This window comes from Pristiophorus japonicus, chromosome 4 (assembly GCF_044704955.1).
Source record: "Pristiophorus japonicus isolate sPriJap1 chromosome 4, sPriJap1.hap1, whole genome shotgun sequence".
Taxonomy (NCBI): domain Eukaryota; kingdom Metazoa; phylum Chordata; class Chondrichthyes; family Pristiophoridae; genus Pristiophorus; species Pristiophorus japonicus.
The window spans coordinates 162,583,044-162,826,836 of record NC_091980.1 but is presented as its reverse complement, the minus strand read 5'-3'; the positions used below and the strand labels follow the sequence as shown (position 1 = coordinate 162,826,836).

At 47.4% G+C, this 243,793-nt stretch overlaps 2 protein-coding genes across 2 annotated transcripts; one reads left to right on the top strand and one right to left on the bottom strand.

The window, feature by feature from the left end:
* Positions 1 to 3,661: 3,661 nt before the first annotated feature.
* LOC139262717 (intelectin-1-like) lies at positions 3,662 to 99,583 on the top strand. Its single transcript, XM_070877869.1, has 9 exons — positions 3,662 to 3,893; positions 57,852 to 57,977; positions 62,179 to 62,474; positions 66,617 to 66,713; positions 76,381 to 76,601; positions 85,717 to 85,875; positions 88,512 to 88,632; positions 98,657 to 98,760; positions 99,127 to 99,583. The coding sequence occupies exons 1-9, from the start codon at positions 3,662 to 3,664 to the stop codon at positions 99,277 to 99,279; spliced, it is 1,509 nt and encodes a 502-aa protein (XP_070733970.1). The 3' UTR covers positions 99,280 to 99,583.
* Positions 99,584 to 113,500: 13,917 nt separating this feature from the next.
* LOC139263146 (probable G-protein coupled receptor 139) lies at positions 113,501 to 150,875 on the bottom strand. The gene is made up of 3 exons (XM_070878764.1): positions 150,811 to 150,875; positions 120,370 to 120,464; positions 113,501 to 114,402 (listed from the first exon to the last, which is right to left on the bottom strand). The coding sequence occupies exons 2-3, from the start codon at positions 120,440 to 120,442 to the stop codon at positions 113,501 to 113,503; spliced, it is 975 nt and encodes a 324-aa protein (XP_070734865.1). The 5' UTR covers positions 120,443 to 120,464; positions 150,811 to 150,875.
* Between the last annotated feature and the right edge of the window lie 92,918 nt (positions 150,876 to 243,793).

Here is a 243,793-nt window from a genome sequence, read left to right as displayed (position 1 = left end):
GCACAGTTCTCGGTTCCAGGTCTGTGGCGAATGAGATAATCATAAGCAGATAATGTCAGCGCCCACGTCTGGATGCGGGAAAACCTTTGATTTCAGAGAACAGTGAAATGAGCGGCTTGTGATCTGTCTCCAGTTCAAACTGAAGACCAAACAGGTACTGATGCATCTTTTTAACCCCATACACACAGGCTAGTGCTTCTTTCTCTACCATGCTGTAGGCTCTTTCCGCTTTAGACAAACTTTTAGAAGCATACGTGACTGGTTGAAGTTTACCCGACTCATTAGCTTGTTGGAGTACACAACCAATCCCATATGACGAAACATCACAGGCCAATACTAAACGTTTACATGGGTCATAATGTACCAGTAGCTTGTTGGACCAAAGCAGATTAGTGTCTTTCTCAAAGCTCTGTCTTGAAACGTACCCCACACCCAGTTGTCGCCTTTTCTTGGCAGCATGTGCAGTGCTTCTAATAAGGTGCTCAATTTAGGGAGGAAGTTACCGAAGTAGTTGAGTAGACCCAGGGACAAACGCAGCTCTGTCACATTCTGCAGCTTGGGTGCATTCTTGATGGCCTTGGTTTTCGCGTCCGTGGGCCTGATGCCATCAGCAGCAATTTTTCTCCCCAGGAATTCGACCTCTGGTGCCATGAAGGCTCTCTTCGAGCGTTTCAGCCTGAGTCCCACTTTGTCCAGACATTGTAGAACCTCTTCCAGGTTGTTCAGATGTTCCTCAGAGTCATGACCTGTGATCAGGATGTCATCTTGGAACATGACGGTTCTGGGAACAGACTTCAGTAGACTCTCCATGTTCCTCTGAAATATTACTGCAGCCGAGCGAATTCCAAAAGGGCACCTGTGATAAATAAACAGTCCTTTATGCGTGTTAATGCACATAAGTCTCGTCGATGTCTTGACCAGCTCCTGTGTCATGTAGGCCGATGTCAAGTCCAGTTTGATGAATGACTTCCCCCCGGCTAGCATTGCAAATAAGTCATCAGCCTTCGGCAATGGGTACCGATCCTGTTTCGAAACCCTGTTGATTGTAGCCTTGTAGTCACCACAGATTCTGACTGTGCCATCACTTTTCAGCACAGGAACAATGGGGCTGGCCCATTCATTAAATTCAACCGGTGACATGGTTCCTTCACGCTGGAGTCTGTCCAGTTCGATTTCGACCTTCTCCCTCATCATATACGCAACTGCCCGAGCTTTATGATGGATGGGTCTTGCATCCAAGTCCACGTAGATCTGCACTTTGGCTCCCATGAAGTTGCCGATGCCTGGTTCGAACAGCGAGGGGAACTTGTTCAGTACTTGGGCACATGTATCTTTCTCCTACGACAATGCCTTGATGTCGTTTCAATCGCATCTGATTTTTTCCAAGCCAGTTTCTGCCGAACAATGTTGGGTCATTGCCTGGAACAATCCATAGCGGTCACTCGTGAACCGCACCGTCATACGACACTTTAATTGTGGCACTGCCAATCACCGTTATGAGTTCTTTGCTGTACGTATGCAACTTGGCATTGACTGGACTCAGCCTGAGCCTCACAGCCTTAGTATCCCACAGCTTGTCGAATGCCCTCTGGCTCATTGTCGATTGACTCGCCCCCGTGTCCAGTTCCATTGATACCGCGTTGATCATTATCGGTTTGCTCTTAGTCAGGAACGAGTACAGTCCATACACTTCCTCCTCTGGTATCTCAGACTGCGTATCTGGATCTGAGCTGGTCTGACCATCATCCTCCACGTGGTGTGTCGCAGCACACTTGCTCATCTGTGGACACTTGCGCTGGAGATGCCCCACTCTGAGACAGCCTTTGCAACTATATTGCTTAAATCGGCACTGCTGGTGCCGGTGATTTCCCCCACAACACCAACACGGAGAAATCGGATGCATTCCCGCTGGCGGACTTTAGGCAGCCACAGGTTTTGCGTATGCAGTCGAGTAGGCCCTGCCATGTGCCGCTCTGCCAAATGCTGAATCAATCATATTTACAATAATTACCAAGTTTCAATTTTTCATTGATATCTGCTTTAGACTTCTATCGGTCGTCATGCATGACTGAGCGATCGTGATGGCCCTGTTCAAGTCCAACGTCTCCACCGCCAGTAGCTTATCACCTTGTGGTTGAAGTTGAAGTCCCGCAGCATGTCTGCCAACATAGCCCCGAACTTACATGGTCCCGCTAGACGTCTCAGGTTAGCAACGAATTCTGGCCCTCTGAGCCGATGTGCGAGTAAAATCTGTATCTCGAGATGATGGTGCCTTCGTGTGGCTTAAGGTGGTCCTGTACCAATGTACACAATTCTTCATACGTCTTCTCTGTTGGACTCAGAGGCAAGAGTAGATTCTTTATCAGACCATAAATGTTTGGACTGCAAACTGTGAGGAACACCATCCGGTGCTGATCTGCGTCGCCGACCTCCTCCATTTTGTTGGCCACCAAGAACTGGCTCAAACAGCTCACAAAGTCTGCCCAATCTTCTCCTTCCACAACTCGCTCCAACAATCCAATTGTGCTCATTTTTGCATGCAAAGGTTCTTGTTGCCTTGTCGCCAAATGTTGTGTTTTCAATAACTGTTAGACTGAGTACAGTTTTACTCCAAGACATATGATCTTGGCTCTGCTTTATTAAGGCCCAAAGTGACTAACATACAAAATGGCTGGCCTTTTATACTTGTGCAGTACACACGTGCGTGTAGCCCAATGGCCTCCAACAGTGACGCCATCTAGTGGCTAGTGATCCCAAAAGTACATACATGACAGATTCCCAGGTGTCGGTGGGGTTGTCGCACTTTATCAAGGAGGCTTTGAGGGTGTCCATGAAATGTTTCCTCTGCCCACCTGGGGCTCACTTTCCGTGTAGGAGTTCTGAGTAGAACGCTTGCTTTGGGAGTCTCATGTTGGGCATGCAGACAATGTGACTGCTGGTCGAGTGTGGTCAGTGCTTCGATGCTGGGGATGTTGGCCTGATCAAGAACACTGACATTGGTACGTCTATACTCCCAGGGGATTTGCAGGATCTTGCTGGAGAGCAGTAGTCCACTGTAGAGTACATCAGGGCAAGTGGTCTCGGAAGGTTTGAGTGTCTGCTCCTCATGTGGAGCCGGTGAGTTGACCCTGCTCTTTAGTTTCTTCCCAACATTCTGGAAATGCTGTCCATATGACAGGGTGCGATATCGAGCATGGCTCCTAAATAGGGTTTTTTTGGGTATAGTTTACTGCTGTGCCACAAAAGGAGACTTTTAAAGCTTGGTTTGCTTGTTGGGTGTTGAGGTGGAATGTCGACGTGACGGTCTTTAGTGGGTTTGATTGGAGTCACCATCGGCGGAAGTAGTCCTCTTCCTCTGCAAGTCATTGGTCAGGGTCTCCTCGGTGACGGACAGATTCATGTTTTGCATGGCCAAGGCAGTGTATACGAACTTGCGGGACTCTGTTTTGGGCAGATCACTGGTACAAACCTTGAATAACATGGGTGCCAGGACAGAACTCTGTGGGAGTCATTGTTCAATGTCCTATATCTGTTCTTCTGAGTGCCAAAGATCGAGGTACGTTTAATTTGTCAAGGTGGCAGAGAGAATATAACCCAAATCTATGTTTCCTCTCTAAATACAGCAAAGGAAATCCAATCATCGTCTCCAGAACCGTTCTCGATGACTTCCTCAATAATCAAAGTTGGCAAAGAAATTCCTGTCAATACATCAACATTGGAAGGCCGGCAAACCTTCCAAAGGTCAGTTGACACCAACATCAGCTGGATTCTGGCAATCACCAATGTCTTCAACAGATTTATAGGAATTATTAACCTGCTGCCAAATGCAGTATACCTCAGTGGTTTAGAAACACATATATTCCTTGCAGGACACGTTGGTACCAATGACATAGGTAAAAAAAGGGATGAGTTCCTACAAAATGAATTTAAGGAGCTAGGAGCTAAATTAAAAAGTAGGACCTCAAAAGTAGTAATCTCGGGATTGCTACCAGTGCCACGTGCTAGTCAGAGTAGGAATCGCAGGATAGCTCAGATGAATACGTGGCTTGAGCAATGGTGCAGCAGGGAGGGATTCAAATTCCTGGGGCATTGGAACCGGTTCTGGGGGAGGTGGGACCAGTACAATCCGGACGGTCTGCACCTGGGCAGAATCGGAACCAATGTCCTCGGGGGAGTGTTTGCTAGTGCTGTTGGGGAGGAGTTAAACTAATATGGCAGGGGGATGGGAACCAATGCAGGGAGATAGAGGGAAACAAAAAGGAGGCAAAAACAAAAGACAGAAAGGAGATGAGGAAAAGTGGAGGGCAGAGAAACCCAAGGCAAAGAACAAAAAGGGCCATTGTACAGCAAAATTCTAAAAGGACAGAGGGTGTTAAAAAAACAAGCCTAAAGGCTTTGTGTCTTAATGCAAGGAGTATCCGCAATAAGGTGGATGAATTAACTGTGCAAATAGATGTTAACAAATATGATGTGATTGGGATTACGGAGACGTGGCTCCAGGATGAGCAGGGCTGGGAACTCAACATCCAGGGGTATTCAACATTCAGGAAGGATAGAATAAAAGGAAAAGGAGGTGGGGTAGCATTGCTGGTTAAGGAGGAGATTAAGGCAATAGTTAGGAAGGACATTAGCTTGGATGATGTGGAATCTATATGGGTAGAGCTGCAGAACACCAAAGGGCAAAAAACGTTAGTGGGAGTTGTGTACAGACCTCCAAACAGTAGTAGTGATGTTGGGGAGGGCATCAAACAGGAAATTAGGGGTGCGTGCAATAAAGGTGCAGCAGTTATAATGGGTGACTTTAATATGCACATAGATTGGGCTAACCAAACTGGAAGCAATACGGTGGAGGAGGATTTCCTGGAGTGCATAAGGGATGGTTTTTTAGACCAATATGTCGAGGAACCAACTAGGGGGGAGGCCATCTTAGACTGGGTGTTATGTAATGAGAAAGGATTAATTAGCAATCTCGTTGTGCGAGGCCCCTTGGGGAAGAGTGACCATAATATGGTGGAATTCTGCATTAGGATGGAGAATGAAACAGTTAATTCAGAGACCATGGTCCAGAACTTAAAGAAGGCTAACTTTGAAGGTATGAGGCGTGAATTGGCTGAGATGGATTGGCGAATGATACTTAAGGGGTTGACTGTGGATGGGCAATGGCAGACATTTAGAGACCGCATGGATGAACTACAACAATTGTACATTCCTGTCTGGCATAGAAATAAAAAAGGGAAGGTGGCTCAACCGTGGCTATCAAGGGAAATCAGGAATAGTATTAAAGCCAAGGAAGTGGCATACAAATTGGCCAGAAATAGCAGCGAACCTGGGGACTGGGAGAAATTTAGAACTCAGCAGAGGAGGACAAAGGGTTTGATTAGGGCAGGGAAAATGGAGTATGAGAAGAAGCTTGCAGGGAACATTAAGACGGATTGCAAAAGTTTCTATCGATATGTAAAGAGAAAAAGGTTAGTAAAGACAAATGTAGGTCCCCTGCAGTCAGAATCAGGGGAAGTCATAACGGGGAACAAAGAAATGGCGGACCAATTGAACAAGTACTTTGGTTCGGTATTCACAAAGGAGGACACGAACAACCTTCCGGTTATAAAAGGGGTCGGGGGGTCTAGTAAGGAGGAGGAACTGAGGGAAATCCTTATTAGCCGGGAAATTGTGTTGGGGAAATTGATGGGATTGAAGGCCGATAAATCCCCAGGGCCTGATGGACTACATCCCAGAGTACTTAAGGAGGTGGCCTTGGAAATAGTGGATGCGTTGACAGTCATTTTCCAACATTCCATTGACTCTGGATCAGTTCCTATGGAGTGGAGGGTAGCCAATGTAACCCCACTTTTTAAAAAAGGAGGGAGAGAGAAAACAGGGAATTATAGACCGGTCAGCCTGACATCGGTAGTGGGTAAAATGATGGAATCAATTATTAAGGATGTCATAGCAGTGCATTTGGAAAGAGGTGACATGATAGGTCCAAGTCAGCATGGATTTGTGAAAGGGAAATCATGCTTGACAAATCTTCTGGAATTTTTTGAGGATGTTTCCAGTAGAGTGGATAAGGGAGAACCAGTTGATGTGGTATATTTGGACTTTCAGAAGGCGTTCGACAAGGTCCCACACAAGAGATTGATGTGCAAAGTTAGAGCACATGGGATTGGGGGTAGTGTACTGACATGGATTGAGAACTGGTTGTCAGACAGGAAGCAAAGAGTAGGAGTAAATGGGTACTTTTCAGAATGGCAGGCAGTGACTAGTGGGGTACCGCAAGGTTCTGTGCTGGGGCCCCAGCTGTTTACACTGTACATTAATGATTTAGATGAGGGGATTAAATGTAGTATCTCCAAATTTGCGGATGACACTAAGTTGGGTGGCAGTGTGAGCTGCGAGGAGGATGCTGTGAGGCTGCAGAGCGACTTGGATAGGTTAGGTGAGTGGGCAAATGCATGGCAGATGAAGTATAATGTGGATAAATGTGAGGTTATCCACTTTGGTGGTAAAAACAGAGAGACAGACTATTATCTGAATGGTGACAGATTAGGAAAAGGGGAGGTGCAAAGAAACCTGGGTGTCATGGTACATCAGTCATTGAAGGTTGGCATGCAGGTGCAGCAGGCGGTTAAGAAAGCAAATGGCATGTTGGCCTTCATAGCAAGGGGATTTGAGTACAGGGGCAGGGAGGTGTTGCTACAGTTGTACAGGGCATTGGTGAGGCCACACCTGGAGTATTGTGTACATTTTTGGTCTCCTAACCTGAGGAAGGACATTCTTGCTATTGAGGGAGTGCAGCGAAGGTTCACCAGACTGATTCCCGGGATGGCGGGACTGACCTATCAAGAAAGACTGGATCAACTGGGCTTGTATTCACTGGAGTTCAGAAGAATGAGAGGGGACCTCATAGAAACATATAAAATTCTGACGGGGTTAGACAGGTTAGATGCAGGAAGAATGTTCCCAATGTTGGGGAAGTCCAGAACCAGGGGTCACAGTCTAAGGATAAGGGGTAAGCCATTTAGGACCGAGATGCGGAGGAACTTCTTCACCCAGAGAGTGGTGAACCTGTGGAATTCTCTACCACAGAAAGTTGTTGAGGCCAATTCACTAAATATATTCAAAAAGGAGTTAGATGAGGTCCTTACTGCTAGGGGGATCAAGGGGTATGGCGAGAAAGCAGGAATGGGGTACTGAAGTTGAATGTTCAGCCATGAACTCATTGAATGGCGGTGCAGGCTAGAAGGGCCGAATGGCCTACTCCTGCACCTATTTTCTATGTTTCTATGTTTCTAGGACAGAAGAAAGCAAGGCTCTCGACCAGGAGTGATCGCAGAACAAGAATCAAGCCACAGCCACCTCAATGCCCTTGAACTCAGCAAGATGTGAATGGTGGAGGAGCCTTGTGGAGAAAACTAACCATTCACTCCAGCAGGAAAGCATGGACACTGCTCAATCACAGGACAACCATCAGAGCGGACACCATTGCATCCCATTTGATACAGACATCAAAGGCTCTGGTGGACAAAGAATTTCGATGCCAGGTGAAGCAGCAGCTTTCGACAAACTTGATGGCGGTACCAAGATCGACAACTATGTTTGATCCATTCACCTTGGATAGTCGATGCATTGGTTGTAATCTATCAAAATTCCTTGGATTCCAGAGAGGTTCCAGCACATTGGAAAACAGCAAATGTCGCTGCCTGGAAGAGTTGTGGATGCAGAAAAGCTCACCACTTTTAAGAGATGCTTGGATGGGCATTAAAGTGCAGTAACTTGCAGGGTTACGGACCTAGAGCTGGTAATTGGGATTAGACCGGATGACCTTTTGTTGGAAGGTACAGATATAATGGTAAGTACTACAGAGAATAGAGTACAGCCAGGGTGATCTCCTGGACTAGTTTTGATTGCCTGGATGGGTCGGAGAGGAATTTTCCCAGATTTTTTCTCCCAAAATTGGCTTGGGTTTTTATCTGGTTTTTGCGTCTCCCAGGAGATCACATGGCTCCGGTTGGGGTGGAGTGTAGAATGTTTCAGTACAAGGGGTGTCGCAGTTATGTGAGGCGGGCTGGTTGGGCTGGGTGCTCTTTGCCTTTCCGTCATTGTTCATAGGTTTATATGTAATCTTTAGGGCTGCTGACCAAGGGCCGAGTGTCTCTTTGTTGGTCGGCGCAGACACGATGGGCCGAAATGGCCTCCTTCTGCGCTGTAAATTTCTATCTTTCTATGTAACGCCCCTATTTAAAAAAGGAGGCAAACAGAAAGCAGAAAACTTTAGACCAGTTAGCCTAACATCTGTGGTTGGGAAATGCTGGTATCCATTATTAAGGAAGCAGCAGCAGGACATTTGGAAAAGCATAATTTTGGAGCGGCCTATAAAAGGCCCAGCGGGAGATCGAGAGCCAGCGGCAGTTGGTGAGAGGGGAGCGACCTATCAAAGGCCCAGTGGGAGATCGAGAGCCAGCGGCAGTTGGTGAGAGGGGAGCGACCTATAAAAGGCCCAGTGGGAGATCGAGAGCCAGCGGCAGTTGGTGAGACGCGGGAGCGGTCTATCAAAAGGCAGCTACAGCGGGAGAGAAAGCAAAATAGAAGTAGAAAGTAATCAAAAAGTGACATCACAGCCAATGGGGTAAGTGATTGGCTGGTGATTGGTGAGTAGCTTTTCTTTTATTTTTTATATCAGTAAGTGAACTGTAACATTGTTATTACCAATTTAAGGGTATCTAAGGTTAAGACATGGCAGGAGAGCTCGGCCATGTGATATGCTCCTCCTGTACCATGTGGGAACTCGGGGACACTTCCGGTGTCCCTGGGCGCTACGTGTGTGGGAAGTGTATCCGCCTCGAGCTCTTGACGGTCCGCGTTGCGGAATTGGAGCTGAGGGTGGATTCACTCTGGAGCATCCACGATGCTGAGAATGACGTGAGTATCACGTGTAGTGAGTTGGTCTTACCGCAGGAGAAGGGTCCACAGCCAGATAGGGAATGGAAGACCAGCAGGAAGAGCAGTGCAAGAAAGATAGTGCAGGGGTCCCCTGTGGTCATCCCCCTGCAAAACAGATACACTGCTTTGAGTACTGTTGGGGGGGATGACTCATCAGGGGAGGGCAGCAGCAGCCAAGTTCATGGCACCGTAGGTGGCTCTGCTGCAAAGGAGGGCAGGAAAAAGATTGGAAGCGCGATAGTGATAGGGGATTCGATGGTGAGGGGAATAGATAGGCATTTCTGCTGACGCAACCGAGACTCCAGGATGGTATGTTGCCTCCCTGGTGCAAGGGTCAAGGATGTCTCGGAGCGGGTGCAGGACATTCTGAAATGGGAGGGAGAACAGCCAGTTGTCGTGGTGCACATTGGTACCAACGACATAGGTAAAAAAAGGGATGAGGTCCTACGAAAAGAATTTAAGGAGCTAGGAGCTAAATTAAAAAGTAGGACCTCAAAAGTAGTAATCTCGGGATTGCTACCAGTGCCACGTGCTAGTCAGAGTAGGAATCGCAGGGTAGCGCAGATGAATACATGGCTTGAGCAGTGGTGCAGCAGAGAGGGATTCAAATTTTTGGGGCATTGGAACCGGCTCTGGGGGAGGTGGGACCAGTACAAACCGGATGGTCTGCACCTGGGCAGGTCCGGAACCAATGTCCTAGGGGGAGTGTTTGCTAGTGCTGTTGGGGAGGAGTTAAACTAATATTGCAGGGGGATGGGAACCTATGCAGGGAGACAGAGGGAGACAAAAATGAGGCTAAAGCAAAAGACAGAAAGGAGATGAGGAAAAGTGGAGGGCAGAGAAACCCAAGGCAAAGAACAAAAAGGGCCACTGTACAGCAAAATTCTAAAAGGACAAAGGGTGTTAAAAAAGCAAGCCTGAAGGCTTTGTGTCTTAATGCAAGGAGTATCCACAATAAGGTGGATGAATTAACTGTGCAAATAGATGTTAACAAATATGATGTGATTGGGATTACGGAGACGTGGCTCCAGGATGATCAGGGCTGGGAACTCAACATCCAGGGGTATTCAACATTCAGGAAGGATAGAATAAAAGGAAAAGGAGGTGGGGTAGCATTGCTGGTTAAAGAGGAGATTAATGCAATAGTTAGGAAAGACATTAGCTTGGATGATGTGGAATCTATATGGGTAGAGCTGCACAACACTAAAGGGCAAAAATCGTTAGTGGGAGTTGTGCACAGACCTCCAAACAGTAGTAGTGATGTTGGGGAGGGCATCAAACAGGAAATTAGGAGTGCATGCAATAAAGGTGCAGCAGTTATAATGGGTGACTTTAATATGCACATAGATTGGGCCAGCCAAACTGGAAGCAATATGGTGGAGGAGGATTTCCTGGAGTGCATAAGGGATGGTTTTCTAGACCAAAATGTTGAGGAACCAACTAGGGGGGAGGCCATCTTAGACTGGGTGTTGTGTAATGAGAGAGGATTAATTAGCAATCTCATTGTGCGAGGCCCCTTGGGGAAGAGTGACCATAATATGGTGGAATTCTGCATTAGGATGGAGAATGAAACAGTTAATTCAGAGACCATGGTCCAGAACTTAAAGAAGGGTAACTTTGAAGGTATGAGGCAGGAATTGGCTAAGATAGATTGGCTAATGATACTTAAGGGGTTGACTGTGGATGGGCAATGGCAGACATTTAGAGACCGCATGGATGAATTACAACAATTGTACATTCCTGTCTGGTGTAAAAATAAAAAAGGGAAGGTGGCTCAACCGTGGCTATCTAGGGAAATCAGGGATAGTATTAAAACCAAGGAAATGGCATACAAATTGGCCAGAAATAGCAGCGAACCTGGGGACTGGGAGAAATTTAGAACTCAGCAGAGGAGGACAAAGGGTTTGATTAGGGCAGGGAAAATGGAGTACGAGAAGAAGCTTGCAGGGAACATTAAGGCGGATTGCAAAAGTTTTTATCGGTATGTAAAGAGAAAAAGGTTAGTAAAGACAAACGTAGGTCCCCTGCAGTCAGAATCAGGGGAAGTCATAAAGGGGAACAAAGAAATGGCAGACCAATTGAACAAGTACTTTGGTTCAGTATTCACTAAGGAGGACACAAACAACCTTCCGGATATAAAAGTGGTCAGAGGGTCTAGTAAGGAGGAGGAACTGAGGGAAATCTTTATTAGTCGGGAAATTGTGTTGGGGAAATCGATGGGATTGAAGGCCGATAAATCCCCAGGGCCTGATGGACTGCATCCCAGAGTACTTAAGGAGGTGGCCTTGGAAATAGCGGATGCATTGACAGTCATTTTCCAACATTCCATTGACTCTGGATCAGTTCCTATCGAGTGGAGGGTAGCCAATGTAACTTTTTAAAAAAGGAGGGAGAGAGAAAGCAGGGAATTATAGACCGGTCAGCCTGACCTCAGTAGTGGGTAAAATGATGGAATCAATTATTAAGGATGTCATAGCAGCGCATTTGGAAAATGGTGACATGATAGTTCCAAGTCAGCATGGATTTGTGAAAGGGAGATCATGCTTGACAAATCTTCTGGAATTTTTTGAGGATGTTTCCAATAAAGTGGACAAAGGAGTACCAGTTGTTGTGGTATATTTGGACTTTCAGAAGGCTTTCGACAAGGTCCCACACAGGAGATTAATGTGCAAAGTTAAAGCACATGGGATTGGGGGTAGTGTGCTGACATGGATTGAGAACTGGTTGTCAGACAGGAAGCAAAGAGTTGGAGTAAATGGGAACTTTTCAGAGTGGCAGGCAGTGACTAGTGGGGTACCGCAAGGTTCTGTGCTGGGGCCCCAGCTGTTTACACTGTACATTAATGAATTAGACGAGGGGATTAAATGTAGTATCTCCAAATTTGCGGATGACACTAAGTTGGGTGGCAGTGTGAGCTGCGAGGAGGATGCTGTGAGGCTGCAGAGTGACTTGGATAGGTTAGGTGAGTGGGCAAATGCGTGGCAGATGAAGTATAATGTGGATAAATGTGAGGTTATCCACTTTGGTGGTAAAAACAGAGAGATAGACTATTATCTGAATGGTGACAGATTAGGAAAAGGGAAGGTGCAACGAGACCTGGGTGTCATGGTACATCAGTCATTGAAGGTTGGCATGCAGGTACAGCAGGCTGTTAAGAAAGCAAATGGCATGTTGGCCTTCATAGCGAGGGGATTTGAGTACAGGGGCAGGGAGGTGTTGCTACAGTTGTACAGGGCCTTGGTGAGGCCACACCTGGAGTATTGTGTACAGTTTTGGTCTCCTATCTTGAGGAAGGACATTCTTGCTATTGAGGGAGTGCAGCGAAGATTCACCAGACTGATTCCCGGGATGATGGGACTGACCTATCAAGAAAGACTGGATCAACTGGGCTTGTATTCACTGGAGTTCAGAAGAATGAGAGGGGACCTCATAGAAACGTTTAAAATTCTGACGGGTTTGGACAGGTTGGATGCAGGAAGAATGTTCCCAATGTTGGGGAAGTCCAGAACCAGGGGTCACAGTCTGAGGATAAGGGGTAAGCCATTTAGGACCGAAATGAGGAGAAACTTCTTCACCCAGAGAGTGGTGAACCTGTGGAATTCTCTACCACAGAAAGTAGTTGAGGCCAATTCACTAAATATATTCAAAAGGGAGTTAGATGAAGTCCTTACTACTCGGGGGATCAAGGGGTATGACGTGAAAGCAGGAAGGGGGTACTGAAGTTTCATGTTCAGCCATGAACTCATTGAATGGCGGTGCAGGCTAGAAGGGCTGAATGGCCGACTCCTGCACCTATTTTCTATGTTTCTATGTTTCTATAATACAGTCAAGCAGAGTCAGCATGGTTTTATGAAAGGGAAATCATGTTGGACAAATTTGCTGGATTTCTTTCAGGATGTAATGAGCAGGGTGGATAAGGGGAATGAGTGGATGTGGTGTATTTGGATTTCCAGAAGGCATTTAATAAGGTGCCACATAAAAGGTTACTGCACAAGATAACAACTCACGGGGTTGGAGGTAATATATTAGCATGGATAGTGGATTGGCTAACTAACAGAAAACAGAGTCAGGATAAATGGTTGGCAAACGATAACCAGTGGGGTGCCACAGAGATCGGTGATGGGGCCTCAACCATTTACAATTTATATGAATGACTTGGATGAAGGGACCGAGTGTAATGTAGCCAAGTTTGCTGATGATACAATGATGGGTAGGAAAGCAAGTTGTGAGGAGGACACAAAAGATCTTCAAAGGGATATAGACAGGCTAAATGAGTGGGCAAACATTTGGCAGATGGAATATAATGTGGGAATGTGTGAGGTTATCCACTTTGGCAGGAAAAATAAAAAAATACTGTTATTTAAATGGAGATTAATTACAAAAGGCTGCAGTAAAGAGGGACCTGGGATTCCTTGTGAAACACAAGAAGTTAGTATGCAGGTACAGCAAGTAATCAGGAAGGAAAATGGAATGTTGGCATAACAGCAGAGATGTCCTCCTGTAATTTTACAGGCTTTTGGTGAGGCCACACCGAGAATACTGCATAGTTCAGTAGTGGGGAAAATGTTGGAATCAATTATTAAAGGTGAAATAGCAGCGCATTTGGAAAGCAGTGACAGGATCGGACCAAGTCAGCATGGATTATGAAAGGGAAATCATGCTTGACAAATCTTCTAGAATTTTTTGAGGATATAACTAGTAGCATGGACAAGGGAGAACCAGTGGATGTGGTATATTTGGACTTTCAAAAGGCTTTTGACAAGGTCCCACACAAGAGATTGGTGTGCAAAATTAAAGCACATGGTATTGGGGGCAATGTATGGAGGTGGATAGAGAACTAGTTGGCAGACAGGAAGCAGAGAGTCGGGATAAACGGGTCCTTTTCAGAATGGCAGTCAGTGACTAGTGGGATGCCACAGGGCTCAGTGCTAAGACCCCAACTATTTACAGTATACATCTATGATTTAGATGAAGGAATTGAGTGTAATATATCCATGATTGCAGATGACACTAAGCTTGGTGGCAGTGTGAGCTGTGAGGAGGATGCAAAGAGGCTGCAGGGTGACTTGGACAGATTAGTTGTGTGGGCAAATGCATGACAATTGCAGTTTTATGTGGATAAATGTGAGGTTATCCACTTTGGTGGCAAAAACAGGAAGGCTGAATTATTATCTGATTGGCGGCAGATTAGGAAAAGGGGAGGTGCAAAGAGACCTGGGTATCAGTCATTGAAAGTTGGCATGCAGATACAGCAGGCGGTGGGGAAGGCAAATGGTATGTTGGCCTTCTTAGCTAGGGGATTTGAGTATAGGAGCAGTGAGGCCTTACTGCAGTTGTACCGGGCCTTGGTGAGGCCTCACCTGGAATATTGTATTCGGTGTTGGTATCCTAATCTGAGGAAGGTCATTCTTGCTATTGAGGGAGTGCAGCGAAGGTTCTCCAGATTGATTCCTGGGATGGCAGGAGTGACATAATAGGAGAGACTGGATCAACTGGGCCTGTATTCACTGGAGTTTAGAAGAATGAGAGGGGATCTCACAGAAACATATAAAATTCTGACAGGACTGGATAGGTTAGATGCAGGAAGAATGTTCCTGATGTTGGGGAAGTCCAGAACCAGGGGTCACAGTCTAAGGATAATGGGTTAGCCATTTAGGACCGAGATGAGGAGAAATTTCTTCACTCCTGTTGGCCTGTGGAATTCTCTACTGCAGAGAGTTGTTGATGCCAGTTCGTTGGATATATTGAAGAGGGAGTTAGATATGGCCCTTATGGCTAAAGGGATCAAGGGGTATGGAGAGAAAGCAGGAAAGGGGTACTGAGGTGAATGATCAGCCATGATCTTATTGAATGGTGTTGCAGGCTCGAAGGGCCGAATGGCCGACTCCTGCACCTATTTTCTATGTTTCTATACAGTTTTGGTGTCCTTATTTAAGGAAGGATATACTTGCACTGGAGGCACTACAGAGAAGGTTCACTAGGTTGAGTAGCGAGAGTAAATGTTGGTCCCTTAGAAGACGAGACCGGGGAATTAGTAATGGGGAACATGGAGAAGGCAGAAACTCTGAATATATATTTTGTATCAGTCTTTACATTAGAGGACATTAATAATATTCCAACAGTCGATAGTCAAGGGGCTATAACAGGGGAGGAACTTTACACAATCACAATCACTAAGAAGGTGGTACTCAGTAAGATAATGGGATTAAACGCAGATAAATCCCCTGGACCTGATGGCTTGCATCCTAGGGTCTTAAGAGAAGTAGTGGCAGGGATAGTAGATGCATTGGTTGTAATTTAGAAAAATTCCCTGGATTCTTGGGAAGTCCAAGCAGATTGGAAAACTGCAAATGTAGCACTCATATTTAAAAAAGGAGGCAGACAAAAAGCAGGAAACTATAGTCCAGTTAGCCTAACATCTGTGGTTGAGAAGATGTTGGAGTCCATTATTAAAGAAGCAGCAGCAGGACATTTGGAAAAGCAAAATTCGGTCAGGCAGAGTCAGCATGGATTTATGAAGGGGAAGTCATGTTTGACAAATTTGCTAGAATACTTTGAGGATGTAACGAACAGGGTGTATAAAGGAGAACCAGTGGATGTGATGGATTTGGACTTCCAGAAGGCATTTGACAAGGTGCCACATAAAAGGTTACTGCACAAGATAAAAGTTCATGGGGTTCGTGTAATATATTAGCATGGATAGAGGATTGGCTAACGAACAGAAAACAGAGAGTAGGGATAAATGATTCATTCTCGGGTTGGCAATCAGTAACCAGGGGGTGCCGCAGGGATCAGGGCTGGGACCCCAACTATTGACAATCTATATTAACGACTTGGAGGAAGGGACTGAGTGTAATGTAGCCAATGTTGTCAACAATACTGTTTTGTATTTAATCCTTTGAAACTTGCATGACACCTGACCACCAGAGGGTCCACCTGTTGGGGGTCCCAAGGTATCCCAGCATCCCTTGGGAGCACTGTATATAAGCAGGCCTCCCACGAGGTATCTGCACTCTAGAATCTTATTAAAGGAGCTAAGGTCACACTGCTAATTGCACACAGTACACAGTCTCACCCTTTATTATAAATGTAATAATTGGCAATGAGGTAACGAACAACTGCACGAAAATGCAAAGAACAGTCGGCATCCTGGAGAAGTTCTCAGAAGGGGACGATTGGGAGGCCTTCATGGAGAGACTCGACCAATACTTCGTGGCCAACAAGCTGGAAGGGGATGAGAATGCTGCCAAATGAAGGGCTATCCTCCTAACTGTCTGTGGGGCAACATCCTCTGGCCTCATGAAGAATCTCTTGGCCGTGGCAAAATCAACAGACAAATCCTACGAAGAATTGTGTACGCTGGTCCGGGAGCACCTAAATCCTAAGGAAAGCATTTTGTCGAGGAAATTTTAGCTTAAATTAACTCAGGCGGAGGCTTTCAGAGTCGTGCTTCGAGAGAATTTTATTTTACAAGCGAGATATCTCGGAGAGCTTGCTCAGTCCGCACCGAGGCAAATACTCTGAATTTTACAAGAAAACCCGCTCTATCTTTATACAGTTGAAACAGGAATCTAAAACACACCACACAAGTACATTAATCATACATTCTTGTAAACGCAATCAAAGCAAGAACTTTATCTAAAACACCTCATATGAGCATTAATCATACATCCTGTAAATACAAAGGTCATTTCAGGATGCAGACTTTTATCTTGTCCTTGCATAGTTTCTCCCTATCCGTATTCTGATAAGCAGGGTATCTGGAAACTCATGTAAACACTAGATAGTCATGTATTTACAACATTCTTTGTTCCAAGATCTGAGAGGTTTGGGTGTTTTCTTCTCTAGCTCCACTAATTTAATTAACTCAGCAAGAAGTGAACTTAACCCTTTCCTTAAAAATAGGGCTTAGATCATTTTCTTCCACAATTCCCTCCTTGTTGATCTTTTACTAGATCAACACAGTTTCTTATATATTCTTTTCTTGTTCAAATAGGGGTTCATACCCCTCAGGGTAGGGTCTCATTTTAAGACATTCCTCTTCATTGTAATCATCTACTTTTCCCTCTATGCGATTTAACCTTCCTTTTATGGACACACTTTTCCTTTCTACTTGGAATACCAGGCTCATTACTTGACTAATTAATTTTTTCAACTTTATCCATACTCCACAAATGATTATTAATAATGTAAGCATCACTACACCCATGATTATTATGGGGTGTACAGCTAGCTTCAGTACTGCGGAAGCTTTTGGGGACCATCCGAAAAACACATCCCACCAGTGGTGTACCGTCAAAGAGGTAACTTCATCTGCGATTCTTACTAGCTGCCCCTTCTTGTAACTCATTTCGACTCTAAATTGGTGGATGCCTCTGCCTCTTTTTGACAGAGCTTCCTCAATTTGCTTGTCATTACGTATCAAATTGTGCAGTCTGGTCAAATTAATTACAGGGGGTAAGGGTTCAATCTTGTGCACAGACAGATATTTTTCTACATTTTGCCATTGCCCAAAGGTATAAGTTCTTTTTTCTTCAGGGTCATACAGGGTGTAGACTCCTTTCACGCATTTATTAATGGGGGGCCTATACAGAATTCCATCCAGATAGACAGGTTTATTTCCTGTCATACAGATCTCATTCTGTCCAATTTCCGTAATATCAGTGTCATTTGTTGGCTTCAGTTCCCACTTACATACTCCAATGGAGTGCTGTAGTGAGCATGGTTCGTATATGGCAGTTTGATAAGGACATACCATTCCGAATGGCCACCTAGCACATCCCCTGTGGTGATGTGTCAAATTCTTTTCATCAACCCAATCTCCTTTAAACTCTGGGTACCAAACGTTCTGTCCAAATAACTGGGGCATTACTTGGAACTGACACCAAATTTCTTGTCTCGTCTTATTTACTATTTCCATAGTTATGTTACATCCCTTTGAATCACAACTGGTATATCTTTCTTGGGGTTTAATGGTCAAATTAAGAAGCCTATCCTTCTGATTGATTTTCAGCAACCCTTCCCACGTGTCAGCATGGAAGGATAATATTTTCCTTTCTAGCTTGGCTCTCAATAGCTGTCTGATCGTTTCTTTAAACATGCAATGGGTGTACTTGTTTACTCCCTGTTGTTCCTTCATCAGGTTCTCTATTTCCTTTTCTATCCTTTCATTCTGCTTCCAGGTCATTACGTCTGTGACGTAACCTGATACCTGCAATTGCTTAATCCTTCATCCCAGGCATTTCTTATTTTTATGCCTTCCCCTACCAGTCCTCCGATGACCTGGATTTTATTTTGTAGGGTTTCGATATCCATGGAGTTCAATGCTCCTATTCCTGCTCCCACTCCACCTAACACAGTCCCTAACACATCCCGTTTCCTTTTCGGGGGCCTTTCTTTTCTAAAAGATACCTCAACACTGGTTGTGTTGCAGCCGCCTTTCTCCTTCGGGGGATATTTAATTTGTATTGTTAAATTTAATACGCCTGGGGACTTTACCACTGGGATGCAGGTGGTCAATATTCATTTCAGGTGTCCCGGATCTCGCGGGGAATGCTTATTTTTATTATGGGTCCATTGTTTAGTATAGGTTATTCCATTTATTATTTTCGTGAGGTTCATACACTTTACCCATTCTCTGTTTCCTAATTCAAAGTAGCAATTCTCTTCCAGTCCACACAATGTTCCATTGCTCTCCTGACTCTCACCCTGGTCCGTGCTGGTCAGGCAAGTCATATCCACCTTCCAGTTCAGGGATATATTAAATCCTTCCTCACTGGTCACTTTCACTTCTCCTGATCGCTGATCTATTTCTACTCCGCAAGCTTTACACATCACTGTGAAATTCCCTATCTTACAATTTTTTCCCTCTGGGCATGTAAAGTTATCTTGCTGCGTTGCCTTATCAATTTTCTCCCACTTTACATCTCCCTTCCATACTTTTCCTTCTTCAAGGAATTCTTCCTCCTGTCTGACTCTCCTTACTGCTAAAATGATCAGAATGCCCAATGTCCATTGATAGTTTTTCGAAAAGTCCCACCTCATCTTCTCTTTTCTGCTTATTTCTATAACACTCTTGAACTAATTCGTTACAAAAACAACACGCAAGCGCAATAGTAACCGTAACCAAAATAATAAATGCCCAGGCTGGCGCACAAATGAGTTCTGACATTTGTCCCTGGATTTTTGAGTAACTATAGATACTTTTAAGTCCACAATACACAATTGGGAGTGAACACAAAATAAGGGCAGGTACAGTTCTTTAGCGAGACGATGGTTGTTTTCTTAGTCGGGCGACCGTAGCTCGTCCTGGTTCAATGCCTTTTCTTTCGGCTGTAATTCGTCGAGGAAATAATATTTACAGCGGGTTGCATGCACCCAGTTCGGGTGCTTTTCCAACTTCAAAGCAGTTCGTGTTGTGAGAATTATCTGATACGGTCCTTTCCACCGTATCAGAAAAGGATTCTTTATTTAATGTTTTTACTAACACTTGATCTCCAGGCCTGAAAGGGTGCATATTTCCTTCTGACGGGGGCACCTGTGTCTGCTTTATTTGTTCGTGCAGACTCCTCGCTATTTCACACATGGCTTTAGCATACTTTAGTGATTTTTCATCATTCCAAATTAATGCTATTTTTTCAGCCACCAGTGGTGGTTTTACGCCGGTAGGCATTGGTCTTCCCAACAAGGCTTCATGTGGTGTCAAACCAGTATTTCAGTTTCTTTGTTTTCTCATTGTATACAGTACCAATGGTAAGGCATCTGGCCACTTTAGTCCTGTCTCCTGACATACCTTGGTAAGAGTAGATTTTATTATCCCATTTACTCTCTCTATCATTCCCGAGGACTGTGGTTGATATGGTATATGTAACTTCCACTGGAATCCTAATGCTTCTGCAAGATTTTTCACTATTTTTCCTGTGAAGTGTGTTCCCCTGTCACTGTTGATTCCCATAGGTATCCCATATCTTGGTACTATTTCTTTAAATAGAATTTTTACGACTGTTCGGGCATCGTCTCTCCTAGTGGCGTACGCTTCTACCCACCTTGTGAACATATCTACTATGACTAATAGATACTTGAGACCTGATACTGGAGGCATGTGAACAAAATCAATTTGCAAATTTTCAAAGGGCATACTTGGTTGGGGTAGATGATCATATTCAGCAGGTGTTTTACCTCTGTTATTTTGTTGACAAATTTGGCATGGTCTAGCAACTTTTTCAATTACTACTGTTATTCCTGGTGCATACCACTGTGCATTAATAGCATGTATCATCCCTCCTTTGCCCATGTGAGCCTGACCGTGTGCTAGGCGAGACAGGGGCAAAAATAGAGACCGAGGGCAAACAGTTCGCCCATCAGGGTGACACCAAATGTTGTTTTTGAGAAAACAACCTTGGTGTTCCCAAGTCCTTCTTTCTTGTATAGTAACTTGTTGTTGGGCTGTTTTAAGTTGTTGGATGTCTAGTATCTGTGGAGGGGAGACTGCGACTGCTTGAAGGCAATCTACTTGCGCTGAAGCGGCCTGTTTGGCTGCTTCATCAGCCCTCCTATTTCCTACTGATACCTCATCCTCACCGGTTGTGTGAGCTGCACCTTTGATAACGGCTACCTTACTTGGCAACTGAATGGCATCTAATAGATTAAGCACCAGTTGAGAGTGATTAATATGCTTTCCACCAGAGGTGATAAAGCCTCTGTTTTTCCACAGTTGTCCAAAATCATGGACCACACCGAATGCATATCTAGAATCAGTATAGATATTAGCAGTTTGATCTTTAGCTATTATACAAGCTCTAGTGAGGGCAAACAATTCAGCAGCCTGAGCCGAGGTTCCGGGAGGCAGGGCAAATGCTTCAACAGTTTCGTGAGGGTTTACAATAGCATAGCCTGCCAACAGCAAGTCATCCGACGGCCTGTACGATGATCCATCCGTATAGAAAATAAGATCAGGATTGTCCATGGCTCTGTGAGCAAATCGGGTCTTGGTAAGGTGGCTATTTCCACTGTTAACAGACAATCATGCTGGTCTGGATCCTCTACTTCTTTAGTAGGGAGAAAGATGGCTGGGTTTACTACCGGTGCGCGTCGAAAGGTATAGTTAGGGTGTGACAGCAGTAATACTTCATAACCTGTTCTTCTAGATGCTGTAAAGTGTTGTGTGGCGGCTGAATTCAAAAGTAATAACACAGCATGGGCTGTAATGACAGTACATGGATAGTCCAAAACAATGGATACCGACTTCTCCACCATGACTGCAGTAGCAGCTACAGCATGTAGACATGCTAGCATTCCCCTTACTACTGGTGGCAGCAAAACCGAATAATAAGCAATTGGTCTATTTCCCCCACCATGTTCTTGAGTTAGTACTGCTGTTGCAAATCCTTCTTTCTCATTCACATACATCTGAAAAGGTTTTCCATAATTCAGAAGTCCCAACGCCGGAACATTAGTAATGGCTTTCTTTAACTGTTTAAATGCCTCCTCTCTCTCTGGGGTCCACTCCATCTTGGGTGGGGCATCATTTAGGGCAGCTGATCTTAGGACCGCATCCCATTCTCGATAATCGGGGATCTATTGTCTACAGTACCCAACCATCCCCAAAAATGACAAGATATCCTTCTTTGTTTTTGGTATGGTGGCACTTTGAATTGTCTGAATTCTTTCTGGTGCTAGCTGCCTCTGCCCTTGAGATATGTGAAAACCCAGGTACTGGACTTGAGTCTGACAACATTGTAACTTTTGTAACGACACTCGGTGCCCTCTCTCACATAGGTGCTGTAACAGTTTTAGGGAGTCTTGCATGCACCTGTATCCGTGGCTGGAAGCCACAAGCAAATCGTCCGCATACTGCAGCAGTACAGACTGGTCCGATAATGAACAGTCTTCGAGGTCTCTTTTTACTGCTGCTGCATATACTGCAGGGCTTTCGGTGTATCCTTGGGGCAACCTGGTCCATGTGTACTGCTGCTTCTTGTGGGTGAAAGCAAACAGATACTGACTCTCTTGATTTAATGGGATGGAGAAAAAGGCTGAACACAGATCTACCACAGTAAAGACAGTTGCTGTTGGTGGTATAGCAGATAGTATAATGTTGGTGTCCAGTACCACAGGGGTGCTAGGGACTACTATCTTATTAATAGTTCTCAGATCTTGGACAAATCTCCACTCATTCTGCCTATTAACCTTTGGTATGGGCAGTATCAGAGTGTTACACGGGCTCTGTGTCTTTTCTAGAACTCCTTGTTCCAACAATGCAGAAATGACTGGCTCTATCCCATCTTCTGCCTCTGGAGGCAGTCTGTACTGCCAAATGCTTGGTAACACGGCATTCTTTATCAATTGAACCCGATGGGGTACTGCAGAATGTACTTGCCCAACATAAATGTTCAATTACAGTTAGGGTTAATCAAAAGTTACATTTGCGTGGGGTTTCCTTGTTGTATTGCCTGCACTGGCCTATCATTGGAATTAGTTTTAGTAAAGTTTAAAGTACTTGCATAATAAAAGTACTGGTATAATAACAGAATAAACAAACAAATATGGATGAAAAAGTGTACATTTGAAAATTAATGTAACTAAGAGGGAAGGCACATAAGTTGTTGAATTAAAGATTTTTTTAATTAACAAAGATTGAAATTTTTTATAAACTAATGAACAACACCCTCCCTCCAACCCCCCGCCCACCCCCCGCACCAACCCACCCTTCCCTCAAATCCCCAAAACGTTATAAGATGAAAAAACAATTGAACATTTAAGTAAGAACATTTATTGAACTTTTGAAAAACACTCCCCCCTCCCTACCTGCGGCCACGTTTCCCTCCAGGTCGTGTCCCACCCCGTGTTCACACCCCACCGGTCCGGTGTGTGTGCTTCATTCGATGTCGATGTGACCACGTTGGCAATCTCTGCCCATATCCTCCTATATGCACGGGGTGGAGCTTTCACATGCTCACCCGTGTCAGATCCTCCCACCTCATGCTAACTATATTCACAGGGGCCTCATTGGCCTCCTCGCTGAAGGGCTTGGCCCTTTGCCTTTCACTTGATCCCTCCATTATTTCTAAAATTAAATGCTGCTGAGAAATTTTTAACTGAAATTCTCAGTATTTCAAAGTTTTTAACTTTCCAAAAAGATTTTCACTGTACTTTTCACTATTTAAAGTTTTTAAGATTTGAACAAAAATCGAACGATGTCTAATTTTTGCAGTTTTAAGTTTAAATTCCAACAATGCAACCATACAACCCAAAAAGCCTCTCTCCTCTCTCTCTCTGACCCTCCCAGTGCTTCTGAGCATGTCTGATGACCCCTGACCTCTCAAAATGCGGCAAAGAAAATCGACCAAAAAAAAAATGCTACACATGCACAGAATGACATTGCTAGGGACGCTTTTTTTTTCTTCTTTGACTTGCGTTTTCTTTGGGCGATCGTGAGATTGCCGAAAAATCAGATCGCGCATTTGACATCGCCGGGGTAAGGCCAAGTGGAAAATCGCAAAATAAAAATGGACCTTGTGCCGCTGGTCAGCACGGGAAATATATCCTACATCACTGGAACAAGGCCCATTTCTTTAGGCCTTAGCCACATAGTGGAAAGTCTAGCCGAGTAATCAGTCATAGAAACATAGAAACATAGAAAATAGGTGCAGGAGCAGGCCATTCAGCCCTTCTAGCCTGCACCGCCATTCAATGAGTTCATGGCTGAACATGAAACTTCAGTACCCACTTCCTGCTTTCACGCCATACCCCTTGATCCCCCGAGTAGTAAGGACTTCATCTAACTCCCTTTTGAATATATTTAGTGAATTGGCCTCAACTACTTCCTGTGGTAGAGAATTCCACAGGTTCACCACTCTCTGGGTGAAGAAGTTTCTCCTTATCTCGGTCCTAAATGGCTTACCCCTTATCCTTAGACTGTGACCCCTGGTTCTGGACTTCCCCAACATTGGGAACATTCTTCCTGCATCCAACCTGTCCAAACCCGTCAGAATTTTAAACATTTCTATGAGGTCCCCTCTCACTCTTCTGAACTCCAGTGAATACAAGCCCAGTTGATCCAGTCTTTCTTGATAGGTCAGTCCCACCATCCCGGGAATCAGTCTGGTGAATCTTCGCTGCACTCCCTCAATAGCAAGAATGTCCTTCCTCAAGTTAGGAGACCAAAACTGTACACAATACTCCAGGTGTGGCCTCACCAAGGCCCTGTACAACTGTAGCAACACCTCCCTGCCCCTGTACTCAAATCCCCTCGCTATGAAGGCCAACATGCCATTTGCTTTCTTAACCGCCTGCTGTACCTGCATGCCAACCTTCAATGACTGATGTACCATGACACCCAGGTCTCGTTGCACCTTCCCTTTTCCTAATCTGTCACCATTCAGATAATAGTCTATCTCTCTGTTTTTACCACCAAAGTGGATAACCTCACATTTATCCACATTATACTTCATCGGCCACGCATTTGCCCACTCACCTAACCTATCCAAGTCACTCTGTAGCCTCATAGCATCCTCCTCGCAGCTCACACTGCCACCCAACTTAGTGTCATCCGCAAATTTGGAGATACTACATTTAATCCCCTCGTCTAAATCATTAATGTACAATGTAAACAGCTGGGGCCCCAGCACAGAACCCTGCGGTACCCCACTAGTCACTGCCTGCCATTCTGAAAAGTACCCATTTACTCCTACTCTTTGCTTCCTGTCTGACAACCAGTTCTCAATCCACGTCAGCACACTACCCCCAATCCCATGTGCTTTAACTTTGCACATTAATCTCCTGTGTGGGACCTTGTCGAAAGCCTTCTGAAAGTCCAAATATACCACATCAACTGGTACTCCTTTGTCCACTTTATTGAAACATCCTCAAAAAATTCCAGAAGATTTGTCAAGCATGATCTCCCTTTCACAAATCCATGCTGTCTTGGACCTATCATGTCACCATTTTCCAAATGCACTGCTATGACATCCTTAATAATTGATTCCATCATTTTACCCACTACTGAGGTCAGGCTGACCGGTCTATAATTCCCTGCTTTCTCTCTCCCTCCTTTTTTAAAAAGTGGGGTTACATTGGCTACCCTCCACTCGATAGGAACTGATCCAGAGTCAATTGAATGTTGGAAAATGACTGTCAATGCATCCGCTATTTCCAAGGCCACCTCCTTAAGTACTCTGGGATGCAGTCCATCAGGCCCTGGGGATTTATCGGCCTTCAATCCCATCAATTTCCCCAACACAATTTCCCGACTAATAAAGATTTCCCTCAGTTCCTCCTCCTTAATAGACCCTCTGACCACTTTTATATCCGGAAGGTTGTTTGTGTCCTCCTTAGTGAATACTGAACCAAAGTACTTGTTCAATTGGTCTGCCATTTCTTTGTTCCCCGTTATGACTTCCCTTGATTCTGACTGCAGGGGACCTAAGTTTGTCTTTACTAACCTTTTTCTCTTTACATACCTATAGAAACTTTTGCAATCCGCCTTCCCTGCAAGCTTCTTCTCGGACTCCATTTTCCCTGCCCTAATCAAACCCTTTGTCCTCCTCTGCTGAGTTCTAAATTTCTCCCAGTCCCCAGGTTCGCTGCTATTTCTGGCCAATTTGTATGCCATTTCCTTGGCTTTAATACTATCCCTGATTTCCCTAGATAGCCACGGTTGAGCCACCTTCCCTTTTTTATTTTTACGCCAGACAGGAATGTACAATTGTTGTAATTCATCCATGCGGTCTCTAAATGTCTGCCATTGCCCATCCACAGTCAACCCCTTAAGTATCATTAGCCAATCTATCTTAGCCAATTCATGCCTCATACCTTCAAAGTTACCCTTCTTTAAGTTCTGGACCATGGTCTCTGAATTAATTGTTTCATTCTCCATCCTAATGCAGAATTCCACCATATTATGGTCACTCTTCCCCAAGGGGCCTCGCACAATGAGATTGCTAATTAATCCTCTCTCATTACACAACACCCAGTCTAAGATGGCCTCCGCCCTAGTTGGTTCCTCGACATATTGGTCGAGAAAACCATCCCTTATGCATTCCAGGAAATCCTCCTCCACCGTATTGCTTCCAGTTTGGCTTGCCCAATCTATGTGCATATTAAAGTCACCCATTATAACTGCTGCACCTTTATTGCATGCACTCCTAATTTCCTGTTTGATGCCCTCCCCAACATCACTACTACTGTTTGGAGGTCTGTACACAACTCCCACTAACGATTTTTGCCCTTTAGTGTTCTGCAGCTCTACCCATATAGATTCCACATCATCCAAGCTAATGTCTTTCCTAACTATTGCATTAATCTCCTCTTTAACCAGCAATGCTACCCCATCTCCTTTTCCTTTTATTCTATCCTTCCTGAATGTTGAATACCCCTGGATGTTGAGTTCCCAGCCCTGATCATCCTGGAGCCACGTCTCCGTAATCCCAATCACATCATATTTGTTAACATCTATTTGCACAGTTAATTCATCCACCTTATTGCGGATACTCCTTGCATTAAGACACAAAGCCTTCAGGCTTGCTTTTTTAACACACTTTGTCCTTCTAAAATTTTGCTGTACAGTGGCCCTTTTTGTTCTTTGCCTTGGGTTTCTCTGCCCTCCACTTTTCCTCATCTCCTTTCTGTCTTTTGCTTTTGCCTCATTTTTGTCTCCCTCTGTCTCCCTGTATAGGTTCCCATCCCCCTGCAATATTAGTTTAACTCCTCCCCAACAGCACTAGCAAACACTCCCCCTAGGACATTGGTTCCGGACCTGCCCAGGTGCAGACCGTCCGGTTTGTACTGGTCCCACCTCCCCAGAACCGGTTCCAATGCCCCAAGAATTTGAATCCCTCCCTGCTGCACCACTGCTCAAGCCATGTATTCATCTGCGCTATCCTGTGATTCCTACTCTGACTAGCACGTGGCACTGGTAGCAATCCCGAGATTACTACTTTTGAGGTCCTACTTTTTAATTTAGCTCCTAGCTCCTTAAATTCTTTTCGTAGGACCTCATCCCTTTTTTTACCTATGTCGTTGGTACCAATGTGCACCACGACAACTGGCTGCTCTCCCTCCCATTTCAGAATGTCCTGCACCCGCTCCGAGACATCCTTGACCCTTGCACCAGGGAGGCAACATACCATCCTGGAGTCGCGGTTGCGTCCGCAGAAACGCCTATCTATTCCCCTCACCATCGAATCCCCTATCACTATCGCGCTCCCACTCTTTTTCCTGCCCTCCTTTGCAGCAGAGCCACCTACGGTGCCATGAACTTGGCTGCTGCTGCCCTCCCCTGATGAGTCATCCTCCCCAACAGTACTCAAAGCAGTGTATCTGTTTTGCAGGGGGATGACCACAGGGGACCCCTGCACTATCTTTCTTGCACTGCTCTTCCTGCTGGTCTTCCATTCCCTATCTGGCTGTGGACCCTTCTCCTGCGGTAAGACCAACTCACTACACGTGATACTCACGTCATTCTCAGCATCGTGGATGCTCCAGAGTGAATCCACCCTCAGCTCCAATTCCGCAACGTGGACCGTCAAGAGCTCGAGGCGGATACACTTCCCACACACGTAGCGCCCAGGGACACCGGAAGTGTCCCCGAGTTCCCACATGGTACAGGAGGAGCATATCACATGGCCGAGCTCTCCTGCCATGTCTTAACCGTAGATACCCTTAAATTGGTAATAACAATGTTGCAGTTCACTTACTGATATAAAAAAGAAAAGAAAAGCTACTCACCAATCACCAGCCAATCACTTACCACATTGGCTGTGACGTCACTTTTTGATTACTTTCTACTTCTATTTTGCTTTCTCTCCCGCTGTAGCTGCACCGGTATGCTTTTGATAGTGAGAGGGGAGCGACCTAACTGCCGCTGGCTCTCGATCTCCCGCTGGGCTTTTGACAGGTCGCTCCCCTCTCAGTGGCTCTTTGGTTGGTAACTGGCCAAGTTGCCCTCTCTTCGAATGCAGCCGCTGATGAGAGATTTTGCACTGTAATTATACTTAGAAAATTGGCTATTGGCCTACTGCGTGCATAATCCAAACTATCCAGACTATCAAAAAGGTTTATGTTCCAGTCCAATGTAATTTCTGTGACCTCTGTTGGTTCTCTTATCAATCCCTGGGACAGTGACTGAAACTGGGATTGTGCTCTTACAGTCTTATCAATCCTTGGGACAGTTACTGAGACTGGGATTGTTCTCTTACAGTCTTATCAATCCCTGGGACAGTTTTCAAGTTCAATGTTCAAACCCTGGAAAACATACCACATGTGATTGTTAAGGTCAGTCTGACTCCCGTCACAAGAAGGGCCTTGAATTTCCTTCGTACTTGCGCACAGAGATATGAGTAACTGGGGTGCAAATCACAATTACTAAACCATCGCAGAATTTTGTGCGTAAGTGAATTACGATCGTAAGTGCAATATGCCCAAATCACCTCAATCTTTTATCACCGTCTATCAAACCCTCTGCCCAAAAGCATTTCAATCCGGAAACCTGGCTCTGCCCCAGGTTACAGGGCCCCATTACAAGCTTCCTGCAGTTACATTTGGTCCGCAGTTACAGAGCCCCATTACGAGCCCAGGGGCTCTCCTGAAATTACAACCAGGTTTGCAGGTAAGGCGGGTAATTTTTCTGTTTTATTGCAAATTTTTGTGCATTTAAAAAAAGTTATCTTCTCTGCGACATGTTCTGCATTTTCTGTTTCTTTGAAAACATTTTTATGGCGTATGTCATGGAACTCACTGTCAGAAAGGGTGGTAGAGGCAGAAACCCTCACCATTTTTAAAAAGTACTTGGTTGTGCAGTTGGAAGTGCCGTAACCTACAGGGTTACAGACCAAGAGCTGGAAAGTGGTATTAGTCGGGAAAGCTCTTTGTCGGCCGGCGGGAACACAACGGGCCCAAAATGGCCTTCTTCCATGCTGTAACTTTCTATGATTCTATGATTCTGTGATTCTATGAAGTCACCTTAATGGTTCGAAAGCTTCCCCGATTACAGGCTATTAAGCATGCTGTGCCTGATGTGCATGAATGATGGTTAAATCACTCAATACGTTCATTTTCATACTGATAGAAGAACTATATGGTGTGAGTTGGGCCCTGGTTGTGTTCACTCATTTATGCCCATTTTACATTTGCATGTATTCTAATCAGACTCTCAATAATTTTGAGTGGAATTTGACATTGCCAGAATGGGCACTGGAGTGGGCGCATTTTCGGGTCTAATCTCTGGGTTGCACCCATGGTGGAAGCTCCAAGCTAAGATATTTTCTGTTGCTGGGGGAGACATTCTGTAGATTGGAAGTGATTGGTTTTCTTTATCTTTTGTCAAACCCTTTGTTTTGAAGTGTGAGAGACTAGAATCTCTGGAGGAGCCAAGCGACTTAGGTGTCCATGTACATAAATCACTAAAAGCTAATGCATAGTTACGAGAAGCAATCAAAGAGGCTAATGGTATGTTAGCTTTCATCAAAGGGGAGGAAATTATACTTCAGCTGTATAAAGCTTTCATCAAACCCCATCTGGAGTTGTGTGTTCAGTTCTGGGCACTGCTCCCCAGGAAGGATATATTGCCCTTGGAGTGGGGGCATCGCAGTTTCACCAGAATTATACCGGGGCTAAAACGATTAAACTGTGAGGACATGTTCTATAAATTTGAGCTGTAATCCCTTGAATATAGGAAATGATGGGGTGATGTGATCGAGGTATTAACGATGATTAAATAATTTGATAGGGTAGATAAAGAGAAACTATTTGCTCTGGTGGGGAATCCAGAACAACGGGGAGGGGTAACTTTACAATTTGTGATAGGCCATTCAGGAGTCAAATTAGGATGAAATAGTCACACAAAAGCTCGTAGAAATCAAGAATGATTCCCCCCAAAAGGCTGTGGTGTGAGGAGAATTGGCCCTTTCAAGACTGAGTTGGATAGATTTTTGTTAGCGAGGGTTATAAAGGGATATGGAGCACAGGCAGGAAAATAAAGTTGAGGTGCAACTCAACCACGATCCAAGTGAATGTCGGCGTAGGCCCAAGGGACTGAACGGCCTTCTCCTGATCCTATGGGACTGAGAATCTGATGAGAGGTCAGCGGGAGGCTGGGAATGTGAGAGAGGAGAGCAGGAGGCTGAGAATGTGAGAGAGGAGAGCGGGAGGCTGGGAATGTGAGAGAGGAGAGCGGGAGGCTGGGAATGTGAGCGAGAGCAGGAGGCTGGGAATGTGAGGGAGGTCAGCGGGAGGCTGGGAATGTGAGAGAGGAGAGCGGGAGGCTGGAAATGTGAGGGAGGTCAGTGGGAGGCTGGGAATGTGAGGGAGATCAGTGGGAGGCTGGGAATGTGAGAGAGGAGAGTGGGAGACTGGGAATGTAAGGGAGGAGAACGGGAGGCTGGGAATGTGAGGGAGGTTAGCGGGAGGCTGGGAATTTAAGTGGTGCGGAAGATTTAGAGCCTGTGAGAGGGGAATGGGAACAAGGACTCTGCAAATCGGAAATGGAGGAGTGAATATGAAACCAAGAAGTATGAAATTAGGGAATGAGAGGCTTTAGGGAGGGTGGAACTTAAAACAATCAATATCACTAAAGAAGTAGTACTCAGTAAAATAATGGGACGAAAGGAGGACAAGTCCCCTGCACCTGATGGCTTGCATCCTCGGGTCTTAAAAGAAGTGGCTGCAGAGATAGTGGATGCTTTGGTTGTAATCTACCAAAGTTCCCTGGATTCTGGGGAGGTCCCAGCGGATTGGAAAACCGCAAATGTAACTCCCCTATTTAAAAAAGGAGGCAGACAGAAAGCAGGAAACTATAGACCAGTTAGCCTAACATCTGTCATTGGGAAAATGCTGGAGTCCATTATTAAGGAAGCAGTAGCAGGACATTTGGAAAAGCATAATTCAGTCAAGCAGAGTCAGCATGGTTTAAAAAAAGGGAAATCATGTTTGACAAATTTGCTGGAATTCTTTGAGGATGTAACACGCAGGTGGATAAGGGGAAGCCAGTGGATGTGCTGTAATTGGAATTCCAGAAGGCATTTGATAAGGTGCCACATGAAAGGTTACTGCACAAGGTAAAAGTTCACGGGGTTGGGGGTAATATATTCGCATGGATAGAGGATTGGCTAACTAATAGATAACAGAAAGTCCTCCGGTTGGCAAACAGTAACTAGTGGGGTGCTGCAGGGATCGGTGCTGGGGCCTCAACTATTTACAATCTATATTAATGACTTGGATGAAGGGACTGAGTGTAATGTAACCAAGTTTGTTGATGATCCAAAGATAGGTGGGAAAGCAAGTTGTGAGGTGGACACAAAAAATCTGCAAAGCGACACAGACAGGTTAATGAATGGGCAAAAAATTGGCAGATGAAGTACAATGTGGGAAAATGAGGTTATCCACTTTGGCAGAAAAATTAGAAAAGTAAATGATTATTTATATGAAGAAAAATATCAAAGTGCTGCAGTACCGAGATACCTGGGGATCCTTGTGCATGAAACACAAAAAGTTAGTATGCAGCTACAGCAAGTAATCAGTAAGCCACCTTTTAGGGGGAGATAAAAAGATTTTTGACGATAGGGTTATGGGGAACGGGCAGGGAAGTGGAGTTGAATCCATGATTAAATCAGCCATGATCTTAATAAATGGTGGAGCAGGCTCGAGGGGCAAAGTTGCCTACTCCTGCTCCTATTTCTTATGTTCTTATGTTCCAGGTCAGGGATGTTATGTCTTGAATAAAGAGTCAGACTGGATACTGCCAGCTCAAAGTAGGGTGTGACCATAGTCCTTTATTACAGATCTCACAGTGTCTCTCCAGCCTGTGAGGCCTCCTTATATACAGGTGCTCCCAAGGGATTGTGGGATCCCTTGGGACTCCAGGGGATAAGCCTTCTGGTGGTTAGACATGGCATTTACAGGTTTAAATACATAACAACACTCCCTCCCAAAGTCAATAGTGTAACTATTTACAATGTGAGTCGATCTGGGGCCTTTCTTTCCCTGGTTGATCGCCTTGGTGCAAATGCTGGTTTTGGTGAGTCGTTTGTTGGGCCCTCGCCAGGCTATTGTGCAGCTGACCTTGCTGGGCTACTGGGGGTGGTGAGTCCTGCTGGGCTGCTGTGGGTGATGGGTTCTACTTCGTGGTCAACCGCTGGGTCGGTTGCCACTTGTGTGTATGTTGGAGGATCGAAAAAGGTGGAGTCTATTGTGAGTTGTTCTGAGTTTGGTTTGGTCCAAGTGTTTCCTGCAGGTGAGTCCATTTGAGAGTTTCACCACAAACACTCTACTCCCCTCTTTGGCCAAAACAATGCCAGGAAGCCACTTGGTACCTTGTCCAAAGTTCAACACAGGATCATTTATCAATTTCACGTGACACATTTGCGCGATCATGATATGTATTCTTTTGAAGCCGTCTGCTCTCTGCCTGTTCATGTAGATCAGCATGTACAAATGAGAGCCTTGTCTTTAGTGCCCTTTTCCTGAGCAGTTCAGCGGGAGGGTCCCCAGTGAGCGAGTGGGGTCTTGTGCGGTAACTAAGCAGGACTTGAGATAAGCGAGTCTGCAGTGAGCCTTCAGTTACCCTTTTCAAGCTCTGCTTGATTGTTTGAACTGCTCGTTCTGCCTGACTGTTGGACGCTGGTTTCAATGGGGCAGATGTCACATGTTTGATCCCATTCTGGTTATGAACTCCTTGAACTGGTAAAGCATGGCCCATTGTCACTTACAAGGATATCAGGCAGGCCGTGCTTGGCAAACATGGCCCGTAGGCTTTCAATGGTGGCAGCGGATGTGCTTGCCGACATTATCACACATTCAATCCATTTGGAGTACTCATCTACAATCACTAAGAGCATTTTTCCCAAGAATGGGCCTGCGTAGTCAACATGGACCCTGGAGCACGGTTTGGAGGGCCTGGACCATAAACTTAGTGGCGCCTCCCTGGGTGCATTGCTTAACTGTGGACATATATTACATTTGTGCATGCAAAACTCTAAGTCTGCAACAATACTAGGCCACCACACATGGGATCTGGCTATCGTTTTCATCATTACGATGCCTGGGTGAGTGCTGTGGAGATCACTGATGAAAGTGTCCCTGCCCTTTTTTGGCACCACTACTCGATTACCCCATAGGAGGCAGTCTGCCTGTATAGACATTTTATCTTTGCGCCGCTGGTACGGCTTTATTTCCTCCTGCATCTCTAACGGGACACTAAACCAACTCCCGTGGAGCACACAGTTTTTTTACCAAGGACAGTAAGGGGTCCTGGCTCGTCCAGGTTCTAATCTGTCGGGAGGTAACAGGTGAATGCTCACTCTTGAATGCTTCCATTACCATGACTAAATCTGCGGGCTGTGCCATCTCCACTCTTGTGGTGGGCAATGGCAACCTACTGAGAACATCGGCACAGTTTTCTGTGCCTGGCCTGTGGCGGATGGCATAGTTGTATGCGGACAATGTGAGCGCCCATCTCTGGATATGGACCAATGCATTTGTATTTATCCCCTTGCTTTCAGAAAAGAGGGATATAAGCTGCTTATGGTCAGTTTCCAATTCAAATTTGAGCCCGAACAATATTGATGCCTTTTCTTTACCCCGTAAACACACGCTAATGCTTCTTTTTCAATCATACTGTAGGCCCTCTTGGCCTTAGACTGACATCTGGATGCATAAGCAATGGGTTGCAATTTCCCAAATTCATTAGCTTGTTGCAATACACACCCGATCTCTTATGACGATGCATTACATGCTAGTACCAAACACTCACATGGATCATACAACACAAGCAATTTGTTTGAACATGACAGCTTCCTAGCTTTCTCAAAGGCATTTTCTTGGCTTTTACCCATGGCTTTCATCTCCTTTACGCAGTAAAGAGTGCAGGGGTTCTAACAATGTGCTAAGGCCCGGTAAGAAGTTACCAAAATAGTTCAGGAGTCCTAGAAACGACTGCAGCTCCGTCAAGTTCTGTGGTCTCGGTGCATTCTTGATTGCCTCCGTCTTCGAATCGGTGGGCCTGATGCCGTCCGCTACGATTCTTCTCCTCAGGAAATCCACTTCAGGCACCAGGAAAACGCACTTCGAGCATTTTAGCCTGAGCCCCACACGATTAAGCAGACTAAGAAGCTCCTCCAGGTTCTGCAGGTGCTCGACAGTGTCCCGACCTGTAACCAAGATGTCGTCCTGGAAGACCACGGTGTGCGGATCGACGTCAGCAAGCTTTTCATGTTCCTCTGGAATATCGCTGTGACCAATCGAATCCCAAACGGGCATCTGTTGTAAATAAAGAGACCTTTGTGAGTGTTGATGAAGGTGAGGCCTTTCGATGATTCCTCCAGCTCCTGCGTCATGTAAAGCCCAGCGGGAGATCGAGAGCCAGCAGCAGTTGGTGAGAGGGCAGCGACCTATCAAAAGCCCGGCGGGAGATCGAGAGCCAGCGGCAGTTGGTGAGAGGGGAGCGACCTGTCAAAGGCCCAGCGGGAGATCGAGAGCCAGCGGCAGTTGGTGAGAGGGAAGCGACCTATCAAAAGCATACCGGTGCAGCTACAGCGGGAGAGCAAGCAAAATAGAAGTAGAAAGTAATCAAAAAGTGACGTCACAGCCAATGTGGTAAGTGATTGGCTGGTGATTGGTGAGTAGCTTTTCTTTTCTTTTTTATATCAGTAAGTGAACTGCAACATTGTTATTACCAATTTAAGGGTATCTAAGGTTAAGACATGGCAGGAGAGCTCGGCCATGTGATATGCTCCTCCTGTACCATGTGGGAACTCGGGGACACTTCCGGTGTCCCTGGGCGCTACGTGTGTGGGAAGTGTATCCGCCTCGAGCTCTTGACGGTCCGCGTTGCGGAATTGGAGCTGAGGGTGGATTCACTCTGGAGCATCCACGATGCTGAGAATGACGTGAGTATCACGTGTAGTGAGTTGGTCTTACCGCAAGAGAAGGGTCCACAGCCAGATGGGGAATGGAAGACCAGCAGGAAGAGCAGTGCAAGAAAGATAGTGCAGGGGTCCCCTGTGGTCATCCCCCTGCAAAACAGATACACTGCTTTGAGTACTGTTGGGGAGGATGACTCATCAGGGGAGGGCAGCAGCAGCCAAGTTCATGGCACCGTAGGTGGCTCTGCTGCAAAGGAGGGCAGGAAAAAGAGTGGGAGCGCGATAGTGATAGGGGATTCGATGGTGAGGGGAATAGATAGGCGTTTCTGCGGACGCAACCGAGACTCCAGGATGGTATGTTGCCTCCCTGGTGCAAGGGTCAAGGATGTCTTGGAGCGGGTGCAGGACATTCTGAAATGGGAGGGAGAGCAGCCAGTTGTCGTGGTGCACATTGGTACCAACAACATAGGTAAAAAAAGGGATGAGGTCCTACGAAAAGAATTTAAGGAGCTAGGAGCTAAATTAAAAAGTAGGACCTCAAAAGTAGTAATCTCGGGATTGCTACCAGTGCCACGTGCTAGTCAGAGTAGGAATCACAGGATAGCGCAGATGAATACATGGCTTGAGCAGTGGTGCAGCAGGGAGGGATTCCAATTCTTGGGGCATTGGAACCGGTTCTGGGGGAGGTGGGACCAGTACAAACCGGACGGTCTGCACCTGGGCAGGTCCGGAACCAATGTCCTAGGGGGAGTGTTTGCTAGTGCTGTTGGGGAGGAGTTAAACTAATATTGCAGGGGGATGGGAACCTATACAGGGAGACAGAGGGAGACAAAAATGAGGCAAAAGCAAAAGACAGAAAGGAGATGAGGAAAAGTGGAGGGCAGAGAAACCCAAGGCAAAGAACAAAAAGGGCCACTGTACAGCAAAATTTTAGAAGGACAAAGGGTGTTAAAAAAGCAAGCCTGAAGGCTTTGTGTCATAATGCAAGGAGTATCCGCAATAAGGTGGATGAATTAACTGTGCAAATAGATGTTAACAAATATAATGTGATTGGGATTACGGAGACGTGGCTCCAGGATGATCAGGGCTGGGAACTCAACATCCAGGGGTATTCAACATTCAGGAAGGATAGAATAAAAGGAAAAGGAGGTGGGGTAGCATTGCTGGTTAAAGAGGAGATTAATGCAATAGTTAGGAAAGACATTAGCTTGGATGATGTGGAATCTATATGGGTAGAGCTGCAGAACACTAAAGGGCAAAAATCGTTAGTGGGAGTTGTGTACAGACCTCCAAACAGTAGTAGTGATGTTGGGGAGGGCATCAAACAGGAAATTAGGAGTGCATGCAATAAAGGTGCAGCAGTTATAATGGGTGACTTTAATATGCACATAGATTGGGCTAGCCAAACTGGAAGCAATACGGTGGAGGAGGATTTCCTGGAATGCATAAGGGATGGTTTTCTCGACCAATATGTCGAGGAACCAACTAGGGGGGAGGCCATCTTAGACTGGGTGTTGTGTAATGAGAGAGGATTAATTAGCAATCTCATTGTGCGAGGCCCCTTGGGGAAGAGTGACCATAATATGGTGGAATTCTGCATTAGGATGGAGAATGAAACAGTTAATTCAGAGACCATGGTCCAGAACTTAAAGAAGGGTAACTTTGAAGGTATGAGGCATGAATTGGCTAAGATAGATTGGCTAATGATACTTAAGGGGTTGACAGTGGATGGGCAATGGCAGACATTTAGAGACCGCATGGATGAATTACAACAATTGTACATTCCTGTCTGGCGTAAAAATAAAAAAGGGAAGGTGGCTCAACCGTGGCTATCAAGGGAAATCAGGGATAGTATTAAAGCCAAAGAAATGGCATACAAATTGGCCAGAAATAGCAGCGAACCTGGGGACTGGGAGAAATTTAGAACTCAGCAGAGGAGGACAAAGGGTTTGATTAGGGCAGGGAAAATGGAGTACGAGAAGAAGCTTGCAGGGAACATTAAGGCGGATTGCAAAAGTTTCCATAGGTATGTAAAGAGAAAAAGGTTCGTAAAGACAAACGTAGGTCCCCTGCAGTCAGAATCAGGGGAAGTCATAACGGGGAACAAAGAAATGGCAGACCAATTGAACAAGTACTTTGGTTCAGTATTCACTCAGGAGGACACAAACAACCTTCCGGATATAAAAGTGGTCAGAGGGTCTATTAAGGAGGAGGAATTGAGGGAAATCTTTATTAGTCGGGAAATTGTGTTGGGGAAATTGATGGGATTGAAGGCCGATAAATCCCCAGGGCCTGATGGACTGCATCCCAGAGTACTTAAGGAGGTGGCCTTGGAAATAGCGGATGCATTGACAGTCATTTTCCAACATTCCATTGACTCTGGATCAGTTCCTATCGAGTGGAGGGTAGCCAATGTAACCCCACTTTTTAAAAAAAGGAGGGAGAGAGAAAGCAGGGAATTATAGACCGGTCAGCCTGACCTCAGTAGTGGGTAAAATGATGGAATCAATTATTAAGGATGTCAAAGCAGCGCATTTGGAAAATGGTGACATGATAGGTCCAAGTCAGCATGGATTTGTGAAAGGGAGATCATGCTTGACAAATCTTCTGCAATTTTTTGAGAATGTTTCCAATAAAGTGGACAAAGGAGTACCAGTTGATGTGGTATATTTGGACTTTCAGAAGGCTTTCGACAAGGTCCCACACAGGAGATTAATGTGCAAAGTTAAAGCACATGGGATTGGGGGTAATGTGCTGACGTGGATTGAGAACTGGTTGTCAGACAGGAAGCAAAGAATAGGAGTAAATGGGTACTTTTCGGAATGGCAGGCAGTGACTAGTGGGGTACCGCAGGGTTCTGTGCTGGGGCCCCAGCTGTTTACATTGTACATTAATGATTTAGACGAGGGGATTAAATGTAGTATCTCCAAATTTGCGGATGACACTAAGTTGGGTGGCAGTGTGAGCTGCGAGGAGGATGCTATGAGGCTACAGAGTGACTTGGATAGGTTAGGTGAGTGGGCAAATGCGTGGCAGATGAAGTATAATGTGGATAAATGTGAGGTTATCCACTTTGGTGGTAAAAACAGAGAGATAGACTATTATCTGAATGGTGACAGATTAGGAAAAGGGTAGGTGCAACGAGACCTGGGTGTCATGGTACATCAGTCATTGAAGGTTGGCATGCAGGTACAGCAGGCGGTTAAGAAAGCAAATGGCATGTTGGCCTTCATAGCGAGGGGATTTGAGTACAGGGGCAGGGAGGTGTTGCTACAGTTCTACAGGGCCTTGGTGAGGCCACACCTGGAGTATTGTGTACAGTTTTGGTCTCCTAACTTGAGGAAGGACATTCTTGCTATTGAGGGAGTGCAGCGAAGATTCACCAGACTGATTCCCGGGATGGTGGGACTGACCTATCAAGAAAGACTGGATCAACTGGGCTTGTATTCACTGGAGTTCAGAAGAGTGAGAGGGGACCTCATAGAAACATTTAAAATTCTGACGGGTTTGGACAGGTTGGATGCAGGAAGAATGTTCCCAATGTTGGGGAAGTCCAGAACCAGGAGTCACAGTCGAAGGATAAGGGGTAAGCCATTTAGGACCGAGATAAGGAGAAACTTCTTCACCCAGAGAGTGGTGAACCTGTGGAATTCTCTACCACAGGAAGTAGTTGAGGCCAATTCACTAAATATATTCAAAAGGGAGTTAGATGAAGTCCTTACTACTCGGGGGATCAAGGGGTATGGCGTGAAAGCAGGAAGTGGGTACTGAAGTTTCATGTTCAGCCATGAACTCATTGAATGGCGGTGCAGGCTAGAAGGGCTGAATGGCCTGCTCCTGCACCTATTTTCTATGTTTCTATGTTTCTATGTAGGCTGAGGTTAAGTCCAGCTTCATGAACGTTTTCCCTCCCGTCAGTGTCGCAAATAGGTTGTCTGCCTTCGGTAGCGGGTATTGATCCTGCAGTGAGAAATGATTGATAGTTACTTTATAATCACCACAGACTCTGATGGTGCCTTCTCCCTTGAGGACTGGAACAATCGGACTGGCCCACTCATTGAATTCGATCAGCAAAATGATGCCTTCTCATTGCAGCCTGTCCAGTTCGATCTCCACCCTCTCTCTCATCATGTAAGGTATTGCTCTCACATTGTGAGGGATGGGTCGCGCCCCCAGAATCAAACGGATCTGCACTTTTGCTCCTTGGAACTTTCCGATGCCTGGTTCGAACAGTGAGGGGAACTTGTTTAGGACCTGGACACATGATATGTCGTCGACGGACGAAAGCGCTCGGACGTCGTCCCAGTTCCAGCGTATCTTTCCCAGCCAGCTCTTGCCGAACAGTGTGAGGCCATCGCCCGGTACCATCCAGAGTGGTAACTCGTGCACCGCTCCATCGTAGGAGACCTTTACAGTAGCACTGCCGATTACGGGAATCAATTCCTTTCTGTACATTCTCAGTTTAGTACGAATGGGAATCAGGACTGGCCTTGAGGCCTTGCTGCACCACAATTTATCCAAAGACTTTTTGCTCATTATGGACTGGCTTGCACCCGTGTCCAGCTCCTTGGACACCAGGAGTCCATTTAATTCAACCTTCAGCATTATCGGGGAACACTTTGCAGTAAATGTGTGCACCCCATATACCTCTGCCTCCTTGGCTGAGGCTGTGGTTCATCGCGATCCACCGTGGATCTGTCCTCCTCAGCAAAATGGTGGTTTGCTGGATTAATAGGGTTTGCAGCTCGCCTGCACATGCGATAGAGGTGTCCCATTGTTCCACAGCCCTTGCAAACATGAATGGAAACGATGATCACCCCCGCACCACCAACAAGGTGTTAATGACCTTGTATTCACCACCCTTGATGGTGGACTCTGAGTCATCTGCAGATGTGCAGCTGCAGGCGTGTAATTCCTACCCTGTACATTTCGATTCGAAAACAACATTGTTCACAGTACTTGCAGCAGCACTCGTGTGCAGAGAAATTTTTTTGGTATTGTCACTAGTGGCCATAATCGCGATGGCTTTATTCAAGGTTGGGTTCTCTACAGTCAAAAGTTTGCAAAGTATTACTTCATGGCCAATGTCAAGTACAAAGAAGTCCCTGAGCATGTGCTCCAAGTGTCCTTCAAATTCACAATGTCCTGCAAGGCGCCTTAGTTCGGTAACGTAGCTCGCCACTTCCTGGCCTTCAGACCTCTTGTACGTGTAGAACCGATACCTCGCCATCAGAACGCTTTCCTTCGGGTTTCGATGCTCCCGCACCGATGTGCACAACTTATTGTATGACTTGTCTGTGGGTTTCGCTGCAGCGAGCAGATTTTTCATGAGACCATTCGTTGGTGCCCCGCAAACAGTGAGGAGGATCGCCCTTCGTTTGGCAGCGTTCGCTTCTCCTTCCAGCTCGTTGGCCACAAAGTATTGGTCGAGTCGCTCCACGAAGGTTTCCCAATCATCTCCCTCCGACAATTTCTCCAGGATGCCCATGGTTCTCTGCATTGTTGTGGTGGGGTTCGTCATTTGTATTTCGTCGCCAGTTGTTATGTCTTGAATAAAGAGTCAGGCTGGATACTGCAAGCTCAAAGTACGGTGTGATCGTAGTCCTTTATTACAGATCTCAGAGTGTCCCTCCAGCCTGTGAGGCCTCCTTACGTACAGGTGCTCCCAAGGGATTGTGGGATCCCTTGGGACTCCAGGGGATAAGCCCTCTGATGGTTAGATATGGCATTTACAGATTTACATACATAACAGGGGACAAATAAGTTGGAAACCTAACTGACAGAAACATAAGCCTGAAAAAGGGGACTGTGAATCTGGAAGGCGGAGCATGGTGTGGGAAACTGGAATTGCGGGAGAGGGGAGTGGGAGACTGAGGAACGAGAGTAAGATTCAGGAGGGTCTGAGACAAGGGAGAATTGACAGGGGAGCAGACCTGTGCCAGGAGCAGATGAATGGCTCCCAGAATAAACTGAAGTAACAGCCGTCATAATGACATATAAGATGGGTGGACACATGGAAGATGCAATTCAATGCAACGATGTGTGAGGTGATACATCTTGGTAGGAAGAATGAAGAGAGATCATTCACATGAAATGGTATAATTTTAAAGGGGATGCAAGAATAGAGAGACCTGTGGGTCTTTGTGGACAAATCTTTGAAGGTGGCAGGACAGGTTTACAAAGCAGTTAATAAAGCATATGGGATCCTGGGCTTTATAAATAGACATAGAGTACAAAAGCCAGGAAGTGATGCTAAACCTATATAAAACCCGAGTGCAGCCCCAGCTGAAGTATTGTGCCAATTCTAGGCACCACACTTTAGGAAAGACGTGAACGTTTTAGAGAGGGTGCAGAAGAGATTTACTAGAATGGTTCCAGGGCTAGTGGATTACAGTTACGTGGATAGACTGGAGAGGCTGGATTTGTTCTCCTTGGAGCAGAGAAGACGAAGAGAAGATTTGATAGAGGTGATTAAAATTATGAAGGTTTAGATAAAGTAAATAAAGAGAAACTGTTTCCAGTGGTTGGTGGGTCGATACCGAGAGGGGACAGATTTAAGGTGATTGGCAAAAGAACCAGAGGCGACATGAGGAAGTAACTTTTTCACACAGCGAGTGGTTAGGTTTTGGAATACACTGCCTCTTAGAAACATAGAAACATACAAACATAGAAAATAGGTGCAGGAGTAGGCCATTCATCCTTCAAGACTTCACCACCATTCAATAAGATCATGGCTGATCATTCACCTCAGTACACCTTTCCTGCTTTCTCTCCATACCCCTCGATCCCTTTAGCCGTAAGGACCATATCTAACACCCTCTTGAATATATCCAATGAACTGCCATCAGCAATTCTCTGCGGTAGGGAATTCCACAGGTTCACAACTCTCTGAGTGAAGAGGTTTCTCCTTCTCCTCATCTCAATCCTAAATGGCTTACCCTTTATCCTTCAACTGTGTCCCCTGGTTCTGGACTTCCCCAACATCGGGAACATTCTTCCTGCATTGTACAGCAAAATTCTAAAAGGACAGAGGGTGTTAAAAAAAAAACAAGCCTAATGGCTTTGTGTCTTAATGCAAGGAGTATCCGCAATAAGGTGGATGAATTAACTGTGCAAATAGTTGTTAACAAATATGATGTGATTGGGATTACGGAGACGTGGCTCCAGGATGATCAGAGCTGGGAACTCAACATCCAGGGGTATTCAACATTCAGGAAGGATAGAATAAAAGGAAAAGGAGGTGGGGTAGCATTGCTGGTTAAGGAGGAGATTAAGGCAATAGTTAGGAAGGACATTAGCTTGGATGATGTGGAATCTATATGGGTAGAGCTGCAGAACACCAAAGGGCAAAAAACGTTAGTGGGAGTTGTGTACAGACCTCCAAACAGTAGTAGTGATGTTGGGGAGGGCATCAAGCATGAAATTAGGGGTGCGTGCAATAAAGGTGCAGCAGTTATAATGGGTGACTTTAATATGCACATAGATTGGGCTAACCAAACTGGAAGCAATACGGTGGAGGAGGATTTCCTGGAGTGCATAAGGGATGGTTTTTTAGACCAATATGTCGAGGAACCAACTAGGGGGGAGGCCATCTTAGACTGGGTGTTATGTAATGAGAGAGGATTAATTAGCAATCTCGTTGTGCGAGGCCCCTTGGGGAAGAGTGACCATAATATGGTGGAATTCTGCATTGGGATGGAGAATGAAACAGTTAATTCAGAGACCATGGTCCAGAACTTAAAGAAGGCTAACTTTGAAGGTATGAGGCGTGAATTGGCTGGGATGGATTGGCGAATGATACTTAAGGGGTTGACTGTGGATGGGCAATGGCAGACATTTAGAGACCGCATGGATGAACTACAACAATTGTACATTCCTGTCTGGCATAAAAATAAAAAAGGGAAGGTGGCTCAACCGTGGCTATCAAGGGAAATCAGGGATAGTGTTAAAGCCAAGGAAGTGGCATACAAATTTGCCAGAAATAGCAGCGAACCTGGGGACTGGGAGAAATTTAGAACTCAGCAGAGGAGGACAAAGGGTTTGATTAGGGCAGGGAAAATGGAGTATGAGAAGAAGCTTGCAGGGAACATTAAGACGGATTCCAAAAGTTTCTATAGATATGTAAAGAGAAAAAGGTTAGTAAAGACAAACGTAGGTCCCCTGCAGTCAGAATCAGGGGAAGTCATAACGGGGAACAAAGAAATGGCGGACCAATTGAACAAGTACTTTGGTTCGGTATTCACGAAGGAGGACACGAACAACCTTCCGGTTATAAAAGGGGTCGGGGGGTCTAGTAAGGAGGAGGAACTGAGGGAAATCCTTATTAGCCGGGAAATTGTGTTGGGGAAATTGATGGGATTGAAGGCCGATAAATCCCCAGGGCCTGATGGACTGCATCTCAGAGTACTTAAGGAGGTGGCCTTGGAAATAGTGGATGCGTTGACAGTCATTTTCCAACATTCCATTGACTCTGGATCAGTTCCTATGGAGTGGAGGGTAGCCAATGTAACCCCACTTTTTAAAAAAGGAGGGAGAGAGAAAACAGGGAATTATAGACCGGTCAGCCTGACATCGGTAGTGGGTAAAATGATGGAATCAATTATTAAGGATGTCATAGCAGTGCATTTGGAAAGAGGTGACATGATAGGTCCAAGTCAGCATGGATTTGTGAAAGGGAAATCATGCTTGACAAATCTTCTGGAATTTTTTGAGGATGTTTCCAGTAGAGTGGATAAGGGAGAACCAGTTGATGTGGTATATTTGGACTTTCAGAAGGCGTTCGACAAGGTCCCACACAAGAGATTGATGTGCAAAGTTAGAGCACATGGGATTGGGGGTAGTGTACTGACATGGATTGAGAACTGGTTGTCAGACAGGAAGCAAAGAGTAGGAGTAAATGGGTACTTTTCAGAATGGCAGGCAGTGACTAGTGGGGTACCGCAAGGTTCTGTGCTGGGGCCCCAGCTGTTTACACTGTACATTAATGATTTAGATGAGGGGATTAAATGTAGTATCTCCAAATTTGCGGATGACACTAAGTTGGGTGGCAGTGTGAGCTGCGAGGAGGATGCTGTGAGGCTGCAGAGCGACTTGGATAGGTTAGGTGAGTGGGCAAATGCATGGCAGATGAAGTATAATGTGGATAAATGTGAGGTTATCCACTTTGGTGGTAAAAACAGAGAGACAGACTATTATCTGAATGGTGACAGATTAGGAAAAGGGGAGATGCAAAGAGACCTGGGTGTCATGGTACATCAGTCATTGAAGGTTGGCATGCAGGTGCAGCAGGCAGTTAAGAAAGCAAATGGCATGTTGGCCTTCATAGCGAGGGGATTTGAGTACAGGGGCAGGGAGGTGTTGCTACAGTTGTACAGGGCATTGGTGAGGCCACACCTGGAGTATTGTGTACAGTTTTGGTCTCCTAACCTGAGGAAGGACATTCTTGCTATTGAGGGAGTGCAGCGAAGGTTCACCAGACTGATTCCCGGGATGGCGGGACTGACCTATCAAGAAAGACTGGATCAACTGGGCTTGTATTCACTGGAGTTCAGAAGAATGAGAGGGGACCTCATAGAAACATTTAAAATTCTGACGGGGTTAGACAGGTTAGATGCAGGAAGAATGTTCCCAATGTTGGGGAAGTCCAGAACCAGAGGTCACAGTCTAAGGATAAGGGGTAAGCCATTTAGGACCGAGATGCGGAGGAACTTCTTCACCCAGAGAGTGGTGAACCTGTGGAATTCTCTACCACAGAAAGTTGTTGAAGTCAATTCACTAAATATATTCAAAAATGAGTTCGATGAGGTCCTTACTACGAGGGGGATCAAGGGGTATGGCGAGAAAGCAGGAATGGGGTACTGAAGTTGAATGTTCAGCCATGAACTCATTGAATGGCGGTGCAGGCTAGAAGGGCCGAATGGCCTACTCCTGCACCTATTTTCTATGTTTCTATGTTTCTATGTTAACCTGTACAGTACCGTCAGAATTTTATGTTTCTATGAGATCCCCTCTCATCCTTCTAAACTCCAGTGAATACAGGCCCAGTCAATCCAGTCTCTCCTCATGGATCAGTCCTGCCATCCCGGGAATCAGTCTGGTGAACCTTCGCTGCACTCCCTCAACAGCAAGTATGTCCTTCCTCAGATTAGGAGACCAAAACTGAACACAATATTCCAGGTGAGGCCTCACCAAGGCCCTATACAACTGCAATAAGACCTCCCTGCTCCTGTACTCAAATCCCCCAGCTATGAAGGCCAACATACCATTTGCCTTCTTCATCGCCTGCTGTACCTGCACGCCAACTTTCAATGACTGATGTACCATGACACCCAGGTCTCGTTGCACCCCACCTTTTCCTAATCTGCCACCATTCAGATAATATTCTGCCTTCGTGTTTTTGCCACCAAAGTGGATAACCTCACATTTATCCACATTATACTGCATTTGCCCACTCACTCAGCAACAGAGCGGAACGCCGCACCACCATAGTTGCCCGGGAACTCAGACGTTTTGACATTGACATCGCCACCCTAATTGAGACCCGGTAGGCAGGGGAAGGCCAGTTGAAGGAACATGGTGGAGGCTACACCTTCTGGAAAGGGAAACCAGAGGCAGAATACCGCCTTCATGGAGTCAGCTTTGCCGTCAAGAATGAGCTGGTCTATCGCCTCAAAGACTCCCCCTGTGGGGTTACCAAATGCCTCATGACCCTTCGCCTTACCCTATCTCGGAACCAATGTGCCACAGTCATCAGTGCATACGCCCCTACACTCGATTCAACGGACGAGGCTAAAGAGGGTTTTTATTCCAACGTCGAGACATCCTTGTCCCGCATCCCCATGGGTGACAAATTGATCCTCCTGGGTGATTTTAATGCCAGGGTTGGAAAAGACACAGCCCTCTGGGGATGCGTGATTGGCAGGGAGGGGGTAGGGAAAACCAACTGCAGTGGTACCCTACTCCTGACAAAATGTCTAGAACATGAACTCCTCATCACCAACACCCTGTTCCGCCAGAGGGACAAATAAAAGACATCGTGGCAACATCCTCGCTCCAAATACTGGCACCTGCTTGACTATGCCATCGTCCGAGCCAGGGATCACAAGGATGTGTGCATCATCGGCGCCATGACAGGAGCTGACAACTACTAGACGGACCACTGCCTAATCCGATCCATCATCAACATTAACATTGCCCCAAAGCAGAGGGGACAGCAGAAGCAGTTCTGCAAAAAAGTTAATGCCGGGGCACTGAGAGACCCAGCTAAGAGAGCCCTATACAGCCAGCGCCTCACAGCCAATCTGGTATGCCTTGATGACCCTGAGATGCTGAATCCCCATAGCGCTTGGTCTGCCCTCCAGGTCTTTATAACCAGTGCCAGTGAAGAGACACTTGGTCACTCAACCAGAAAACACCAGGACTGGTTTGATAAAAATGATCAGGAGATCGAAGAACTAATAGATCGCAAGCACAGAACATTTCTGAGCCTCAAGCAACAGCCCAACTCGGGAGCTGCAAAACAACATTACAGATGGCTCAAGGCTCAGGTCCAACAACAAACTTGGGACTTAAAGAGCAGGTGGTGAATGGAGAAAGCACAGGAGATACAACAACTAGTCGACAGCCACGAAATATGCGAGGATTCTTCAAGCATGATTTCCCTTTCATAAATCCATGCTGACTTGGACCGATTCTGTCACTGCTTTCCAAATGGGCTGCTATTTCATCTTTAATAATTGATTCCAACATTTTCCCCACGACTGATGTCAGGCTAACCAGTCTATAATTACCCATTTAATCTATCCCTCCTTTTTTAAAAAGTGGTGTTACATTAGCTACCCTCCAGTCCATAGGAACTGATCCAGAGTCGATAGACTGTTGGAAAATGATCACCAATGCATCCACTATTTCTCGGGCCACTTCCTAAATTACCCTGGGATGCAGACTATCAGGCCCCGGGGATTTATTGGGCTTCAATCCCATCAATTTCCTGAACACAATTTCCTGCCTAATAAGGATTTCCTTCAGTTCCTCCTTCTTACTAGACCTTCGGTCCCCTAGTATTTCCAGAAGTTTATTTGTGTCTTCCTTCGTGAAGACAGAACCAAAGTATTTGTTCAACTGGTCTGCCATTTCTTTGTTCCCCAATATAAATTCACCTGAATCTGACTGCAAGGGACCTACGTTTGTCTTCACTAATCTTTTTCTCTTCACATATCGATAGAAGATTTTGCAGTCAGTTTTTATGTTCCCTGCAAGCTTTCTCTCATCAAAGAACTCACTTTGGGAGTGGAAAAAAATCCTCCTCGATTCCGAGGGACTGCCTATGATGATGATGATGATGATGACATCCTCAAAAAATTCCAGAATATTTCTCAAGCATGATTTCCCCTTAGTAAATCCATGCTGACTTCGACCGATCCTGTCACTGCTTTCCAAATGCGCTGCTATTTCATCTTTGATAATTGATTCCAACATTTTCCCCACTACTGATGTCAGGCTAACTGGTCTATAATTACCCGTTTAATCTCTCGCTCCTTTTTCTATTTTCCCCCTCCTAATTAAACTTTGTCCTCCTCTGCTGAATTCTACATTTCTCCCAGTCCGCAGGTTTGCGGCTTTTTCTGGCCAATTTATATGCCTCTTCCTTGGATTTAACACTATTCTTAATTTCCCTTGTTAGCCACGATTGAGCCACCTTCCACGTTTTATTTTTACTCCGACAGGGATGTACAATTGTTGAAGTTCATCCATGTGATCTTTAAATGTTTGCCATTGCCTATCCACCGCCAACCCTTTCAGTAACATTTGCCAGTCTGTTCTAGCCAAGTCACGTCTCATACCATCGAAGTTACCTTTCCCCAAATTCAGGACCCTAGTCTCTGAATTAACTGTGTCACTCTCCATCTTGATAAACAATTCTACCATATTATAGTCAATCTTCCCCAAGGGCCTCGCACAACAATATTGCTAATTAGTCCTTTCTCATTACACATCACCCAGTCGAGGATGGCCAGCTCTCTAATTGGTTCCTCGACATATTGGTCTCGAAAGCCATCCCTAATACACTCCAGGAAATCCGCCTCCACCGTATTGCTACCAGTTTGGTCAGTCCAATCTATATGTAGATTAAAGTCGCCCATGATAACTGCTTTATTGCACGCATCCCTAATTTCTTGTTTGATGTTGTCCCCAACCTCACTACTACTTTTTGCTGGTCTGTACACAACTCCCACGAGCGTTTTCTGCCCTTTGGTATTCCACAGCTCCACCCATTTAGATTCCACATCATCCAAGCTAATGTCCTTTCTTACTATTGCGTTAATTTCCTCTTTAACCAGCAACGCTACCCCACCTCCTTTTCCTTTCTGTCTATCGTTCCTGAATGTTGAACACACCTGGATGTTGTGTTCTCAGTATTGGTCACCCTGGAACTATGTCTCCCTGATGCCAATTATATCATATTCATTAATTGCTGCCTGTGCAGTTAATTCATCCACCTTATTTTGAATACTCCTCGCTTTAAGGCACAGGGCCTTCAGGCTTGTCTTTTTAACACACTTTGCCCCTTCAGAATTTTGCTGTACTGTGGTCCTTTTTGATTTTTGCCTTGGGATTCTCTGCCCTCCACTTTTACGGTTCTTCTTTCTATCTTTTGCTTCTGCCCCCATTCTACTTCCCTCTGTCTCCCTGCATAGGTTCCCATCCCCCTGCCATATTAGGTTAACCCTGCCCCAACAGCACGAGCAAACACTCGCCCTAGGACATTGGTTCCTGTCTTGCCCAGGTGCAGACCGTCTGGTTTGTACTGGTCCCACCTCCCACAGAACCGGTTCCAATGTCCCAGGAATTTGAATCCCTCCCTTCTGCACCACTCCTCCAGCCACGTATTCAACTGAGCTAGCTTGTGATTCCTACTCTGACGAGCACGTGGCACCAGTAGCAATTCTGAGGTTACTACCTTTGAAGTCCTACTTTTTAATTTAATTCCTAGCTCCCTAAATTCAGCTTGTAGGACCTCATCCCATTTTTTATCTATATCGTTGGTACCTATATGCGCCACGACAACTGGCTGTTCACATAAGAACATAAGAACATAAGAATTAGGAACAGGAGTAGGCCATCTAGCCCCTCGAGCCTGCTCCGCTATTCAAAAAGATCATGGCTGATCTGGCCGTGGACTCAGCTCCACTTACCCGCCCGCTCCTCATAACCTTTAATTCCCTTATTGGTTAAAAATCTATCTATCTGTGACTTGAATACATTCAATGAGCTAGCCACAGCTGCTTCCCTGGGCAGAGAATTCCACAGATTCACAACCCTCTGGGAGAAGAAATTCCTTCTCAACTCGGTTTTAAATTGGCTCCCCCGTATTTTGAGGCTGTGCCCCCTAGTTCTAGTCTCCCCGACAAGTGGAAACAACCCCTCTCCCTTTATCTTGTCGATCCCTTTCATTATTTTAAATGTTTCTATAAGATCAGCCCTCATCCTTCTGAACTCCAACGAGTAAAGACCCAGTCTATTCAATCTATCATCATAAGGTAACCCCCTCATCTCCAGAATCAGCCTAGTGAATCGTCTCTGTACCCCCTCCAAAGCTAGTATATCCTTCCTTAAGTAAGGTGACCAAAACTGTACGCAGTACTCCAGGCGCGGCCTCACCAATACCCTGTACAGTTGCAGCAGGACCTCCCTGCTTTTGTACTCCATCCTTCCTGCAATGAAGGCCAACAGTCCATTCGCCTTCCTGATTACCTGCTGTACCTGCATACTAACTTTTTGGGATTCATGCACAAGGACCCCCAGGTCCCTCTGCACCGCAGCATGTTGTAATTTTTCCCCATTCAAATAATATTACCTTTTACTGTTTTTTTTTCCAAGGTGAATGACCTCACATTTTCCGACATTGTATTCCATCTGCCAAAACTTAGCCCATTCGCTTAACCTATCTAAATCTCTTTGCAGCCTCTCTGTGTCCTCTACACAACCCGCTTCCCCACTAATCTTTGTGTCATCTGCAAATTTTGTTACACTACATTCTGTCCCCTCCTCCAGGTCATCTATGTATATTGTAAACAGTTGTGGTCCCAGCACCAATCCCTGTGGCACACCACTAACCACCGATTTCCAACCTGAAAAGGACCCATTTATCCCAACTCACTGCTTTCTGTTAGCCAGCCAATTCTCCATCCATGCTAATACATTTCCGCTGACTCCGCGTACCTTTATCTTCTGCAGTAACCTTTTGTGTGGCACCTTATCGAATACCTTTTGGAAATCTAAATACACCACATCCATCGGTACACCTCTGTCCACTATAGAAACATAGAAACATAGAAAATAGGTGCAGGAGCAGGCCATTCAGCCCTTCTACCCTGCATCGCCATTCAATGAGTTCATGGCTGAACATGAAACTTCAGTACCCCCTTCATGCTTTCTCGCCATACCCCTTGATTCCCCGAGTAGTAAGTACTTCATCTAACTCCCTTTTGAATATATTTAGTGAATTGGCCTCAACTACTTTCTGTGGTAGAGAATTCCACAGGTTCATCACTCTCTGGGTGAAGAAGTTTCTCCTCATCTCGGTCCTAAATGGCTTACCCCTTATCCTTAGACTGTGACCCCTGGTTCTGGACTTCCCCAACATTGGGAACATTCTTCCTGCATCCAACCTGTCCAAACCCGTCAGAATTTTAAACGTTTCTATGAGGTCCCCTCTCACTCTTCTGAACTCCAGTGAATACAAGCCCAGTTGATCCAGTCTTTCTTGATAGGTCAGTCCCACCATCACGGGAATCAGTCTGGTGAATCTTCACTGCACTCCCTCAATAGCAAGAATGTCCTTCCTCAAGTTATGAGACCAAAACTGTACACAATACTCCAGGTGTGGCCTCACCAAGGCCTTGTACAACTGTAGCAACACCTCCCTGCCCCTGTACTCAAATCCCCTCGCTATGAAGGCCAACATGCCATTTGCTTTCTTAACCGCCTGCTGTACCTGCATGCCAACCTTCAGTGACTGATGTACCATGACACCCAGGTCTCGTTGCACCTCCCCTTTTCCTAATCTGTCACCATTCAGATAATAGTCTGTCTCTCTGTTTTTACCACCAAAGTGGATAACCTCACATTTATCCACATTATACTTCATCTGCCACGCATTTGCCCACTCACCTAACCTATCCAAGTCACTCTGCAACCTCATAGCATCCTCCTCGCAGCTCACACTGCCACCCAACTTAGTGTCATCCGCAAATTTGGAGATACTACATTTAATCCCCTCGTCTAAATCATTAATGTACAATGTAAACAGCTGGGGCCCCAGCACACAATCCACGTCAGCACACTACCCCCAATCCCATGTGCTCTAACTTTGCACATTAATCTCCTGTGTGGGACCTTGTCGAAAGCCTTCTGAAAGTCCAAATATACCACATCAACTGGTTCTTCTTTGTCCACTTTACTGGAAACATCCTCAAAAAATTCCAGAAGATTTGTCAAGCATGATTTCCCTTTCACAAATCCATGCTGACTTGGACCTATCATGTCACCATTTTCCAAATGCGCTGCTATGACATCCTTAATAATTGATTCCATAATTTTACCCACTACTGAGGTCAGGCTGACCGGTCTATAATTCCCTGCTTTCTCTCTCCCTCCTTTTTTAAAAAATGGGGTTACATTGGCTACCCTCCACTCGATAGGAACTGATCCAGAGTCAATGGAATGTTGGAAAATGACTGTCAATGCATCCGCTATTTCCAAGGCCACCTCCTTAAGTACTCTGGGATGCAGTCCATCAGGCCCTGGGGATTTATCAGCCTTCAATCCCATCAATTTCCCAACACAATTTCCCGACTAATAAAGATTTCCCTCAGTTCCTCTTCCTCACTAGACCCTCTGACCCCTTTTATATCCAGAAGGTTGTTTGTGTCCTCCTTAGTGAAAACTGAACCAAAGTACTTGTTCAATTGGTCTGCCATTTCTTTGTTCCCCGTTATGACTTCCCCTGATTCTGACTGCAGGGGACCTACATTTGTCTTTACTAACCTTTTTCTCTTTACATACCTATAGAAACTTTTGCAATCCGCCTTAATGTTCCCTGCAAGCTTCTTCTCGTACTCCATTTTCCCTGCCCTAATCAAACCCTTTGTCCTCCTCTGCTGAGTTCTAAATTTCTCCCAGTCCCCAGGTTTGCTGCTATTTCTGGCCAATTTGTATGGCACTTCCTTGGCTTTAATACTATCCCTGATTTCCCTAGATAACCACGGTTGAGCCACCTTTCCTTTTTTATTTTTACGCCAGACAGGAATGTACAATTGTTGTAATTCATCCATGCGGTCTCTAAATGTCTGCCATTGCCCATCCACAGTCAAACCCTTAAGTATCATTCGCCAATCTATCTTAGCCAATTCACGCCTCATACCTTCAAAGTTACTCTTCTTTAAGTTCTGGACCATGCTCGTTATATCTTCAAAGAATTCCAGTAAATTAGTTAAACATGATTTCCCCTTCATGAATCCATGTTGCGTCTGCTTGATTGCACTATACCTATCTCGATGTCCCGCTATTTCTTCCTTTATGATAGCTTCAAGCATTTTCCCCACTACAGATGTTAAACTAACCGGCCTATAGTTACCTGCCTTTTGTCTGCCCCCTTTTTTAAACAGAGGCATTACATTAGCTGCTTTCCAATCCACTGGTACCTCCCCAGAGTCCAGAGAATTTTGGTAGATTTTCAGCAATGCATTTGCTATAACTTCCGCCATCTCTTTTAATACCCTGGGATGCATTTCATCAGGACCAGGGGACTTGTCTACCTTCAGTCCCATTAGCCTGTCCAGCACTACCTCCCTAGTGATAGTGATTGTCTCAAGGTCCTCCCTTCCCACATTCCCGTGACCAGCAATTTTTGGCATGGTTTTTGTGTCTTCCACTGTGAAGACCGAAGCAAAATAATTGTTTAAGGTCTCAGCCATTTCCACATTTCCCATTATTAAATCCCCCTTCTCATCTTCTAAAGGACCAACATTTACTTTAGTCACTCTTTTCCTTTTTATATATCAGTAAAAGCTTTTACTCTCTGTTTTTATGTTTTGCGCAAGTTTACTTTCGCAATCTATCTTTCCTTTCTTTATTGCTTTCTTAGTCATACTTTGCTGTCGTTTAAAATTTTCCCAATCTTCTAGTTTCCCACTAACCTTGGCCACCTTATTGGTTTTTAATTTGATACTCTCCTTTCTTTCCTTGGTTATCCACGGCTGGTTATCCCTTCTCTTACTGCCCTTCTTTTTCACTGGAATATATTTTTGTTGCGCACTATGAAAGAGCTCCTTAAAAGTCCTCCACTGTTCCTCAATTGTGCCACTGTTTAGTCTATGTTCCCAGTCTACTTTAGCTAACTCTGCCCTCATCCCATTGTAGTCTCATTTGTTTAAACATAGTATGCTCGTTTGAGACACTACTTCCTCACCCTCAACCTGTATTACAAATTCAACCATACTGTGATCACTCATTCCGAGAGGATCTTTTACTAGGAGATTGTTTATTATTCCTGTCTCATTACACAGAAGCAGATCTAAGATAGCTTGCTCCCTTGTAGGTTCTGTAACATACTGTTGTAAGAAACAATCCCGTATGCATTCTATGAATTCCTCCTCCAGGCTACCCCGTGCGATTTGATTTGACCAATCGATATGTAGGTTAAAATCCCCCATGATTACTGCCATTCCTTTTTCACATGCCTCTATTATTCCCTTGATTATTGTCCGCCCCACCGTGAAGTTATTATTTGGGGGCCTATAAACTAAGCCCATCAGTGACTTTTTCCCCTTACTATCTCTAATCTCCACCCACAATGATTCAACATTTTGTTCATTAGAGCCAATATCATCTTTCACAACTGCCCTAATATCATCCTTTATTAACAGAGCTACCCCACCTCCTTTCCCTTCTTGTCTATCCTTCCGAATTGTCAGATACCCCTGTATGTTTAATTCCCAGTCTTGGCCACCCTACAACCACGTTTCTGTAATGGCCACCAAATCATACCCATTTGTAATGATTTGTGCCGTCAACTCATTTACTTTATTTCGAATGCTGCATGCATTTCGGTAGAGTGTTTTAATACTAGCTTTTAAACCATGATTTTTAGTTTTGACCCCTCCTGCAGCCCCTTTATCTTCATACATATTGTCCCTTCCTATCACCTTGTGATTTACACTTACCCCAGTGCTACTCTGCTCTGTTGCCTCCTGCCTTTTGCATTCTTTCTTGGGGTCCTGTTCATCTGCGCTCTCACCCACTCTAACCAGCTCAGAGCCCTCTCCTGGGTTCTGAATACTCCTCGCATTGAGGAACCGAGCCTTCAGGCTTGCCTTTTTATTACACTTTGACCCTTTAGAATTTTGCTGTACATTGGCCCTTTTTGTTTTTTGCCATGAGTTTCTCTGCCCTCCACTTTTACTCATCTCCTTTCTGTCCTTTGCTTCTGTCTCCATTTTGTTTCCCTCTGTCTCCCTGCATTGGTTCCCATCCCCCTGCCATATTAGTTTAACTCCTCCCCAACAGCACGAGCAAACACTCCCCCTCGGACATTGGTTCCGGTCCTGCCCAGGTGCAGACCGTCCGGTTTGTACTGGTCCCACCTCCCACAGAACCGGTTCCAATGCCCCAGGAATTTGAATCCCTCCCTGCTGCACCACTGCTCAAGCCACGTATTCATCTGCGCTATCCTGCGATTCCTACTCTGACTAGCACGTGGCACTGGTAGAAATCCCGATATTACTACTTTTGAGGTCCGACTTTTTACTTTTGCTCCTAACTCCTTAAATTCGTCTCGTTGGACCTCATCCCTTTTTTTACCGATGTCGTTGGTACAATGTGCACCATGTCAACTGGCTGTTTTCCCTCCCTTTTTAGAATGTCCTGCACCCGCTCCGAGACATCTTTGACCCTTGCACCAGGGAGGCAACATACCATCCTTGAGTCTCGGTTGTGGCTGCAGAAATGCCTATCTATTCCCCTTATAATTGAATCCCCTATCACTATTGCTCTCCCATTCTTTTTCCTGCCCTCCTGTGCAACAGAGCCAGCCACGGTGCCATGAACTTGGCTGCTGCTGCCCTCCCCTGATGAGTCATCCCCCTCAACAGTACTCAAAGCAGTATATCTGTTTTGCAGGGGGATGACCGCAGGGGACCTCTGCACTACCTTCCTTGCACTGCTCTTCCTGCTGGTCTTCCATTCCCTAGCTGGCTGTGGACCCCTCACCTGCGGTAAGACCAACTCGCTACACGTGCTACTCACATCATTCTCAGCATCGTGAATGCTCCAGAGTGAATCCACCCCCAGCTCCAATTCCGCAACGCGGTCTGTCAGGAGCTGGAGGCGGATACACTTCCCGCACACATAGTCGTCAGGGACACCGGAAGTGTCCCTGAGTTCCGTAATGGCACAGGAGGAGCATATCACGTGACCGAGCTCTCCTGCCATGACTTAACCCTTAGATACACTTAAATTGGTGACAACAATGTTAACAGGTTACTTACTGATATAAAAAAGAAAAAGAAAAACTACTTACCAATCACCAGCCAATCACTTACCCCTTTGGCTGTGACGTCACCTTTTGATTCCTTTCTACTTCTTTTCTGCTTTTTCTCCCGGCTGGAGCTGCACAAGCTCGCCTTTTATAGGCCTCACCATGCTGCTCCCACCTCTTGCCGACTGCCGCTGCCTGTGGAACACCCGTTGGGCCTTTTATAGGCCTCACCACGCTGCTCCCGCCTCTCGCCAACTGCCGCTGCCTGTGGAACACCCGCTGGGCCTTTTATAGGCCTCACCACGCTGCTCCCACCTCTCACCGACTGCCGCTGCCTGTGGAACACCCGCTGGGCCTTTTATAGGCCTCACCACGCTGCTCCCACCTCTTGCCGACTGCCGCTGCCTGTAGAACACCCGCTGGGCCTTTTATAGGCCTCACCACGCTGCTCCCACCTCTCGCTGACTGCCGCTGCCTGTGGAACACCCGCTGGGCCTTTTATAGGCCTCACCACGCTGCTCCCACCTCTTGCCGACTGTCGCTGCCTGTGGAACACCCGCTGGGCCTTTTATAGGCCTCACCACGCTGCTCCCGCCTCTTGCCGACTTCACGCTCCTCCTCCAACCACTGTCCTGCAACCACTCCGAGACATCCTTGACGGTTGTACCAAGGAGGCAACATACCATCCTGGAGTCTCGATTGTGGCCTTAGAAATGTCTATCTATTCCCCTTACAATAGAATCTCCTACCATGATAGCTCTCCCACACTTTTCCCTGCCCTCCTGTGCAGCACAGCCAGCCACGGTGCCTGGACTTGGCTGCTGCTGCCCTCCCCTGATGTGTCATCGCCCCCACCAGTACCCAAAACGGTGTATCTGTTTTGGAGGGGGATGATCGCAGGGGACCTCTGCACTACCTTCCTTCCACTGCTCTTCCTGCTGGTCACACATCCCCGATCTGGTTGTGTAACCTTCACCTGCGGTACGACCAACTCACTCAACGTGCTATTCACGATAGGATGGTGGATACAGATTAAATAGTAAACTTCAAAAGGGAATTGGATAAATGAAGGAGTAAAAATTGCAGGGATACGGGGACGGAGCGAGGGAACGACACTAACTGGATTGCTCTTCATAAGAGATGGCAGAAACTCGATGGGCCGAATGGCCTCTTTCTGAGCTGTATTAATCTGTGATTCTCTGATTGCTTCTACTTTTAAACCTAAACATGACTTAAATTTCCATTATTATCTATAAGTAATTTTATACAACATGGTTTCTAAAATCTATGGGCAGGAACTGACTGGATACTCACAATATGTAGAATTAATGAGTTCATTCAATATTCAAAATGTCAGCAGAGTTAATGTGCTCTTCACCAGACCCTTTTATCTTATCAACTTAACCTTCCCAGGATTTGACACTTGCCCCGGGAAAGCTGTTGTGAAGACATGAAGGCCGCCCTTTTTCTCCTCCTTGTCATTCTCAATATTGAGCAATCCTCCAGTCTTGGTTCTGGTGGTAAGTGACGATTCCATCATATTCTTGCACTTTGTTTACTTTATTGAATTCAAACTGGGGTAACTAAGATATTGGACAAACTGTGCAGATCAGGTTGGATTGTGGTGTGTACAGTTTGGTCCTTTCTCAGTCTGGCTGTCCCCTATTCCCCAGAGCTAGGAAGAGATGTACAGCCCAGGGATCCTGCTCCTCCTGCAATTCCCGTAGGATATTCATCTAAATGTTGTTGGACAAAACGAGTTTGGCTCCCAAGAGATGAGCTGCACAACATTCGCTTGTCTGATTCACACTGGAAGAATCGCCAATTCAGCAATGTACCAGAGGCTGGTGGTGCCTCTGAGCTGCATCGTAACATAAATCTCTGCCTTCATTCTCACTTCTTTCTGTCCTTCTGCCCTTGTGGCTCTCTTCCTGTCTGTCTGCATGTGTGGCTCTGTCAATCTCGTACTGAATCTTTCTCGCAGCTCTTACCCGCTCACTCTGTCTCTCTCTCTATTTCTCTGTTTCTAAGTCTATGTTTCTGGCTCTGTCTGTCTCCTTCCCCCTCTTTGTATCTCTCTTCTTTCTGTCACACTGTGTCTGTGTTTTTGTCACGCTGCCTCTCTCTATGATTTCCTTTCCCCTCTCTCTGTCTGTGATGTCTGTTTCTTTCTTTCTGTATCTGTCGGCTTTTCTCTGTTTTCCTTTCTCGTCATCTGTGTGTCTTCCTCTCCCTCGCTATCTTTCTCCTTGTACCTCATACCTCTTTTAATGGCTCCCTGATTGTCTGACTTATTCTCTTTCACTCTGTGTTCATCCAAATATCTGTCCCTCTCAGTGTCTCTCTTTGTCCCTCTCTCTCTCTATCTCTGTGTTTGCCTCTGTCTCTTTCTCGCTGTGTCTCTCTCGGTATCTCTCTTTGTTCCTTCTCTCTTACTCTGTGTCTCCTTCTGTCTCTTTCTCTCTGTGTCTCGCTGTATCCAATGGTACTAAATATATCTTTGTTTTGGTTTGCAGATGATATTGACTTTGCAAAGCATGATGTTACAATTGTCAATATAGCTGGAAACTTCGAGGTAAATAGCTTCAATAATTTATCCAGGAGCTGCAGGGAACTCAAAGAGAAACATCACATCACCCAAGGTAAATGTTTTCATTTTTCATACAGCCTCTATTTTATCCAAAAGACAATGGCCTCGAGATGAACTCCCTCTCCCCAACCCCACCCAACGACAGGCAGGAGAGGGTCAGGATGGGGCTACAAGATTAAAACATGGGGAACTGGAGATGTTCGCTGATGATTGCACAGTGTTCAGTTCCATTCGCAACTCCTCAGAAAATGAAGCAGTCCGTGCCCACGTGCAGCAAGACCTGGACGACATTCACGCTTGGGCAGATAGGTGGCAAGTATTATCAGTCAGGAAATTATATAAGGGAAATTGATGGGATTGAAGGCTGATAAATCCCCAGGGCCTGATAGTCTGCATCCCAGAGTACTTAAGGAAGTGGCCCCAGAAATAGTGGATGCATTGGTGATCATTTTCCAGTGGTCTATCAACTCTGGATCAGTTCCTATGGACTGGAGGGTTGCTAATATAACACCACTTTTTAAAAAAGGAAGGAGAGAGAAAACGAGGAATTATAGACGGTTAGCCTGACATCGGTAGTGGGGAAAATGTTGCAATCAATTATTAAAGATGAAATAGTAACGCATTTGGAAAGCAGTGACTGGATCAGTCTAAGTCAGCATGGATTTATGAAAGAGAAATCATGCTTGACAAATCTTCTAGATTTTTTGAGGATGTAACTGATAGAGTGGACAAGGGAGAACCAGTGGATGTGGTGTATTTGGACTTTCAAAAAGCTTTTGACAAGGTCCACATAAGAGATTGGTGTGCAAAATTAAAGCACATGGTATTAGTAATGTATTGATGTGGATAGAGAACTGGTTGGCAGACTGGAGGCAGAGAGTCGGGATAAACGGGTCCTTTTCAGAATGGCAGGCAGTGACTAGTGGGGTGTCGCAGGGCTCAGTGCTTGGACCCCAGCTATTTACAATATACATCAATGATTTAGCTGAAGGAATTGGGTGTAATATCATCAAATTTGCAGATGACACTAAGCTGGGTGGCGGAGTGAGCTGTGAGGAGGATGCTAAGAGGATGCAGAGTGACTTGGACAGGTTAGGTGAATGGGAAAATGCATGGCAGATGCAGTAAAATGTGGATCAATGTGAGGTTATCCACTTTGGTGGTAAAAACGTGAAGGCAGAATATTATCTGAATGGCGGCAGATTAGGAAAAGGTGAGGTGCAATGAGACCTGGGTGTTATGGTACATCTGTCAATGAAGGTTGGTATGCAGGTACAGCAGGCAGTGAAGAAGGCAAGTGACATATTGGCCTTCATAGCTAGGGGATTTGAGTATAGGAGCAGGGAGTTCTTACTGCAGTTTTACAGGGCCTTGGTGAGGCCTCACCTGGAATATTGTGTTCAGCTTTGGTCTCCTAATCTGAGGAAGGATGTTCTTGCTATTGAGGGAGTGCACTGAAGGTTCACCAGACTGATTCCAGTGATGGCAGGACTGTCATATGAGGAGAGACTGGATTGACTAGGCCTGTATTCACAGGAATTGAGAAGAATCAGAGGCGATCTCATTGAAACATATAAAATACTGATGGGACTGGACAGGTTAGATGCAGGAAGAATGTTCCCGATGTTGGGGATGTCCAGAACCAGGGATCACAGTCTAAGGATAAGGGGTAAGCCATTTAGGATCGAGATGAGGAGAAACTTCTTCACTCAGAGAGTTGTGAATCTGTGGAATTCTCTCCCGCAGAGAGCTGTTGATGCCAGTTCGTTAGATATATTCAAGAGGGAGTTAGATATGGCCGTTATGGCTAAACGGATCAAGGGGTATGGCCAGAAAGCAGGAAAGGGGTACTGAGGTGAATGATCAGCCATGATCTTATTGAATGGTGGTGCAGGCTCGAAGGGCTGAATGGCCTACTCTTGTACCTATTTTCTATGTTTCTATGTAAGTAAGATTTGCACCATACAAGTGTCAGGGAATGACTAACTCAAACAACGGGAGTCTAACTACCTCTCCTTGACATTCTACAGCATTACCTGTGGTGTTTGCAGGCACTTTCGTAATGACTCCACGAGGTAAATTATTGCAGCTCCTGAATGAGGTTACAGTAAGGTGGGCTCCCTTTTATACCTGGTCACCTGCAGTGTACAGGTGATCTCTAGGTCTCCACCTGTTGCACCCGCTGGTGGTACAGGCATATTGTATACAGTGTAAAGATACATTCATTGGTCTTATGTAACTGTATATTGAGTGTACAGGGTATATACATACATAACACCACTCCCCGCTAAGTCTTGTGCCACTGGCCTTTGCAGTGGGTGCTCTGGCCCTCGACTTGAGTGCCCAAAGTCCTTGCACTTTGTCTGTGCTTGGGAATGGCTCTCTCCCTGTGGAACCCCAGGTTCTTATTGCCACAACATTGGGAAATGGTCAGCAGTGGATGGTTGGAGGTTGAAATGGCGTTTGTGTGGGTTCTGGGTGTGATCCATGTGTCCATGGCTACATATCCCCATTTCCCCCCCCCCCCGCCGTCCATACATAGACCATGTGTGTGGCTCGACAGTTGCATTTACATACATGTACAATAAAGAAGGATTGGTTACATGACTGGGTTTAGCAGTGGTGGAACAAGTCCATTTTACAGGTTAGGTACGTACATGGTATTACAGTCTTGCCCCTGGGGTGCAGGTGCAGGTGGGTGAGGACGCTATTTCCAGAGTCACTGGACTGTGTCCAGGTTGTCTGATGCCGGCGCTGCGCCCCCTGCCAGCTGGGTGAGCTCGAGTCACACCCTTGGCTGGGTCTCGGGGCCTTTGACATTGCCTCGTGGTGGCAGAGCCACAGGAATGTGTGACCTCCCTGTTCTCCTTTAAGGGCTGCAGGGTCTCCCTGCTGCCCTTCAGCAGTAGTGGGAGCCTGGTCATCCCAGGTCCGCTCGGGAGCGCTGGAGGTTGCTGGCCTCTTGCTCCCTGTGCTGGTCCTGGTGACCAGTGAGGGAGGGCCGATCTGGGGCAGGGTGCCAGTAGTGGTGCCTGGGCTGATCACTGGCCCTGCAGTGGGTAAGTTACCACTGTGTGTGGCCACGCTCCCTGGGGCATCACCTTGGTCCCGGCGGTGCAGGCTACATGATTGGGTAGCCCGCTGGACCTGGATGCTTCAAACGGGAGATCCCCCTTGGTTTTGTCGGTGAGCATCTTGAATCTGGCATCATACATTATTCCATCGTTTACATTCATGACACATTGGCTCCGATCGCTTTCAGGTACGAGTTTATGTTTGTCAATTACTTCTTTATGCTCAATTACATATTTTCCCTGTATATTATCAGCATCACTGTCAATGTTACATTTAGATACTTGTGTTCATCAATTACACCTTTTCTGCGTATCCTACCGGCATCGCTGTTCAACGGTATAGTTAAATACTTGCATTTGTTAATTACATGTCTCACTTTAGTATCACGGCATCTCTGTACAAAAAGTGGAACTGTCCCTTTAATTGTTTTGGGTTACTGGTCTCCTTTAAGAAAGACTTGCAATCATTACCACAATCCGGTTCGCTGCTCGGTATCACGTGTTGCTCCCTCAATGCTGCCTCTCGTGGTCTGGTTGCAGCCATCTTGATTTCAGGCACTTCGCCTCTTGGTGGGGGCGCCATCTTTTCACTCTCCTTGAGGGAGGCTGAGGTGATCCTTCTCTCCCCGAGAGGTGGAGCAGGGAGATCGAGGCAGCCTAAAAAAGGCCCAGCATCGAGGAGAGGCTCGGGAGTCGGTGAGAGGCGAAGCGGGGAGATCGAGGCGGCCTACAAAAGGCCCAGCATCGCGGAGAGACTCGGTAGTTTGGGAGTCGGCGAGAGGCAGAGCGTGGAGATCGAGGAGAGGCTCGGGAGTTCGGGAGTCGGCGGGAGACAGAGCGGGGAGAGGCTCGGGAGTTCGGGAGTCGGCGGGAGACGGAGCGGGGAGAGGCTCGGGAGTTCGGGAGTCGGCGGGAGACGGAGCGGGGAGATCGAGGAGAGGCTCGGGAGTTCGGGAGTCAGCGGGAGACGGAGCGGGGAGATCGAGGAGAGGCTCGGGAGTTCGGGAGTCAGCGGGAGACGGAGCGGGGAGATCGAGGAGAGGCTCGGGAGTTCGGGAGTCGGCGGGAGACAGAGCGGGGAGATCGAGGAGAGGCTCGGGAGTTCGGGAGTCAGCGGGAGACGGAGCGGGGAGATCGAGGAGAGGCTCGGGAGTTCGGGAGTCAGCGGGAGACGGAGCGGGGAGATCGAGGAGAGGCTCGGGAGTTCGGGAGTCAGCGGGAGACGGAGCGGGGAGATCGAGGAGAGGCTCGGGAGTTCGGGAGTCAGCGGGAGACGGAGCGGGGAGATCGAGGAGAGGCTCGGGAGTTCGGGAGACGGAGCGGGGAGATCGAGGAGAGGCTCGGGAGTTCGGGAGTCGGCGGGAGACGGAGCGGGGAGAGGTTCGGGAGTCGGCGGGAGACCAGCTGGTGCAGCTGCAGCAGGGAGCCAAAAAAGAAGTAGGAAGAAATTGAAAGGTGACGTCACAGCCAAGGGGGTAAGTGATTGGCTGGTGATTGTTAAGCAGTTTTTCTTTTTCTTTTCTTTATCAGGAAGTAACATTTGGCATTGTTGTTGCCAAATTAAGTTTATCTCAGGGTTAAGACATGGCAGGACAGTTCGGACATGTGTTATGCTCCTCCTGTACTATGTGGGAAGTCAGGGACGCTTCTGGTGTCCCTGACGACTACGTGTGCGGGAAGTGTATCCACCTCCAGTTCCTGGCGGACCGCATTGCGGCACTGGAGCTGCGGGTGGATTCACTCTGGAGCGTCCATGATGCTGAGAATGACGTGAATAGCACATTTAGCGAGTTGGTATTACCGCAGGTACAGGGTCCACAGCCAGATAGGGAATGGGTGACCAACAGGAAGAGCAGTGGAAGGAAGGTAGTGCAGGGCCCCCCTGTGGTTATCCCCCTGCAAAACAGATACACTGCTTTGGGTACTGTTGAGGGGGCTGACTCATCAGGGGAGGGCAGCAGCAGCCAAGTTCATGGCACCGTGGGTGGCTCTGCTGCACAAGAGGGCAGGAAAAAGAGTGGGAGAGCAATAGTGATCGGGGATTTGATTGTTAGGGGAATAGATAGACCTTTCTGCAGCCGCAATCGAGACTCCAGGATGGTATGTTGCCTCCCTGGTGCAAGAGTCAAGGATGTCTCGGAGTGGGTGCAGGACATTTTGGAGGAGGAGCGTGAACAGCCAGTTGTCGTGGTGCATATAGCTACCAACGATATCGGTAAAAAACGGGATGTGGTCTTACGTGACGAATTTAGGGAGTTAGGAGCTAAATTAAAGAGTAGGACCTCAAAAGTAGTAATCTCAGGATTGCTACCAGTGTCACGTGCAAGTCAGAGTAGGAATCGCAAGATAGCTCAGGTGAATACGTGGCTTGAGGAGTGGTGCAAGAGGGAGGGATTCAAATTCCTGGGACATTGGAATCGGTTCTGGGGGAGATGGGACCAGTACAAACCGGACGGTCTGCACCTGGGCAGGACCGGAACCAATGTCCAAGGGGAAGTGTTTACTAGTGCTGTTGGGGAGGAGTTAAACTAACATGGCAGGGGGATGGGAACCTATGCAGGGTGACAGAGGGAAATAAAATGGAGGCAGAAGCAAAAGTTAAAAGGGAGAATAGTAAAAATGGAGGGCAGAGAAACCCAAGGCAAAAAACAAAAAGAACCACATTACAGCAAAATTCTAAAGGGGCAAAGTGTGTTAAAAAGACAAGCCTGAAGGCTCTGTGCTTCAATGCGAGGAGTTTTTGGAATAAGGTGGATGAATTAACTGCGCAGATAGCAGTTAACTCGATGATGTAATTGACATCACGGAGACATGGCTCTCGGGTGACCAAGGCTGGGAACTCAACATCCAGGGGTATTCAACATTTAGCAAGGATAGACAGAGAGGAAAAGGAGGTGGGGTGGCGTTACTGGTTAAAGAGGAAATTAATGCAATAGTAAGGAGGGACATTAGCCTGGATGATGTAGAATCGGTATGGGTGGAGCTGCAGAATACCAAAGGGCTGAAAACATTCGTGGGAGTTGTGTACAGACCACCAAACAGTAGTAGTGAAGTTGGGGACAGCATCAAATAAGAAATAAGGGATCTGTGCAATAATGGTACAAAAAGTTATCATGGGCGACTTTAATCCACATATTGAGTGGGCTAACCAAACTGGTGGCAATGCGGTGGAGAAGGATTTCCTGGAGTGTATTAGGGATGGTTTTCTAGACCAATATGTCGAGGAACCAACTATAGAGCTGTCCATCCTCGACTGGGTGATGTGTAATGAGAAGGGACTAATTAACAATCTAGTTATGCGAGGCCCCTTGGGGAAGAGTGACCATAATATGATAGAATTCTTTATTAAGATGGAGAGTGACACAGTTAATTCAGAAACTAGGGTCCTGAACTTAAGGGAAGGTAACTTTGACGGTATGAGGCGTGAATTGGCGAGAATAGACTGACAAAGGATACTTAAAGGGTTGACGGTGGATAAGCAATGGCAAACATTTAAAATCACATGGATGAACTTCAGAAATTTTACATCCCTGTCTGGAGTAAAAATAAAACTGGGAAGGTGGCTCAACCGTGGCGAACAAGGGAAATTAGGATAGTGTTAAACTAAGGAAGAGGCATATAAATTGCCTAGAAAAAACAACAAACCTGAGGACTGGGAGAAATTTAGAACTCAACAGAGGAGGACAAAGGGTTTAATTAAGAGGGGGAAAATAGAATACGAGAGGAAGCTTGCAGGGAACATAAAAACTGACTGCAAAAGCTTCTATAAATATGTGAAGAGAAAAAAATTAATGAAGACAAACGTTGGTCCCTTGCAGTCGGATTCAGGTGAATTTTTCATGGGGAGCAAAGAAATGGCAGACCAATTGAACAAATACTTCGGTTCTGTCTTCACGAAGGAAGACACAAATAACTTTCCGAATGTACTAGGGGCCAGTGGGTCTAGTGAGAAGGAGGAACTGAAGGATGTCCTTATAAAGCGGGAAATTGTGTTCGGGAAATTGGTGGGATTGAAGGCCGGTAAATCCCCAGGGCCTGATAGTCTGCATCCCAGAGTACTTAAGGAAGTGGCCCTAGAAATGGTGGCTGCATTGGTGATCATTTTCCAACAGTCTATCTACTCTGGATCAGTTCCTATGGACTGGAGGGTAGCTAATGTAACACCACTTTTTAAAAAAGGAGGGAGAGAGAAAACGGGTAATTATAGACCGGTTAGCCTGACATCAGTAGTGGGGAAAATATTGGAACCAATCATTAAGGATGAAATAGCAGCGCATTTGGAAAGCAGTGACAGGATCGGTCCAAGTCAGCATGGATTTATGAAAGGGAAATCATGCTTGACGATTCTTCTGGAATTTTTTTAAGGATGTAACTAGCAGAATGGACAAGGGAGAACCAGTGGATGTGGTGCATTTGGACTTTCAAAAGGCTTTTGACAAGTTGCCGCACAAGAGATTGGTGTGCAAAATCAAAGCACATGGTATTGGGGGTAATGTACTGATGTGGATAGAGAACTGGTTGGCAGACAGGAAGCAGAGAGTTGGGATAAATGGGTCCTTTACAGAATGGCAGGCATTGACTAGTGGAGTGCCGTAGGGCTCAGTGCTGGGACCCCAGCTCTTTACAATATACGTTAACGATTTAGATGAAGGAATTAAGTGTAATATCTCCAAGTTTGCAGATGACACTAAACTGGGTGGCGGTGTGAGCTGTGAGGAGGACGCTAAGAGGCTGCAGGGTGAATTGGACAGGTTGGGTGAGTGGGCAAATGCATGGCAGATGCAGTATAATGTGGATAAATGTGAGGTTATCCTTTTTGGGGGCAAAAACACGAAGGCAGAATATTATCTGAATGGCGGCAGATTAGGAAAAGGGGAGGTGTAACGAGACCTGTGTGTCATGGTTCATCAATCATTGAAAGTTGGCATACAGGTACAGCAGGTGGTGAAGAAGGCAAATGGTATGTTGGCCTTCATAGCTAGGGGATTTGAATATAGAAGCAGGGAGGTCTTACTGCAGTTGTACAGGGCCTTGGCAAGGCCTCACCTGGAATATTGTGTTCAGTTTTGGTCTCCTAATCTGAGGCAGGACGTTCTTGCTATTGAGGGAGTGCAGCGAAGGTTCACCCGACTGATTCCAGGGATGGCTGGACTGACATATGAGGAGAGACTGGATCAACTGGGCCTTTATTCACTGGACTTTAGAAGGATGAGAGGGGATCTCATAGAAACGTATAAGATTCTGACGGGACTGGACAGGTTAGATGCGGGAAGAATGTTCCCGATGTTGGGGAAGTCCAGAACCAGGGGATATAGACTTAGCATAAGGGGTAGGCCATTTAGGTCTGAGATGAGGAGAAACTTCTTCACTCAGAGAGTTGTTAACCTGTGGAATTCCCTTCTGCAGAGAGTTGTTGATGCCAGTTCATTGGGTATATTCAAGAGGGAGATAGATATGGCACTTACGGCTAAAGAGATCAAGGGGTATGGCGAGAAAGCAGGAATGGGGTACTGAAGTTGCATGTTCAGCCATGAACTCATTGAATGGTGGTGCAGGCTCGAAGGGCCGAATGGCCTACTCCTGCACCTATTTTCTATGTCTATGTCTATGTTCCCAGGGTCTGCCACTGAAGCTGGGGAAATACCTTCTGCATCGATCTTCTCCCTCAAGAGTCCTGCCTCGGCCCGGACGGAATGTGTGCTCTGTCCATTCAGGTTGGATTATCTCACCATTGGATTGTAATATGTCCTTACTATACAGTATAAATGCACACGAGGCCCATACTTGAGAGAAGGTCACTCTGTGACCAGTTAACTTTATTCCCAAGACCTCAAGAGACAGACGGTGGGTGGAGCTTCCCCTTTTATAACTGAAAGTCCAGGTTAGGAGTGTCTCCCACAAGTTCACCCACTTGTGGTCAATATTCTCAAGGTGTACAACTTAGGTCAGCTTATACATGGGTTGTACTGATAGTTGAATACATGACATCACTTCCCCCCCCCCCAAAGTCTTATTGGAATCACAGGTTAAGACGCTCTCGTGGTTTACTCTCCCTTGTAGAGCGCCTGAGTTGGGGCTCTGGTTGTTGGAGGCTGGCCTGAATGTCTGCTGTTTACAGTGCCTCAGGTCTGTCCGGACTGCCCACAGTGACTGGGCTTTCCTCCACTTGGTTCCGGTCTTCGGTCACCTGTGGTGGAGTAAACTCGACGTTGTGTTCTTCCTCTGCTTCTTCTATGGGGTTGCTGAACCTCCTTTTAGTTTGATCCACGTGTTTGCGGCAGATTTATCCATTGGTAAGTTTAACTACCAAAACCCTATTCCCCTCTTTGGCAATCACAGTGCATGCAAGCCATTTGGGACCTGCAGCGTAATTAAGGACAAAAACAGGGTCATTGACATCAATACATCGCGCCCTCGCATTCCTGTCATGGTAGACGCATTGAGACTGACGCCTGCTCTCAACAATTTCTTTCATAGTGGGGTGTATAAGGGATAACCTGGTTTTGAGCTTCCTTTTCATTGGCAGCTCTGTGGGTGGAACACCTGTGAGCGAGTGTGGTCGGCATCTATTGGCCAACAGGAGGCGTAATAAGCGGCTTTGTAGGGAACCCCCTTGGATTCTGAGCATCCCCTGTTTGATTATCTGCACTGCTCGGTCCGCCTGGCTGATTGAGGCCGGCTTGAACAGTGCCGTTCTGACATGGTTGATTCTATTGCCTGCCATGAAGTCCTGTAATTCAGTGCTGTGAAGCTCGGGCCACTATCGCTGACTAAGACATGCGGTAGACCATGGGCGGAGAACATTGCCCGAAGACTTTCTACCGTGGCAGAGGATGTGCTTGAATTTAAAATGACACACTTAATCCATTTGGAGTAGGCATCTACGACAACCAAAAACATTTTTCCCATGAAAGGACCTGCGTAGTCCACATGGATGCGTGACCATGGCTTGGCGGGCCAGGACCAGGGGCTAAGGGGGGCATCCCTGGGTGCGTTGCCCAGCTGAGCACATGTGTTGCACCTGCGAACACAAAGTTCCAGGTCTGCATCTATCCCTGGCCACCAAACGTGTGACCTGGCAATTGCCTTCATCATGACAATGCCCGGGTGCTCATTGTGAAGTTCTCTGATAAACACCTCTCTGCCCTTCTGGGGCATGACTACTCGGTTTCTGCACAGTAGGCAATTGGCCTGAATCGATAATTCATCCTTGTGCCTATGAAACGGTTTAAATTCCTCAGGGCATGCCCCGTATGTGGCTGCCCAGTCCCCATTCAAGACACATTTCTTAACTAAAGACAGTAGCGGGTCTTTATTTGTCCAGACTTTAATCTGATGGGCTGTCACAGGTGAGCCTTTGCTTTCGAAAGCTTCAACAGCCATGACCATCTCAGCATCATGCTCAGTTGCCCCCTCAGTGGTGGCTAGTGGGAACCTGCTGAGTGCATCGGTGCAGTTTTCAGTGCCCGGTCTGTGCTGAATTGTGTAGTCATAGGCGGCTAACGTGAGTGCCCACCTCTGTATGCGGGCCGATGCATTTGCATTTATGACCTTGTTGTCGGCCAAAAAGAACGTTAGAGGTTTGTGATCTGTCTCCAGTTCAAAGTTCCTGCCAAACAGGTACTGGTGCATTTTTTTTTACAGCATATACACATGCTAGCGCTTCCTTTTCTACCATCCTGTAGACCCTTTATGCCAGGGATAGACTTCTGGAGGCATAGGCTACCGACTGTAACTGACCATTGGCATTCACATGTTGCAACACACACCCGACCCCAGAGGACGACGCATCGCACGTTAAAACGAGTTTCTTACACGGGTCATATTACTTTAACAGTTTGTTGGAGCATAACAAATTGCGTGCTCGATCAAAAGCCTTTTCCTGGCTGTCCTCCCAGACCCAATCGCGACCTTTGTGTAGGAGCACGTGTAGCAGCTCAAACAGCGTGCTCAATTTGGGAAGAAAGTTACCAAAATAGTTCAGGAGCCCCAGGAATGAACGCAACTCCGTCATGTTACGGGGTCTGGGTGCGCTCTGGATCGCTTGCATTTTGGATGCAGTAGGTCTGATCCCGTCTGCTGCTACCCTCCTCCCCAGGAATTCTACCTCTGGAGCTAAGAAGACGTACTTCGCCTTTTTTAGTCGCAGCCCTACCCGGTCCAGTCTGTGTAGCACCTCCTCCAGGTTGTGGAGGTGTTCTTCAGTATCGTGACCCGTGATGAGGATGTTGTCTTGAAAAACCACTGTCCTTGGAATCGACTTGAGGAGGCTTTCCATATTTTGCTGAAAGATCACGGCAGCCGAACGAATCCCAAACGGACATCTGTCAGACTCAAACAACCCCTTATGTGTCGTGTTGGTGGTAAGCTTCTTCGACTCACTCGCCAGCTCCTGGGTCATGTAAGCTGAGGTCAGGTCCAATTTAGAAAATTCCCCCTTTGGATTCAACTACATGCTGGAGCATGTCCGATCGCCCTTGTTTGCCTTGAGAACTGTGTGCATCGTGAACAATGTTGATTCCCTGGTCTCTTCCTCCCCTGAGATAAATATCTGGGCTATCAGAGCCGCCGCTTCCAAGGTCAAGTCTTTGATCTCAATCAGTTTCCTGAAAACCCCAGCGTGCCCGATGCCCTTAATAAAAAAGTCTTGCAGCATCTCCGCCCTGCATGCATCTGGGAACTTACATAGGCTCGCCAGACACCGGAGATTTGCCACGACTTCTGGCACACTTTGCCCTTCTCGCCGCCAGTGCATGCAAAACCGGTGTCTCGCCATGTGCATGCTGCTCGCTGGTTTAAAGTGTTCCCCGATCAACTTACTGAGCTCTTCGAACATCTTGTCCGCCGGCTTCTCTGGTGCTAGAAGGTCCTTCATCAGTGAGTACGTTCTGGATCCACAAACCGTCAGGAGATGAGCCCTGCGTTTGTCGGCTGAATCCTGTCCCAACCATTCCTTAGTAACAAAACTTTGCTGTAGTCTCTCAATAAAGTCGTCCCAATCATCACCAACACAGTATCTCTCTTCTGTGCTGTTAGTGGCCATGCTCGCATGGTTTAAATCCCAGTTTCTCATCGCCAATAATATGTTCTTACTATACAGTATAAATGCACATGAGACCCATACTTGAGAGAAGGTCACGCTGTGACCAGTTACCTTTATTACCAAGACCTCAAGTCCTGAAGGTGGGTGGAGCTTCCCCTTTTATACCTGAAAGTCCAGGTGAGGAGTGTCTCCCACAAGTTCACCCCCTTGTGGTCAATTTTCTCAAGGTGTAGAACTTCGGTCAGCTTATACATGGGCTACACTGATAGTTGAATACATGACAGGTCTGAGTCGTCGCCGCACAGTAGAGCTGGACAGTAGGATCTTCAGGTGCTGCAATGGATCCAAGTTTGGGGCCGCCTCGGATGTCGATCGCCTGAGTCTGGAGGCTTTCCCAGCTCCAACAGATTTGGATTTGCTTCATCCAACTTCTTCCTTGCAGCATTGGACCATCACCAGCAATGATCCACAAAGGTAGCTTGTGCATCGTGCCGCCGTAGGACACCTGGATATCCATGCTGTCAATGACTGGGATGGTGTCGTTTGTGTAAGTGAGCAGCTTTGCCTGGATTGGTCGCATTTTAGGTTGTTCGATAGGGTTGTCCCAGAGTTTCTCGAAGGTCGCCTGGTTCATCAGCAATTGCCTCGCCCCTGTATCGACCTCCATCGAGTCTGCAACGTCGTTGATTTCAACTTCTATCTTCAACGGGGAACTCTCGGTGGAGCAGGTAAACACTCCGTACACCTTTTCCTGGGGCTGAGCTGCTTCCTGGACTCGCTCTTCGTCTTCATCAGCGCTGGAGCCCGGTGATCGGCCAACTCTTCAGCGACTCGGTGAGTAAAATTTATTTTACACATTTGCTGTAGATGGCCTTTCGTGTTACAGCCCTTGCAAGTATAGTCTCTGTATCTGCATTGGTGGACTCTGTGATTTACTCCATAGCGCCAGCATTGGGCTGGCCAGTTGGCCCCCTGCGGCAGCCTCAGGGTTGCAGGACTTGGGGTCACTGTCTTGCCTCTGAAAGGCACCATTCGGTTCACTGTACTTGCCGTGTTGGAGTCCCGGGGTTGAGTCATTATCCTTCTGGAATTGCAGGCCGAGGCCATGAACGCTTGGCTCACGCTAATTGCTTTCTGTAGGGTGACGGTGGTGTCCGCAGAGAGCAGCCTGTGGAGGAGGCCTTTGTGGCAGATTCCGATAACAAAGACGTCCCTCAGTGCGTCGGTGATGTGGTCGCCAAAATCACACGGTGCAGCCAATCGCCTCAGGTCTGCAGCGTATTTTGCGATTTCTTGGCCTTCGGGTCACCGGTGTGTGTAGAACGGTGTCTTGCTGTTAGGATGCTCTTTTTTGGCTTAAGCTGTTCCTGTATCAGGGTTAGGAGCTCCGTGATCGTTTCCATTGTCGCCTTCTCTGGGGCTAACAAGTCCCTGACAAAGCCATGAACGGTGGGCCCACAACCGTTGAGCAGGATGGCTTGCGCTTATCAGCCAGTGAGGTCAGTGTGTTTCCAGCCAGGTTGTTTGCGATGAAGTAGTGTTCTAGCCTTTCCACAAAGGCATCCCAATCTGCTCCATCAGAAAATTGTTGAAAGATGCTCAGATTAGCCATTTTTCACGTGGAATTCGTATTCTCGTCGCCAATTGTGGTGTTTGCAGGCACTTTAGTAATGACTCCACGAGGTAAGGTATTGCACTTGAACTGTTGTGACCTTCGTCCATTTATTGCAGCTCCTGAATGATGTTACAGTAAGGTAGGCTCCCTTTTATACCTGGTCACCTGCAGTGTACAGGTGACCTCTAGGTCTCCACATGTTGCATCCTCTGGTGGTACAGGCATAATGTATACAGTGTAACGATACATTCATTGGTCTTATGTAACTGTACATTGAGTGTACAGGGTATATACATACACAGCATTACCCAATCCCCCACCATCAACACCCTGGGGGTAACCATTGACCAAAAACTTAACTTGACTAGCCACAGAAATACTGTGGCAACAAGAGCAGGTCAGAGGCTGGGTATTCTGTGGCGAGTGTCTCACTTCCTGACTCCCCAAAGCCTTTCCACCATCTACAAGGCACAAGTCAGGAGTGTGATGGAATACTCTCCACTTGCCTGGATGAATGCTGCTCCAACACTCAAGAAGCTCAACACCATTCACGACAAAGCAGCCCACATGATTGGCACCCCATCCACCACCTTAAACATTTATTCCCTCCACCACTGGCACACTGTGTCTACAGTGTGTACCATCCACAAGATGCCCTGCAGCAACGCGTCAAGGATTTTTCAGTCGCACCTCCCAAACCCGCGACCTCTACCACCTCGAAGGACAAGGGCAGCAAGTGCATGGGAACACCATCACCTGAAAATTCCCCTCCAAATACACGCCACCCTGACTTGGAAATATATCATGGAAGTGGCTCATCACCATCTTCACAAGGGCAATTAGGGATGGGCAATAAATGCTGGCTTTTCCAGCGACGCCCACATCCCAGGAAAAAATTAAATTACAGAATGCGAGCACAACATGCCACCCATGTGCCCACAGCCTTTTTTACAGCGGTAGATATCAGGGTCTCCGAGTGTGCGACTGTGGAGAAGCGAGACACTTAATGAACATATTTAAATCGGGCTCCCACAGTGCAAGTGGGCCAGGGGAATCAGTTTGCATCACCTCCCACAGGCCCTCAAGGAAGCCTTTGGTCTCCTCCCTTTCTCTCTCCCTCCCAACCACAGGCCTCTCCCCCTCCCAATCCTGGGCCTCTCCCACTCCCGATCGTGAGCTTTTCCCCATCCCGATCCTGGGCCTCTCCCCCTCCCGATCCTGGGCCTCTCCCCCTCCCGATTCTGGGCCTCTCTCCCTCCAGATCCTGGGTCTCTCCCCCTCCCGATTCTGGTCCTCTCCCCCTCCCGATCCTGGGTCTCTCCCCCTCCCGATCCTGGGCCTCTCCCCCTCCCGATCCTGGGCCTCTCCCCCTCCCGATTCTGGGCCTCTCTCCCTCCAGATCCTGGGTCTCTCCCCCTCCCGATTCTGGTCCTCTCCCCCTCCCGATCCTGGGTCTCTCCCCCTCCCGATCCTGAGCCTCTCCCTCTCCCGATCCCAGGCCTCTCCCTCTCCCGATCCTGGGTCTCCCCCTCCCGATCCTGGACCTCTCCCCCTCCCGATTCTGGTCCTCTCCCCCTCCCGATCCTGGGTCTCTCCCCCTCCCGATCCTGAGCCTCTCCCCCTCCCGATCCCGGGCTTCACCCCAAGTTACGGCCGTGCGCCTCGCCGACTCCCTGGGACCATTCCCAAGGGCCCACGGCTGTGACCTCCTGCTGCTGGTCTTCCCCCTACCCATCAGCCGGGTGGGAAACACAGCTAAATATGTAACTGAGGTCCTGTCAGTAAGGTCGTCAGGGCCTCTGCATCCTTGGCCTCACTCACACCCACCTCGCCTCCCTGTAACTATCTCACAATACAACATTTGCTCAGTGTGGCACCGAAGTGTCCGTCCAGGTTATGTTTTCAACATAGTCGAAGTGGCATTGAATCAGAAATATTTTATGAATCATCTATTTAAACTTAGAACTACGTTTAGAAAATGGCAGCAAGAGAAGAAGATGGTGAGTAGTTGTCTCAAACGTACAGAGAAAGGGGAGGAATTCGGGCTCATGACAAAGCTTACGGCATGTGGAGGCTGAGGACAAATAGCTGAATGGATAGCAAATTGGCTAAAAAATAGAAAGCAGAGAATCGTCAATCAGATTGGAGGAAGGTAGAAAGCGGTGTCCCACAAGGATCAGTGCTGGGACCACTGTCATTCATAATTTACAACAATAATTTGGTTTTAGGAACAAGTAACCAAATATCACAATTTGCAGATGATACCAAACTGTGAATATAGCTAATACTGAGGGAGAATGCAACAAAATAAAAGGCATTAGAAAACCTGGGCAGATAAGTGGTAAATAAACTCTAATATAGATCAATGTGAGGTGATGCACTCTGGTAGGAAAATAGAAATATCACCTACACCTTTTAAAATAAGAAACTCAATGGGGTAGAATAGCAAAAGGGATCTAGAGATAAAGGTGAACAAATTATTAAAAGCAGCATCACATGTCAGCAAAGCAATTCAAATGCTAACAAAGCACTGGGATTTATTTCTCGGGGTATAGAATTCAGAAGTACTGGAGTTATGCTGAACTTGTATCAGACCCTGGTCAGGCCGCTGGAGCACTGTGCTCAGTTCTGGTCTCCTAGAAAAAGGACTTAATAGCACTGGAGAAAGTTCGAAAAAGATTTATAAGAGGGTACCAGAACTGAGAGATTACAGCTACTGGGAATGATTGAACATGTTGGGGATTTTATTTGAAAAGAGAAGACCTAGAGGTAACCTCATTGAGGTCTTTAACATTATGAATGGGTTGGTCAGGGTCATTTCCCCTTGCGGGAGAATCCAAAGCTAGAGGTAGTTAATATAAGATAGTTACAAATTAATCCGGTCGGGAAATAAGGAGAAATGTCCTTTCTCTCGATTACCCACAAAGCCCAAACTCTATCATGTTTTATTCATGAAGTGAGAGTATTGTAGATGAGTGTAGACCAGAGTGGCTGTGAGGGTCTCACAGGGGCCGTCTCCAGCTTGGTGAAGGACAAAGTTAGTTGGGTTCCTCCTGTCTTTATCGTGTGACCTTATTGTGTCTCTAAGGAAGCCCCATGACAAAAAAGGAGAGAGGTTGTACTGTGCTCCTGAGGTCCCACGATTAAAAGCAGCTGATGTTTGGACTTCACTCTGGTGGTGGGAGACGCGAGTTCTGGAAGCGGGTGTCAGAAATCAGCACGGGCGCTGTGTGCAATGCTTCCGAGCCTTAATTTAAAGATGTGGTACACACCAGTGAGCTCCCCGCCAGTGCTACAAAGTCTGAAAAATATCCTGAGAATGGGAACTTCAGTGAAGAAGCACAGAGTTGCTGTCCATGGAACCACAGCCCAGGAGCAGAGCCTGACATTGGGAGAGGCAAATTTAGGAGAAAATAGGAAGGTGCAAAGAAAAATAAAGTAATGGGATAGAGTTTCCTGTTGTTGCGTTGGGATTTATTGGATCGGGTGGGTACAGTGCATAGAGGAAAATCAAGCAGGGGTGATCGCTGACCGATATATAATTGTTCCCGACAGTACAATAGTGATTAAACTTACATTAGCTGTGGAGTGTTTCTCATCTACTTTGCCTCTTGGCGACATCATCCAGAAACACAGCATCAGTTTCCACATGTACGCTGATAACATCCAGCTCTACCTCACTGCCACTTCTCTCGACCCCTCCACGATCTCTAAATTGTCAGACTGTTTGCAACCTTGTGGTCATATTTAACCCGGAAATGAGCTTTCGACCACATATCCTCAGCATAACTAAGACCGCCTCTTTCCATCTCCGTAACATCGCCCATCTCCGCCCTTGCCTCAGCTCATTTGCTGCAGAAGCCCTCATCCATGCCTTTGTTACCTCAAGACCAACACACTCCTGACTGGCTTCCCACATTCTACCCGATGTAAACTAAGGTGATCCAAAACTCAGCTGCCCCCTCACCCATCACCCCTGTGCTCGCTGACCAACAATGGCTTCTGATTAAGCAACGCTTCGGTTTCAAAATTCTCATTCTTATTTTCAAATCCCTCCATGGCCTTGCCCCTCCCTATCTCTAATCTCCTCCAGCCCCACAACCCCCGAGATGTCTGCGCTCCTCTAATTCTGCCCTCCTGTGCATCCCTGCTGATAATCACTCAACCATTGGTGATCGTGCCTTCTGTTGCCTCGGGCCCAAGCTCTGGAACTCGCTGCCTAAACCTCTCTGCCTCTCTATCTCTCTTTCCTCCTTCAAGATGCTCCTTAAAACAAACCTCTTTGATCAAACTTTTGGTCACCTGCGCTAATTTCTACATATACGGCTCGGTTTCAAATTTTATCACATAATACTCCTGTGAAGCGCATTGGGACGTTTCACTACCTAAGAGGCGCTATATAAATACAAGTTGTTATTGTTGTTGAGACACTCTCGAGTTTGAAAGGCACTATATAAATACAAGTTCTTTATTATGAGTAGCCTCTGACTGATCGTTTTATACATTCATTGAATATCGAATGGTCTCTATTACCTGCATTCAATCCCCTCCACCTGATTGTCCTCAAGGTGATCCAATATACCCAGACACAATACAGGGAAATCGAGCCCAATGTATCCTTCCAGTTGTGGTAGTGGTTCCAAACCCTTCATGTACAGAGACACTGCTGTTCTCCAACTCTCTGATTCAATTGATTTTCCTTATATTATACTCTTTACCACAGATGGTATCCAGATGTTGAGCACCAAAGATGGCTCACCCTATCACGCCTTCTGTGACATGACCACGAGCGTCCACGAGAACAACATGTACGGGAAATGCACCACTGGGGACCGCTGGTCCAGCCAACAAGGGAATGATGCTCGACGTCCGGCAGGAGACGGGTCATGGTCCAACTATGTGACATTTGGTTCAACGGATGGAGCGACAAGTGACGACTTGAAGGTGATGAACTTTTGTGAAATCTATTTGCTTAAAAGGATGCATGGTTTGTAGTGACTGGGGCTAATGGAGCACTGACCAGAGCTGAGGCAATTAAGACAAATGTGCAAAGAAGGAGAAGTCTAACTGGAGGAGCTGAGGGTGGCTTGTAATTAAAGAGAAAGGACATCTACTGAACTGCCCCGTTCAATTTGCAGCCGTGTGAGGGAAGATATTGTGGTATCTTGCCTTTTGTTGCCTGGTTGATTGATGGTTGACAGATATTGTGCAGAGAAGTCCCTCCTATTTGACTCCATGAGATGACCATGTGATTGGTGAGTGCTGCCCTCAGCCCACTCTGCCTGCTAAATAACCAGAATGGGACTTCCTCATGTTCTAACACTGGACTTAGGAGTCTTCTGAAGAAGATTGTGATGTATGTAGCACTCAAATCACTGACTCCACACGGTCTGGTGTTGTGGTAACTGCTGTGACCTTAGTCCTTTCTTGTCTGACTCCAGAGTGCCTCTCGGGTGTGGTGGGCAGCCTTTTATACTCTGTCTTGCAGGTACTTTCAGGTCTCCCACCACAGCGCCCTCTGTGGTGCACCATTGTACTTATACATTTACTGTACCTGGACAATACATAACATCTCACTCCCCCCCGCAGTTCCAAAAGCCATTGCCGGTGACCTCGGCCTTGTTCGTCCTGGTTGATTTGTGAGTGTGAGTCCATGACCATCCACTTTCCTCTTCTCCCCCATGTGGAGGACCCGGTGCACACATGTGGTATTTGCAGTCCTTACATGGTGGATAAAGCACACGAGCATAACCTCCAACAGAAATCAGGTTTACATAGACGGTACATTTGTATGGTACATATAATATGTGGTACAGATGTTATGTCAAAAGGTTGCAGGTGCACTGAACAGTTATTTAATCCCAGCTCCTCTGGGTGAGGTACAGCGGTGGTACACAGCCACTTTTTGCCCGAGGTAATGGGCTGCGCTGAGACAGGATATCGCAACTGGTGCGTTGCCTCTGTTCTCATGAGGTAGTCGCCTTAGCAGCCGCTGAACCATTGCATGAATCACCTAAATCGAAAATCGCATTGGCCCATTGGTCATGTTAGTCACGGGTCCATATCCCTTTTACTTGAACCTCGTGGTATTAACTCTTTTCGTAATTCATATCCATAATTTTAAACACAGTAACTATTCAGCATTAAAATATTAATTCTTATCATAAATCCGTCATCCTACATTCACATTGCTCATTTAGACACGCTCTTGCCTTACAAAAGTCTCTTTGTGGGGTCCGCCAATGGTGTAATCATTTTTAAGACTCCCGGGTGCATTTCCCTTTTAAGATGCCATCTTGTGGCTCCCACGAGGCTTGGGCACCACCATTTTAGTTGTACTGTTTGCCTTTGTTCTTTGCAGAGCTTTGCTGCCGCCATCTTGAGCTCGCTGGCCTGCCGTTTTACTCTATGGAAAAGAAGAAATAACGAAGAAAGAAGGAAAGAAAACAGCCAAAACATGATCTTGAATCTGGCTGTATCCTCTGCTCTGGCTCCTGCATCTGTCCGAGAAATCGCGTTCTCCCGAGTCGTACCTGCCGCCTCCGTAGCCTCCGCCGCCGCTGCAGCCTCCGTTCCTGCCGCTGGTGCCGTCTCTCCTGCAGCCTCCATTCCTGCCGCTGGTGCCGTCTCTCCTGCGGCCTCCGCTGGTGCCGTCTCTCCTGTGGCCTCCGTTCCTGCCGCTGGTGCCATCTCTCCTGCAGCCTCCGTTCCTCCCGCTGGTGCCGTCTCTCCTGTGGCCTCCGTTCCTGCCGCTGGTGCCATCTCTCCTGCAGCCTCCGTTCCTCCCGCTGGTGCCGTCTCTCCTGTGGCCTCCGTTCCTGCCGCTGGTGCCGCCTCTCCTGTGGCCTCCGCTCCTGCTCCAGCACCTGCCACCTCTCCTGTGGCCTCCGTTCCTGCCGCTGGTGCCATCTCTCCTGCAGCCTCCGTTCCTCCCGCTGGTGCCGTCTCTCCTGCGGCCTCCGCTCCTGCCGCTGGTGCCGTCTCTCCTGTGGCCTCCGTTCCTGCCGCTGGTGCCATCTCTCCTGCAGCCTCCGTTCCTCCCGCTGGTGCCGTCTCTCCTGTGGCCTCCGTTCCTGCCGCTGGTGCCATCTCTCCTGCAGCCTCCGTTCCTCCCGCTGGTGCCGTCTCTCCTGTGGCCTCCGTTCCTCCCGCTGGTGCCGTCTCTCCTGCAGCCTCCGCTCCTCCCGCTGGTGCCGTCTCTCCTGTGGCCTCCGTTCCTCCCGCTGGTGCCGTCTCTCCTGCAGCCTCCGCTCCTCCCGCTGGTGCCGTCTCTCCTGTGGCCTCCGTTCCTCCCGCTGGTGCCATCTCTCCTGCAGCCTCCGTTCCTGCCGCTGGTGCCGTCTCTCCTGTGGCCTCCGTTCCTCCCGCTGGTGCCATCTCTCCTGCAGCCTCCGTTCCTCCCGCTGGTGCCGTCTCTCCTGTGGCCTCCGTTCCTCCCGCTGGTGCCGTCTCTCCTGTGGCCTCCGCTCCTCCCGCTGGTGCCGTCTCTCCTGCGGCCTCCGTTCCTCCCGCTGGTGCCGTCTCTCCTGCAGCCTCCGTTCCTGCCGCTGGTGCCGTCTCTCCTGTGGCCCCCGCTCCTGCTCCAGCACCTGCCACCTCTCCTGCAGCCGGGTTGAAAAGCTGCTCTTCCAGGGTTGGGGCTGCAGGGTTGCTGTGGCCTGTGGAATTGAGACTGCTGATGAACGGCTTATTTCATCTCCAGCTCGGTCGACGCTGCTCTTTGGGGTCCCGGGGGACAGCGGTCTGTGGAGCAGTGAAGTCTTCCCAGCTCCCACGGACCTTTCCCATCCATCTTCTGCCGAGAAGCGTCGGCCCATCGCCTGCAATGACCCACAAAGGTAAACCGTGTGTCTCGCCATCGTGAGATACCTGCACATCCGCTCTGCCAAGAACAGGCATCAGTCCCTTGGTGTAGGTACGCAGCTTTGCCGTGACCGGGACTGGCTTGGGTCGTGCAGCTGGGTTAACCCACAGTTTTTCAAAAGTTTCCTGACTCATCAACGACGGACCCGAGCCAGTATCTACTTCCATACTCACAGGGACTCCGTTAATCTTGACCTCCAAAATCACCGGCGCCGAACCGTCGGTACAGTATACAGTCCAAACAACGCCTCGTCTTCTTCTGCCTGCTCCTCACTGGGAAATGGGCCCTCTGGAACCTCTGCCATCTCCTCAGCCACACGGTGAGTCAGTTGTCTTTTACACATACGCTGAAGGTGGCCTTTCGTGTGGCAAGTATTGCACGTATCCTCTGCAAACCTGCACCGATGAGCCCCATGGCTTCCTCCGCAGCGCCAGAATGCTGCTACTCGATTAGCCCCCCTCGGCGGACTGTGAGTTCCAGGACCCCGAGGTCCGTGCTCTCTGCCCTGGGCAGAGCCATGTTCTGCAGTTTTGTCCATGGTGGGCGCTATCCTGTGGACAGTGCCTGCCAGGTTCGAGACTGTGGATCATTTGCTTGGTGCTGCAAGTCGATGCCATAAACGCCTTGCTGGTGGTGATGGCTTGCTTCAGGGTGACTGTAGGTTCCGTGGATTGTAGCTTGTGAAGGAGACCCTTATGGCCAATCCCCATAACAAAAATATCTCGCAGCGCCTCATCAAGATGTGTGCCAAAATCACACAGTGTCGTGAGTCTCCTGAGGTCCATAGCATATTTGGTGACATCCTGGCCCTCAGGTGTGCAGTGGTGGTAGAATTTGTACCGGGCCGTGAGGATGCTCTCCTTCAGTTTCAGTTGGTCACCAATGAGTACGACCAGCTCCTCATATGACTTGTCCCTGGTGCTCCCGGGTGCCAGCAAATCCCTGACGAGACAGTAAACCTCATCGCCACAGCTGGAAAGTAATATCGCCTTACGCTTCTCTCTCAGTGCGTCCGTGTTCCCTGTCAGGTCGTTTGCTGTGAAGTAGTATTCGAGCCTTTCCATAAAGGCCTCCCAATCATTTCTCACTGTAAAATCCTTTGGTTGTTTGATGCGTGAAGTTCGTCCGTGTCCTTGTCGCCAATGTGATGTATGTAGCACTCAAATCACTGACTCCACATGGTCTGGTGTTGTGGTAACTGCAGTGACCTTAGTCCTTTATTGTCTGACTCCAGAGTGCCTCTCAGGTGTGGTGGGCAGCCTTTTATACTCTGTCTTGCAGGTACTTTCAGGTCTCCCACCACAGCGCCCTCTGTGACGCACCATTGTACTTATACATTTTAATGTACCTGGACAATACATAACAAAGACCAAGGCTCGCAAATTATTAATGAATTGAGTTTATAATCAATTGAAGGTAGAAGACAAATTGAAGCCCTCCTGGGAGTTAGTAATAAGTAAAGTTTCACAAGAATCACTTGCTGTTCACACTATTAACAAGTTGAATGGGGAAGAGTTATTCTTGTACCAGTATCTAATTTGATGATGACAGCTAGCTGTGTAAGCAAGTGGCAAATACAAGTGAGATTGACAATTAAATGGGTGGGCTAAGGGAGGGCAGGGGGGTTTTAATGTTGACATTATTAGGACTAGAAATTCAGTAGTTTAGCGCCACCCATTAGTGCCTGATTGGGGCGCTAACGGAACACGAAGGGGTTAGCGACCGGACGCGGCGAATGCAGCGAAGCCCACGAACTTCAGTGCTGGTTTAGTGCTGGTGCTAACCCGTAGTGCCTGGGCCTCTAGTGCCTCGCTGATCATGATGTCATCAAGTGCGCAGCGCTCCATTATCGCCCCGGATGTAAAGTTAACTCTCGCCCCCTGCTGTAACGCCTCGTGTCGACAACCCCAGCAAGAGGAGGCATTGTGAACATGGCTGGCCAATTGGGGAATGGTAATTTAAGGGAAAGTTTTCCAGTTAGCGCAACTTTTATTATTTGTCTGGTCACTGCGCAAAGTTTTTCATGTTTCACCGGTGCAAGATATCCAAGGCCTCCACTGTGTGAGTGTTTGGGGCTGTAATGGCAGTCGCGCAGGTCACCTTGCAAAACAGAACTGCTAACAAGGAGCTTGTGCAGCATCATTGGTCCTGCCCTTTACGCGAGGGAAGTAGCCTCTCATGCCGTTACCAATGCGCTCGAAATTGTTCTGCGCTTTGCCGCTTCCGCCCCACTCTCGGACTTTGGCGCACTAAGAGAAGTGGTTAGAGCTTGATTAAGTGCTCCACTTCCCTCTTGGAGCGCTAAAGCTGAATATCGCTGGAGAAGAGAATGATTAGTGCTAGGCGCTACTTTTCAACTTTCCAACCGGGGCGTTACCGAATGTCTAGACCAAGGTTCTACAAACTGGAACAGGAAACACAGAGCACAGGCAAGGTGAAGGGAAGTGAATGAACAAAGGAGAAATATACCTGGTCATCATTACTGATCACTGACTGAAAGGACCCTTCATGGACAGGAATGAATGTAACGATAAGCTGGAACATGTTTTCTAACCTGTGTAGATCACTAGACTGTACATCGGGGGAGTTATGGGGAACTCGTCCTTAAAAAGGAAATTGGTTTTAGGCACTGGAGCGCGTGAGGGCAGAATGACCAGCATGATGCTGGAATTTAGGAGTCAGTGACGAGAGATTCACAGAAAGTAATTCGTTTTCATTGGACAAAAGAAAGGCGGTAGGATTAAAATTGTTCAAATGTTTAGGGGAATGAATCAGTTGGATGCTCAGTTAACTTAGATCCTGTACACGAGACCTGGGGAAAAGGACAAAATGAATAAAGACTCCAGTGAAACTGATGCTTGGAGGAATATCAAAGCCCCCACCACTAGCATAGTGCAGGCAGTACAGAGAAGAGCATCAGTGCAAACACCACTAAGGCAGCTCATATTGGCTGCCCTATTGTTTTGCCACCAACTGTACAAAAGAATCACAAGATCGATAAATAACAATGAGTTCATTTGGCCTGATTTTAGATCATCAATCCAGAAAGTAAAAAGTTACACTGCCCTCATCCCACCACATCCAAATCATTCTCAGGTAATCCCTACATTACCCTACCCAGATATCCATTCCATTACGTTGATCGCTCTTTTTGAAGGAGTGCTTCCTCACATGAGTCTTAAATTTCCCGTTTTTCTAATTTGAAGCTCTGTCATTCTGCCACAGTTTAGTTTGAAGCAATGCTCCAGGTTTATCTTTTCCACACCATTTCTGATTTTCCCCTCCTTCCTGTTCTGTTATAGGCAGGGCGTTTCCAGCAATGGCTTCTCTTCCCAGCCCTGCACCATTGCCTTCAGAGTCCCTGAAAGATCCATCCTTGGCCCCCTCCTCTTCCACATCTGCATGCTGCCTCTTGACAATATCATGGGCAGACATGGAGTCAGCTTCCATGTGTAATCATCAAGTGCACAGCCAGCACAAGGGCCTTGCACGCTGAATGTTGACACATTCCTAGAAGGTGCCTAGTAACTTGGCCACTTGAGTGGCATACATCTTCCCTCATGTTCCACTTTGCAATGTACATCCCTTTACAGTATTTGCTTGCAGGAGAAAGCTGCACACAACAAAAGGCAGTGCATGCAGACTGGAAAGGGCCACCAATGCTCTGACCATTAGCTTCATGAGCAGAGGACCATGGAGATCCTGGATAGGAAGCAGGTGTGGTTAGAGGTCTCTCCTTAACCTGCGGCTATTATATTTGATTTTCATTTCTTACTTCTTTATTTACTCATTCACTCCACACATGCAGGCAGGCATTGCAGCATTTCACACTGCCACCCTACTAATGGGCAGTGCTGCACCTTACTGCATGCTTTTTGTACAAGTGCTTACAACACCAGTCAGGTGCATCAATTATATTCTAGGTACCTCCTCTCACTTACTGTGAAATTGGGTCTTTAATGAGCCTGAGGTGCTCTTGGATTGCATTATCAAATATGTAAAAACATGAAGATAAGAACATAAGAACTAGGAAGAGGAGTAGGCCATAAGGCCCTTCGAGCCTGCTCCGCCATTCAATAAGATCAAGGCTGATCTGATCATGGACTCAGCTCCACTACCCCGCCTGCACCTCATAACCCCTTATCCCTTTATTGCTCAAGAAACTGTCTATTTCTGTCGTAAATTTATTCAATGTCCCAGCTTCCACAGCTCTCCGAGGCAATAAATTCCACAGATTTAAAATCCTCTGCGAGAAGAAATTCCTCCTCATCTCTGTTTTAAATGTGCGGCTCCATAGTTTAAGATCATGCCCTCTGGTTCTAGTCTCCCACATCAGTGGAAACATCCTCTCTGCATCCACCTTGTCAAGCCCGCTCATAATCTTATGCGTTTCGATAAGATCATCTCTCATTATTCTGAACTCCAATGAGTAGAGGCCCAAACTATTCAACCTTTCCTCATAAGTCAACCCCCTCATTCCCAGAATCAACCGAGTGAACCTTCTCTAAACTGCCTCCAAAGCAAGAACATCATTTCGTAAATATGGAAAGCAAAACTGCACGCAGTATTCCAGGTGTGGCCTTGTATAACTTTAGCAAGAATTCCCTGCTTTTATACTCCATCCCCTTTGCAATTAAGGCCAAGATACCATTGGCCTTCCTGATCACTTGCTGTACCTGCATACTATCCTTTTGTGTTTCATGCACAAGTACCCCCAGGTCCCGCTGTACTGCAGCACTTCGCAATCTTTCTCCATTTAAATATTAACTTGCTCTTTGATTTTTTTCTGCCAAAGTGTATGACCTCACACTTTCCAACATTATACTCCATCTGCCCAATTTTTGCCCACTCACTTAGATTGTCAATGTCCTTTAGCAGATTTTTTGTGTTCTCCTCACACATTGCTTTTCCTCCCATCTTTGTCTCGTCAGCAAACTTGGCTACGTTACACTCCATCCCTTCTTCCAAGTCATTAATATAGATTATAAATAATTGGGGTTCCAGCACTGTGGTTACTGGTTGCCAATCAGAGAATGAACCATTTGTCCTGCCTCTCTGTTTTCTGTTATTTAGCCAATCCTCTATCCATGCTAATATATTACCCCCAAATCCGTGAACTTTTATCTTGTGCAGTAACCTTTTATGTGGAATCTTGTCAAATGCCTTCTGGAAGTCCAAATACACCACATCCACTGGTTCCCCTTTATCCACCCTGTTTGTTACATCCTCAAAGAACTCCAGCAAATTTATCAAACATGACCTCCCCTTCATAAACCCATGCTGACTCTGCCTGACCGAATTTTGCTTATCCAAATGTCCTCCCACTGCTTCTTTAATAATGGACTCCAACATTTCCCCAACCACAGATGTTAGGCTAACTGGTCTATAGTTCCCTGCTTTCTGTCTGCTCTCTTTTTTAATTAGGGGCGTTACATTTGCAGTTTTCCAATTTGCTAGGACCTCCCCAGAATCCAGGGAATTTAGGTAAATTACAATCAATGCATCCACAATCCCTGCCGCTACTTCTCTTAAGACCCTAGGATGCAAGCCATCAGGTCTAGGGGATTTTTATCTGCTTTTAATCCCATTGAGAACCACCTCCTTAGTGATTGTGATTGTGTTATGTCCCCCCACCGCCCTATAGGCCCTTGACTATCCACTGTTAGAATATTGTTAGTGTCCTCTACTGTAAAGACTGATACAAAATATTTGTTCAGAGTTTCTGCCATCTCCATGTTCCCCATTACTAGTTCCCCGGTCTCATCCTCTAAGGGACCAACATTTACTTTAGCCACTCTTTTACTTTTTATATACCTATAGAAACTCTTGCTATCTGTTTTTATATTTTGTGCGAGTTTACTTTCATCGTCTATCTTCCCTTTCTTAATAATTTTTTTAATCGTTCTTTGCTGGCTTTTAAAAGCTTCCCAGACTTCTTTCCTCCCAGTAGTTGTGGCCACTTTGTATGCCCTTGTTTTTAATTGTAAGAGGCACTCTGTAGGACTCAGCATTCCACAGTGTATTGAGCCAGCATACAATGAGCAGCAATGCAACAGGCTCCAAAAACCATGTTATCAACTCCATACTGTGCAGCTGGATCTGATTCTTAGAGAGGTCACTCTCAGTAACACATGCTTTTTGATGCTCCTGAACTGCACTTGCTATAGTTGACTAACTGTGTCTGCTTCCAAACAGAACCCGGGTTACTATGACATCATGGCCTCAGACATATCCGTGTGGCACGTGCCCAACGACACGCCCATAACGAGCTGGAGACATGCGGCAATCCTCCGCTATCACACCCAGACCAAGTTCCTGCATCAGTACGGGGGGAACCTGTTCGAGCTTTACAAGGTGAGTGTTCCAGCATTGTCTAAAGTGCAGTGTGACATTTGAAAATGATGTAGAGTTTCTGCTTTGGGTGCAGTTGGGACTTTGCCCCGAAACGCACTCAAAATTGTGCTGGTTAGGTTACAGTTCAAGTCTCTGATAATATTCATCTGCACAATCACAAAATTAAAACATAGAAATATAGAAACATAGAAATTTACAGCGCAGAAAGAGGCCATTTCGGCCCATCGTGTCCACACCGGTCGACAAAGAGCCACACAGCCCTTGATCAGCAGCCCCAAAGGTTACATATTAACCTCTGAACAATGACGGAAAGGCAACGAGCACCCAGCCCAACCAGTCCGCCTCACACAACTGCGACGCCCCTTATACTGAACCATTCTACAGTCCACCCAAACCTCCTGGGAGAGGCAAAAACCAGATAAAAACCCAGGCCAATTTACATAGAAACATAGAAAATAGGTGCAGGAGCAGGGTATTCGGCCCTTCGAGCCTGCACCACCATTCCACATGATCATGGCTGATCATGCAACTTCAGTACCCCACTCCTGCCTTCTCTCCATAGCTGATCCGTTTAGCTGTAAGGGCCATCTAACTCCCTTTTGAATATATCCAATGAACTGGACTCAACAACTTTCTGTGGTACAGAATTCCATAGGTTCATAATTCTCTGGGTGAAAATGTTTCTCCTCATCACGGTCCTATATGGCTTAACCTTATCCTTAGACTGTGACCCTTGGTTCTGGACTTCCCCAACTGTCACTTCCCGACCCGACATCCCAGGAGGAGCCCAGGGAGGACTCCTCTGCCAACGATCCTGGGGGTGGGATCATGACAGAAGTAGGGCCGCATGGTAGAGCTGGGCCATTCGCCATACCCCATGCAGTCGATGGACTGCCCGTTGATGGCAACCTGCCGGAAGAGGACAGGGACTTGGTGGTCGGTGCGGGAGAGGATTTAGAGTCCATCGCCAGTGAGGCGATTGATCTCCTCGTTCCTGCCGCTGAGTCCCCCCTCATTCCTGCCAAGGAACTCTGGGATTATTTGGCGGAATGCCAGGGTCACCGCAATAGAGCCCAGCTGGCCCTGGACAAATAGTCCGAGCTGGCGCTGCTCATCAGGTCCGTCCGCACCATCGTCAAAACCATGGGCGCGGACAGGACCTTACCAAATAAAGGTAGTCTTGAGCTGCGCCGGCTCAAAACGTTCCTCACTGGTTTGCTGAGGGAGTGGAGGTCAGCACACGACTAGGTTAGTAGAGGTTGCACTATGCTCTTGTCATGAAGATGACAATAGCCAGCCTCAACATCAACGGCGGCAGAGAGGCACGCCGTAGATTTAACAATTTTTCGCTCCCACAGGAGGGGAAATATGCAGTGTGCTTCCTGCAAGAAACACACCATTCCATGAGATGAGGCTACGTGGCTCCTGGAATGGCAAGGAGAGGTCCGCATTAGCCACCTCACTGCCACTTCTTGTGGGGTGGCTATCTTGCTGGCCCCACATTTTCAGCCGGAGATCTTGGGGGTTGAGGAGCCTGTGCCAGGCCGCTTGCTCCATGTCATGGTTCGCCTGGGGAACGGCTGCTCCATTTAGTGAACGTGTATGCCCCCCAGCCCGGCCTGCAGCAAGTGTGTTTCTTGGAAGAAGTTTCCACTCTTCTCGGCTCCATCGACGTCGGCGACTGCATTGTCCTCGGGGGGGATTTTTAACTGCACCCTCGAGGCGAGGGACCGCTCCGGTGCCCCGCAGAGCATGATGGCAATGGAGAAGTTGAGGGACCTGTTCGGGTCCTTCGACTTGGTGGATGTTTGGCGAAATCTCCATCCCAACTCAAGCGCCTTCACTTGGGTGAGGCCTGGAAGAGGATGGTCCAGAATCGACTGCCTGTACATATCCCGGGCATATGTATCCTGCATTCCAGTGGCTTCCATGTGGCCAGCACGTGTTCGGACCACCACCTGGTGTGGGCGGAGCTTCTTTCGCTCTGTGCACTGGTGGGGTCCGTGTACTGGCACTTTAACAACCTGCTGCTGGAGGATGAGGAATTTGTTCCGTCGGTTCTGGTCCAACTGGAGAAGGAAGCAGGGGGGCTTCCCCTCCTTGAGGTTATTGTGGGAGGTCAGCAAGGCTCATGTCCGTCTCTTCTGTCAAGAGTACGGGAAGGAGTCGACCAAGAGGCGGGAGGCCAGGGTGGGATGCCTGGAGATGGAGGTGCTCGACCTGAAGTCCCGTCTCGGTCAAGTCGTCGAGGACCCGGCCCTGTGGATGATCTACGAACAATGCAACATGCCCTCAGTGCTGCACTGAAGTAGCAGCCTGGATCATGCAGTCAAGTCCCTGCAGTAAAGCTTGAATCTACAATGTTCTGACTGAGAGATGAGAATATTACCACTGGGCCAGGCTGATAATCTGGAATTGTGTTGGCAGGGGTCCAATAGAGCAAGTGGTGAGCTTTTCATGGAAGAGATGAGTTTGAAAAGCGTTGGGTCGGAAGATGTTGGGGGTTGTGGGGGAAAGGAACTGCAAAGTTAGGAGGAGGACTGGGAGAAGTGGTCGCAGGGAGAGGAGGGGGCATAGAGGGACGAGACGGCCAAGTGGATGGTCTTTCAATGTGTGGACAATATGTTCTATTTCAGCGTTACCCTGTAGAATACAACAAAGGGAAATGCCCAGGTGATAACGGACCTTTCACTCCCATCACCTATGACTTCGGCGATGGTCAGAAGATACGCAATTTTTACGGATCTTTTGTTCGAGGTAAGTGCAATGTGCAGAGGTTTAAGTGAATTACTCTATTTTAACATTCAAGGTTCAAGAGCATTGCCTTCCGAAACAAAAACATAGATTTTTGGTTGGTGGAATCAGTCCATTTGCCATGGCGAAGTCAGGCAAGGGCCATGAAACTGCTCACTGATCTGTAGTAGGTATTGCAAAGCAGCTCTTGAATGAGCAGAGGCTGTATCTAAAAGAAAGAACTTGCATTTATATTGCATTTCTGCATCTTCAGAACATCCTAAAGTATTTCACAGCTGATAATTCAAACTTTTTGAAATACTGTTTTGTGAGCAAAAGCAGCAGCTTAGTTGAACACAGCAAAGTCCCACATACAGCAAGGAAGTTACGCTGATCCTTCATAAATCACTGGTCAGGCCCCAACTGGAATAATGTGGCCAATTCTGGGCACCGCACTTTCGGAAGGATATCAAGGCCTTAGAGAGGGTGCAGAGGAGGTTTACTAGAATGGTACCTGGGCTGAAACACTTCAGTTAAGTGGAGAGACTAGAGAAATTGGGGTTGTTCTCTGTAGAGCAGAGAAGGTTAAGGGGAGATTTGATAGCAGTGTTCAAACTCATGAAGGGTTATAAATAAGGAGAAACTGTTTCCAGGAGCAGAAGGGTTGGTAACCAGAGGGCACAGATTGAAGATAATTGGCAAAAGAATCAGAGGCGATATGAAGACTTTATATTTTACGCAGTGAGTTGTGATGTTATGGAATGCACTGCCTGAAAGGGTGGAGGAAGCAGATTCAATAATAATCTTCAAAATGGAATTGGATAAATACCGGAAGGGGAAAATTTGCTGCCAATGGGGAAAGAGCAGGGGGGTGGGACTAATTAGAGAGCTCTTTCAAAGAGCCGGCGCAAGTGCAATGGGGCGATTGGCCTCCTGTATCATTCTATGATTCTAAACAATGACTACGGGATAAATCCAGGCCAGGACACCAGGGGGGAGAAATTGACTAACCCCCAAAAACATGCCTGGGGATTTCAGTGTTTGATTAACCCGCACCTGTTCAATGTGTTGCAGGCAGCTCGGTAAGTTGGTGCCTGATGCTCTTTTACATGATCTCTGCATGCAGCCAGCACTAACCCCACTGTTCATTGGCTGCACGTATCAGCAGCGGCCCGATATCTCGAGTGGCCATCGCTACTTGAAGGCAGCCTGCTCCTCTTAAAGTGGAAGTGCATTGTGGCTGCAAGAAGTGGTGGGAATTTTTTTTAAAGGCAATCTGGGCTGTGATACTTGAGCAATGGCTAAACATGTGAGAGAGTGAGCACAAAGGTTTTCAGAAAATGCACTGGAGGTCTTGGTAGATGTGGTGGAAAGAAGGATGTCATGTATCTTACACTACTGTACATAACTGTATCTTACCATGCTATACATGACTGTAACTAGAGATGACCTGTAACCACAAGCTTACTTTACCGGAGCGGAGGACCTATTTGCCACATTGGCTGGAGGAAAACTTTTCTCAAAACTAGATCACACATTTGCATCTAAGCTACTCACCACCATCAACACACAGCGAGGCCTTTTCATGTACAATCGATGCCCATTCGGCATCAGGTCGGCAGCTGCCATATTCCAGCGCAACATGGAGAGTCTGCTCAAGTCTATCCCGGGGCTGGTTGTATTTCAAGACGACATACTTATCACGGGCAACGACACCGACTCCCATCTCCGCAATTTGGAGGAAGTACTATAGCGGTTGGATCGGTTAGGCCTAAGAGTTAAGAAAACCAAGTGCCTGTTTCTCGCGCCCGAGGTGGATTTTTGGGCAGAAGTATTGCCGCTGATGGAATCCGCCCAACAGTGTCCAAAACTGAAGCAAATCGCCTGGCACCCAGGCCCCGGAATGTCTCGGAACTGCGTGCCTTTCTCGGGCTACTCAATTACTTTGGGAACTTTATGCAGAACTTAAGCACACTGCTGGAGCCTCTCCACATGCTACTCAGAAAAGGGTGCGATTGGTTTTGGGGGGACGCCCAGGAACGCGCCTTCAATAAGGCACGCAACCTTCTGTGTTCCAACTGTGTTTGGCTTTCGTTGATCCAGGTAAAAAGCTAGTTCTTACATGTAATGCGTCAGCATAGGGGGTCGGGTGCATTTTACAACATGTCAATGGTGCGAGTAAATTACAACCCGTAGCTTATGCCTCCAGGTCACTTTCGCGGGCGGAGCGCGGGTACGGAATGATGGAGAAGGAGGCGCTCGCGTGCGTGTACGGTGTCAAAAAGATGCACCAATACCTTTTCGGGGCCAAGTTCGCATTAGAAACCGACCACAAGCCCCTCACGTCCCTACTATCCGAGAGCAAGGCAATAAACGCCAAAGCCTCGGCGCGCATTCAACGGTGGTCACTCATGCTGGCGTCTTATGATTACACCATAAGGCACAGACCAGGCACTGAGAACTGTGCCGACGCGCTTAGCAGGCTACCCCTGGTGACTACGGAAGGGTCTGACGAACAGGACTATGAGATAGTCATGGCAATAAATGCCTTTGAGTCCACAGGTTCACCCATGATGGCTCGCCAAATCAAAGCCTGGATGACCAGCGACCCCACGTTATCCTTAGTAAAAAGATGTGTCTTAACTGGTGACTGGGCAGAGGCTCGCGATGCCTGCCCCGAGGAGATCAAACCTTTCCATAGGCGCATGCATGAGTTGTCACTACAAGCAGACTGCCTGATGTGCGGCAGCCGAGTAGTTATGCCTCTGCGAGGCAGAGAGGCATTTGTCCGGGAGCTCCATCGCGAGCACCCGGGGATCGTTCTCATGAAGGCCATAGCTAGATCCCACGTCTGGTGGCCTGGCATTGACGCGGACTTGGAGCTCTGTGTCACATGGTGCACCACTTGTGCCCAACTCAGTAATGCCCGCAGGGAGGCCTCCCTGAGCCCTTGGCCCTGGCCCACCAAACCGTGGTCGCGGGTGCACGTAGACTATGCGGGCCCATTCATTGGCAAAATGTTCCTCGTAGTTGTAGATGCATTTTCAAAGTGTATCGAATGCACCATTTTAAACTTGAGAACAACCTCCACCACTGTGGAGAGCCTTGGAACTATGTTCGCAACACACGAAATTCCTGACATATTGGTCAGTGACAATGGTCCGTGCTTCACCAGCGCAGAATTTTAAGATTTCATAAGTGACCACAGCATAAATCACGTTACCACGGCACCGTTCAAGCCGGCCTCCAACGGCCAGGCGGAGCTAGCAGTGCAAATCATTAAACAAGGCATGCTCAAAATCCAAGGTCCCACACTGCAGGACCGCCTGTCGTGACTGCTGCTGGCATACAGATCTCGTCCGCATTCGTTGACTGGAGTCCCCCCCGCGCAACTATTGATGAAACGGACCTTAAAGGCAAGGCTCTCATTAATTCTCCCAGACATGCATGAAATCGGCGAGGCAAAGCGCCGTAAGCTAACTGAGTACCATGACCGAAATTCGAGGGGGAGGTGGAATGAGATAGGGGACAAAGTGTTTGCGCTAAACTACGGCAGGGGTCCCAAATGGCTTGCAGGGACAGTAACAGGCAAGGAAGCAAACAGGCTATTGGTGGTACAAATGGACAATGGCCAAACCTGCCTGAGGCATGTAGACCAAGTCAAAAGTAGATTTACCAACAACACTGCTGAACCAGAGGCAGACTACAATGTGGAACTCACACCACACCTGGTGGACAGACAGAGGGAACAACTGAGGAAATGGCAATCCCAACAGACAGCCCAGGTGAGACACCAACAATCATACTGAACGAAACAGACAGCCCAGGCGAGATACCAGCAATCACACTGGAAGAAAAACAGGCACCAAGGCAAACAACTGAACCACAACTAAAACGCTCCACGCGAGAACGTAAACCACCTCTGAACCTATAAAGACAATAAGACCTTGGGGGAGGGTGATGTCATGTATCTCACACTACCGAACATAACTGTATCTTACCATGCTATACATGACTGTAACTAGAGATGACCTGTAACCACAATCTCACCTTACCACCAGGGGTGCACTTGCAGGAGACACTGGATACCTGTTTCACACAGGTATATAAAGACAGGTCTCAGGCAAGTGTGGCATTCGAGAGCTGTGTAATAAAGGTGCAGGTCCTGAGTGACCTTGACTTCAGTATGTGCCTCATGTGATTCTGTACTGCAGGGACAGGACTTTACAAAGGAGAGATCTATATCTGCAGGGGGCAGCAGGTCTCCAGACATGTGCTCAGGAGGCAGTGAAAACAAGTAGTGTCAGAGGTCAATGCCAGGAGTGTGGCTCCAAGAACATAATGCAGTGCAGGCAGAAGTTTAACAATCTCATACAAGTCATCAAGGTGAGGGAGCTCATCTTCAAATGGCAGATCCCAACAACTGCACCACTAACTTCATCAACTGCTCAATTCACTATACCCCTATCGCTCATCTCTCTATCAATCAGTACTCAACCCTAAAATCCATATTCTTTACCTCATCCTCACACACTTAGCACTTTTGCAAGTCTCGCACCCACAACTGACAGCTCACACACACTGGCAGCAAGTCAACCAAGTTTTAACCTCTATTGAAGAGACAGTGCTGACCGTTATGGGAAGGGGCATCACTGAGGCCGTGGCCACTGGCGGGACTGGAGGGATTGACGATGAGGGTATCTACATACTCAATCCTCCTTCCCTCATCCCACTTAACCCTCATCCCACAATCTCTTCTGACTCACAAGCTGCAGAGAGTGTAAGCACACACTTCTTACTTTCTCCTCTCCCCTCACCAAACCCTTGGAGCTTTTGCAGTCAGTGGAGGAAGAGAAAAAAGACAGTGAAGATGAAGACACACCATTACTTGATCTTGCACTTCCAGCCACCAGCTCAGAGACTGACACTGCGAGTATTTTAGAGGCTTGGTTTGAGGAGGGACTCTGCATGTAATGAGACACTGAGCTTCAGTACACAGGAGCCAGGGCAGAGGGAAAGGATAGCGCAGGTTACAGCTCACCAAAGGGTGAGGTCGCACACGAGTTCTGCTGCAGAGGACTCAGGTGAGGACATCGATGGGCCAGGCTACAGAAAAAGGCTGATGGGTGTACAGAACCAGGCGCCTGCAATCAATGTCAATGGAGCATGGAGGAGTCCAGCATCAACTTGGCACAAAGCTTTGTGCAGACCTTGCCATCACAGAGCAGGTGGTCATCTCTGTCAGCACACCTGTGGAACCCTCCATGATGCGGTGTCTGCTGGCCGATGTCACAGCTTCCATTTCAGCACAAACAGCTTCAATCAAAATGTCTGAAAGCAGCAGGGGAAGCTCAAACTACTTGCAAACTCAGTCTGCTGCCATTTCTGGATACCAGTGTTCAAAGGGGCTTCCAGGGCAAAGCGAAGACATCTCAAGTGTTGGTCGTCACTGAAGTTGGGGTAAGGTAATTGCTCATTAAAATCTCTGTGCATATGGCCTACTGCAGATAAACATGCTCCCCCTTCTCCTCCCTCTTTCAGCAGCTTGACCTGCTCTGCTTGGGCCTCTCTTCATTCTCCCAGTCAAGCTCAATTACAAGAGGAAGGCCTACCAGGCCACCCATGTCTGGCAGTAACTTGTTCAGCACAAGCTTTTAAATGAATAAAAAAGTGCCAGCACTAGCCAGACCACTCCTTGTAGACTACTTGTGATGTCTGTAAGTGCTGTAAGCTTGTAATGCTTGTAGCTCCATACTGTGGATGTGGACGTATTGTGTACTGCAGCTGCAGAGTTATAATAAACAGACAGGCAGCTTTCTGGCAGCTTCCGTACAGAGAGCCTGCCATCTTAAGAAGCTGTGTGTGTGCTGTGCTCTGTGAAGCTATCACACGACTGAAACTTTCAGCAAGTGTAGGAAAGCTCCAACAACGTGTAGATTGCATCAGAATTCAGAAGAAATAATCCAGCAACTAACCTGTAAGTAATTCATGATTCCATTAAATAGCACTGGTGGGGCCCTTCATGCCGTTTACTGTTGTGTTCAGCAGTGTGAGGTTAAGACAAGGTCTAGGCTGGAACATGGTATTCATAAATTGTAGTGTTGGCATCAAATTAGCATTGCATAGTGATTGACATTATAATTTGCCTGCTCTGCAAGTTAGCGATGGACGTTAGGTGCACACGCGCATACCCTTTTACTAAGCTGCTGTCCAGTGCACTACCCATCTGAAAGTCACATACCGACAAAACAATGGGTGTTACAGAGTCCAATTTCCCCCCCAGGATTCTAAACCGCGACCATGATAGTGTTGACTAAGGGATAAATCATGCCAATGGTCCCAGAACTCGACTGCACTTCTTCAAAAAGTGCCACAGGATGTTTTACATCCACCTGAGGAGGTACACCTTGATGATGAACAGTTCAAATGAAATCGGTGCCATTTCCTGCTCTCTCCCTGAACTAGGAAATGTTATTCACTTTGCATCCAATTTCCACCCTTCCCTCACCTTCACATGGTCCATCTCCGACACTTCCCTTCACTTCCTCGACTTCTCTGAATCCATTTCTGGGGATAGACTATCGACCAGTATCCACTATTGGCCCACTGACTCCCACAGATACCTCGACTACACTTCCTCCCACCCCACATCCTGTAAGGACTCCATTCCAATCTCCCAGTTTCTCCATCTCAGTCGCATCTGCTCTGACGATGCCACCTTTCACACTAGTGCCTCTGACATGTCTTCCTTTTTCCTCAACCGAGGATTCCCCTCCACCATGTTTAACATGGCCCTCAACCGTGTTCGTTCTATTTCCCACACCTCTGCTCTCACCCTTTCCCCTCCCTCTCAGAACCACGACAGGGTTCCTCTTGTCATAAGAACATCAGAAATAGGAGCAGCAATAGGCCACCTGGCCCCTCGAGCCTGCTCCGCCATTTAATAACACCATGGCTGATCTGATCATGGACTCAGTTCCACTTCCCTGCCCGCTCCCTATAATCCTTTATTCCCTTATTGCTTAAAAATCTGCCTTAAATATATTCAATGACCCAGATTCCACAGCTCTCTGGAGCAGAGAATTCCACAGATTTACAACCCTCTGAGAGAAGAAATTCCTCCTCAACAGTTTTAAACCGGTGGCCCTTTATTCTAAGACTATGGCCCTAGTTCTAGTTTCCCCGATGAGTGGAAATATCCTCACTGCATCCACGTTGATGAGCCCCCTCATCTTATACATTTTGATAACATCATCTCTCATTCTTCTGAACTCCAATGAGTATAGGCCCAACATACTCAACCTATCTTCATAAGTCAACCTCTTCATCTCCAGAACCTTCGCTGAACTGCCTCCAATGTAATCTCCTCAACTTTCACCCTATCAGCCTTCATGTTCAACTGATCATTCACTGTCATTTCCGAAACCTTCAGCGTGATCCCACCACCAATCACATCTACCCCTCCCCTCCTCTCTCAGCGTTCCGAAAGAACAGCTCCCTCCGCAACACCCTGGTCTGTTCCGCAGTCACCTCCAGCACCCCCTCCACTTCCCAAGGCACCTTCCCGTACAAGCGCAGGAGATGCAACACTTGCTCTTTTACCTCCTCCCTTCCCACTATCCAGGGCCCTAAATACTTCTACAGGTGAAACAATGATTTACCTACTTCTCTCAATTTAGTATCCTGTATTCGCTGCTCACGATGTGGTCTCCTCTACTTTGGGGATAACAAACATAGATTGGGTGATTGCTTTGCAGAGCACCTCCGTTCAGTCTGTAAGCGTGACCCTGAGCTTCCAGTCGCCTGTCACTTTAATTCCCCGCTCCACTCCCACTACGACATCTCCGCCCTCGGTCTCCTACACTGATCCAATGAAGCTCAACGTAAGCTCGAGGAACAGCACCTCATCTTTCATTTAGGCAATTTACAGCCTTCTCGACTCAACATCGAGTTCAACAATCAGATAACCTGTGCCCATTTTTGGCTCCGTTATGCAACTCCCACCCTATGTGTTTATTTTCTCTTTCTCTCCAATGGCAGCTGTTTAATTATTCTGCCATTCACACCCTATCAAGACTAATCTTTTACTAACTTCTGCCAATACCAGTTGAATTCGGCTCATCGTCCCTTTTGTCTCTAATCTCTCCTGCGTTCCACCTTATCACAGACCTTCCCTGTTCTTTCTTCCCCACGCCCTTTCAGTGCTCCTCAGGATCTGTTCTTTTCGAACATTCACCTGTTCTGATATAAGCTCAACGACCTGAAACGTTAACTCTGTTTCTCTCTCCACAGATGCTGCCTGAACTGCTGAGTATTTTGCTTTTGTTTTTATGTCCAAGGTGGCCTTGACAAATGGAGCTTTGAACCCTCCTCTAGTTTATGTCTGTTCACTTCTATTAGATGCCATAGACTTCTGCGAGCCCACCTGGGTGGGTCCGGTGCGGGCGGTGTCCGTGGTGGGTCATGACCCCACTGCTGACTCCATCCCACTGTTGAATATGAATTTACCTTAATAGGGCCTATTAAGCCACCCAACTCATTACCCAGCCCAATGAGATGGAGCGGGTCTGGTGATGTCATTCATGATGCATTTTCAGTCGGGAAGTTTAAAGTGACCCCGGCCACATTCCATTTGAAGTGTAATCTAACATCGTGCTGTCAGTGCACTACAGCATTGGACTGCTGCAAACACCGACAATGACTGCACAGAGGCAGAGGGCTGACCCAGGTTCTCCCATGTCTCCTTCCATATGCTTATGGAGGGAGGCAGAGCATGCAGGGAGCTCCTCTTCCCTTCCGATGGGAGGAAGACAGCTCCCCGGGAGACAAGGCAGCCTGGTTGCAGATTGCAGATGATGTCACAAGCAGTGATGTGGTCAGGAGGACCTGGGTGCAGTGCTGCAAACGTTTCAATGATCTCATTAAATCAGGAAACCTCTCATCACATCCCCATCACTCTGCCTTCTGAGTCCGACTCCTGAACATCCTTACTCACACCATACCTTGCACCTTCACCCATCCATCTCTCTCTATCTTCATTTTCACATCCTCATCTCACTAGCCACCCCTCACACACACCCTGTCCTAGTGCAATCATACCAACTAACAACATCTAAGGGAAACCACTTGTGTGCTTTACCCAATGTTTATGTAAAGTTTCTGTTAATGTGTCAAACATAAAGGGGACGAAACTGCCCCACGCCCCGTTTGGAGGCGGTAACCTTCCGGGGCCGGAACATTTATCTCTCGGCCCGGAAATTCAGTCCCCGACGTGGAATTCAGCCCTTTCACCACTCAATGGAGGCAGAGCGCTATCGGAGGCACTCATCGTACATGGAGGGGCATTACTGGGGCGGTAGGGAGGCGTTGAGTCCAGGGCCGTGCTCCAGAGCCCTGCCGGCAATGTCAACGAAGGACCAAGGCGGGACAGTATCGACGGCATCCATGTTGATGGAGTAGATGGCAGGTGAAGTACAGATGACAGAAGCATTCTGTCAATGGTGAGTGAGTTCTTTCAATGAGGTGAAACTGGATGGAGACTTTGCTGGAAACACTTGCAGTCTGCAGAATCTGTGCTGGAAATGCACTAAACAACAGCTTCTGCTGAGGAAATTGATCATCTGTCGGGTGGGAGCTTTTACTGTACATTGCATATGTCAAATAATCAGCTGCAGCAATGGCCACGAAACTCCCGCCTCAGGTTGACTGACGTGGTTCCTGAACTGCGTGAATCCCGTGGCCATGTCGGGAAAGTGAAAAAAAGCTCTAAGTATCTGTAAACTAAAATGGAGCTGTGTTTAACCTGACCTGTCCCTATAAGACCACTGGCCCCTGAGTGGAAATAGATTAATAGGCACATCCTGGACTCAAATGCAACTGTTTGAAAGCCAGTTATCAAGGTCAAAAAACAGCAGAGAATGATTGGATGTTGTCCCTTTTTTTCTACTTGTGATTCTTTGAAGTGTGAGATCTGAAGCGTGGCAGGTGTGTGCTGGATGTCTAACCTGTTTATATATAAATCATTATGTGTTCTGATATGTGTTTACAGGAGAATTTGAACCTGGCTTTGTGCAATTCCGGGTGTTCAACAAGGAAAAGGCAGCTCTCGCCATGTGTTCTGGAATGGAAACCAAAGGATGCAATTCAGAACATGTAAGTAAGGGTACTGCATTAGAGAGGGATGATAGAGGAGTGAATAGATGTAACTGGGGATGAGCCAATAGAAAATAGGAAAAGTCAGTGGATAGAGGGTGGGGCATCACAGCTGAGGCTGATCCACACACAGATGTTCCAGCAGGAGTCACGAGACAGTGACCAGGAGACAACCCAGGCTAATTTTCCCCTCTCTACCCTAACACTGCCCCAACTGAGATCAACTAACATTGGGGGAATTGAGCCTGGGGCTTTCTTGATCTGCACAGTTCAGGGTTTGCCTCAATACTGCAGTGACTGGTGCCTTTGCCCACTGGGCCATCGCTGTACCTGACAGTTAAAATATTTCACATTATTTATTTGTAGTTCTGTATCGGAGGCGGAGGATACTTTCCTGAGGAAAGCCCGAGGCAGTGTGAAGATTTTGCAGCATTTGACTGGAATGGGTATAGCATGGGAAAGGTGTATAGTGCAACAAAAGTGATCACAGAAGCAGCTGTGCTGATCTTTTACCGTTAACACAATCCACATCTTCACAGATCTCTCTTCCTGGTACACTGAATGATTGAAGGCAACTGTACAGCATTTAGCATTTAAACATTAAAAAATTGGATTTGATGTGGTCCTCCGCTCTATTCTGCATTCAGGAATTAGCATAATCCCAGAATTGATTGAAGGGGCCAATTGTTCAATTTTTAGTGCTTGGTGCGGGGGAGAAATCATTAATCACTGATCATGCCAGGGATTTCTGTCAATCATCTTGTACTCAATGCGGAAGTGACTCTTCACCAGATTCCTGATTGTCTCTCAATAAACTGGAATTGTAAATGTTGCCATGTTTCTGTCAGATTGTGTCAGTTTACTGTACCATTCACATTCTAATATTTAGTGACTCGGCAGAAAAAGTCTTCTTAGGAATGCTGGAGATTTCAGGAGATGGGCTTTGGTGACAGATACCTATCAAAGCTAAACTGTCTGCTACCTAACCCTAACCGTAAATAAGGACAGACAGCAGAGATTGCTGCCCAGATCTTAGTTTAGAAGGACACTTCCTTTTAATGTTGAAAAGCCTGAGTTTCTCCATCTTCCCTCAGGCCTCAGGCCTCTGATCTTTAAGCTTTTCTCTGAACTGCCTCCAGAGTTTCAATGGCCCTGAATTTGTGCTCAGTGGCGAAGCAAAGGTGTTCACTGCTGGCCCCAAAGTACGCTTCACACAAGGATCTCATGATCCCTGGGTTTACTAACCTTCAATTCTAATCAACGGAACTTAATGGGGATTCCCTTGTGCAAACTGCTGTGATGTCAACAAACTGTCTAAGCAGCCAATCAAAATGAAGAATTCTCAGCCAGTGGACAAGATTGTGAGTGAGCTCTTAAAATTCTGTCTTTTAAAAGTGTTAGAGAGAGCGAAACAAAGATTGGATTCTCACATGGGGAAAAGGCAAACCTGAAATAACGATGAACAAATTAAAAAATATATTTTATTAAAATTTCTGAAACATTTTAATTGTTATTAAAATGGACAAACTTCACTCTACACAAAATTAAAATTAGTTTTCCAGGCCCTTAACATTTGTTTAGCAGTAATAATGCTGGCAAAAGCCCAGTTACACCTAATCCCTTTAGCTCCAACATTTATTGGGGAATTTAACAGTGTAATTACTGCGGAAGAGTTGAATTTTTCATCAGTTTCATTGATTTGGGTGATTACACAGATTGCTGGCTTTGTGGGGGTAGGGGCCTGTTTCAGAGCTGTCAATGACAGACCGCAACTTCTACCTGTGCCTGCGCCAAATCCCAAAGCTGCAGTGAGGTTCACATGTACACGCACAGAGGGGCCCCGCATGTTCCGGGGTTAGGCATGCGAAGCACATGCGCCTAAACCCGCAACTTGCAATCTGGCAAGAATCCTTCTGACAGACCATAAGCATTCAGAAGAAAAGGGCCTCTGCGGGCGGAGACCTGAGCTATTTGCCCACTTTCTGCCCAGCTAATGCCCTTGAAATTCTTACAACTGATAAAAGCAGGTGTAAGGCACAAGGACTGCTTTTGTCAGCATAAGACTTTTAAAAGACATAAAAATACATTTTACTCAATAATTTGAACATTTAAAATTATTAAATAAGGTAAGTTTATTTTTAGACCCTTTAAATTATGTATCTTTATTTTTCAAAAAATTAAATGAATGTTTTAAATAATTAATTACATTTTAAACGTGAGACAATTCTTTTAAAACAATTGGAACAGTTTACTAAAAACACACACACACACATGCACAAGCACATCCACCTTAATTAAAACAGATACAATGAGGTTATAATAAAGAGTGATATACATTACTTCCCTTTGGCTGGCTGGTTCAGGAGAGAGAGAAGAACCTTTGGCTGAGTTCTTTATACCTGTCAAAGTCGTTGTCCCTCAGAAAGCATCAGGATTGGACCTTGGTTCCAGGGCAGTTGCTTATTGGCTCTCCTCAACATGTGGCTGTCTGGCCTGGCTCAGCCATCTCTTGATTAGATTAAATGCCTTTCCAATACACAAAACCCATGCGACAGCTCTGTGGGCTTCCATTTTGTTTCAACACAAACAGGCCTTTCCATATAATCGACACTTTTAACATTTATACATGCACAGAATCAATTGTAATCATTAAGAAACACTTTTATTCTTACAAAGTCCCCACCTTGAGGGGGAAATATCCTTATTGACCCCTCATATGGTTTATCTCCTCAGGGATTACATATCATAGACATTGCGAGGGAGAGAGAGAGAAGTGGATTGCCTGACTTGGTCCCCACCTCGTAAGGTGTAGGACTCGTCGGGGATTTATTATAGTCCAATCACATCTCACATCTCCCGTATCTTCAGTGCACCGTCACTTCTCAGAACACATTGAAGATTGATGATGTCCGTGAGTCATGCTGCAGCTCCCACTTCTCCATCTTCTCTCGGCTTCGGTATTGTCCTGACAATCGTGATGGATCCGTAACATGATCTGTGGGAAACAAATCAGTGCAGTATTTACTCTTTGGCAGCTTTTAACTGATTAATGTGAAACCACTTCTTGTATTTAACACCCTTTTTCCCTGGTAACTGAATCAAATAAACTGCGGGGTTCAATCGGTCTATAATCTCATGTGATCCCCACAACCTGGCCCAAAGGCAGCTTCTTTTTCCCATAATTTGGAATCATTACTGAGTCTCCCATCTCCTATTCAACGGGACGTACTTTCTTCTCAAAGTACTTTTTAATGTGTTTTCTTGACTTCCCCAATTTGATGGCCACAAATCGATTGATCTGATCGGTGTGATCTACCACTTGTTCCAGCCACTTGGAACTACACATTTTCATTGTCAGGGAACTCATCCCTGTTAGTGTTAGCTGGCCTGATGTTCTCATGAGCCTCCCCATCATGGCCTGATATGGGGAGACCCCTGTTGTTCTGTGAGGTGTGGACCTCATTGCCATTAAGCACATTGGCAGCATGTTAGCCCATTGAGTGGGGTGGTGTGCACACAATTTTTTTAACATTAACTTGAGGGTGCTGTTCCCCATTTCGACCCCTCTGGACAACTGGGGGGTGGTGTAATTTGTGTTTTATCCCCAACATTTCCTGCAGGTGGGTAAAAATTTTACCAGTAAAGTGTAAACCTTGATCGCTGTCCATTTGCACTGGTGCTCCCCACCTACAAAACACATGATTCAATCGTGTTTTGGCTGCAGTGATTGGGGTAGGAGAATGCTTCGATCCATTTAGTGAATTGATCCACCACCACTGGGGCATGCTGAAAATTGCCTTGCGCCTGTGGAAGTGGCCCAATGAAGTCTATCTGGAGGTGAGACCATGTCCCTTAAGGTGGAGGTGCGCATTGAAGCAAGGCTCGGTTAGTGCATGCGGGAGGATTGTGTTGCACACGGTAGGTATTGTGCCATGTATTGGTTGATTATTTCCCTCATGGAAGGCCACCAAGCTGTGGATGCTACTTTAAGGTTACCAAGGCCGAATAATGCCCTGCTGTGGGGTGAGAGTGAAAGAGGGAGAGCAGTTTTTAACCCATCTCTGGTGGAACACACACCATCGGACAGGCGTTTGGCTTTCTTTTGAACATTAGCAACTGCTCACTGAGTCAGGGGCAGTGGCTAGTATGGTATTGGGAGCCCAGGCTGTTGGTTGAGGAAGGGGTCTGCCTTCCTCGTGCCAGGCACTTACAACAGCATATGACCAGTATTGCTGCTGCAGGGATTTTAAATCTAGGTGATCTGTTGGGGAGGCCTTGCTAACAGCATTGCAGGGCTCAACAACTATATCCTCAATCTCCCCATCAATCAGTGTCCTTGGCTGCTCTGTCTGCTCTGGAATTTCCCTCACTATGTGGAACCCCTTTTCTATGGGCTGTTACCTTTCCTATGAAGCAGGGCTGGTATGTTTAAGGTATGACCAGAGCAGGTGTAACCAGGACCCATGGACCAGGGCCTTACCGTCTATCGTACAATAGTGATTTTTGTGGTATAGGGGCAGGGAGAGCATGGTGTTTATAGCATAGGCACTATCGGACCAAATATTCACGGGTCTATCTGAGGTCACCTTTATAGCAGTTAGAAGTGCGGTGATTTCTGCATATTGTGAAGACTGTCTATTGCATCTTCGCTGGATGGTTCTTTCTGGCAATAGCACAGCATATCCGCTGTGAGGGGATCCTTCAATGTGATATGAGGACCCATCGATATAGACATCTGGGATACCCTTAATGGGCTCTTTCTGCACAGGATGAACCACAGGGTCCCCCTCATAGATCAGAAATTGTGGCAGCTATGTGGTGGGTTTGGAATTGGTATCAATGTCTCTTTCCATAAATTCCAATGTCCATTTGCTGAAGCAATGCGAGGAAACTCGTGAATCTCCAGGTTTCATCAGTAGTTTCAGAGGTGTGTGTCCGCTGTGCAGGATTGTAGCCTGTAACCCAGTAATAAAAGTAAAGTGATGTACCGACCAGACGATGGCCAGTAGGTGGCGCTCACATGCAGCATACATCTTTTGTGCCCCCTGCAGGATTCAAGACGCATATGCAATGGGCTGTAGTCGATCAGCTTGCATTTGGTACAGAACTGCAGTGAAGCTTTGTTCTGTGGCCCCGACCTCCAAATGGAAGGGCTGTGTGGGATCAGACATGTGGTCTGTATCACTGCAGTTTTTAACTTAGCCACAGACTGGGTGTGGGCATCAGTCTTTGCACACTCTGCAAAGCCTGGGATAAAGTACCTTTGGTAGCCCACCAAACCCAAGAATGATCGTAGGGCTGTTTTGGAAGTGGGTAATGGCAGTCGCGGTATTATCTCCACCTTGTGAGAGTCGGGAGATGATTCCTCTGGAGAAATAGACACTCCGAGAAAGGTGACCCATTCTTTTACTAATTGAGCCTTACGGAGATTCACCTTTAGTCCCGTCTGAGCCAACAATGTCAAAAGTTCGTGCAAAAGGGACAGCTGCTCCTCCATGCTGTTGGTTGACAGTAGTAGGTCGTCTACGGACTGCAGCAAATAGGTAGGGTGGGAAAAGTCTTTTAAAATTGCAGCCATTCTTTTATGGAATATCGTGGGGGCATTGTGGAACCCCTGAGGGAAGCATGTCCAAAAGTAGCTGTGGTCCTCAAATGTGAATGCAAATTTGCACTGGTCTTCCCCTTTAACAGGGATACTCCAGAATCCATTGCCGAAGTCGAGGGTCAAGAAGTATTTGGAACCAGCAGGAATTTGAGATAATATGGTAGGAGTTTCTCTTATTGGCGGTGAGCAGGCTGATGTTACAGAATTTAACTTTCTGTAATCAATAGTTAGTCGCCAGCTGCTATCAGGCTTTTTAACTGGCCATGCGGGTGAATTGGTCGTGAAAATGCCTGTTCTAAGAACACCCTGCTCAACTCGGGATTTTATGGTGTCTTGGATGTAAGGGTGACGCTCCCTTGGAATGGGGTACTGTTTAGTGAATGAGTGGGGGGGTGTCCCTCAATAGATTCCTCGCCTACCATTTTTCCACAGTCATGCTTGCATGTGGCAAACACTGCTAGGTGTTCCTGAATTAGTTTTGCCACAGCTTCATTTTCACTCACTGGAGCGTCATACTCAAATGGCTTTTTAATAGCAAAAACTGTGTGAGCATCTGAAATTTCTATCACTCCTGCCTTATCTCTCAATCCCATCCAAACACAGTCCTGATTATAATCTATCACCGTGCCATACCAATCCAACACATCAGTCCCTAAAATTCCCCTTCCGTCGGGAGTTGGTCATCAGCATAGGTTCTGGGACCTTACAGGTGAGGCCTCCCAACTGAAGTTCAGTGGCCTTCCCTGTATATGCAGTGGTTGTATCACCATTAAATTCTTTAAAGGTCATATAACCCTCGCCCGCTGCTGCATGGCATTCAGGGTATGGGGTGTGGATGATGGTAATGGCTGAGCCAGTAGCGATAAGCATAATCTGCTGTCTGCCCCCTTTTAAGACAACATGGACTACAGGGCTCCCGCTACCATCACATCGGAACCTCACTTCCGACCAATCTTTGGGGGCCGAACCTTGTCACAGGATCGGTCCTTGAATGGGTCTCTCTAATGAGTGTGCATCGGCGATTGCATGCACCAGTAAATGATTTTAGAAACATAGAAACATAGAAAATAGGTGCAGGAGTAGGCCATTCGGCCCTTCGAGCCTGCACCGCCATTCAATGACTTCATGGCTGAACATGCAACTTCAGTACCCCATTCCTGCTTTCTCGCCATACCCCTTGATCCTCCTAGTAGTAAGGACTACATCTAACTCCTTTTTGAATATATTTAGTGGCCTCAACATCTTTCTGTCGTAGAGAATTCCACAGGTTCACCACTCTCTAGGTTAAGAGTTTTCTCCTCATCTCGGTCCTAAATGGCTTACCCCTTATCCTTAGACTGTGACCCCTGGTTCTGAACCATCCCCAACATTGGGAACATTCTTCCTGCATCTAACCTATCTAAACCCGTCAGAATTTTAAACGTTTCTGTGAGATCCCCTCTCATTCTTCTGAACTCCAGTGAATACAAGCCCAGTTGATCCAGTCTTTCTTGAAAAGTCAGTCCCGACATCCCGGGAATCAGTCTGGTGAACCTTCGCTGCACTCTCTCAATAGCAAGAATGTCCTTCCTCAAGTTAGGAGACCAAAACTGTACACAATACTCCAGGTGTGGCCTCACCAAGGCCCTGTACAACTGTAGTAACACCTCCCTGCCCCTGCACTCAAATCCCCTCGCTATGAAGGCTAACATGTCATTTGCTTTCTTAACCGCCAGCTGTACCTGCATGCCAACCTTCAATGACTGATGTACTGTGACACCCAGGTCTCGTTGCACCTCCCCTTTTCCTAATCTGTCACCATTCAGATAATAGTCTGTCTCTCTCTTTTTACCACCAAAGGGGATAACCTCACATTTATCCACATTATACTTCATCTGCCATGCATTTGCCTACTCACCTAACCTATCCAAGTCACTCTGCAGCCTCATAGCATCCTCCTCGCAGCTCACACTGCCACTTAACTTAGTGTCATCCGCAAATTTGGAGATACTACATTTAATCCCCTTGTCTAAATCATTAATGTACAATGTAAACAGCAGGGCCCCAGCACAGAACCTTGCGGTACCCTACTAGTCACTGCCTGCCATTCTGAAAAGTACCCATTTACTCCTACACTTTGCTTCCTATCTGCTAACCAGTTCTCAATCCACGTCAGCACACTACCCCCAATCCCATGTGCTTTAACTTTGCACATTAATCTCTTGTGTGGGACCTTGTCGAAAGCCTTCTGAAAGTCCAAATACACCACATCAACTGGTTCTCCCTTGTTCACTCTACTGGAAACATCCTCAAAAAATTCCAGAAGATTTGTCAAGCATGATTTCCCTTTCACAAATCCATGCTGACTTGGACTTATCATGTCACCTCTTTCCAAATGCGTTGCTATGACATCCTTAATAATTGATTCCATCATTTTACCCACTACCGGTGTCAGGCTGACCGGTCTATAATTCCCTGTTTTCTCTTTCCTTTTTTAAAAAGTGGGGTTACATTGGCTACACTCCACCCTATAGGAACTTATCCAGAGTCTATGGAATGTTGGAAAATGACTGCCAATGCATCCTCCCCATGGCAATTTGGGTTTGTATAAAAGTTATCAATTGATCCAATCTTTGATCTGTCCCAGTGGGCTTGGATTCGTCCCTTGGGAGGTATCTGTGCATTGCATCATGGTTCGGTGCTGGTCTGGATCTCCTGCAGTCTCTTGCTAGGTGGCCTACCTTCTTACAATTAAAGCACTGTCCCTTAAAGGGGTAGTTTCGAGATTCCTCCACCATTGACACTGGTTTATTTGCAGTGAGTTGTGACTTCCCCTTTAACTGGTCTTTTACCATCTCCCAGGCTCTTTGAGCGCTGGTCTCTATATCTGTCCACTGATTGGTGGGCCTCATGGCTATTCCCAGGGTGGTTTGAACTAAAGTGTGGAGTTGAGTAAGGAACATCGATTTAAATTGTTCCTGATTCTTTCCTACTGTAGCATTTGCGGGTGCCTGGTTCTGCGTGCTTTGATAGATATTGTACAGGCGATTACTGAAGGCTCTCGGGGTCTCTTCTGGGTGCTGCTTGGTCCGATTAAGCAGAGCCACTAAGTTCAAGTTTCGGATCCCTAAATGCTTTAGGATCTCGGTCATGAGTGCATGGCCACTGCACCAGGTTGGAGGACTGAGTCTGGCAGATTATCTTTTAGGGAAGTGGAACAAGCCAAGAGGAGGACTTGTGTTAAGTCTCTCTCTTCCAACTCGGGGTGCCCCCTCTTGAAATTTGCCCACCTCCTATCAACTTCCAGTGGGTCGTCCCCATCATTAATGGGCCCCAACTTGTGGCTACACGCCATGGTGCCAGCACCAGATTTGGTCTGTGAGTCGGTATGGTTACTCGTGAAGTGGCCGTGCACATTATATCGTGAAGAAGTGGTTACTACGGCTACAATTGGCTCTTGTGTCTCCAAGGTATCCCATTCTACACCACTATCCTGGGGATTATACTGACTTTCTTCCTCTTCCCAATCTGTCTCCCCCTCGTCCCCTTCTGCTGTCTCTGTTACGGCTCCCCGTGTTACTGCGGATATCAGGGCCTGCTGCTCCCCTAACTTATTTTTTAGCCTCACATTTTTAGTTGGCACTGGGAGTGATCTGTCTCCCTATGTGGCTTCTTAATGACTTCCCTTAATGGCCCCCAGCATCTTCTATCTCTTGCTGGAGCCTCAAGTTTTCTAATTTATATATTTTTTAACTCTAATTTGTTTTCATTTGCTTCAAAACGGCTGCTGTGGCATTTAAGTTTGAGAGACTATTGTTGTAGCAATGAAGCTGCCTATTTAGCCCCTCTTTCTAATTGCTTAATACTGTGGCTTAATTTGCCAATTTCTTGTCTTAAATGCTATATTTTACCCTCTTTTAACTGCTTCACAAGTTGGAGGTCTTCTTCCTTTTGTTGTTTTATACCTTCATTCTCTCTTTCTTTTAGTTGAATCTCTTTTACTTGCAATTCTTTCAAATCTTGTATCACTTTGGCATCCTGTCTCATTAATTCCTCATCTCTCCGGGCACAATAAAATGTGCTGAATGCCACGAGACTGTTTGCCTGTTTTGGCCTCAGCTCTCCCTGATCTACTCTCTCCTGGATAAGTTTCACCATCTCCGTGAAGGACGCAGGTTGACCCTCATGGATGTGCCGTGCCTGTGCCTTTAACTCTTCTATGTCTTGTATCGGGAAATTTTTGGACAACTTCTCCTGATAAACTAGCTCAACATTTCTTTTCACTGTTGGCTTTCTGTTCATGAGCGATCCCTTCATTCTGTGTCTTTTGAATATAACTACTGGTGGGTCCCCACTTAAATAGTTACAACAATTGAGATGACCACTTCTTAAGACGCAATTTCTCCTGATCTGCTTAATCGTTTCAAGCTTATACTTCGCAACACAGATTAGAATCGCAACTCCCGAGATTTCCAATTTTTCAAAAGAATCATCAAAAAGCTGTCTCCACCAGGTGCCTGCATTCTCCACTAATTGTAAGATTTCTAAATCTCTGGTATTAAATTTGACAGTGATACAATTCTTTTAAAACAACTGGAACCGTTTATTAAAAACACACACACAGACACACACACACAAGCACATCCACCATAGTTAAAACAGATACACCCAATGAGGTTAGAATAAAGAGTGATATACATTACTTCCCTTTGGCTGGCTGGTTCAGGAGAGAGAGAAGAATATTTGGCTGAGTTCTTCAAACCTCTCAAAGTCATTGTCCCTCAGAAAGTCTCAGGATTGGACCTTGGTTCCAGGGCAGTTCCTTATTGGCTCTCCTCACACATGTGGCTGTCTGGCCTGGTTCAGCCATCTCTTGATTAGATTAAATGCCTTTCTAATACACAAAACCCATGCGGCAGCTCTGTGGGCTTCCATTTTGTTTCGTACAAAACTCAGCCCGTGCTGGCAACCCATGGGCTTTCATTTTGTTTCAATACAAACAGGCCTTTCCTTATAATCTACACTTTTAACATTTATACATGCACAGAATCAATTTTAATCATTAATAAACCACTTTTATTCTTACACATGTCACAGCTTGCACAAACTGCCAGTTATTCACCCATGACAGGCTTATCACCTAAACAGATTGCACGACACTCACTGACACACTTGCCTTTCTGTTGCAGAACAAGTTGGCACATAAAGAGAGGCAGCAGGAGCTGATCGGTGGGTCAGGCCCGGCTGCATCTCCTTACCCCGATGGAGGAGATGGTGATTGCTATCATTGGAGCGGCGATCACTGCAGCCATGGCCAACGGCGGGGCTGAAACCATCGAAGATGACAGTATCCTCGAACCTAATCCTCCTTCTCACATCCCACTACCCCCTCATCCCACAATGTCCTTTGATTTAAAAGCTGCTGATGGTGCAAGCGTGTACCTTTTACTTTCCCTCCTCCTCGCACCACAAACCTATCGTGTGACTTGTTCCTTCCCGACTTCAGTTTTATTAGGGCTCCTTGATGCCACACTCGGTCGAATGCTGCCTTGATGCCAAAGGCAGTCACTCTCGCCCCACCTCTGGAATTCAGCTCTTTCGTCCATGTTTGAACCAAGGCTGAAATGCTGTCTGGAGTCGAGTGGTCCTGATGGAGCTGACACTAGGCATTTAATGTCACTTGATAGCACTGTCAACAAACCTTCCATCACTCTGCTGATGATTGGGAGTAGTCTGATGGGGCGCTAATTGCTGGATTGGATTTGTCCTGCCTTTTGTGAGCAGAATATACCTGGGCAGTTTTCCACTTTTTTGGGTAGATGCCAGTGTTGTAGCTGTACTGCAACCGCTTGGCTGGACGTGCAGCCACTTCAAGAGCACAAGTCTGCAGTACTATAGCCGGGTTGTGGTCGAGACCCATAGTCTTTGCCATGTCCAGCGCGTTTAGCCGTTTCTTAATATTACCTGGAGTGATTCGATTTGGCTGAAGATCGGCATCTGTGATGGTGGGGATGGAGATTGATCATCCACTCATCACTGCTGGCTGAAGATTGTTGTTCATGGAGCCTCCTCCTCCTGTTAGTTGTCCAATTGTCCACCTACATGCGCAACTGGATGTGGCAAGACTGCAGAGCTTTGACCGGATCGATTGATTGTTGGATCATTTAACACTGTCTATAGCATGCTGCTTCTGCTCTTTAGCATGCATGTAGTCCTGTGTTGTACCTTCCCCAGGTTAGCATCTCATTTTTTGGTATGGATGGTGCTGCTCCTGGCATGCTCTTCTGCAATCCTCATTAAACCAGGGTTGGTCTCCCGTTTTAATGGTAATGGTAGAGTGAGGAATATGCCGAGCCATGTGGTTACAGATTGTGGTGGAATATAATTCTGCTGCTGCTGGCCCACAGTGACTCATTGATGCGCAGTTTTCTGCTGTTAGATCTGTTCTGAATCTATCTCATTTAGCACGGCTGAGGGTGTCTTCAGTGCAAAGATGGGACTTGGTGATGGACACTGAAGTACATTTTGTGCCCTTGCTACCCTTAGTGCTGCTTCCAAGTAGTGTTGAACATGGAGGAGTATTGGTTCATCAGTGGAGGGAAGGTCGTAGGTCGTAATCAGCAGGCGGTGTAGGAATAAAAGTGTTTAGTAATGATAACATTGATTCTGTATATATATAAATTTTAAACGTGTAGATAATATGGAAAGGCTGCTGTGTTAAAATAAACAAAATGGATGAGTTCCCCAAGTTCATGTCAGCATGACTTTGAAACTTGCCAAACCAGAAAAGATGTTAATTGGAAAGCCATTAACCTAATCAAGGAATGGCACGGCCCTCCAGACAGACACATGTATGAGGAGAAGCCAATCAGGAATGGCCCTGAAAATAATACCCAATCCTGAGGCTTCCTGAGAAACAATGACCGTAAGGGCTGTAATAATCCAAGCAAAGATTGTTGGGTCTTTCTTCTCCTTAGCACACGGAAAAGCAGGAACCTTCCTCTATCGACAATGGAGCAGGTCGTGTGCTTTGCCGGAGGGAAGTGGAATATACCTGTTTATATCTTTTTTATTGTAACATCATTGTATCTGTTGTAACTAAGTAGATCTGTAGGATAGCTGGGAACTGCTGTTTCTCTGATAGATGTGCATGTGTGTGTGCTTAATAAACTATTCCAAATTGTTTTAAAAGAATCGGTCTTGCTGTCAATTTAATGCCAGAGATTTAGAAATCTGACAGCGGTTTCCTTGCCCATGTTTGACATGATGCTATGGGAGTGAGAAGACACAGGGCCACTGCCTCCTGAATGCCACGGCGTGACCAGCTCGTTCCTGCTGGTGGGTGCTGATGAAGGAGTCTGGGATGTTGGCTGAAAGTTACATTTCTGTGCATATGACTAGGTCAGCAATTATCACAACACCCAATATGTTAGTGTGGAGGACTTTGCAGCGTTGTCTGGGCGGGGTGTACCTTTGTCGTGTCCGAGAACGATGCTCAGGTCGATCCATCTGGTTTTATTCCAAATATATATTTTCATAGTTTGATACAATTGAGTGGCTTACTAGGTCATTTCACAGTCAATCATATTACTATGTGTCTATAGTCACATATAGGCCAGACTGAGTAAGGACGGTAGGTCCCCTTCCCTTAAGGCCCACATGAGTTTTTATGACAATCCGGTAATTTAATTTTCACCGTTACAAATACTAGATTCCAGATACTAGCTTTTTATTCCAGATTTGTTTAATTGAATCAATTTCATTCCCAAACTGCCATGATAGGGTTTCATCTCATGTCTCTGGATCATCTGTCCAGGCCTCTGGAAAACTCATGCAGTAACATAACCGCTATGCTACAAGATCCTCTATGTAACCATCAGTGTCTATACACACCTTGCCTGCAGGAACACTGCAGTCTATCATGTTTTGTGGGCACACAATGAGCTTATTTTGTGAAGCATAAATGCTGAGTGGTGAGCTCAGTTACCTGGTGCAACAGAACCCATTCGCACAAGGCAAGACATATGCTGAACATATGGGTGCCATCTACTGTGCCCTGTACTCTTCGGAAACTTGCCACCTAGTAAAGGCTAGAGATAGATATGAAGGAGAGATATGGTGAAAGGTTTGTGGGTACGTTGGCTTGAGGATTCAAAATGAGATTGGATTCTGGGGACTAGTGGCCTTCTCCCATTTGCTAGCAATCCATGTCCTCAGTTCCTGGGGCTAATGATGACACAGACCTGGAAATCCCCAGGGGGGATCTCCTGGTTTGTGCTGCAATGTCGGAGAGAGACCCCAGGACTACCCAAGAAATGGCATGTGGCCATGTCCAGCCATATAGGTGGTTTCTCCAGCTGTCTGCCGACCTCCCACCCATTTTACAGTGGGAGAACTGCTGCCCAATTTCAGGCTCACTGTATTTTTCACCACTCGCTGTTTCAATGAAAGCCCATGAGCAATAATCGGATAATCATGTGACAGGGGTTGTACAGGCTTTATTATAATATGTAAACGTACAAAGGAAGAAAGATTTGCATTTATATAGCACCTTTCAGGATCACTGGATGTCTCAAAGTGCTTTGAAGCCAATTAAGTACTTTTTGAAGTGAAGTCGCTTTTGTAATGTAGGAAAGGTGGCAGCCAATTTGCACACAGCAAGCTCCCACAAACAACAATTTGTTAATGACCAAACAATCTGTTTTGGTGATGTTGATTGAGGGATAAATATTGGCCAGTACACTGGGGATAGCGCCCTGCTCTTCTTCAAAATAGTGCCATGGGATCATTTACATCCACCTGAGAGAGCAGATGGGGCCTTGGTTTAATCCCTCATCTGAAAGACGGCACCTCTGTATAAATCATGATTACTGTAAAAGATTCAGCATCAGAATTGTACTTGAGACCATTTAGCCGCACAATACAGAAATATCTCACGCAATAACTGTAGTCAGATATTGTTCAACCAGCAGATCATTCAAAATCGATCTGTTGCAGAATTGTGTGGAGTGTCAATAGGATGGTAAAGACGCACTGCAAACAGAGTCAGTGATCTCCCGTTGCCGATTCACATGGAGAGGGAATGGGATGATAAATAAGCAGAGACCGAGTTGCAATACTAGAAAGGAAGCTCTGGTTTAAGGTGAGCTGCTTTCATTATTTAACTAATTTAACGATTGCAGTGAATGGATATTTAATTGCAAGCTTCAACTGCTGTCTGAATTTGGTCTGGGTCACTGCATAAATACAGGTGTTGGTGCAGGAACTCAAAAGCTGCAACATGTAGCCAGTTTGTTGAGTGATATATGCAGGATCATGGGGACCTGTGTAATCATAAATGTCAGTAATTCGCCAATAAAAGAAATATAGAACATTTGTCATCCATAACAGTATAAAGCTTCCAGATATAGCGAAGAGTAAAATGATGGATTTCCTTCGGTTCTCCATCACTGGGTCATTGTGATTCTCACTATTGCTGTTGCCCAGTAGTCTCCTGCGGACTCTGCTAGCCACTAAAATGTGTCTGACAGTCAGAGCATTGAGCAGTGAAATCAGAACAAATGGAAGGAAAGGGGTTAAAATAATACTGAGGCAGTTAAATGCTACCCATGCAGCATTGGTGTAAAAGCTGGGTGATGTGGTGTAGCCCCAGGGTATATTGTCAATTATATAGTCAGGTTCATATATAAAGTACCAAGGCATGTTTTTCAAGCAGAACAGTACACTCACTGTCGCTATAACCACAGCCGCAGTTTGTTCTGTGCAATATTTTGTTTTCAGTTTCTGGCAACAAATTGCGACAAATCGATCAAAGGTGAAAGTGACGGTGAACCAGACTGAAATGTCTGTGGCTGCAGAAAGCAGGACATGTAAGACAGAACCTGCATGAGTGGTGTCCAGGTAAGTACCTGGGAAGTGAAAAGGAATAACGGTAAACAGTATCACGTCAGTGAAAATGACCAGCAGATCTGCCACTGCCATGGCCACCAGGTAACGGGTGATACATTTGGAGAGACCACATTTTCCTCGGGACAGGATCAGAATGGCCACTGAGTTAACTGGAATAAATAGAGAAAACAAGGGAATTATAGATAGACATCCCAGAGAGCAAGGCAAGAAATAGGAGCAGGAGTAGGCTTGCTCCGCCACTCAGTAAGATCATGGCTGATCTTTTACCTCAATCCACCTTCCCCATATCTTTCACTTCAACCCGAGGTTAATGCTTTTGCCATTAAAGATTTCCTCTGCACCAACTCTTTCAACATTCTGTGATGCTCTGATAATCACAGAGATGCTGAATCAGGCTGTGTTTCCCTTTTGGGAATTCCTCCCTGCTGGTTCCTGGTCTTTGCTGAGAATCCACGGAAGCAAGGGAATTACATCGGGACATAGGAACTTTAGAAGCGGAGGAGGCCATTCAGCCCTTCGAGCTTGTTCCGCCATTCAATTAGATCATTGATGCTCTGTATCTTAACTCCATTTAGCTGCCTTGGTTCCGTAACCTTCAACCTCGCCTAACAAAAATCTATCAATCACAGTTTTGACCTTTTCAATTTACCCCCAGCCTCAACAGCTTTTTGGAGGTGGGGTGGGGAGTTCCAGATTTTCACTACCCTTTGTGTGAACAAGTACTTCCTGACATCACCCCTGAACTGCCTTGCTATAATTTTGAGGTTATGCACCCTTATTCTGAACTCACCCTCCAGAGGTAATAGTTTCTCTCTATCTACCCTATCAACTCCATTATTCATCTTAAACACCCCAATGAGATCACCCCTTAATCTTCCATACACGAGGGAATACAAGTCTCGTCTATGCAACCTGTCCTCATAGTTTAACCGTTGCAGCCCCAGTATTATTCTGGTGAATCTGCGCTGCACCCCCTCCCAGGCTAATATATCCTTCCAATCTTGAGATAAAGGCCAACATTCCATTGGCCTCTTTAATTATTTTTTGTAGATGTTCAGGAGCTATTAGCGATTCCTGTATTTTGACCCCAAATTCTCTCTTCTCATCCACAGTTCCTTGCTTCTCGCCATTTAGAAAATACTCTGATCTGTCTTACTTAGGTCCCAAGTGGATGGGCTCAAACTTCCCCACATTGAACTCCATCTGCCACAGTTTTGCCCACTCTCTCAATCAATCAATGTCCCTTTGCAACTTTCTGTTGCCATCTAACTTGATGGCATTTATTTTAGGAGGTAACACAGAAGATCGATGAGGGCACTGCCTTTGATGCAATCTACATGGACTTTAGCAAGGCTTTTGACAAGGTCCCACATGGCAGGCTGATCAAAAAAGTAAAAACCCACGGGATCCAAGGGAGAGTGGCAAATTGAATGCAAAATTAGCTCAGTGGCAGGAAGCAAAGGGTAATGGTTGACGGGTGCTTTCGCGACTGGGAGTCTGTTTGCAGTGGGGTTTCACAGGGCTCAGTATTCAGCCCCTTGTTTTTGGAAGTATATATTAATGATTTAGACTTAAATGTAGGGGGCATGATAAAGAAATTTGCAGATGATACAAAAATTAGCCATGTGGTTGACAGTCAGGAAGAAAGATTTAGGAAGATATCGAAGAACTGGTCAGTTGGGCAGAAAAGTGGAAAATGGAATTCTATCTGGGAAAATGTGAGGTAATGCATTTGGGGAGAGGCAACAAGGCAAGGGAATACACAATAAATGGAAGGATACTAAGAGGTGTGGAGGAACAGAGGGACATTGGAGTTTATGTCCACAGATCGTTAAAGGTATCAGGACAGGTCGATAACGTAGTTAAAAACGCATGCGAAATGCTTTACTTTATTAGCCAAGGCATAGAATATAAGAGACGGGAAGTTATACTAGGACTCTATACAACATTAGTTAGGCCACAGCTTGAGTACTGCATGCAGTTCTGGTCACCACATTACAGGAAGGATGTGATTGCACCAGAGAGGGTGCAGAGGAGATTTACGAGGATGTTGCCAGGACTGGAAAATATTATCTAGCAGGAAAGATTAGATAGGCTGGAGTTGTTTACTTTGGAATACAGCGGCTGAGGGGAGACCTTATTGAGGTGTATAAAATTATGAGAGGCTTTGATAGAGTGGATAGGAAGGATGTATTTCCCTCAGCAGAGGGGTCAATAACCAGGGGGCATAGATTTAAAGTAGTTGGTACAAGGATTAGAGTGAAGAAGAGAGGGGAAAAAAATCACCCAGAAGGCTGGTGGAGGTCTGGAGCTCATTGCCTGAAAGGTTGGTAGAGGCAGAAACCCTTATCACATTTAAAAAGTACTTGAACATAAGAGAACAAAAGAGAACATGAGAATTAAGAGCAGGAGTAGGCCATTCGACCCCTCGAGCCATGAATTCCAGAGAGCAAGGGAATTACAGAGAGAGATCCCAGTGATAACGATAGTTTGAGATGAATGTATGTGGAATTTAATACACACAAGCTTCACTGACCATAAACACAATGCAATTCAATCCTTTAAACTGTGTCAGTAATTTGTTCTGAAAATATATGTCAAACATCATTCATTACCTTGGAAATTAGTAAATAAATGAATAGCATGAAACCTAAGAAAAGTGGAAAAGAGCAGATGAGGGCCCGCTGTATGCGAAGAAGGTGAACATCAGAATTCATTCAGATTTTTCTGTAGTGACAGAGTTGAGAGTGTGTGAGGGAGCAGGAAGCTGGGGCGATGGAAGAATTGGTGATGGTTGATGAACTCTAGTTATGAAAATGAACGGGTCCTGAGAAAGCCGACAAATCCCCTGGACCTACTGGCCTGCACCCATGGGTTTTAAAAGAGGTGGCTGCAGAGATAGTGGATGCATTGGCTTTGATCTTCCAGAGTTCTCTAGATTCTAGAATGGTTCTTGTGGACTGGATGGTAGCAAATAGCCCTGCTGTTCAAGATAGGAGGGAGAGAGAAAACAGGGAGCTATAGGTCAGTTAGCCTGACATCAGAAGTAAGGAAAATGCGAGAATCTATTATGAGGGACACAGCACGTAAAAAATCATAATATGATTCGGCATTGGCACCACAGTTTTATGAAAGGGAGATTTGTTTGACAAATCTATTAGAGTTTTTTGAGGATGTAACTGATGGGGTAGAAAAGTGGGAACCAGTGGATATGGTATATTTGGATTCTCAGAAGGCATTCAATAAGGTGCCATAAGAAATAGGAGCAGGAGTAGGCCATCTGGTCGCTCGAGTCTGCTCCGCCATTTAATAAGATCATGGCTGATCTGATTCTGACCTCAACTCCACTTCCCCACCCACTCCCCATAACCCTTGACTCCCTTATCGCTCAAAAATCTGTCCATCTCCACCTTAAATATATTCAATGACCCAGCCTCCACAGCTGAATCATCGCCTTACCCTTCCATCTCTATTGTACTTTATTGAACTAAATAGTTTTCACATTTTGAAACATCGCATTATCTACGTATAGTTTTTAACCTGTACCACGGCTCTTAATTTAAATCAATTCCCAAGTTTAGAAGAGAGAAATAGAGAAATACTCACCAACCAATCACTTACCTGTTTTCCTGTGATGTCACACTTTGATTTTTTTTTTCTCTCTCCCCTCACAGGTCCGTCCGTTGGTGAAGCTCCGAGCTCCCAGATTTTATCCTTCGCTGCTCCCAGTTCCCAGCTTTTATCCCCCGCTGCTCCCAGCTCCCAGCTTTTATCCCCCGCTGCTCCCAGCTCCCAGCTTTTATCCCCCGCTGCTCCCAGCTCCCAGCTTTTATCCTCCGCTGCTCCCAGCTCCCAACTTTTATCCTCCGCTGTTCCCAGCTCCCAGCTTATATCCCCCGCTGTTCCCAGCTCCCAGCTTTTATCCCCCGCTGCTCCCAGCTCCCAGCTTTTATCCCCCGCTGCTCTCAGCTCCCAGTTTTTATCTCCTGCTGCTCCCAGCTCCCAGCTCCCAGCTTTTATCCCCCGCTGTTCCCAGCTCCCAGCTTTTATCCTCCGCTGCTCCCAGCTTTTATCCCCCGCTGTTCCCAGCTCCCAGCTTTTATCCTCTGCTGCTCCCAGCTCCCAGCTTTTATCCCCCGCTGCTCCCAAATCCCACCTTTTATCTCCCGCTGGTCTTGCACTGACCCTGGCACTGTTTTATCATCTGCATATAAGAGATTTTTGCACGATTAAGGCTCATGGGAATGGGAGTAGCATGAATTGGCTTTCGGACAGAAAATAGAGAGTAGGAATGAATGGGTAGTTTTCAGATTCGCAGGTTTAAACTAGGATCGGTGCCTGGGCCTCAGCAATTTACAATCTAAAGCAATGACTTAGATGATGGGACCAAGTGTAATGTATCCAAGGTTTCTGACTACAAAGCTAGGTGGGCAAGTGAGGGGGCTGCATCAGGATATAGAAAGTTCAACTGCAGTAGAGGAGGGAAAATGTGAAATGATCCAATTTGATAAGAATAATCGAAAAGTGGAGTCTTTTTTGAAAGGTCAGAGACTAGAAAATGTTGGTATTCAGAGGAATTTGGGTGTCATTGTTGCAATTGTACAGGGCTCTGGTGAGACCACACCTGGAGTATTGTGCATAGTTTTGGTCTCCTTATCCAAGGAAAGATATATTTGCCTTAGAGGGAGTGCAACAAAGATTCATTAGATTGATTCGAGGGATGAGAAGGTTGTCCTACGAGGAGAGATTGAGAAGAATGGGTTTATATTCTCTGGAGATCAGTAGAATGAGAGGGAAAATAGTTATTAGACCCAAAATGTGGTTATTGTAAGAAATAGCTATTAAATACAAAAATTCTTAAAGAACAGAAATGATAAAATGCAACCGTGAACAGATGACAAGAATGTCAGCAAGGTCAGATCGCAAATATTGAGACAAATGGCCTCTCGGCCAAAACACAAGAGTGAGAAGAGGGTTGCAAAATGTAAGACAGCACAGGATGTGAAGAAATCATGGGTCTGCTCTGGAGAAGACCGGATATCCAGACAGCATGGAACTCTCAAAAACATAAGGCATTTTCCCAGAAAGATAAGAGAAAAGGCCTTGTCAGCTAGGCAGGGAGGAACAATTAGATCATAGTTGAGGGACAAAATGATTGACACTAGGCAATCACCACCCCACCAAAATAGAGTATAAAGATAGAAGGCCGAGAGTGAAATGGTCAGTCAGCGAGGGGCAAAGGCTTCCTCGGGGTGGACAAATGCTGGTGAATAACTCAACACCCTGATCAAGTTTAGCCCCCAGGATAGATCCATGCTGGTGAATAACCTAACAGCCTCAACAGCTCGAGGGACGGATCAGGAGAAGTGACTGCTGAACTGAGACCTCCGCGCTGTCTCATTGGGCATCTAACCCTCTGTCAGCCCATCCATCCGTCCGGTCATGGCATTCCGCTTCGGGGGTCATACATCGCTCTTTGTCATGGGTTGTATATCTATTATACATATCCTAACTACATGTAATATCTGATTATATATTGAACTGTAGATCCTTAATAAAATACCTTAAAACTCCTAAGCCCCATTAGGTATCTGTGTGTGACCTGTGATCCTAAATCTTACATGATCACATTGTAATGTATAAAATTCCTTGAGGGCTATATAGGGTAGATGCTCGGAGGCTGCTTCATCTGGCTGCAGAGGCAAGAACTAGGGGCTGTAGTCTCAGGGTCATGGGCTAGGCATTAAGAACTGAGAGGAGGAGAAATGTCTTCAATTAGAGCATTGTGAATCTTTGTAATTCTTTACCACAAAGAGCTGTGGATGCTCAGTCGTTGAGTATATTTAAGGAAGTTCAACAGATTTTTGGGCATTAAGTGAATCAAGAGATGTGGGGATAGGGCAGGAATATGGAGTTGAGGTAGGAGATCAGCCATGACCTTATTGAATGATGGAACAGGCTTGAGGGGCCAAATGGCCGACTCCTGCTCCTATTTCTTATGTTCTTAGGTATTAAACAGAATTTTAAAGTTCAAAGAAATGATACATTTCAAAATAACATGAATAAATGTACATGTCAAAAGTAATTTGTTTGCAATAAATGGTTTGTTGGCTTACCAGGAACTCCAATAACTGCAAGAACAGTGTAGTAAATGTCTTCTATCTGATGGAGTGTTGTTGGTTCACGCATTTTCCGTGAGGTGTGATGGTTTCTGTAGATGCCGGAAGTAACAATTCTGCCTGATTACATGATACATCGAGAGGAGCCTCGTATTTATACAGGAGGGAAATCTCCAGTGAGATAATTCAGTTATATCATTTTTAATATTACTTACAGTTCATGGAACAAACAAGTGGAGACAATCAAGTGAATATAATTAACTGTGGCTTACACAGTCTCAAAACAAGATATTCCATAGAAAATATCTATGAATGTGATCCTGTTAGAAGAGTATTATTGACCCATCAAACGTAGGTCGTTTCATCTGTGGTATTAACATTATCTATGGACCATGTCCTTTTAATTCACTATTAAACATCTGTGATTTTTAGACAGTTTTTCAAGTATTTGCCGAGTGTATTTGACACGGAAAGAGTAAAAAAAAAACCTCCTTCTTTTCTGTGCTTTGAAATCTATGAGCTTAGGTATTAAAAAAATCTAAACTTCTTCTAACCTTATTTTGTATTGAGATTGTAAATCATACAGGACGTACACATTGTAGATGATGCTACCTGTGGACACCTGTGTGTTGGGACAACAACTTGCCTTTATACACCACCTATAACACACAACACTGTCCCAAGGTGCCTCACAGAGACATAAAGAAGATGGCGCTCAGCAAAGGAATGAGAGATGAGGACGGGTGACCAAAGACATGGGTTTTAAAGAGGGTCCACGCCTTTGTCACTTCTATTCGCAATTACTCCAATGTTCCCCCAGCTGGCCTCCTGTGCTCCACGTTCTGCAAACATCAGCTCATCCAAAACTCTGCAGCCCGGACCCTACCCCACACCAAGTCCCAGGCATCTATGACCCCTGCCTCTATTGACCTCCATTGACCTCTGGTCCTCCGATGGTTCAAATTGAAAATGATTATCCCCATATTTAAATCCCTTTGCAGCTTCACCAGTCCCCATCTCTGTAACAGAATACAACCCTTCCAACCCATCCCACAATGGGCCTTTTCTCTGACTCTGGTCTTTTGTACATCCCTCTCCCTTTAAACCACCATTGGTGGCCGAGTCTTCAGTCACCATTGCCTTAACCCCTCTGCATCTCTACTCCCTCTCCACCTTCCTTAAAATCCATCTCTTTGACCAAGCTTTTAGTCACCCCTCTGAATTTCTCCGACTTTACTCAGGTTCAATTTCTGTTTGATGACACCTCGTGAGCATGTTTTTCTATGTTCAAGGTGTTGTATAAATGACGTTGTTTAAGTGATTATTATTATGTTAAGTATCTGCCTTGGCTCATTGGCAGCACTTTCATCTCTCAGTCAGAAGGTTGTGGGTTCAAACCCCACTTTAGAACTTGAGCACAAAATCCAGGCTTGTATTGCTGTACAGTACTGAGGGAGAGCTGCACTGCCAGAGGTGCTATCTTTCAGATGTGATGAGAAACCGAGCCCCTGTCTGCCATCTCAGGTGCATGCAAAAGAACCCATGGCATCTTTTCAAGAGGAGCAGCGAAGTTAAAGGAATGCACTTGCATTAATATAGTAGTTTTCATCACCTCGGGTGTCCCAAAGCGATTTAAATATAATTAAGTACTCCCCTGCTATTATTTGCATTCTCCTAACATCCTGACCAGTCTTTATGACTCAACCAACAGCACTGAAAAAAGATTTGGGGCTAAAGTTGGTTGCCACTGAAAACGTGTGCGGGGATCACGATGTGAAGTTAACATACGCTCCGTGCATTTGATGCAGGCAGGATGCCAACTTTGTGCTGCCTGCTCATTTACATGATTGCTGGATGGAGCCAGCGATAACTGTGCTGTTGAGCGACTGCACGCATCAGCAGGGGACCCAAGATTGGTCGAGGCTAACACCACTTCAAGCCGGTCTGTGCTAATTAAAGCCAGACTGCACCTCTTAAAAGGGTGGTGCATTCTGGCTGAAGCAGCTGCTGGAACTATTTGTGGAAGATAGTTTGAGTAGCAAGAAGAGTGAATTGTGGTGCAAATGGTGGAAGAGCCTTCACTGGCATTGCACTGGAGGACTTGGTGAGGGAATGGAAAGGATGAGAGAGGTCCTCGATGCACATGGTCCAGGCGGTCCTACAGATAAACTCTGCGAAGCCAGTGGGAGCAGATAGCCATGGTGGTCGATGGCAGGAGTCAAACCCCAAGGACCTGGATGCAATGCTGCAAGAAGTTCAATAACCTCACATGAGTGGTCAAGGTCAGTGAATTCATCTTCAAGTGCCATATCCTACCAACTGCACCACCAGCCTCAGCCATTGCTCAATGTTACACACCCCCATCACTCACCCACCACCAATTCCAAACAAACGGGACTCATACCTCACATTAGAGCTTCACCTCACCCTCACAAACTTAACACTGCTGCAGCTCACACCCACATCTCACAGCTTGCACGTACTGCCAGTTATTCATCCATGACAGGCTTATCACCAAAACAGATTGCACGACACTCACTGACACACTTGCCTTTCTGTGGCAGAACAAGTTGACACATAAAGAGAGGCAGCAGGAGCTGATCGGTGGGTCAGGCACAGCTGCATGCCCTATCCCCAATGGAGGAGATGGTGGTCACCATCATTTGAGCGACGATCACTGCAGCCATGGCCAGCGGTGGGGCTGAAATCATTGAAGATGATGGTATCCTCGAACCTAATCCTCCTTCTCACATCCCACTGCCCCCTCATCCCACAATGTCCTTTGATTTAAAAGCTGCCGATGGTGCAAGCATGTACCTTTTATTTTCCCTCCTCCTCGCACCACAAACCTATCGTGTGCCTTGTTCCTTCCTGACTTCAGTTTTATTAGGGCTCCTCGATGCCACACTTGGTCAAATGCTGCCTTGATGCCAAGGGCGGTCATTCTCACCCCACCTCTGGAATTCAACTCTTTTGTCCATGTTTGAACCAAGGCTGAAATGCTGTCTGGAGCCGAGTGGTCCTGACGGAGCCTAAACTGGGCATTTAATGCCACTTGATAGCACTGTCAACAAACCTTCCATCACTTTGCTGATGATTGGGAGTAGTCTGATGGGGCGCTAATTGCTGGATTGGATTTGTCCTGCCTTTTGTGAGCAGAATATACCTGGGCAGTTTTCCACTTTTTTGGGTAGATGCCAGTGTTGTAGCTGTACTGGAACCGCTTGGCTGGACGTGCAGCCACTTCAGGAACACAAGTCTGCAGCACTATAGCCGGGATGTGGTCGAGACCCATAGTCTTTGCCATGTCCAGCGCGCTTAGCCATTTCTTGATATTACCTGGAGTGATTCGATTTGGCTGAAGATCGGCATCTGTGATGGTGGGGACCGAGATTGATCATCCACTTGTCACTGCTGGCTGAAGATTGTCATTCATGGAGCCTCCTCCTCCCGTTAGTTGTTTAATTGTCCACCTACATGTGCAACTGGATGTGGCAAAACTGCAGAGCTTTGACCTGATCGATTGATTGTTGGATCATTTAACACTGTCTATAGCATGCTGCTTCTGCACTTTAGCACGCATGTAGTCCTTTGTTGTACCTTCCCCAGGTTAGCATCTCATTAACAGTTGAACTTCTTTGTGGCCAAAATTGCCCTTTCCTTCAGGCGTGTTACCACCGGTAATCGGCGGCCACGCTGCGGAGTGGATTGGTCACCGACTTTCCGTCCAATGGCGCCCATAGCCCAATTGCCCTTCCGAGGTATTCCGACAATTACCATCAGCATCCCACTTCCCCCCCGAGTTCCACGGCAGTGCTGGGCAGCGGTCCTAAGTGCGTCATCACTGCGCGCATCACTGAGGTCCCAGGCCGGAATCCACGTTGCCCGATAAAAATCATCCCACCGCTCGGCGGTGCCAAGAGTTGCTTTTTTCGGGTGGTGCATAGTTCCTGATGCACACCGCCAGAGTGCCTCAAAGCTGTGTTGCTTTGTGTTGATTTTGTATCGGCGACTTTTTCCCATTGTTTCACTAGCAGTGCAAGGATAAACTGCGTGCTGCTTTGCGAGTGCTGAAGGTGCCTTCCACCTGCAGAACAGGGAGGCCACTTGAAGGAAGTTGGGCTTGGGGAGATTTCAAATGGGGGCAGTGCTGGCAGACTGCACACTGGCAATGATGGTCCCAACGGTGTGCACAGAGCTGTCCACAAAGTGGGAGGCGGATTCCTCCACACTCCTCACCACTTGCGACAGCCCTCGGGCAGCCCTTGCATTGCTGCCAACAGTTCTGCTTGCATAGCATCCACCCTTTGTTCGTAGGCCCCTACAACAATGGGCTTGTCTGAGTCCCCCTCAGCAGGACTCGGCTGTGCACTCGCCCCCCCCCCCCCGGAGAGATTGCAGCCGAGGTTTCCTTGGCCCTTCACCAGTCTGCAGTCCGCTAGGCCTCAGTGCTTCACCCAGTGCAGACCCCTCTCCTAAATCAAGGAGCGAAATTGCCCCGCACCCCGTTTGGAGGCGGGAACCTTCTGGGGCCAGAACATTTATCGCTCAGCCTGGAGGTTCCACCCCCAACACGGAATTCAGCTCTTTCGCCCCTCAATGGAGGCACAGTGCTATCGGAGGCACTCCTCTTCCATGGAGGGGCATTCCTGGGGAGGTAGGGCGGCGCTGAGTCCAGGGCCGTGCTTCGGAGCCCTGCCGGCAAAGTCAGCGCTAGACCAAAGTGAGACAGGATAGATTGCATCCATGTTGATGGAGTAGATGGCCCGTGAAATACAGATGACAGAAGCACTCTGTCAATGGTGAGAGAGTTCTTCCAATGAGGTGACACTGGATGGAGACTTTGCTGGAAACACTTGCAGCCTGCAGAATCTGTGCTGGAAATGGACTAAACAACAGCTTCTGCTGAGGAAAGTGATCATCTGTCAGGTGGGAGCTTTTACTGTACATTGCATGTGTCAAGTAATCAGCTGGAGCAATGGCCACGAAACTCCCGCCTCAGGTTGACAGACGTGGTTCCCGAGTTGTGTGAATCCCGTGGCAATGTCAGGAAAGTGAAAGATGCTCTTAAATGCCTGGAAACTAAAATGGAGCTGTGTTTAACCTGACCTGTCCCTAAAAGACCACTGCTTCCTGAGTGGAAATGGTTTAATAGGCACATCCGGGACTCAAATGCAACTGTTTGAAAGCCACAGTTATCAAGGTCAAGAAACAGCAGAGAATGATTGGATGTTGTCCCTTTTTTTCTACTTGTGATTCTTTGAAGTGTGAGATCTGAAGCGTGGCAGGTGTGTGCTGGATGTCTAACCTGTTTATATATAAATAATGATGTGTTCTGATATGTGTTTACAGGACAATTTGAGCCTGGCTTTGTGCAATTCAGGGTGTTCAACACTGAAAAGGCAGCCATGTGTTCTGGAATGAAAACCAAAGGATGCAATTCAGAACATGTAAGTAAGGGTACTGCATTAGAGAGGGATGATAGAGGAGTGAATAGATGTAACTAGGGGCTAGACTTTCCATTTATTGGCTATCGCCCAAAAAATGGCCGATGTTCCAGCCTTGGCGATGTGTCAGCCTTCATGGTCGCTGGAACATCGCCCATTTTTAGGATTGCGACTATCATGTATGTACATGTGTCCGTAGCCACCAGATGGTGTCATTGTTGGAGGCCATTGAGCAGCATGCACATGCTGCTGCTCTGGTATAACAGGCCTGCCATTTTGAGAGTCAGGCACTTTGGGCCGTAATAAAGCAGAACAAGGTTGTACCTTGTTCAGTTAAACAGTACTCAGTTTGTACCTTTACTGCATACATAACATTTGACGACGAGAATACAAGAACCTTTGTTTTCAAAATGAGCACAATTGGATTTTTAGAGCAATTCGTGGAAGGAGAAGATTGGGAAGACTTTGTGAGCCATTTGAACCAGTACTTCGTGGCCAACAAAATGAAGGGGGGCGACGATGCAGATCGGCGCTGGTCCGCGTTCCTCACTGTGTGCGGTTCAAAGAATCTAGAGCCTGATAAAGAATCTACTCATGCCAGGTGATCCAACAGAGAAAATGTACGAGGAGTTGTGTACATTGATTTGGGAGCACCTCAAACCAGATGACGGCATCATCATCTTGAGATATGGGTTTTACACAAACGTTCGATCAAAGGGCCAGAGCGCGGCAGAATTCATTGCCGACCTGAGATGCCTAGTGGGACCATGCAAGTTCGGGACGGTGTTGACAGGCATGCTGCGGGATTTCTTTGTTATCGGTATCAACCATGAGGTGATCCTGCGCAAATTTCTGGTGGTGGAGGAGTTGGATTTAAAAAGGGACATTCAGATCGCTCAATCATGTATGACAACGGACAGGAGTTTAAAGCAAATATCGGTGAAGAACCGAACCGCGTTAAGTACTGTAAACGCGATTGATTCGACGTTTGGCAGAGCGGCACATGGCAGGGCCTATCCGGCTGTGTTCACGAAACCTGTGGCTGCCCAAAGTCCACCAGCAGGAATGTATCTGACTATGTTGGCATTGTGGAGGAAATCATCGGCATCAGCAGTGCCGATTTAAGCAATATAGTTACAAAGGCTGTCTGAGAGTGGGACATCTCCAGCGCAAGTGTCCGCAGATGAGCAAGCGAGCTGCGACACACCACATGGAGAATGAGAGTCAGACTAGCACGGATCTGGTTACGCAATCCAAGATGTCAGAGGAGGAAGTATATGGACTGTACTCTTTCATAACCAAGAGTAAACCAATTTTGATTAAGGTGAAGTTTAACGGGATACCAGTATCGATGGAACTGGACACAGGGGCGAGTCAATCGATCATGTGAGAGGGCATTTAATAAGCTGTGGGATATTGTGAGGCCCAGGCTGAGCCCTGTTAATGCCAAGCTGTGCATATACACCAAAGAACTGAAAAAGATGATTAGCAGTGCACAAAGTAATGTGTCGTATAACGGTGCAGTTCATGAGTTATCACTGTGGATTGTTCCAGGCAACGGCTCAACGCTGCTCGGCAGAAGCTGGTTTGAGAAAATCAACAGTGTTTTGAAACAAGATCAGTACCCATTACCGAAGGCTGATGACTTGTTTGTGACGCTAGCCAGAGGGCAGTTGTTCACAAAACTGGGTTAACGTCGGTCTATATGACGCAGGAGTTGGTCGAGATGTTGAACAGACTGATGTACATTAACACGCACAAAGGATTGGTTATTAACCACAGGTGCCCGTTTGGAATTCGCTCAGCTGCAGCAATATTCCAGAACAATATGGAAAGTGTACTGAAGCTCGTTCCCAGAACTGTTGTGTTCCAAGATGACATCCTGATCACCAGTCGTGACTCCAAGGAACATCTGAACAACCTGGAAGAGGTTCTACTGCATTTGGACAGAGTGGGACTCAGACTTAACTGCTCGAAATGTGTCTTCATGGCACCGGAGGTTGAATTCCTCGGGAGGAAAATCGCCGCTGATGGCATCAGACCTACTGACATGAAAACCAAAGCACCTTACTTGAACCACTGCACATGCTATTGAGAAAAGGCAACAACTGGGTGTGGGGCACATTGCAAGAAAGTGCTTTCGAGAAAGCCATCAATCTGCTTTGCTTGAACAAGCTGCTGGTTCATTATGACCCATGTAAACGTTTAGTTTTGGCTTGTGATGCATCGTCAAATGGAATTGGTTGCGTGTTACAACAAGCCAATGAGTCAGGGAAATTTCAACCTGTCATGTATGCATCCAAAAGTTTGTCTAAAGCAGAAAGAACCTACAGTATGTTTGAAAAAGAAGCTTTAGTGTTTGTGTACGCTGTTAAAAAGATGCATCAATACCGTCTGAGGTTTGAGTTAGAGACCGATCACAAGCCGCTCATTTCATTGTTTTCCGAGAGCAAAGGTATCAATACCAAGGCTTCATCCCGCATCCAAAGGTGGGCGCTGACATTATCTGCCTATGATTATGTCATTCACCACAGACCTGGCACAGGGAATTGTGTCGATGCTTTGAGCCGGTTGCTGTTGCCCACACCGGAGGTGGAAATGCCATAACCAGCAAATTTAATGTTAATCATGGATGCTTTTGAGAGTGAAGGTACCCCTGTCATGGCTCAACAAGTTAAGACCTGGACCAGCCAGGATCCGATCTTATCGGTGGTAAAAGGTTGCATCCTCAAAGGTGATTGGTCTGCCATACCCAAGCCAATGTGCGAGAAGGCCAAACCGAACATTTGTCGCAAGGACAAACTGTCTATTCAAGCAGATTGCATATTGTGGGGCAATCAAGTTGTAATGCCAAAGAAAGGGAGAGAGAAGTTTGTGCATGAGTTACATAGCACACATCTGGTATAGTGATGATGAAGGCCATCGCCAGGTCCCACGTATGGTGGCCAGGAATTGATTCTGAGCTGGAAGCATGCGTGCATCAGTGCAACACTTGCATGCAGCTCAGCAAAGCACCAGCGGGATCGCTGCTGAGTTTGTGGTCATGGCCATCCAAACCTTGGTCCAGGATCCATATAGATTTTGCAGGTCCCTTCCTGGGCAAGATGATTTTAGTGGTGGTGGATGCTTATTTAAAGTGGATAGAATCCATAATCATATATTTCAGTCTGTCCACGGCAACCATAGAGAATCTCAATGTCATGTTCGCGACACATGGTCTGCCTGACATAGTGGTGAGCGACAATGGGTCGTGCTTTACAGTCAGGAGTTTCAGGAGTTTGTAAAACTTAATGGCATAAAACATGTAAGGTCAGCACCATTCAAGCCTATGTCCAACGGGCAAGCAGAACATGCAGTACAAATTATCAAGCAAAGAATGAGGAGAGTAACCCAAAGGTCACTGCAGACCCGCTTGTCTTGCATACTGCTGAGTTACAGGACAAGACCCCACATACTCACAGGGGTCGCGCCTACTGAACTCATGATGAAAAGAGGTCTTTAGACCAAGTTATTTCTTGTACACCCGGATTTAAGTAATTACGTTGAATACAGAAGCCAGAGTTAACAAGGGTACCACGGTCATGCAACTGTGTCACGTGAGATTTCTGTTAATGATCCTGTATACGTGTTGAATTATGGTCAGGGTCCCAAATGATCACTGGTACAGTCATGGCCAAGGAGGGCAACAGAGTATTTGTTATTGAGCTCAAGAATGGGCAAACTTGTAGGAAACATATGGTTCAAACAAAGCTGAGGTATACAGACGAGCCAGAGCAGTCGGACGAAGAAACCGTCGACGACCAACCAACCTACCAGCAGCCTTCAGTGGACTCAAGGGTCATCAGTGAACCCGGAATTTCCATCACAGACTTGTTCAATAAAAATGGACTTGCAATTCCTGACATGGCCACTGCCACCCCCAACAAGTCAGCCATCCAGCCACCAGCCACAATAGACTCCGCACATTCACCCAAGGCTGGAATCGAACTGAGACGGTCAACCCAGGAACGTAAAGCACCGGACCATCTCAACCTGTGAAATACTGTGATAAGATCTCAGAGGAGGGTATTGTCATGTATGTATGTGCTGTTTGTAGCCACCAGATGGTGTCATTGTTGGAGGTCACTGAGCAGCATGCACTTGGTGCTGCTCTGGTATAAAAGGCCAGCCATTTTGAGAGTCAGGCAATTTGGGCCGTAATAAATCAAAACAAGGTTGTACCTTGTTTAGTTAAACAGTACTCAATTTGTACCTTTATTGCACACATAACAGTGACTTTCAGCTCAGCGATTGCCCAGTGATGTGAAACAGGACCAGCGATTGCCCAGTGATGTGAAATGGGTGAAGCGATTGCCCAGTAATGTGAAACAGGACTAGTGATTGCCCAGTGATGTGAAACAGGACCAGTGATAGCCCAGTGATGTGAAACAGGACCAGTGATTGCCCAGTGATGTGAAACAGGACCAGTGATAGCCCAGTGATGTGAAACAGGACCAGTGATAGCCCAGTGATGTGAAACAGGACCAGTGATAGCCCAGTGATGTGAAACAGGACCAGTGATAGCCCAGTGATGTGAAACCGGACCAGCGATTGCCCAGTGATGTGAAACAGGACCAGTGATAGCCCAGTGATGTGAAACAGGACCAGTGATAGCCCAGTGATGTGAAACAGGACCAGTGATAGCCCAGTGATGTGAAACAGGACCAGTGATAGCCCAGTGATGTGAAACAGGACCAGCGATTGCCCAGTGATGTGAAACAGGACCAGTGATTGCCCAGTGATGTGAAACAGGACCAGTGATAGCCCAGTGATGTGAAACAGGACCAGTGATTGCCCAGTGATGTGAAACAGGACCAGTGATTGCCCAGTGATGTGAAACAGGACCAGTGATTGCCCAGTGATGTGAAACAGGACCAGTGATAGCCCAGTGATGTGAAACAGGACCAGTGATTGCCCAGTGATGTGAAACAGGACCAGTGATTGCCCAGTGATGTGAAACAGGACTAGCGATAGCCCAGTGATGTGAAACAGGACCAGCGATAGCCCAGTGATGTGAAACAGGACCAGCGATAGCCCAGTGATGTGAAACAGGACCAGTGAGAGCCCAGTGATGTGAAACAGGACCAGTGAGAGCCCAGTGATGTGAAACAGACCCAGCGATTGCCCAGTGATGTGAAACAGGACCAGTGATAGCCCAGTGATGTGAAACAGGACCAGTGATAGCCCAGTGATGTGAAACAGGACCAGTGATTGCCCAGTGATGTGAAACAGGACCAGCGATAGCCCAGTGATGTGAAACAGGACCAGCGATTGCCCAGTGATGTGGAAGGCAAAGCTTCCCTCGCAACGGCATTCTGTGCAAATGTTTTTTTTGGTAAAAAGGTTTTCCTGCGTTTCGGGAGGTCAGGGGTCATGCAGGCATGTGTTTCATTATCATTGTCATCATAGGCAGTCCCTCGGAATTGAGGAAGACTTGCTTCCACTTTTAAAATGAGTCCTTAGGTGGCTGAACAGTCCAATACGAGAGCCACAAGAAATCACTTTGTAGGCCTACGACATTAGCTCTGAATAACAGGAATTGCACCATTGTCCTACAGTTGCAACTGCCAATTTCACCACATCAGCAAATTGTGTTTTTGCCTTTCTAATCTAAAACGTGTTCAACTCTTTATTTCCCGCTTCAATGATGATATGCAGCAGTGGATGGTGAACTGCGAGGTGTTACAGATGTTGCCTGCTCCAGCCTGGAAGGATACCGATGTGTAGAAATTCAGGGCCATGCTTACCTTCACAGTTGCTGGCAGCGCTGACCTTGCCCTGGAGAGAGGTTGCAGGTCTGGTTGCAAGAGGCAACAGAGTTCTGTGGGCACCTCCTTCGTAAAGCACAGACACCTCACCCACTGCTCCTAGCTCAGGTTGTGGTAAGACCTCCTGCTGAGACCTTCTCCCCCTCCTCCTCCATTCCTCTAAGATCAGCTTGTCCTCTTCCTTGCTGCCTCTGCTCGTGATCCCTGTTATGCTGCAGGCAGCAGGGGATAACAACAAGAGCTGGGAGCAAGTGATCTGACCAGAACCCTTGAAGTCAGAAACAAGGCCTTCTCCACTTGCAGCACCACTCCCTGTCCCCTGACTAACTTTGAAAACCTCTAGAAAGCTCCAAACTGTTTCAGAAACTTGCACAGAGCCATTAGAAATCAAAAAGCAAGTTACGTGAATATTGTTGATAATCCCCTTAATTAGCACCGGTGAGGGTGAATATTCCCTCTAATTATTTTTTAACAGGCTGTACGGCCCTTTCAGAATTCCGCGCATGTGCAGTTTTTCCATCTAAAAGCGTGAGCTGTCTGCACGGGACCTCCAGAGCGCTGAGCGGCTGCACAGCTTAAAGAAAACATTGGTGAGAGTCCTTCCAGCTGCTGAGTGATGATAAAAATGGCAGCAATGGTGTCAAATCAATGTTGTACCCTGATTGACATCACAATGCTTCTCGCGCACACTTCTAATGGCTGCCCTATCGCCCCCACCAAGATGGCATCCGGCACGGCCCGCACCAAAAGCACCGAACAATGAACAATACGGAACCGAATTTCTAGGCCTGTATCTGTTTGTTGAATCCATTTACAGTTTAAAATACTCAATGTTAGGAATCAGTAACTCTACCTTGACTTCAAAGTTTTTCAAGAAACATCAACAAGGGGTCCCCAATTATCTGATGCTCACGTCACTGATGGCTCAGCTATTTGAGCCATAACATCCAGGATGGTCCCATAATTCAATCCCTGCTCTGTCCTGAGTTGACTGATCTCAGCGAGGATTGTAGTAGGGTCACTACAATTGACTTCATAGAACATAGAAACATAGGTACAGGAGCAGACCATTCAGCCCCTCAAGTCTGTCCCAACATGGCTGATTTGTAACTCAACTTCATTTACCTGTCTTTGTTCCATATCCCTTAATACCCATTACCTAACAAAAATCAATCAATCTTAGTCTTGAAAATATCAATTGACCCAGTATCAACAACCATTTGAGGGAGACAGTTCAAGATCTCACTACACTTTGTTTGAAAAAATGCTTCCTGATTTCACTCCTGTAGCGCCTATCTCGAATTTTAAGATTGTGCCGCCACGAGAGGAAATAGTTTCTCTGTATCTACCCGATTGAATCCATTTATCATGTTAAACAGCTCGATGACAATGAATCCTCAACAGTATAAAGTTGAGGTGAAGTGTAATTATACTCTTTCATGTGAAGGAATCACTAGTGTGTAACGGTGCAGATTTCTGAGCCAATGCGCAACAAGGTTTTGTTAAATAAAAAACATTTAAACCGAACATTTGTCTGAAATCCTAAGTATATCTGTATAAACCAATCCTTTCCCTCCCCCCCGGCTGCCGCTTCTCCTCTCCACCTCTACCCCTTCCCCTTCCCATCCGTCTGGCCGAGGAGCTTCTCAAGCAATGCTTCATTGGGGGAGGGGGAGAGATGACGGCTGACCCGGTGCTTGGATGGATTCGGGAGAGGACTGTCCCGAGGTGTGAACGTGCTCCGAGCCAGAAGAAAGATGTTGCTCCTGGCTCTCATGTGTCATTAGCAATGGGGGTGCGGCACCTTGGGGTGCAGTGCCGTGCTCCGGGACCACTGGGAGCCCTCTGCCATCAGTGTTCCTGGCTACCAGCTCCAGGGCCTCCTACATCCCTTCCATGTTATATATTATTTGTTGGACAAAAACTCGGTGCAAACTATGTTCTTGGTGCTTAGTAGGCTTTTTGTTGCTGGTGAATCTCTCTCACGCCTCCCACAACAGCCATTCAGTGCTCCCAACATCACTCCCCTCTCCAAAGTCAAAGTGAAAACTATTTACAAGGGGAGGCGGTCGGAAGCCTTTCTTTCTCTGGTGGACCGCCTCGGTATAAATGTCTGTTCTGGTGTGTTGGCTGTGCCCTCGCTGGGTTGTTGTGTTGTTGGCCCTGCAGGGCTGCGAGGTGAGCCTGGCCTTGCTGAGCTGTTGGGTGTGATGGGTTCGATTTCCTGGTCCGGCGTGGTGTCGTTGATCCTTTGGGTGTGTGTTGAGGGCTCGAAAAAGATGGTGTCTGCTGTGGGTTGTTCAGGGTAGTCTGTGAACCGCAGCCTCGTTTGGTCCAGTTGCTTTCTGCAAATTTGTCCATTGTCTAGTTTGACTACAAACACCCTATTCCCTTCTTTAGCGATCACCGTGCCCGCGATCCAATTGGGATCATGCCCATAGTTTAGCACACACACAGGGTCATTCAGATCAATTTCCCGTGACACAGTGGCGTGACATTTTGTTGCTGCCACCTGCTCTCTACCTGATCATGCAGGTTGAGGTGAACCAGCGAGAGTCTGGTTTTAAGTGTCCTTTTCTTGAGTAGCTCAGCCGGGGGCACCCCTGTGAGCGAGCTGGGTCTCGTGCGGTAGCTGAGCAGTACTCCGGACAGGCGGGTTTGGAGTGAGCCTTCTGTGACACATTTAAGGCTCTGTTTGATTGTTTGTACTGCCCGCTCTGCCCATTGGAGGTTGGTTTAAACGGGGCCGAGGTGACATGTTTGATCCCATTGCGGGTCATGAATTCTTTAAATTCGGCACTGGTGAAACATGGCCCATTGTCACTGACCAGTCTGTCAGGCAGGCCATGGGTGGCAAACATGGCCCTCAGGCTGTCAATGGTGGCGGTAGCGGTGCTTCCCGACATTATTTCACATTCAACCCATTTTGAAAAAGCATCCACCACCACCACCAGGAACATTTTACCAAGAAACGGGCCCGCATAGTGGACATGGATCCTCGACCATGGTCTGGAGGGCCAGGACCACAAACTTAGTGGTGCCTCTCTGGGCACGTTGCTCAATTGAGCACAAATGCTGCATTGCCGTACACAGGACTCCAAGTCAGAGTCGATACCGGGCCACCACACGTGTGATCTGTCTATCGCTTTCATCATTACTATACCTGGGTGTGTGCTGTGGAGATCCTAGATGAACATCTCCCTGCCCTTTTTTGATAACACTACACGGTTACCCCACAACGGGCCGTCTGCATGAATGGACAGCTCGTCCTTTCGCTGCTGGAAGGCTTGATTGGCTCTTGCATTTCAACGGGGATGCTGGCCCAGCTCCCATTCAATACACAGTTTTTTACTAGGGACAGCAGAGGATCAAGTCCTAATCTGGTGGGTCGTGACAGGTGATTTATCATTTTCAAACGCTTCCATGACCATCAACAAGTCTGTGGGCTGCACCACCATCAGCAAGTTTGCAGGCTGGGCCATTTCCACCCCCGTGGCGGGCAATGGTAGCTGACTGAGAGCATCCGCACAGTTCTCGGTGCCTCGCCTGTGGCGGATGGTATAGGTATACGCTGATAGCGTGAGTGCCCACCCTTGTATGCGGGCTGAGGCATTAGTATTTATCCCCTTGTTTTCAGTGAACAGGGATGAGAGAGGCTTGTGATAGGTTTCCAGCTCAAATTTGAGGCCAAACAGGTACAGATGCATTTTCTTTACCCTGAACACACACGCTAATGCCTCTTTTTCAATCATGCTGTCGGCTCTCTCGGCCTTCGACCAGCTCCTGGAAGCATAGGCGACAGGTTGCAACTTCCCTGCAATGTTAGCTTGTTGTAGTACACACCCGAATCCATACAACGGCGTGCCACATGCTAGCACAAGTCTTTTACACGGGTTATACAATACAAGCAGCTCGTGGGAGCATAAAATGTTTCTGGCTTTCTCAAAAGCAATTATTGGTGTTTTTCCCCATACCCAGTTCTCACCTTTGCGCAATAACACATGTAGGGGCTCTAAAAGGGTGCTTAACCCCGGTAGGAAGTTAACAAAATAGTTGGGGGGTCCCAGGAACGACCGCAGCTCCGTGACATTCTGTGGCCTGGGCACATTCCTGATAGCATCTGTCTGTGGGCCGAATGTCGTCCGCCACGATCTGACTCCCAAAAACTCCACTTCTGTTGCCATGAAGACACATTTCGGCCTCTTCAGCCGCAGCCCTACGTGATCCAGTCGCAGGAGGACCTCCTCCAGATTTTGTCGGTGCTCGGTGGTGTCCTGACCCGTGACAAATATGTCGTCCTGAAAGACCACCATGTGTGGCACCGACTTGAGTAGGCTCTCCATGTTTCTCTGGAAGATCGCTGCAGCCAACCAAATTCCAAATGGGCATCTGTTGTAGATGAACAGTCCCTTGTGCGTGTTGATGCAGGTGAGGCCCTTCGAAGACTCCTCCAGCTCCTGCGTCATGTCGGCCGAAGTCAAGTCGAGCTTGTTAAATGTCTTGCCTCCTGCCAGCGTCGCAAATAGGTCATCTGTCTTAGGTAGTGGGTATTGGACCTGTAGCGAGAAGCAATTAAAAGTTATTTTATAATCGCCGCAAATCCTGACCATGCCATCATTTTTGAGTACTGGAACAATCGGGCTAGCCCACTCGCTGAATTCCACTGGGGAGATGATGCCCTCGTGTTGCAGCCTGTCCAGCTCGATTTCCACTCTCTCCCTCATCATTTGAGGTACTGCTCGCGCGTTGTGGTGAATGGGTCGTACCTCTGGGACCAAGTGGATCCGCACCTTCGCCCCGCAAAAGTTTCCAATGCCTGGCTCAAAAAGGGAAGGAAATTTGTTAAGAACCTGGGTACATGAGGCCTCATTGACATGTGATAGCGCTCGGATGTCATCCCAGTTCCAGCAGATTTTGTCCAGCCAGCTCCTTCCAAGCAGTGTGAGGCCATCGCCCGGGACAATCCAGAGTGGCAGTTCATGCACCATGCCCTCGTAGGTGACCTTGACCATGGCGCTGCCCAGGACAGTGATAAGCTCTTTGGTGCATGTTCTCAGTTTCGTGTGGATGGGGCTCAGGGCTGGTCTGAATACCTTGTTGCACCAGTCTCTCAAACATCTTCTTACTCATGATGGATTGGCTCGCACCAGTGTCCAGTTCCATGGCTACGGGTAAGCCATTCAATTTTATGTTTAGCATCATAGGTGGACATTTTGTCGAAAATGTGTGCACTCCGTGTACTTCAGCATCTGCCTCCTCTCTATGAGGCTCGAAATTGCTTTGATCCACCATGGACAGATCTTCCTCTGCTGCATGGTGGTTAGCAGGTTTTGCAGAACTTGCAGCTTGTTTGCAAGCTCGTTGGAGGTGCCCCATTGTTCCACAGCTCTTGCAAACATACCCTTTGAAGCGGCATGAATAGGCTGAATGGAAGCCTCCACAATGCCATTAAGGTGTGAATTGCCTTGCATTCATCCTTTGTTGGGGACTCTGAGTCACCTGGGTCACCTGAGGTCGGCTGGCAGTTGCAGACTCATGGGTTCTGCCCTGTACATTTCTGCTCAAAAACACAGTTCCAGTTAATTTATAAACATTGCTAGCACTTGTGTGCTGAGAGATTTGTTTGGCGTGATCACTGGTGGACATAAACGCCTGTGCTATCGCAATGGCCTTACTGAGGGTCGGTGTCTCTACAGTCAAAAGTTTTCGCAGGATGATCTCGTGGCCAATGCCCAATACAAAAAAGTCTCTGAGCATTTGCTCCAGGTAGCCATCAAACTCACATTGTCCTGCAAGTTGCCTTAGCTTGGCAACGTAGCTCGCCACTTCCTGATCTTCAGATCGCTGGCACGTGTAGAACCGATACCTCGCCATCAGCACGCTCTCCCTCGGGTTAAGATGCTCCCGAACCAGTGTACACAGCTCCTCATACAACTTATCTGTGGGTTTCACCGGAGCCAGAAGATTCTTCATGAGACTGTAGGTCGATGCCCCGCAGACTGGGAGGAGGACCTTTTTGCAGCGCTTCCTTCTCCGTCCAGATGGTTGGCTACAAAGTACTGGTCTAGCCGTTCGACATAGGCTTCCCAGTCCTCACCCTCCGAGAACTTCTCCAAGATGCCCACAGTTTGCTGCATCTTTGCGTTGGATTCGTATTCTCGTCGCAGATTAGGCTGCACACAGGGAGATTAAAGTAACATTGACTTCGGTCTTTATTAAGACATTCCAGAGTGAGGAACAGGCTTATATACAGTGCTCCCAAGGAATGCTGGGATCCCTTGGGATTTCAGGGGATGAGCTCCCTGGAAGCGGAACATGGGAGTGCATGCTTTACAGATACACAACAGTCCCAAATGGCTTGCTGGCATGGTCACAGCCAACGAGGGGAGTAGGGTGCTTCAGGTCAAATTGGCCAATGGACAAACGCACAGAAAATATTTGGACCAAATCAAATTGCGGTTCATCAACAGCTACGAACAACCCGAAGAGGACACCACCAACATTGACCTTCCAACACACACACAAGTGGCAACTGACATCATGGTTGACCATGAAGCCGAACTCACCATCCCCAGCAGCCCGGCAAGGCCAGTTGCCCAACAGCCCAGTGAAGAACTGACCAACCCACCCACACCCGCATTTGTACCGAGACGATCAACAAGGAAGCGTAAAGCCCAAGATCATCTCACCTTGTAAATATGTGTACTGTTGACTTCACGGGGAAGTGATGTTATGTATTTAACCCTTTGTAACCTGCATGACATTTAACCCCCAGACGGCCCACCTGTTAGAAACATAGAAAATTGGTGCAGGAGTAGGCCATTCTGCCCTTCGAGACTGCAGCACCATTCAATAAGAGCAATGTTGATCATTCCCTCAGTACCCCTTTTCTGCTTTCTCTCCATATCCCTTGATCCCCTGAGCCTCTTGAATATATCCAATGAACTAGCATCAACATCTCTCTGCGGCAGGGAATTCCACAGGTTAACAACTCTCTGAGTGAAGAAGATTCTCCTCATATCAGTCCTAAATTGCCTACCCCTTATCCTAAGACTGTGTCCCCTGGTTCTGGACTTCCCCAACATCGGGAACATTCTTCCCGCATCTAACCTGTCCAGTCCCGTCAGAATCTTATATGTTTTTATGAGATCCCCTCTCATCCTTCTAAACTCCAATGTATAAAGGTCCAGTTGATCCTATTATGTCAGTCCAGCCATCCTGGGAATCAGTCTGGTGAACCTTTGCTGCACTCCCTCAATAGCAAGAATGTCCTTCCTCAGATTAGGAGACCAAAACTGAACACAATATTCCAGGTGAGGCCTCACCAAGGCCCTGTACAACTGCAGTAAGACTTCCCTGCTCCTATACTCATATCCCCTAGCTATGAAGGCCAACATATCATTTGCCTTCCCGACCGCCTGCTGTACCTGCATGCCAACTTTCAATGACTGATGAATCATGACATCCAGGTCTCGTTGCACCTTCCCTTTTCCTAATCTGCCGCCATTCAGATAATATTCTACCTTTGTGTTTTTTCCCCCAAAGTGGATAATCTCACATTTATCCACATTATACTGCATCTGCCATGCATTTGCCCACTCACCTAACCTGTCCAAGTCACCCTGCACCCTCTTAGCATCCTCCTCACAGCTAACACCACCACCCAGTTTTGTGTTATCTGCAAACTTGGAGATATTACACTCAATTCCTTCATCTAAATCATTAATGTATATTGTAAAGAGCTGGGGTCCCAGCACTGAGCACTGCGGCACTCCATTAGTCACTGCCTGCCAATCTGAAAAGGACCCGTTTATCCTGACTCTCTGCATCCTGTCTGCCAACCAGTTCTCTATCCACGTCAGTACATTACCCCCCTTACCATGTGCTTTGATTTTGCACACCAATCTCTTGTGTGGGGCCTTGTCAAAAGCCTTTTGAAAGTCAAAATACACCACATTTATTGGTTCTCCCTTGTCCACTCTACTAGTTACATCCTCAAAAAATTCCAGAAGATTTGTCAAGCATGATTTCCCTTTCATAAACCCATGCTGACTTGGACTAATCCTGTCACTGCTTTCCAAATGCGCTGCTATTTCATCCTTAGTAACTGATTCCAACATTTTCCCCACTACTGATATCAGGCTAACTGGTCTATAAGTACCCGTTTTCTCTCTCCCTTCCTTTTTAAAAAGTGGTGTTGCATTAGCTACTCTCCAATCCATAGGAACTGATCCAGAGTCTATAGAATATTGGAAAATGCCCACCAATGCATCCACTATTTCTAGGACCACTTCCTTAAGTACTCTGGGATGCAGACTATCAAGTCCCTGAGATTTATCGGCCTTCAATCCCATCAATTTCCTTAACACTATTTCCCGCCTAATAAGGATATCCTTCAGTTTCTCCTTCTCACTCAACCCTCGGTCCCCTAGTACTTCTGGGAGGTTATTTGTGTCTTCCTTCGTGAAGACAGAACCAAAGTATTTGTTCAATTGGACTGCCATTTCTTTGTTCACATTATAAATGAATTCACCTGAATCCGACTGCAACGGACCTACATTTGTCTTCACTAATCTTTTTCTCTTCACATATCTATAGAAGCTTTTGTAGTTAGTTTTTATGTTCCCGGCTAGCTTCCTCTCGTACTCTATTTTAACCCTCTTAATTAAACCGTTTGTTCTCCTCTGCTGAATTCTAAATTTTTCCCAGTCCTCAGGTTTGCTGCTTTTTCTGGCCAATTTATATGCCTCTTCCTTGGATTTAACACTATCCTTAATTTCCTTTGTTAGCCACGGTTGAGCCAACTTACCCGTTTTATTTTTATTCCAGACAGGGATGTACAATTGTTGAAGTTCATCCATGTGATCTTTAAATGTTTGCCATTGCCTATCCACCATCAGCCCTTAAAGTATCATTTGCCAGTCTATTCTAGCCTATTCATGCCTCATACCATCGAAGTTACCTTTCCTTAAGTTCAGGACCCTAGTTTTGAATTAACTGTGTCACTCTCCATCTCAGTAAAGAATTCTACCATATTATGGTCACTCTTCCCCAAGGGGCCTCACACAACAAGTTTTCTAATTAGTCCTTTCTCATTACACATCATCCAGACTTGGATGGCCAGCTCTCTAGTTGGTTCCTCGACATATTGGTCGAGAAAACCATCCCTAATATACTCCAGGAAATCTTCCTCCACCGCATTGCTACCAGCTTGGTTAGCCCAATCAATATGTAGATTAAAGTCACCCATGATAACTGCTGTACCTTTATTGCACGCAACCCTTATTTCTTGTTTGATGCTGTCCCCAGCCTCACTACTACTGTTTGGTGGTCTATACAAAGCTCCCACCAGCGTTTTCTGCCCTTTGGTATTCCGTAGCGCCACCCATACCGATTCCACATCATCCAAGATAATGTCCTTCCTCACTATTGCATTAATTTCCTCTTTAACTAGCAATGCCACCCCACCTCCTTTTCCTTTCCGTCTGTCCTTCTTAAATGTTGAATACCCCTGGATGTTGAGTTCCCAGCCTTGGTCACCCTGGAGCCATGCTATCTGCGCAGTTAATTCGTCCACCTTATTCCAAATACTCCTTGCATTGAGACGCAGAGACTTCAGGCTTGTCTTTCTCACACACTTTGTCCCTTTAGAATTTTACTGCAATGTGGCCCTTTTTTCTTTTTGAATTAGATTTCTCTGCCCTCCACTTTTACTTTTCTTCTTTCCATCTTTTGCTTCTGCCCTCATTCTACTTCCCTCTTTCTCTCTGCATAGCTTCCCATCCCCCTGCCATATTCATTTAACTCCTCCCCAACAGCACTAGCAAACACTCCCCCTTGGATATTGGTTCCGGTCCTGCCCAGGTGCAGACCGTCCGGTTTGTACTGGAACCACCTCCCCCAGAACCGGTTCCAATGTCCCAGGAATTTAAATCCCTCCCTTCTGCACCACTCCTCAAGCCACGTATTCATCTGAGCTATCCTGTGATTCCTACTCTGACTAGCACGTGGCACTGGTAGCAATCCTGAGATTACTACTTTTGAGGTCTTATTTTTTAATTTAGCTCCTTGCTCCCTAAATTCTTCTCGTAGAACCTCATTTCATTTTTTATCTATATTGTTGGTACCTATATGCACCACAACAACTGGCTGTTCACCCTCCCATTCAAAATGTCCTGCACCCTCTCCAAGACATCCTTGACCCTTGCACCAGGGAGGCAACACACCATCCTGGAGTCTCGGTTGTGGTCGCAGAAACATCTATCTTATCCCCTTACAATAGAATCCCCTTCCACTATTGCTCTACCACTCTTTTTCCTGCCCTCCTGTGCAGCAGAGCCACCCACAGTGCCATGAACTTGGCTGCTGCTGCTCTCCCCTGATGAGTCATTCCCCAACAGTACCCAAAGCGGTGTATCTGTTTTGTAGGGGGATGAAAGCAGGGGACCCCTGCATTACCTTCCTTGTACTGCTCTTCCTGTTGGTCACCCATTCCCTATCTTGCTGTGTACCCTTTACCTGTGGTAAGACCAACTCACTAAACGTGCTATTCACGTCATTCTCAGCATCGTGGATGCTCCAGAGTGAATCCACCTGCAGCTCCAGTGCTGCAATGCGGTCCATCAGGAACTGCAGGCAGATGCACTTCCCGCACATGTAGTCATCAGGGACACCGGAAGCGTCCCTGACTTCCCACATATTACAGGAGGAGCATAACACGTGTCTGAGCTCTCCTGCCATGACTTAACCCTTAGATTAACTTAATTTGGCAACAGCAATGCTAAAAGGTTACTTACTGATAAAGAAAAGAAAAAGAAAAACTACTCACCAATCACCAGCCAATCACTTACCCCTTGGCTGTGACATCACCTTTTGATTTCTTTCTCCTTCTTTTTTGCCTTCTCTCCCAGCAGCAGCTGCACCGGCTGGCCTCTCCGGCTGCCTCACGAACTCCCTGCTGGCCTTTACAGGCCTCCCGACGTTGCTCCTCGATCTCCCGCCTCTCTAATGATTGAGAGTAGACTGATAGGATGGTAATTGGCAGGTTTGGATTAGGTCTGCTTTTTGTGGGCGGTTGTCCACATGGTCAGGTAAATGCCAGTGTTGTATCTGTACTGGAACAGCTTGTTTAGGTCTGGAGCACAAATTTTCATCACTACAGCCGGGATATTGTCAGGATCCATAGCTTTTGCTATGTCCAGTGCACTCAGCTGTTTCTTGATATCAAGTAGAGCGAAGCGAATTGGCTAAAGACCGGCATCTGTGATGGGTTGGGACCTCAGGAGGAGGCCGAGAAGGACCATCCACGTGGCACTTCTGCCTGAAGATGGTTGCAACCGTTTCAGCCTTCTGTTTTGCACTAACATGCTGGGCTCTGCCATTATTGATGATCGGGGTGTTCATGGAGCCTCTTCCTCCCTTTAATTGCTTAATGTTGCTAGATGTGGCAGGCCTGCAGAGCTTTGACCTGATCTATTGGTTAGATAGGTGTTTGAAGGAAAGGGGTATAAAGGGATGGGGGAAATAAAGAGATATAGGAACAGGGCTGTTGCTCATGTAGAGGATAAACGACAGAGTGGTTGGCCGAAACAGCCTGCTTCCATGTTGTAATTTCTATGTCGTTCTATGCTTGGGTTTCTGGTCTGGGGTGTGGATTTTATTTCGTTCAGCCATTTTTTTGGCAACACACTGCGGGTTTCATTGCTGCTTTCCACAAGCCAATAGTGCACACCAGCTGTTTAATAATTCGATTACCTTACCCATGAGGAAGTTACAAGCTCAAGTCAATAGTTGTGTTTACTAATTGTCACACGATTCGGTTAATCATTGCACGGGTGTTCAGCTGAACAGCAGATACAGTAACAGACAGTGGGGCAAAACAGGAGCCCAAAGTGTGCAAAAGCTGCATTGGTTAGGTGTTTGTAGGAGGCCATTTTCAGTGCTTTACTCATGTTGCACCAATCCCACTGTTTTTTTTTTGATGAGACGTTAAACCGAGGCCCCGTCTGCTCTCTCAGGTGGACGTAAAAGATTCCATGGCACTATTTTGAAGAAGAGCAGGCGAGCTATCCCCGGTGTCCTGGCCAATATTTATCTCTCAATCAACATAACAAAAACAGAGTATCTGGTCATTATCACATTGTTGTTTGTGGGAGCTTGCTTGTGTGCAAATTGGCTGCCGCATTTCCCATATTACAACAGCGACAACACTTCAAAACTACTTAATTGGCTGTAAAGCACTTTGAAACATCTGGTGGTCATGAAAGATGACATTTAAATGCACGTCTTTCTTTCTTTTGTTGATTTAAAATGAAAGTCGGGGTTTAACCAACAGCAACACTTGCTCTACTCTACTCCGTACCCAGCCTTAACCCCAAAATTAGAACTGAACCTTTCTCTGCACCACCGTGACATCAACATGTCCCACACCAATCACCCTTGAGATTTCTCTGTGAGATTAATACTCAATTGGGGACAATTATCTGCTGTGAGCATTCACTCTTGAGAATCTAATCAGATACCTCCCCAAAACATTGTCTGCCAGCTCTTGGGAACTGGGGCGAGATCCCATTAATCTTGGGTGTATTTAGAGTTCAGCTCCCTGAGGTGGAAGGACAGATTATATCTTGTTTCTCTCTACAGCTTCTATTGCAATATTGTTCAGTTTTGTTTTGAAATGACAAATATACTAGAATCAAAAATACCCTTACTGACACAGAAAATTCTGTTGGAAAGGACTTTTTCAGAAACTTTCTATGTGACAGAAAGGGAATGTTGGGTGGTTTCCTTTTGTCGATTATACCGCACTACAAAGATTGCAGCAGAAAACTTACCCAAACAGGCAAAAAAAACTGTTCAATAAGGATAACATTTGATAATTAATTATGCAATCACTATAGAATTATAGAATGATACAGCACAGAGGGTGGCCATTTGGCCCATCATGCCTGTGCCGGCTCTTTGAAAGAGCAATCCTATTCATCCCACTCCCCTGCTCTTTCCCCATAGTCCTGCAAAATCTGTCTAAGTATTTATACAATTCCCTTTTGAAAGAAAAAGACTTGCATTTATATAGCACTTTTCACAACTACCAGACATTCCAAAGCGCTGTACAGTCCATGAGTTGCTTTTGAAGTATCAGCATCATCATAGGCAGTCCCTCAGAATCGAGGAAGACTTGCTTCTACTCTTAACATGAGTTCTTAGGTGGCGGTACAGTCCAATACGAGAACCACAGTTTCTGTCACAGGTGGGACAGATAGTTGTTGAGTGAGGGGATGGGTGGGACTAGTTTGCCGCACGCTCTTTCCGCTGCCTGCACTTGATTTCTGCATGCTCTCGGCGACGAGACGAGAGGTGCTCAGCACCCTCCCGGATGCACTTCCTCCACTTAGGGCGGTCTTTGGCCAGGGACTCCCAGGTGTCAGTGGGGATGTTGCACTTTATTGGGGAGGCTTTGAGGGTGTCCTTGTAATATTTCCACTGCCCACCTTTGGCTCATTTGCCGTGAAGGAGTTCCGAGTAGAGCACTTGCTTTGGGAGTCTCGTGTCCGGCATGCGAACTATGTGGCCTGCCCAGCGGAGCTGATCAAGTGTGGTCAGTGCTTCAATGCTGGGGATGTTGGCCTGGTTGAGGATGCCAATGTTGGTGCGTCTGTCCTCCCAGGGGATTTGTAGGATCTTGGGGAGACATCGTTGGTGGTATTTCTCCAGCGAATTGAGATGTCTACTGTACATGGTCCATGTTTCTGAGCCATACAGGAGGGCGGGTATTACTACAGCCCTGTAGACCATGAGCTTGGTGGCAGTTTTGAGGGCCTGTTCTTCAAACACTCTTTTGCTCAGGCAGCCGAAGACTGCAGTGGCGCACTGGAGGTGGTGTTGAAGTCACTGTTGTAATGTAGGAAACGCGGCAGTCAATATGTGCACAGGAAGCTCCCACAAACAGCAATGTGATAAATGGCCAGAGAATCTGGTTTTGTTATGTTGGTTGAGGGATAAATATTGGCCAGGACACCGGGGATAACTCTCCTGCTCTTCTTCCAAATCGTGCCAAGGGATCTTTTACGTCCCCCGAGAGGGCAGACAGGATCTCGGTTTAACGTTTCGTTTGAAAGACGATACCTCCGACAGTGCAGCACTCCCTCAGCACTGCACTGGAGTGTCAGCCTAGATTTTTATGATCAAGTCCCTGGAGAGGGACTTGAACCCACTGCCTTCTGACTCAGAGACAAGAGTGCTACCCACTGAGCCACAGCTGACACTAATATTGAAACTTGTTATTGAATCTGCTTCCACCATCCATTCCGGCAGTGCATTCCAGATCATAACAACTCGCTGTGTGAAAAGAAAATGTTTCCTTATCTCGCCTGCGGTCCTTTTGCCAATGACCTTAAATCTGTGTCCTCTGGTTACCGACCATTCTGCCACTGGAAGCAGTTTCTCCTAATTTACTCGAAACCCTTCCTGTCTCTATCAAGTCACTCACAAGCTCCTACAGTATTCTCCGAAGCCCCACAACAAAGCGATGAGAGATCCACCAGTTTCAAAAATGATTTCTTCACAGGTGCTCCAAACAGCCTGTTGAGGAAAATTCTTTGTGAACTGTGTTTTTTAAAACTGTGTTAGCCCAGTTATATTCCAAGTAAAACCTTCGGTTTATAAGGTATTTGTATTTTGGACTGAGGTGGTTTTCATCTCCCCGGGCTATCGATTCCTTATGCCGTTGTGGTGGGGTTTTACCTGGATAGTTTCCCATCATGTGTAGTGTGCACTACCATCACTGATGTGTAATGTAACAGCACCCGAGAGTTACTGCTGGAGGCAGTTCAAATACAAGCCCAATTTTGGTTAACTCATCTGTCTTTGAAGTGACATTTGAATACGTCAGCAACGTGTATCCTCGCCAATATGGAGAAAATAAGTTCACAGAATTTCGCAAACAGCTGAGAAACTCTCCCACACCATACAAATTTAAAGTAACTAGTCACACCTCACAAATAATTATTAAAAATACAGATTTCAAGAATTGAGATGTATCCAAACCAATGTTCCCCCTAATTTTATTTTTAGCTGCGCAGTCCCTTTAAGGGGCTGTGCGGCCCAGTCACAGGTTCACGCTGCATGAACTTTAACAAAGGAAAAGCCCGTCCCGGATTGGAAGGGACCGGCAGAGAGCTGGGCGGCTGCACAGCTTGTAGGAAACGTTGGTCTGAACCCCTATCCACACAACTGGGACACTGGCACCAGTACTGGGGAAAGAGGGAGCTGTTCTGTTGGGACAGGCTCCGCTTAGACCGTGCTGGGACTAGGGTCCTGGCGAATCGAATAACCAGGTCTGTAGAGAGGGCTTTTAAGCTAATTGGGAGGGCGGGTCCAGGTGAGCAGGAATTTAAAAAGTCAAAGAATAAGGAGAAAACAATAGAGCAGGGTGGCACTGGGGGAAATGAAAACCAGAGCAAGACAGGAAGGGACAGAATGTACAAACATAAAAGTGAATCAGAAAGTGGGACCAAAACAGGAAAAAATGGTAAAAAAAAAAAAATTGAAAAGCCCTTTAAATGAATGCACACAGTATTCGTAACAGAATAGATGAGTTGAAGGCACAAATAGATACAAATGGGTATTATCTAATAGCCATTACAGAAATGTGGTTGCAAGGTGACCAAGGCTGGAAATTAAATATTCTGGGGTATTTGACAATTCAGTGGACAATCAGAAAGGCAAAGGACATGGGGTAGCTCTGCTAATAAAGGATGAGATCAGTGCATTAGTGAGAAATGATATTGGCTCAGAAGATCAAGATGTGAATCAATTTGTGTGGAGATAAGGAATAATAAAGGGGAAAAGTCGCTGCTGGGCATAGTCTATAGGCTCCATCAAGTTGCTACACTGTTGGACAGAGTATAAATCAAGAAATAATGGAGGCTTGTAAAAAGGACGGCAATAATCATGGGAGATTTTAACCTTCATATTGATTGCACAAAACAAATTGGCCAGGGTAGCTTTGAGGAAGAGGTCACATAGTGTATCTGGGATTGTTTCCTTGAACAGTACGTTGCAGAACCAACCAGGGAGCAGGCTATCTTAGATCTGGTACTGTGTAATGAGACAGGATTAATAAACAATCTCCCAGTTGGATGAGTGACCATAACATGGTTGAATTTCAAATTCAGTTGGAGGATGCGAAAGTTAGATCTCAAACCAGTGTCCTAAGCTTCAATAAAGGAGACTACAAAGGTATGAAGGCAGAATTGGCTAAAGTGAACTGGGAAAATAGATTAAAGTGTGGGACGGTTGATGAGCAGTGAGACACATTTAAGGTGCTATTTCATAACTCTCAACAAAAATATATGCTAATGAGAAGGAAAGACTGTAAGAGAAGAGATAACCATCCGTGGCTAACTAAGGAAATAAGGGATGGTATCAAATTGAAAACAAGGGCATACAATGTGGCCAAGACTAGTGGGAGGCCAGAGGATTGGGAAACTTTTAAAAGCCAGCAAAGAGCAACTAAAAAAAAATAATAAAAAGAGAGTGAAGATAGATTATGAAAGTAAATTAGCACAAAATATAAAAACAGATAGTAAGAGTTTCTACAGGTACATAGAAAGGAAAAGAGTGGTTAAAGTAAATGTTGGTCCCCTAGAGGATGAGACTGGGGAATTAATAATGGGGAACAGGGAAACGGCAGACACTTTGAACAAATATTTTGTATCGGTCTTCACGGTAGAAGACACTAAAAACATCCCAATAGTGGATAATCAAGGGGCTACAGGGAGGGAGGAACTTAATACGATCACTATCACTAAAGAAGTAGCACTCGGTAAAATAATGGGACTAAAGGCGGACAAGTCCCCTGGACCTGATGGCTTGCATCCTAGAGTCTTAAAAGAAGTGGCTGCAGAGATAGTGGATGCATTGGTTGTAATCGACCAAAATTCCCTGGATTCTGGGGAGGTCCCAGCAGATTGGAAAACCGCAAATGTAACACCACTATTTAAAAAAGGAGGCAGATAGAAAGCAGGAAACTATAGACCAGTTCGCCTAATATCTATCGTTGGGAAAAGGCTGAGGTCCATCATTAAGCAAGTAGTAGCAGGACATTTGGAAAAGTATAATTCAATCAAGCAGAGTCAGAAAGGGAAATCATGTTTCATAAACTTGCTGGAGTTCTTTGAGGATGTAACGAGCAGGGTGGATAAGGGGGAACCAGTGGGTGTGGTGTATGTGGATTTCCAGAAGGCATTCGATAAGGTGCCACATAAAAGGTTACTGCACATGATAAAAGTTCACAGGGTTGGGGGGAATATATTAGCATGGATAGAAGATTGGCTAAAAGATAACAGAGAATTGGGATAAATGAATCATTTTCCGGTTGGCAAACAGTAACTAGTGTGGTGCTGCAGGGATCGGTGCTGGGGCCTCAACTATTTACAATCTAAATTAATGACTTGGATGAAGGGACCAAGCGTAATGTAGCCAAGTTTTCTGATGATACAAAGATGGGTGGGAAAGCAAATTGTGAGGAGGACACAAAAAATCTGCAAAGGGATACAGACAAGATAAGTGAGTGGGAAAAAATTTGGCAGATGGAATATAATGTGGGAAAATGTGAGGTTATCCACTTTGGCAGAAAAAGTAGAAAAGCAAATTATAATTTAAATGGAGAAAAATTGCAAAATGCTGCAGTTCATTGGGACCAGGGGGTCCTTGTGCATGAAACACAAAAAGTTAGCATGCAGGTACAGCAAGTAATCAGGAAGGCAAATGGAATGTTGACCTTTATTGCAAGTTAGAGAGAGTGTAAAAGCAGAGAAGTCCTGCTACAATTGTACAGGATATTGGTGAGGCCACACCTAGAGTACTGCGTACAGTTTTGGTCTCCGTATTTAAGGAAGGACATACTTGCATTAGATACTGTTCAGATAAGGTTCATTCGGTTGATTCCGGAGATCGGGGGGGGGGGGCGTGGGGGTTGACTTTTGAAGATAGGTTGAGTAGGGGGGGGGGGCGTGGGGGTTGACTTTTGAAGATAGGTTGAGTAGGTTGGGCTTATACACACTGGAGTTCAGAAGAATGAGAGGTGATCTTATCAAAATATAAGATAATGAGGGGCTCAAAAGGTGGATGCAGAGAGGATATTTCCACTCGTAGGGGAAATAGTCTCAGAATAAAGGGCTGACCTTTTAAAACTGAGATGAGGAGGAATTTCTTCTCTCAGAGGGTTGTACATCTGTAGAATTCTCTGCTCCAGAGAACTGTGGAGGCTGGGTTATTGAATATATTTAAGGTGGAGATAGATTTTTGAGCGAAAAGGGAATCATCATAGGCGATCCCTCAAAACGAGGATGACTTGCTTCCCCGTCAAAAAGGATGAGTTCACAGGTGTTTCAATGAAGGACCCAAACTACATCTTCAAGGGTGGAAGATGCCTGTGCGTGGATTTTTTTAACGTGTGGTGGCCGTTGCAGACCAGCCACCACACGGGCTTGACAGAGCTAGATCTTGGTCCAGTGGCAAGGATTAACCAAGACGACTGGAGACCAGCTCTACTGCACGGACCTAGTGCGCACACACATCGCACTGTGAGCTGGCCTATGCTGCCCCTGGCCCCGAACTCACGCCTCCCCTGGGCCCTGATCACGACCTTCCACAGTCTCTTACTGCTCCAGCGATAAAGGAATAAAGGGATAAAGGGGAGCAGGCAGGGAAGTGGAGTTGAGTCCATGATCAGATCTGCCATAATCTAATTAAATTGTTGAACAGCTCGAGGGGCCAAATGGCCTACTCCTGCTCTGATCTCTTATGTTCTTATTTTCTTAACCAGTTAATTGGGTATTGATGGAGGGAGGAATGCTGACAAGACACCAGCAGAAGTCTTTATCTTATTCAAATAGTGCACAAGATAATTAGCATCCTCCTGAATCAAGGTTAGAGGAAGAGAGGTTTAGCATCTGGAAATGCAGCACACCTTCAGTACTGCACTCGAGCATCAGCCTGGACTGTGTGCTCAAGTCCTCTTGTGGGGTTGGAACTTGCAACCTTTTTACCCAGAGGTGAGGGTGCACTGAGCTCAATCAGGGGCCCTGCCAAATATTGTGTGTTTATAAAGACTTTCGGAGTTTCGCTTGACCTCCATTACATACATTGAAATAATTCTTGTAATTGACAATGGCACTCACTTGGTTTGGTTTCTCCCTTCAGCTTCTCCAGTCGTTCAGCAATGGCTCGGTCCTCTTTGGACAGACCCCAGTACTTTGAGCCTGAGCCATTGCCTGGTGCCTGACAGCCTGCCTTGTGGATTGCAGTTTGTCCCTGCTGTTTGGCCTCTAACGCAGCCACTCGCCTAGATTAGAGATCCAGAGAAAAGCTTTATAGAGGGTTTATCATAAGAGAAATCACTTATTAAGTGTTCATTGGTCAAGAACTCACATTCCAATTATGAAAAGCTCAGATTACGAAGAGTTATAATCACAGAACCAGTACTTGATCTAAGACTTTTTCAGTGTCAATGCAGCTACATTGGTCCTGTGATATGTGGATCATAACTAAACAGTATTCCCTGCAAAGCAGGAGAATTTCTAATATCTCCTTAACTCTTCTTGGGCAGTCCCCCGGAGTTGAGGGTGACTTACTTCCACACTAAAATGAGTTCTCAGGTGACTGATGAGACCAATGCGGTATCGACAGTCCCTGTTACAGGTGGGGCAGGTGGTGGTTGAAGGGACGAGTGAGTGGGGTGCTTGAGTTGTCGTACGTTCCTTCACTGTTTCTCGGATGCTTCTCCACTTTGAGTGGTTTTGGGCCAGGGATTCCTAAATGTTGGTGGGGATGTTATACTTTTTCCAATGAGGATTTGAGGGTGTCCCTGAAGCATTTTCTCTGCCCTCCTGGGGCTCCCTTGCCATGTCGGAGCACGGAGTGGAGTGCTTGTTTTGGGAGTCTAGTGTCAGGCATGCGGACAATGTGGCCCGTCCATCGGAGCTGGTCGAGCGTGGTCAATGCTTCGATGCTGAGGATGTTGGCCTGAGCGAGAACACCGACATTGGTGCGCCTATACTGCCAATGGAATTCCCCTTTGGTCTCGTCCATAACTTTCAGGGTTGGGGCATATGTGCTGATGAGCGTAGCGTACTGGTTCCGGGTTAGGGTGAGCCGACGGGTCATGAGGCGTACGTTTATCCTGCAAGGGATGCCAGAGAGACCAAAGAGGAATTCTACTCCAGGCTTGAACAATCCCTGTCCCGAGTCCCAACAGGCGACAAGCCAGAGTTGGAGAATGCCAGAGTTGGAGAATTTCTAATATCTCCTCAACTACAATAATACTCAGTAAATGGGCGAGGCCTGTCCTGTGTGCCAGCCTACAGTTTAGTGGCCAACAAATGTGGTGCAAATAATATTATGGTAATATTGATAGATGTACCAAGCTTTGTGCTCTTTAACGATAAATTAGCAATGTTCAGCACCCGACATTTGGTAAATGCATCACATGCAGTACAAACTGGGAAGTTTCTACGATGTGTGATTTTGAATCGTGACAATTGGTCTCAGTATATGTGAGCTCAGTGGTATGGGGAAGCCTGTACGGTTTCTACTGATTGCTATCCAGTGACCCTGCTAGAAAGTCCACGTGTGGGAGTGTATCATGAGGACAAGATTGTGCTCAGTTGTGCTGCCACCCATGGTCAAACTTCCTGCCACACTCACTATCTATGCTCCTGTATGAAGAATGGACAGAATTGCCGGCTCCAGTGGAACCATACACCAGCAGGGGTCATCACTTTCAGGATAAAAAAGAGAAAGCATTTTCTTCCTTTCAGTCTCCTAAACCAAGCTCCGCAGCTCATGGCATCATTGGACAAGTGAATTGTTATAGTATCAATGGATACGTTGGCTTGTGGCTGGGGGAGCGCAAGCTCGTATTTCTGACACTCTTTGCTTTGGTGCAGTCTAGAGATATCAAAAGGGTTAAAAGTTGAAGATTGAATTTTAAATTAAAAACAGGATGTTTGGTTCAAAAGAGGCTGCTAGACGATGGAGCCATGAAGCCATTCAAATATGTCTACCTGATCACCTGTGTGTTTACAGTACTTCATGGTGGAAATTGATTTATGGCAGTGAGACTTGACTTCAGGATAATAAGTGGCTGGTCATTTGTCTGTATGTTGAATGTTTGAGTGTACCTTGTTCCTATGTGAATAATAATCTGAGTTGTGTATAGTAATTCATGACATTGTCTGTATTTGAATGTATGTTGTTACTATGTGAATAATAATTTGATGACATCGTCTGTATGTTGAACGATTCAGAAAGCAGTTCGCCGTGATTTCAGGACAATACCATTTGGTTCTACATCGTCTGCATGTTAATTGTCTAAATGTACTATGCAAAGAAATAAGAGCTCAAAGGCTTTTTCGGTGTTAAGATGAGAATTTGACACTGGACACTCGACACTGAAATCTCGGAAGGTGTGTGTTACAAGCAGCCTCTTCAGGGCCCCGTACCCTCATTTGCCGCACATCCGCCATGATCTCTTGCCGCTCCTCTGCCACAAATATTCGTTGCATCTATGCCATGATCTCCCACTGCTCCTCCACACCAAACATTCACCGAATCTCCGCCACGATCGGCCACTGAATCTCAGCCATGATCCCCCACTGAATCTCAGCCATGATCCCTCAATGTTCCTCCACTTGATCACTCGCTGCACCCCTGCCACGACCTTCCCGCTCCTCTGCTTGACCAACTTCCCGCCGATGCTCCGTCCCATGTCCAAACAGCGACCTGGGTCCTGATGACGTCACCCATTTGTGTCAGCTCGCGCTGGAAGTTGTAGTGGTATGCTCCAGCTCTTTTATGGCCCGACCTGCGGAAGTGTTCTGGGACAACATATTGCTCAAAACTGTTTCTTCTGAAAGAAAACAAAGGCATGGCGACTGAAGAGTAAATTAATGTTCAATGCTAGAAGTAGAAATCACCAGATACTACATGGCATTGAAGAGAAGGAACAGGACGAGGAGCCTCTGGAGATACATGTCATCAGGAGCACAAGGGTATCTAACAACGATTGGCGTAATATCGTCAGCCAAGTAGATGTTGCAGGAACCAGGATACCCATGGAAATCGACACTGGTGCATCCGTGAGCGTAGTACCAGAATTGTTATATCTCGACAAGTTGAGTGATTTTCCACTGGAGAAGGTGAAGATAGTGCTGTGAGGCTACTCAGGAGAGAACATTCCTATAGTAGGATGTATCACCGTACCGGTGAAGTACAAGGATCAGTTTTAGAGCTTGCCTCTCTTAGTAGTGGCAGGAGACAAGCCTGGCTTATAGGTAGAAAGTTGGGCTAAAAATAAACTTACCCTATTGCACAGGGTTTTTAATGTATAAATGATTGGTCAAATATTGTATATTTTTTAACTATTACACTGGTAAAAGCAAGCCTTATGCCTGCTTATACCAGGTGTAAGAATTTCATGGGCATTCTCTGGGCAAAAGTTGGGTAAATAACCCAACTCTCCGCCTGCAAGTTCCCCTTTTCTGGGAATACATTGGATCTGTCAATAAAATTCTTGACAGATCACAAGTTCCAGATTTTTGCGCATGCATTTCGTGCGTGAAATCCCGGAACTCGCGTGGCCCATAGGGGCCGCAAAATATGGCCTATAATATATATATATATATATATATGCATGTTCTTGTTATTTACTTGCTTATTCAAATTTTGTTAAATAAATTTGTTTGATAGTTTAAACCTAAAAGGTTTGATGTTGTGATGCTCTACTGCTTATCAAAGACAGGTGAGCAATCAATGCTCTGGAGGCAAAAAATAATTAACAGAAGTGTTATTCTGTTGGTCAACCTGTGTACGTTAAGATCCGCTGGACTATGTTTCAGTGCCCTGCTGCCCTCTCACAATCACCTGTGCTGCTGTATTGGGTCCTGGACAGAAATCCACCTTCTCCTGGGCCACATTCCATTTCTCTGCTGGCTTCTCAGCTTTACTGTGACCTCCACTTTCTACTGAGACTGTATTCTTCATTGAACTGTCTCTTTTCCAGCACCTGGTCTGCCTCCCCAGGCTCAGTTTTCTGCTCCTTTGGTACTTTAGACTATGCTGAGGGAGCTCTGATCTGTTCCTACTCTCACTGTCTCATCATCAATAAGGACATCACCGACCGCTTCCTTGCATTACCCAAATCCCCTCCCGCCTTTGAACCCCATTTCATTCTGTATCACCCCTGGATAAGATTCTTTCCCAAATCATTTACAACTGCGCTTTCAAACTCCCAACTGCCAGATCTTTGGCCCTTCATTCATCATCAATTTGCTCAACCACCTCCTCACTTTCACCTTTGTTGCCCTTGTCCCTATTAAAACCTTTATTCTCTCCCACCCTACTCATTTAGAAACATAGAAAATAGGTGCAGGAGTAGGCCATTCGGCCCTTCTAGCCTGCACCGCCATTCAATGAGTTGATGGCTGAACATGCAACTTCAGTACCCCATGTATGGCTCCTATCTTTGCTCCCTTAATTCCAAGGGATAAAGAATTGAGCGTATTTCATGCGTTGGTTTAGCCATCCATCACCAGATCTGGCCGGATCATGTCAAGTCCTGATTAGGCCTTACTCTCTTCTGATGGGGCATGATTCACCTGGACAGTACAGCTAGCAGCTTGGGATGAACCATAATTATGGGCAGGAGATTGGAGCTTGGGAAGAAGAGTGGGTGACCAGGGACTGATGGGGTCTGGGATTGGGGCTCAGAGCGGGGGCAAGATTGACAGTGGACAGGTATTCAGGGGAGAGGGGGGTTGGGGATTTGGGTGATTTGGAGACCGGGGAATGGGAGACTGAGGAAAAGAGATCGGGGCCTGGTGGTCAGGGAGAAAAGGTTCCTTGGCTCCCAATCTTCAGATTTAAAATACTCATCCTTGTGTTTAAGTCTCTTTGTGGCCTTGGTCCTCACAATCTTTTCAACTTCCTCGAGCATACAACCCTTCTCCCAAACTTTCTGTTCCTCTGCCTCTGGCTTTTTGTGCATCCAACTCCTCCTTTACTGGTGGCCGAGCCTTCAACTATCAGACACTCCAGAATGCTCCACCTAAGCCAGTCTGTCTCATTGCATCCCTCTCCCCTATAAGACTCTTCTTAAAAGCCATCTCTTTGATCAAGGTTTTGGTCACCCTTCATAATAGTTCCTTCTTTGGGTTAGTGTCCATGTTTTTCACATTATGCTATCCTGAAGTGTCGTAAGGTTTTCTTTCTATGTTGTGCCATGAGATTATTTTCTATGTTAAGGGCACTATATAAATGGAATTAGGAAGTACTATCTCACCTCAATTAGATCACTCCTCAACCTCTGAACTCGAGGGAATACATGCCAAGTTTATGAAAATTGTCCTCATAAGTTAACCATTTAAACCCGGTACCCTTTCCATGGCCAATATATCCTTCCTTTGGGGCGGTGTCCAAAGCTGAATTCAGTATTTCAAGATGCTGCCTAACTGAAGTATAGCTTTTTTCTGCATTCCAGTCCCATTGAGATAAAGGCCAACAATCCCTTTGCCCTTTTTCTTTAGTTTTAGTACCATACATAATTTCAAACTATCAACGTGTCAAAAATTGAAGCCATTTTGTCAGTATTAGTTTTATCCATTGGTTCCATCATCATTGGCTGCTGGACATATATGGGTAATTAGTTTCTGTTGGCTATTTCTGCAAAGTACGAAACCTGAGCTTCACTTTCTGTCAAACAAAATACACCCAGTTTGATTGAATCTATTGAACAGTATCTTGGATAGCGAACTCGACAATGTGTTCATCACTGGCCATTGTAGGTTATTCAAGCACTTGGCACTCCTCCAGTTATCCCTTTCGAATCGTAGGTGATTAAAATTCTGAGTTTCTATCTGATACAGTGTATATTCAGTCTGCTGGCTGAGATGCAGTGGATCATCTGGTGGCACCTAGTACATTCCAGCATGCACATTGGGAAGGGTTTTCTGTTCAACCCCTGAGTCTTGCTGTCCCTTACCTAGATATGGGGAAAGCAAAGGTACATTCTGGTTCATATAGGATGCGAGGACAGCTTATACAACTGTTTGGTGATGCAGATCCTAAGTAGGATATCTGGCATAAAACCCAAAAACAACAATGGAGAAAGCCTTTATGTCAAAGGCATATTGATCGTAACCAGATTTTAATGAATAAACTCAAGGCACAATCTGAATAACAGAAGGTGACAGAAATCATTTTCTTTTTAATCCACCAGCATTGCCTTTTGGAAAAATTGGAATGCGAAAGGTCACAAGGGGCTAAAGAGCTTTATTTCCAAGAAATTACATTGGTCAAAGCAACTTCTGCTTTGGTGGCTGTGCTTTGCAGTGCCGAGGCCCCATGCTCTGGAATTCCTCCAAAACCCTCTGCTCTTTTAAGATCCTCCTTAAATCCCACCTCTTTGGCCCACCCGCATCTCTCTTCTTCAATTGCTCCTCCGCGAAGTGGCATGGGACACTTTCTATGCTGAAGCCACTGTATAAATTGTACTTGTATTAACCATAAAAATTGATTTTGACTTTTGATTTCAAATACCAATAAGCACTAAAGTACTGTGCTTGAATACAGAACTGACCATACACCTGTGCTGTAACTATTAATCAATTGCATGTAACTACTATTTACATGCATATATCAGATCGCCAACAGTAAAACCTGAAGACTTCTTGGGATTAAAGCATTATCATCAATAGCTAGATTTCCATGTACACCAATCCCGGATTAAGTGACTCAGAAAAAGTATTTTTGACTATTTAGACTCAAAACAATCCAGCAGAGATTTCAACAAAAGAATAAACTAAAACTTGTTTGAATTTGACACGAAATGGTCCATTTCCAGGAGTGATTAATGTGAACACAATAGAAGGTGGATTGTTGGAGAACAGGGCCATTCTCTTGGCAAACATGGCTTTACTACACTGGCGTTGGCCTACCGCAATTACGATGACCTTCCAAACGATGTGATAAACTTCAACAGAGATTATTTTGAAGAAGCCATTAATTTTTTGAGGCAGCATCCAAAGGTGAGTTACATCATCAAATAAATTATTTGCATGCAGTAGATTTTGCACTATGATGGAAAATCTGTGGCAATGATGTTAAATGATAAGCATTATGTCATGTAACGCACAATGTATTATATAGTTGCCATTGCTTATGGATAGTATTATATATCTCTCTGTGTAAGTATTTATTTTCTTTTTCCCTACAATGTAATTATTTTCTCTCTCTGTCTGCCTCTCCCTCTATTTCTGTCTCTTTCCTCCTTCACTTCTCATTCTCCTTTTAAAGCACTTGGGTCAGGCAGGTCAGTTGGGAAGCACTTGGAGGGTGTCAGCACTGGGTCAGTGAGCAAGCACTCACTGCGTTTGGTTCCCAACAAAATTGCCAACCAAACACCACATTTCAAGTACAAGTTGGGTTGGATAAGCCTGTTAAAGGGATCACATAACTGTGAACTGCATATTTATTATTTAAATGTGTCAAGGCAGATAGAGAAATGGATAATTCACTGTGTTATGCTGTTTGTTCATCTATCTTATGGAAATAAATTCACATGCCAGCATGCGATGCATTCCAGTAGAGAGTGAGGGTTTTCTGTTATGATCCTTGGTCTCTCTATCATTTACCCAGATACGGAGCAAGGAAAAGGTGAGGCAACAATACAAAAAGTACAGGGTCCCTGGCTGCTGGTTTTGGTTGGTGGTTCATTCTTTTAGTTAATCTATTGGAACTCGAGGGACTTGTTTAAAAGTCACCAGTCGGAATACATATTTATGCATCTCAAGTCTCCTAGTCTTCATGTTGCTAGCTGCTGTGCTATCATTTTTGCATTTAGGAGCACTATCTTTCAAGTAAGATGTTTTCAAGGAGGAAGGAAAAATCCAAACACAGGCAACATTTTCATTGCAGTGGCATCATATACAAATGTGTATATTGGCTGTTGTGTCTTTGTTCTTAAGTAAATGAAGTAAAGCTTGCCAACCAGCTTTTATTGAAATAACAATCATTTTCATCCAGCACTTGTATCGAAACAAAAGTATTTTTGCATTTCATTCTCTCGAGCAAGGTATTATAATGGATTAATTCTAAAAAATAAAATTATGAATATCAGCTCCGATAATAGATCAATATGTTGAAATTAGTGCACAGGAGTCGCTTAGCCTCTTCAAAATGTGTGAAAAGAAAATCTGAATATTGTGACCATTGGCACACTAACTCACTGCACTGCTCATAGAAACATAGAAAATAGGTGCAGAAGGCGGCCATTCGGCCCTTCGAGCCTACACCAGCATTCAATATGATCATGCAACTTCAGTACACCATTCCTGCTTTCTCTCCATACCTCTTGATCCCTTTAGCCGTTAAGTGCCACATCTAACTCCTTTTTGAATATATCTAACGAACTGGCCTCAACAACTTTCTGTGGTAGAGAATTTCACAGGTTCACAATTCTCTGAGTGAATAAGTTTCTCCTCATCTCGGTCCTAAATGGCTTACCCCTTATCCTCAGACTGTGACTCCTGGTAGTGGACTTCCCCTACATCGGGAACATTCTTCTTGCATCTAACCTGTCCAATCCCATCAGAATTTTATATGTTTCTTTGAGATCCCATCTCATTCTTCTAAATTCCAGTGAATATAAGCCTAGTTGATCCAGTCTTTCCTCATATGTCAGTCCTGCCATCCCGGGAATCAGTCTGGTGAATCTTCGCTGTAGTCCCTCAATAGCAAGAATGTCCTTCCTCAGATTAGGAGACCAAAACTGTACACAATACTCAAGGTGTAGCCTCACCAAGGGCCTGTCCAACTGCAGTAATACCTCCCTGCTCCAATACTCAATCATCTCACTATGAAGGCCAACTGCCACTTGCCTTCTTCACCGCTTGCTGTACCTGCATGCCAACTTTCAATGACTGATGTACCATGACACCCAGATCTCGTTGCACCTCCACTTTTCCTAATCTGTCACTATTCAGATAATATTCTGCCTTCCTGTTTTTGCCCCCAAAGTGGATAACCACACATTTATCTACATTATACAGCATCTGCCATGCATTTGCCCACTCACCTAACCTGTCTCAGTCACCCTGCAGCCTCTTAGCATCCTCCTCACAGCTCACACTGCCATCCAGCTTAGTGTCATCTGCAAACTTGGAGATATTACATTTAATTTTCTAAATCATTAAGGTATATTGTAAATAGCTGGGGTCCCAGCACTGAACCTTGCGGTACCCCACTAGTCACTGCCTGCCATTCTGAAAAGGTCCCGTTTATTCCTATCTTTGCTTCCTGTCTGCCAACCAGTTCTCTATCCATGTCACTACATTACCCCCAATACCATGTGCTTTAATTTTGCACACTAATCTCTTGTATGGGACCTTATCAAAAGCCTTTTGAAATTCCAAATGCACCACATCCACTGGTTCTCCCTTGTCCACGCTACTAGTTACATCCTCAAAAAATTCTAGAAGATTTGTCAAGCATGATTTCCCTTTAATAAATCCATGCTGACTTGGACCGATCCGGTCACTGCTTTCCAAATGCACTGCTATTACATGTTTAATAATTGATTCCAACATTTTCCCCACTGCCGATGTCAGGCTAACCGGTCTATAATTCCCTGCTTTCTCTCTCCCTCCTTTTTTAAAAAAAGTGGGGTTACATTAGCTACCCTCAAATCCATAGGAACTGATCCAGAGTCTATAGAATGTTGGAAAATGACCACCAATGCTTCCACTATTTCTAGGGCCACTTCCTTAAATACTCTGGAATGCAGACCATCAGGCCCTGGGGATTTATCAGACTTCAATCCCATCAATTTCCCTCACACAATTTCCTGACTAATAAGGATTTCCTTCAGTTCCTCCTTCTCGCTCGACCCTCGGTCCCCTGGTATTACCGGAAGGTTATTTGTGTCTTCCTTAGTGAAGACAGAAACAAAGTATTTGTTCAATTGGTCTGCCATTTCTTCGTTCCCCATTATAAATTCCCCTGATTCTGACTGCAAGGGACCTACATTTGTCTTCACTAATCGTTTTCTCCTCACATATCTATAGAAGCATTTGCAGTGAGTTTTTATGTTTCCTGCAAGCTTACTTTCATATTCTATTTTCCCTCTCCTAATTAAACCCTTTGTCCTTCTCTACTGAATTCTAAATTTCTCCAAATCCTCAGGTTTGCTGCTTTTTCTGGCCAATTTATATGCCTCTTCCTTGGATTTAACACTATCCCTAATTTCCCTTCTTAGCCATGGTTGAGCCACCTTCCGCATTTTATTTTTATGCCAGACAGGGATGTACAATTGTTGAAGTTCATCCATGTGATCTTTAAATGTCTGCCATTGCCTATCCACCGTCAACCCTTTGAATATCATTTGTCAGTCTATCCTAGCCAATTCACGTCTCATACCATCGAAGTTACCTTTCTTTAAGTTCAGGACCCTAGTCTCTGAATTAACTGTGTCACTCTCCATCTTAAAGAATTCTACCATATTATGGTGCCTCGAACAACAAGGTTGTAAATTAATCCTCTCATTACACAACACCCGTCGAGGATGGCCAGCTCTCTAGTTGGTTCCTCAACATATTGGTCTCAAAAACCATCCTTTATACACTGCAAGAAATCCGCCTCCACTGTATTTCTATCAGTTTGTTTAGCCTAACCTATATGTTGATAAAAGTCACCGATTATAACTGCTGTATCTTTATTGCACACATCCCTAATTTCCAGTTTGATGCCATCCCCAACCTCAGTGGCAAAATATGAGTAGGCTACTGAACGGACTGATTTGGAGAATGTGATCCACAAAATATTGAAAGAAATCCATAAATCTTGTGTATTTAAAAATGAATTTGACTTATTCAGCTACCATAAAATAATGAATGAGTCTCTCATGTCAACTTATCTACGGTGTCTGAGAGATTAATAGAGGTAAAATTCACAACAGCGAATCAAGAATGGTACCAGCAAAGACCTGAGGTGGTCAGCTCCTCATAACATACAAACCAGAGGATCGAACTTCTAAATTTGGAGATAAAGGCCTAGAAATTCGAACTCACCCAAAACGCAGGGATCAATCCCCCCACCTGAATGGATAGGCCCAAGACCTTAGGGCTCATTATCATCGAGCAGGTGAGCTGCAGACATTTAATAGATGTCCCCAGACAGACCACCAGGGAAGTGAACTTGAAGATCAGGCTGCTGCAATGCCTGTAGCGACCCTTGAGTAAAACTTTAAAAAGGGACAAGGAAACTTAGGTGATCGGGATGGGTGGTAGCAATTGGGATGTATGGGTAACAGTCAGGATTGGGGAGGAAAGATGATGGGATCGAGTCGGGGGGGGTTGTCAAGGTCACAATCGGTGGAGGTTAGAAGTACCGATCAGGTAGGGGGGAGGCCGGCAGAGGTCCACATGATTTTAATGTGGGGTCAGGAGAAGCACTCAACAACAACTTGTACTTATATAGTGTCTTTAACATAGTAAAACGTCAAAATTAGGGCAGACTTGGTCAAAGAGGTAGGTTTTAAGGAGCGACTTAAAAGGAGGAAAGAGAGGTAGACATGTGGCGAGGTTTAGGCAGGAAATTCCAGAGCTTAGGGCCTAGGCAACTGAAGACACGGTCGCTAATGGTTGAGCAGTTATCAGGGATGCTCAAGAGGGCAGAATTCGAAGAGCGCAGATATTTCTGGGGGGTTGTGGAGCTGGAGGAGATTAGAGATGGGTGGGGTGGGGCGGGGGCGCGTGCTGGCAAGGCCATGAAGGGATTTGAAAACAAGAATGAGAATTTTGAAATTGAGACATTGCTTAACCGGGAAGCAATGTAGATCCACGAGCACAGGGGTGATGGGTGAACGGGACTTGGTGCTAGTTAGGACACAGGCAGCTGAGTTTTGGATGACCTCAACCTTATGTAGGGTAGAAAATGGAAGACCAACTAGGAGTGCATTGGAATAGTCAAGTTTAGAGGTAAACAAAGGCATGGACGAGGGTCTCAACAGCGGATGAGCTGAGGCAAGAGTGGATCGGGTGATGTTATGGAGGTGGAAATTGACGGTCTTAATTATGTCACAGCTATGTATTCGGAAGCTGATTTCAGGATCAAATATGACACCATATTTGCGAACAGTATGGTTCAGCCTCAGACAGATGCCAGGTCCTCCTGCTCCACATTCAGGTAAGTATGTTTTGAACACTTACCTTCTGGTTGTGTTATGTATGTAAGCATTTCCAATGTGTAAGACTTGCCACCAGGGGATGCACCTGTGGGCGACCCAAGGGTTACCTGCACACCCTGGGCAAGCAGGTTAAAAGGCAGTCTACCATGCTGCTTCCTCACACTGGAGTTACATTAGAGAGACCAAGGTCACAACAGTTTGAGCTTACAATATACAGTCTTGGGGAGTTATTCTGAACATAACAATTGGCGACGAGTAACAGATCACAAAGTTTCATACTGTTATAGTTGCTATTGGTATTCTTGAGAAATTTGTTGAGGGTGATGATTGGGAAGCCTTCGTTGAGCATCTTGACCAGTACTTCATGGCCAACGAGCTGGAAAAGGAAGAAACCGCGGTCAAGCGCAGGGCAATTCTCCTCACCGTTTGCATGTCCACAATATATGGCCTCATCAAAAATCTGCTAGCACCAGCAAAACCAATGGAGAAGACATTTCAAGAGTTGTGCCTGCTGGTTCGGGAACACCTCAAACTTGAGAGCATCTTGATGGCCAGGTATCGCTTTTATACACATCGCTCCGAGGGCCAGGACGTGGCGCGCTATGTCGCCGACCTAAGACGCCTTGCGGGACCGTGTGTATTTGCTGGATTTTTGGGGGAAGTGTTGCAGGACTTTTTCATGCTCAGAATCGGCCACAAAGTCATTCTTCGCAAACTGCTGTCTGCCGAATCCCGAGATCTGCGCAAGGCCATCACGATAGCCCAGGTTTTCATGTCCTTGTACAATAACACTAAACAGATATCATTGCAGCATCAAAGCTCACCGGCAAGTACTGTGCATAAAATAACCCCTTCAGCAGGCAGAACTGTACATGGCAGGGCCTACACGCCTGCAGAGGCCAGCCCTAGGATGACTCAGAGTCCGCTGTGGGGCGTGAATGCGAATCTATTAACAGCATGTTGGCGCTGTGGGGGTAATCATCGAGCCCATCAATGTCGATTCAAGCGTGTGAAAGGGCTGTGGAACAATGGGGCACCGACAGCGAATGTGCAGACATGCTGCGACTCACCACGTGGCAGAGTCGGCAGAAGATGACGATCCGGCGCGGATCACGCTGAACGGATGAGAGGCGCAACTCAACCTGAGGCTGGAGAGGAAGCGTATGGGGTACACACCTTCACCACCAAAAGCCCTCCGATAATGTTAAAAGTCAAATTAAACGGCATTCCAGTTTCCAGGGAATTGGACACGGGGGCAAGTCAGTCAATTATGAGTCAGAAGGCTTTTGAGAAACTGTGGGACAACAAGGCACAAAGGCCAAAACTAAGCCCGCTCTACTCCAAGCTGTCCACTTACACCAAAGAGCTCATACCAATCATTGGCAGTGCGGCAGTAAAGTTATCATACGATGGAGCTGTGCATGATTTACCACTATGGATTGCACCAGGCGATGGCCCAATGCTGTTTGGCAGAAGCTGGCTAGGAAAGATCCGATAGAACTGGGACGACATCAAAGCACTGTCTTCGGTGGATGACACCTCGTACGCCCAAGTGCGAAAAAAATTCCCGTCACTATTCGAGCCAGGCATCGGCAACTTCACAGGTGCCAAAGTGCAGATCCATCTAGTTCCTAATGCACAACCCTTTCATCACAAGGCCCGAGCGGTTCCATACATGATGCAAGAGAAAGTCGAGATTGAGCTGGACAGACTTCAACGAGAGGGGATCATATCAGCAGTCGAGTTCAACGATTGGGCCAGTCCAATTGTTCCGATGTTGAAAAGCGATGGGACAGTCAGAATCTGTGGGGACTACACGGTAACAATCAGCCAAGTCTCGTTACAGGACCAGTACCCACTATCCAAAGCGGATGACCTGTTCGCAACGCTAGCACGGGGGAATTCATTCACCAAGCTGGATCTAACCTCTGCTTACATGACACAGGAGCTGGCTGAACCTTCGAAAACATTGACGTGCATCAACACGCACAGAGGACTGTTCATATACCACAGATGCCCCTTTGGGATTTGCTCGGCTGCGGCCATCTTCCAGAGGAACATGGAGAGTCTTCTGAAATCGGTTCCGCGCACCGTGGTGTTTCAAGACGACATCGTGATCACTGGCCGCAACACCACCAAACATTTGCACAACCTGGAAGAGGTTCTCAAGTGACTGGACAGAGTGGGACTCAGACTGAAACGCTCCAAGTGTGTTTTCCTGGCGCCAGAGGTCGGATTTCTGGGGAGAAAGATTGCTGCAGACGGCATCAGACCCACAGACTCCAAGACAGAGGCCATCAAAAATGCACCTTGACCGCAGAATGTGACGGAGCTGCGTTCGCTCCTGGGAATCCTCAACTATTTTGGAAACTTTCTACAGGGGTTGAGCATTTTGTTGGAACCATTGCATTTATTGCTACGCAAGGGTGACGACTGGGTTTGGGGTAAATCTCAAAGAAACAGCCTTTAACAAGGCTAGAAACCTGCTATGTTCTAACAAGTTACTTGTATTGTATGACCCAAGTCAACATTTAGTCCTAGCTTGTGATGCATCTTCGTACGGGGTCGGTTGTGTGTTACAGCAAGCCAATGTGTCAGGCAAACTGCAACCGGTTGCATATGCGTCCAGTAGCTTATCTAAGGCTGAAAGAGCCTACAGTATGGTTGAGAAAGAAGCATTAGCATGTGTATACGGCATTGAGAAAATGCGCCAATACCTATTTGGACTCCGGTTCAAGCTCGAAACTGACCACAAGCCGCTCATTTCGCTGTTCTCAGAAAGCAAAGGTATGAACAACAATGCTTCATCCACATCCAAAGATGGGCGCTAACATTATCTGCATATGATTATGTAATCTGCCACAGACCAGGCACTGAGAACTGTGCTGATGCCCACAGTCAGCTACCATTGCCCATCACCGGGGTGGAAATGGCACAATCCGCAGACTTGCTTCTTGTAATGGATGCTTTTGAGAGTGAGGGGTCACCCGTCACGGCTCGCCAGATTAGGACCTGGACTAGCCAGGACCCTGACTAGCCAGGACCCTGACTAGCCAGGACCCTGACTAGCCAGGACCCTGTGCAATCACTCGAAAAAAAGCGGTGTCCTCAATGGGAGCTGGTTGGCAGTTCCTGGGAAAATGCAAGACGAAATTAAGCCATTCCACCGACGCAAGAATGAAATGTCCATCCATTTGGACTGCCTCCTATGGGGGAATCATGTAGTTTTGCCAAAAAAGGCAGGGAAACGTTTATACGTGACCTTCACAGTACCCACCCAGGCATAGTCATGATGAAGGCTATCGCCAGGTCACACGTTTGGTGGCCCGGCATTGACTCGGAATTGTAGTCATGCGTACACCAATGTAACACTTGCTCACAGTTGAGCAATGCACCAAGGGAGGCCCCACTGAGTCTGTGGTCACGGCCCTCCAAACCGTGGTCAAGGGTCCACGCAGATTTCGCTGGCTCCTTTCCAGAAGAAATGTTCCTAGTAGCAGTGGACGCTTATTCTAAATGAATTGAATGTATAATAACGTCATCATGTACATCCACTGCCACCATTGAAAGCCTCCGGGCCATGTTCCCCACCCATGGTTCGCCTGACGTCTTTGTTAGTGACAATGGACCATGTTTCACCAGCTCAGAATTCAACGAGTTCATGACCCGCAATGGCATCAAGTATGTCAGGTCTGCGCCGTTTAAAACCTCATTCAACAGTCAAGCCGAACAGGCAGTCCAAACCATCAATCCGAGCTTGAAACGCGTGATGGACGGTTCCCTGCAGACCCGGTTAGCTTGGATTCTGATCAGCTACCACATGCAATCCCACTTGCTTACCTAGGGTTCCCCCTGTAGGATTGCTAATGAAGAGAGCACTCAGAACCAGACTCTCCTTAGTCCACCCCAATTTCAATGATCATGTAGAAACCCAGCATCACCGGCGTAATGTGTACCATGATCTCGCGGCTGTATCGCGTGACTTTGAGGTTAATGACCCTGTATTTGTTAATTATGGTCATGATCCCAAAGGGGTTGCTGGCACTGTGTTAGCTATGGAGGGGAAATCGAGTGTGTGTTGTCAAACTTTTGAATGGACAAACGTGCAGAAAGCACTTGGGTCAGACCAAACTGCGGTTCACTGACAACCAAGAACAGTTTGAAGAGGACATTACCAATCAATGATTCACGCACACACACCCAACCGGCAATTGACCTGGTGGTCAACCATGAGGATGAACCCACCATGCCTGACAGTTCAATCAGATCAGCCACACTGCAGTGCAGCAAATGATCCGACCAACTCACCTATGCCAGGACTTCAACTCAGGCGATCAACCCGGGAACGCAGAGCCCCAGATCGCCTCAAATTGTAAATAACTTGTATCTAAGACTTTGGGGGGAATGATGTTATGTATGTAAACATTACCAATGTGTAAGACTTGCCACCGGGGGGGGGCGCACCTGTGGGAGACCCAAGGGTCACCTGCACACCCTAGGCAAGCAGGTATAAAAGACAGTCTACCATACTGCTTCCTCACTCTGGAGTTACATTAAAGAGACCAAGGTCATAGCAGTTTGAGCTTACAATATACAGTCTTGGAGTTATTCTGACCATAACAGGTTGCAGCCTGCAGCAGTCCCTTTAAGGACTGCCTATTAGGCTGCATGCAGACCTGGTTTTCCTGCAGCCTAATATTGCAGACAGGGCTTAAAATGGGTGTTAGACCTGTTATTTGAATATGCAAAGAACCCAACGCCTGTTCGGGCATGGAACCTGAATGTCTCTTTTTTCCTATACAAATATGGCGGGTGACGTACTTTCGGCTCATAATGAACAAGCACGTTCTGCCGCCATAAGAGGTCATCTAGTGCCTGAGAAATGGATACTGCACAGTCATATTTTGAGGCCAAATTAACCTTAAAGTTAGGAAGTATATAATGTGATTGTCTCTGACATGCAGGAATACAGAATCTTAACCCCTGTGGTTTATTTCCTATGTCTGGTTCATGCTCTTGTCTAGAGCTATATACATATTTGTTGCCATTAATGAATATTTCAAAAATGTCTTCCAGGTTAAAAGGTCCTAGTATTGGAGCAATGGGAATATCAAAAGGTGCAGATTTTGTTCTCTCGATGGCCATCTTTTTACTGGCCATAAAAGCAGCTGTTGTTATCAAATGGCTGCGTTACAAGTGTTGTATTTAGATTGTGTTTCAAAAATAAATTGCTTTCCACTGGTCTGGGTTATACTACAAACCAAATACAAAGTGCAGAATCAGGAGTTGCAGACACAATTGAGGCCATGAATTAAGTTAACAAGGGCAGTATGATCCCAATAGAAAACACCAAGGGAACCATCCTGTTCATTGTTGGAGAAGGTGAGGCCATAAAAAGAATGAAAGAATATGGCAACGATAAGTATGAGCTCCTGAGTTATCCAGGTGCTGGACATTATCTGGAGCCTCCATATTTCCCCTTTTGCTATGCCTCTTACCACTCTGATAGATATGCATTCAATGTGGGGAGGGAATGCCAAGGCACACGCATTTGCTCAGGAACACTTGTGGCGAAAAGTTCAGGCATTTCTCCAAAACACCCTAAACTAGTAGAGGGCAAAGAGCAAACTGAGAAACTGCTGTACAACCGTGGCATGCTGACACAATAACATTCATGTTCCTAGTGGAGTAATATCTACCTTCTCTGCCTTTCTATTTGTTTCACCTAAAATCAAGGGGTTTCTGAATACCATTTTAATCCTAGCATGCGATTCAATTGAAGGCTTTTTTGGGGAAATTTCAAAGAAGATCAACTGTTAATTTGTCTAGTTCGGTTTCAAAGTCACTTCACATCATAATGACTAATGGCTAAACTTCTAGTACTGGCTGAAAGTTACATCAGAGTTGTGTCAGCTGTCTGTGAATCTCACCACTTCAGGGCAAAATTCAGACTATCCAGTTCTCACTATTTCACTTCTCCAACCAGCCAGATCTGATCACTAAACTTCTGCAAGGGGCTGGAACACCACAATTTATTCTGTTGCATTGACAATAATACTTACATGCATTGCAATGACTGTAGAATTTAGATGTGATCTTCATGTTGAATGTGGAGGTTGATGTTGTCTGCAGCCATACCATATTAAATTGTGAAGGTTGATTTTATCATGTTGCTGACAATCACATACAGTTGCATTGTATTATTCTATGACACTGATATATGAAATAAATTAACTTTGCTTTGTGCGTAAGATACATCACCTCAAGTTCTTAATCTCGTGAGATTCACTGCGAGCGATATATAAGTGCCCTTTAAATAACTGCTAGCCGAGTCATTTTTATACAGAGGGGCAATCGAACACATATGCTGTGATTGGTTCGTCAGAACCCCCCCCATTCAGTATAATAGCTGATTAAACATTCATAAGAACATAAGAATTAGGAGTAGAAGTGGGCCATTCAAGCCTTCTCTGCCATTCAGTAAGATCATGGCTGATCTACTTCAACTCCACCTTCCTGCACTAGCCCCACGTATCCAAGAATCTATCAATCTCTGTCTTCAATATACTCAACAACTGAGCATCCACAGCTTTCTGGGGTAGAGAATTTCAAGGACTCAGAACCCCGAGTGAAGAAATGCCTCCTCATCTCTGTCCTAAATGACCAACCCCTTATTCTGAGTCTGTGAGCCCCCAGTTCTTGACTCCCCAGCCAGGAGAAACATTCTCCCATAATCTACCTTATAAAAGATTTTAGATGATATCATTGAAACACCACTCATTCTTTTAAACTCTAGGGAATATAGGCTCAGCCTACTCAAATAAAAAAATACCATGGATGGTCTAGTGATGCTTCCTTTGGAACATGGAGCCTCCATCAGCTCTCCGTAAAAGAGGATATATGGGAGCTGGCAGAGAGCATGGAGCATCTCTTGGGTGACGTGACTTGTCTGGCGTACTATTCTATTCCTCCAAACATGGTAATTTGGAGGTTTCCCATTGACAAACCAATTGGAGCTGGGGAAAAATAAGTTATAATCCACGATAACTGCCACAATGGCTCATGAAAATCGAAGTGCCAGCAGGGAAAAAAACAAGTTTCCAAAAATGGGTCATAAATGGCCTAAAAACACTTCAACATCTTGCCTTTAAAATGAACTCCCACCTGAGAAATCTGCTCCTAGTAACCCTGGTATTCCCTGAGCATGTGTTGGACTTGGCAGCCTGCATTCCCACCGGCCACAGAATGGAGCACAGGCTTTCGATGCCCCTTTGTAATAAGCTCCCGACTCCTTTAGGTGCCTCCAATGTGTTCTCCCGATCTGGCTGGAAAGTTAAACTGGGTTGAAATTAGGATTGACCATCGCCTAATTTAGCAGTCTAGTAAATCCCCTCTGCACTGAAACTGGCAGAGATAGGGTGTAGCAGAAACTATAATCAACAGCACCCTTTCTCCTGTCATATTGCTTGGGTCGCTTCACAGATGAGTTACAGTTTAGAATTATTTACATTCTAATGGATCCCCTCCTGAACTTCCACTCTCCAGATGAAGTTTGAGAGAGAAAGGGTAAAGAGCTCTTTGGATCACATTTAAACAAAAATAAAATGAAAAAGAAAGATCTGTGAACCCACACGTATTCTTTACAAGATTTATTATTGAGGATCCTATTTTCTCATGGTTGCCAACCCTTCAGGATTGTCCTGGAGTCTCCAGGAATTAAAAGATTAAAGAAAATGGTGGGTTTTTCCCCCCGTTTTCTTAGAATACATTTTATTATAAAAATATTGGAGATGCGTGAAAAGGGCCGTTTGTCTGGGCGAGGCCGGTGGTCATACTGAAGCCTCCAGGAATACATCTAGCCCGAGCTGACAATCCTATATTTTCTGCTCAGAATAAACAGATCAATGAATTTCACTTTAAAGCTCCTTAAAGTACTACTCAGATGTTTAAATGTGACCCTTTCACCAATTTTCCATTGCTGCCTTCACTCAGAACCTCCTCACATTCATGCAAGCGAGACCAGAAATTCAGCGAAGTAGCAACTTTAACTTGTGTACCAGCCTCCAATGTTGCTATGTGTTGATAACCAAAGCACTGCACCAACATGGTACCTGAATTCTTTTTAAACTTCAGCCAGTATCATAGGCAAGATAAGTAAAGCGAGCTACCATATGCAGGTGTAAGGTAACTACAGGAGAGCAGGAGTAGATGAGAAATGATTTTATACACCTGCTCAATATGCCAGGAAGCATCTTGTTTTTCTACAAATGTTGTTCCTTGACCCTGCTCATCAACTGAAAGGAATGACTCGGTGCTGGAGTGTGGTTTTACAGATGCAGGGTATCCTACAACACCTCCTCCAAATAGCCATTCATGTGTGAGCCCAGACAGTCAGCATCAACAGGCCCCTGCAGGGAGAATCAGAGCTGAGCCCAAACCTGGCCAAGCACTGGAGGGAATTTTAAATGCCCTTATTTACTTAGATCCCACTGGCATAAATGGTGACACGGTTACTCGCTTTAGTAAACCAGAAAGTTTATTAACACATACAGCATGCATTATACAAACTTGGTCAGTAATGACTTGGTTAAACCACAGGTTTTACTTCACAGAAATCACAGAATCAGAAATTTACAGCACAGGAGGCCATTCGGCCCATCGTGTCCGTGCCGGCCGACAAACAGCTATCCCGCCCAATGTAACCAGAAAAAATAGGTTTGTATATTTGTTTAAGTGAATTCCAGGAATTTAAAGTGGGGTTTCTCAGAGGTGCTGGATTGAGAATGGGATGTAAAAGGTTGACTTTGTGATAAACCCACTGTCAGCTGTATTAAGCGAACGACACCAAGTTAAATATAGCAAGCAATATTTTATAAGGCATTTGTTTTTTAACTCATGTTTAAAATATCCGGGAAAGTAAAGCAGCCACAAGCGAAGCTCAGGGCCCTGAAAGGCCCGGCCCGGATTGCAGCGACCTGCTGCCAGAGTGTCGGGGCCCGGCCCGGGGGAGGAGGCGCCATCTCCTCAACATGGCGGCCGAGCCACCGCTCCCTCAGACGGTGTGTGGGCGGCTCAGCTCGGGAAAACGGCACAAACCCCACCATCCCTCCCCCACCTTACCACAGCGGCGACCCACCCGCTAAAACACAAATAAATCCAACCCACGGCCGCCGGCGCCCATCCCGCGATCACCAAGATGGCGGCCGCGGCGGCTGCAGGCGGCAGCTTCCCGCCAAAACCACCAACATGGTGGCCGCGCGCTGCTCAATCTGATTCCCCCCCCATACTGGAGGGCCAACATGGTACAGCCCGCTGACGCCCTGTTTCTCTCTATCAGGCTGCTGGCGACAATAGGCTTTCTTTCTTAGGGGAGTAGAGGAGAATTCACATCTCTTTGGAGCTGCAAACGACCTGACCACCCCCGGACTGTAGAGGTGACATGGTGCAGCCTCCATACTTCCCGGACAACCAAGGACGATGGAAGGTGCTGACGTGGGATGCCCCTCTGGTCACCCTCTCTTCCTTCCTTGCACTCATCTCCTTCGTGTGGCTAGGGGTCTGGAAGTTAACTTTCTTTTCCTCTTCTTCAATATACAATGGTCACATTCCTCATTGATGGCTGTCCGGGCTTTGCCTTGTGCAGTTGATGATTGAATGATCGTGTTCCAATCTCAGGATCTGCTCCCATCTCCTCTGTCCTTTGTGACCGTGTCTCTCAGACAGAAAGCATTAACTAGGCATCACATTTACAATAGTCCACTCAGTAAGGTCATCAACAAATCTGGCCTTAAAGACAGAACCTTTGTGTAAAGCCATCAACAAGACTGGTCCTGGTGATTGAGTATTCGTGTTTTACAGACAGAAAGCATTAACTAACGAGCACATTTATAATGGTCCAGGAAGTAAAGCCATTAGCACAATTGGCCCTTGTGACTGTTGCTTCAGCGAGGATATTAACCCTTTACAAGCCATTAACCCTTTACAGCACATCCTGTCAACATGCACTCTTCTACCAGCAGTCGTCGGATAGTGATCAGGTGCTGGAATATTTCCTCACCAACCCAAAGAGGATGAACTATTCAAAACAGTTCAGAATGTTCAACAGTTTAACATTTGACACTGAGACAGAAGTTGGTGAATGATCTTGAACTTAAACTTACTTGATAATTTAGGTGACTTTTGTGCCTTACAAATGGACTACTACAGCAGAGGGACAACCAAATAGATTTGAACTATTTGTTCTTCAAGGTGGTAAAGATAGGTTATAAACTTGTATCAGACTGAGCATTTAGATAAATTTGAGCTGATTACAGAGAGCCAACATGGATTTACAAAGGGTTGATCATGTCTAAAGAAACTAATTGAATTTTTTGAGGAGGTAACTAAAGTAGCTGACAGGGGAATGTCTATGGATGTAGCTTATATGGACTTTTTGAAGACATGCGATAAGGTTCTACATAAGGGACTGTTGGCTAAAATTAAGTTCATGGAATTGAAGGTAAATTATTGACCCCGTTAGGTGATTGGTTGGATGGTAGAAGACAGAGGGTAGGGAATAAAAGCAGAAAGTGTGGCAGCATCAGTGGAGAGAGAAACAAAGTTAACCTTTCAGGTCGATGACCTTTAGTCAGAACTGCCAATGGTTAGAGATATGACATGTGTTAAGCAAGTACAGGGGAGAGGAAAAGGGGGGAGGGGAGGAAAGAACAACAGGGAAGGTCTGTGATAGGGTTGAAGGCAGGTGTGATTGAATGACAAAAGGGATGGTGGTGCAGGGCTAAAGGGGGTGGAAATTGGACAAGTAAAGATACAAGATGGGTCTCCAGGAGCTGTAAATGACAACAGCAGGACCATCACCAGCACCTGCCGTCCGAAAAAATGGGAGCAGTGGTTATGGTCTGAAATTGTTGAACTCGATGTTGAGCCCCGAAGACTGTAAAGTGCCTAATCAAAAGATGAGGTCCTGTTCCTCGAGCTTCCGTTGAGCTTCATTAGAACAGTGTAGGAGGCTGCAGAGAGAGGTGAGAGTGGGAATGGGATGGATAATTAAAATAGCAAGCGATCAGAAGCTCAGGGTCACGCTTGCGGACTGAACTGAGGTGTGCAGCAAGGTGATCACCTAATCTGCATTTTGTCTCCCAAGGGTAGAGGAGACTGCATTGTGAGCAGCAAGTACAGTATACTAAATTGAAGAAGTGGAAGTAAATCGCTGTTTCATCTGGAAGGAGTGTTTGGGACCTTGAATGCTGGGAAGGGAGGAGATGAAAGGACAGATATTGCATCGTCTGCGGCTGCCTGGGAGGGCACCGTGGGAAGTGGAGTGGGTGTTGGGGGTGATTGAATAGTGGACCAGGGTGTTACGGGGGGATCACTCCCTTCAGAATGCTTAAAGAGGAGGGGAGGGGAAGATGTGTTTGGTGATGGCATCCTACTGGAGGTGGCAGAAATGGCAGGGGATGATCCGTTGTATGTGGAGGCTGGTGGGGTGGAAGCTGAGGACAAGGCCAACCCTATTGTGGTTCTTGGAGGGAGGGGTAGGGGCGAGGGCAGAAGTACAGGAAGTGGAATGGACACAATCGAGGGCCCTATCAACCACGGTGGAGGAGAATCCTCAGTTGAGGAAAAAGGATGACATATTGGAAGCACTGTTGTGGAAGGTGACTGTATTTATTGTCTCTTGAACAACTCTTAAGTTCAATTTAACTCTCTTTATCCTGGAGCTCAGTCAGCAATGTGCAGTTAAAATGGCGATCCTCATACACACGAGGTTTCCCGCTACAGATCGAGGGTGATATGCCTCCTAGCTAGAGGGCGATATACCTTCTATCGTTACACCTTACCTTTCATAAGAAACAAAGTGGATTGCAGTGAACTTCAATATAAACCGGTAATTAACTTTTTCTGAATACATGTAGTAAAGAACGACAAGTTTAGCAAACAACAACTAAAACCTTGTCTTCGTGTTTCTTTATCCAAGTGTCCAGTGTCCATGATTTCTTATTTCTGTACATAATGATCCAGGTATTTTGGTGTTGTGCAGATTCTGCTGTTTTACCTCAAACTGTTTCAGTGGTGTTCTGTGCACTGATCGCTTTAGTCCCTTTTTCAGTGTTTTCGTGTGTTGTCGTTGAATTGCTGTTTCGTGTGTTAGTTGGCTGTGTTGGCAGCGGAACATGTGTGGGTGTCACTGAGATCTCTGGAGTTTCGATGAATGTCTCAGCGCTCTTTCTCAGATGTTTCTTTTGTCGGTGATACTCACAGCCATCTTCTGTAATGACCTGATATTACCGAATGTCGACTTGTTTCTGAACCTGAGCTTTTTGCCAAACTTTGTTGTCTTGCGTTTGTTTGAGTCTCACTGTTTCTCCTTCCTGCAGTGTAGGAAGTGCTGTAGCACCTCTGTTATAGGAGTGTGCTTGTTTGGCACGCTTCTTTTCTTTGTGGATGTTGACGTCCTGTACGATTCTTGGTTTGAGTAGTTCGTTTGCGATTGGGATAGAAACATAGAAACATAGAAAATAGGTGCAAGAGTAGGCCATTTGGCCCTTCGAGCCTGCACCACCATTCAATAAGATCATGGCTGATCATTCCCTCAGTCTCTTTCCTGCTTTCTCTCCATACCCCTTGATCTCCTTAGCCGTATGGGCCATATCTAACTCCCTCTTGAATATATCCAATGAACTGGCATCAACATCTCTCTGCGGTAGGGAATTCCACAGGTTAAAAACTCTCTGAATGAAGAAGTTTCTCCTCATCTCAGTCCTAAATGGCCTAGCCATTATCCTAAGACTGTCCCCTGGTTCTGGACTTCTCCAACATCGGGAACAATCTACCCGCATCTAACCTGTCCAGCCCCGTCAGGATTTTATATGTTTTTATGACATCCCCTCTCATCCTTCTAAACTCCAGTGAATAAAGGCCCAGTTGATCCAGTCTCTCTCATATGTCAGTCCAGCCATCCCAGGAATCAGTCTGCTGAATCTTCGCTGGGCTCCCTCAATAGCAAGAACATCCTTCCTCAGATTAGGAGACCAAAACTGAACACAATATTCCAGGTGAGGCCTCACCAAGGTCCTTTAGAACTGCAGTAAGACCTCCCTGCTCCTGTACTCAAATCCCCTAGCTATGAAGGCCAACATACCATTTGCCTTCTTCACCGCATGCTGTACCTATATGCCAACTTTCAATGACTGATGAACCATGATACCCAGGTCTCGTTGCACCTCCCCGTTTCCTAATCTGCCATCATTCAGATAATATTCTGCCTTCACCTTTTTGTCCCGAGAGTGGATAACCTCACATTTATCCACATTATACTGCATCTGCCATGCATTTGCCCACTCACCTAACCTGTCCAAGTCACTCACCCTGCAGCCTCTTAGCATCCCCCTCACAGCTCACACCACCACCCAGTTTAGTGTCATCTGCAAACTTGGAGATATTACACTCAATTCCTTCATCCAAATCATTGATGTATGAGCTGGGGTCCCAGCACTGAGCCCTGCGGCACTCCACTAGTCACTGCCTTCCATTCTGAAAGGACCCGTTTATCCCGACTATCTGCTTCCTGTCTGCCAACCAGTTCTCTATCCACATCATTATATTACCCCCAATACCATGTGCTTTGATTTCGCACACCAATCTCTTGTGTGGGACCTTGTCAAAAGCCTTTTGAAAGTCCAAATACACCACATCCACTGGTTCTCCCTTGTCCACTCTACTAGTTACATCCTCAAAAAATTCCAGAGGAAATGTCAAGCATGATTTCACCTTCATAAATCCATACTGACTTGGACCGATCCTGTCACTGCTTTCCAAATGCGCTGCTATTTCATCCTTAATAATTTATTCCAACATTTTCCCTACCACTGATGTCAGGCTAACCAGTCTATAATTACTCGCATTCTCTCTCCCTCCCTTTTTAAAATGTGGTGTTACATTAGCTACCCTCCAGTCCATAGGAATTTATCCAGAGTCGATAGAGTGTTGGAAAATGATCACCAATGCATCCACTATTTCTAGGGCCACTTCCTTAATTACTCTGGGATGCAGACTATCAGGCCTGGGGATTTATTGGCCTTCAATCCCATCAATTTCCAAAACACAATTTCCCACCAAATAAGGATATCCTTCAGTTCCTCCTTCGCACTAGACCCTCGGTCCCCTAGTACTTCCAGAAGGGAATTTGTGTCTTCCTTCGTGAGGACAGAACCAAAGTATTTGTTCAATTGGTCTGCCATTTCTTTGTTCCCCATTATAAATTCACCTGAATCGGACTGCAAGGGACCTACGTTTGTCTTCATTAATCTTTTTCTCTTCACATATCTATAGAAGCTTTTGCAGTCAGTTTTTATGTTTTCTTGTACACTATTTTCCCCTTCTTAATTAAACCCTATGTCCTCCTCTGCTGAATTCTAAATTTCTCCCAGTCCTCAGGTTTGCTGCTTTTTATGTCCAATTTATATGCCTCTTCCTTGGATTTAACACTATCCTTAATTTCCCTTGTTAGCCACGGTTGAGCCACCTTCCCCGTTTTATTTTTACTCCAGACAGGGATGTACAATTGCTGAAGTTCACCATGTGACCTTTAAATGTTTGCCATTGCCTAGCCACCGTCAACCCTTTAAGAATCATTTGCCAGTCTATTCTAGCCAATTCACACCTCAAACCATCAAAGTTACCTTTCTTTAAGTTCAGGGCCCTAGTTTCTGAATTAACTGTGTCGCTCTCCATCCTAATGAAGAATTCTACCATATTATGGTCACTCTTCCCCAAGGGGTCTTGCACAACAATTTTGCTAATTAGTCCTTTCTCAGTACAGATCACCCAGTCTAGGATGGCCAGCCCTCTAGTTGGTTCCTTGCCATATTGGTGTAGAAAACCATCCCTAATACACTCCAGGAAATCCTCCTCCACCGCATTGCAACAAGTTTGGTTAGCCCAATCAATATGTAGATTAAAGTCACCCATGATAACTGCTGTACCTTTATTGCATGCATACCTAATTTCTTGTTTGATGCTGTCCCCAACCTTATTTCTACTGTTTGGTGGTCTGTACACAACTCCCACTAGCGTTTACTGCCCCTTGGTATTCCACCCATACTGATTCCACATTATCCAAGCTAATGTCTTTTACATAAGAACATAAGAATTAGGAACAGGAGTAGGCCATCTAGCCCCTCAAGCCTGCTCCGCCATTCAATAAGATCATGGCTGATCTGGTCGTGGACTCAGCTCCACTTACCCGCCCTCTCCTCGTAACCCTTAATTCCCTTATTGCTTAAAAATCTATCTATCTTTGACTTGAAAACATTCAATGAGCTAGCCTCAACTGCTTCCTTGGGCAGAGAATTCCACAGATTCACAACCCTCTGGGAGAAGAAATTCTTTCTCAACTCGGTTTTAAATTGGCTCCTCCGTATTTTGAGGCTGTGCCCCCTAGTTCTAGTCTCCCCCACCAATGGAAACAACCTCTCTGCCTCCATCTTGTCTATCCCTTTCATGATTTTAAATGTTTCTATAAGGTCACCCCTCATCCTTCTGAACTCCAAGGAGTAAAGACCCAGTCTACTCAATCTATCTTCATAAGGTAACCCCCTCATTTCTCGAATCAGCCTAGTGAATCGTCTCTGTACCCCTTCCAAAGCTAGTATATCCTTCCTAAAGTAAGGTGACCAAAACTGCACGCAGTACTCCAGGTGCGGCCTTACCAATACCTTATACAGTTGCAGCAACACCTCGCTGCTTTTGTGCTCCATCCCTTTCGCAATGAAGGCCAACATTCCATTTGCCTTCCTGATTACCTGCTGCACCTGCAAACTAACTTTGCGGTCTGGAAGAGTCCGTGTTCCATGTTTTTATTGAGTGCACGAGGTTGCAGCCCCTGTTTTGTTATCTAAAGGGGCTGCTCCTGAAATTCTGGCTGCACTTCAGTCCCACACTCCTGATCTTCGGGCACCCTGTGCGGAGGGGAGCGGGTAGGTCCGAGGGCCTCCTCGTAGGACTGCTCCTGGGCACGGCCAAGGGGGCCATCAGCCGGTCCAGGCAGCGGGCGGTCGAGGGGGTCGTTCAGCCTGACTGCCTGCCTCTCTTCCGCGCATACATCCGGTCCAGGGTGTCCTTGGAGATGGAGCACGCGGTGTCCGCCGGTACGCTCGCAGCCTTCCGTGAGAGGTGGGCACCGGAGGGACTGGAGTGCATCATCACGCCCAGCAACCAAATTTTAATTTGATTTTATGTTTTTAAGTTAATTTGTTTTAATTGCCGGTGCTTTTAGTGTCCCCCTCCCCTTTTATAGGGGGCACTTGGAGAAAAATATGTTTTTTGTGCCCAAAAAAAACCACAAAAAAATAATTAAAAAGGGCATTGTAAATGTTGGTGTTTCCCCAAACCGGGGGGCACGGTTTAATGTTTTTTGTTTACTCCTAAAAGAGTTTCATGCACAAGGAGGGAGATTTGGAGGCATGGCCTAATCAGTTGGAGCTGTGCTGCTGAGAGAGAATGAGCTACTGCTTTTGCTCCTGTCTGGAAGGCCTGGAGTGAGCCCTGAGACCAGCCCAGGAAGAGGAGGAAGGAAGGGGCTTCATTACAATCCATCGAGAGGGATAGGAGGAGAGCAAAAGAATGCAACAACTTCATTATTTCAACAAAGAGTTGGAGAGAGGGGGAAAAAAGAACTACTTACCAGTGTGGAAGGAGGGAAAGACTTCTTCAGCCAAAGGTGGGTGTGTTTTGGTGCATTCCCCAAAAAGACTTTGTTGTATCGGTGGCGGGAGGAAAGAAGATCATTCGAGGGTCGGAACATCGCGGGGGTGTGTGTGTGTGGAAATGTGTGTGGGGGTTTTGCCTACAGCTAGGCCCCACACACCACTGAAGCACCCCTCCCCCACTGCCTAGCCTTGGATAGCTGGAGCTACCAGGCTGAAGAAACTCAATCACCCTAATTAACATCGTTGGGAGTGTGTACCTGTGTGGCTCCAGCTGCCTCAGGTGAAGATATCTTCTCCCCCCACCCGAAGACCACCACAAAGACTGTTTTGTTTGCCATCTAGGGAGTGCACCCACCCATTGCTGTGAGGGGAGACCTGCCTCTCGAGGCCACCGCGCAGAGGGTCATCATTTCAAAAGTCCCGCCATTTGTTCCCGCTGAGCTCCTCCTCCCTCACCTACACCAACTGGGGGAGGTAAGGTAGGGGATCAACCCCATACCGCTCGGCCTCAGGGAGAACAGCCTACGCCATGTGTTCTCCTTCCGCCGCCAGCTCTTTGTCCGGCTGGCGCGGGAGGAGACGACGGAGGGCTATTTTAATGTGGTGCACGAGGGGACTGCCTACCGCGTCTTCTGGATGTCGGACGGCGTGCGGTGCCATGCCTGCAGGGAGGTGGGGCACGTTCGCAAGAACTGCCCCGCCTCCAAAGCCGCCAAACCACCGAAGGCGGCCAAGGCTGGCGCCGCCGCCACCCCTCCCACTAGTAGCGTCCGCGTGCCGGGAGCTGTGGGTGTGTGGGCATCGTCGGGGGCCTTTGTTTTCACGGCCTCCGGCGGGGGGGAGAGAGAGCGTCCGATCGGAAATAAGACGCGGAGGAAGTCGAAACATCTAGAGGCGGGTCCCCTCGGTGCGCCAAACAACTTGTTTACCGTGCTCGGCCCAACCCCGTCACCGGCGAGCGCGGGGTGCCCTGAGCCCATGCCCGAGCCCTTGACTAATGCCGCAGAGGGGTTCGGGCGCGGGCAAGATAAGAAAAAGGGGGGAGTGGAGCGGGAGGCCTCGGCAGACATGGGGGTCTCCCTGCCTCCGCGCACCCCCAGGAACAAAAGGAGGCGCCGCTCCAATGAGGCGGAGGGGGAACAACATCCCTCCGCGGAGGAGTCGGTGCCCGCCGCATGTACCGCGACCCCCACCAGCGCCCCCAAATTGCGCTGTAGGCGCGAGGAATCTGTCCCCGGGGACGGTGAGGCAGTCGAGGCTGCACAGCCGCTGCCTCCCGGGGATGGCGTGAAAGATCTGCCTGTCGTGGGGGGCGTGGGGCCAGCGGAAGAATGCGTAGCCTCCGGGTCGAGCATCCCGGGGACTGAGGCGGGCGGGGCCGAAAAGGCCGAACCTGAGCCCGCCCAGCCAATACCCAACTTCCCCTGGGATTTGCTCGACTCGGCAGAAAATGATACTGCGGACAACTGTAATATACATCCACACACTGGGCCGGGGTGTGACGGCGGGGAGGGGGAAGAACAACAACCCTCGCCCCCTACTTTGGAGCTGGGGGACTTGGTGGACCTGGAAAATTACTTTGACCAGGTCTCTCCGTGTTCCCCGGTTCCTGGGGCGGAGGAGGAACCCCTTCCGCTGTCGCTTCCCGACCCAGCACCACTTTTAAAAGAGCCCAGTGGGGACTCCTCTGCCGACGATCCTGGGGTGGGATCGGGGCAGAGCCAGGGCCAGATGGAGCGGCCGGGCCATTTGCCGTACCTCGTGCGGTCGACGGGCCGGCTGCTGGCGGCGACCTCCCGGGGGAGGATGGGGACTCGGTGGGGGACGCGTGAGAAGATCTAGAGTCCACCGCCAGTGAGGCGGTGGATCTGCTCGCGTCCACCGCTGAGGCCAGCCTCATTCCTGCAAAGGAACTCCGGGACTTTTTGGTCCAGAGCCAGGGTCACCGCAACCGAACCCATCTGGCCCGGGAAAGATGGTCCGAGCCGGGGCTGCTCAGCGCTTCCGTCCGCGTCGCCGCTAAAACCATGGCCGCGGGCGGGCCCTTATCAAAGGCGCAGGGCCTTGAGCTGCGCCGGCTCAAAAAGTTCCTCGCTGAGCTGCTGAAGGAGTGGAGGTCAACAAACGACTCCACTCCAGCCCCCACAATAGGTTAGTTAGAGGTTGCACTATGCTCTTGTCATGAAGATAACCATAGCCAGCCTCAACATCAACGGCGGCAGAGAGGCACGCCGTAGATTTAACAATTTTTCGCTCCTGCGGGAGGGGAAATATGTGGCGTGCTTCCTGCAAGAAAACCACACTGTTCCGGGAGACGAAGCCACGTGGCTCCTGGAATGGCAAGGAGAGGTCCGCATGAGCCACCTCACCGCCACTTCTAGTGGGGTGGCCATCTTGCTGGCCCCGCATTTTCAGCCGGAGATCTTGGGGGTCGAGGAGCCCATGCCAGGCCACTTGCTGCACGTAACGGTTCACCGGGGGGACGTGCTGCTCCATCTCGTGAACGTGTACGCCCCTCAGCCCGGCCCGCAGCAAACGCGCTTCTTCGAAGAGGTGTCCACTCTTCTTGGCTCCGTCGACGTCGGCGACTGCATTGTCCTCGGGGGGGATTTTAACTGCACCCTCGAGGCGAGTGACCGCTCCGGTGCCCCGCAGAGCATGACGGCGATGGAGAAGTGAAGGGACCTGGTCGGGTCCTTCAACTTAATGGACGTCTGGCGAAATCTCCATCCCGACTCCAGCGCCTTTACTTGGGTGAGGCCTGGAGTGGGATGGTCCAGAGTCGACCGCCTTTACGTGTCTCGGGCGTACGTTTCCTGCGTCCCGGCGGCCTCCATGCGGCCGGCGCCGTGTTCGGACCACCACCTGGTGTGGGCGGAGCTCCCTTCGCTCCGCGCGAGGACTGGGTCCGCGTACTGGCATTTTAACAACCAGCTGCTGGAGGACGTGCGGTTCCAGGACTCGTTCCGTCATTTCTGGGCCGACTGGAGAAGGAAGCAGGGGGGCTTCCCCTCCTTGAGGCTATGGTGGGACGTGGGCAAGGCTCACGTCCGCGTCTTCTGTCAAGAGTACGCGAGGGGGTCGACCAAGAGGTGGGCGGCCAGGGTCGGGCGCCTAGAAAAAGAGGTGCTCGACCTGGAGTCCCGTCTCGGTCAAGTCATCGGGGACCCGGCCCTGCGGACGGTGTACGAAGCGAAGAAGGCCGCGCTGAAGGACCTACAGCTCGTCGGGTCCCGAGGCACATTTGGGAGGTCGCGGATCCGGTTCCTGCGGGATCTGGACCGCGGCTCCCCCTTCTTCTATTTGCTGGAAAAAAGACAGGGTGTCCGTAAGTAGCTCTTGACGCTGCTGGCCGACGACGGCTCTCTCGTCTCGGATCCGGAGGGCGTCAACAACAGGGCCCGTGAATATTACAGGGCTCTGTTCTCTCCGGAGCCGTCCAGCGAGGAAGCACGTAGAGTTTTGTGGGAGGATCTGCCGAAGGTCAGCCCGGAGGGCGCCGAAAATCTGGAAGCTCCACTAAGCCTGGCGGAGCTGACCGGCGCCCTCGACTGGCTCTCGAGGGGAAAAGCCCCGGGGCTGGACGGGCTGACCGTGGAGTTCCACAGGGCATTCTGGGACATCCTGGGGGGCGACTACGTGCGGGTCCTGGGGGAAAGTCTGGCAACCGGGGAGATGCCCCTCTCTTGGCGCAGGGCAGTCATCGTCCTGTTGCCTAAGAAGGGCGATCTCCGCCTCCTTAAGAACTGGCGCCTGGTCTCCCTCCTCAGCACGGACTACAAAATCTTCGCCAGGGCGATGCCTGCTCGCCTTGGCGCCGTGCTGGACCACATGATCCACCCCGACCAGTCCTACACGGTCCCGGGCCGGACAATCCACGATAACATCCATCTGGTCTGGGACCGCATCCATTACTCCCAGGAGGCTGGTCTGTCGGTCGCCATCCTATCCCTCGACCAAGAGAAGGCGTTCGACAGGGTGGATCTCGACTATCTGCTCGGAACTCTGCGCGCTTTCGGGTTCGGGACACATTTCGTCGCCCGGATCCGACTCTTGTACGCCGTCGCAGAGTGTCTGATAAAGGTTAACGGGTCCTTGACGGCACCCCTTCGCTTTGGGAGAGGGGTGCGCCAGGGATGCCCCATGTCCGGCCAGTTATACGCCGTCTGCGTGGAACCTTCCCTGCGCCTCCTGCGGACGAGGTTGATGGGACTAGCTCTGCAAGGGCCGGGCGTGGAGGTCGTCCTCTCGGCTTACGCCGATGACGTGCTCCTCGCGGTAGAGGATCCTGCTGACCTGCGGAGGATGCATGAGTGCCAGGAGATTTACTCGGCCGCATCCTCCGCCAGAATCAACTGGGAGAAATGTTCCGGACTCCTGGTGGGTCAGTGACGGGTGGACTCCCTGCCGGAGTAGCTCAGGCCTTTTGCCTGGAGCATAACCCATCTCCTCTATCTGGGAGTCTACCTTAGCCCTGACGAGGAAGCCTGGCCGGCGAACTGGCAGGAGCTGGAGGCCAAGGTCGCCGCTCGCCTAGGGCGCTGGACAGGACTGCTCCGAGTGCTGTCCTACAGGGGTCGAGCGCTAGTCAGAAACCAGCTGGTGGCCACCATGTTGTGGTACCGGCTGGTCACTTTGACCCCTCCCCCTGCGTTTGTCGCCGAGATACAGAAGAAGCTGGTGGACTTCTTCTGGAACAACAGGAAGCACTGGGTCTCTGCCGCGGTCTTGAGTCTCCCGCTTAGGGAGGGCGGTCAGTCGTTGGTGTGCATCAGCGCCCAGCTCGTGACTTTCCGTCTTCAGACCCTGCAGAGATACCTTTACGTTGAGCCCCCTCCTAGGTGGCGTGCTCTGGCGATGTATTTCTTCCACCAGCAGCACGGCCTCAACTACGACACGCAGCTCCTGTTTGTGAGTGTGGGAGGCGTCAGGACCGCCCTCTGGGAGCTGCCTGTCTTTTACAAGGAACTCATCAGGGTCTGGAACAAAGTCTCCACCAAGCGCAGCTCTCCACCGGCTGGAGTGGCGGCCGTCCTGCAGGAGCCGCTGCTCGGGAATCCGTAACTCCACGACCGAGGTTTTTTGTGGCGGTCGGATGAGAGGGCTGTGGCTGGTGAGGTGACCAGGGTCAGGGACCTGCTCGATGGCGGAGGAGCGGGCTGGATGGCGCCAGACACGCTGGCGCGGTGCCTAAATTCTGCCAACTTCCGCCACGCGGCCGATGCCATCGAGTCGCTAAAAAGAGCTCTGGGCCCCGACTCCGTTAAGTGCATCGAGGAGGCTCAAGCACGTGGGGAGATCCCGTCCGAACTGACCCCCGTCCGGACAGAATTCCTCATCGGCGCCAAACCCCGGAACCTCCCTCGGGGGCCGGCGCCTCACAACTTGAGCCGCCTCGGGGAAATCCCCTCCGTGCCTTTCAGTTCCGCGCGGAGGGTTTTCCTGTACGGGCTGCTCCTGCACACTCTCAACTTTGCCATCCTCGCCTGCCATCCGGACACGCCATGGCGTACCATCTTGCCGTCCGGAGGAGGCAGGGGTCCCTGATGGAGGGCACTCTACGCAGGGATCCTCCCACTATTTGTCGGGGACTTGGCCTGGAGGGTGGTGCATGGAGCAGTGCCGTGCAATAAATTTGTAAGGCGGTTCACGGGCTCCCAGGCCGCCTGCAATTTCTGTGGTCTGGAAGAGTCCGTGTTTCATGTTTTTATTGAGTGCATGAGGTTGCAGCCCCTGTTTTGTTATTTAAAGGGGCTGCTCCTGAAATTCTGGCTGCACTTCAGTCCCACACTCCTGATCTTCAGGCACCCTGTGTAGAGGGGAGCGGGTAGGTCCGAGGGCCTCCTCATAGGACTGCTCCTGGGCACGGCCAAGGGGGCCATCAGCCGGTCCAGGCAGCGGGCGGTCGAGGGAGTCGTTCAGCCAGACTGCCTGCCTCTCTTCCGCGCATACATCCGGTCCAGGGTATCCCTGGAGATGGAGCATGTGGTGTCCACCGGTACGCTCGCGGCCTTCCGCGAGAGGTGGGCACCGGAGGGACTGGAGTGCATCATCACGCCCGGCAACCAAATTTTAATTTGATTTTATGTTTTTAAGTTAATTTGTTTTAATTGCCGGTGCTTTTAGTGTCCCCCTTCCGTTTTATAGGGGGCACTTGGAAAAACAATTTGATTCTGTGCCCGAAAAAAACCAAAAAAATAAAAAAAGGGCCTTGTAAATGTTGGTGTTTCCCCCAGATTGGGGGGCACGGTTTAATGTTTTTTGTTTACTCCTAAAAGAGTTTCATGCACAAGGAGGGAGCTTTGGAGGCGTGGCCTAATCAGTTGGAGCTCTGCTGTTGTGAGAGAAGGAGCTACCTGCTTTGCTCCTGTCTGGAAGGCCTGGAGTGAGCCCTGAGATCAGCCCAGGAAGAGAAGGAAGGAGGGAAGGGGCTTCAATTCCATTCATCCAGAGGGAGAGTAGGAGAGCAGAAGACTGCAACACCTTGATTAATTCTACAAAGAATTGGAGACAGGAGGAAAAAAGAACAATTTACCAGTGTGGAAGGAGAGAAAGACTTCTTCAGCCAAAGGTGGGTGTGTTTTGGTCCATTCCCAAAAAAGACTTTGTTGTATCAGTGGGGGGAGGAAAGAAGATCATTCAAGGGCCGGAACATCGTGGGGGGTGTGTGTGTGTGGAAGTGTGTGTGGGGGTCTTGCCTTCAGCTAGGCCCACACACCACTGAAGCACCCCTCCCCCACTGCCTAGCCTGGGATAGCTGGAGCTACCAGGCTGAAGAAACTCAATCACCCTAATTAACATCGTTGGGAGTGTATACCTGTGTGGCTCCAGCTGCCCCAGGCGAAGACATCTTCTCCCCCCACCCGAAGTCCACCCCAAAGACTGTTTTGTTTGCCATCTGGGGAGTGCACCCACCCATTGCTGTGAGGGGAGACCTGCCCTTGCAGTTTCCCTCTTTCCCACCCCCTATCTCTTTCTCTCTTTCTCTGTCTCTCCCCTCTCTCTCTGAGAGCCCTTCCTCCCAATTGAAAAAAGAAAAAAACAATGAAGACAACTGAGCAGAGGGAGCAAGGCCCCTCCCCAACTGCCAAATAGGGGAGAGGAGTGCCTCTTTCAGAGCTCCCTCTGTTAAATACTTAAACGAGGCCACTTAAGACCATTAAGGCCTGTGACTTTGGGGTGGGTGTAGCCCTTAAAGGGATCCCGTGATGGCGACCCCATCTACGCCGGTGGCAGGGCCAGCTAGGACATATGCGCAGGCGGCGTCCACATCCACGGTGCCTCCTGCGCCTCCCGCTGCCCTGCCACCATTCAGACTGATAACTAAAAAACACGGGGTCAAGAGCTACACTCACCCCACAATGAGCATTGAGGAGTGCGTGCGAGCGATGGCTGGGGTAGTCGGCCCCTCGGCCATTGTCGCAGCCTCCAAGATGTCTGGGAAGGCTGTGTTCTTCCTGGGGTCAGAGCGGGCGGTGTCCCTGGCCCTTGAAAAGGGGCTCACGGTGGGCGGGACGTTCCTGCCGGTGGACCCTCTCGAGGCCACCGCGCAGAGGGTCATCATTTCAAACATCCCGCCCTTTGTTCCCGCTGAGCTCCTCCTCCCTCACCTACACCAACTGGGGGAGGTAAGGTCGGGGATCAACCCCATACCGCTCGGCCTCAGGGAGAACAGCCTGCGCCATGTGTTCTCCTTCCGCCGCCAGCTCTTTGTCCGGCTGGCGCGGGAGGAGACAACGGAGGGCAATTTTAATGTGGTGCACGAGGGGACTGCCTACCGCGTCTTTTGGACGTCGGACGGCATGCTGTGCCATGGTTGTAGGGAGGTGGGGCACGTTCATAAGAACTGCCCCGCCTCCAAGGCCGCCAAATCACCGAAGGCGGCCAAGGCTGGCGCCGCCGCCACCCCTCCCCCAATTGCGTCCGCGTGCCGGGAGCCATAGGTGCGCGGGCATCGTCGGAGGCCTTTGTTTTCACGGCCTCCGGCGGGGGGGAGGGAGAACGTCCGTCCGGAAAGAAGGCGCGGAAAAAGGCGAAACATCGAGAGGCGGGTCCCCTCGGTGTGCCAAACAGCTTGTTTACAGCGCTCGGACCAACCCCGTCACCGGCGAGCGCGGGGTGCCCTGAGCCCGTGCCCGAGCCCTTGACTAATACCGCAGAGGGGTTCGGGAGCGGGCAAGTCAAGAAAAAGTGGGGAGTGGAGCGGGAAGCCTCGGCAGACATGGGGGTCTCCCTGCCTCCGCGCACCCCCAGGAACAAAAGGAGGCGCCGCTCCAATGAGGCGGAGGGGGAACAACATCCCTCCGCAGAGGAGGCGGTGCCCGCCGCGTGTCCCGCGTCCCCCACCGGCGTCCCCAAACTGCGCCGTAGGCACGAGGAATCTGTCCCCGGGGAGGGTGAGGCAGTCGAGGCTGTCCAGCCGCTGCCTCCTGGGGATGGCGTGGAAGATCTGCCTGTCGTGGGGGGCGTGGGGCCAGCGGAGGAATGCGTAGCCGCCGGGTCGAGCGTCCCGGGGACTGAGGCGGGCGGGGCCGAAAAGGCCGCACCTGAGCCCGCCCAGCCAATATCCAACTTCCCCCGGGATTTGTTCGACTCGGCAGAAAATGAAACTGCAGACAATTTTAACATACATCCACACGCTGGGCCGGGGTGTGACGGCGGGGAGGGGGAAGAACAACAACCCTCGCCCCCTACTTTGGAGCTGAGGGACTTGGTGGACCTGGAGAATTTCCTAAACCAGGTCTCTCCGTGTTCCCCGGCTCCTGGGGCGGAGGAGAACCCCTTCCGCTGTCGCTTCCCGACCCAGCACCACTTTTAAAAGAGCCCAGTGGGGACTACTCTGTCGACGATCCTGGGGGTGGGATCGGGGCAGAGCCAGGGCCGGATGGAGCGGCCGGGCCGTTTGCCGTACCTCGTGCGGTCGACGGGCCGGCTGCTGGCGGCAACCTCCCAGGGGAGGATGGGGACTCGGTGGGGGACGCGGGAGAAGATCTAGAGTCCATCGCCATTGAGGCGGTGGATCTGCTCGCGTCCGCCGCTGAGACCCTCCTCATTCCTGCAAAGGAACTCCGGGACTTTTTGGTCCAGTGCCGGGGTCGCCGCGACCAAGCCCGTCTGGCCCTGGAAAGATCGTCTGAGCCGGTGTTGCTCATCGCTTCCGTCCGCGCCGCCGCTAAAACCATGGCCGCGGGCGGGCCCTTATCAGGGCGCAAGACCTTGAGCTGCGCCGGCTCAAAAAGTTCCTCGCTGCGCTGCTGAAGGAGTGGAGGTCAACAAACGACTCCACTCCCCCCCCCACAATGGGTTAAGTAGAGGTTGCACTATGCTCCAGTCATGAAGATAACCATAGCCAGCCTCAACATCAACGGCGGCAGAGAGGCACGCTGTAGATTTAACAAATTTTCGCTCCTGCGGGAGGGGAAATATGCGGCGTGCTTCCTGCAAGAAACCCACACCGTTCTGGGAGACGAAGCCACGTGGCTCCTGGAATGGCAAGGAGAGGTCCGCATGAGCCACCTCACCGCCACTTCTAGTGGGGTGGCCATCTTGCTGGCCCCGCATTTTCAGCCGGAGATCTTGGGGGTCAAGGAGCCCCGTTCCAGACCGCTTGCTGCACGTAACGGTTCGCCTGAGGGACGTGCCGCTCCATCTCGTGAACGTGCACACCCCTCAGCCCGGCCCGCAGCAAACGCACTTCTTCGAAGAGGTGTCCGCTCTTCTTGGCTCCGTCAACGTCGGCGACTGCATTGTCCTCGGGGGGGATTTTAACTGCACCCTCGAGGCGAGGGACTGCTCCGGTGCCCCGCAGAGCATGACGGCGATGGAGAAGTTGAGGGACCTGGTCGGGTCCTTCGACTTGGTGGACGTCTGGCGAAATCTCCATCCCGACTCCAGCGCCTTTACTTGGGTGAGGCCTGGAGTAGGATGGTCCAGAGTCGACCGCCTTTATGTGTCTCGGGCGTACGTTTCCTGCGTCCCGGCGGCCTCCATGCGGCCGGTGCCGTGTTCGGACCACCACCTGGTGTGGACGGAGCTTGCTTCGCTCCGTGCGAGGACGGGGTCCGCGTACTGGCATTTTAACAACCGGCTGCTGGAGGACGTGCGGTTCCACGACTCGTTCCGTCGTTTCTGGGCCGACTGGAGAAGGAAGCAAGGGGGCTTCCCCTCCTTGAGGCTATGGTGGGACGTGGGCAAGGCTCACGTCCGCATCTTCTGTCAAGAGCATGCGAGGGGGTCACCAAGAGGCAGGCGGCCAGGGTCGGGCGCCTAGAAAAAGAGGTGCTCAACCTAGAGTCCTGTCTCGGTCAAGTCGTCGAGGACCCGGCCCTGCGGACGGTGTACGAAGCGAAGAAGGCCGCGCTGAAGGACCTGCAGCTCGTCGGGTCCCAAGGCACGTTCGTGAGGTCGCGGATCCGGATCCTGCGGGATCTGGACTGCGGCTCCCCCTTCTTCTACTCGCTGGAAAAAAGACAGGGTGTCCGTAAGCAGCTCTTGACGCTGCTGGCCGATGACGGCTCTCTCGTCTCGGATCCGGAGGGCGTCAACAACAGGGCTCGTGAATATTACGGGGCCCTGTTCTCTCCGGAGCCGTCCAGCGAGGAAGCGCGTAGAGTTTTGTGGGAGGACTTGCCGAAGGTCAGCCCGGAGGGCGCCGAAAATCTGGAAGCTCCGCTAAGCCTGGCGGAGCTGACCGGCGCCCTCGACCGGCTCTCGAGGGGAAAAGCCCCGGGGCTGGACGGGCTGACATTGGAGTTCCACAGGGCATTTTGGGACATCCTGGGGGGCGACTACGTGCGGGTCCTGGGGGAAAGTCTGGCGACCGGGGAGATGCCCCTCTCTTGGCGCAGGGCAGTCATCGTGCTGCTGCCTAAGAAGGGCGATCTCCGCCTCCTTAAGAACTGGCGCCTGGTCTCCCTCCTCAGCACGGACTGCAAAATCTTCGCCAGGGCGATCTCTGCTCGCCTTGGCGCCGTGCTGGACCACATGATCCACCCTGACCAGTCCTACACGGTCCCGGGCCGGACAATCCACGATAACATCCATCTGGTCTGGGACCTCATCCATTACTCCCAGGAGGCTGGTCTGTCGGTCGCCTTCCTATCTCTCGACCAAGAGAAGGCGTTCGACAGGGTGGATCACGACTATCTTTTCGGAACTCTGCGCGCTTTCGGGTTCGGGACGCATTTCATCGCCCGGATCCAACTTTTGTACGCCGCCGCGGAGTGTCTGATTAAGGTTAACGGGTCCTTGACGGCGCCCCTTCGCTTTGGGAGAGGGGTGCGCCAGGGATGCCCCATGTCCGGCCAGTTATATGCCGTCTGCGTGGAGCCTTTCCTGCACCTCCTGCGGACGAGGTTGACGGGACTGGCTCTGCAAGGGCCGGGCGTGGAGGTCGTCCTCTCGGCTTACGCCGATGACGTGATCCCGCTGACCTGCGGAGGATGCGTGAGTGCCAGGAGATTTACTCGGCCGCATCCTCCGCCAGAATCAACTGGGAGAAATGTTCCGGACTCCTGGTGGGTCAGTGGCGGGTGGACTCCCTGCCGGAGGAGCTCAGGCCTTTTGCCTGGAGCACGACCCATCTCCTCTATCTGGGAGTCTACCTTAGCCCCGACGAGGAAGCCTGGCCGGCGAACTGGCAGGAGCTGGAGGCCAAGGTCGCCGCTCGCCTAGGGCGCTGGACAGGACTGCTCCGAGTGCTGTCCTACAGGGGTCGAGCGCTAGTCATAAACCAGCTGGTGGCCGCAATGTTGTGGTACCGGCTGGTCACTTTGACCCCTCCCCCTGCGTTTGTCGCCAATATACAGAAGAAGCTGGTGAACTTCTTCTAGAACAACAGGAAGCACTGGGTCTCTGCCGCGGTCTTGAGTCTCCCGCTTAGGGAGGGCGGTCAGTCGTTGGTGTGCATCAGCGCCCAGCTCGCGACTTTCCATCTTCAGACCCTGCAGAGATACCTTTACGTTGAGCCCCCTCCTAGGTGGCGTGCTCTGGCGATGTATTTCTTCCGCCAGCAGCACGGCCTCAACTACGACACGCAGCTCCTGTTTGTGAGTGTGGGGGGCGTCAGGACCGCCCTCCGGGAGCTGCCTGTCTTTTACAAGGAACTCATCAGGGTCTGGAACAAAGTCTCCACCAAGCGCAGCTCTCCACCGGCTGGAGTGGCGGCTGTCCTGCAGGAGCCACTGCTCGGGAATCCGTACCTCCACGACCGAGGTTTTTGGTGGCGGTCGGATGAGAGGGCTGTGACTGGTGAGGTGACCAGGGTCAGGGACCTGCTCGATGGTGGAGGAGCGGGCTGGATGGCGCCAGACATGTTGGCGCGGCGCCTAAATTCTGCCAACGTCCGCCACACGGCCGATGCCATCGAGTCACTAAAAAGAGCTCTGGGCCCCGACTCCGTTAGGTGCATCGAGGAGGCTCAAGCACGTGGGGAGATCCCGTCCGAACTGACCCCCGTCCGGACGGAATTTCTCATCGGTGCCAAACCCCGGAACCTCCCTCGGGGGCCGGTGCCTCACAACTTGAGCCGCCTCGGGGAAATCCCCTCCGTGCCTTTCAGTTCCGCGCGGAGGGGTTTCCTGTACGGGCTGCTCCTGCACACTCTCAACTTTGCCATCCTCGCCTGCCGTCCAGACACGCCATGGCGTACCATCTTGCCATCCAGAGGAGGCAGGGGTCCCCGATGGAGGGCACTTTATGCAGGGGCCCTCCCACTATTTATCAGGGACTTGGCCTGGAGGGTGGTGCACGGAACAGTGCCGTGCAATAAATTTTTAAGCCGGTTCACGGGCTCCCAGGCCGCCTGCAATTTCTGCGGTCTGGAAGAGTCCGTGTTCCATGTTTTCATTGAGTGCACAAGGTTGCAGCCCCTGTTTTGTTATTTAAAGGGGCTGCTCCTGAAATTCTGGCTGCACTTCAGTCCCACACTCCTGATCTTCGGGCACCCTGTGCGGAGGGGAGCGGGTAGGTCCGAGGGCCTCCTCATAGGACTGCTCCTGGGCACAGCCAAGGGTGCCATCAGCCGGTCCAGGCAGCGGGCGGTCGAGGGGGTCGTTCAGCCTGACTGCCTGCCTCTCTTCCACGCATACATCCGGTCCAGGATGTCCTTGGAGATGGAGCACGTGGTGTCCAACGGTACACTCGCGGCCTTCCGTGAGAGGTGGGCACCGGAGGGACTGGAGTGCATCATCACGCCCAGCAACCAAATTTTAATTTGATTTTATGTTTTTAAGTTAATTTGTTTTAATTTCCAGTGCTTTTAGTGTCCCCCTCCCCTTTTATAGGGGGCACTTGGAGGAAAAAAAAAGGAAAAATAAAAAAGCCTTGTAAATGGTTGGTGTTTCCCCCAGATCGGGGGGGCACGGTTTAATATTTTTTGTTTACTCCCAAAAAGAGTTTCATGCACAAGGAGGGAGCTTTGGAGGCGTGGCCTAATCAGTTGGAGCTTGGTTGCTGAGAGAGAAGGAGCTACCTGCTTTGCTCCTGCCTGGAAGGCCTGGAGTGAGCCCTGAGAACAGCCCAGGAATAGGAGGAGAGGGCTGGCTTACTACAATTCAACATACGGAGGGAGAGGAGGAGAGCTAAAAATTTATCACTTACTACAACTACAGAGAGTTGGAGAGAGGGGGAAACGAAAAGAACAACCTGAGGAAACACCATCCAGTGTGGAAGGAGGGAGAGTCATTTCCACATCTTCGACAGGTGGGTGTGTTTTGGTGCATTCCCCAAAATACTTTGTTGTATCGGCGGGGGAGGAAAGAAGACCATTCAAGGGCCGGAACATCGCGGGGGGTGTGTGTGTGTGTGGAAGTGTGTGTGGGGGTCTTGCTTACAGCTAGGCCCCGCACACCACTGAAGCACCCCTCCCCCATTGCCTAGCCAGGAATAGCTGGAGCTCCCTTGCTGAAGAATCTTTAATCACCCTATTGAACATTGTTGGGCGTGTGTGCCTGGGTGGCTCCAGCTACCCCAGGTGAAGACATCTTCTCGCCCCACCCGAAGACCATTCTACAAAGACTGTGTTTTTTTTTTGCTATCTGGGTAGTGCACCCCAAGAAACACCCACCCACCGCTGTGAGGGGAGACCTGCCCTCGCAGCTTCCCTCCTTCCCAACCCCTCTCTCTATCTCTCTCTCTGTGTCTCTCCCCTCTCTCTCTGAGAGCCCTTTCCTCCTAATTTCTTTAAAAAAAAATATTAAGACAACTGAGCAGAGGGAGCAAGGTCCCTCCCCAATTGTCAACTAGGGGAGAGGTGTGCATCATTGAGAGCTCCTCTGCTCATACATTCAAACGAGGCCAATTTAAGACCATTAAGGCCTGTGACTCTGGGGTGGGTGTAGCCCTTAAAGGGACCCCGTGATGGCGACTCCATCCACGCCGGTGGCAGAGCCAGCTAAGACTTATGCGCAGGTGGCGTCCACATCCACAGCGCCTCCTGCGCCTCCTGCTGCCCTGCCACCATTCAGACTTATAATCAAAAAACACGGGGTCAAGAGCTACACTCACCCCACAATGAGCATCGAGGAGTGCGTGCGGGCGATGGCTGGGGTAGTCAGCCCCTCGGCCATTGTCGCAGACTCCAAGATGTCTGGGAAGGTCGTGTTCTTCCTGGGGTCAGAGCGAGCGGTGTCCCTGGCCATTGAAAAGGGGTTCACGGTGGGTGGGGCATTCCTGCCGGTGGACCATCTCGAGGCCACCACGCAGAGGCGCCGAAAATCTGGAAGCTCCGCTAAGCCTGGCGGAGCTGACCGGCGCCCTCGACCGGCTCTCGAGGGGAAAAGCCCCGGGGCTGGACGGGCTGACCGTGGAGTTCCACAGGGTGTTCTGGGACATCCTGGGGGGCGACTATGCACGGGTCCTGGGGGAAAGTCTAGCGACGGGGGAGATGCCCCTCTCTTGGCGCAGGGCAGTCATCGTCTTGCTGCCTCAGAAGGGCGATCTCCGTCTCCTTAAGAACTGGCGCCCGGTCTCCCTCCTCAGCACGGACTACAAAATCTTCGCCAGGGTGATGTCTGCTCGCCTTGACGCCGTGCTGGACCACATGATCCACCCCGACCAGTCCAACATGGTCCCGGGCCGGACAATCCACGATAACATCCATCTGGTCCGGGACCTCATCCATTACTCCCAGGAGGCTGGTCTGTCGGTTGCCTTCCTATCTCTCGACCAACAGGGTGGATCACGATTATCTGTTCGGAACTCTGCGCGCTTTCGGGTTCGGGACGCACTTCGTCGCCCGGATCCGACTTTTGTACGCCGCCGCGGAGTGTCTGATTAAGGTTAACGGGTCCTTGACGGTGCTCCTTCGCTTTGGGAGAGGGGTGCGCCACGGATGCCCCATGTCCGGCCAGTTATATGCCGTCTGCGTGGAGCCTTTCCTGCGCCTCCTGAGGACGAGGTTGTCGGGACTGGCTCTGCAAGGGCCGGGCATGGAGGTCGTCCTCTCGGCTTACGCCGATGACGTGCTCCTCGCGGTAGAGGATCCCGCTGACCTGCGGAGGATGCGTGAGTGCCAGGAGATTTACTCGGCCGCATCCTCCGCCAGAATCAACTGGGAGAAATGTTCCGGACTCCTGGTGGGTCAGTGGTGGGTGGACTCCCTGCCGGAGGAGCTCAGGCCTTTTGCCTGGAGCACGACCCATCTCCTCTATCTGGGAGTCTACCTTAGCCCCGACGAGGAAGCCTGGCCGGCGAACTGGCAGGAGCTGGAGGCCAAGGTCGTCGCTCGCCTAGGGCGCTGGACAGGACTGCTCCGAGTGCTGTCCTACAGGGGTCGAGCGCTAGTCATAAACCAGCTGGTGGCCGCCATGTTGTGGTACTGGCTGGTCACTTTGACCCCTCCCCCTGCGTTTGTCGCCAAGATACAGAAGAAGCTGGTGGACTTCTTCTGGAACAACAGGAAGCACTGGGTCTCTGCCGCGGTCTTGAGTCTCCCGCTTAGGGAGCACCCAGCTCGCGACTTTCCTTCTTCAGACCCTGCAGAGATACCTTTACGTTGAGCCCCCTCCTAGGTGGCGTGCTCTGGCGATGTATTTCTTCCGCCAGCAGCACGGCCTCAACTACGACATGCAGCTCCTGTTTGTGAGTGTGGGGGGTGTCAGGACCGCCCTCCGGGAGCTGCCTGTCTTTTACAAGGAACTCATCAGGGTCTGGAACAAAGTCTCCACCAAGCGCAGCTCTCCACCGGCTGGAGTGGTGGCTGTCCTGCAGGAGCCGCTGCTCGGGAATCCGTACCTCCACGACCGAGGTTTTTTGTGGCGGTCGGATGAGAGGGCTGTGGCTGGTGAGGTGACCAGGGTCAGGGACCTGCTCGATGGCGGAGGAGCGGGCTGGATGGCGCCAGACACGCTGGCATGGCACCTAAATTCTGCCAATGTCCGCCACGCGGCCGATGCCATCGAGTCGCTAAAAAGAGCTCTGGGCCCTGACTCCGTTAGGTGCATCGAGGAGGCTCAAGCACGTGGGGAGATCCCGTCCGAACTGACCCCCGTCCGGACGGAATTCCTCATCGGCGCCAAACCCCGGAACCTCCCTCGGGGGCCGGCGCCTCACAACTTGAGCCGTCTTGGGGAAATCCCCTCCGTGCCTTTCAGTTCCGCGCGGAGGGGTTTCCTGTACGGGCTGCTCCTGCACACTCTCAACTTTGCCATCCTCGCCTGTCGTCCGGACACACCATGGCGTATCATCTTGCCGTCCAGAGGAGGCGGGGGTCCCCGATGGAGGGCACTCTACGCGGGGGTCCTCCCACTATTCATCGGGGACTTGGCCTGGAGGGTGGTGCACGGAGCAGTGCCGTGCAATAAATTTTTAAGCCGGTTCATGGGCTCCCAGGCCGCATGCAATTTCTGCGGTCTGGAAGAGTCCGTGTTCCATGTTTTTATTGAGTGCACGAGGTTGCAGCCCCTGTTTTGTTATCTAAAAGGGCTGCTCCTGAAATTCTGGCTGCACTTCAGTCCCACACTCCTGATCTTCGGGCATCCTGTGCGGAGGGGAGCGGGTAGGTCCGAGGGCCTCCTCGTAGGACTGCTCCTGGGCACGGCCAAGGGGCCCATCAGCCGGTCCAGGCAGCGGGCGGTCGAGCGGGTCGTTCAGCCAGACTGCCTGCCTCTCTTCCGCGCATACATCCGGTCCATGGTGTCCTTGGAGATGGAGCACACGATGTCCACTGGTACGCTCGCGGCCTTCCGCGAGAGGTGGGCACCGGAGGGACTGGAGTGCATCATCACGCCCGGCAACCAAATTTTAAGTTGATTTTATGTTTTTAAGTTAATTTGTTTTAATTGCCAGTGCTTTTAGTGTCCCCCTCCCCTTTTATAGGGGGCACTTGGAGAAAAAGTTCGATTCTGTGCCCAAATAAAACCCCAAAAAATAAAAAAAGGGCCTTGTAAATGTTGGTGTTTCCCCCAGATCGGGGGGGCGCGGTTTAATGTTTTTTGTTTGCTTCTAAAAAGAGTTTCATGCACCAGGACCCCCAGGTCCCTCTGCACCACAGCATGTTGTAATTTCTCCCCATTCAAATAATATTCCCTTTTACTGTTTTTTTTCCCAAGGTGGATGACCTCACACTTTCCGACATTGTATTCCATCTGCCAAACTTTAGCCCATTTGCTTAACCTATCCAAATCTCCTTGCAGCCTCTCTGAGTCCTCTACACAACCCGCTTTCCCACTAATCTTAGTGTCAACTGCAAATTTTGTTGCACTACACTCTGTCCCCTCTTCTCGGTCATCTATGTATATTGTAAACAGTTGTGGTCCCAGCACTGATCCCTGTGGCACACTACTAACGACTGATTTCCAACCGGAAAAGGACCCATTTATCCCGACTCTCTGCTTTCTGTTCGCCAGCCAATTCTCTATCCATGCTAATACATTTCCTCTGACTCTGCGTACCTTTATCTTCTGCAGTAACCTTTTGTGTGGCACCTTATCAAATGCTTTTTGGAAATCTAAATACACCACATCCATCGGTACACCTCTATCCACCATGCTCGTTATATCCTCAAAGAATTCCAGTAAGTTAGTTAAACATGATTTCCCTTTCATGAATCCATGCTGCGTCTGCTTGATTGCACTATTCCTATCCAGATGTCACGCTATTTCTTCCTTAATGATAGTTTCAAGCATTTTCCCCACTACAGATGTTAAACTAACCGGCCTATAGTTACCTGCCTTTTGCCTGCCCCTTTTTTTAAACAGAGGCGTTACATTAGCTGCTCTCCAATCCGCTGGTACCACCCCAGAGTCCAGAGAATTTTGGTAGATTATAACAAATGCATCTGCTATAACTTCCGCCATCTCTTTTAATACCCTGGGATGCATTTCATCAGGACCAGGGGACTTGTCTACCTTCAATCCCATCAGTCTGTCCAGCACTACCTCCCTCGTGATAGTGCTCATCTCAAGGTCCTCCCTTCCCACATTCCTATGACCAGCAATTTTTGGCATGGTTTTTGTGTCTTCCACTGTGAAGACGGAAGCAAAATAATTGTTTAAGGTCTGAGCCATTTCCACATTTCCCATTATTAAATCCCCCTTTTCATCTTCTAAGGGACCAACATTGACTTTAGTCACTCTTTTCCGTTTTATATATCTGTAAAAGCTTTTACTATCTGTTTTTATGTTTTGCGCAAGTTTACCTTCGTAATCTATCTTCCCTTTCTTTATTGCTTTTTTAGTCATTCTTTGCTGTTGCTTAAAATCTTCCCAATCCTCTAGTTTCCCACTAACCTTGGCCACCTTATACGCATTGGTCTTTGATTTGATACTTTCCTTTATTTCCTTGGTTATCCACGGCTGGTTATCTCTTCTCTTGCCGTCCTTCTTTTTCACTGGAATATATTTTTGTTGCGCATTATGAAAGAGCTCCTTAAAAGTCCTCCACTGTTCCTCAATTGTGCCACCGTTTAGTCCTTGTTACCATTGCATTAATTTCCTCTTTAACCTGCAATGCTACCCCACCTCCTTTTCCTTTCTGGCTATCCTTCCTAAATGTTGAATACCCCTGGATGTTGAATTCCCAGCCTTGGTCACCCTGAAGCCATGTCTCCGTGATGCCAATTACATCATACCCAGTAACTGCTATCTGCGCAGTTAATTCGTCCACCTTATTCCGAATACTACTTGCATTGAGGCACAGAGCCTTCAGGCTTGTCTTTCGAACACACTTTGCCCCTTTAGAATTTTGCTGTAATGTGGCCCTTTTTGCTTTTCGCCTTAGGTTTATCTGCCCTCCACTTTTACTTTTCTTCTTTCTATCTTTTGCTTCTGCCCCCAGTCTACTACTCTCTGTCTCCCTGATAAGGTTCCCATCCCCCTGCCATGTTAGTTTAACTCCTCCCCAACAGCATAAGCAAACACTCCCCCGAGGACATTGGTTCCGGTCCTGCCCAGGTGCAGACCGTTCGGTTTGTACTGGTCCCACCTCCCCCAGAACCAGTTCCAATGTCTCTGGAATTTGAATCCCTCCCTTCTGCACCACTCCTCAACCCACGTATTCATCTGAGCTATCCTGCAATTCCTACTCTGACTAGCACGTGGCACTGGTAGCAATTCTGAGATTACTACTTTTGAGGTCCTACTTTTTAATTTAATGTTTGTCTTTGTGCGGCGACTGACTAAGCATTGTGCTAGCAAACTATCAAGGCCTTCATTTGGTGTGTTTTGCCAGATGAGAAGGTTCATGTAGAAGTCACCGCAGTCTTTCTTTGCCTTCTTGATTAAACACTTTGCGAGCTTAACCACGTTCTCAACCTTTCCATTGCTTTGTGGATATTCTGGGGAGCTTGTTATGTGATCGAATCCATATTTTGTGGCAAAGTTTGTGAAGTGTTGTGAGTTGAAGGGAGATCTATTGTCGGATTGAACTGTGTCTGGAAGACCGTGATTGGAGAAGTGTTTCTTGAGGTGTTTGATGATAACAGTGGCATCCTTATTTCCGTGCAGATTGTCTATCTCCAAATAGTCCGAGTAGCAGTCCACTGTGCATAAGTAGTTGGCCATCGAGTGTGAATCTGTCGATTCTTTTCCCATGGTCACTGAGGGAGGTCGTGACTTAGCAATGGCTCTTTTGGTTGGCTCGATTGATAGGTGTTGCATGTTTCACACATTGAAACATAGTCTTTTATGTCACTGTTCAGTCCTGGCCAGTAAACGGATTCTCTGGCACATCGAAGAGTGCTCTCGATGCCAGCGTGAGCAGCATGAAGTCGCTGATGAATGTCGGATCTCAGGGTTCTTGGTATGACACAGCAATAGCCTTTGAAGACTATGCCATCCTGTGTTGTGAGTTTGTCACAAACTTTAAAGTATGCATGTATTTCAGGTGGGCATTCATGTGTCGTTTTTGGCCAACCCGTGGTGATTTGTTGTATGAACAGTTGTAGTGTGGAGTCGCTTGCAGTTGCGCATTGTATGGTAGTCAGTCCTTGTTTGGAGTGTGGGAGAAAGTCCACCACGTTTTTGAGGTATGTTCATGAGACGTGTCTGCTAAGTACATTTATTTTCCTGGTTGATGCTTTATTTCGACGTCATATTGGTTGAGCCGAATCAGCAGATGTTGTAGCTACTTGGGTGCTGCAGATAACAGTTTGCGTTGTATGGCAACCACAGGCTTATGGTCTGTCCATAGCGTAATTTTGCGACTGTATACATATTGATGGTTTTGTTCCATTTCGAAGAATTGAGCGGCAGCTCCTTTTCAATTTGAGAGTACCGTCTTTCAGCTGGGGTGAGCGCTCGGCTCACATATGCAATTGATTGACCCTGTTGCAGAAGGACGAACCCAAGACCCTTGCTCAAAGCATCTCCTTGACCTTCGGTTGCAAGTTTGGTGTCAAAGTACTTGAGCATCGGATAATCTGTCGCACGTTGTTTGATAGCTTCAAACGCTTTGTCATGTTCTTCAATCTATTTCCAGACAGTGTCTTTATGAGTAAGCTGTCACAGAGGCTCGTTGAGGCCTGAAAGCTCTGGCAAGAATTTTGCGAGGTACTTTGTCATAATGACAAATTGTTGTACACCTGCGACATCCTGCGGTTTCTGCATTTCATTGATTGCGACCACTTTGCTTGGGTCCATCATTAGATAATATGTGTCCCATGTATTTCACTTGGGAGCTCTAGTATTTGAACTTATCGAACTTTTGTTTGATGCTTCACTTTCTGCATCTCTGCATGAATTTGCGTAAGTTTGCATCATGATTGGCCTCTTTGCCTCACCGCGTCGAGTGACCAAGATATTGTCTGCAATCTGTAGACGCCATCTAAACCCTCAAGGTTCTGGTCTAGTTTCTGCTGGAAGATTTCCGGGGCAGGACTGATTCCAAACGGCATTCTATTATATCGATATCATCGCCATGGTGTCTGGAAGGTTGTGAGGTAGGAGGATTCTGTGTCTAGTCCACATTGCAAGAAACCTTCCTTGCAGTCTGCTTCAGTGAAGACCTTTACATTTGACATCTGTGGCAAGATGTTATTGATCACAGGAAGTGGATAGTGTCCACGTTTCAGGGCATTGTTCAGATGTTGAGGGTTGATACATAATTATAGCTTTCCATTTGGCTTTTGTATAGTTACCAGACTGGATACCCAATCTGTCAGTTCAACAACTTTCGTGATGATTTGTCGTTCTTCCAAATGTTTGAGTTCCTCTTTCAGTGTTTGTTTGATCGCTATTTGCACCCGTCTGGGTAGCATTATATCTGGTGTCTCGCTGATTCATTAAGTTGAAGATGAACTGTCCCTGGCATGTGTCCATGTCTCTTAAATACATCCGGATACGCATTATTGACATCAGTTTTTGACACTAGCAAGATGTTTGCATTGCTCATAATTTGCAATTTGCGTGGTTCATTTATCACCACAATATTCTGATGCTGTACTTGTATCAGTTGTAGTGGTTGAGCAGTGCGTGAGCCAATCAGTGGTGCACTTTGGCCCTCAATGATCACAAAGGGCACAATGTACTTTTGCTTGTTCTTTGTATTCTCCAGTGGCACCTTACAAGTTCTTACCACAGGAATGGTTGCATGGTTGTCATATAGTGACAGTGTTGTCTTAGATTCATTTACCTTTAAGCCTTTAGGTAAGTATCGATGACATAGCACATTGCATGTGGCCCCACAAACTATTTGCATTTTTACCATTTGACCTTAAATGGAGAAGGTAGCCATTATCTTGTTAGGATACTTTCTATCAGCTTTGTCCTCGAATTTATGATTAACTTTAACAAATGTCTCTGCAGTCATGACTTCAAAATCAGAATCATCACTGTCTTCAAATAGTGCATGAACTTTTGATTTGCCCTCATATTTAGGCTTATCTGTAGACTTCTGCCTCGATCCATTCTACCTGAACTTTTGAGAAAAGTGATTTTGTTTGCTGTAACTTGTGCAGGTCTTCCCATATGCTGGGCATTTAGTTTTTTGACATGTCTTTTGCCACAATATCTACAATTGATCGTGAACTCTTTCTTTGTGGGTCGGGATTTCTGTTTGACAACTTTGACATCTTCAGAGTCTAAATCTGTTCTAGTGAGCTTCATGGCTTCAATTTGTGCAACTGTGGCCTCAGTAGCTTTACAGAGCATCACACACTTATCTCGTGTTAGGCTTGATTCTTGCAACAGCCTCCTGTGCAGAGTGTTATCAGATATTCTGTAGACTATCCCTTAAATTGTCAAAATCACATGACGATGCCAGCTCCCTCACTTCATTGAGATATCTTTCAAAATGCTCGTCCCCTTGTACACTATGTTAAACTGGTACCGTTCATGGTTGTTGTTGGTTTTACCTATACAGTCTTTTCCCAGAGCTTCAAAATAATCTCAATTTCCTGTTTGTCTTCCTCTGATTTGTCGGGAAGATTATTGTGGATATCGAGGGCATCTCTGTCAATAGCAGTGATAAACGTTGCAACCCTAATTCTATCTGGTTTTTCCACAATATTCATGATAATTTCATAGTTGTCCCACAGCTGTTTGAATTTTTCCAGTTGGCTTTCAAATCGCCAGTCACCTGCAATGGGAATGTGCGCGGAAGTTGGCACCATGGTGGTCACGATAGCTCACTATTGTTAGGACTTTGAGTATGTCACTTAAATGTAAACAGTTCAAATAACCAGAGGACTAGAACAAGTCTAATTAGTAAAATATCATGGCCATGTATTTGTCGAAATACTTTTTCAATCAAGGCTCTACAATATCTTATGCTACCTTAAGTTTATTTTACTAATACCTCTAGAGTACTCTACAAGCTTATGCCAATTTATCGTCCTTTGAGTCCATTGATATCGTTCATTTTACAACTGTTCCATCCATAGTGGAATAGGTACATACAGTTTCACGGTCTCACTAGCGATGTCTACGACGCACGCTCTGCACTGCACTGCTTAACGTTGATTTCGATCTGCTTGAAAAAGTCTTACAGTTCCAATATTTTGATCGTAGATGAGTTCGTCGAAAGATCCGAAGTATCTGCTTCTGGCACCATGTATTTTGTTGTCACTTGAACAACTCTTAAGTTCAATTTAACTCTCTTTATTCTGGAGCTCAGTCAGCAATCCGGCTCCAGATAGAAGGTGCCATACCTCCTAGCTAGAGGGCACTATACATTCTATCATTATAGTGACATCGTCAGAACAGCTGCAACGGAGACTGAGAAACTGGGAGAATGGAATAGAGTCCTTACAGGAAGTGGGATGGGAGGATGTGTAATCAAGATAGCTTTGGATTCAGTGGGCTCATTGTAAATATTTATTGACAGCCTTTCCCCAGAAATCGAGATAGAGACATCGAGGAAGGGAAGGGAAGAGTCGGAGATCGATCATGTGAAGGTGATGGGGGTGTGTGGAATTTGGAATCAAAGTTGATGAAATGTTTTAGTTTGGGGTGAGGGTAGGAAGCGGCACTGATACAATCATTAATATATCGGAAAAAGAGATGAAGGAGTGGACTTAGGTAGTACTGGAACAAAGAATGTTCCACGTATCCCACGTAAAGGCAGGCATAGCTAAGAGAGTAGGGATAATGGGTATGAACTCGAATTGAAAGGAAGTTGTGAGTGGTGTCCCACAAGGATCCATGCTGGAGCCTCAACTATTCAATATATTTATTAATGATTTAGATAAAACCATAGAGAGCCATATGTCCAAGTTTGTCAATGTTATAAGGATTGGTGGTATGGAAAGTAGTGTAGTCGGAAGCATAAAATTACAAAGCAACATTGATGGATTAGTGAGAGAGCAAAACTGTGGCAGATGGATTTCAATGCAGGTAAGTGTGAGGTCATCCATTTTGGACCAAAAAAGCTTATGGAGCCAAGACGAGTCAATGGAGTTAAGAAACAGATCAGCCATGATCTCAATGATTGGTGTAACAGGTTTGAGGGGCTTAACGGCTGACTCCTGTTGCTATGTTCCTTCCTATGTTGCCTTTGTCACACAGATTTGCCAGTTTTTTCCTATGCTACAGATGACTAGCCTTTTGTGAATTGCAGCTGTATTTCCTCTGCCTGCTTATCATACTATTCCAACTCACTCCTGGCTGGCCTCCCACATTCTACCCTGCGTAAACTTCAAGTGATACAAAACTCGGCTGCCCATGTCCAAACTTGCACCAAGTCTCATTCACCCATCACCTCTCTGATCGCTGACCTGCATTGGCTCCCATTTAAGCAACGCCTCGATTTCAAAATTCTCATCTTTGTTTTCAAATCCCTCCGTGGCCTCGCCCCTCACTATCTCTGTAATCTCCTTCAGCCCCACAACCCCCTGAAATATCTGCGCTCCTCTAATTCTGCCCTCTTGACCATCCATGATTATAATCGCTCAACCATTGGTGGCCATGCCTTCTGTTGCCTCAGCTCTAAGCTCTAGAATTCCCTGCCTAAATCTCACCACCTCTCTACATCTCTCTCCTCCTTTAAGATACTCCTTAAAACCTACTTCTTTGACCAACCTGCCATAATTTCTCCTTTTGAGGCTCGGTGTCAAATTTTTGTCTCACAATACTCCTGTGAGATGCTTTGGGACATTTCACGACGTTAAAGGCGCTATATAAATACAAGTTGTTGTTGTAGGCTAAATGATGTTTACATTGTGAAGACATAGAAACATAGAAACATAGAAAATAGGTGCAGGAGTAGGCCATTCGGCCCTTCTAGCCTGCACCGCCATTCAATGAGTTCATGGCTGAACATGCAACTTCAGTACCCCATTCCTGCTTTCTCACCATACCCCTTGATTCCCCTAGTAGTAAGGACTTCATCTAACTCCTTTTTGAATATATTTAGTGAATTGGCCTCAACAACTTTCTGTGGTAGAGAATTCCACAGGTTCACCACTCTCTGGGTGAAGAAATTCCTCCTCATCTCGGTCCTAAATGGCTTCCCCCTTATCCTTAGACTGTGTCCCCTGGTTCTGGACTTCCCCAACATTGGGAACATTGTTCCTGCATCTAACCTGTCTAACCCCGTCAGAATTTTAAACGTTTCTATGAGGTCCCCTCTCATTCTTCTGAACTCCAGTGAATACAAGCCCAGTTGATCCAGTCTTTCTTGATAGGTCAGTCCCGCCATCCCGGGAATCAGTCTGGTGAATCTTCGCTGCACTCCCTCAATAGCAAGAATGTCCTTCCTCAGGTTAGGAGATCAAAACTGTACACAATACTCCAGGTGTGGCCTCACCAAGGTCCTGTACAATTGTAGCAACACCTCCCTGCCCTTGTACTCAAATCCCCTCGCTATGAAGGCCAACATGCCATTTGCTTTCTTAACCGCCTGCTGTACCTGCATGCCAACCTTCAATGACTGATGTACCATGACACCCAGGTCACTTTGCACCTGCCCTTTTCCTAATCTGTCACCATTCAGATAATAGTCTGTCTCTCTGTTTTTACCACCAAAGTGGATAACCTCACATTTATCCACATTATACTTCATCTGCCATGCATTTGCCCACTCACCGAACCTATCCAAGTCGCTCTGCAGCCTCATAGAATCCTCCTTGCAGCTCACACTGCCACCCAACTTAGTGTCATCCGCAAATTTGGAGATATTACATTTAATCCCCTCGTCTAAATCATTAATGTACAGTGTAAACAGCTGGGGCCCCAGCACAGAACCTTGCGGGACCCCACTAGTCACTGCCTGCCATTCTGAAAAGTCCCCATTTACTCCTACTCTTTGCTTCCTGTCTGACAACCAGTTCTCAATCCATGTCAGCACACTACCCCCAATCCCATGTGCTTTAACTTTGCACATTAATCTCTTGTGTGGGACCTTGTCGAAAGCCTTCTGAAAGTCCAAATATACCACATCAACTGGTTCTCCCTTGTCCACTCTACTGGAAACATCCTCAAAAAATTCCAGAAGATTTGTCAAGCATGATTTCCCTTTCACAAATCCATGCTGACTTGGACCTATCATATTACCTCTTTCCAAATGCACTGCGATGACATCCTTAATAATTGATTCCATCATTTTACCCACTACCGATGTCAGGCTGACCGGTCTGTAATTCCCTGTTTTCTCTCTCCCTCCTTTTTTAAAAAGTGGGGTTACATTGGCTACCCTCCACTCCATAGGAACTGACCCAGAGTCAATGGAATGTTGGAAAATGACTGTCAATGCATCCACTATTTCCAAGGCCACCTCCTTAAGTACTCTGGGATGCAGTCCATCAGGCCCTGGGGATTTATCGGCCTTCAATCCCATCAATTTCCCCAACACAATTTCCCGACTAATAAGGATTTCCCTCAGTTCCTCCTCCTTACTAGACCCTCCGATCCCTTTTATATCCGGAAGGTTGTTTGTGTCCTCCTCAGTGAATACCGAACCAAAGTACTTGTTCAATTGGTCCGCCATTTCTTTGTTCCCCGTTATGACTTCCCCTGATTCTGACTGCAGGGGACCTACGTTTGTCTTTACTAACCTTTTTCTCTTTACATATCTATAGAAACTTTTGCAATCCGTCTTAATGTTCCCTGCAAGCTTCTTCTCATACTCTATTTTCCCTGCCCTAATCAAACCCTTTGTCCTCCTCTGCTGAGTTCTAAATTTCTCCCAGTCCCCGGGTTCTCTGCTATTTCTGGCCAATTTGTATGCCACTTCCTTGGCTTTAATGCTATCCCTGATTTCCCTTGATAGCCACGGTTGAGCCACCTTCCCTTTTTTATTTTTACGACAGACAGGAATGTACAATTGTTGTAGTTCATCCATGCAGTCTCTAAATGTCTGCCATTGCCCATCCACAGTCAACCCCTTCAGTATCATTCGCCAATCTATCCTAGCCAATTCACGCCTCATACCTTCAAAGTTACCCTTCTTTAAGTTCTGGACCATGGTCTCTGAATTAACTGTTTCATTCTCCATCCTAATGCAGAATTCCACCATATTATGGTCACTCTTCCCCAAGGGGCCTCGCACAACGAGATTACTAATTAATCCTCTCTCATTACACAACACCCAGTCTAAGATGGCCTCCCCCCTAGTTGGTTCCTCGACATATTGGTCTAAAAAACCATCCCTTATGCACTCCAGGAAATCCTCCTCTACCGTATTGCTTTCAGTTTGGTTAACCCAATCTATGTGCATATTAAAGTCACCCATTATAACTGCTGCACCTTTATTGCACGCATCCCTAATTTCATGTTTGATGCCCTCCCCAACATCACTACTACTGTTTGGAGGTCTGTACACAACTCCCACTAACGTTTTTTGCCCTTTGGTGTTCTGCAGCTCTACCCATATAGATTCCACATCATCCAAGCTAATGTCCTTCCGAACTATTGCCTTAATTTGCTCCTTAACCAGCAATGCTACCCCACCTCCTTTTCCTTTTATTCTATCTTTCCTGTATGTTGAATACCCCTGGATGTTGAGTTCCCAGCCCTGATCATCCTGGAGCCACGTCTCCGTAATCCCAATCACATCATATTTGTTAACATCTATTTGCACAGTTAATTCATCCACTTTATTGCGGATACTCCTTGCATTAAGACACAAAGCCTTCAGGCTTGTTCTTTTAACACCCTTTGTCCTTTTAGAATTTTGCTGTACAGTGGCCCTTTTTGTTCTTTGCCTTGGGTTTCTCTGCCCTCCACTTTTTCTCATCTCCTTTCTGTCTTTTGCTTTTGCCTCCTTTTTGTTTCCCTCTGTCTCCCTGCATTGGTTCCCATCCCCCTGCCATATCAGTTTAAATCCTCCCCAACAGCACTAGCAAACACTCCCCCTAGGACATTGGTTCCGGTCCTGCCCAGGTGCAGACCGTCCGGTTTGTACTGGTCCCACCTCCCCCAGAACCGGTTACAATGCCCCAGGAATTTGAATCCCTCCCTGTTGCACCACTGCTCAAGCCACGTATTCATCTGCGCTATCCTGTGATTCCTACTCTGACGAGCACGTGGCACTGGGAGCAATCCCGAGATTACTACTTTTGAGGTCCTACTTTTTAATTTAGCTCCTAGCTCCTTAAATTCGTTTCGTAGGACCTCATCCCTCTTTTTACCTATGTCGTTGGTACCAATGGAGTGCTGGCCTTTGGGCCATATTTTACACTTTTGTGCAGATTGCCCAAAAATGGGCCGTATTTCCGGCGGGGCGGTAAAAATGGGTTTTCAGATATCCAGCTTCTCACCCATTCTCAAAGCCCCTAGTCTCCATTTTTGAAATTGGGCGTTACCATGAGTGATATGACATGGGCGGTAGTTTTAAATCTCTCTGACCTTGTGCCGTAAAGTGTCGCCGTCCTTAGCAATGGCATGGCAACGCTCGATTCCCACGATTCAGGAGGTCAAGGGTCATCATGACATGTGGAGAAGAGGAGACAGAGAGAGATTGAGCTGAGAGGGACTGAAAGCGTGTGTATGGCTATATAAGCCGGCCCCTAAGGCCTGTTCCTCACTCTGGAGTGTCTTATTAAAGACTGAGGTCACTGTTACTTTAACCTCCCTGTGTGCAGCCTCATCTGTGTTAGGAACACAATAAGGACCATGTCAATAATTGAGCACAAACACAGGATCATTGATCTCAATATCGCGTGACAAATTTGCGCAGTCATGGTACACACTTTGTTGATGTCGCTTGCCCTCCACGTGATCATGGAGATCAGGGTGGACAAGAGAGAACCTTGTTTTGAGCGTCCTTTTCATGAGCAGCTCGGTTGGGAGAACCCCGTTGAGTGAGTGGGGTCTGGTGCTGTAGCTGAGCAGCACTCGTGACAACCGGGTCTGCAGGGAGCCTTCCAACATATGTTTCAAGCTTTGCTTGATGGTCTGAACTGCCCGTTCCGCCTGGCCATTTGATTGCGGGCATGAACGGGGCAGATGTTACGTGTTTGATCATGTTGCAGGTCATGAATTCCTTGAATTCAGCACTGGTGAAGCGTGGCCCATTGTCGCTGACCGGGACATCAGACAAGCCATGCGTGGCAAACATGGCTCATAGGCTTTCAGTGGTGGCCGTGGACGTGCTTACAGACATTATTGCACATTCAATTCATTTTGAGTAAGTGTCCACAACAACCAAAAACATTTTTCCCGGGAAGTGGGCCGACATAGTCTACATGGATCCTCGACTCTAAATCTGAGTCGATGTCAGGCCGCCACACATGGGATCTGGCTATGGCTTTCATCTTTACGATGCCTGGGTGGGTGCTGTGTAGTTCACATATGAATGTATCTCTGCCTTTTTGAGCAAGACCACATGATTGCCCCACAATAGACAGTCTGCCTGCAGGGACAACTCGTCTTTGCGCCTGTGGAATGGCTTAATCGCCTCCTGCATCTCCACTGGGATACCGGACCAGCTCCCATGGAGGACACAGTTTTTTACCAAGGACAGTAAAGGATCCTGGCTGGTCCAGGTCCTGATCTGGCGGGCCATAACGGGGGACTTCTCGTTCTCAAATGCCTCCATGACCATGAGCAAGTCTGCTGGCTGTGCCATTTCCACCCCGGTGGTGGACAATGGCAGCAGACTGAGAGCATCTGCGCAGTTCTCTGTGCCCGGTCTGTGGCGGATTACATAGTTGTATGCCGACAGCATGAGCGCCCATCTTTGGATGCGGGCAGAGGCATTGGTATTAATCCCTTTGCTCTCAGAGAACAGCGATATGAGCGGCTTATGGTCAGTTTCAAGCTCAAACTTGAGGCCAACTAAACACTGGTGCATTTTTTTTACTCCGTAAACGCACGCCAGAGCCTCTTTTTCAACCATGCTGTAGGCCCTTTCGGTCATGGACAAACTTCTGGACGCATAAGCGACCGGTTGCAAAATCCCCGATTCATTAGCCTGTTGTTACACACACCCGACCCCGTATGATGACGCATCGCAAGCTAGCACAAATCATTTACAAGGGTTTTCCAGGACAACCTGTTTGTTAGAACACAACAGATTTCTGGCTTTGTTAAAAGCAGCCTCTTGTGCATTCCCCCATATCCAGTCGTCTCCCTTGCGCAGTAGCACATGTCGGGGTTCTAGTCGGGTGCTTAACCCGGGTAGGAAATTACCGAAATAGTAAAGGAGTCCCAGGAACGACCGCAGCTCTGTCACATTCTGTGGTCGCGGCGCGTTCTTGATGGCCTCCGTCTTGGCGTCGGTGGGTCTGATGCCGTCTGCTGCGATTCTCCTTCCCAAGAATTCGACATCCTGTGCCAGGTAAACACACTTCGAGCATTTCAACTTGAGTCGCACACGATCCAGCCGACTAGGAACCTCCTCCAGATTCTTCAAGTGCTCTATGGTGCCCCGACCTGTAACCAATATGTCGTCCTGGAAGACCACTGTACAAGGAACCGACTTTAGCAGGCTCTCCATGTTCTGCTGGAAGATTGCCGCAGCCGACCAAATCCCGAACGGGCACTGGTTGTAGCTAAACAGACCTTTGTGTGTGTTGATGCAGGTGAGGCCTTTCGAAGACTTCTCCAGCTCCTGCGTCATGTAGGTCGTGGTCTGATCCAGTTTGGTGAACGTCTTCCCTCCAGCCAGGGTGGCAAATAGGTCGTCTGCCTTGGGTAGCAGGTACTGGTCCTGCAGCGAAAAATGGTTAATCATTACTTTATAGTCCCCACAAATTCTAACCGTGCCATCCTCCTTGAGTACCAGGACAATCGGACTGGCCCAGTTGTTGAATTCCACCGGCACAATGATGCCTTCATGTTGTAGCCTGTCCAGCTCAATTTCTGCTTTTTCACGCATCATGTACGATACCGCCCGAGCCTTGTGGTGGATAGGTTGCATACCAGAAACCAAATGGATCTGCACTTTTGCCCCCGAGAAGCTTCCAATAACTGGCTCGAACAACGATGGGCACTTGCTCAGAACCTGGGTACATGAGGCATCGTCAGCGGATGAAAGCGCTTTGATGGCATCCCAGTTCCAGCGGATTTTCCCCAGCCAGCTTCCGCCAAACAATGTGGGGCCATCCTCTGGTACAATTCACAGCAGGAGTTCTTGTACTGCTCCGTCGTAGGAGACTTTGACTTCTGCACTGCCAATTACAGGGATTAGTTCCTTGGTGTAAGTCCTTAGTTTGGTGTGTATGGGCCTGAGCTTGGGCCTTTTTGCCTTATTTCCACACAACCTGTCAAAGGCCTTTTTACTCATTATGGACTGAATTGCCCCCGTGTCTAGTTCCATAGATACTGGAATGCCATTCAGTTCAACTTTCAACATTTCGTAGTGAACGTGTGTACCCCGTACACTTCTGCCTCCTCAGTACGAGTCTCCAATTCAGCCTGATCCACAGTAGATCGATTTTCCTCTGCAATGTGGTGGTTTGCAAGGTTTGCAGCTCGCCTGCACATTCGTTGGAGGTGTTCCGTTGTTCTGCAAACATTGCATGCATAGTGCTTAAAGCGGCATTGATGGGGCCGATGATCAACTCCGCAGCGCCAACAGGGTGTTTACTGCCTCACATTAACAGTTGATGGCGGACTCTGGGTCAATTGAAGTCGGGCCACAGCAGCCGGCGTGTATGTTCTGCCATGCACATTTCTGCTCAAAACCGATGTTACTTTATACACAGGATCGGCCAAAACTTCTTTCTTCTGCAAAATCTGCTTGGTGTTGTCGCTGGTGGACGTAAATGCCTGGGCTGTCGTTCTGGCTTTACTTAGATTCGGAGTTTCTACAGTCAGCAGTTTGCGAAGGATTGTCTCATGTCCAATGCCCAATACAAAAAAGACTCTGAGCATTTGTTCCAGGAATCCCTCAAACTCACAATGTCCTGCAAGGCGCCTTAGTTCGGTGACATAGCTCGCCACTTCCTGGCCCTCCGATCATTGACACGTGTAGAACCGATATCTCACCATCAAAATGTGTGGAAGAAAATGATCTAAGCCCTATTTTTAAGGAAAGGGTTAAGTTCACTTCTTGCTGAGTTAATTAAATTAGTGGAGCAAAGAATGTTGTAAATACATGACTATCTAGTGTTTGCATGAGTTTCCAGATACCCTGCTTATCAGAATACGGACAGGGAGAAACTATGCAAGGACAAGATAAAAGTCTGCCTCCTGAAATGACCTTTGTATTTACAGGATGTATGATTAATGCTCATATGAGGTGTTTTAGATAAAGTTCTTGCTTTGATTGCATTTCCAAGAATGTATGATTAATGTACTTGTGTGGTGTGTTTTAGATTCCTGTTTCAACTATATAAAGATAGAGCGGGTTTTCTTGTAAAATTCAGAGTATTTGCCTCGGTGCGGACTGAGCAAGCTCTCCGAGATATCTCGCTTGTAAAATAAAATTCTCTCGAAGCACGACTCTGAAAGCCTCCGCCTGAGTTAATTTAAGCTAAAATTTCCTCGACAGATTCTGGTGTAGTCGGCAGGATCTCTAAAAAAAATGAGATCCAAAAGAACTAAAATTTAACTTTTAAAGAGAAAAGAGGAATTTTAAGGACCTTCCTAGCTGAAAGGAGGAACATGCCTAGGCCGTCCTAGCTAAGAGGGGGACGAGCCGCCGAGATCCCCCGGGGGGGTGAGGCATTTAAGGTAGCTACCGTAAAGAAGCTAAAGTAACAAAAAGGCAAAAGGAGACCCCGAGCTGAGCAGAAGAGAGAACACCGGTGAGCGCTTTGTAAATTATTGTATATTTTGTAGGAGTGTCCTAACTCTCATTTCAGAAAAAACTACGAGACGTTGCACCCGGAAGAATGGGAAACGGCTCTAGTCGAGCAGGACGCTCGCGCCCAGCTCCTAGAAAAGAAAAAAAGGACGACCTCTCGACTGAAAGAATGAAAGTACTTCCTAAGACTGAGAAAAGAATCTGTAAGGTCGTAAAGCAACGAGAGAAGGTAGGAGATCCCATTGTGCCGCCCGGCTCGCCGGCGGACACTGTAATTAAGGAAACAGGAGATGACAGATATGCGGTAACATTTAGCAGCGATTTGTACGGTTGGTCTGATGGGGATTAGCCATATGGAGGAAGTTTTAAGTTATCTTTGATTGAGGAATGGAGAAAAACAACCAAGGAAGGAGGGGGAGACCCCACTTGGGATAGGGACTATTTGGAAAACTGTTTTAAACAATGGTCAGAGGTTGCTAAAAGGCATCAACCCCCTAAAAATAAATCAGAAGAAAAAGAAAGAGGGGAGAGTGATAAACCTCCCTCTTATAGTCCTCCGGGTTTTTCTATCCCCTCAGCACCAGCAGTAGGACTCTATCCCCGTATAGAACCCCCAAAACAAGATAGTTGGCAGGAACTTATAGAAATAATCGCTGCCCATAGAAATCAAGCTCCGAGGGAACTAGCAGCCCCTCCAGAATCAGCCACCAAATGACGGGGCCGGTGGAGTAAACTCAGAAGCATCGGGGGCAGGGGAAGCTAGACCTATGGAGCACGGAGAAGTAAGTCGGGACCAGGGAGAAAGAAATCTCTATCCAATAAGGCTGCAAACAGCCAGAGAACGAGAAGGAGAACAGGCACAGGCTGATTCTACTGTACAACTGCCGAGGGTAATGATAGGAACTACGGCAGTCTTAAAACCATGGTCCCCTGGAGAAGCCAGAGATATGATCTTGGCCGCCCCAAATCCGGTAAAGAAACCGGTAGCATTTCACAACTGGCTTGAGCAAACATGTACAATTTACAATCCGCTCCCAGGAGATGTTAAATTATTATTGCAAGCGGCCTATGGATCTTCCTGGCAGGGAGTAAAAGATATGTTCCCCATCCCAACAGGGGAAAATGGAGACTGGAGAGTTAATGATGACTTGCTGGATGCCGGCAATGAGTCATTAACCCATTGGCTGAAACACCGAGGAAAGAACACAATTCTGCAAGGGGCTAAAAAGCATGGGGATATAGGGGAAGTCACCCGCTGCTTGCAGAAAGCAGAAGAATCAATGATAGATTTTGCAGGCAGATGGAAAAATAGTTGGGACGAACATGCAGGAATATCGATGGAGCAAAACGAACCTTTGGCAGTGCAAACCTTGTTAAATTGTATGTTGCCGCAACACGCAAGAACATACAAAATAAAGGTTTTGGACTGGCAAGGAAAAAGTTGGAAAGAGACAATTACAGTACTGGCCAATATGGATAGGGAGGGACTATTCACCTGCAAAGACAACAAGGCTAAAATAACAGGTCAATACTATCAACAAAAGGGAAGAGGACAAGCACAGAATAGAGGGTTTGGGGGATGAGGACAGGGAAGAGGAAGAGGACAGTGGCCCCAACGCGATCGCTCCCAAGATGAGTGTAGAAATTGCGGAAGGAAAGGGCATTGGGCTCGAGATTGCAGATGCCCACCAAAATAGCTTGGAGGGTTACAAGGGGATTTCCCCGAACCTCCACCTTCATTGGCCCCTCAGTTTTCATTCTCTAACCCCAACCTGCACCAATCAGCATAGGGATGCCCCGGAGGCTTAGTGGTACAAGCGGCAGCCCTCCGCTTATCAGCAGACATAGAAGAAAACCCTTTAGCAATAGTAAAAGTGGGAAACACTTATGTGAAATTCCTGGTGGATACCGGTGCTACTATGTCTTCTGTACCACCCTCTGTGGGACTACCTGTAAGCAACACCACCGTCTTGAGTTTGGGTGTGGCCGGTATCCTTATGAAAGAATTTTTATCTGAACCTACCAAATTGATAGTTGAAGGACAACAAGTTAATAAAGAGACTTTGATAGTCTCTAAAACAACACCTCTCCCTTTATTGGGAAGACAGACTTTGTGCAAACTAGGAGCCACAATTTATTGCACAAAGGAAGGGATGTTCATGGAGCTCCCTCCAAATAAAATCCATCAGTTCTTTAAGGGGATTGAAGAAGAGAAAAGGGAAGATAACAAAGAAATTGCTGCCCTCTATTGTTGGCAAATGAATGGTAACTTCTACTCCCCTTTAATACGTGAAGTTATACAAAATTTAAAAGCTAAAATCGACCCTAATACTGAAGAATTGATGTATATAATTTTGACAAGCTTTGAGGCAGTTCAGCTTCACTGTATAGCCTGGTACACTCGACAAAAAGCTGAAACTTACCAGTGTCTGGTACAATCCTTTTTAAAAAAAGACGAAATAGTAGAAGCTACGCCCCGCATTTATTTTGGACCCGAAGGATTGGGGGTAGCCATGGATTTGACACCCTTACAGCAGCAGCGGTATAGAGAAGAAAACTCAACACCCCATCTGACATTGGCTGTAAAACCGCCAGCGAAACCTAAAGATATGGATCCGATGATTGTAGGAATAGAAAAAGAAAAGCAGCAACAAGGCTATCAACCTTGGGCAGTAATAAAATTGCAGAATGTTCAGATAGAATTTATCACCCACAACAGGGGGATTCTCCAGTGGAAAGGTAAAAGTCATGCCTCCACTTTTGAAAAACAGCAGCCCCCTGGACAACCAAGCCCTAAGCTGCCAATGGCATTGAATCAAGTATCTTCTGAACGTTGGGCAAAGCATAAGAATCATGTTATGACACCGCCGCCGTCAGAATGATTGAACTGAAGAGAATCCATAAGCAACTGCTCAGACGTGACATGCCCAGCTGGTTCCCCGTGCTTCCAAGGAGGAGTGAGGTGGAAGGGGGAGGGGGTGACCAGGCTGTTGCCAGGGTTACAAGAAGTCAGGAGGGCGACGTCAAGGCTGGGCCCCAGCAGTGGCTGGAACCGGTGTCCCAAGGGTGTTTGTAGCAGAGATGACTGGCGAGCCAGCAAGGGGTCCCAGTGGTGATGAGGTTGGCATTGCAGATATCCCTGCATAGAAACATATTAAATAACGTTAGCCTTCTAAAGGAGCAAATGCATTCTGAACAGATTTAAACCTAGTGGACTTCAACCAACAGATCTGCCCGCACAAAAAAGACTCGATTAGCAAGCTTGTTATACAATTGCTAAATGGCAGTATTACTGACCTGACATCATACTGGCTGAACTGATTGGAGTGCTACCAGTTGGCATGTTAGCACAGGAGCCCATTCGGGCCTGGTCTTTCACAATTGGGTCTGTGGGACGAAACAGAATCAGAACTATGATACAAAGCATACGGAATACTTTCCTTTATTAGCCGAGGCATAGAATGTAAGAGCAGGGAGATTATGTTTAAACTGTATAAAACACTAGTTAGGCCACAGCTAGAGTACTGCATACAGTTCTGGTCACCACATTACAGGAAAGAGAGGGTACAGAGGAGATTTATGAGAATGTTGCCAGGACTGAAGAATTTTAGCTATGAAGAAAGATTGGACAGGCTGGGGTTGTTTTCCTTGGAATACCTTTGGTCGCCTTACTTAAGGAAGGATATACTGGCTTTGGAGGGGCTACAGAGACGATTCACTAGGTTGATTCTGGAGATGAGGGGGTTATCTTATGATGATAGATTGAGTAGACTGGGTCTTTACTCGTTGGAGTTCAGAAGGATGAGGGGTGATCTTATAGAAACATTTAAAATAATGAAAGGGACAGACAAGATAGAGGCAGAGAGGTTGTTTCCACTGGTCGGGGAGACTAGAACTAGGGGGCACAGCCTCAAAATACGGGGGAGCCAATTTAAAACCAAGTTGAGAAGGAATTTATTTTCCCAGAGGGTTGTGAATCTGTGAAATTCTCTGCCCAAGGAAGCAGTTGAGGCTAGCTCATTGAATGTATTCAAGTCACAGATAGATAGATTTTTAACCAATAAGGGAATTAAGGGTTATGGGGAGCGGGCAGGTAAGTGGAGCTGAGTCCACGGCCAGATCAGCCATGATCTTATTGAATGGCGGAGCAGGCTTGAGGGGCTAGATGGCCTACTCCTGTTCCTAATTCTTATGTTCTTATGTTCTTATTTTAACATTTGAATATCCACAATTAATAGTTCATGCAAAGCGTTCATTAATGAGCTGCTGACACAAAAGCTTAGCGGCTGTGTAACTGCCACTGGCGACTGGTCTTCGGGAGAGGTGTGGTGGTACTGCTGCTAGATCACCAGGCTGATTAAGCTCCCCTATGTCCTCGCCCACGTCCTCTCCCGCCTGTTCCTCCTCTTCATTCTCGCCGGCTGCCTCTTCTGTCTCATCTCCTTCTGGAGGTGGACCTGCAGCAAGATCTGGCATTATTTGTCCTCTCTTTATAGCTAGGTTATGCAGCATGCAACACACCACAATAAATGTTGCTACCTGATCAGGGTGGTACTGCAGGCTTCCTCCAGAACGATCCAAGCATCTGAAGCGCTGCTTTAGGACTCCAATTGTCTTTTCAACTATGCTGCGAGTCGCTATGTGACTTTCATTATACCGTTTCTGTGATTCAGTGACGGGATTACGCAGAGGGGTCATCAGCCAATTTGCAAGGCCATACCCTTTATCCTCCAGCATCCAACCATGACCTTCTGGCTGATTGACAAACAGGTCATGGATAGCACTTTCACGTAAGATGTGCGCATCATGGATGCTGCCAGGAAACGTAGCATTCACTGTTAAAATTGTTTGATTGTGGTCGGCAACAAGCTGCACATTTAGTGAGTGGATCCCCTTTATATTACGAAACACCTACGCGTTCTTTAAGAGTGCTTTCAGGGCAATGTGCGTGCAGTCTATTGCTCCCTGTACCTTGGGGAACTGTGAAATCCCTCTCGGTCTGTGCCTCCCTGGTCATTGGGAAGCTTATGAAGTCTATCCTGGAGCGTAAAGGGCTTCAGTCACCTGTCGAATGCAGCAGTGTGTAACGTGCTGAGAGATATGGCAGATGTCGCCAGCTGAAGCCTGAAAAGATCCCGATGCGTAGAAGGCTAGGGCAGCAGTAACCCTTCACCTGAATGCACAGTGCGGTTCTGATTATGCTGGAAAGCTGCAGATCACCCTTGACGATTTGACATATTGCATCGATGACCTCCTTCCGGAATCGCAGACTCCTAAGACAAGCATTTTCAGACAAGTTCAGGTAAGATTGCTTTTCCAAGTAATTTTGTTGGCTGTACGGCCTCCTCCTCTGTCTTCGTCTCCGTCTACGCATTACCCTTCCACCTCTTTGATCCTTTCAGTAACCAGTGTGTGAGCAGTTGCAATTAAAGGCAGGGAAAGCATAGGCCCCATCACTATCAATAATTACTTTCACTAATTTTAATAATCTCTCCACTCTATACTCTCGAATCACTGTACTCTGTATTCTCTGAACTCTCTATGCTGTATACCAGTCAGTTTGATAGGCACAAACTGTCATGTATTCAACCAGCATTGTAACCCATGTATAATCTGACCTAAGTTGTACACTGTGAGAACAATGACTACTCGGTGGTGAACTTGTGGGAGACACTCCTAACCTGGACCTTCAGGTATAAAAGGGGAAGCTCCACCCACTTCCATCACTTGAGTGCGAAGGAATAAAGGACAGATCACAGACTGACCTTCTCTCAAGCATGGGCCTCGTGTGCATTTATACTGTAGGAAGTAAGGACATATCAATGGTGACGAGAAACTGGGATTTAAACCATGTGAGCATAGCCACTAGCAGAACAGACGAGAGGTATCGTGTTGAGGAATGGTTGGGACAGAGATTCCACCTTGTTAAAGCAGCACACAGTTCTCCAGGCAGACAAGGGTGATCGGGCATGCCCCAACATGTAGTCGAACCCAGAGGGGGAGTTCGACAGAGACAATGGCAAGCTGAATGGCGATTTACGCCATTGCAAGGGACAATGCGGCCAGTAATGGGGCCATCAACACCTGTTAATAGCGCACTCAAGGACAGTCACAGGGGCAGTCAGGGACGATCGACTGGCAAGGGACATTTTGTACCCAACAACAGCTCATGTTGGAGGCGTGGAGGCACAAAGTCAGCCGCAGTTTGCAGAGATGAGCAAAATACCTGCAGAAATTGCAGAAATGAACGCTTGGGGAAATCGCTGGAAGCTGAAGTTCAGCGAGTTCATGTGGAGCACGTATACAGTTCATACCCCAGGACGTCACCGATAATGATGAATGTGCTCCTCAATGGCATCCCAGTATCAATGGAGCTAGACACGGGGTCCATCCAGTCCCTGATGGGTATCAAACAGTTCGAAAGGTTGTGGGCGTCCAAGGCCAGGAGGCCAAAATTATCGCCGATTGACGCACAGCTACTGGCATACGTAAAGGAGATCATTGCGGTGCTAGGCAGCGCCACGGTAGTCGTGACCCACAAAGATTCCGAGAACAGGTTGCCACTCTGGGTTGTCCCGGGGGATGGTCCCGCACTACTGGGGAGGAGTTGGCTTGCTGTCATGAACTGGAAATGGGGCGATGTCAATGCAATTTCCTCTGTGGAGCGAGTATCATGCTCACAGATCCTGGACAAATTTGACTCATTGTTTCAACCCGGCATTGGCACTTTCATGGGGGCCAAGGTAGTGATTCACATAAACCCGGACGTCAGGCCAGTACACCACAAGGCTAGAGCGGTGCCGTATGTGATGCGAGAAAAGATCGAACGCGAATTGGACCACCTGCTGAGGGAAGGCATCATCTCGCCAGTCAAATTCAGTGACTGGGCGAGCCCGATTGGGCCGGTGCTCAAGGCGGATGCGTCAGTCAGGATATGTGGTGATTACAAGGCCACCATCAATCGGGAGTCACTCCAAGACCAGTACTCGCTACCAAGGGCGGAGGACCTCTTTGCGACGCTATCCGGTGGCAAACTTTTTTCAAAATTGGACCTGACCTCAGCTTACATGATCCAGGAGCTGGCGAGTGAGTCGAAGAAGCTGACCACCATCATGACACACAAGGGGTTGTTAGAGTACAACAGATATCCGTTCGGGATTCGCTCGGCCGCCGCGATCTTCCAACGAAATATGGAAAGCATCCTCAAGTCAATTCCAGGGACGGTGGTTTTTCAGGACGACATCCTCATCACGGGTTATGATACTGAAGAACACCTCCACAACCTGGAGGAGGTGCTACGCAGACTGGACCGGGTAGGGCTCCGACTGAAAAAGGCGAAGTGCGTCTTCCTAGCTCCAGAGGTAGAATTCCTGGGGATGAGGGTAGCAGCAGACAGGATCAGCCCTACTGTGTCCAAGACGGAAGCGATCCAGAGAGCACCCAGACCCTGTAACACGAAGGAGCTGCGTTCGTTCCTGGGGCTCCTGAACTATTTTGGTAACTTTCTTCCCAAATTGAGCACGCTGTTAGAGCCGCTACATATGCTCCTACGCAAAGGTCGCGAATGGGTCGGGGTGGGACAGCCAGGAAAGGGCTTTTAATAGAGCACGCAATTTGTTGTGTTCCAACCATCTGTTGACGCGAAATAACCCATGTAAGAAACTTGTGTTAACGTGCGATGCGTCGTCCTATGGTGTCAGGTCTGTGTTGCAGCATGTCAATGCCAAGGGTCAGTTACAGCCGGTAGCTTATGCCTCCAGAAGTCTGTCCCAGGCAGAAAAGGGCTAGGGATGTAGAAAAGGAGGCGCTCGCATGTGTATATGCAGTAAAAAAAATGCACCAGTACCTATTTGGCAGGAAATTTGAGCTGGAGACAGATCACAAACCCCTAACGTCTCTTTTGGCCGACAACAAGGCCAGAAATACAAACGCATCGGCCCGCATGCAGATGTGGGCACTCATGTTAGCCGCCTATGACTACACAATTTGGCACAGACCGGGCACCGAAAACTGCGTCGTGCACTCAGCAGGCTCCCAATAGCCACCACTGAGGGGGCTACCAAGCATGGTGCTGAGATGGTCATGGCTGTTGAAGCTTTCGGAAGCGAAGGCTCACCCGTGACAGCCCGTCAGATTAAAGTCTGGACAAATAGAGACCCGCTATTGTCTCTAGTCAAGAAATGTGTCCTGAATGGGGACTGGGCAGCTACGTACAGGGCATGCCCTGAGGAATTTAAACCATTTCACAGACGCAGGGATGAGCTCTCGATTCAGGCCGATTGCCTACTGTGGGGAAACCGCGTAGTCATGCCCCAGATGGGCAGAGAGGTGTTCATTAGAGAACTCCACAATGAGCACCCGGACATTGTCATGATGAAGGCAATTGCCAGGTCACACGTTTGGTGGCCAGGGATAGACGCAGATCTGGAACTTTGTGTTCGCAGGTGCAACACGTGTGCCCAGCTGGGCAATGCGCCCAGGAAAGCCCCCCCTTAGCCCCTGGCCATGGCCCGCCAAGCCTTGGTCACGCATCCATGTGGACTACGCAGTTCCTTTCATGGGAAAAATGTTTTTGGTTGTAGTCGATGCCTACTCCAAATGGATCGAGTGTGACATTTTAAATTCAAGCGCATCCTCTACCACGGTAGAAAGTCTACGGGCAATGTTCGCCGCCCACGGTCTACCGGACATCTTGGTCAGCGACAATGGCCCATGCTTCACAAGCACTGAATTCCAGGACTTCATGGCAGGCAATGGAATTAACCATGTCAGAACAGCACCGTTCAAGCCGGCCTCAAACGGCCAGGCAGAATGATCAGTGCAGATAATCAAACAGGGAATGCTCAGAATCCAAGGGGGTTCCCTACAAAGCCGCTTATCACGCTTCCTGTTGGCCTACAGATCCCGACCACACTAGCTCACAGAGGTTCCATCCGCAGAGCTGCTAATGAAAAGGATGCTCAAAACCCGGTTATCCCTTATACCATGAAAGAAATTGTCGAGAGCAGGCGCCAGTCACAATATGACTACCATGACAGGAACGCGAGGGCGCGATGTATTGATGTAAATGACCCAGTTTTTGTCCTCAACAATGCTGCAGGGCCCAAATGGCTCGCAGGCACTGTGATTGCCAAAGAGGGAAATAGGATTCTGGTAGTTAAACTTACCAATGGACAAATCTGCCGCAAACATGTGGATCAACTAAAAAGGAGGTTCAGCAACCCCATATAAAGCAGAGGAAGAACACGATATAGAGTTCACTCCACCACAGGTGACCGAACAACGGAACTAAAGGGAGGAGAGCCCAGTCACTGTGGGCAGTCCGGATAGGCCCAAGGCACCGCAAACAGCAGACACTCAGGCCAGCGCCCGACAACCGGAGCCCCAACTCAGGCGCTCTACAAGAGAGCGTAAACCACGAGAGAGACTCAAACTCTGATCCCAATAACACTTTGCGGGGGAGGTGATGTCATGTATTCAACCAGCATTGTAACCCATGTATAATCTGACCTAAGTTGTACTCTGTGATAACAATGACCACTAGGTGGTGAACTTGTGGGAGACACTCCTAACCTGGACCTTCAGGTACAAAAGGGGAAGCTCTACCAACTTTCATCACTTGAGTGCTAAGGAATAAAGGACAGGTCAAAGACTGACCTTCTCTGAAGCATGGGCCTCGTGTGCATTTATACTGTATAGTAAAGACGTATCACAAACAATATCAGTAAATATTTTCACTATGTAAAAGCTATTTACAAAATAATTTCAATATATAAAACCAATTTACCAAAAATAACTTGATAATACCTCTTTATATTCCCTATTCCAATATTCTGAGTACAATTAATTTTATATTCACTCTCTAAAGAACTCACAGTTAATCCTCCACCCTTCCTCCGAAGTTCAAATTGGGGCCGTAGTGCCCATTTCCTTCTCTGAGACCCAGAAAAAGCAATTATTTCTCAGCACTCTTTTGGGCCTTGCATCGACCCAGTGAAGTGCATGCTAGGTGCTGAAACTTGGGATGGGCCTTGTGTGGGCGATCATCTCGGCGATCAAAGTGGAAACTTAGGCACCTGCTTTTCCGGCGATGTTTTGGGCCAAGTTTTCACTTTTTGCTCAAAATGAGCGATAGACATCCGTTTTGGGCCATAGATGGGCCATAGATGGGCGATGTGAAGTGGAAAGTCTAGCCCCAGGTGTTTGACCACCGGTAGTATTTCTTAAGTGTGAGTTTTGCTGAAATTTGCTTAATGATAAATTAAATGAACTGTAAGTAAAGTAAGTCCTACAGGGTAGGTCTCTACAGTAACTGTTGTGTATTGATGCAATTGGATATTTACTTGTAGACTTTTGTTGAATTTTAAGTAAAGGTTACCCCGTGAGGGGAAATAAGATATCCTGTGTCTATATTGTTCTGTCTCACAAGTCCGGACCCTGTAAAGTGTAGAGTCAAGACACGATCTTACAGAATTAAAAACCTCTTTTATTAAAATGTCATGAATCTGTTTAATGAGAAAAACAAGACCATTTTTTACAGGATAAATAGCTGTTTTTATAAAGGATGTCTAAAATGTTCCAGTCCTGGCAACATCCTTGTAAATGTCCTCTGCACCCTCTCTAGTGCAATCACATCTTTCCTGTAATGTGGTGACCAGAACTGAACGCACTACTCAAGTTGTGGCTTAACAGGTGTTGCAGACAGTTCCAGCATAAGTTCCCTGCTCTTATATTCTAGGCTTCAGCTAATAAAGGAAAGCATTCCTTATGCCTTTTTAACTATCTTATCAAACTGTCCTGCTACCTTTACCGATCTGTGGACATACACTCCAAGGTCCCTCTGTTCCTCTACTCCTCTCAGTATCCTCCCATTTATTGATACTGAACCCAATTGTAACATCTCAATCTCATCTACTTCTTTTCTGCTCCATCTATTTCAATCTGGTCATCATCACATTGCTGTTTGTGGGAATGTACAGCCATACCAACACACGCCCTGTACCAGTTTTCCCCAAGATCCGATTCTGGTCGTCGGCCGGGGCCATTAGAGGGAGCAGGGTGCGGCAGCTCGGCCCAGAAATCAGTGCGGTCCCAGCCTGCAAGACCATCAACAGGCCGGGGCCATTAGAGGGAGCAGCGTGCGGTAGCATACCACTGCAGGGAGCAGCGCGTGCTGCTGCAGGAGGGCGATGGCTGACTGCAGTGTGGGCAGGTACAGCATGAATGGTGAGGTCGGGGCGAAGGAGCAGCAAGAGTTCATAGAGGGGTGTGATCGGGGCCCAGGAGAGGCGAGAGTTTGGGGCCAAGAAGAGGCGAGGGCCCAGGGGTAGCACGGGCCAGCACACACTGCGATATGTGTGCACACTAGCTCTGTGCAACAGAGCGGGTCTCCAGTCATCTTGGTTAATCCTTGCCACTGGACCAAGACCCAGCTCTGTCAAGCCCGTGTGATGGCTGGGGTGCAACGGCCAACACACGTTAAAAAAAATCTACGCACAGGCATCTTCCACCATTCAGAATGTAGTTCTGGATCCGGAATATCATTGAAACATCTGTGAATTCATCCATTTTCAGCGTGGAAGCAAGTCATCCTCGTTTTGAGGGACTGCCTATGATGATGATGTTTGTGGGAGCTTGCTTGTGCGCAATTTCGCTGCCACATTTCCTCCATGACAACAGTGACTACACCAATAAAGTATTTCATTGGCTGTAAAACACTTTGGATGTCCTGAGGTTGTGAAAGGTGCTATACAAATGCAAGATTCTCTTTCTCGTTCTTTTACCACATTGTGTTAGATCAGCTGACTGAGCACAGGCTGAGGAGGAACATGCCATGGGCTAGACTTTCGGCACATCATTGTCCATTTAGTGCCCATTTAGTGTCCATTTATCGCACATTTAGCATTCATTTAGTGCCCATTTAAGCACTGAGATGCAGGCTATTACGCATTTTTGCTAAAAAAGTGAAAACTAGCGCCCGATTATCGCCCATTTATCGCTGGCCCAACTTTCGGCATACACGAATGATCTGCATCGCCCGGCCTAAGTTTAAAAAAAATGGCGTCATCTGCCCACACTTCGCCGAAATGATCACTGGCCGAAAAAGTCGTTGAAAAAAAGCTGCACTCACCTGACCTTAAGTCGGCACTACTCGGCAGTACTCGGCACTACAGACGCCATTTTGAAAGTCGGAGGTTCCGTACTGAAAGGCTGCTTCAAGTGCTTATGAGGAGAATCAATTTGTTTAAGGGCCTTTTTGACTCTTGCCAATCATCGAATCACATTTGTATCTATTGAGGACAAATTAAGCGCATTTATAGCAATTTATAGTGATGGGGCCTGTAATTTCTCAACCAGTATTAATCACTAATCACATGTTGCAGACTAGAGATGGGAGAAGGTATACTGAAGAGCATTATGTGCCCAATGAAAGAGATGGCAGACTGCGGAGGAGGAGATGTTACATCCACTGCATTTACAGGGGAAAGCGATCATACCTGAACTTGTCCAATAACATGTGCGTAAGGAGGCTGCACTTCAGAAAGTAGATCATCAGTGAGATATGACAGCTAATTAATGGAGATTTGCAGCCTACCAGCACCATCAGGACCACACTGTCCATTGAGGTTAAGGTTACTGCGGCACTTTCCTTCTTTGCATCGGGCTCTTTTCAGGCCACAGCTGGCGACATTTGCGGTATCTCAGCACACCACACATTGCTCCATTTGACAGGTGACTGAATCCCTTTACGCACACAGGATGGACTTTATAAACTTCTCAATGACCAGAGAGGCACAGACTGAGAGGGCTTTGGGTTTCTCGTAAATCGCAAACTTCCCCAAGGTGCAGGGAGCAATTGATTGTATGCACATCGCCCTGCGAGCATCTTTACAGGATGCAGAGGTGTTTCGGAACCGAAAGGGACTCCGCTCCCTGAATGTGCAGCTCGTTGTCGACCACAAGTAAATAATCATGGCAGTGAATGCTAATTTTCCGGGCAGCATCCATGATGCGCACATCTTGCATGAGAGCACTGTCTCTGACCTGTTTAACAGTCAGCCACAAGGTCACGGTTGGATGCTGGGGGATAAAGGATCATCATCATCATCATAGGCAGTCCCTCGAAATGAGGATGACTTGCTTCCATGCCAAAAAAGGATGAGTTCACAGGTGTTTCAATGAAGCACCTAATATTCCAGTCCTCAACTGCATATTGAAAGGTGGAAGATTCCTGTGCGTGGATTTTTTTTAACGTGTGGTGGCCGTTGCACACCAGCCACCACATGGGCTTGACAGAGCTAGGTCTTGGTCCAGTGGCAAGGATTAACCAAGGTGACTGGAGACCAGCTTTGCTGCACGGACCTAGTGCACACACATATCGCAGTGCTGCCCCTGGGCCCTCGCCTCTTCTGGCCCCGAACTCATGCCTCTCCTGGGCCCCGATCACGTCCATCTACAATCTCTCGTCATTCCTTCGCCCCGACCTCGCCGCTCCTGCTGTACCTGCCCATGTTCCAATCAGCGACCTGGACCTTGATGATGTCCCTCTTCACTGCCGTCGCCCTCCTGCACCAGCTCGCGCTGTAACTTGGGTATGCCGCTACGCTGCCCATGGCCGTCGCTCGTTGCTCCTTTTATGGCCCCGACCTGCCGCTGATGGTCTCGCGCAGGTCAGGGTCGCTGGGGGATAAAGGATATGGCCTTGACAGCTGACTCATGACCCCGCTGCGTAAGCCCTAGATGGAAGCCGCGAAGCGTTACAATGAAAGCCATATAGCCACATGCTGTATTGTCAAAAAGACAATTGGAGTGTTTAAACAGCACTTCAGATGCCTGGGCCACTCAGGAGGTAACCTACAATACCACCCCGAGCAGGTCACTGAGTTTATTGCGGCGTGCTACATGTTGCATTCCCTAGCTATGAGGAGAGGACAACAATTGCCAGGTGGGACCGCCGGTCCATCTCAGGAGAGAGCGGAGGCGGAAGAGGAGGATGAGGAGGAGGATGAAAAGGACCTCGGGGAGGACAATCAGCCTGGCGATGAACTCATGCCCCCACCCCACCCCCTCCACAAGACTGGAAAAGCCCCGTGGTAGTTACGTAGCTGCAAAACTCTTGCATCAGCAGCTCATAAATGAACATTTTGAGTGAACTTACATTGGTGACAGTTACACTTCCGTTACGTTTCATCCTGGTCTGGCCTGGCCATGGCCATTGTTTCCAAACATTGTATTGATGGTTTACCTTAGATTATTAGAAGACACTTCAGGACAATTGCAAAGTTAAATAAAAATATTTAATAGTTAAACACAAATCTGAAAATTTTAGAACAAACATATATAACCGACCCCCGCCACCCCCCCGCCACCCCGCACCGCAGAGTGAGCACCCACTCGGCTCAGCAAGCAGAATTGAGAGCCGTTATTCTCACCGCCCACTATACAGCATCTGAAGCAACAAACATTTGGTCAGACAGCAGCTATGTATGCAATGCATGCAATGCAGTTATGGCCTTGCCCCAAATCAAGAAACTGCGGACTATTCATCAGATGGTAAAATTCTATTGCATTCTGGTCTCCTCTGTAAACTTTGGGAAGTGTTCCAGAAACGACTCGCCCCTTGTCACATCGGTAAAGTGTGTGCCCACCAGAGAGATTCCTCATCCCATACCTAGGGCAATAATGCAGCTGATCAGTTGGCTAAAGAATCCACAATAACCGGATTAGACGTACCAGGCTGGGTTTCTGAAACTCCTCAGATACCTGCAGTAGCGGCTGCCACTAAAACACAAGCCATCGACTTGCATCAACTCCAGTCCGAGTACGACCCCTATGCACAAGTCATGGAATGGCATAACCAAGGCTGTCCGCTACCACAACCCACCTCATGGGCAGACTCCACTGAGCTCCAAAGTTACCATCAGATGGGTGATTCCCTGCTTATGTTTAAAAATAAACTGCATTACCTTGTGGGATGTGTTCCTCCGCAACTTAAAGATTAGATGTTAAGTTGTTTCATTCCCACCCTACTGCAGGACATTATTCCGCCCCGACCACAATACAAAAATTAAATCAAGTCTGTTGGTGGCCTGGGTTGGAAAATGATGTCACAGAATATGTTAATAGATACTTACCATGTTTACAGACAAACCCTTCTGCCTGCTCTAATCGAGCTCTACTCAGATCCTAACCCCCTCATGAAGGTCCATGGACACACCTACAAATTGATTTTATTGGACCTTTTAACAAATCCCAGGGTAATTATGAACACGCTCTGGTAGTAATTGATCAGTTCACAAAATGAATCGAAGCCTTTCCGACGAAGGATAATAAGGCACATATGGCCACGCAAAACCTTTTGAGTGAGGTGTTCTGTAGGTGGGGAATAACAATACAGGTAGATAGCGATCAGGGTCCACATTTTACCGGAGCAGGTTTTACTATTCTGCAGGACATGCTCCAAATAAGGCACAAGTTGCATATTGCACATCATCCACAATCATCAGGAATTGTAGCAAGGGGTAATCGGACATTGAAAACAATGTTAGGTAAATGATGTATAGAACACCCCGCTCAATGGGCTAACATGATGCCTTTATGTTTAATGGCAATACACTCTACCCGTCATGTGACGACGAGGGTCAGTCCATATGAGGTTAGGACTGGGAGACAAATGCCGATACCAGGACACATAATCCTGGGGAATAACACACCACTCAAATTACAGCCTTGTAGCCAGTAATAGTTGCAGACACTGATAGACCACGTGGACACAGTAAACAGACTGGTTGCCCAGAACATTGGAAAGTCACGAAACCAAATGAAACACAACTTTAACAAAAGGGTAAGACCATTCGAATATGATGTTGGGGACAAAGTGATGGTACAGAATTTTGCCCCAAAGAAACATTCTTTTGATGTAATCTGGACGGGTTCACATCAAATAATTGATAAATGAAACCCCGCTGTGTACCTATTGAATGTTCCGTATGGCCCAAAGGGAGAACCAAAACTGAAATGGTTCCAAATCAATCAGATGTAAACTGTTAAGAATTAAAAGATATTATGTTTGATTTTCTTGCAGGTGAATGATGTGGCCCTATACGCTTCTATTGATACTCAGAAATGTGGGAAAGACAACGAATGAAGAGCAGGACTGCAGAGCAGTCTCAGACAATAAATGTACTCAACTCCTTTTTTTTGGAACAGAACCACTGGTTCTTGGTGGACATAAAAAACAAAGATTTATAATGAACCCTATTGATGGCATTTCCCACTGTGGATGAAGAAGGATAATAATGTAGCAACAGAATATACGGCAGGTTGTGGTGCTATGACGGAAGTTGTCGATCAGTGGGAAATAAAAGGAATCAGAGAATGTATGACATGTCCGTTAAGAGATAGGGAAGGCCCAAAGTTATGGAGATTTCTAAAAAAGAGTGGGAGTTTGTGGGGAGACAAAAAAAAACAAAGCAAGGCCTGATAGCATCAGAAAGTAAAGTATACATCCAATTGTGTTGGCCGAGATGGTGGAAAAAACTGAAGGGCAGTATTCATGCATTGGGACACATATTAAATCTACCCACCGGGAAAATGAAGCTCTCATGCATACCTTTAAGGTTTGGGGAGAATATACCTACCCCAAACCTGAGGGATAGGTGTACAGTTGGTGAAATTTGAGGATGCTGTAAGAAGGATGTTATAATGATGAAGGGGAATTTCGTAGCATTAGGTTTGAATCGTATAAAACATTTCATGACTCAGATCAGGATCAGGGATGCGCAACTGTGTAAAATTAGAAGTTTGATTAAAGCATATCCATTCAAGCAAGAATGCCACAAGGTAGGGAACCACAAATCATTCGGGTTAGTACAAATTCCTAGTTTAATGAACCAAACTAGACCCAACCCCCTGTTTAGAATAGAGAACACAGGGGTGGCAAAAACAAACCGTTAGCCGATTCCGAACGGCCCCACTATGGTTAATTCAGTTGGAAGAATTAACATGAATTACACCAGACCTTGAAGGATGTAGTATAAATGAGCACACTCTCATTTGTCCTTATGATTTATATGAACACTCAAAAAAGACATGTGGTTTTGATTGGAATCAGGAAGGTATAAATTATCATCATCATCATAGGCAGTCCCTTGGAATCGAGGAAGACCTGCTTCCACTCTTAGAATGAGTCCTTAGGTGGCTGTACAGTCCAATACAACAGCCACAGTCCTTGCCACAGATAGGATAGACAGTTGTTGAGGGTAAGGGAGGGTGGGACAGGTTTACTGCATGTTCTTTCCGCTGCCTGCGCTTGTTTTCTGCATGCACTCGGCAATGAGACTCGAGGTGCTCAGTGCCATCCCGGATGCACTTCCTCCACTTAGGGTGGTCTTTGGCCAGGGACTCCAAGGTGTCGGTGGAGATGTTGCACTTTATTAGGGAGGCTTTGAGGGTGTCCTTGTAACGTTTCCTCTGTCCACCTTTGGCTCGTTTGTCATGAACGAGTTCCAAGTAGAGCGTTTGTTTTGGGAGTCTCGTGGCTGGCATGTGGACAATGTGGCCTGCCCAGTGGAGCCGATCAAGTGTGGTCAATGTTTCAATGCTAGAGATGTTAGCCTGGTCGAGGACGCTAATTTTACTATGGAAGTGACAGGACCATCAGATGTGAGAACTTGGACTGCTTACGTATGGGAGGGAAAATATTGTTTCACCACCCTAGAAGATCATTATCATTATGGATTCTCTAAGTGCTCGATTAGTCCAGGTACCTAATGTCTGATGCCTACAAAAACTACCATTTTTGGGAGAAGAACTCTTCTTGGAGTGGCCGCACCTGAACAACAAGTATTGCAGGTGGAGGATAGTTTATACATTAACTGTCATGTAATTAACTGTCATTGTAACCCATGTATAAACTGACCTAAGTTGTACACTGAGAACATTGACCACTAGGTGGTGAACTTGTAGGAGACACTCCTAACCTGGACTTTCAGATATAAAAGGGGAAGTTCCGCCCACCTTCATCACTTCAGTGCTGGCGAATAAAAGTTACTGGTCACAGAGTGATCTTCTCTCAAGTATGGTCCTCGTGTGCATTTATGTTGTTAGTAAGTACATATTAGTGGCGACGAGAAACTGGGATTTAAACCACGCGAGCATGAGCACTAACAGCACAGAAGAGAAGTACTGTGTAGGTGATGATTGGGACGATTTTATTGAGAGACTTCAGCAAAGTTTCGTCACTAAGAAATGGCTGGGACAGGATTCGGCCGACAAACACAGGGCTCATCTCCTGACGGATGTGGATCCAGGACATACTCCCTACTGAAGGACCTTCTAGCACCAGAGAAGCCAGCGGACAAGAATTTTGAAGAGCTCAGTAAGTTGATCGGGGAACACTTTAAACAGGCGAGCAGCATGCACATGGCGAGACACCGGTTTTACACGCACCGGCGGCGAGAAGGGCAAAGCATTCCAGACTTCGTGGCAGATCTCTGGCTACTGGCGAGCCTATGTAAGTTCCCAGATGCATGAAGAGCGGAGATGCTGCGAGACTTTTTTATTGAAGGCATCAGGCGCACTGGGGTTTTCAGGAAACTGATTGAGACCAAAGACTTGACTATGGAAACAGCGCCTTTGATGGCCCAGACATTTATCTCAGGGGAGGGAGAGACCAGAATGATGTTTGTCAAAAATCTTGGTTTAAATGCAGAAAATGGACAGGGAGTCAACATTATTAACATCGCCCACAGTTCTCCAGGCAGCCAGGGGCAATCGGACATGCCCGAGCATATAGTCGAGCCCAAAGGGGGAATTCAACAGAGACAGTGGCTAGCTAAACAGCGATTCATGCCATCGCAAGAGACAATGCGGCCAGTAATGGGGCCATCAACACCTGTTAATTATGCGCTTAAGAACAGTTACGGAGACAGTCAGAGACGATCGACTGGTAATGGACCTTTTGTTTCCAACAATAGCTCATGTTGGAGGTTTGGAAGCAAACACACAGCCAGAGCTTGCAGATATCAGCAATATACCTGCAGAAACTGCAATGTCAGCGGTCACTTGGCACATATGTGCAGGAAGCCTGCAGCCAGGTTGATATACGAGGAGGACGGGGACTATGTAAGCCCTACGAGGCCAAATGGACACTGGGGGAAATCACTGGAAGCTGAAGTTCAGCGAGTTCATGTGGAGCACATGTACAGTTCATACACCAGGACGCCACCGATAATGATGAAAGTGCTCCTCAATGGCATCCCAGTATCATTGGAGCTAGACACAGGGGCCAGCCAGTCCCTGATGAGTATCAAACAGTTCGACAAGTTGTGGGCCTCCAAGGCCAGGAGGCCAAAATTATTGCCAATTGACTCACAGCTAAGGACATATACAAGGGAGATCATTCCGGTGCTAGGCAGCGCCACAGTAGTCGTGACCCACAAAGATTCGGAGAACAGGTTGCCACTCTGGATTGTTCCGGGGGACGGTCCCGCACTGCTGGGGAGGAGTTGGCTGGCTGTCAGAACTGGAAATGGGGCAATGTCAATGCAATTTCTTCTGTGGAGCGAATATCATGCTCACAGGTCCTGGACAAATTTGACTCACTATTTCAACCCGGCATTGGCACATTCATGGGGACCAAAGTAGTGATTCACATAAACCCGGACACCAGGCCAGTACACCACAAGGCCAGAGCGGTGCCGTACATGGTGTGGGAAAAGATAGAAGGCGAATTGGACCGCCTGCTGAGGGAAGCCATCATCTCGCCAGTCGAATTCAGTGACTGGGCGAGCCCAATCGTGCCGGTGCTCAAGGCGGATGGGTCGGTCAGGATATGTGGTGATTACAAGGCCAGCATCAATCGGGTGTCACTCCAAGACCAGTACCCGCTACCGAGAGTGGAGGATCTCTTTGCGACGCTATCCGGTGGAAAAGTTTTTTCAAAATTGGACCTGACCTCAGCTTACATGACCCAGGAGCTGGCAAGTGAGTCGAAGAAGCTGACCACCATCATGACACACAAGGGGCTGTTGAGTACCGTTTGAGATTCGCTCAGCTGCCGCGATCTTTCAATTAAATATGGAACGCCTCCTCAAGTCGATTCCAAGGAGAGTGTTTTTCAAGACGACATCCTCATCACGGGTTGTGATACTGAAGAACACCTCCGCAACCTGGAGGAGGTGCTTCGCAGACTAAACCGGGTAGGTCTGCGACTGAAAAAGGCGAAGTGCGTCTTCCTAGCTCCAGAGGTAGAATTCCTGGGGATGAGGGTAGCAGCAGACGGGATCAGACCCACTGCGTCCAAAACAGAAGCGATCCAGAGAGCACCCAGAGTCTGTAACACGACGTAGCTGCGTTCATTCCTGGGGCTCCTGAAATATTTTGGTAACTTTCTTCCCAAATTGAGCACGCTGTTAGAACCGCTACATGTGCTCCTACGCAAAGGTCGCTAATGGGTCTGGGGGGACAGCCAGGAAACTGGTTTTGATAGAGCACGAAATTTGTTATGTTCCAACAATCTGTTAACACTATATGACCCATGTAAGAAACTCGTTTTAACGTGCGACGTGTCGTCCTATGGGGTCGGGTGTGTGTTGCAGCATGTTAATACCAAGGGTCAGTTAAAGCCGGTAGCATATGCCTCCAGAAGTCTGTCCCAGGCAGAACGGGGCTACGGGATGGTAGAAAAGGAAGCGCTAGCATGTGTATATGCTGTAAAAAAAAATGCACCAGTACCTGTTTGGCACGAAATTTGAGCTGGAGACAGATCACAAACCCCTAACATCCCTTTTGGCCGACAACAAGGTCATAAATGCAAATGCATCGGCCCGCATACAGAGGTGGGCACTCACGTTAGCCGCCTATGACTATACAATTCAGCACAGACCGGGCACTGAAAACTGCACCGATGCACTCAGCAGGCTCTCACTAGCCACCACTGAGGGGGCAAGGGGGAAATTGAGCATGATGCTGAGATGGTCATGGCTGTTGAAGCTTTCGAAAGCAAAGGCTCACCTGTGACAACCCGTCAGATTAAAGTCTGGACAAATAAAGACCCGCTACTGTCTTTAATCAAGAAATGTGTCCTGAATGGGGACTGGGCAGCCGTGTGCGGGGCATGCCCTGAGGAATTCAAACCATTTCACAGGCGCAAGGATGAACTCTCAATTCAGGCTGATTGCCTACTATGGGGAAACCGAGTAGTCATGCCCCAGATGGGCAGAGAGGTTCATCAGAGAACTCCACAACAAGCACCCGGGCATTGTCATGATGAAGGCAATTGCCAGGTCACACGTTTGGTGGCCAGGGATAGATGCAGACCTGGAACTTTGCGTTCGCAGGTGCAACACGTGTGCCCAGCTGGTCAATGCGCCCAGGGAAGCCCCCCCTTAGCCCCTGGTCCTGGCCCGCCAAGCCATGGTCATGCATCCATGTGGACTATGCAGGTCCTTTCATGGGAAAAATGTTTTTGGTTGTAGTAGACACCTACTCCAAATGGATCGAATGTGACATTCTCAATTCAAGCACATCCTCTGCCATGGTAGAAAGTTTAAGGGAAATTTTCGCCACCTATAGTCTACCGGCCGTCTTGGTCAGCGACAATGGCCCGTGCTTTATAAGCATTGAATTCCAGGACTTCATGGCAGGAAATGGTAACAACCATGTCAGAACGGCACCGTTCAAGCCGGCCTCAAACGGCCAGGCAGAATGAGCAGTGCAGATAATCAAAAAAGGGATGCTCAGAATCCAAGGGGCTTCCCTACAAAGCCGCTTCTTACGCCTCCTGTTGGTCAATAAATCCAGACTACACTAGCTCACAGGGGTCCCACCCGCAGAGCTGCCAATGAAAAGGATGCTCAAAAACCAGTTTATCCCTTGTACACCCCACCATGAAAGAAATTGTTGAGAGCAGGCGCCAGTCACAATGGTCCCAAGTTTCGCCATGATTTGCTCCTGATTTTTAGGAGCAACTGGTGTAGAACGGAATATCTTAGAAATCGGAATTCTCGCCATTTAGTTTGCTCCAGTTCTAGTCAGTTAGAACAGTTTCACTTTGGAACAGAATTTTTTTTTCAAAAGGGGGCGTGTCCGGCCACTTACGCCTGTTTTCAAAGTTTCGTCAGTGAAAACTTACTCCAAACTAACTTAGAATGGAGTAAGTGAAGATTTTTGTACGCTCGAAAAAACCTTGTCTACACTTGAGAAAATCAGGCGTTTGTTACAAATCAGGCGTCGGGAATGGCGGGGGGGGCGGTTTAAAGGGAAGTTTACAAACATTAAACACTTCAGTTTTACAAATAAAGAGCCATCATCAATAATAAATGATAAATACATCAATAAATCAACCAATAAATCAATCAAAAAAAATTAATAAAAAATTATTTTTTTTTAAAAATCAATAAAAAAACATTTTCTACTGACCGACTGCAGCACTGGGAGCCCTCCAACAGCGTGCTGGGATGCCCCCCCACCCCCGATGTGTCTCTGTCAGTGTCTCTATCTCTCTGTCTGTCTGTCTGTGTGTGTCTCTCATTGTTTCTGACAGCGAGGGGAAGGGGAGGAGGGGGGTAGAGGGAGAGAGGGGGGGAGCAGAGGGAGGGAAGGGGGGGGATGGGGGAGAAGGGGAAGGGGGGAGTAGGGGGAGGGGGAGGGGGGGAGAAGGGGGAGGGGGAGAGAAGGGGGAAGGGGGGAGGAGGAAAAGTGGGGGAAAGAAAAAGGGGGAGAAGGAGAAGTGGGGAAAGGAGATGGGGGGAAAGGAGAAGGGGGAGGGAGGCTGAATGGGCTGGGCCCAGTCGGGCCCGAGACTTCGGGCAGGGCCCATCCCCAGCACCAGATTTATAGGTAGGTGGCGTTGGGTCGGGTCAGGATCGCGGGTCGGGTCAGGGGGAGCGCGGGTCGGGGTCGGGAGCGCGGTGGGAGGGAGGTCAGTTCGGTTCTGGTCGGGGGGAGGGAGAGAGAGGGAGGTCAGGTCGGTGGGAGGGAGGTCAGGTCGGGTCCAGTCGGGGGGTTGGGGAGGAGGGGGGAAGCGGGAATCGGGTCGGTGTCGGTGTCGGGTCCGGTCCGGAGGCGGGGGGGCGGGGTGGGGTGGAAGCGGGAGTTGGGTCGGGTCCAGTCCAGGGGGTCGTGTCGGGTCCGGTCCGGGGACGGGGCGGGGGGGGAAGCAGGAGTCGGGTCGGTGTCGGGGTCGGGTCCGGTCCAGGGGCGGCGGCGGCGGCGGGGAAGCGGGAGTCGGGTCGGTGTCAGGTCCGGTCCGGAGACGTGGGGCGGGAAGCGGGAGTCGAGTCGGGTCGGGAGGAAGCAGGAGCTGGCCGTGGGAGGAGCCTTATTCATGTAGCCCCAGTGAGGCCATTGGGCCAGGGCTAGGGTCTGCGTGCTTCGGCCCCTCCCACACAGTTTTAAGCGCCTGGAGCTACTGCACATGCGCGTGCACTGTAGCGCGCATGTGCAGAGGTCCCGGTACTGTTTTCAGCGCAGGGACCTTGCTCCGCCCCCTACAGCTCGTGCTGTGCTGCGCCGAGCTGCCAACGACCTGCAGGGAGCCGGAGAATCTGGAAGTTTTTTTTAGGTGCACTTTGTGGCGCGAAAAACGGGCGTCCGGGTTGGGACTGCGCCGTTCTAGGCGCGGATCGAAACTTGGGCCCAAAGTGACTACCATGGCAGGAATGCGAGGACGCGATGTATTGATGTCAATGACCCTGTCTTTGTCCTCAACTACGCTGCAGGGCCTAAATGGCTAGCAGGCACTGTGATTGCCAAAGAGGGGAATAGGATATTGGTAGTTAAACTTACCAATGGACAAATCTGCCGCAAACACGTGGATCAAACAAAAAGGACGTTCAGCAACCCCGTAGAAGAAGCAAAGGAGGAACACGATGTAGAGTTCACTCCTCCACAGGTGACCGAACACCAGAACCAAGCGGAAGAGCACCCAGTCACTGTGGGCAGTCCGGACAGGCCTGAGGCACCGCAAACAGCAGACACTCAGGCCAGCGTCCAACAACCGGAGCCCCAACTCAGGCGCTCTACAAGGGAGCGTAAACCACCAGAGAGACTTAACCTGTGATCTCAATAAGACTTTGTCGGGGGAAGGTGATGTCATGTATTTAACTGTCAGTGTAACCCATGCATAAACTGACCTAAGTTGTACACTGTGAGAAAATTGACCACTAGGTGGTGAACTTGTGGGAGACACTCCTAATCTGGACTTTCAGGTATAAAAGGGGAAGCTCCACCCACCTTCATCACTTCAGTGCTGGCTAATCAAGGTTACTGGTCACAGAGTGACCTTGTCTCAAGTATGGGCCTCGTGTGCATTTATACTGTATAGTAAGGACATATTATTAACCTAGAGGATTACATTACTAAATTTGGATATGATATCCTGGAATTGCCTGAATATTTAACGGCCTTAATGATTCAAATAAACAATTCCCAACGTCATTACTATAGATTGGAACAAAGAGATGAAGCCATAGCTAAAGAGATCCCAGGGATAGGAGTTACAACACATTGGTGGGATATAGGGATTAATGTAGATATTCCTCCCTGGATTAGAATAATTTCACATTTATTGGTAATAGTTCAACTCACAGTGTTAATATGTTTAATTGTGTATACCTGCTATTTAAAGCACCTAATACGCCTGACACAAACACGATTTAATGTTATAACTGCACAAAGTCTATTAGACAAGAGTAACAATGAAAACTTTAGATATTCAAGACTTTAAGGGGAAATTCAGACAGATGGTCACCAGAGTGGGTACTGAAGGTAGTGAACTGATCCGACACATAAAATGGTCCAGATTAAAAAGGCTTATCAGTATCAGGAGGTTGTGAGGAGTCGGAAGTTCTTCCACCTCAAGGTAGGGACTATAAGATATCACCTATTGACAGGTATTAGAAGTTAGAATTAAGAAGCTTATTTTAAACTTCACACACCTTGAATATTGTGTATAGTTTTGGTCTCCTAATCTGAGGAAGGACATTCTTGCTATTGAGGGAGATCAGCGAAGGTTCACCAGACTGCTTCCCGGGATGACAGAACTGACAAATGAAGAAAGACTGGATCGACGAGGCTTATATTCACTGGAATTTAGAAGAATGAGAGGGGATCGCATAGAAATACATAAAATTCTGACGGAATTGGACAGGTTAGATGCAGGAAGAAGGACCCCGATGTTGGGGAAGTCCAGAAGCAGAGGTCACAGACTAAGGATAAGGGGTAAGCCATTTAGGACCGAGATGAGGAGAAACTTCTTCACTCAGAGAATTGTGAACCTGTGGCATTCTCTACCACAGAAAGTTGTTGAAGCCAGTTCATTAGATATATTCAAATTGGAGTTAGATGTGGTCCTTACGGCTAAAGGGATCAAGGAGTATGGAGAGAAAGCAGGAATAGGGGACTGAAGTTGCATGATGAGCCATGATCATATTGAATGGTGGTGCAGGCTCGAAGGGCCGAATGGCTTACTCCTGCACCTATTTTCTATGTTTCTATGTTTCTAAATGTCTTTAATTAATGAATAACCTGTATGTTTGTAACCTCCTTTATATGCATTGATTGTATGTACTCACTTATAAATGATAGAAAATGGCCGTATAATGGGGTAAGACTAGAACTAGGGGGCACAGCCTCAAAATACGGAGGAGCCAATTTAAAACCGAGTTGAGAAAGAATTTCTTCTCCCAGACGGTTGTGAATCTGTGGAATTCTCTGCCCAAGGAAGCAGTTGAGGCTGGCTCATTGAATGTTTTCAAGTCAAAGATAGATAGATTTTTAAGCAATAAGGGAATTAAGGGTTACGGGGAGAGGGCGGGTAAGTGGAGCTGAGACTACGGCCAGATCAGCCATGATCTTATTGAATGGCGGAGCAGGCTCAAGGGGCTAGATGGCCTACTCCTGTTCCTAATTCTTATGTTCTTATGTTCTTATGTTCTTCTAACATAAAAAGGGTTTTAAAATGGCCAAAGGCTGAAAAGCAAAGCCTCATGGTAAAATGAGCCATTATTATGTTAACCATTTTTGTAACTGCTGATACAGCTTCATTTAGAACCAGAATGATCAAGTCCAAAATTATTAATCAATAAGATAAAGGTATGCAGCATGTACCATTTCTTATCATAATTTTGTCAAGCCAGGCTCAGAATTCTGTGTGACATGGTCTGTATAATTGTTCTCAGAGAAGTGATTCCTGCCACAGGGAGGGGAGGGGAGATAGAGATAACATAGAAGGTCAAAAGCAGTAGACACAATATGATCTATTGTAAGGCTGAAACAGCTGTGAATTTTCACAGCATTTGAACGGGAAGAAAAGGGTATAAAGTAACAGCTCTTCTACCAGGAAGGGAGTGCGAATCAAGACAACAGGAAGAAAAAATCTTCAGAATAAAGAGACGGCACCATGGTCTCTCAAGAGGACATTGTCGAGAACAGGCTGTGACTATCATTTGTTAATTATTACTTTTTGTAACAGAACGTAATTTACTTGATAAATCTCTGTTGTTTTTACTCAATATACCTGTATTAAAAACATTTGTTATAATCTGAGCAGGAGTCTCTCAGTTTGAATTAAATATAAACCCTGAGAATAGTTGAATTGCTATAATTAGCAAAGTGGCAAAAAGCTGCGAAGTAGTTAAAAACTACATCTGGCGACCACAAAGTGACTAAACAAAGAGATATTGTACAAAATACAATATACTCATTAAACATGTTAATTGGGGACTCTTGTAATTTTTTATTCTTCATTTGAAAACAGGTTGTTGAATATAAACAGCAGACATAAGGCAAATCGTTTGATCACCGATCGAACCTTGTGGTGTGTTGATTTACGGCAACCGATAGTGACTATTATCTTCTTTAAGGAAGCTTAAAGCCAGGGCAGCTCTCCCCCAGTCCAGGCTGCGTCACTGTGTGAGTGACAGCAGCTGGAGAGACTGATACAGTCTGGGTAAAGGTGACCGGACCCCACATTACTCAGTCATGCCCCATCCATCAACGTAACCCAAAAGGAAACGGTGCCCAAGTTAGACTTAAAAGGTATAGGTTCTAACCCCAGTCCAAATCTTAGCAGGGAAACTACGCAAGATTACCCAGCTTCATTACAATCCGGCAGATTTACATATTCAGTGGATCATGACAATTTAAAATCTATTTAATACTTACTCTTGCGGAAGCAACAAGGCTGTTCCGCCTCTTGCGGCACTGGTCAGATTCACGCCGATCATGGAACACTGACGACACTACATCAGCGATCTCACCCCATATTTTCTGATACATCCGGGGTGGAGGTGTCCCACGCCCACCCCGGGTTAATTGGCCCCATCGCATCTCGACTTTATTGACCAATGTGTCATTTGCTTCGTCAGAGAAGGGTTTTGCCCTCCTTCTCCCTGCAACCTCCTGCAGACTCTCTCCTGAGTCCTCGTGCGACATCTCCATAATTTTTATCTTTCTAATGATTTACAACAATCTTTCCACTTTATAACTAACTCCTTCACAGCTATAGCACTCGAAAAATCAGCAATCCTTCAAAAATCAGCAATCCTTCCCTCCTTCACAAAACCTCTTCTCTCTCTCCACAACAAACACTCTCTCTCCCTCTCTTTGTCTTCTGAGCAAGCGCAGATGACCAGTGACCTCCCAAATCGCAGGAAAAATTCTTTGCTAAAAAAAAAAGGCGCATGTGCAGAACGACCGTTGCTATGGATGTCAGCCTTGCACGACTGAAAACATCGTAAGGCCCATTTCACATCGCTAAGGCTATCGCCCAAAAGAAAAAGCCAAAACTAATGGTTTTTAAAATGGGCGATCCTGAAAAATAAAAATTCACTAAGGCTGGAAATATCACCCATTTTTTGGGCGATAGCGATCTTACTGGAAATTGTAGCCCACGGACTCTACCTGCCCTGAGTGGGGCTCAGTACCACTGGACTAAAATATATTTTGAATGATGTTTGCACACTATAGCCTGTGTAATTCAGTACTATTACATACCTCCGCGGGCAGATGCTGACAGGTAAATACACACCACAAGCACGGAGAGAACCAAGATTGTTATCCTGTGTCCAGCCTGAAAAATATAATCATCAATGAGAAATTTCATTTTATTTGCTGCTGATATAAATCAATTTAAAATCAGAACTACTGTCCAGTTTCAGGTGAATTACCAACACACAATCAGCCACCCTGGTACTCACTGCGATACTTCACCAAACGAGTCTCGCCCTGAGCTGATGCAATAACCTGGGCACAACCTGCTACAATTTATACTCTGCTGAGCTCAGTGACAGCCCACTGCATTGAAGTAAATAAGGAGGCGGTGCTGACACTGCTGTCCATCCAAACACTCAGAGAGCTTTCATTGCCAGTACTTTCTGACATCACCGATTTGTACAATGATCACAAGATAATTAGGAGGAGGGAGTCCACTCGGCCCATCTTAATCCATCCGCCCAGAAAGATAAACAGGCTGGATTTTCCGGACTTTTCCACTCTATTTTTTGCCGCAGAGCGGCGGCAATGGTGACGGTGAGGTGTTTTGGTCGGGCGGTGAGATGTTTTGGTCGGGCGGTCAGCCTCCAGCGCCCCGCAGCGATCCTCGGGTCCGGTTTTGCGGCGGCGCGGAGCAACACCGCCCAGAAGATCTGCGCCGGTGAGCAACGGCCCTGGTTGTGACACCGGCACGAGTTTGAGTCCTGCCCGACCCGTCCGCCCAGAAGCATGCCCCACAATGACCGCCTGGGAAATCAGGGCGCTCCAACCATCCCGTCGGCGAAGAGGTGAGTAATGGACTCCTGAGGTTAGTGTGAGTGTTTTTTCTTTTAATGTTTGTTAGCGATTTGTGTTGTGGTTGAGTGGGCAATGTTTTGGGATGTTCTTGTGTTTTTGTTTCGGTTTCCCCCCCCCACCCCTCAGACGTCTCTCGGAGCGCTCCTGTCCCAGCCCTTTAGCTCGGGAGTTTCCCATCCTTGTGCCAAGAGAGGTGTACAATGCTTCCATTAGCACGGTGCCTCCAGACACAGGGCCCAGCTTCCCAAACTTAAATACTGAGGCCCAAACTATTCCCGGCCGCTAACTTTCCCGCCCCGCCGACATTATCGCCTCAAAAACAGAAAAACCTAAAATCCAGTCGGATAATTCCACCCTCCCCCACCCGACTGTTCCTTCAATGATCACAAGTAATTCCCTCCCCAACTCTGGGAGAGCATCCGGTGAGTCGATCGCTCACTCCTGATCTCAGTCCGAATTTTCCATTTCTTATTTTGACGATGACTTTTGCACCAACATAATCTCAAAAATTAAGAATTGCAGGTGACTGTTGTGGCGAAGAGCACTACCTCAGATATGAAGGGTCGGATTGTACTTTTAAACGAGACGTTTCATTGACTTTCAGCCTGTGAAGCTTCATCTGTTTCTTGGTAGAGATACATATCTCTTACATTCTCGCCTGCCGTCCGGACACGCCATGGCGTACCATCTTGCCGTCCGGAGGAGGCGGGGGTCCCCGATGGAGGGCACTCTACGCAGGGGTCCTCCCACTATTCATCGGGGACTTGGCCTGGAGGGTGGTGCACGGAGCAGTGCCGTGCAACAAATTTTTAAGCCGGTTCACGGACTCCCAGGCCGCCTGCAATTTCTGCGGTCTGGAGGAGTCCGTGTTCCATGTTTTTATTGAATGCACAAGGTTGCAGCCCCTGTTCCACTATTTGAAGGGGCTGCTCCTGAAATTCTGGCTGCACTTCAGTCCCACTCTCCTGATCTTTGGGCACCCTGTGCGGAGGGGAGCGGGTAGGTCCGAAGGCCTCCTCGTAGGACTGCTCCTGGGCACGGCCAAGGGTGCCATCAGCCGGTCCAGGCAGCGGGCGGTCGAGGGGGTCGTTCAACCTGACTGCCTGCCTCTCTTCCGCTCTTACATCCGGTCCAGGGTGTCCTTGGAGATGGAGCATGCGGTGTCCACCGGTACGCTCGCGGCCTTCCGCGAGAGGTGGGCACCGGAGGGACTGGAGTGCATCATCACGCCCGGCAACCAAATTTTAATTTGATTTTACGTTTTAAAGTTTAATTTGTTTTAATTGCCGGTGTTTTTAGCGTCCCCTTCCCTTTTATAGGGGGCACTGGGGAAAAATTGTGATTTTAGTGCCCAAAAAAAAAAGAAGGAAAAAAAAAACCCAAAAAAAAACCAAAAAAAAAAAAAAAGGGCCTTGTAAATGTCTGGTGTGTCACCCAGGTCGGGTGGCACGGTTTAATGTGTTTTGTTTTGCAGATAAACTCCAAAAAGAGTTTCATGGGGAGAACGGCAATAATTTCAACATAAAATGAAGACTCGAAACAAACAACTTGGGCAATGTGGGCTTAGATCAGTAAACATCGGTTTAATGTTGGCAGAGAGGGAGAAGTTGAAGATTCTGGTTTAGTCTGTTGGCCCTTCTTGGAAATTAGATATTGAATTTGCATCTGTTGACAACAGATTTCATGCAATTCTCGCGTTCAGTGGGAGGGTGTTTGGCCATCTCCCAAAAAACGAGCTACCTGGAATTACAACAAGAAGTCAGGCCATTTGGCCCAAACAGTCCTAATCCCATGTACCCCACACCTTTGCATCTTGTTCAATTTCCTTTATTATTCTGTCCCCCTTCCTGTCTGTCTGAGAGTGAGTGTGCACCGTGTGTAATACCTGAGTGTCCAGCTTCCTACACAATGAGAGACAAATCCATGGTCACGTGGTCTGTGATCTGGTAAGTAATGGCAATGTTTGTTGCGGGTGGAATGTTGGCTGAACTTGCTTTTCTTAGAATAGTGGAAACTTTTAGAATTTACTGAATAGGCAAACGAGGCTGTAAGAGATGGTGGGTTGACACAGGGCAGTGAAGGAAAATAATGTTTGTGTGAATTTTAAGCCATTGATTGAAAAGAAACGATCGATACCGAAACGCAGTTTAGTGACCGAATAACCCTCGGGGATGGCGAGTTAGAAGCACAGTGATGAGTTTTAGGCAACTGCTGACAGAGATCAGCGAACCCAACACTGAGCAAAGATTAAACCCAGAGAAACCTAAACAAGGGAGAACAGCGAAGTGAACATTCTTGGCACAGTTCACACTCCAGTAAAGGACTGTCTCCAGTATGGGGTGCTCCCCCAGCATGGGA

What these genes read in the sequence shown, in the direction of transcription:
- LOC139262717 (XM_070877869.1), top strand. Translation starts at nt 3,662, where the DNA reads ATGACTTCCTCAATAATCAAAGTTGGCAAAGAAATTCCTGTCAATACA. An exon ending in TTACGGATCTTTTGTTCGAG is followed by an intron (nt 88,633 to 98,656) that starts GTAAGTGCAATG and finishes ATGTGTTTACAG; the next exon opens with GAGAATTTGAACCTGGCTTT. An exon ending in AAGGATGCAATTCAGAACAT is followed by an intron (nt 98,761 to 99,126) that starts GTAAGTAAGGGT and finishes ATTTATTTGTAG; the next exon opens with TTCTGTATCGGAGGCGGAGG.
- LOC139263146 (XM_070878764.1), bottom strand. Translation starts at nt 120,442, where the DNA reads ATGCGTGAACCAACAACACTCCATCAGATAGAAGACATTTACTACACT. An exon ending in TGCAGTTATTGGAGTTCCTG is followed by an intron (nt 114,403 to 120,369) that starts GTAAGCCAACAA and finishes TATTTATTCCAG; the next exon opens with TTAACTCAGTGGCCATTCTG.